The sequence below is a fragment of the Pantherophis guttatus genome, chromosome 1 (genome assembly GCF_059756535.1).
Source record: "Pantherophis guttatus breed Tessera chromosome 1, ASM5975653v1, whole genome shotgun sequence".
Classification (NCBI taxonomy): Eukaryota; Metazoa; Chordata; class Lepidosauria; order Squamata; family Colubridae; genus Pantherophis; species Pantherophis guttatus.
In genome coordinates, this window is record NC_142063.1 from 174,493,615 (window position 1) to 174,781,972 (window position 288,358).

The 288,358-nt window shown below is 39.5% G+C and overlaps 1 protein-coding gene across 1 annotated transcript; it reads left to right on the top strand.

The window, feature by feature from the left end:
* The first annotated feature begins 45,071 nt into the window (after positions 1-45,071).
* Positions 45,072-221,985, top strand: LOC117675273 (uncharacterized). Its single transcript, XM_034433755.3, has 10 exons — positions 45,072-45,165; positions 75,509-75,609; positions 86,347-86,419; positions 106,315-106,434; positions 166,685-166,727; positions 173,749-173,813; positions 193,386-193,496; positions 207,414-207,516; positions 213,455-213,539; positions 221,073-221,985. The coding sequence occupies exons 2-10, from the start codon at positions 75,509-75,511 to the stop codon at positions 221,236-221,238; spliced, it is 867 nt and encodes a 288-aa protein (XP_034289646.1). The 5' UTR covers positions 45,072-45,165; the 3' UTR covers positions 221,239-221,985.
* Positions 221,986-288,358: the final 66,373 nt, after the last annotated feature.

Consider the following 288,358-nt stretch of genomic DNA (forward strand, 5'->3'; position numbering starts at 1 on the left):
TAGAATGATAAGAGTTAGAAGGGACCTTGTAGATCACCTAGTACAACCCCCTGCTCAAGCAGGAGAACCTGCACCATTTCTGACTGATGGCTGTCCAGTTTCTTCTTGAAAGATTCCAGTGATGAAGCACTCACAACTTCTGAAGGCAAATTGTTCCATTGGTTGATTGTTCTCACTGTCAAAAAATTTATCCTTATTTCTAGGTTGAATCTCTCCTTGATCAGTTTCCATTCATTATTCCTTGTCTGGCCTTCAGGTGCTTTGGAAAATAGGTTGATCCCCTCCTCTCTGTGACAGCCCCTCAAATATTGGAACACTGCTATCATGTCACCCCTGGTCCTTCTCTTCAATAGACTAACCATGCCCTGTAACTGTTTTTCATATGTTTTAGCTTCCAGTCCCCTAATCATCTTGGTTACTCTTCTCTGCACTCTTTCTAGTCTCAACATCTTTTTTATAGTGTGGTGACCAAAACTGGATATAGTATTTTAGGTGTGGTCTTACTTACTTACTTTATAGAGTAGTATTAGTACCTCTTGTGATCTTGATTGAATCCCTCTGTTAATGCAATTTAGGATGTTGGCTTTTTTGGCTACTGCCGCATATTCCTGGCTCATTTTAATTGATTGTCCATGAAGACACCAAGATCCCTCTCACAGTTACTGATATTAAGCCAGGTTTCACCTAATCTATATGTGTAGTTTTGGTTTTTCTTACCTAAGTGCAAGACTTTACTTTTCTCTAAGTTGAATTTCATTCTGTTAGGTAGGGCCCAGTGTTCAAGTCTGTCAAGATCCATCTGATCCTATTCTGGCCAGTTTAGTATCATCTAATGATAATCATCATTATCAGGTTCGCCTGATTCGCCAGTTGCAGCCCTTTTTGGATCGGGACGCCCTGCGCACGGTCACTCATGCCCTTGTTACTTCCTGGTTGGACTATTGTAATGCTCTCTACATGGGGCTCCCCTTGAAGAGCACTCGGAGGCTCCAACTGGTCCAGAATGCGGTCGCGAGGGTGGTTATGGGCGCAACTCGTCGTGCCCATGTGACACCCCTCCTGCGCGAGCTGCACTGGCTCCCAGTGGTCTTCCGGGTGCGATTCAAGGTGTTGGTTACCACTTTTAAAGGCTCCATGGCATAGGACCCGGGTACCTCCGAGACCGTCTCCTGCCACCAATAGCCTCCCACCGACCAGTTCGCTCCCACAGAGAGGGTCTCCTCCGCGTGCCACCGGCCAAGTTATGCCGGCTGGTGACACCCAGGGGGAGGGCCTTCTCTGTGGGAGCCCCAGCCCTGTGGAATGAACTGCCCCCAGAAATACGTAAGATCTCCGACCTCCGGGTGTTTTGCTGTGCACTGAAGACCCTGTTGTTCCGCCAGGCCGGACTATCAACATAATAGTTTTAAATTGGGGTATTTAAATTTTTTGGGGTTTTAAATCTGAGCCAATTTATTTAATTATTTTAAATTTTAAATTGCTGTTTTGTCTGTGTTTTTAAATAGGCTGTACACCGCCCTGAGTCCTTCGGGAGAAGGGCGGTATAGAAATAAAATTATTATTATTATTATTATTATTATTATTATTATTATTATTATTATTATTATTATTATTATCTGCAAATTTGATGACTTCCCCTTCTATTCCCTTAACTAAGTCATTTATGAAGGTATTGAAAAGTACTGGGCCTAAGATGGAACCACTGCTTACTTCCCTTCATGAAGACATAGTACCGTTAAGGACTACTCATTGAATATGGTTTGTCAGCCAGTTACAATCCATCTGGTGGTGATGCTATCTATCCCACTTTTTTCTAGCTTACCAAGAAGTAGGTTGTGGCCTACTTTGTCAAATGCTTTTCTGAAGTCTAAGTATACTAAGTATCACTGGTCTACTAATTTAGTTACTTTGTCAAAGAATGAAATGAGTTTGGTTTGGCATGATCTGTTTTTAACAAACCCGTACTGAATTCTAATTATTACTTTATTTGTTTCTAGATGTTTACAGATCTGTTTTTTTAAATTATCTTTTACAGTAGCTTCCTGGGTATTGATGTTAGGCTGATTGGTCTGTAGTTTCCTGGGTCTGGGTTTTGTTTTTTCCTTTTTTGAAGATGGGAACCACATCAGCTCTTTTCCAGTCCTCTGGTAGTTTCCCAGTGCTCCGAGATTTTTGAAAGATATGGTACAGTGGTTCTGAGATGACATCTGCCAACTCCTTTAGAACTCTGGGATGTAATCCATCAGGTCCCAGTGATGTATATTCATCAAGATTGGGCAGGTGTTCTCTTACCATTTTAACTTTTATTTCTAGTCTGTCTTTTACAGTTATGTTTTTGGTAGGTTGGGCTTTCTTCTTGTGTGAAGACCGATGCAAAGAATGAGTTAAGCAGCTCTGTTTTCTCTTTACTGCCTGTTACTTCCTTGCCATTTTATCTCTTTAGTGGACCAACTATTTCCTGTTGATTTTTTTCCTGTTACCTATATGTTGAAAGATTTTTTTTATTATCTTTGTTGCAAGTCTTTGTTCATTCTGAGCTTTGGGATGATGGGAGAGGGGTTAAGAGATGCAAGTTAGAGCTATGACAGGTTGTCTCGGTGCCATGGGCAGAGAGCAGGAAGCAACAATGGTTAGATGGTCGTAAATGTGGGCTGGTCCAAATTTTGATCACATGACCACCGGGTGCACTGCGATAGCCAGAACTTGGAGGACTAGTCAAACATCCATTTTTTTCAGCATTGTCATAACTTTGAATAGTAAATGAACAATGGTAAATGTAACCTGAGGACTACCTGTAAAGCCCTTTCATTTGATAAAGATTACAGGCTTTTGAATAACTCTCAAATTGCTGCTTTTAGTTCAGACTCAGTCCAATGAATTCAGCCCAGGTTTTGGGTCCAGGAGTCAGTCTTTCCTGCTTTGTGATGTATGTGGCTTCTAAAGTCATAGTCTGAAGCCTTATCTCCCATATATTTATCAAGGGATATAAATATATAACTCTTTTCAGAAGCTATGATAGAATGTAATGAGGATGTGATTCTACCTCTATAGGTGTTTTATAACAAACATTGTGTGAACAGTATTTTTCTGCCTTTGCCTTGACATTGGTTGCTAAATTACTGCTAATAATATCCTGAGTGCTTTTGATTGCTCATTGTGCTTGATTGGAATATTGTTCTTGCTGATCTAGTTGATGCAGTTCAAGGGGACATATAAATTAGCCCAATTTTCTGAGAGTGATCTCATTGGATGAGCAAACAGGAACTTGGCAAGCAAGGTTGGTAGGGGAGATCAAAATGAGATTTTCCTTCCTTCCTTCCTTCCTTCCTTCCTTCCTTCCTTCCTTCCTTCCTTCCTTCCTTCCTTCCTTCCTTCCTCCCTCCCTCCCCCTCTCTCTCTTTCTCTCTCTCTCTCTCCCTCCCTCCCCCCTTTCCTCCCTCCCTCCTTCTCTCTTCCAATCTGTAGGGGTATTTCTCTTCCAATCTGTAGGGGACCCAAACTGTCACATTATGAAAGAGAAGGTAAAGGAGTTTGAAGAGAGAATTTCTACTTTGCAATCATGGTAAGAAGTTCCTGGACAGGACATTTGAAACTCTACAAAAGGGGTAGAGAAGAGGAAAAGCTCCTTTTGATATGGGCAAACGCAGGAATGTGTGACTCAAAGAAGGAAGAGGGTCAAGAGGAACTTAGAAGCAACACAGTTCAGCACTAGATATGAACTCTCTCTCCAGGTAATGTTCCACTGTCATTTGAGCAAAGCTTGCCATGGAACACTGTGTAGTGTGATTCAAAAGTTTCACAACAAATAGGGAAGTAGTACCTATAGGTACTGCCACTAAGATGGACATGTATAAATGTAAAAAATATAATAAATAAGCTGGAGGAAGTAGGGAGCCTAATTCAGGAAGACAAATATGATGTGATAGGCATCATATGGAATATTTCTTGTGATTAACACTTAGCATTGACAAACTATAACTAATCCAAAAGTAGTCAATACAATAGAAAATGTGGGGTGTTGTATTTTATGTAAAGAAAAAAAGTACTTGCCCAAATTATAAGAAATTGGGTTAGGGAAATAAAAGTAAGGACCATAATTATTGTGAGAATTTAAAGACAGAAGTTACAGATGAGGACTTGAGGCACTAAATGACCAGACTTTCAAAGAGGCATGCAATAGTGGTAATGAAATATTTCAGTTATTCTGATATTTTCTGGAGGAGAGGGCTGGAAGAAAAACACGTCATCCTGAGTTCAGAAAAAACAACAACCAAAGAACCAGGAAAATCTGGAAGTTTGAAGTCTGTATCAGGCAATACTCCCAAATAGATAAAAATGCATGCTTATTATCATTTGGTTAGGCATGCTACAATTTTTTTTTTAATTTGATTTATATGCCGCCCTTCTCCAGAGACTCAGGGCGGCTTACAATGCGTTAAGCAATAGCCTTCATACTTTTGTATATTCATACAAAGTCAGCTTATTGCCCCCACAAACTGGGTCCTCATTTAACCTACCTTAGAAAGGATGGAAGGCTGAGTCAACCTTGAGCCTGGTAAGATTCGAACCTGCAGTAATTGCAGGCAGCTGTGTTAATAACAGGGTGTTTTAGACCACTGTACTACCAAGGCTCTTTAATGGGAACCGCCTGAGTTGTGGAAAACAAATCATGCCAGTCTAACCTCATCTAACCTCCTCTACAGTTACAGACTTAGTAGCTCAGGGGAATGCTGAAGATATTGGATTCCTGGACTTCACCAAAGACTTCAAAATTTTTTTCATGAAATTCTCCTTAATGAAATGGTAAAAAAAAATGAACAAAATGATGTTACTATAGATGGCCTCTCAACTGGCTAAACAACTTCACCCAAAGTATGGGTGTTAAATTTAAGTTGGGAAGAAAACACCAAGTTGAATTCTGAACTCTGGTGCTGTTCAACAAATTTCACAGTGATTTGGATCAGGAGTTTAGTCTGCAGATGATCCAAACCTGTGATAAAGAGAGAAGGATCAGGAAGAACTAAATAGAACAGTGGGTTAAAATTAATAGGATGGGATATAACAAAGAGAAATGTAACTTACATCTGGATAAGAAGAATAAAAGATAAAAGTACAGAGTTGGGAAAACCTGACTTGGTATTAGTATGTGGGAAAAGGAACTGGATATCTTTGTCAACCACAGGTGATACTTGATCCAACAGTGTATTGAAGCTGCTAAAAAGGCAAACACTATCTTGAGGAACATTAACAGGAACATCATAAGGAATAATTGTTCCAATCTAGTTCTGTCCTAGTTCAATCCCTATGTCAATGCTAGGCACCACAGTTCAAAAAAGAAAGACAATGACAATCTAATCAAATTTAGAAGACAATTATCTAGATAATAAAAGATCTGGAAGCCCTTATCATGAACCCCTACCATGAATAGTTAAAAGAAAGTGCCTATAAAAGAGATGATTGAGGAGAGATATGATAGTAGTCTTCAAATATTGTATCTAAAGGGCTGTCTCATATAAGAAAGTGTAGACTATTTTGCTACAGAGGCAAAACCAGTACCAAAAAGTTAAAATTATAGAAATGTTGGTTCATGATAACCATCAGCAGAAACTCCTTGAATATATGAGCTGTTGGTTGATGAATCATATTAAGTGGTGAATTCTTAACATTCTTAAAATTCTCAAATCATAAGGCTGGAAGAGACTTTGGAGATCCTCTAGTCCAACCCACTGCCCAAGGCAGGAGACCGTATTCCATCATGAACAAAGAGCTGTCCAATCTTTTCTTGAAGACTTCCAGCAATGGAGCACCCACAACTCCGGGAGGCAAACTGTTCCATTGATTAATTGTTCTTCTTCACTGGAAGTCTTCAAAAGGAAGCTGGATAGACATTTGTGAGAGAAACTCTAATGGGTGCTGTCCAAGCAGGCGGTTAGACTGGATGACTTGCTTCCAACTCTATGACTCTGATTCTCTTGTTGTATTCTATTTGGTGTTTGAGTTTTGGTCTTTTATCATAGTCCAATCTTGCTTGTTGATGTCACTATTGATTTCATTCCTATTAATTTGCTTTTATGCTGGGTTATTTCATTATATTTCCATAGCTAATGAGGCCAATGACTGCCTTTGTTTTCTTGGAGATTTTGACATTTGCTTCTACATAGTTGTCAGGCTGAGTGCAATACAGAAAATATGTGACAACTTCAAATGTTCTGCAATGGCAAATTCAGCAAATTACTGACAGCAAACTAATGTCTATTTCACATAATTACTCTCTCTGGAATTGTATGATTGGTAAATGTTAAAAAAAAACCTCATTGAACTCCCATTATTATATGCCAAAAATCAGTTTCCTGTCTGCAGAATAAGAATAGAATTCAACCATATTAAGCTATTCTTGATTGCTTATTGTATAGAAAAATTGTATAGAAATCCTTGACTATGACAAACTAAGGTCAAACTAGATCTTTCATGCTTCATCTGTTATTTTTTTTGTTTCTGATTGAATGCTGTACTCTGTAGACATAACCTGTTTGAATTTATTACCCATACTTACCTAATCCAGAATAATTTAGAGGTTATACCAACAGGCATTGGAACTAATATGGCTAGTGAAAATGTAATCTGGCATCCAATTAACTTCTTCTATGACTGAATGGCTTATGTTAGGGGAAGAGGGAGGGAACCAATTTCTTCTTTCCTCATTCGTCCTTCAGAATAGAACTGTGAGGGACAAAGGGGTTGCAGGAGAGGAGTTAGGAAGGTCCATTTCACAACCAGAGTCTATTATCCAGTTGACAGAAGTCACATATTTTGCCCTGCCTGCCCTTTTCTGGGAAATCTATTAATTCTTTGCAAATAAAAGTGTGTGTGTATGGGGGAAGGGGGAGGAAGGCTCATCTGCCAGAACAACAGGTTATTACATGTAATTAGAAAAAAGCATTGGATTTCTATAATAGGGATAGTATAAATTTGTACATTTTTAGGCATAGACTTCCTTTTGTTTGTATTTCTCTGCCTCAAGACAAACCAGGTCATATTCTTTCTGGAACTATTAAAATGTGCTGTTTTGATGCTGATAGTGAAGAATGAAGTAGTGCTCTAGAATTTGCTATGCTTGAAAGCACTTTAGGGAGTAGAGAGCAAAGTAACTATTTCTTAGGTCAAGATTTTATATACAAGAAGAAGGGCGTAATACAGCTACTTTACCAGCATTTTTCTGTTCCACATTCTGGTCAAAATGGAACTGTGATATGTAACTGCAATTCATGAAAACAAAAATCAGTGGCACTTATGATGTGGGTTCTGGTAATGCCAATAGCTGGTTATAGAATATATTTGTTGAAGGTGGGGAGGGGTTAATTTTAGAGATAGTCACTGTCTAGATTAGTCTTCAGAGATAATTGTTCTGCCACACCGATTATGGAGTACAACAGAATTCCATTTTGACCCCTATAGTCTTACTGTCTACGATGCTTCTGGGAGTGAATGTCAGAGAATGTGGGGTGATGGGCCATCTATATGTGGATGATACCCAGATCTACATTTTTTTCTGCCTTCTAGTATGCTCCTGCCTGAGCCAAATTGTAAACTATATGAGGTACAGCAGGTTAAAACTGAATATGAACAAGGTGGAGAACCTGGGGTTGGAGATAATGTGGTTCCTTGGAATGGACCCCAGCTGATTTGAGATAACTGCTTTCCCCTTAGGTTGTAAACTAGAAGCTTCTGTCATCTTCAGAGAATGATGTCACTTCATCAGACAAAAAATGAGGGGGAGGACTTTCTTAGTAGTTATTGGGGTATTAGAGAAGTTATAGAAAGACTCGGGTTCAAGTCCCCTCCAGCCATAGAAAGTCATTGGATAACTTTGCACCAATCACTGTGTCTCAAGCTAATATAACTTATAGGGTGTTTGTTGTTCCAGGAAAAAGCCAGGATGAAGAAGTGCCTTTTTGAGCTCTTGACTGAAAAAATAATGATTGCTACCAATTCCTGATTCTCAGGAACAATCATAAATGTTTAAAACCTCAATTGGTAACTGCAATCAATGACATGATGTTTAAAGATACTATCTTTCAAGTCAGCCAGTCAGGGAAATGTTATCTTAATTCTCATAGTTCTATTGACATTAACTCAATATAGCTCTGGGGGTCAAAGCTGAATTTTGAAAACATGTCAGATATACTTTTACAAAAAATATAAACTAATACGATTGCCTGATCATAATCCATTTACTGGAGTAGCTACCCTTAAAAGCATTTCCCATATAAAGCTGATGCATAAAACTCTCTTTAGGGCAAAGTTATATGCTTCAATCTCTTCACACACACACATTTTTTTTTAAAAAAAAAATCTCACTAGCCTAGCAGAATGTTGAGGGGGAAAGTGTTAGAAGAAATTTCTTCCCTGTGGTTTGTTCTCTGCTTAGGTTAAATTCCAAGAGCCCTAAGTGTTCAAAACATTATTAGCAGGCAAGGAAAAAGCATTAAGTGCAGTCCAGGCCCCTGACATGGGGTACAGCACTGCACTCTTTTACAGTCATGTATAAAAACCAGTTTCTACATGTTTCATTCTAGAATTTTCATCAAAATTCTCATCAAAAGGACATCAAAACAGACCAATGAACCAATTAACCAATGAAGCTCACAAAGCAGAGGTAGAACATGTTCTAAAAACACACATAACTGTTTGCTTCATTTTGCAACAGCTGTAGTTTCCAGATACTTTTCAAGGGCAGCCCCATGTAGAGCACATTATGATAGTTCAACTGGGACATGACTAGGGCATAAGTGCCCATTAGAATAAGCTCATGATTAAGGAACATGTGCAACTGGGGCACAAGATGAATTTGTGCAAAAGTCCTCCTAGCCACAACTGTGACATGCTCTTCAAGCAGAAATCATGAGTCCGGGGGTTCCCCCTCCCCCCAATTATGCACAGGTTGTTTGGAACCCCATTCAGCACCAAAGATGTCATAGTCCTAGAACCAGCAGGCCCCAAAACCCAAAGCTATTCAGTCTTGCCATGGTTCAATTGAATCCTGTTGGTCCAGACCCTCACAGTCTTCAGGTACTGGAGTAAGATATCCACAACATTGCTTAATTCACCGGGGCAGAGGTATATAATTGATATATAATCCCATAGTCACATGTAGATTTTGAATACAAGGAGAGAGCTCACTGACCCCTACAGCTCCCCATACAATAGGGGACAAGGGTGGAATCTCTCAGCCCCAATCACCACTGTTTGGTATTGACTTTACAGAAAGGAGGCAAGCCAGCACCACACTCTGCTGCATACTCCCCATTCTCTGACTTGATCCAAAGGGATACCATGGTCGATGGTATCAAAGGCCATGCAGATATCAAGTAGCATAAGAATGGATGGCAATCTTCATCTGTCCGTGCCAGAGCATGACCTACACAGTTTCTGTTCCATAGCTGGGTCTGAACTGAATCTTGACTGAATAGACTCCATATAATCCACTTCATGATAGATCCCTGGTACTCTTTGAGCTTGGTTGTTTCTTGCAGACATTTCATTACCCAAACTACATAACATCATCAGTACAATCTATTTCATCCAAGGTCCTCTAAAGGCAATTGCACAACCACTGTCTCAACCACCTTCCCCCAAAGAGGAAGTTACATACAGGATAAAACTTGTTCATATAGCAAAGGCTTCTTGAGGAGGGGATGAACCAAGGCCTCCTTAAGAGATAAAGGAACAACCTCTCACTCAAAGAAGAATTCACTGCCACTAGAATCTACTCCAAAGGCTGTTTAATGAGCCAAAATGGGCACGGTACCTGAATTCACAGTTTGAAAGATTTCATCTACTTTTTCAGGTCCAGCAAGTTCAAGTGATTCCCTGATAACTGGGCAAGAGTTCTCCCTTAGGATCTCCCCCAAGCATGCAACAAGGCCAGCATCCAACTGTGAATAAATTTGAATCACTATGTCAGACAGATGCAGAACAAATTCTTTTCACATGCCTGCAAGGGAGTCTCTGAGCTCTCTCTACCTAAGAGGGCACATTTCACAAAACAGGAACGTGGGACACATATCCACAAATGCAATAAGGGCAGAGAATTATGAATGCTTCACCACCCTTACTGCCACACACTACCCCTTAATAGTGGCTATTAGGTCAAGTTCTAACCTGTCTTCAGTAAGAAATCCACAGGAGACTACAGTGGTAGTTTAAAAGTAGTTGTTTGGCTGCCAATGATTGCCTTGTACTTGGGCATCATATTGGGAAAGGTCTGGCATAGCTGATTTCACTCTACTGAATGAAATTGCATTATTTTCGCACTGAAGTGATACCTATTTATCTTCTTGCATTTGCATGCTTTCGAATTGCTAGGCAGGCAGAAGCTGAGGGAAGTGACAAGAGCTCACTCTATCACACAATGCTAGTGCTCGAACTGCTGGAGCACAGACCTTTTCCAGTGCCATTAAGCCACTGAGCCACTGCACCTCTAGACTTGTCCCAATTAAGGTTGTTAAGTCAGGATTACTTGTATATAGGTTTTACAAAATCAATATTTAAAACTTTTGAATTTCAGGTGGAAATTATGTTTTGAGTTAAGTTATTGTATGCTATTTTTTATTTTCTTTAAGACTGCTGTTATTTTTTAGTTAAAATTGTTTCTGAGCATTCTTAATTATTTTCTATTATAGTATTATTTTGAACAGGTTTTCATGAAATATTTTATGTTCAAGTTGCAATAAAGACATGCTGCACTTAGATTTCTCCACATTTTCCTAGGTGTATGAATATTTTTATAAGAAGATGGGCTAGCTAGCTTTAGAGCTTGTTATCAGACACAATTTAATTAGTCTAGAAGACTGGAAGCATGGAGGTTTAATCTACTTCCTAATGTACCAGATTTTAGATTAAAAGAGGTGGGAGTTACCAGCTAGACCTTTAAAAAAAATCTTGGACCTGATACTGAAAACAGATGAGTTTTCTGGATCTGCTTCAGATTAGGTCAAGGACAGACTCAGTGTTCGTTACCAGACAGTTAACAGGCTGTGAACTGTTTAAAATGCTTTGAGTGAAGTACATTATGAAGTTGGAAGTTTTGAAATTCCTGCTTGGCAATTCTGCCTCATCCCAGTAAAAAAGAGTTAAAATATTTCAGTCATCTGTTATTGGTTTTAACCCTTAGACTGCTACTTAATTGTAGGGCAACCATATATGGACTGAAAAATTCCAGTCATCTATTCTAATATAGATGATTGGAATTTTTCAGTCCATATATGGTTGCCCTACAATTAAGTAGCAGTCTAACGGTTAAAACCAATAACAGATGACTGAAATCGAGTGGCCATCTACATTATGCAGGCCAGATCTAGCAAACTATAGGAATAAAGAAAATAGTTTGGGTACTAAGGCTATTACTAAGGTAATAAAATTGTACAGGTTTGTGTACCTTGAAGAAGGGGGATGTGATGGCTCAGCGGTTAAAGACACTGAGCTTTTCAGCTAGAAAGCTGACAGCCCGGATGATGCATGATGGGGTGAGCTCCTGTTACTCCTGTTACTTGTCCCAGCATGCAAATACAAGTAGATAAATAGGCACCACTTTATTGGGAGGATAACAGTGTTCCGTGTACTTGGCATATAGTCATGCTGGTCACCACTTATTTCAGACAATGACAACTCCCTTGGCTAAGAAACAGAGATTATTTTTATTATTATTATTAATTTAATTTGTATACCGCCCTTCTCCCAGAAGGGACTCAGGGCGGTGAACAGCCAAAATTAAAAAACATACAAATACAAAAGTTAAGTTAATTAAAAAGAATTAAATCACTAGCTTCCCAATTTAAAACCCCCAAATCCATAAAATTTAAAATCTCAATTTAAAAAACCATTTAGGCTAGGCCGGCTTGATGGAATAAAAACGTCTTCAGGGCTTTACGGAAGGTCCGGAGGTCCGGGATCAATCGTATTCCAGGAGGCAGCTCATTCCACAGGGCAGGTGCCCCCACAGGGAAGGCTCTCCCCCTGGGGGCCGCCAGCCGACATTGCCTGACCGACGGCACCCTGAGGAGGCCCTCTCTGTGAGAGCGTATTGGCCAGTGGGAGGTTATCGGTAGCAGCAGGCGGTCTCGCAAATACCCTGGCCCTAAGCCATGGAGCGCTTTAAAGATGAGAACCAACACCTTAAAGCACACCCGGAAGACCACCGGGAGCCAATGCAGCTCGCGCAGGAGAAGTGTTATGTGGGAGCGCCACGTCGCTCCCATAATCACCCACGCGGCCGCATTCTGCACCAGCTGGAGCCTCCGGGTGCTCCTCAGGGGGAGCCCCATGTAGAGAGCATTGCAGTAGTCCAGGCGTGACGTGACCAAGGCATGAGTGACTGTGCACAAGGAGTCCCGATCCAGAAAGGGGCGCAACTGGCGTATCAGGTGAACCTGATAAAAAGCCCCCCTGGCCACGGCCGTCATATGCTCTTCTAAAGACAGCCGTGTGTCCAGGAGGACGCCCAAGTTGCGAGCCCCCTCTGTGGGGGTCAGTGACTCGCCCCCAATAGCCAGCGATGGCACCAGCTGGCTATACCGGGACGCCGGCATCCACAGCCACTCGGTCTTGGAAGGGTTGAGCCAAAGCCTGTTCCTCCCCATCCAGACCCGTACGGCCTCCAGACACTGGGACATCACTTCGAGGGCATCATTGGGGTGGTCTGGGGTGGAGATGTACAGCTGAGTGTCATCAGCATACAGATGGCATCGCACCCCAAAACCACGGATGATCTCACCCAGCGGCTTCACATAAATGTTGAACAGGAGCGGCGAGAGGACCGACCCTTGCGGCACCCCGCAAGCAAGGCGCCTCGAGGTCGACCTCTGCCCCCCTGCCAACACAGACTGCGACCGGTCAGAGAGATAGGAGGAGAACCACCGCAACACGGTGCCTCCCACCCCCAATCCCTCCAGCCGGCGCAGCATGATACCATGGTCGATGGTATCAAAAGCCGCTGAGAGGTCTAACAGGACCAGAACAGAGGAACAACCCCTGTCCCGAGCCCTCCAGAGATCATCCACCAATGCGACCAATGCCGTCTCCGTGCTGTACCCAGGCCTGAAGCCGGACTGGCACGGATCTAGATAGACGGTTTCATCCAGGTACTGTGGGAGCTGTCGCGCAACCACACTCTCCACAACCTTCGCAACAAAGCAAAGGTTGGAGACCGGACGGTAGTTTGCCAAAACGGCCGGGTCCAGAGAAGGCTTCTTGAGGAGGGGCCTCACCATCGCCTCTTTCAAGGCGGGAGGCAAGCAACCCTCACTCAGAGAAGCATTTATAATCCTCTGGATCCAGCCTCGTGTTACCTCCCGGGTGGCCAGTACCAGCCAGGAGGGGCACGGGTCCAATAAACATGTGGTTGCGTTTAACCTCCCCAGAATCCTGTCCATGTCCTCAGGAGTCACAGGGTCGAACTCATCCCAGGTAACATTCTCAAGACCAGCCTCAGTCACCCCACCAGGATCTACCCAGTCAGAGTCCAAGCTTTCCCGAATCTGAGTGATTTTATCGTGCAGATACTGTGCAAAATCCTCAGCCTGCCCTTGCAAGAGGTCTTCCCGCGCTCCCTGATGTAGGAGGGAGCGAGTCACCCTAAACAAGGCGGCTGGGCGGTTATCTGTCGATGCAATAAGAGCGGAAAAGTGGTTACGCTTTGCCGCTTTTATTGCCACTAGATAGGTCTTAATATGAGACTTAACTAGTGTTCGGTCAGATTCGGAGCGACTAGCCCTCCAACCGCTCTCTAGGCGTCTTTTCCGGCGCTTCATCTCCCTCAGCTCCTCGGAAAACCAAGGGGCCAGGCAGGTTCGGCGTTGGGTCAGAGGCCGCAAAGGCACGACTCGGTCCAGAGCACCGGCGGCCGTCCTATCCCAGGCAGCCACCAGATCTTCAGCCGAGTCGTGAGCCAGAGTTTCAGGAATTGGCCCAAGCTCCCTCTGGAACCTATCAGGATCCATCAGGCGCCTGGGGCGGAACCACCTGGTCGGTTCCGCCTCCCTGCAGTGGGGTGCAGCAGTCAAAAAGTCCAGCCTCAGGAGAGAATGGTCCGACCATGACAGGGGTTCAGTAACTATATCCCCTATATCCAGACCACTCCGCCACTGACCAGAGATAAAAACCAAGTCCAGAGTGTGTCCTCCTGCGTGAGTGGGGCCATGAATTAATTGTGTCAGGTCCATGGCTGTCATGGAAGCCATAAACTCCCGAGCCATCCCAGACGCCTCACCGGCAGACGGCAGGTTGAAATCCCCCATGACCAAAAGTCTGGGGGTATCAACCGCCACCCCAGCAATAATGTTGAGAAGCTCGGGCAGGGCCGCTGTCACGTGGCAGGGAGCCAGGTATGCAATCAGCAGGCCCACCTGCATCCCATGGCCCCACTTCACCAGGAGAGACTCACATCCGGCTATCTGAGGTACAGTGGCCTCCCTCGGATCAAGACCTTCCTTTATAACGACCGCCACCCCCCCACCCCTGCCCTGGGCCCTTGGCTGATGGAATGCGTGGAAACCTGGTGGGCACATCTCTACAAGGGGGACACCCCCCCTCTTGGCCCAGCCAGGTCTCTGTAATACCTGCCAGGTCCGCACACCCCCCCTCACAAATGAGGGGGACCTTATTAACCACGGACCTGGCGTTGCACAGCATCAGTCTAAGGCCTGGGCTCTGAAACTCTGGACAGCCGGGGAGACGAGAAGAGTCATGGGGGCCGAGGCATGCCACCGCTTGGAGATAGCGGGTGCATGCCCCTACCACCTGATGTGGCCCCCTACTCCCGCCATATCTGCCCCTCCCAACCACAGTCCTGCCCTCCACCCTATCAGCACTGAGCTCCTAAACACCCCGCTCCCCACCTTCCGTTCCATGCCCCTGTAACGAGCCTGACCTATGCCCCTCCCTCCCCAGCCCCCGCCCTAAACCCCTTAAAAGATTACAAAAAGACAATTTTAAAAAACCCCACAACCCCCTCTTTGCGGCATGCCACCTCTCGGGGTTCCAAAGCCCGTCATCGAGGTAGGCCCTCGATAGAGTGGAGGGCCAAGCCTGCAAGAGGGGGGAGTCTCGCAGACCAAGAAGCTCCGCTGCGGAATACATCTTGACCACAGAGGATGGGAGCAACCATATCCTAGGGGTCCATATAGAAGGTCCAGGGGAGAGATAATGGAATGGGAGTCTCAAAAGCATTTTCAACAAGACCAGGTCCACTGTCCCCTCACAACAGAGGACGAAGTCAGGTTCCAGGTCGACCACAGTCCAAGGGGGGGGGGATAGACCCAACCACCCTCTCACGGTGGTCCGATTAACCAGTCGACCCTCTCTTGTGATGAGATGGCAGCGATGAACCAATGCAGACAGCACAGCACCCGGGGCTCAGGTCCAAAAACTGCCCTCTCACGGCGGTTGGTCCAATGGTCAAGTCCCCTCTGCTGGCAAATGCAAGAAATTCGATATCATCCCAGTTCACCCCCTAGGGGCCCCGACATCAGAGCCACCCTCTCACGGTGGTTTAACTGAGCCCAGCCCTCTCAGCTGATGGGATAGAGCCATGTACCAGCCCCCATTCAGATTTAAATAGTCCTCCCCACAGTTAGGAAGAGTTCAGATGAAAATAAACTTGGTGTCAAGTGAGTCAGTGAGCTAGCCGACAATCCAAGGTGGGCATAGTCCCGGCAGAGAAGCATTGGGGAGAAGCAGGGGCAGTTATCTCTAGCCCCCCCAGCCCCCACATAAGCAATGGAGGCCTCCCAAGGTCTAAAAGCGTCTCATGCCAGGTCCTCGCCCAACCCAAAAGGTGGATGATCTCCCGGCCTCGTTGCCCCCCCCATCCCCAGCTTCCTGGGGGGGGGGTGTCTCCTCCCTGCCAGGCCCTCTGGACTGCCATCACAGCTGCCGTCGTCATGCCATCGCCGCCGTCACTGCCGTAACACCCAAAAGGTCTGGCAGCGTCCCAAAGATCTTCTGGGAAATCCGGCAACTCCCCCAGCACTCCGGGCAACCCCTCAGCCTGGGAAATCGCCGTACAGCAGTGCCCCAGGCAAAAACGCCACCACGCCGATTCCAATGCCCACGTGGGCTCCAGCTGGAGGAAAACGCTGCCGACGCCCAGCTGATGCAGTCCGCTGCTCCCGACATCGCCTGACGCTCTCTCTCTCTGCCCAGCCTCAATATCCGGAGGGGAAAAAACCCTCTCCGTGTAGGCAGAGAGTTCTCCTAACCGGGCCTGTGGTCGTAGATCTTCACAACGACCCCCAAAAGACCCCAAAGGGTAGGTCAGTCCCCATCCTCAAGCCGTGATCTCGGCAACCGTCACCATTTTGGGCATGCGCATAAAAATGTCTTAAAGATGAACATAAAGATGATCACTATCCCCTAGAGTCAGACATGACTGGGTGGTGAAACCTTTACCTTTACCTTTATATCTTGAAGAAAGAAGCAAAGGAAATGGGATTTTTGGAGATGCTAAGGTAATTAGACATAGACATTAAGGGAAGTAATAAAGTGGCTGCTGATAGACCATTTGGACAGTTAGTCAATCCAACCCAGAAGGATTAAATATCCACAAAGAGAAAGAGGAGAATGACTTTTGCCGAAGCAGATGCAGTCACAGAAAAGGAGTCAACATATTCTTCAAAACACCTGAGGGCAGGACAAAAAGCAGTGGGTGGAAGCTTGTTAAAGAGAGATCCAACATGGAACTAAGGAAAAATTTCCTGAGAGTGGGAATAATTAATCAATGGAACAAGAGTTGTGGGTGGCCAATTGCTGGAGGTTTTCAAGAAAAGATTGGACAGCCAATTGTTCAGGATGGAATAAGGTCTCCTGCCTTGGGCAGGGGGTTGGACTAGAAGACTTCCAAGGTCCCTACCAGCCCTATGATTCTAAAGACTGAATAGACTGTTGGCCTTAGAAACACCTGCAGTATACCCAAGCCCACATTTGTGTTTACAATGCGGTTTAGGTACTATTCAGATATTTATTTAGTTGCTTATGTTATGAACTGAGTCAGCACAATAGCAAATAGTGAGACTTCATAACTGAGTCTTCTGTTATCAGCCATGAGGATAGCTATCACCTGTGGAATCTGATGACATCAGGGAGGCAGTTTGAAAAGAAGGCAGGAATGTTGCTTTTAATTTGGCTCCAAGCTGAGCTTCATCTCATATCATTGGATCTTTCTTAGGGTAGGAAACCAAAGATCTTTTAAAAGGTAAGTTTTCCTTCCTTCTTTGATTTCACAGTCAGTTAAAGAAATGACTTTGGGAATTCCGAAAGCTAAATATTTTCATCTGAGCATTTTTATTAGCTCTCCAAAAACTCAAAGACACTCGGCTTCGAATCTGAAAAAGAACTGATGAGAAAGTCAGGAACTGAAAAAGTCAGTAGCTCGTGTCTCCCTGTTGTGTTATAACAGTGACAATGTTATGGATATGTTTAAATGAACAGGACAATAATATCCTAAGATGGATTGTCAGCTCATTGGCACAATGGCTCAAGCCACCATCAGACTGGGCAGCAGGTTGTTTGTGAATTTATTAGATTTATACCCTGGCTTTCATTTGGGACCTCCAAGTGATGTAAATAGCTGCAGTTTAAAAGAGGCCTCTGCAAAATGTTGCTGTAAATGGAGAGAATAGGGACAGAACAGGGAATGCTCCCTTCAGCAGTAACCTCCCACTCAGCATCAAATGTGGCTTTAAATCATGGGGATAGTTTTGGAGAGATCTGCTGCAAAATAGTGAAGATGAAGATCTGAGGGTCTTGCATTTGGACATGTACTTAATAACCACAAACTCTGCAGGAGTATTGCTGGCGACATCGTTTTCACTGAAATGTTTTCACTGAAATTTAATATGTAGTGCAGCTTGTTACTTGAACAGTTAGTTAGCTTGAACTTAAAAAAACCATTAAAATAACAGGCCTTAAAATGAACTAGAGAGCTCGTTTAAAGATCAGAAGCAAAACTGTAATTACTTTTCTCAAATTAAGCAATGTTTTTAATGACAATAGAAGGTTTTTCTGGTCAATTGTGTAGCTGTTAGGATTTTTTATGAGAAGGATGTTCTGTTCTTTTAAATTATGCCGAGCCTTCTCAGAGAATATCTCTGCTAAATGCCTGAAAACTGAGGTAAACTGCAACCCTTTTAGCCACCCTTTTTCAACCTTTTCAAGGTTAAGAGAAAACACCAAGGTAGGGGTTGGGGTTGGGGTTGGGGAGCATTCTTTCATATTCCTGACCTCACTCTGCTTTTAGGAAGAATGCTATTATAGTAAAGGAGGGGTAAGGAAACAAACTTCATTTCAGAATGAAATTAAAATGTTTTTAATTTGTGTTATTTTGTTTAGGGCAAGTAGTGTTAGCAAAAAGGCAAATACATACAAAATTATGTGAGGGAACATACCCCCATTCCACAAATGTGAAATAACAGCAGTAAAATTTTTGAGAATTTTTATGGCATCTTATAAGCTCTAAGCTCCTTTCTTCACTACTTTTCCAGATATTCTGCATAATTATTACAGTGACTGCTGAGGGTGATTATATATGTCAAATGTAAGATGACCTGCTTTCCATAAGGTGTATAATACACATTCGTGGCTCTTTTTTGTTTTCTTCCCTTCATGGACAATAATTGGATATGAATAAGCAATGAGACAGAACTGTTTAAAGAAGTGAAAAACTGTCAATATTTTCAGACTTCCAAATATAAATTTCAGGCAAATTTTCCATCTCTATTTAGACTTAAGTAAATTGATTTTACATACAAAAAAAAGCACATTAGTACTATAAAAAAATTAGCTGACTATTAATTTATATAGCAATTTTTACTGTATAATCTGTACTGTTTTTACCATATATGAAATAAAAGAAGATAATTCTAATTCTAATACAAGATGATTTATAAGTTCCCTTCTTTTATAAAATGTAGTCCTTTATAAAGACTAATTTCAGGCCGTTATACTTTGGCACCAATGAAAAAATAATTGCAAAGGGACTTCTCTGAAATGCAAGTTCAAATGAAATATACTCACCACTTTGAAAAACACACAATCCATCAAAACTTGTTTCTAAGTAGGACTGTAACATTAGAGCATTATTGTGGAGTATTTTGTAGCCTTTTGAAAATAACTATAATTGGGATGACCCTAAAGAAAGCCACCTGGGTTCAGTCAATTTCAATAGGAGATACTGTCATTATGTGCTAAAGCACCATGTATTCTTCCAACTGCCTTTGCTTCTAGAAGAACCTCTGTGCTTCCCATGTGGATATATTTGGTGTCTAGATTTATGTATTTATTCACTTTAATGCCTGTCTTTCTACTAAACTATTATTGAAATAGTACCAATACTGCATTGGTAATATTTTAAGTACTTCCTCGTTGGTAGTAATACCTGTAGTAACATCAGGTTAGTATGATAGACTGAAAGTGTCTATAATTTTGTCTGACTCACTTTTTGTGACTAATCTCCATTTTCACAGTGTATTGAATAACTGAATAATACTATGTTATTTCACTAGAGGACCATACTCTATCAGTACCTGGTGTGGTGTATGAAAAAAGATGGTTTATATTACAGTAAGCACATGTTTCTGACTACCTAAATAATTAGATAAATGAATTTTGACAGTTTTTTCTCTGGTTAACAGCTGTTTAACTTTTAAAGCAACGACATTTGTGTTTTTCCTTTGGAGATCACATTGTATAGCTTGTTGCCTGACAAGCTACAGTACATTACAGTAATCCTTGGCAACCAGCTGTACTAACTTCATTGATGATCCTATAATGGAAAAGAAGCTGAATAACAAGCCTCAGTGGAAGATTCTTTCATGCTGAGTTATAACAGGGCTGTCTTCTTTAAATTATTTGCACAGATATGCCTAATTAAGAATAGTGGTTCTGTCAGTTTCATTCCCCTGTACAAATATGCTTCAGCGTCTGAATCCAGCAGAAATTTTCATACCTGTTTTCTTGTCCCTGAATGTACCCTCTGAATATGTACTTTATATGCGTGCAACTTTGTGAAAGCAATTACATAGTTGTTTCTCAGATATGCTGTATTTTTTCAGATAGCTTTAGTTCTCAGCAATATTATAACATTTGAAAAGTGGAGGTTATTGCATGCATTCTGATTTCGTTATTATGTCTGAGGGATTCAAAATTGTAATTTAAAATATATTCATCCAAAAACCTGGGTGCATCAGATTCCTCACTGATCTCTTATTAACAGGAATAACAGAATAAGAAAGTTATTTGTTGATTTTGAGAGTGGAAACTTGTAACCAAATAAGTTGTATGTGGACTGAAAGAATGACAACTAAAGAAATAGTTGGCTCAAAAATCATACTTCAATCAATCAGGCAGGAGACCTTATACCATTTCAGACAAGTGACTGTCCAGTCTCTTCTTAAAAACCTCCAGTGAACCCACAACTTCTGATGGCAAGTTGTTCCACTGGTTAATTGTTCTCACTGTTAAGAAGTTTCTCCTTAATTCCAGATTGATTCTCTTCTTGATTCGTATCCATTAATTGTTTCTTGTCTTGCCTTCTGGTGCTTTGGAAAATAAGTTGACCCCCTCCTCTTTGTGGCAACATCTGAAGTACTGAAATACTGCTATCATGTCCTCCCTAGTCCTTCTTTTCTCTAGACTAGCCAAACCCAAATCCTGCAACTGTTCTTCATATGTTTTTGTCTCCAGGCCTTTAATCATCTTAGTTGCTCTTCTTTGCACTTTTTGTCAAAGTCTCAACATCTTTTTTGTAATGTGACCAAAACTGGATGCAGTATTCCAGGTGTGGCCTTACTAAAGTTTTATAAAGCAGTACCAATACTTCACAGGATTTTGATTCTATGCCTCTGTTTATACAGTCAAGGATTGTATAAGCTTTTTTGGCTGCTGCTGCACACTGCTGACTCATATTTAGGTGATTGTCATCTAGGTCCTCTCAGTTACTGTTTTTGAGCCAGGTTTTGCCTAATCTGTACTTGTACCCTTGGTTTTTCCTGCCTAAGTGTAAAACCTTGCTTTTCTGCTTATTAAATTTCATTTTGTTGGATAAGGCCCATTGTTCAAATCTGTCAAGATTGTTTTGGATCCTGAACTTGTCTTCTGGGGTGTTGGCTATTCCTGCTAACTTAGTGTCATCTGCAAATTTGCAAATGTAGGTGAGTGATTCCTCATCAAATTGCAATGGAGGACTGCAGGGAGTGGCACAAAATTGAATCACAGGCTTTGGACTTTTTGCTATATGCTGAGATGGAGGAAAAGCTAATTAGATATGCACATAACACAGAATTGGGTGGCATATGTAACGCCCAAGGTGACAGAAATGGAATTCCTGAACAATGACAGCAAGTTAGAGAAATAGGATGAACTAACAGAATGAAGTGAACAGAGGAAAATGTAAAAGTGATTTAATTGTAAACAAAAATCAAACAAGCAGGTATGGGATGAAAGAGATCTTGTTTTGTAATACGTAGTACTTGTTAAAAAGTTCTTTAGACAAAAGGAGTTGACTGGAAACCATATTTGAAGTAGTAATGTGATATCGCTGCAAAAAAAAACATTTTAAAATTATATCAACAGTTTTACAGCCTTTATGACTATTATTTAATGTATATGGCTACCCATTCAAGATGCAATTATTTGTAAATGACTATTGGTCATACAGCCCTATATTATGTCCAATTCTAGCTGGGCATCACATTCATAAGCATATGACAACAGCAACGTCATGGCACAAACCCTCCTTTTTTAAAATTTGTGCTCCACATTGGTACGAGGACATAAATCCTGTTGTTTGCATCCTTTCCCCATGCAGATGCTTATGAAGAAAGACTGAGAAAAATTGAAATGGGATCCTAAAAGAACAACGAAGATGATCAAGGGACAATGAATAGAGATTGAAAAAAAGAGCATGTCTAGTCCTGGGAAAAAATGCTGAACAGGGATTTGATAATATTCTTCAAATGACTGAAACAATGTCATACAGGGGGAAAAACCCTCTATTTATCACTACAGAAAGTAAGACACAATATAATTTAAGTCACAGGAAGGCAAGTTCCAGCTGAATCTTACCATTATTTTTTAACAATAAGAACACTTCAAAAGGAACTAGTTATCTAGGAAGATGATGAGCATTTCTCCCTTGGATGAGTCTGAGTTTTCTCTCTCCTAGACCATTCTTCATAGAAAAGTGGTGAATACAGCAAAAATACCATTTGAATTAATGGGACATCAGCTCAGTCAAGAACAGCATGGCCTGGAAGAGAATGCTGAGCTCAGCGCTGGGACATGCCCTCACCAGCCTAAAATGGTGAGATGAAAATCTGTCAATAAACCATCACAGGTGGGTTTAGGACATTTAGGTACCCACCCTTCACTCCCAGTGGTGGTTGGATGGGGAACAGAGTCCTTATGCATTTTAAAAATATATATATTTTAATTTTTATTAAATTAATTTTTAAAATTTTTTTAAAAATTTTAATTTTTAATTTTTTTTTTTGCTTTAATTTATATGCCGCCCTTCTCCGGAGACTCAGGGCGGCTTACAATGTGTTAAGCAATAGCCTTCATACTTTTGTATATTTATACAAAGTCAGCTTATTGCCCCCACAATCTGGGTCCTCATTTCATCTACCTTTGAAAGGATGGAAGGCTGAGTCAACCTTGAGCCTGGTGAGATTTGAACTTGCACTAATTGCAAGCAGCAGATGTTAATAACAGTGCTTTAGTCCACTGTACTATAGGCTCTTCTTTTACAGTTGACATGTCTTTTATGCATTAGTGACACATTCAGAGTAGACTCTGGAAGCTGTAAAACAGGGGAAATTAGGACTACCTGTGATCAGAATGGGACATTTAGGCATCCACCATTGGCCATGCCTCCTCTGCTGCTCCTCTCCCAGTGATTATCCATGGCCAATGACCCATGGCTCTCTGCCACTCGCCCTTCATCCCTGCCCATTTGTCCAGAATGGGCCTTTGGCTGCATGGGACAAGAAGCTGCCAGCCAATTGGGGGCAGGTGGCAGTGAGCAATCCACAGCAGACTGTGTGAGGGGCAGTGTGCCATTGCCGGGGCTATCGAGGGTGCACCAGGCAACTGGTGGTGGCGTGCAGAAGCTATCACCGGGGGGGGGGGGAGACACACTGGCAGTGATGGGATTCAGCCAATTCACATCGGTTCAGGAGAACCGGTAGCTAACTTTCTGAGCAGTTCAGCGAACCGGCTTTTGGAAGAAACCTTTTGTTTTTCCCATTTTATGGGGTTAATCCTGTCAGGAAGGCAGGAAGGAGGTGTTCTGATGTGCCTCTGTGTGTTGTTTCTAGCCTAATCCTGATTATCTTTATTGCCCTGGTTAAGTGTTTTCCAAAACTGCCTCTGCAGTTAAGCCTTTGTAACATTGTAACAGTTAATGGTTCTTGGTAGTATGCCCAGACTTTCTATAGCCTGAGCGGCTTCTCTGGATTTTTTTTTCCCTTTGCTAGTACTTTTATTCCGGGGCTTGACTTTATTAAAGGGGAAGGGTTGTTTTAAGCTTTTTACACTGCTTTAGTGGTTCCTGGCACTGTCCTTTTGGGATGTACTTCCAACATGGCTGAATCCCTTCCTAGCCACTCCTTGCCTCCTCTGTCCCCAATTAAGGGTGGGAGGGATGATCGCAGGCCTCTTTCTTCACTGGATCCATAATCTTCTCTAAATGGAGCGATCTGGCTAGTCTTTGTTTGTTTGTTTCAAAAAAAGGGCTTTGGGAGGTCTCCCCCCGCCCCACCATGATGGGAAAGCGATGAGATAATCTTTTCAGAGTGCCACTGCCTGCCTGATCAAGTTAAGCAATGGCTAAGAGGCAGGATGCAAGCTTGGCACTCTGTCTGATTTTTTTACTGCCTTTCTGGGGGATGCGATTTTTCCTTAAATCTGGGTGCTTTCCTTAGGATATCTTGTGAGGTGACTGAGATCTGTTGGTATTTTTAAGTGGTGCAAATTGATCTAAGGATTCCTTTTCCTGGATGAGAAAGGGTGCTTTGTCAGTTCACTGAGCACAGGAATCTCAGTCATCCAGGTCATGGTTGTTCCAAAGGTGCTTTTTTCAAGAAGCAATTGGACTTTCTTGGTTTCCAGAAAATCCAGTTGCCTCTTGAAAAAGCACCTTTGGGACAGGAGTCTCTTGCATTGCTTCAGAGTGGCCAAGGCACATGATTGCTCACTGATAGTAAGATTTTTTTAAAAAGGAGGTAGAGGTATGGATCCTCCTTCCAATTCATTTTAGTTTTCTCTCATGATAATAAGACTTAGTAACATGGCACTAGGCTTAAAGTTTATTTAGATATCTGTGACATGTACTACTTTTATTGTGATCCTGACAAGCTTGGGAGGGCAGAGACTTGAACCTGGGTCTCCTATATACTTTGTTAATTTGTCTCATAAACTGTGAGTTGGGAAGCCCTTTAAACCCCTTAAATCGGGGTGTCAAACTCAAGGCCTGAGGGCTGGATCCGGCCCACAGGGTACTTAGATCTGGCCCATGGGACTGTCCTGGAAACAGTGAAGGACTGGCCCATGGTGCCTCTGCTAGTGAAAACAGAGCTCTGGAGGTTTGCTGGCAGAGGGTTGCAGGATGCCATTGCAGCTGAAAATGGAGCTTGAGAGCCCATTTTCTCTGGCAGAGCGCTCGGGTCACCACAGGTGCCCCCAACACAAATGATGTCAAACTGGCCATGCCCACCCTGGCCACACTCACTCTGGGCCCCAGAGGTCAAACACAACCCTGATGCGGCCCTCAATGAAATCAAGTTTGACACCCCTGCCTTAAGTGAATGAATAAATACAATCCTAATTTCTTTTTTTACTTCTGCGGATGCTGTTGGATTGAGTAGAATCATAGGGCTGGAAGGGACTTCGGAGGTCTTCTTTTTTATTGCAAAAGTTTTACAATTACATTTTCACCCCTTTTTTCACCCCCCCACCTCCCTCCCCAAGCTTCCCATCCACCCTAACCCTCCCTAACCCTCCCCCCCCAGACTTCCCTATTACATACTCATAACTAATAACACTAATATATAAACCTGAACCCATCCCTCCCCCTATATGATTTTTCCTCTTTGTCTCTTTACATTAAAATATTTCTGATACATTATTTTCAAATAAAAGCTATTTGATACTTTCTAGTTTGGTATTTGTTCTGAACATATTCTATCCACCTTTTCCATCCCCATTCATAAGTCTCTTGTGAACAATCTTTTAGATACGCTGAAATCTTCGCCATCTCTGCAAAACTGGCCATCTTCAAAGTCCATTCCTCGATAGTAGGCAAAGCTTCATTCTTCCAGTATTTACCTATCAACAATCTTGCTGCTGTTATCATATACAATATCAATTTTGTTTCACCCAATGTAAAACCCTTAACTATGCCCAATAAAAACAGTTGTGGAGAAAATTGAATTTTTTTCTTCAAAACATTCTGCATGACCCACCAAATTTTTATCCAAAAAGCCTTAACTTTCCTACAGGTCCACCAAACATGATAATATGTGGCATCTACACAATCACATCTCCAACATTTTGGCTGAACATTAGGGTACATACATGACAACTTTTTAGGATCTAAATGCCATCTATAAAACATTTTATAAAAATTTTCTCTCAAGTTTTGCGACTGTGTAAACTTAACATTCTGAACCCAAATTTTTTCCCAAGTTTCCAGCATCACTGGTTCTTCAAAATTCTGTGCCCACTTAATCATACAATCTTTAACTAATTCCGTTTCTGAATCTCTTTCTAACAAAACATTATAAAGCCTTTTAATATGCATTGGACCTTTCTCTCTTATATGTCTAACCAATTCTTCCTCATGCAACATAATACCAGTTTTTTGGTCCTCTTTCCATCTCATTTGCAATTGATTATATTGTAACCAGGTTAAATTAATCCCTTCGTCCAACAGTGTCTGCAATGTCTTCAGCTGCCATCTGCCCGCATCTGTAAAAAGAACCTCTTTGTATAAAAACCCCCCGAGTGACATTATATTTGTATTCCACAAGGTATGACCAAGATCCAGCCATAGCGGTATTTTATAATCCCATTTGAGTCGGTGCTTCTTCCAAACTCTCATCAAAGAATCTCTGAGTATATGACTTTTAAATACTTTATCAACTTTATCATCATAAAATAAGTAAGCATGCCATCCAAATTCAAGATCAAAACTTTCTGCATTCAATATTCCAGCCTTTTTATTTCCAAACCAGTCGCTTGTTAAAGTTAAAGCTGCTGCATCATAATATAACTGTAGATTTGGGAGTTTAAGGCCTCCTCTTTCTGGAACATCTTGCATAATTTTCAATTTCACTCTCGGCTTTTTCTCGTTCCAGACAAACTTATTCACACCAGACTGCCAGACTTTCAGTTGTTTATCACTTTTAAGCACCGGAATCATTTGAAACAAAAACAGAAATCTTGGCAAAATATTCATCTTAACTGCTGCTATTCTTCCAAGTAAAGACAGTTGCAGCTTTTTCCAGGTCTCCATGTCTTTCTGAACCTCTCGCCACAATACCTCGTAATTATTTTGAAACAATTTCATATTTGATTCTGCAACCTGAATTCCAAGATATTTTACCTTAGGTACAATTTCAAAACCTGCCCTCCTTTCAAGCTCATGTTTACGATCTTGTGTCATATTCTTAACTATCATTTTAGTCTTTTTTGAGTTCAGTTTAAAACCTGAAACTCTACCATAGTCTTGTATAATGTCGTTCATCAGGATTATTGATTCCATTGGTTGTGATAGGGTAACAACCAGATCATCTGCAAATGCCTTTATTCTATAATCCTCTTGCCTTATCACTATACCTTTCAAAATTTTTGAGTCCCGTATTGTATTTAGCAAGACTTCCAATGTTAATATAAATAAAAGTGGGGACAACGGACATCCCTGTCTTGTTCCTTTTTCAATTTTAAACTCTGTCGTCAAACTTCCATTAATAATAATCTGTGCTTTTTGCTCTTGATAAATTGCTGAAATCGCCTGTATAAATTGGTCCCCAAAGCCCATCTTTTTTAAAGTCTTTAATAGAAAATTCCAATCCACTCTATCAAAGGCTTTCTCCGCATCCAAAAAAACCAGCACTGCAGAAATCTGTTTATTCTTATCAAGATATTCCAATAAGTCTATTACTTGCCTTACATTATCCTTCATATATCTGCCCTCAATAAATCCCGCTTGGTCCTCATGAATCACTTTTTGAATTACTGGCATCAACCTGTTGGCTAATACCTTCGCATAAATTTTATAGTCTGTATTCAAAAGAGATATTGGTCTGTAGTTCTCTGGTTTTTTAGGGCCAACTTGTTCCTTTGGTATCAGAGATATATAAGCAGTTGTCCAAGATGGTGGTATTTTACCCCCTTGTTGAATATTACAAAATAAGTCTCTAAGTTGTTCCACCATTTCAGCTTGTAAAGTTTTGTAATACACTGCAGTCAAACCATCCGTGCCAGGAGCTTTGGCTGTTTTTAGCTGCTTAATTGCTGCTGTTATCTCCTCCTCTGTTATAGGATAATTCATTCTTTCCTTTTGTTGATCAGTAATTTTTATAACTCTCTTATCCTTTAAATATTTTTCTATAAGTCCATTCTGCACCTCTTCTTTGGCATATAATTTAGTATAATAATCCACAAAAGCTTCTTTAATTAATTTTTGTTGAAAAATTTCTTTCCCTCCAATGTCAATACTATCAATAGTCCGTATACTTTGTTTTTTCCTCAGTGTGTAAGCCAACCATCTGCCCGGTTTATTAGCATTGCAAAATGTATTATGCTTTGCGTATTGTAAACTTGTTGCAACTTGTTCCGCCATAAGCATTTGAAATTGGTCTTTCAAAAGTTTTATAGCACTTCTTATTCTTTCATCTGTTGGGTTTTTAATAAGTAACTGTTCCTTATTCTTTATTTCCATTTCCAACTCAGATCTTTTCTTTTGTCGGAACAAGCTTGGGAGGGCAGAGACTTGAACCTGGGTCTCCTATATACTTTGTTAATTTGTCTCATAAACTGTGAGTTGGGAAGCCCTTTAAACCCCTTAAATCGGGGTGTCAAACTCAAGGCCTGAGGGCTGGATCCGGCCCACAGGGTACTTAGATCTGGCCCATGGGACTGTCCTGGAAACAGTGAAGGACTGGCCCATGGTGCCTCTGCTAGTGAAAACAGAGCTCTGGAGGTTTGCTGGCAGAGGGTTGCAGGATGCCATTGCAGCTGAAAATGGAGCTTGAGAGCCCATTTTCTCTGGCAGAGCGCTCGGGTCACCACAGGTGCCCCCAACACAAATGATGTCAAACTGGCCATGCCCACCCTGGCCACACTCACTCTGGGCCCCAGAGGTCAAACACAACCCTGATGCGGCCCTCAATGAAATCAAGTTTGACACCCCTGCCTTAAGTGAATGAATAAATACAATCCTAATTTCTTTTTTTACTTCTGCGGATGCTGTTGGATTGAGTAGAATCATAGGGCTGGAAGGGACTTCGGAGGTCTTCTACTCCAACCTCCTGCTCAAGACAGGAGCCTTATACCATCCTAAATGACTGCCCAACCTTTTCTTGAAAACCTTCAATGATAGAACACCCACAACTCCAGGAGGCAAGCTATTCCATTGATTAATTGTTCTCACTGTCAGAAAGTTTCTCCTCACTTTTGATCTCTCTTTAACAAGCTTCCACCCACCGCTTCTTGTCCTGCACCCCCCAGATGCTTTGGAGAAAAAGTCAATCCCCTCTTCTCTCTGACAGTACCTCATGTCACTCCCCATGAATCCTTCTCATCAATAGGCTAGACAACCTATCTAGTTCCTTCAACCATTTTTCATATGATTTATCCTCCAGACCCTTTATCATCTTTATTGCTCTTTTCTGAACATTTTCCAGGAATTCAAAATCTTTTTTGCATTATGATAACCAGAACTGGATGTAGCATTCCAAGTGTGGTGTTACCAGTGCAGTATAAAACAGTATAAAACAGTATTATCACTTCTAATGAACTTGATGCTATCTTTCTGTTGAAGCAGCTCAAGACAGCATAGGCTTTTTTGGCAGCTGCAGCATATTGCTGGCTCATACTTAAGTGATGGTCCACTAGGACACCTAGATCTCTCTCACAGTTACTACTGTTGAGCCAGATACCATCTATTCTGTACTTATATACTTATTTTTTCCTGTGTAAGTACAGTGTTCCCCCCAAAATAGGACATGTCCCGAAAATAAGGCCAAGCCTGATTTTTGGGGTGGGCATAAATATACGCCTTCCCCCGAAAACAAGCCCTCTAGCAAGCATGGCCATTTTTGCCATGGATTGCGGCCACTTCTGCAGCAGGAGGCCAAGTGATGAGCCCCATGTGCCTTGTGGCAGCCTTCTAAAGGGTACTGTAGCAGCAGCTATCCACAATTTTTTTTACCCTTATTTCGTCCCAACTGTACTGGGTCATGTGGGTCAGGACAAAATAAGCGTTAACAAATTGTGGATAGCTGCTGCTATGGTACCCTTTGGAAGGCCGGTGCGAGGCGCGAGTCTCTTGCTGCAGAAGTGGCTGTGCCCGAGGAGCACTTTTGGGAGAGAAGGCAAAGGGGAAGTGATCCCTTGCAAACTCCTGCCCTTCTCCTGCCTCTCCGCCGGGCGACTCCCAGCAGCCCCAGATGCCCAAAGCCCGTGCCCGCCTTGCTCCCTTTTCCACAGTGTCTGGCTCTTTATTGAGGGGGGTGGGGGAGAAGCGAGAGGCATGGAGCGAGACAGGAATCGCTCTTCTTGCCATCACTTCTCCCCATCTCGCCAGGCATGGCAGGGCTTCCTGTCTCTGTCCAAATTGGATGCAATTTGGGGATGGCAAGTGGGGAGGGGTGGGGCTGGGGAGACGTGAAATGTGTCTTACCTGCCTTGCAGCTCTGTCACATGTCTTGCCGTTGTCTGCAGGCAAATGGTAAAATAAACCTTGCAAGTTCAATCAAACTTCTCGAACTCGCGAGAAGTTTGGTTTTATCCTACGTGTTTGCTTGCAGACAACAGCAAGACATGTGACAGAACTGCAAAGCAGGTAAGACATGCGTCTCACGTCTCCCCAGCCCCTGGCAAGGGGGGGGGGGAGAAGAGACAGCAAGACACATCTTGCTTCTCCTCCGCCCCACATACCATCCCCCTCAATAAAGAGCCAGATGCTTTGGAAAAGGGAGCTGGGCAGGTGCAGGCTTTGGGTGTCTGAGGCTGCCAGGGGTTGCCCGGCAGAGAGGTGGGAGTGGGGCGGGAGTTTGCAGGCGAGGGAGATGGATGGATGGATGGGAAGCAGGCAAATGCCCAGGGAACAGCTGACGAGTGGCTGTGTTGCGCTGCCAAAGCAGCACAACACAGCAGAAGCCATGAGGTGGCCACACTCGCTGTCTCCTGCACCCCCAAAATAATAAGATGACCCCTCCCTGATAATAAGGCCAAGCCCTTATTTCGGGGTTCAAAAAAATATAAGACAGGGTCTTTTTTTCAGGGAAACACGGTACAGGACCTTACTTTTCTCACCACTTGAACTGCATCTTGTTAGATAAGTGTTCAAGGTTGTCAAGATCCTTCTGTATCTCAAGCCTGTCTTCCAAAGTGTTAGCAATTCCCCCCAGCTTGGTGTCATGTGTAAATTTGATGATTTCCCCTTCTATCCCATCATCTAGATTGTTTATGAGGACATTGAAGATTATTGGGCCCTAGATAGAACCTTGAGGTATCCACTGCGTGCTTCCATCCATATAGATGTACTGTACTTCCATTGAGGACTACATTGAGGACTAGCCCAGAATGTAGTTATTCAGCAAATTTCAAATCCATCTGGTGGTGGTATTATCTATCCCAGATTGTTCTATCTTAGCAAGGAGTGTGCTGTTGTCTACTTTGTCAAATGCCTTACTGAAGTCTAAGTATATTATGTCCACAGCTCTTCAGTGGTCCACTAATTAACTTTATTAGAAAAAGGCAAGATTTCTCTGGCATGATCTGTTTTTAACAAATCCATCCTGGCTTCTAGTAATCACCTCCTTCATTTTTTGTTCATTTCTAGGTGCTCACAAATCCTCTGCTTGATTATCTTTTATTTAAATGTTTGTCCTCATAGTTTGGGAAAATGTTCATCATAAAGCTTCTTTGTAGATGTTCTATAGCTATTTGCATTCTTTCAGGCCAAGAAAATAATTAGAGAAAGGATTTTAGATATTGAATACTAAAAATAAATTAATCTCAGAGTACATCTGAGAATGAATAGAGCACCCTAGGTGCTGATTGGCTGGTTATATTCCATCACTTCACTATTCCAACAAAGATTTTTCTTTATAGCTAGGTTTAACATCTTAGCCTCTTCACCTTCCCTTTGTTTTATCAGACTGTAATCTAGATTGTTGCATAGTTTTGCACAAGAACAATCAATGTCCGCAAACAGATGATGAAATATCTACTGAGTAATATGCTCCTATGGATCTCTTTAGGCCTTATTTTTTACATTGTTGGTATTTAAATGTCATTTTCCCCCCTTGGAATTTTTTTGGGAGGGAAGGTCGACTGGTGGTTATGTTTTGGATCATTGATTAAAAAAACTGAATTGATTTATTGAGTACAATATTAACTTATTTATATTCTTTCAGCCCAGTTTACATTCTGCTTATAATATCCTTGAAAACACTTCCTCACAATTCATTTCCTTAGCCTGCCCTACATGGAAGACTGCCTTTCCTTTCTCTGAGACCTCAGTGGATGCTTTGTTAGGTAACAGGTTGCATTCTTACTATACTTCCATTTGAAGCAGTTTATCTGCAGGTAAGCATTTTCACCTTTTTCAATGGCTGGTTCTTTATGGGACTAATAAGAGACAATGAAGAATGAGCTAGTGCAGGCAATGGACAGTCAGAGAGATTTGTTTTCAGAAGAGAGTATGGGAAGTAAAAGGGGGGCAGAAAATACCCTTATGATGAAAAGGAGCCAGATAGAGGACAGGTAAATTAGGACTGAATCTTTAAAAAAAAAATCCCCATCCCCCACCCCTTCCTAAAATCTGTTATGCCTTTATGAAGAGTAATGACCCTTGAAGGATCTATTTGATAGATTGGATAGCTCTAAATGTCAGTGCAGGTGTGCATTTTTCATAGGTTGTACAGATAGTCCAACTACTGCAAGGCCAGTATGGTTTGCATGGCTGTTTCATTACTTCCTTTGCACTTGTTAATAGACATTCTGCTGGCTGTCAAGGAGGGATAATGAAAATGAAGCCAAGCAAAGACCTACAACCTCAATCCATCAGGGACACTTATCTTCTGCTAGGATGGTTGGCAAAGCTTAGCTGCTTCCGCAAGCCCAGGCTTCCTTCTGCTCCCTCTTCTTTTTCTTTCTTTTTTTTTTCAAAAGAAAAGATGGTCAGAGACAGAATTGTTCCCAAATCTGCTGTTCATCTGGCCACAGCCACTTCCCACAAGGCTGCTTCTCTCTCATTCTTTGTAATGAAGCAATGATTTATTAACTAAGCAATAGAGAAAAATATTATACATTGCCTTGGAATTCATGAATATGTTATGCTAGTTCAGGGACAATAATGGATCACCATTTCTCCTCCTTTTCTTTTCTTACACACACAGTGATGTTCATTTCTATATATGTTTTTACTTAATGATATCCTCTTTCATTCTCTCTCTCTGTGGAATTCTTACATATCTTGAGATCAGAATGTTTTTGAATCAAAAGATTTTCTCCTTAGAACTCTTTATCATTCTATATAATATATAAATTTCATTTTCTTTTGTCTGAATAGACAGTGTATCAGCCTAGACCACAGGAATAAGTTTGCATATGATTCATAAATCCAAACAAAAACTAACAGTATGAAATTAACATTAAGTTAACGTATGTAACCCTCAGTAGGACTACTACATCTGAGCTAAATATCCACACAATCAGAAGTCCAGACTTTCTTTATTATTATTTTTTTTTTCAATTTATATACCGCCCTTCTCCCTGAGGACTCAGGGTGGTGCACAGCCAGAATTAAAAACATGAAATACAAATATTAAAAACAATTAAAATCTATATAAATTTGGCCCAAAATTTAAAAAACCACAAACCAATTAAACATTTAAAAATTTTAAAAAATTTCTTCCTAAGCCAGCCCGGCTTGCTGGAAAAAGTGGGTTTTAAGGGCACGGCGGAAGGCACTAAGGTCTTGGATTCTCCTTATCTCTAGGGGCAGCTGATTCCAGAGGGTAGGTGCCCCCACAGAGAAGGCTCTCCCCCTGGGGGTCACCAGCCTACATTGTTTGGCTGATGGCACCCTGAGGAGGCCCTCTCTGTGGGAGCGCACGGGTCGCTGGGAGGTCGTCGGTAGCAGCAGGCGGTCTCGAAGATAACTAGGCCCTATGCCATGGAGCGCTTTAAAGGTGATAACCAACACTTTGAGGCGCATCCGGAAGACCACCGGGAGCCAGTGCAGCTCGCGCAGGAGCGGTGTTACATGGGAGCGCCATGCTGCTCCCATCACTACCCGCGCTGCTGTGTTCTGGACCAGCTGGAGCCTCCGGGTGCTCCTCAAGGGGAGCCCCATGTAGAGAGCATTGCAGTAGTCAAGGCGAGAGGTGACGAAGGCGTGAGTGACTGTGCACAGGGAATCCCGATCAAGAAAGGGCCGCAACTGGCGAATCAGGCGAACCTGATAAAAGGTCCCCCTGGTTACAGCCGTCAGATGTTCCTCCAAGGACAGCTGCATATCCAGGAGGACTCCCAGATTGCGAGCCCTTTCTGTGGGGGCCAAGGACTCGCCCCCAATAGTCAGTGATGGAGTCAACTGACTATATCGGGATGCCGGGAGCCACAGCCACTCAGTCTTGGAAGGGTTGAGCTTGAGCCTGTTCCTCCCCATCCAGATCCGCACAGCCTCCAGGCACTGAGACATCACTTCAAGGGCATCGTTGGGGTGGCCTGGGGTGGAGATGTACAGCTGGGTGTCATCAGCGTACTGATGGTATCTCACCCCGAAGCCACGGATGATCTCGCCCAGCGGCTTCACATAAATGTTGAACAGAAGGGGCGAGAGGACCGATCCCTGCGGCACTCCACAGACAAGAGGCCTCGAGGTCGACCTCTGCCCCCCTGCCAACACAAACTGTGACCGGTCGGAGAGAAAGGAGGAGAACCACCGCAATACGGTGCCTCCCACCCCCAACTCTTCTAGCCGGTGCAGCATGATACCATGGTCGATGGTATCAAAAGCCGCTGAGAGGTCTAACAGGACCAGAACAGAGGAGCAACCCCTGTCCCGAGCCCTCCAGAGATCATCAACCAACGCGACCAATGCCGTTTCCGTGCTGTGCCCAGACCTGAAACCCAACTGGAACGGATCTAGATAAGATGTTTCCTCCAGGAATTGTGGAAATGGATGTCCATACTTCCATATGTTAAAAGTACAAAAAATGGCTCTCTGATATTATAACTTTACATAATTAAATTCTATATAATCATGAAATATTGTCTTTAACTTTGGAAAGTGGTAAAGCTAAGGCTGGCTCCAAGCTTGAGGTCATTTTTTCTATGGGCACTTTTTCCTGTTAATGGCCCTTGGTTGTGCTACATATTGTGCTTTGGATATTTGCATATCCAAAGCTTTCCAGAGTGAAATTACATCAAGGACACTATTAAAATTAAAATCAAATTAAATCTAGCTGCCAAATGCTGCTTAGAGCATCAGAGCAAATCCTATTCCCAGTGGAATAAACCACACCAGCCTGCAGAAGGGAAGCAGGTGACCAACAAGTACTACCTGTCCTTTCTGGATCTCACTACTACAAGTGCCCACCGCTCACCTGCCCTGCAGATGGGAAATGGTGCATGTAGGTGTACTCAAGAGTCCTATTACATTGGGAATACAAAGTTTTTTCAACAATTGCTTGATAATGAGTATGACATCACTGATGAGGAACTGCACAATTTTACATCTTCCATGATAGCTTGTGACATGCAATTTCCTTCATATGTGGCTGGTCACCAGGCTGCTTAAACTATCAGGCCCCCTTTAGTAGGCTTGAAACTGGCTGAAACTTCCCAGCATTTGATGTGGCATTGCTGGTTAGAAATGTTTATGGCTTGCTAAACTGAAACACAAAGCACATTTGATTGCCCTCTGACAAACCTGGGATACAACTATGACTTCAATCCTCTGGTATTTAAATTCAACTTCTCTTTCTCCTGCCTTTCCCCCTGCTTGTTTTTCTGCTGCTTAATGCAAGGTGGCAGCTGATTACTACCACATTCAGCATTTCTGCAGTAGGAATTCTAGTGCTCACATAGATAATAAACTCTACACGTACAAATTCAGGGTTACCAGATCTGAGCTACAGAAACCGAGACTGCTATTAAACAATGGCAAAGAATGTCTTCTGTATTTGTGGAATTATCTTCTCCCAAATATCCCAACATGGAGGGTCCAGCTCTGAGTCCCTTTGCTGACACAATCTCACCTTGATTGACCCAGGAGTCATGCCTTTTTGTAAGTGGCTCCTGTCCTTCTTAACAGATGTTTGGCCCAAAGTATGGAGGCCTTTAGAAAGGTAGTTAAGGCATGGTTTAGTCCAGGGACTTGAGTCAGAATGAAAAGAGTTCTCAGTTGGATGAATTATATAGTATATTTTAATTATGGTCATTGTTTTATTGTCTTGGTTGATTTTTAATAGAATGTGTTATTTTTCACCTGTATTTTTAATCATTATGATTATGGGTGCCACCCTGAATCATCTTATTCATGTTGACTGGCCCTATAACTATTCTAAATCCCTTTTCTGACATTTAGTAGTCAACTGGATTTTTGCAGTGCAAACTGGTAACTCCAACTTGCTTAAAATTGAATTTCAGAGAACCAGGTTAAAAAAAAACAACAATAGTCAGAAATTGGAATTTTTCAGTTAAATCTGCCCATCTCTCCCCATTACTGACCAAAAAGGAAACATAGAATGACAAGATATATATTTGTAATATCTATTTCTGTAGCAATAAAACCTACTGGTTTCTAAGGATTTCCTCCTTTATTGTAAACTGTTTTGAGATTTCTAAAATACTTATTGGAAGGGGGAGTTATGTGTGTATATACACATATACATTCACATATTTGGAAACATGAGCTTTTAGTCCCTCTTCCTGGATGGGGAACTGATTACTCTCATGGCAGATAGGAAGGAAGGAAGGGGAGATGATGCTAACTCAAGAGCTGGCAGGAAATCTTGCATTGTATACAACCCAGGAGTGAAATGCTACCAGTTTGGGCCAGTTCACCCAAACCAGTAGTAAAAAAATGCTTTAATAAGGTAAAAAAAAAAAAAAAAAAAGCTTCCCAAGATCACAGCTGTGCCACGTGATCATCAGAACCTTTTTTTTTTTTTTTACTTTTTTAAAGCATTGTTTTACTACCGGTTCGGGTGAATAGGTAGTAAAAAAGTGCTTTAAATTTTTTTTAAAAAAAGGTTCCGACAATCACGCAGCTCAGCTGTGATCATCGGAATCTTTTTTCTTTACTTTTTTAAAGCATTTTTTACTACCTATTCACCTGAACCGATAGTTAAAAATGCTTTTAAAAAGTTTTTTAAAAGGTTCCCAAGATCACACACCACAACTGATTTCCCCCCTCCCCCCACTGTTCTACTTACCTTCCCAAGCCTCCTTTTGGTGCGTACTGCACCTGAGCATGCAGCGTGCGTTTGGTGCGAACTGTGCATGTGCGTGTGCAGTGTGCACTAGGCGTGCAGCGCAAATGCTCAGCCAGTGAACCAGTAGCAAACGGGTTAAGATTTCACCACTGAATCAACCCCAATGCTTTTTGAGAATTTCTTCATCAGGGATACCATAAAATAGATCCATTTAAATATGTTACACAATATTATCACAATATTAATATTATCTAAATATCTGTGTCCCAAAGGAGTTAAATAAAATAAAATAAATAAATAAATAAGAGTTAAAGTAGTCAAGAAGATGTTTTTAAAACATGGATTTAATTACTTTAGCCTTTTCTGCCTCAAAGTGAACATACTTTACTTGAGCAGACCCTTATAATGACTCCAGATTATTTGAAATGTTCTTCCCTCAGTGCTTTCCCCTTTCCTATTCAACATCTATGTGAAGCCACTGGATGACCATATCTGTCACCATGAGACAATGCATTATAAGTATACTGATGATACCCATCTATAACTTTCTTGGCAACTTAAGCAATGCTGTTGATGTCCCATTCTGTGTCTGGAGGCTGTGGTAGCCTGGATGGGAAACAACAGGCTTCAGCTGAACCCTAGCAAGACTGAGTTGCTCTGGGTTTTGGGGCCCCTCTGGATCTGAGACTATGCCACCTTGGATACTGGATGAGATTGCACTGCCCCATATAGATCCAAGTGCACAACTTGGGGTTCCTCCTAGATTCATGACTCCTGTTTAAAGAGTAGCTAGCAGGGCTTTTGTACAGTTTGTGTTGTGTGCCAGTTGCACCCATTCCTGGACTGAGAGGCTCTGTTCATAATTGCTCATGCATAATCACCTAAAGGACTACTGTAACACACCCTATGTGAGGCTGCTCTTGAAAAGTATTCAGAAGCTTCAGCTGTTGCAAAAGGTAGCCACACAGGCAATTATGTGTGCCCTAGAATAGCATTCATTACACCACTGATCTACGAGCTGCATTGATTGTCAAGTTTGCTTATGGTTACAATTCAAAATGCTCATTTTGACCTTCAATGTCCTACGTGGCACGGGGCCCGGTTATGTGAAGGAGCACCTCCATCCAATTATGTCTGCCTTTCCCATCAAGTCCATCAGAAGAGGTCTGCAAAAAAGTTTCATTTGTGGCACCTGCCCTGTGGAACACTGTCTCCTTCAAGGTAAGATTGACCTCTTCCTTGATATCCTTCCGGAAGTCTCTTAAAACATGGCTATGTTAGCAGGCCTGGGGATTTGAGGGCAAGGGCAATTTGGTGAGATGGCTGCATTGTTTTTTACATCAACTCTCTCCACCATCTTGTTATTATTAATATTGTTGAGGTCTTTTAATTCTGGTTTTTAACATTTGGATTTTATTATTGTTTTTATTGTAAACTGCCTAGAATCACTTTATTGTGAGATGGGCAGCTATAGAAATGTGATGAATGGAATGGAATGACAGAACCTTGGAGGTCTTCTAGTCCAGTCCCCTGCTCAAGCAGGAGAACCTATACCATCTCAGACAAGTGACTGTCCAGTCTCTTCTTAAAAACCTCTTCTAAAAAAGCTTATTTCAATATTTTAGAGATATAGTACTTTTATAAAATATTAATCTGCACAGTATCACTTTTGTTTGTAGATTCAAACTATAGATTGTGCTGAATATTGGTCTTACATCATTTCAGCTATGGATTTTTACATGAATAAAACTGAATAAGCTACCTTACACCTTTGATGAAAGAACTGCCTGAAATGCACTGAGCTTCTGTTCAATAAATGATTTCTTCCTGATGCTTGACATCCCTCTCTATCTTGTCTTTTTAATTTTCCATCTTCATGTCCTCTCTTTCCTTCAGTTTGCAGTGCAGAAAGATTCATGCGAACCATGCAGGCTACTACAGCTGAAGAGTGTCTGCATTTCTGTGGACTAGGTTGGATTTTTTTTTGTAAAAAGATATATCTTAAAAACAAATCCTGCACAAAACCTATTTCAATATGGACGTAATTTAAAAAGAGAGAAACAGGTTTTGTTTTTTTTTACCTTAACATAAAGCTCACAAGGACATTCGCATGACAGTCCCTCATTAAGCTGCTCTTTCATGCTCAGCTTTGTCTTTGTCAGGCTTGTACTCGGAGGATCAAGCACGCTTGTTTGAATGACTGACAGACTGATCTGCCAGGGAATGCTACAATTATAACCCATGTCAAGCTCTGCTTGCCAATTGCCTGTGATTAAATAAAAAAAGGGGGAAGAGAAGTGGGCACTGAGGGGGAAACAGATATAATCGCAAGGTCCAGCTGCTCATTGCTCTCATTCATTATTTTGGATGAGCTACCTTTGTTTGGGCCTGCATCCTTTCTAAAGCCTATCTTTCTATTCAGAAAGACTGAAGATCAGTTAAGGCACATATTGGTATTGCACACGCTAAACTAACAGTAGAGGCTATTTACAAGACTGTCCTAAATGCTTAAATCTGTTCTGTAGACAAAAGGATTTCAAGTTAATTTATTTTGCTGAACGAATAATTTAGAGCAAGTTAGCCTATTGTTGACAGAATTATGATGAAATTCATTTTGCCTGCATAATTGATTGGGCAGATAGCAGAATCACTTCCTCTGCAGAACCAAGTTGGGGGGGGGGAGACGGGACTTATCAAACAGCTTTGCCTGGTTGATCTCAAATCAATCTCTCAACAAAATGAATATGAAATCCCTTTGTCCACAGCTCAAAGGGCAGGTGTTAATTATTTGAGAATTGGATTCAAAGATAAATTATTCTCTGCTGAGGTTTCATTTATTTTCTTCTTCTTCTATGAGTAGAGTACTTTCACCAAGGAATATTAGAATTACAAACATATCCCTGTTAAAGAGAATTGTCACATTTGTGTTGTGATGAGGAAATAGACTGGGTCTCTTACTCAACTTTATTTTCAAAAACTCAAAGCAAGTAGAAGTAGATCAATAATCAGTACTCTTCACACTCTTTGGGCATTTAGCATTTACAGAAAAGAAGATATGATTTTCCCATGCAGTACAGATATTGAGACATGTATCTTTTTTGGCATAATGGGACTCAAAGTATTAAATCAAATCCAACATTGTGGAAGCTGACAAGAAAAAGAATATCTGATTCATTGACTGAAAATGGGCCTTATCCAACAAAATTTATTTATTTATTTTTATTTTTTAAATTGAATGTGGAGAAAAGCAAAGTTTTACACTTAGGCTGGAAAAACCAAAGGTACAAGTACAGATTAGGCAAAACCTGGCTCAAAAACAGTAACTGAGAGGACCTAGAGGACAATCACCTAAATATGAGTCAGCAGTGTGCAGCAGCAGCCAAAAAAAGCTAATACAATCCTTGAGTGTATAAACAGAGGCATAGAATCAAAATCCTGTGAAGTATTAGCACTGCTTTATATAGCCTTGGTAAGGCCACACCTGGAATACTGCATCCAGTTTTGGTCACATTACAAAAAAGATGTTGAGACTTTGGCAAAAAGTGCAAAGAAGAGCAACTAAGATGATTAAAGGCCTGGAGACAAAATTATGAAGAACAGTTGCAGGATTTGGGTTTGGCTAGTCTAGAGAAAAGAAGGACTAAGGAGGAACATGATATCAGTATTCCAGTATTTGAGAGGCTGCCACAAAGAAGAGGGGGGTCAATTTATTTTCCAAAGCACTAGAAGGCAGGACAAGAAACAATAGATGGATATGAATCAAGGAGAGAAGCAATCTGGAATTAGGAGAAACTTCCTAAAAGTGAGAACAATTAACCAGTGAAACAGCTTACCACCAGAAGTTATGGGTGCTTCATCACTAGAGGTTTTTAAGAAGAGACTGGACAGTCACTTGTCTGAAATAATACAGGATCTGCTTGAGCAGCAGGCTAGTCTAGACCACCTCCAAGCTCCTTTCCAGCTCTATTCTGATTCTGAATCCTTAGGTTTCTTGGAAGTTAATCAGGGAACAGATTAAGAATGGCAAGAGTGCATCCTTGAAAGACGTCTTCTTCACACCTATGGGTACAATGGCCATATTTTCATGAAAAAAAATAAAGGACAAACCTGAAAAGGAACAAATCTAAAAGAGGTTCATAAGAATTAAAAAAATGTTTGTTTATAACTAGTACAATGCTACCTGCTTAGATTAACCATTGATAGCTAACTATCTAAACCAAAATTAGTATCCATTATAAAGTTGTAAAGTTTTATGCATCTTCAAGAAAAACCAGCTAACTAATCTATGGAGGACAATTTTTTTAGGAACTCGTTTAGACTGGGTACCAGCACACAATTCAACCAAAGCACTAAACTGATATATTGATTAGTACCAGATGTGAAATATGCTAAATATGCATAGACATATTCAAATTACATCATACATTTAATTAGTATAGCAAAAATATGATTGGGTTATGACAAACTATATGTTAGGGCAGTAGATGGTGTACTGTCCCACGATCTATCCATATTTGTAAAATATGCTCCCTTTCTTTGTCTATTTTAATTTGGTCTCTGACCGCAATAAAGCTTACTTACTTACTTACTTACTTACTATATGTTAGGATGTCCTAGTATTTCATGGCTGAATTAGCAATTTATTTTTCTTAGAGAAAGGGCATGTCAGAACTGGGTGAATATTTAGACAGAAGGGGTAATTTTGTTTGCCTATTCAAATGCCGTTTTCTCCTGTGCACAAAATAAGCACGAATGGATTAAGTTAATAATTGGATGGCAGACCACCAAGAAATCGGAGGGCTATTTGCTAGACTAGGAAGTTAAAAAATAGATGGAGATAATGACAAACTATCCTTATATGTGCGCTTCAAGGTTTTGGTCATCACCTTTAGAGCGCTCCATGGCTTAGGACCTGGTTATCTACGGGACCGCCTGCTACCACCAATAGCCTCCCACCGACCAGTACGCTCCCATAGAGAGGGGCTCCTCCGGGTGCCGTCGGCCAAACAATGTCGACTGGCGGCCCCCAGGGGGAGAGCCTTCTCTGTGGGGGCACCTACTATCTGGAACGAGCTCCCCCCCGAGATACGGAGGATTCCGGATCTGCGTACCTTCCGTCGCACGCTGAAGACGTTCCTATTCCAGCAAGCCGGCCTGACCTAAACTTCTCCTCTTTTAAATGGGAATTTTAAATTTGGTTTAAATTATTGGGGTTTTAAATATGGTTCAGCCAAATTCATCTAACTTGTTTTATTTCTATTTTAAATTTTGTATTTATATGTTTTATTTCATGGCTGTTCACCGCCCTGAGTCCTTCGGGAGTAGGGCGGTATACAAATCTAATAAACTAAACTAAACTAACTAAACTATATGGTTGCCAAAAAAATAGATGTATTGCCCATGCTGTCACCAAGAACTGAGGTCAACTGAAAGAAGACTTCACTTTTGCCTAATAAGGCCTTGTAAAACCACCAGCTTGAATTATCTGTGGTTTTTTTGTCAAGACTATGGTTGCTTCTGCTTTGTATTTTAAAAAAAAAAAATCCCTGGCAAGGGATCTAACCATTTAAAAACTGTCATCACATATGGGTTTGTTGGGAACATCTGTGTACCAGGTAGTCCCTTACTGATAGGACTTCATGATAAGTAGTCCAGAGCAGAGTTTGCTTACAGGTCCATTACAGCAACTATTGCATATAGAGGAAAGTAAGAATCAATTTGCTGCTTCCTTACTTGACCTCTCCGGCTCTTGAATCTTTCTTCAAAGGTGTGTGGATAAGTGAAGCACATCTAGGGTAATGTAGCTACCACATATTCATAGTGGGTGCATCTGTGTGTGCAGTGTTAAAAAGGGTGCAGGCAACCATGGTCATCTGCAGGTGGGGAAGGGGGACAAATGAAGAAATGAGCATCATGACACATGCTTGTTAAATGCATCAATTTATCACACATATGTAAGTTGATAAATGGTGGCACAATGTTAGAAAGCAGGCTAATTCTGCAGGCTAATTCTGCTGGCTACCAGCAGTTCAGCAGTTCAATTTTCACCAGCTCAAGGTTGACTCAGCCTTCCATTCTTCTGAGGTTGGTAAAATGAGGACCCAGATTGTTGGGGGCAATATGCTGACTCTGTAAACCGCTTAGAGAGGGCTGTAAAGCACTGTGAAGTGGTATATAAGTCTAAGTGCTATTGCTATTCATGATACCCATTTTGTCATTCTGATAAAACTGACCAAAGAAGTTATAAGAACTTTGGGACAGAGCAAGCATCACATACTTGAATTCACCATACTGCAACTACAGATAATTAAACCAAGCTAGACTAATGTTTTTCTTTAAGACTTCAACAAGCTATTAGAGAGAGTAGGAAGAATTCCACAGATGGATATCCTTAAAGGAAAAGCATTCAAGATGCTTGGAAAACTCTGAAAAATGAGATAATGAAGGCCCAAGCAAAAACAATACTACAGAGAAAGAAAAAGAAAAGAGATCAGATGAGACTAGCATAGTTGCTTAAGAGCTCTCTGAGAAATTGAGGGAAAAAAGGTCAAATATATATAAAAAAATACAGCAGAATACCAACAAACAGCCTGAATCTATTCTACAAGGAGGGAGACAGGAAAACCAAGGCCCAGAATGAGTTAAAAGTAGCAACCAATGCCACTAATAATAATAATCTTTCAATATATAAGGAACAAGAAAAAAGTCAAGGAAATGATAAGCCTACTAATGGAAATAGATGACAGGCAGCAGTGAGAAAGCAGAACTGTTTAATTCCTTCTTTGTATCTGTTTTTTGCAAAAGGGAAAAGAGTCCAACCTTTTCCAAGCAACAGTGACAGAAATAAAATAGGTGTACAAATCAAAACAGGCAAGGAATTAGTAAGAAAATACCTATCCATCAGTGTATTGCTACAGCCAAAAAAGCCAATGCAGTCTTGGATGCATCAACATAGCATCAAGACAATGAGAAATGATACTATCGCTTTACACCATGCTGGTGAGACCACACTTGGAATACTTCATCCAGTACTGGTCACCACAGTACAAAAAAGAGGTTGGGATCCTGGAAAGGGTGCAGAGATGAGCAACGAAGTCCAGAGATCCTGGAAAGTGTGCAAGGTCTGGAGGCTAAATTGTATGTTAAACGGCTGCGGAATCTAAGAATGTCTAGCCTATCAAACAAATGGATCAGGGGGACATAATAACTGTCTTTCTGTATTTGAAGGAATCTCATACAAAAAAGAAGGGATTGATTTATTCTCTAGGGCACCAGAGAGAAAAACAAGAAGTAATGGGTGGAAGCTTGTCAAAGAGAGATAAAACCTAGAAGTAACAAGAAATTTTCTTGACAGTAAGAGCAAATAATGAGTGGAATAGCTTCCCTACTACATTTGTGGATTCTCACTAGAGTACCATTTCACTGGGATGATGTAAGAATCCTACCTTGAGCAGGGGGTTGGACTAGAAGAGCTCTGAGGTACCTTCTAGACCTATGATTGTATGCTTATGCAGATGCTTTTGCGGGCAGCATCAGAACACAGCAAATCAGTGCAGTCCTGCACATTTTAGTTGGATTGCTAACCATAATGTCTGTGTCTTGCTATGTTATTTATTCTGCCTTTATCATCTACCAAGCCCTCTTTCAGTTTTTATTTGTCCATTGAGAGGTTCTTCAACTTTGCTTGAATGTTATATGGCTGTTAAGGCTTGACTTTTTATTCCATATGATAGTGTTCATTATTCTAAGATAGGGTCAGTCTTTTGTGATTGTCCAAATCTGTGTCCACAAAAAGATTAGAATCAAGTTTTAATGAGATGTGTTATATAGATGCCTAGAATCTGGCAAACCTGTCTATTATTTTCCTCCCCTCCCTCTTATACTCAGGTGAGTCAGAGAGGAATCAGTTTGAATCTTTTTCAAATACTATGTCTTCTCCTAGGGCTCAGCGAAAGCTCCTGTCCTATTTGTTGTGGTAGTGGCTTCTTAATATTTCATTCTCCATAGCTCTCTGTAGATAACATGAATATGTGTTGCAAAATTGCATCCAATTTTTAAAAATGTTTAAAATTGAGACTATTTATCATTCTCTTTCTCCCCCACCCCCCACAAATGTAATATATAACATATGTAATGAAAAAGAGATTTTACTAGAGAAGAGGGGAATATGTCTGGATATGAACTTTTCTTCATATCTCCTTGTGTTATATGGGTTTGTAACTATCCACTCTATATCTTTCAGTTCTGTCAAGAATAAGGCAAATTGATTGTGTCAGTATTTCTTGCTGCTAAACACAAGTAAAAGAGCCATTAATGTCTGGAACATAAACTGTTGCTTTCTAGGTCGCTGGGATTTTCATGCATCTGCTATTCTTGCAGATGGACCTGATGCTATGATCACAATCCTAATATCCCTCGTCTGCAGAACTACAAAAACGTAAGTGCTTGGTTAGCTGTTTCTTATTCACAGGCAAATAGGACAGTCAGTGAGCCTTCCTGGCCAGGAATACTAAGGGGAAAAGCTGGAAAACTAGAAGCCATGACTTCAATTCTAACATTAATTAATTCAAGGAACTGCAGGGCGGGGTATGCATTCTTGTAAACAGCATGCAATGGGGCATGGGAACGTGAGGAAGAGGTTAGATTTATTCAAAACTGGGCATGACTGCCTATGTCCCCTTGTAATAAGAAAAACAAAGATTAAAATGTATTTATATATATTTTGCCCTCAGTGCTGTGATTTATGTAGGACCTGTGTTAATGGAATAGATGTTTATAAGACAGAATAAAGATGCCATGTAGGATTATATTATGCTCCATGATAATCAAATTGGAACAACATTTAGCGATGGTGGATCTTTCTAACCCATATGCGGGGAAGTCCCTATAAAACTGCCCCAATCTTTTATCTCTGTTTTCCCTCTGATCCACATAACACATCAAAATGGGGGAAGAGGAGGTCCATGTTAGCTCCCATATCCACATTTGTTTTGATTAATTAAGTTCTATTAGAAGTCTATTAGAACTAACAATAATGACTGGTTGAACAATTTAAACTCATGGCTGGAATCCTATACCAGAAAATAGAAATAGTTCTAGGGAGATACCTTTGTTGTGGCCCGGCGGCAGCCAGCAGAGCTGGCAGCAGATTCGGACAGTGAGGAGGTTGGAGAGGAACTTGGGCCAGTCCTGGGGTCTGGGGAAAGCTTGGACAAGGGCTCTGCATTAGAGGCAGAGAGGGGGCCAAGGCCATCTGATAGTTATGTGCTGCCTCCAGAGTCTCCGGAGCACCAGAGTCTGACATCAGCAAGGCAGAAGAACAGCGGGAGCCTGTTCCCAGTGTGCACATACGCAGAGCTGCCAGAAGACAAGAACAATTAAGAAAACAGGGTCGACTTGGGAGTAAGGCTTGGAGATGGTGGGCCCCTCCCATATGACATAAAAGAGGAGCAAATGGGACATGAGCTTTTGCAGGAAGCAATTAGTTCATCTGGTCAGTTCAAGCTTTGAAAAGTTCTGTTTGACTCTGTGCCAAATTTGGCCTTTCCCTGCATTTGGCAATTTGTTCTCTAGCAGCATTCCAAGGGAGATAAGGTAGATGTTTATAAACATTCTCCTGAAGGAGACTTCCGGTGCAGCTGTCAGGGCGGAAAGATCGGCGCTGCGTTAGGTCTGCAGCGACGAACGATTTTCCAGACATTCCGTGCCTTTTTTTGCCATTCTCAGCCCCGGAGAGGTTGGGAGAGCAGAGGGGCTTTCTTTGGAGGTGAGGAGGGGGAGTGTGACCCCTCGCCGCAACGAAGCGTGAGCTCCGAGGATCCGGAGGACAGGAAGAGGGCTGTGAAAACAGCGCCCCCAAAGCCAATGACGCTGCGTTTCCTTTTGACCGGTACGGGGAGATGGGACGGAACGAGATAGGGAAGAAACAAGAAAGCGACTGATTTAAAAATTAAAGGGACGCTACAGCAACTGGAGATAATAGCGGCAGCTGAGATTACCAAGTGAAGGAAGCTTTTACTCACTAACTTTTTAATCATCTTGCTGCTGTGGATTTGGAAGGAAACGGAAGTACGAATCAATTGGCGTATTGAATTACAACAAATAAAAGAACAATAAATTTGGATCTACTAATTGTATGAAGTGGGTGATGATCAGGGGGTAATTCTTCTCCTGAACCCCCTTCCAGGAGCCTTAATAGTGAGCCCTTTCCAGTGTAATTTAATCACTCTAATGAACTGAATTAATCAAAGTGTGACTGGAGATTAACACCCACCTGAAGAGTTAATTAATAACTTATATATGCTCTTTCAATATTTTTAATATCTATTAATTGTATATAGTGATTATTGATTAATTGATTGACTATTCACCCTTTTGCTTGCTTTTTTCTGTTTTGATTTACTATTTAGTATCATATATATACGTTTAGATTGTACTTAATTGTGGATAGATAAGTTAAATTAGAATTGATTAATAATTATATAGAATTGTGATTGAATAACAGTAAGAGCTTAGTTAAAGGGGAGTGTTAATTTAAGTAATTTAAATAATATCTGTGCATGATAATTTGGAAAAACCTTCTTTGCTTAGCCAATATGTCTACCACAGTGAAATCCACAAAAGTGGCGAAGAAACATATAGCCTCTACTGTGGCATCTTCTCCAATAACAACGCCTCCAGGATTAAGGAAATCATCAGAAAATTTACCAATAGCAGAAAAACCAATCACGATGCAAGGAATGCAGGCGATGTTTCAAAACATCCAAGAAATAATGGAAAAAAATCAAGAATCAATTTCTAAAAACTTTGATGATTTGAAAGTGGAGATAAGCGGACTAAGAGGAGAAATTGTACAAATAAAAGAGACTTTGGGAGAAATGAGAACAACTATTTCAGAACACGAGGAGCGATTGATAGAGGTGGAAAAAACTACAGAAAGAGTTGAAACCCAGATTGATAAATGCGAAAAGAAATGTGCGCAAGCAGTGGGGAAACTTGAGGACGAAGTAGTCTTCTTAGAGATGGAGAAATCTACCTTTTTCTTATGTCTCCAAAACGTGGTCGAGGACAAAGAGGAACAGCTGGATGAAATTGTGGGAGAAGTAATTGCAGAGGTAGTGGGGAGGAAAAAAGAAGAAGTCTGTGGTGATATTGATGAAGCATATTGTGTCTATACCAATTATGCGAGACGTCATAACCTGCCCAGAGAAATACATGTGAGGCTAACTAAAAAGGCGTTAAGAGATGAAACTCTCCACAAAGCCAGGGATCAGAGTGTTACATACAAAGGACGTCAGATCACAATTTTGAAACAGATCCCCAGAAGAGTGAGAGAGCAGAGACATAATTACCAATTCATAACTACACAACTGAGGAAACACAATGTGCCGTACAGATGGTTATTACCAGAAGGACTTTTGGTGACATGGCAAGAGCGGAAAATTAAAATTGAGAACATACATGATGCACAGGAATTTTGCGAATTTTTTTTTGAATCTGATGAAAGTGAAAGAGACAAAGAAGTAGTCAAAGAGAGTCAGAGAGATCAGAAAGAGGAGTGGAAAAATGAGAGAGGAGCACAAGCGTATTACGGAAAGGGGAAACGAAATGGGAGGAAGGGGGAAGAAGGAGGAGTAGAAGAATATGGGGTAGAGACTAGATTAGCAGTTAAAACTAAAGGGATTAAATAGATAGAAATGAATCAAGGAGTGAGATTACTGATGGTGAACGTCAATGGTCTCAATGCCCTGACCAAAAGAAGACGTATTTTAGCTAAAATTACTAAAGCCAAAGCGGATATAACATGTTTACAAGAGACTCATATTAAACTGTCACAAACAAATTTATTGAAATGCCCCAAAGCAGGGAAATTATTTGTAGCGGATTCAGAGGAGAGAAAAAGAGGAGTAGCAATATTTGTAAAAGAATATCTCTCGTCGAAACAAATATTCGCAGATGAAGAGGGAAGGATGCTAATATTGGAGGTGGAATTATTGCAAAATAAGATTTTATTGATTGGAATTTACGCCCCCAATACTAAACAAACATTATTCTTCCGAAGATTAAGAAGAGAAATTTGAGAATTGGAATACGAGCAAGTATGTCTCATGGGTGATTTTAATGCAGTTAGCAATAGGACTCAGGATTATAAAACAGGAGAAAATTCCCCAAAAAGAAATAGAGGAAAAGATAAAAGAATTCTCCAGCCATTTGTGAGGAAATGAGAGACGAATTAGGACTGAAAGATACCTGGCGTGAACATAATCGGAATGTAGAGCAATTCACTTATTATTCTCCCAGACACAAATCGTGGTCCAGATTGGACATGATTTGGATGACACAAGAACTTAATTCCCAAGTAGAAGAAATTAGAATTTTACCGAATGATTGGGCGGACCATAATCCAGTACTAGCTGTATTAAAAAAAGAGGGGAAAAATAGAAGAAGGTGGATGATGAGATCAGAGATTTTAAATGAAATTGAATTCACACAAAATTTAAGACAGAAATAACCCTTTTCTTTCAAGAGAATAAGACACCGGGAATGCCACTTCAAACAATTTGGGATGCTGCTAAAGCCTTTATAAGAGGTCTTATTGTAAAACATATGGCCATTAAACATAAAAAAGAAGAACAAGAAAGGGGTGATCTAATAAATAAACTAACAAAGGCTGAGGAACAGCTACAAGATAACCCACTAGCTAGAGAGGTGAAGGAACAGATAATACTGTTAAAACATCAGCTTAATCTTTTAGAATTGGATAAACTGAAAGATAAGCTAAAAGCAGCAAAACAAAAACATTTTGAATCAGCTAATAAATTAGGAAGATGGCTTACATATAGACTCAAAAAAGAAAAACAGAACAGACGAATTGATCAGTTAGAAGATAAGGTGGGAAATTTAATAAAAGATAAAGGAGGAAAGGAAAGAATTGCAGTGGATTTTTATAAAGAATTATACAAAAAAGAAGAAATCTTAACAGAGGTGACAAAAAATTATATTGAGAAGGGGCGTTGGTCCTACCTGACACACACCTTCTCGTTGGGTGGAGACAGCAGCCAGAAGTGGGTTCAGCTCATGCAATCAGATGAAGGACTAAGCCTGTCAAAGCTAAATCCCGCCCCTGTTGCTAGGGGCTCCCAGCTTTGTGAAGGATGAAGACAGGCTTGACATGTGGAATAAAAAACAGAAGAATAAACATACTAATGTCCAGACTGACAGGGTGGGACTGGCTGCTGTCTCTACCCAACGAGAAGGTGTGTGTCAGGTAAGACCAACGCCCCTTCTCCATTGTGGGATGGAGACAGCAGCTAGAAGTGGGACATACCCAAGATCAACGTCCCAAGTCTAGGGAGGGAACAGTCTGGGCGAGCAACTCCCCGTCCCCCCGAACTCCTTGGAGAACCCTCCGCCTGAAGGCAGCCTCTGCAGAAGCAAATTTGTCTATCTTATAATGATGAATAAAGGGGGAAGGAAAGGTCCAGGTAGCCGCTCTGCAGATTTCGAGTAGCGAAGCCTGCGTGGACCAGGCCGCTGAGGTTGAAGCACTTCTCGTCGAGTGTGCCGTCACCATGGCCAGAGGCGGTAAGGAACGAAGTTCGTACGCTGTAGCAATCATGCACTGGATCCAACGGCCAATCGTCGACGACGACACCTTGGCACATAGCGAAGCAGGGAGAAAGGACACAAATAATGACTCAGACCGACAAATGTCCGCAGTCCTTGTCAAGTAGATCCGAAGAGCCCTCCGGACATCCAGCATGTGCCATCGACGTTCTAACAGATGAGACGGGTGAGGGCAGAAGTCTGGAAGAACCAGTTCCTGTGAACGGTGAAAAGGAGAGTTAATCTTAGGCACAAAGGTGGGGTCGAGCCGCAGGACAACCCGGTCCACATGAAAGACACACAAATCATCCCTCATAGAAAGCGCAGCGATCTCCGAAATACGTCGAGCAGACGTTATAGCCACCAGGAAAGCCACTTTGTATGACAAAAGACGTAGACTGACCGTCCGCAATGGTTCATATGGTGGCTCAGTAAGAGAGTTCAACACAAGCGAAAGGTCCCAAGTGGGATATCTATGAAGAACCGGGGGACACAAGTTGGTGGCCCCCCGTAGGAAACGTCGTATAAGCAGCTGGTGAGACAAAGGTTGGGGAGAGTTGTAAGTCAAAACAGACGAAATCACTGCCACATGCCTCCGTAAGGTGTTGGGCGAGAGCCCCTTGTCCAAGCCCGCCTGAAGAAACCTCAGGATTTGTATCACTGAAGCCTCCAGTGGTGAGATGTCCTGGGAGGAGCACCACGTACAGAATGCCCGCCACGTTGATGAATAAATTCAATTCGTGGAGGGACAGTGAGAGGCCTGGATAGTTCAAATTATTGAAGGAGGGACGTCTCGTTGAAGATCGCACCACTCAATCTCCAAGCGGTCAGTCTCAGCCACAGTGGGTCCGGATGCAGAATCTGCCCCTGACTGAGGCAATCGGATGGGCACGGAAGTGTCCAATGAGGAGCCACTGATAAGTGCATGAGGTCGGCGAACCATGACCTCCGTGGCAAATGAGGGGCGATGAGAATGATCTCCGCCCTTTCCAGAACAATCTTTCGGAGGACCCTCGGAAGGAGGGGAATTGGCGGGAATGCGAAAAGCAGACCCGGAGGCCACGGGGAGCGCAGAGCATCCACTGCCTCCGCCTGAGGCGTCCAGAAACGGGAGAAAAATCTGGGGAGCTGTGCATTCTGAGGTGAAGCGAACAGGTCCACTATAGGATTGCTGAAGTGACTCATCAACTTCTGGAAGATACAGGAATTCAGATGCCACTCGGAATGGTCTATCGACTGGCGACTGAGCCAATCCGCTCGTACGTTTGCCTCTCCTGAAATGTGCTCCGCCTTCAGGGAGATCAAGTAGTGTTCTGACCAAAGACAAAGTCGTCTGGCTTCCAACATCAGCAACCAGGATCTGGTGCCCCCCTGGCGATTTATGTGAGCTTTTGTTGAAACGTTGTCGGTGAGAACCAACACATGTGTTCCGGCCACCAGATGACAAAAAGCCCGGAGAGCGAGAACGCCAGCTCGTAGTTCTAGCCAGTTTATACTGCGGGAGGCTTCGGTGGCCAACCACGTGCCCTGAGCCACCTGTGCTTCACAGTGAGCGCCCCAGCCGTATTTGCTGGCGTCGGTGATGACAACAACCCAGCGACGGTCCAGGAAAAAGCAGCCCTTGGCAATGGCCTCAGAGCGCCACCATTGAAGAGACGCCAACGCCTCCCTGGGGATGGAAATTCTGGTCGACGAGGTGCCTTTCCCCGCCTTCTGCAAAGGCAAAAGAAACAACTGAAGGTCTCTCAGGTGCAGTCTGGCCCAGGGAACAATATCAATGGCCGAAACCATCTTTCCTAACAATTTAGATAGAAGCAAAGGGGAAGCACGTTTTTCCCGACTAACCTGAGCCGCTAGAGTCCTCAATCCCTCCTGGCATTCTCCGGATAAATAGACCTTGCCCTCGCCAGAATCAATGACCGCCCCCAGGTGTGTGATTCTAGTAGAGGGGACGAGATGGCTTTTTTCTATGTTAATGGAAAAACCGTGGGCAGCCAGGGTCTGAATGGTGAGGTGAAGGTCTGAATAGGCCTGAGGCGTAGAAGTAGACATGATAAGGATGTCATCCAGATAACACTGGAGACGAATTGACCTAAGCCTAAGAGAAGTGGCTAAAGCTGCCAATATCTTGGTGAAACTACGGGGAGCTGAGGAAAGACCAAAGGGCAAAGCCCTATACTGAAAATGATTCCCTGCATAGTAGAAACGTAAGAATTTTCTATGGGAAGGTCGAATGGGTACATGAAGGTATGCTTCAGTTAAATCAATTGAACAGAGGAGATCGCCCCTCTGAACACCGTCTAAGGTAGAACGTAATGATTGCATTTTGAACCTTCTATAGACTACAAAATGATTCAAATGTTTAAGGTCCAGAATAGGTCTCCACCCACCTGATGACTTAGGTACCAAGAAAACCCAAGAGTAGAACCCCTGACCCAATTGATTCTGGGGCACATGTTGGATGGCCCTGATGGAGAGGAGGTGATCTATAGCCGAATCCATAAGGGATCTACGCTCGGGGCTACCCGACCGGGGACAGCGGAGAAAAACAGAAGGAGGGGTGGAGACAAATTCGATGGCCAGTCCAGATCGAATGGAAGCCCAGACCCAGCAATCAAATGTAGTGCGATACCAAAGAGCAGCAAAGAGGCCCAATCTGCCACCCACGGGAGGAACGGGAGCACTATTAACGACGGTGACGGATGGAATGACCCCCTCCCCCTCGAAAGGGCCGTCTAGTCATAAAGGACCTACCCCTCCCAGGTCTATTCTGAAACCCCCTCTGCCTGGGAACAAAATTATTCGTACCACGAGAGGATCCCGAACCCCCGTCTGAAGGACGAAGTTGGGCACGAGAGAAATAAGGTGAGTATCTGGACGCCCCCCTACGGTAAGCCATGGGTAATACTTTTCTCTTGTCCTTGGTTTCTATTAGGAAGGCCTCCAATGGATCCCCAAACAACTTCTCCCCCAGAAAAGGAACGGAGGCCAACCGCCATTTATGCCGGGCGTCAGCTGGCCAATGACACAGCGAAACCAGGCGTCGGGCTGCCACAGTAGAAGCTAACGATTTGGATGCGAAGCGAGCTGCATTCAACGTTGCATCAGCCGAGAACTGTACTGCCGCCACAATTTTGTTGATGTCTTGTCTGAATTTGTTGTCCTCGGTGGATAGTTTGTCTTGGATCTGACGAAGCCAGAGAAGGGTCGAACGGTTAAAAAAGGAGGCCGTCTTAGCCGATCAAATGGCCCAGGCAGCTGCAAGATGAGCCCGTTGGAGAACTTGGTCGGAGCGACGCTCTTCCGGGCGAAGGTTTTCTTCAGGATCACCCGGAACTGTAGAATGAGAAAGTAATGCCGTGACAGGGGCATCCACTGTTGGAACCTGAAGCAGGGAGGCCAAGTCAGATGAAACCATGAAGGCAGTGGCGTTTTCCAATGTATACTACCTAAGACTTATATACTTTTCCGTTGGACTCTTAAATCATCATGGTTGATCCCCTGGTTATAAGCCATAACTACTCCCAGTAACAAATGTATTCGGTGTCGGAACTCCTCGCCCTGCGAGATTCTCCCCACTCGCAGGTTTGGCCCTCCACATTATCGAGGGCCTATCTCGATGACGGACTTTGGAGTCCAGAGAGATGGCATGGAGCAAGGAAGAATTTGTGGGGTTTTTTAGGGAAATTTTTTAAGATTTTAAGGGGTTCTGGGAGGGGGGTTTGTAATGATCTTTCTAGAGAAATTGGGAAGAAGACTCTGGGGGATGGGGGGGGAAATCCACCAGGGTCAGAGCCGAGCCCGGCACAGGGTAACGATTTGGGAGGTGTTGGTCGAGGGACTGGGAAAGGGATGGGGGACGATACCTATGAGGTTTGTACCATCAGCACGGTAGATGGGAGGGGCAGATATGGCGGGAGCAGGGGACCATATCATGTGTTGGGGGCTCGCACTCGCTGTTTGAGAGCAATTGCTTGCCCCGGTCCCCATGGCTCCTCTTGGAGACTAGGTGGCTTAGATACTCAGGATCTGGGCCTTCGGCTGATGTTATGCAATGCCAGGTCCGTGGTTAATAAGGCCCCCCTCATTCACGATCTTATACAAGAGGGAGGAGCGGACCTGGCGGGTATTACGGAGACCTGGTTGGGCCCGGAGGGTGGCGTCCCTCTGGTTGAAATGTGCCCACCAGGCTTCAGAGCATTCCATCAGCCGAGGGCCCAGGGGAGGGGCGGGGGGGTGGCGGTTATTATTAACGAGGATCTGGATCCGAGGGAGACCACTGTGCCTCAGATAGCCGGATGTGAGTCCCTCCTTGTGAGGTGGGGCCGTGGGGTTCAGATGGGCTTGTTGCTTACGTACCTGGCTCCCTGCCGCGTGGCAACAGCCCTTCCTGAGCTACTCGACGTGATAGCCACGGTGGCAGTAGATACACCCAGGCTTTTAGTCATGGGTGATTTCAACTTGCCATCTGTCGGTGAAACGTCTGAGGTGGCTCGGGAGTTCATGGCTTCCATGACGGCCATGGACCTGACCCAGTTAGTTCATGGCCCTACTCACAGGGGAGGTCACACTCTGGATCTGATTTTTGTCTCTGGCCAGTGGTTGAGTGGTCTTGTTATAGGGGATATAGACATGGAACCCTTGTCATGGACTGACCACTCACTCCTTCGCCTAGATCTTCGAACTGCGACCCCTCGCCGCAGGGAGGCGGACCCAATTAGATGGATCCGCCCCAGGCGCCTGATGGATCCTGATAGGTTCCAGACGGAGCTTGGGCCATTTCCTGAGGATCTAGCACATGACTCGGCTGAGGACCTGGTAGCCGCCTGGGATCGGGCGGCTGGTGGGGCCTTGGACCGAGTTGTGCCTTTGCGGCCTCTGACCCGATGCCGATCCCGGGTGGCTCCTTGGTTTACTGAGGAGCTGAGGGAAATGAAGCGCCGGAAAAGATGCCTGGAGAGCGGTTGGAGGGCCAGTCTCGCTGAATCTGATCGAACACTGGTAAGGTCGCATATTAAGGCCTACCTAGTGGCGATAAAGACGGCAAAGTCTAACTACTTTTCCGCCTCTATTGCGTCATCAGGGAATCGTCCGGCCGCCCTGTTTAGGGTGACCCGCGCCCTGCTCCATCTGGGAGTGCGGGAGGATCCCTTAGAAGGCAGGGCGGAGGATTTCGGACAATACCTGTATGACAAAATCGCTCAGATCCGGGGGGATTTGGACTCTGACTGGGTAGATCAGGGCAGGGTGATGAGGAACAGTCTTGAGAATGTTATCTGGGAGGAGTTTGATGCTGTGACTCCCGATGATGTGGACAGGATTTTGGGGAGACTTAGTGCGGCCACATGTTTACTGGACCCGTGTCCCTCCTGGTTGGTACTGGCTTCCCGGGAGGTTACACGAGGCTGGCTCCAGGGCGTTATTAATGCTTCCTTGAGTGAGGGTCACTTCCCCGCTGCCCTGAAAGAGGCGGTGGTGAGGCCTCTCCTCAAGAAGCCGTCCCTGGACCCAGCAATATTGGCTAACTATCGTCCTGTCTCCAACCTTCGCTTCATTGCGAAGGTTGTTGAGAGTGTGGTCGCGCAACAGTTTCCACAATTCCTGGAGGAAACATCCTATCTGGATCCGTTCCAGTCAGGTTTCAGGTCTGGGCACAGCACGGAAACGGCATTGGTCGCGCTGGTTGATGATCTCTGGAGGGCTCGGGACAGGGGTTATTCCTCTGTTCTGGTCCTATTAGATCTCTCAGCGGCTTTTGATACCATCGACCATGGTATCATGCTGCACCGGCTGGAAGAGTTGGGGGTGGGAGGCACCGTGTTACGGTGGTTCTCCTCCTTTCTCTCCGACCGGTCGCAGTTTGTGTTGGCAGGGGGGCAGAGGTCGACCTCGAGGCCTCTCATTTGTGGAGTGCCGCAGGGATCGGTCCTCTCGCCCCTTCTGTTCAACATTTATGTGAAGCCGCTGGGCGAGATCATCCGTGGCTTTGGGGTGAGATACCACCAGTACGCTGATGACACCCAGCTGTACATCTCCACCCCAGGCCACCCCAACGATGCCCTTGAAGTGATGTCCCAGTGCCTGGAGGCTGTGCGGATCTGGATGGGGAGGAACAGGCTCAGGCTCAACCCTTCCAAGACTGAGTGGCTGTGGCTCCCGGCATCCCGATATAGTCAGTTGACTCCATCACTGACTATTGGGGGCGAGTCTTTGGCCCCCACTGAAAGGGCTCGCAATCTGGGAGTCCTCCTGGATAGGCAGCTGTCTTTGGAGGAACATCTGATGGCTGTTACCAGGGGGACCTTTTATCAGGTTCGCCTGATTCGCCAGTTGCGGCCCTTTCTTGATCGGGATTCCCTGTGCACAGTCACTCATGCCCTCGTCACCTCTCGCCTTGACTACTGTAACGCTCTCTACATGGGGCTCCCCTTGAAGAGCACCCGGAGGCTCCAGCTGGTCCAGAATGCAGCAGCGCGGGTAGTGATGGGAGCAACATGGCGCTCCCATGTAACACCACTCCTGCGCGAGCTGCACTGGCTCCCGGTGGTCTTCCGGCTGCGCTTCAAGGTGTTGGTTATCACCTTTAAAGCGCTCCATGGCATAGGGCCTAGCTATCTCCAAGACCGCCTGCTGCTACCGATGACCTCCCATCGACCCGTGCGCTCCCACAGAGAGGGCCTCCTCAGGGTGCCATCAGCCAAACAATGTAGGCTGGTGGCCCCCAGGGGGAGGGCTTTCTCTGTGGGGGCTCCCACCCTCTGGAATCAGTTGCCCCCGGAGATAAGAAGAATCCAGGACCTCAATGCCTTCCGTCGTTCCCTGAAAACCTATCTTTTTCAGCAAGCCGGGTTGGCTTAAGAAGAAATTTTAAAATTTTTAAATCCTTTTAATTAGTCTGCGATTTTTAATTTTTTGGGCCAAATTTTATATATATTTTTAAATGTTTTAATATTTGTATTCTATGTTTCTTATCTTGGCTGTACACCGCCCTGAGTCCTCAGGGAGAAGGGCGGTATATAAATTCGAAATTAAATTAAAAATTAAATTAAATTAAATTAAATTAAATTAAACGGAGAAGTTCTTCCTATCCGTGGTGGATGGAATGGGAGCAGTAGCAGGAGAGGACCATTGCCTCCGTATAACGTCCATAAAGACAGGGGGAGTAGGCACGGCCGTCACAGGTTTAGGTGGTTCTGTAAATAAGGGATTTAGCGTGCCCTCAGTCGTAGGTGGAGTAGGTTGAGTGGAAGTCCCAAGTTGAGCTGTATTCACGGCTTTAAACAGGAGAGACTTATACAGAGCCTGCGGGAAAAGGCCTGTAAAGGGAGGTTGATCCGGAGGGAGACCCTTGTCTTCGGACAACTCTGGTTCTTGGAAATCAGCCTCACCAAAGGCTGAAGGTCGGCTCACACAGGATGGAGCAGGAGAGTGAGATTCCGCTATAGACAACAGCTCGTCCTCGTCGTCCTCGGCCGAGGAGATGAAGGAGTTTGATGCCACCGACAAGGTCGCAGAGTGTTTGGATCTGGAAGATTTATGCGCAGCCAAAGACTGTTGCACAGCTGCTGCAATCATTTTTTGAATGTCCTCAGCACTAAGAACAGTCTGTATATGGTCAGTAGCCGGTCCGACTTCCGTAGAAGTACGAACCGGAGCAGAAGATGAGACAGGAGGAGGCTGAGCAGGTGGAGCCTGGGATGAAGGAGCAGGTGCCAGAGAGGCAGCAACTGGGCCAGAGCCCCACAAGTCCGCACTATGAATGTCCAAAGGGCAATCCTGAAGTGAAATTTGATCCGGTGTAGGAGAAGACTGATGAGGCCTTGCTTCAGGGAGTAGAGAGTGAGACACTGGTGCTGGTGAGTGAAGACTGCTGGTGTTATTGCACGACTGCTTCAGAACTTTATCCCTGCGTCGCTCAGTACGTGATGGGATGGAAGAAGAGCCCTTGTCATGTGAACGGGCCTTTTTGGACTTGGAAACAGCCAGGTTGTCAGCCTCAGAAAGGGATTTGGTCCCCAAATCTCTGTGGATGTCTAGGGACTGTTGTTGCACCGCGGCCTTGCGCCCATGCTTGCTCTTAGCCACTGCCTTAGGCATGTTGGGCAGAAGAAGAAAGGGCCTCGCTTAAAGAGAGCCCTTGAGGTGTACAAAATGGCTACTCCCAGACTGCCCTCAGCTATGCCTCAATAAAATGGCCGCCAGCCACAGAAAGACGAAGGGTCTTTAAGCAGGACACCTTAGTGTCTCAGCGTTAAGGATATAGAGGGCACAGTAGTGATATAAATGCCCTGGAGGCAATAAACCTGGCCAAGCCTCTACAGGAACCAGTGGCACAGTTCAGAGCCTGGGGACCGCAGCAGAAAGCGCCTCACCAGAAACCACGACTAGCGCAGTGAATTAAAATGGTGGACGTGCCCCAGCAGCAACGGGAGCGCGAAACTCCACAGGAAACCCCAAAAGCCGACCAAGCGACAGAGGGGTGAAAACGCTGCTCTAGCCAGTAAGGGCGAGCGAAACAGCCAGGGATCTGCTAATTAAGGCAGGTCCGACAATCAGCTGAGGCTGTGAAAGCCGACAAGCAGCAATTCAAAATGCAAGAAATTTTCCCTCAGCAAAAGTGGCTCTCAAAATGGCGGCCCGACCAACGTTAGGGAGAGTAGCAACTCCACAGTGGTAATGAGGCTAGCTCAGTAGAATTAGGGCAGGTCGATGTCAAAGCAAGTAGCGAAAATCGCCACCTCCCCCACGGGAGCGCGAGGCTCCACAATCCCCACTTACTGACCAGTGGAAGGATGATCGTCAACAGTCCAGGGGGGAGGAAACAGGCAGGAGGCAAATTCACCTCACTGTTCAAATAAGCAGGCGTCCAGCAAGCAGAAGAATAGTCAGTATTCACAGTCCAATTTTTAAAGCCAAAAGAATCCGAAAGTATTAAGAAAGGTTAGAAAAACTACGGAGAGAAATTCCACACTGCAGTCCAGTCTGAAGGACTGAGCAAAGCTGGGAGCCCCTAGCAACAGGGGCGGGATTTAGCTTTGACAGGCTCAGTCCTTCATCTGATTGCATGAGCTGAACCCACTTCTGGCTGCTGTCTCCACCCCACAATGGAGAATTCGGATTTACCTAAAATACCCAATCTAATGAAAGAATTATTAGAAGAGGAAATTACCTTAACTGAGATTGAAAAAGCAGTGAAGAAACAGGGAAATCTGAAAACACCTGGTACAGATGGACTCCCCGCGGAGTTATATAAAACAATGTTTGAGATAATGGGAGAGCATATGAAAGACTTATTTAATGAAGTTCTGGGGAAAGCAGAAATTCCCCACTCATGGAGAGAGGCCAATATTAGCTTAATTCCAAAAGAAGATCCCCCCGTGACAGATATAAAAAATTATAGACCAATATCTCTCCTAAACTCCGATTATAAAATCTTCACAAAAATTTTAGCAAATAGATTAAAAGGCTTCCTGAATGAATTTATACATATTGACCAAAATGGGTTTTTACCATCATGCCAATTACGAGATAACCTGAGAATTATGTTAAATATACTGGAATATTACGAAGATCATCCTGGTAAACAGGTCGCACTAGTTTTCATAGATGCCCAGAAGGCATTTGACAGGGTCAACTGGGAGTTTATATTATTACAGCTAGAATATATGGGTTTTGGACAGAGATTTATAAACGCAATCAAAGTGATTTATTCCAAACAAACAGCCAGACTATTGATAAACGGGGATTTGACGGAAGAATTTTCTATTAGCAAAGGCACAAGACAGGGTTGTCCCCTATCCCCTTTATTATTTATTCTATCACTAGAAACCTTATTACGAAAAATAAGGAATGAGGAAAGAATAAAAGGCCTTAGAATTGGACAACAGGTATACAAAAACCAGGCCTTTGTGGATGATATGGCTTTCATTTTAGAAGACCCTACAAAATCCGGCCCATACTTATTAGAATTGATTGAGGAATTAGAGCAATCGCAGGATTATTGATTAATTAAAAAAAAATTATTAACGAAAAATATTTCAGAGGAAGATAAGAGGAGCTTACAGGAAGTGATTGGATTGAAAGTAGTTAACAAAATTAAATACCTGGGAATTTGGCTATCTGGCAGATGCTCGAGTATACAAGAAGACAACTATAATAAACTATTAATTCAAACAAGGAAAGATTTAGATAAATGGGGTAAAATTCAACTTTCACTTTTGGGACGAGTAACAACAGTTAAATCCTACATTCTACCGAAATTTAATTTCTTATTTCAAACGGCTCCAGCAAACCTATCCAAAAAATTCTTTATGGAATTAAACCAAATAATAACTAAATTTATTTGGCAGGGGAAAAAGCCACGGATTAAAAGAAAGATGATGCAGGAGATAAAAGAAAGAGGGGGCCTGGGCTTACCATGTTGGGAGAATTATTCAGCAGCTTTGTTAGTATGGGTAAAAGAATGGATTACCCTAGGTAACAATCGTCTTCTTAAATTAGAAGGTTGTGACCTACAACAGGGCTGGCATATGGCTCTCTGGTGAGACAGTAACCCACAAAGTAAATGGTTTACCAGACATTATATAAGAAACATCTTAATTCGAAACTGGGAAAAGGTTAGCAAAAAATATTATGTTAAAACACTGTGCTAGATATCACCGGTGGAAGCACTGACATATCCCAAAATCTACAATCCGACAAAGAAATTAATATATAAGGTGTTATTGAATGCACAGGGAAATTTATAATCTAAACAGGAATTGAATTCTCTAGGACTACAGGTGGACTGGTGGACCTACCTACAGATTCAATCTAAATTTAAGAAAGATAGAGATGGGAAAGATATACATGTGGATCTACAAGAATTAGATAAAATTTTGATGGGACAAGAAAAAGGCATGATTTCAAAAAGTTATAAATTGTTAATGAGATTAGAGATAGGGGGAAAATTTGTATTTGTAAAACTCTTTCAATAAAAAAAAGAGAGAGATTAGAGATAGGTGAGGAGATAATCAAAGATACAATGATCGCTTGGGGGAAAAACTTCGGTTACTCAATTCACTTAGACAAATGGCAAGGGATTTGGTGGGAGAATATGAAGTCAGTAGTATCCACGGCATACAAAGAGAATATCTATAAGATGATATACAGGTGGCACCTTTCCCCCGATAGATTGGCTAAAATGTTCACTGGACAATCGGCTGAATGTTGGAAATGTGGGCAGGAAAGAGGCAGCTATTATCATCAATGGTGGACATGCCCGTAAGCAGTTAAGTTCTGGGGAAAAATAAAAAAAATGGCTTAATGAGATTGTAAACCAAAAGATTGATTGGGCACCAGAGACATGCTTGCTCGGCTCCAAACTGGATAATATAAAAAAAGACTTATGGTACCTAGCCCTACACATTATCATAGCGGCGAGATTGATATACGCACAATTTTGGAAAAATAAAAATATCCCATCGGAGGAAGCAATTATAAAAAAGATTTTGGACTGTGCGGAAGCAGATAAATTGACTAAAAAATTAAAAGATAAAGATCAAACTCAAACATGTTTATCCTGGGAAAAATTATATACTTGGCTAGCGAAGAGAAAACCACAACCCAATTGAAAAGAGGAAAGGTATTTACTGAGAAACCTATATTATACTAACAAAGTGAGGTCGGATAGACCTAATTGATGTATAAAGAGATATAAGTCGTTCTGTCTCCCTCGGAATATAATGTACTTGCAGATATGTTTGTTATTAGTTATGTTGTCTTGTATGTTATTTATATGGTGTGTTGTTATTTTTTGTTTTTTTAAATGGAAAATGTAAATAAAGATTATTTTTTTTTTTAAAAAATAAACATTCCCCTGAAGGACTGTTTGTGAAGCCTTGCAGACTGTGAATGACAATAATTCACAGCTGTGTAACTAAAAGAGGTTTTGGCGGGACTAAGACTGCATTATACTTTCTAAGGAAGCCTAGGTCAGAACAACCTCTATATTTTAGGCCCTGTATTTCCATAGAAAATAAACATTCTTCCAAACTACATAGATTCACCTTAATGGCTTTTTTCCCTTAGCCACATTTCCCACTTCAGACTACAGGTGGATAGCTAGCTATCCCATGACTAATGGGATAGGACAAGATTGTTTTTCTTCCTTATGCTTGTATTCCTTCAGAAGAGACATCCTGCTAAATTATAGCCACTCAGATCATGTTGCTATTACTGAGAACAAATGAAATAAAGAAGGTTTAAAATGGTAAATATTTTGTTACAGTTTATAGCTGGTTCTTACTTTCAAATATAGCATATTACATTTAATCCAAAACCTGTTAATAATGATCTAACTAGAGGGACCATATCACTGAACCTCTTGCATCAGAGAGTTTAACCCTATTGTTTTTTGCTAACTATGACTTTGTGATAATTCACCTCTCAAGCACTGAGATAAATTTTGTCTAAACTGGGATTAAGAAAAATGGGGAGAACAGGTTGTTTGTCCAACTTCATCTAAGCCATGGGGGTCAAACTCACAATGTCACATTGCCGTCATGTGACGTTTTGTGATCTTTTTTCCCATCGTGGAGCTGGGATGGATGTGGCCTGTATGTGACGCATCCGGCCTGTGGGCAGCCAGTTTGACACCCCTGATCTAAGCTGTTGCTCAAAGTCAAAGGCTAAATTCAAGGACCCAGCTCTTTGAAATACTGGAAAAGTCACAGTACAGCAGAAAACCAGCAATTCTAAGACTCATAAGCCACAGTCCTGAGGTACAGTCTATATGTCTTTTTGCAACCTGTGTACCCTATCAGACTAACAGCAGATTGTCTCTCAGTGGGTGGAGTGCTTAACAACTGTGCATTTTTACTATAATGAAGATGTCTGGCTTCAGGCTCTTGTGTATGACCTTAGACTTTCTGGCCCTCATTCTGCTGACTGGTAAATGTTTTAAAAGTTCAAGGGAATCAATGTATAAAGTAAATACTTTATTCAGAGTATTTGTAAATCCTTCTTTCTTCAGAATGAGAGCTATGAAAATTGTAGGAATAGGGGTGGCATCAAAGAGACGTATAGGTGATACAGTGAGTCAAGATTCAGCTTAAAAAGGATGTGTCCAATCCATCCTATGTAGTCCATGCATTCAGTATCAGTAATGTAAGGGAGGTTTGGAGGAGAGAATCATGCCACATTATTGGCTGTCCTTGTACCATTCTTTTGCTGCTTCATCTGTAACAGTGATGTCTCAGCATCTGTTATCTTGTGACTGCCTAGAATGTTAATCATAATTGCCTCCTGGTTACTTTATGCTCCCTTTCCATCTGTTTATTTTATCACACTGTTGTTATGTTGTTTCGTCTTATAAACAGCAATTCTCTGGAGCAAACGTATGTTTGGGTTATTTGTATACAGTTGTTAGGACAAAAAAGCCCAAATCTCAGACTCATCCATCCTCACTTTCACTAGTGCTTCTATAATAAATTAATTATGAAAGGTCTGGTTGAGGCATTGCAGTTTAAGCTGATTCCAATTTCCTGGGCAATGAGATTCCTTGGCAATATTGTGTTAACACCCACATTGTGTAGCTATAATGACAAATGTACATGTTGCCACATAGAAGTTATGTGGAATGAACTGCCCCCGGAAATACGTAAGATCTCCGACCTCCGGGTGTTTCGCTGCGCACTAAAGACCCTGTTGTTCCGCCAGGCCGGGCTATTAACATAACGATTTTAAATTGGGGTATTTTAAATTTCTGGGATTTTAATTGGAGCCTAATTATTTAATGATTTTAAATTTTAATTGTTGTTTTGTTCTGTGTTTTTAATAGGCTGTACACCGCCCTGAGTCCTTCGGGAGAAGGGCGGTATAGAAATAAAATTATTATTATTATTATTATTATTATTATTATTATTATTATTATTATTATTATTATTATTATTATTATTATATCAGCGGTATAGGAACACTTCAATCACAGCTGCAGGGTAATAGTATGAGAACAGGTTTTCCTTCATTAAATTGAAATATTTATTTCAGGGGAATACAACATCATATCCACGTGCAACTCAAAACCATTGAGTATATTTCCCAGAATCTACCAAAAGGTGTCACTGAATGTAATATGACCAACGGGAAAAATATTATCTATAATAAATGTTTCTAATTAATGTAATGTGACTTACATTGAAATTGCAAGTAAATCAAATTTAGTTTTACCCTGGCTCAGTCAGTCAGTCAGTGTAATTACTTAGTATATCTTCAACAAGAAGTGTGGCTTTTAGACTGAAAAGAAATTAGTATTCTTCTGATTTAATTGATATAAACTTTTAAATGAATCAATCTAACAGCCACTGTTACTTCTTCACAATGAAACATGTCCTCATTTTCTCTGCCATTATCTTACCAAGAGATATTGTACTAAGGACAAATCTACATTTATCTTCCTGCAAGATAAGCAGGAATTCTTCAGATTAAACCTTCAAACCCAAGGAGTTTATTACTGTATTTTCTGTATATTTGCCCTTTTGCCTTTGTTCCACTGTGACGTTCAAAATTACACATGAACAGTTTCCAGAAAATAGCCTTGTTAGTCTATTATTCCAAGAAAAACAAATATAACATTAACTTTCATGGATCACACACAGTCCCCTCTATCAGATACATAAAGCACTGTCCTGGGGAAGCATATTATAGATATGCTACCATTGTTGAGAAAAGGGAAAGAGAACAATAATATGACAAATTAGAAACAGTGAGAACAACTGATATTAGCCATCAACAAAACAATTATTGGGTGTGACACAAAGATGTTCTTGCATTGATGAGTTGAATTTCATCCCAGAACATCTGTGCTAGAATTAATTAGATGATTTAACACACTTTCATATGAATTAAACAGACATCATGTTTTTCTTATTGCACTACATATGGTAATGAGATGCTCACTTTTTCTTTACATGGTGATTCACTCTGTCTAAAACTGATGGTGCTAAGAAAAATTTAGTATAAAATGTACCATTATTGTTACAAGCAAGACAAGTTCACACTCACGTTCAAGCATGAGAACTGCCAGAAATCAAAGTAATTCATGGAAAATGTTGAGTGGTTTGACTCCGAGACTGGAAAATCAATATCTGACTGGAAAATATTACACATTTAAAATGGATATCTATTAGCATATTGCTAAATTAAATGGAAATTAAAGAACCTAACACTAAAAATACAAAGCAATCTCATAGAGTCAGACCATCAATCCATCTAGCCAGCATTCTCTATTTTGAGTGGCAACTACTCCCCAAGAACCTAAAGTGAAGTTTGTTCTCAGCTTTGCTATTTGGCAAATATTACAAAAAGCTGCCAAGGCACAAATTCAGACCATCTGTATGTGAGGAATGTGTTCAACCAGTACAGTACAGCAACATAACAGAGAATTATATGATCTGGAATTAACCAATGGAACACACTGAAAATATACAGGAAGCATGCACAACTATTTGCACAACATACAATTGTTGCATGGAATCTAGTTTATTAGCTGGCTTTAATTAAAAAGTCAACAAATTCACAGAGGTTAGGGACCCTCAGGAACTATTAGCTATGGCAATTCAATAGAATCACTACGCTCAGAGGTCCTCTAAATATCTCAAGAGAAAACTTTGTGCCAGGTTTCCTAAGAGCATTTAGTTGCTATTGGGAAGTGATACAGGGAGAGACTCTTTACACACATTAATTGCTGTTAATTAACTTTTCCTCATATTAGCAACTTCCCAAGCTTCCAGGTCGCGGTTATACACAGCACAGGCATTCTTAAGAACGGCAACTTGCCGGATTCAATCTATACACTTTTTAATTTGGTTACTTCCTGAAGAGTTTGATGTCTAAACTTTACAATGCAACAGAGGTCTATTGTAGATATAATCCATAGTAACTTAAAATGGGAATTACAGTTGTAACTTTACTTGGTGACCTCATCAAAGTAAGCAATCAAAATGCAGTTGGTGCTGAGATCATCTATCATGAACCTTACATATGACATGTTACCTAATCCCATCAGGAAATGCCTGGATTGCATTGACCTCTGGAATCTATTGAAAACCTGTATTTTGAATCAAACCCTATTTTACAGAAACCTATATTTTTTTATTTTGCAATAAAGAAAACCCTAATGAACTTTTGGTTGTTGCCACTGTTTTGAAAATCAGAACCTTAAAAGTGGGGCGGGGGTGGGGGGGAGAACTTTTCCAACTATATCCTTCTCTTCTGATAGTTTAAGACAAATATTTTTGCAAAATCCAATTGGAAACACCCTTTAACCTATTAGCAAACAATTAAAAATGAACATAGTTTGGGCCCTTTCTGAATGAAATAGGGTTTTTTTTTGTTTTTGATTAAATTTGTGTGCAAAGGTTGAACAACAGGTCTGCAGCTGAGCAAAGACACCCTTCCCCCCCAAGGACTACAAATACACACATATACAAAACAATATTCTGGGCAAAGAGAAAAAAGCAGGTTGTGGCTTAAAACTTCTTCCTGCATTTAAGGTTCTCTTTCTGTGTGTATGCATGTTTCTTATTAAGCTTTGTAAAAATACGTGTCTTTAACTTTCAGAAAAGTATGCTGTGGCTTAAAAGTTCTCCCCACCTAAATTTAAAGTGATTTCAAAAACTCAATAAAAATTAAAGTTGGTTAGACCTTTATTGCAAAGGTGGTCAAAACAAGGCTTTGCTTCAAAATACTGGTTTTCAGTAGAATCAAGCCCTAGTGTTTCCAGAGATTAACACAATCAAGTAAAGAGTTGTATTAATCATTAATTTTAGGGCAGGTAAGCAGCTTTTTTTGATGGGACTAGAAAACATGTCAGATCCGCTAAGGTTTCTGACCTGATGACACCTGCAACACCTGGGGTTTAATTGTCTGCTTAGATGACATTACTGATTAAAACTACTGATAAGCTCTCATTTTAAGTTACTTTATACTACACTACTTCTCTGAATTGTACTATCCAGCTTTAGGAACTTGTAGTTTTAATCATGCCATCATAAAATGGACATGAGAGACTGCTACAGATTTCCAGTTTTGCATTGTACTTACAGTATTCCATCTGGTTAGCATAATCTCAGAAGTAAAACAGAAACAGGCCAAAATTTGTGATGTCAGGAAAACACATTGTGGTATTAATGAACTATCCCGTTACATAGCTCTATTAAGCACTGGGTGACACACAGAAACATTTTCATGGTAAGGGACTCTCTAAAAAAGCCTCTCTGATCAATCAACTGTCCTATTCAATTAGAAAAGAAAGTGATCACCTCTCTTCCTTCAGCCAAAGGTGTCCTTGGTTACAATTGAGGCTTCATCCAACACTTCTTTGACAGCCATTAAGTGTGACCTGAATCTATACAGTACTGGGACCGAACTGAAAAGGCTGTGGAAGAAACAAATATCTGCTTTTCTCTTCACTGTTCCTCTCAAAACCCCAATATTAGAAAGGTTAGTGTGCACCAGTGGTGGGTTTCTACCAGTTCACCCTGGATCGGGTGAACTGGTGGTGGTGGTGGTGGTAGGCTCCGCCCACCCACCTGGATGCTTCTGCGCATGTATCATGCACATGCGCAAGCACCCACGAGCGAACCAGCAGCGACGGGTTTTGAAACCTGCCTCTGGTGTGCACTAAACACCAATGCAAGAAACCTAAACTGCCCACTTAATGTTTGACATAAGGCATCTGCAATATACAAAAAAAATTAACAAAGGAGAATACTTTTAAACATGCGCTAATTCCCACAATACAGAGCAAACAGTAGCTTCTGCAACGGGTTCAATGCCACACCTGTGCTTGGTGAGTTTTATAGCATGTACTGGTCACCATGCCTGCTATGTGGATGCTGAACTGTTGAGCACTGTTGGCCTTTTATCTCAGCAATACGCTTTTCTTGCATGCTCACCTTTTACAGACCTCACTTCCACCCCAAGAGTTAAGCTATCTATCTAATGAACTACATTGTTTCCAACATTTGTGGCCGTTTATTATCAAATGGATGTTCATTGGTTGTGCTGACAGAAAGACAGGGTGATGGATTAAATTTTGGGAGAAGACAAAATGAGCTCCCCCAAAGAGAGCCAGTCAGCAATTGATCAGTTTACTCACCATGTGGATTGTGCTCAGAGATAAAAGGGAAAACCATTTTTCCCCTTTACAAAATAAAAGCACTCAGTTGAATTACTCAAGCTCATTTTCAGGTACATAATACTAAAAAGTATTCCCGCCCTATTAATTTACAATGTAGAGATGTTAAGGAAATTAAAAGCATAAATCATATTAAATAGGACTACGCTAAAGTTCAGTTATACTAAAGTAAGCTGTTTTTGCTTACATCAGTAACCTGAATCCAGGATCCAGTCCTTATCCTCCCCATCTTCTGTCTATCATGTACCATTATGGGTATTTTTGAAATTGGCAGGACATATAAAGTACAAAACTTTGAAAGAGAAGGGGAAAGAAGGTAGGATAACTTCCAAAGTTATGTTTCAGACTGTCTTTTGTGTTCCACTGTGCATTACTTCCAATATCTTGTGCAGTTATAGTGCAGAAATAAGGCCTGGAAAAAAGCTACGGTATATCTAAATACAAGCTGATTACAAGCAATGATCCATGCTAATGCAATGTTCATGTTGCTCTCCAGAGATAAAGTCCCTGGCAATGGTCCAATAGTGATTTAAGCCCCCCACCCATGAGGGCAGAAATCTTACTCTAATAATTCATAAATAACTTTTCTTCTTACTTTAATTGACCTTTAACTGCTTTTAAGGGGAAAAAATGCTAAAAGATGTTATATTATGGGAGGAACCTTGTTATAAAATGTTGCCCTCAGCAGAAGGGAAGAAGTCCATTTATAAATACAGCAATGGGACCTGACCTGCAAAAATCTATATGAACACTAGATGGTAGCAAAGAGTTATCGTTTTATATAAATCTTTGCTGCCATCTAGTGAGCACCTGGAGTTTTGGAGTCCAGACTTGGTAACTTTAGTTAGCACAAAATGGCAGTCAGAACTAATCTCCTTGTGCATAATCTAGTCCTGGTCTTCATGATGTACAACTATATTTATCCAATGTTGCAATGCCATTCAAATGTTGATTTTACCACTGCTGAAAGCAGACAATTAATTACTACTGTAATTTACAAAAATTGATATTCTTCTTTACAACACAATTCTAACCAGTCAATAATTACATTCCTTAAAAAACTTATTTAATCAATGTGTGTATGGCATTCCTAAATGATATCATATTCCCAGATTTCTTTCTAAACTTGTGTCCTCATGTCTGAAAATTATAAGCATCCTAGTCCAACACATGTGGGTAGTTGTTATGTTTTAAAATGTAGCAAAGAATTGTCTGTAAGACATCGGCTGCCTGAACGTGGAAGTATAATGAGAAGACAAAGTAGATTATTTTACATTTAAAACAATAGTTTAGGTTTTTATTCAGTTTGGGGCTTAATTGATGCTTTTTTTTTCATGGAATCCATCAGCAATTTTTCTGGAAGTGCAAACGCATGGCTTTTAGTCATCCATTTAATAAAATTAATGTGGACTCTCAGCTAGCATGCTAGAGAAATGTGCTGCTAAAATAAAAATAATATAGATGGTTAATGTTGTCTGAGTATGCATCTATTCTTCCAGGATTCGGTGAATATTATTGATAAAAGCACTTGCAAATCAACCATTTTAGATGTAAAATAGCTTACAGTAGCAGGTTAACTATTTCAAACATGCAGTTTTCCATACCTGCCAAGATTTGTCAGCAAGAGATTCCTAGTTCTTACAAGGGTGGTGAACCAATGTCTTGACTGTACTATTTTAAAATTAGTTTACTTAATATTCTGTCTTTCCAAACAGTATTTTTGGACTTAGAAATCAAGAAGAAATCTGTTTGCATGTATTTCATTTTTTTTTCTTGAGAAACGTATATTCTACTTGAAAAAAATAGTCTGTACTGTATGAATATTAAACAATTTAAAGGACCCACTGAATTTTGAAATAGTCTAGCCCAAGATCCTATAGCAAAAACTAGAAGGGACAAGTTGGTCTTTGACAGGAGCAACCCCAAATTTAACAGTATTTGGCAAGATATGCTGACTGTTGCCTGTAAGGCTCTACATGGCATAAGGCGAGGATCATCTGTCTCACTTTCCAAAAAGCAGCAGGGTTGGCATGTTCCAGATTCCTTTCATTTGGAAATGTTATCTTGTGAAACCCAGGAGCTGTGCCCTCTCTGTTGCAGTGTCTGCATTATGGAATAATGTCCCCCAATAAATCAAAATGATGCTCATCCTTCTGGCCTTTAGTTAGACATTTAACACTTGAATATTCCCCCAGACACGGGGACTGGAAGGTTAAATCAGCTCTGTTGGTGGATTTGTTGTTTGCATATGTATTGTTGTTGTTGTTGATGATGATGACGATCTCACAGTCAGCTAGGTGTTTAGACTACATTTGGCATTTTTACCCACCATTCCCAAGAATCTGATTGCCTCAGTAACCACAAAGACCACAATGCTGGTTTACGACATAATTTTTCAACTTTGATTTTCAGATCTTGATACTTCATAATCTTCTCAAATTCTTTTTCTTCTATTCTGCTATTCATTTTCGACTACTATTTCAACTATATATTCCTAGCAATTTTTCATTACTTAGTATATGGTATTTTTTGTCAGGCACTTGAGTGAATCATTTTGGTGACTTTGTTATGTTGTTGTTTATAATCAGTTTGTGTGATCTTCTTGCATGAGCTGAATATGATCAAGTATTTCTTCTGATTCTTTGCACAATCTGCACTTTGAATTTTTGTAGATGATTTTTCAATTATGGCCTTGATTACATCAGCTCCAATAGTTTGCTTTTAAGCCACCAAAGTCAATCTTTCAGTTTCATTTTTTAATGTGCCAGTTGGAAGTTTTCACCAGGTTTTATCCTTATAAATATTTACTTTCGCCTTGATCTTTTGTAGAAATTGACCATATAATGCTTTTCCTTGCCAATGTTTTGTGTTTCCATCGCATAATTTATGTTTTGTTTCCTGTACATTCAGTATATTTCAATTTTTAACTTTAATAATTAGCCAATGCATGCTTCTCTTCAATAGTTTGCTTGTCCTGAAGCAATCCTCTGCCTCTATTTCAGATATAATCTATAATATATCAGTATCATATGGGGATATATAATGATGGTGTTTTCACTGTTCAATTTTGTCTATTGCAGTTTTCTCACTTTTATTAATATTATTATCATTGGTTTCTGTTGCATTATGGTTTTTTCATTTTATTTCTCTATATGCCACACAAAGTCACTGCTGTGAGGTGAGCAACCCTATAAATTAGTAAAATAAATACAAAAAATAAAATATTCCAGATTATACATGATATCAGGTAATATTTGATAATAGCTGACCACAGTAGCACTTAGTAGTAATAGCAGGAATATTTTCCAGCTGAAGCCTATTAGACGGATCTTTGAAAGATGTGATATTCAGCAATTAACACTTGATAGTACCTGTCAGCTGGCATGCAATAGAAATTAGTAAATTCTACAAGTATTTTATTAATTCATTGAGTCAATCAAAACATTTCCAAGGTTCAAATTGAACAGCATAAACATACTATTTGGCATGAATAATTCTACTGCAACTGCTAAAGAAGAATGTGTTAAATTAATTTAATTTACTTATTAGTTAAGATGCCTGAAGAGTCTGTGTTGTTTTGATTTTATCACAGCATATGTTTATGTAAAACCTCTGTATACATAGAGGTTTTTTATAGTGATGAAAAGATGAACATCCAATAATCTCAGCACTGCAAGAATACACTTACACATATTCCCAACAGCTGTCCTGGAAGGGAAATATAAGAAAACTCCATATGAAACCCAATTCTGCCTCTGTGATATGAGTGCCATTGAAACCACAGCTCATGTTCTTCTGTATTGCCAGTTCTACAGGGACATTCATCAATGTTGATTACCTGTTTTTTATTTAAATTCTAGGACTACGGTGCTTTTATCTGCACTGTTAAATAATAAAGATAAATTTATTTCTCTAAAAGTAGTTTGGTGTTTTTTTTTTACATTGTGTGTGAGCTTCACCCACAAACACAACTGGTCAGGGGAAACCTTTACTTTTATCAAAAATTTATTCTTCATTCTCAATTCAATTTGCATACCAGCAAGATGAAATATTCTTTCATTTGGATGTTACAGTTTATATCCCTTTCTACCTTGATGCAGAATGGAGATTGATTGGGAAAAATTAGATACTGTATCTGTAGCTTCTATGTATATTAAAATATGTGATCTGAAGATGGGGGGAACATACATACATACATACATATTGGAGGGAAAGAGAAAGAGGGGGAGAGGGAAGGAGGGGGGGGAGAGAGAGAAAGATTGAGATTAAATTGATATTGTAAATGTACAATAAATGTTTCCTTCTGCTGCCGCCTGAATAAATGCATGCCTAAATATGGGGACATCACATCTGTCATTTAGTGAGAAAGCTTTGAAGCCATTTCTTGGCAAATCATGATTGTTGAAACTACTCATTTATGCCAAGCCTGGCACATGTTGTTTGCGAATGTGACTGGGTATTCAGGCAGCTTCTACAGCTGCTACTTGTGTGTCTCAGTGGGATAAATTTAGCTGTGTAATTTTTTAACGACTCTGTTAATGGGGGGTATTCTTCTGAAGTCTTATTTTGGCTCTTTGCCCACTCTGCATTATGTATCCACCTTAGGCTTTCCAGGTTCCATGGTCCTTCCTAGACTTTGGCCTAGCAGATAGATGTTCCCTTATGCCAGTGCTCAGTTTCACCTGCGTTACAACAGACAGCAGACGGGAGTTGCTCCAACTGAACATTCCTTCATATAGACACATCTCCAAACTTAAAAATAAAGCATTGAAGGAGTATAAAAGAGGTACCTTATCAACATTCAGTTGCCTGAGACAGAGTCATAAATCTGCCAAGCCTAGTGACTTAGTACCATGCCATTTTAGCACATGACACAAGAAATTTCACAAATACACTTTTCCCTCTTTGGCATGAGATAGATAGATAGATAGATAGATAGATAGATAGATAGATAGATAGATAGATAGAACCAATTAAATAATTTGTAGTATATTGCAATGTGTTTCATCATACACATGTTCAGCTATTTGCAGCAGATGGCACATACTCTCTTATAATCATATGTATCACTAGTTCTGTCACTGTTTTGCCAAAATTGTCTCCCCGAGAGAGAAACTCCTTCTCCAGCTGTTCTGAAGAGGGGGAGAGAGATATCTTCACAGATAGGCTACATTCTTTGCAACAAAGTGGAGAAACAGATTGGAGGTGTGTTTTATCTGATCTGTTGATCTTGCTTCTTTCTTCCACAGTCTTCTCAGCTCAAGGAGAAGAAATTCCTGCCAACACAGCACCACAGGAGGTCCTTCCCTCTTTAAAGACCTTCCTGTAATATCTTTTCCAAATGCTTTAACCCTCTTTTCCTTAGCCAAATCATTTTGTATTCCAATAGGAACATTTCTATTTTATCCATCCAACCCAAGATTTCCAGAACGATGCAGAAATAATGTGAATAATGGTGATAGTTATAATTTTAGTGATGTGATACTGATGAGATTTAATTGGAATTGTCATAACCAGCCTCCCTCCCTGAGAAACTAAAAAAGAAATTATCCTGCATTCATTTAGACCAAATCTTATATGCAAAGGTTTAATTAGAAGTATTTGCACACACAATTCTCTCTCGCTCTCTCTTTCCCTCTCCCTCTCTCCCCCACCCCCTCTCTTTTCCTACATCTTCACAAATGCACTATGAATAAGTACTCCCAAACTTCCCAGGTTGAGTTTCTTCGGTTGCTTTCTTTGTATGGCCAACTTGTGTCTCAAATACTCTAGGGAAATGTTGGGTAGAGGCAGTGATTTTGTAGGATCAATCCTATTCCAACTTTCCAGAGATTTGGATTTAATGCTATAGCAGTAAAGGATCTCTGACTTAATGTTCTTCCGTCATCTGTTCTCAATTGAGAAGGCAAAGGCAAAGCTGATATGAAAAGTGTTCTCTCAAACTGCATGTTTTGTCCCTCATAATGAAGTATCCTTATCAACTCATTCTTGATCATACTGTAGAGAAGGGTTGTGGACAAGATGAAGCATCGTGTCTCTATTCCCCCCCCCAATTTTTAGCTCACTAACACCAGTTTAAGGTGTCCTATTCCAGTTGTCCCATTCTATATGTAGTCTTGGATATTTCCTTAAAATAATACAAAATAAAAATAATGTAATGTCAATTGCTGAAATCAAACTTTTTTGTGTCAGCAAATATCTTCTTATTTGACTTACATTCTAAATTTCTGTATTCTTAAAATTACAAATAGAAAAGATTTTTTTCCAAGAAAAGCAACACATTGGATTGTGCCCAAAATATAAAACACAACATATACAAAACAATATAAGTATTGCTGCTATTATCACTCATTAAGTCTAATTATAGATCATATAGTCAAATAGTCTGGATAAAACGTTTGCTTTTTTCACAAAGAATATTATTGTTAATTATAAACTGGATGTAATATTACCCATAATTAAGGTAACAACCAATACATTGTTTGTCTTCCTGCCCTTCTTACTCATATTTAAGCATTTTAGTCATCATATCAGATCATACTTAACCCTGGTTAAAATGATCCCCTGAAAATCTCAGAAACTTCTCCATTAGGTTACAAAATGGATATTCAAGGATATTATTGAATTCATTCTGATCTAGAAATAAGAGTCACTAATAATAACAAGCATGGCTGAAAGTTCACAAACCAACTGATGTCACAATTTATGTGTGATTATTATTATTTATTGCTACACCTATATGTTACCTGACTCCCAAAAATCCTGGTCAACTCACAATTAAACAAAACGAAGAAGTCACAGTAAAACCAATTAAAAGGAAGGGGGGAGATAAAAGATGATAAGAACGATGGACCAGATGGAATGAAACAAGATATCTTGCTGTCCTTCAACACCTCTGCTTCTTTAATATTGCTTTAAAAATATGAATCAGTGTGAATCTACAAAAAAATCAGTTGTTGACTCAGAATTGACATACAGATGTGCATTTTTGTAACAGATGTGGCGCAATTCAACAAAGCTAGCATGGTGTGCAGAATCAAGCCTCAGAGATCAATTGCAGAAGTCATTGGACTATAGGTTCCTAGATCTGCTAACTATGTAAGTTTTTCCACTTTCTTCACATTCCATAATAATGAAAATATTTTAATGATTATCCTCAATAAATATATAGTAATAGTTTTGAAGAAAGTCTACTTGAGCAGAAGTTCTCTACCTAGTGATAAAGCAAATTATTTTAGGAACTGAAAGTCTATCACAGTACTGTATTGTTTTCATTGAAAAGAACAGGAAATATTTGCACACCCAAGGCTTAGGACCAAACATGACATTAGCACAGTACTAATTACAGAAAGTCTATTCTGTTTTTCTCATGAGTGCCTCTAAAGTACTAACTGCAATGGAAATGGAGATGAGACTTTCTTCTTTGCAAGAGACTATGCAATCTTTATATTTTTGCAGGTCACATCTGAGGGAGGGAAGGAAAATCTCTCTGCCACAAGGCATAGAAAGAGCTTTAGAAGGACTTGTCCAATTTATGCTCCAGCAAAGTTATTTCAAAGAGTAGGAAAAAAGCTCTGTAGACAATAAAGGCTTAGATATCTAGCAATGTACATATGTGGAGAGTGAGTTCAGATAAGAATGCTATTAACAAACGTCACCATTGGAGCTGGAGTTTAGATGGGACTCATCACTTCAATTTAGTACTCTTTGATAGCTAAACATCTAAATAATGTAAAAAGACATGGCAGAACAGTTTTTTTAAAAAAAGAATAGCAATTCATTTTCTTCAGGGGCAGCATCCCCTCCTTCTTTCTAAATTTAAGCTGCAAAATGTAAGAAGAAAATGCAAAGCTTGTTAAATCAAGGAGGAAGAAATATCACAGAATAAAGATCAAGAGGATTACACATATAAAGAATGGAATGAATAGAAGTTAGTATAACCCAACGACATCCTCATTTCTTCTCTCCTTGTCTCATATATTCAATAATTATTCTAACCACACTGTTTAAAAAAACTCTGTATCATCTGTGTAACTGTACCTCATAAACCTGGAGAAAGAGCTAGTCTTCCTGCACTAGTTTAATTCCTCAATAAATCTTTCACACAATGGCTTCTTAAAAGGCAAAACTATGCTCAGAATAGTATACTGTAATCCTTGTATTGTTAAGACTAAAAAGAGGATGCAAGGGTCACTCTGATAGGCAGAACTAATGAACACATTATGGGTAGAAGGAAATCTACTAGGCTGAAGAACAATGAAGGGAAAAGTTGCACTTGAATACTTAGGAGAAGGAGAGAGGGTGAAGGAGGAAACCCTAGAAAGGGCAGTCTGCTGACAATAGCTGACAGTTTGCTAAAGTAGTTCTCAGACTGTTCAGACAATCCAATTATCATATGATTAGAACACACTTATCTACTGATGGGATTGTGACTATATGGAGACAATTCTTGAGTATGTAAGAAGCACCAGGCTTTTTAATGTATGCAGCCTCTAGGACTACTTAATTAATATAAAAGGACATATCCCACTGAAATATAGTTTTGCTGCAAAGCTGTTTTCTTTATTATTATTATTACTTCTCTGTCCTTCAACTTCCTAGTGCATTATTCTACTTCTCATGATTGCAGAAATGTGCCTGATGGTAGAGCAAAATGGTCCTAAAGGAGCCTCTTTCTACCAGCCAGCCATGAGCAAGGAAGTTCATACCAAGATGGGATGCAGGAGATGCCTTGTCTGCCTTTAACAGATTTGCCTCTTGTATTCCTTTGAAACGGAGGGGTGAGGAAGCAGTGGTGCTACCCCCCCAACCACAATGATAATAACCATTTTAAAGCTTGTGTATGAGGCTATTTAGCTAAGATACTTCAACTGGACGGATAAAGAAGGAGGAAGAAGAGGGAGAGGGAGAGGAGATGATGTTCTCTGGGAGGAGCTGGGTGGTGTAAAAAAGAGGATCTTGATCCTCTTTAACTAATGAAAGACTGAGGCAAATCTTCTGAACTTCTAAGATGCTTGTTCATTTGCTTTTTTAAAAAAAACAAAGGAAATAAGTCTTTGTAATTCCTTTTTCCCAGATACTCTCCTTGGGATCAGAATGTTCAACTGGGATGAAATGCTCCTCCCCCTACCATTTTACAAGTCAGATTTATTCCTTTTCTGTATAGTGGACAAATCAGCCAGTGTAAGGGGAAGGAGCAGAGCTTTGCTGGTTGCTGTTCTTTCTCTAAAGAGTGGAATGCAGCCATTTGGGAAATGTGAGGAACCCTTTGCTGTGCACTGACATAACTGGGGAACAACATGAATAGGCTAAAACAGCTTAGAATGGCAAGTCCATCAACCCTATTACCTCCTGAATAGAGCATTGGAGGAACTAGAATTCAGCACAGGAAGGAACCCACAGGGAAGAAAGAAAGCCTGGAATCCTGCCCCAGGGTCCTGACTGAGAGGTGGTTTTCTTGCCATGTAGAGTCTAGCTGAAGAGGGAGGGCAGCAAAGCAAGAGGAATCATTTTATCTTTTGTGAATTGCACATGTATGATTAGGACTGTGCTATTTACAGCGAATCAGAATGGAGAGGCAGACCATAGGATGGGATTGGAAGAAGGACAGAAAACCTCATACGATGTATGTTCCTGTCAATCAAGGACAGGTAGCTAGCATCACAACCCTGGAATGGGGACAGGCCTTCAAGAGTAGTCATGTTGGATATAAAGCTATGCCCAACCATAAACTCAGGAGGAAAATATTCAGGGAGATTTGTAAAATGAATAATTTGCATATCTTCAGTCTAACTATAGTTTTCTGAATTATAAAAAGCAGAAATAGTTAATTTGCCAGGTGTCCACTATTTGAGCGGACAGTCCGCTTTTTTCACATTATGTTCACTATTTTTTTTCACAAAATAGTGGACATTTTTTTTATTCAAAAGCTTTATGATAAAATTAAAATGTAATTTAATATTTTACATATTATTATAATATATTTGATGTTTTGAATTTTAAGTAAAGTTTTGAAGTGATTATTTTAATACATGTTAAAATGTTTGTAAGAAAATATATAATTTAATTGTAAATTTTTTTTTATTTTTTTACTACTTAATAACCCCCCCCCCCCGCTTGTCCGCTATTTTTTGGAAGCAGACCTGGTAACCCTAAATATGGATGTTGAAATCTATGTCGTATCCTCATTCATTACACAATATTAAAACAATATTGTAGAGCATCATAAACAATACATCTGATTAAGTTTATTAAAAAATTATCTAAACAACAGCATGTGTTGTTTTCTATGTTCAAATAAGTATTTGTATTTCTTTCCATGATGGAGCCATTAAATACCCTATTTTCTTATTGTCTTTTTGACATGACATATAATGGATACTGTTCTTGTTTCTGATCTGTTTTACAACATATTTCTTGGACAGCCAAAAATATGTTATAAATAAATATACAAATATTCCACAAATTTGGCCTTTCTTATTAGTATGCCTTAAACAGGATACCATGCAGAATCTGACTCATAACTTTAAACTCCTCAAAAAGTTATATAGTTGGCTTAAATTTTGTAATTGCCCACTGAAAAGACTTAAAAACATTTAACATTGTGTGGCAATAACTGAATTATGGTGGAAGTGTATCTAGGCAACCTTAGCTAATATTGAGTAAGAACATTTAAACTTAGTTAATAAGTGGATAGTAAACCAGTAGGAGATCCAGAAGTATAGGCTAGACTGGGAAGGCAATGACAAACCTGTACTGTGTAATTTTTAAGAAAACAATGCGGATGTGCTAGTGTAGTTATCAGGAATGTAGTTACTACATTTGATTAGTTCAATGACATTTCCAACAAAAACTTTACATAGCATAGCAAAGCACAGAGTCCTAGTTTTGTCCCAAATAATTCTTAATGCATCCTTTTGGCCATTATTCATTATCATACTTAGCCTACTTCAGTCCTAGTTAACTGGATGGAGTCATCTATATAGGCCTAAATGCTCAGACTTCCCCTGCAAATGGCTTAAGGCACCCCAGCTGAAGGTGAATGTGTGTGCATACATACAGTATGTGTTTATGGTATGTGTGTATGGTTTGTATGTATTTATATATCTATATGCCAAGCTATGCACACACATACATTCAATTCAACACACTATAATTCAAATTGGCATATATATTTTTTTCAAATAATAATTTGGTGAAGAGTTTACTAAATATAAACAGCCACTCACTGACATCAAACTTTTCATTTAAGAAAAATATGTCTTCTCATAAATGATCAGCCGGTTTATTTTTGAGAGCAACCTAGAGTGCATATTAGTAAGAAAGAAAGTTATATGTAGTGATAGTTGGAAACCTTTATTTTCTATAAATGGAGGTGAATAGAATATATGAATATTCTAAGACTAGGAAAATGGCCAGTATCATTAACATCCTCGCTGGCTCTTTGGCTAAGATCAAATGTAGTTCTTGATCCCTCAGGCAAACATAACTGGCTTAATTAAAATCAATTATAGTAGATCTCCATAGTCCATTCCAACTCTGTTATTTTGTTATTCTGTTAATTACTGGATCATGAAGATTAAAGGTTTTTTATAAATATTTTTCCCATTCCCATTTTGTTATTACATTTCCAGGAGAGACACTCATAAAATCTGGCTCTTGTCAAAAGGACAAAACAAAAGTAATGATGTTTTAACATAAGGTACAACACTTAAATACTTGTGTGCAACATTACAAAACATGTACAAAAGGATCAGAACATGGATTGTGACAGCATAATACCCCTCTTGTCCCCTCTTGCCCCCCTCAGAAGTTTCTGATTTCCAGTGGTATCCTGGCTTTCAATTTTGTTGTAAATTGACTCTCAAAACAGTACCATTGTGTCAGCCTGAGGGTTTTATTTCTTAAGCTCTGTATTTGTGTGTGGTGAAGCTGAGCTTAAATTTCTACCTTTTCACCCAGTAGTATCCCTACATTGTTTAAATGAGATACCTTTTCTTCTGCTGCTGTTGACAGTTCCTATCATAACAATCATCTCTGGGATATCTCAGAATTTTACAGAGTGAGATAATCATATATTAAGACAGATTCTGGACAGTTGGTCAATTGGCCTGTTGTACTGTGGAAAAGTGTGATCATAATTTCATCGGGTCTGATAGCATCATAAGTCCTGCCACTTTATTCTGTGCCTGTTCCCTCTATCTCTTTGACTTGTGTGTTAAAAGGGTGAAACTAGTCCATCTATCTGTACTGAAAAACATAAGAATGGTACATTATTTCCCATATTGGCAAAATTAGAAACTGTAGAGACAAGACCAAACTTCCATAAATTCAAACAGTAATTTATTACAGTTTTACATCTACATGTAGCAAATTTACTGACTATGTTGAAAGCCAGTTTGGTAACAGTGGTTAAAACACCAGGCTAAAAACAGAGAGGCCATGCCTAAGGCAGAGCCTCTTCCCTCTTCCCAACTCCAAGAAGAAAGCGGCAATGGCAAAAATTACTTCAGAAAATTTTACCAAGAAAACTACAGGATATCAAGGAGTAACTAGCTGACTGACCATACTCAACGCACAGTCCTCAATGAAACAGCATCTACATGGAGGAAAGCATGCAGTGGAGTATATCAAAGTTCTGTCTTAGACCAGTACTCTTCCACATAAATGATTTAGATCAGGGATGTCAAACTCAATTTCATTGAGGGCCAGAGTTGTATTTGACCTCAGGGAGCCAGGGTGGGTGTGGCCAGGATGGGTGTGGCCAGCTCAACATCACTCATGTCAGGGGCACCACATGCAGCCTTCCTGAGCTCCATTTTCACTGGCAGAGGCACCGTGGGCCAGTCCTTTCCTGTTTCCAGGGCGGCTCTGTGGGCCAGATCTAAGCACCCCATGGGCCAGATCTGGCCCCCAGACCTTGAGTTTGACATCCCTGATTTAGATGAAGGGATAGAAGGGGGGACTCATCAAATTTGCAGGTGACACTAAGCCGGGAGGAATAGCGAACACTTTAGAAAATAGGCTCAAGATCCAGAAGGATCTTGACAGACTTGAACACTGTGTTCTATCCAACAAAATGAAATTCATAGTGAGAAAAATAAGGCTTTACACTTAGGCAAGAAAAACCAAATGCACAGGTATAGAATAGGTGATACCTGGCTCAACAGGTAAGAGGTATTTAGGAGTCTTATTAGATAATCACCTAAGTATAAACCAGCAGTATACTGCAGGTGCTACAAAAGCCATTGCAGTATTAGACTGCATCAACAGAGGCATAGTATCAAGATCACATTAGTACTGCTTTATACTGCACTAATAAGACCACACTTGGAATACTGTGTCCAGAAGAACAAAAATGATTAGGGGACTAGAGGCTAAAACATATGATGAACAGTTGTGAGGCTATCACAGAGAGGAACGAGTCCAAAGCACCTGAGGGCAGGACAAGAAGTAATGGATGAAAGATTATAATTTGGAGAACTAATCTAGAATTAAGGAGAAATTTTGTGTCACTGAGAACAATTAATCAGTGGAATGACTTGTCGCAGAAGTTGTGGGTTCTCCATCACTGGAGATTTTCAAGAAGACAGTTATTGTCTGAACTCATATAGGATCTCATGCTTGAACGAAGTGTTTGACTAGAAGATCTCCAAGGTCTCTTCCAACTTTGTTATTTTGTAATTCTGAGACAATGCTTACTTGAAAGCATACACCAATACAAAAATTTCCAACTATATTGAAAGATGGCTTCAGTTACAATACATAGATCAAATTTCATAATCAGCTTTAATAATCATTTTCCACTTCATTAACACCAGTATATTTTGAATATTGAGAAGGATAACTTGACACATAGCCATGCATATTCCATGATGATCCACATCTATCCAACTCAATGATACCAATCCTTCTATGTGATATTTTAACCAAAGCAGATTTGCTATTCAAAGCAGCAAAGTCTGTTATTCCAGAATTGGGAAAAAAGTCTGCATAGGATCTTTTAGTGCTCCTGTTTTTCCACCTTTATGTCAGCCCTTGATTTCTTTTTTTCTGACTGAGACACATATATAGGACATATATTTCCTATACTTCCATAACCTACAGTTATGATGTAGAGAAAAGGCAGATAAGGCAGATATTGATTTGAAGTAGGAAATAAATAATGGGTGGAATAAAATTGCTTATAAATGTATGGGTGATATAGAAAGAGAAACAGCTTTGTCAGTCCCTTCATTAATAATTGCCAAGATATCCAGGTATGCATTTTACACTATTTTTACTTAGCCACAAACCTCAAGATGAAGTACTAAAATGAGCACTCAAAAAGTCATTTCTAAGGTTTGTGAAATTAATTCCATGTTCCCAGAATAGTAAATGTCTAGTTTAATCTAGTCTAGTCTAAAGGATATAAAGTTATTTTATTTTATTTTATTTTATTTTATTATTTTATTTTATTTTATTTTATTTTATTTTATTTTTTTCTTTTCTTTTCTTTTCTTTTCTTTTCTTTTCTTTTCTTTTATTATTTTATTTTATTTTATTTTATTTTATTTTATTATTTTATTTTATTTTATTTTATTTTATTTTATTTTATTTTATTTTATTTTATTTTATTTTATTTTATTTTATTTTAATCTTGCCTTTATTATTTTTTTATAAATAACTCAAGGTGGCAAACATATCCAACACACCTTCCTTTTCCTATTTTCCCCACAACAACCCTGTGAGGTGGGTTGGGCTGAGAGAGACTAACTGGCCCAAAGTTACCCAGCTGGCTTTTATGGCTAAGGTGGGATTTGAACTCACGGTATCCTAGTTTCTAGCCTGGTACCTTAACTACTGCATCAAATTGGTTCTATTAGATTAGGTCTATCTATTAGATTTTCCTCGGGCAAATGGAAGTCATTATGCTTCTACAAAGAGTTCTTGGTTCCAAGTCGGGAACATTTTAATTCTTTTTTTAAAAAATTCAAATTTAGTTACCCAAACTACAGTTGTGATACTAAGAATGCACCTGTTCTTCCCACAGAGTCAGAATGAATATTATCAGTGGTACTTAAGAAGTTGAAATTCTTTACTATTCTCCTCTGCACCTACTATGTCTGCATTATTTCTGATTATAACACAAGATAGGAATGAATTTTATACAAAGAAAGCCAACAATTCCAAAGCGAGACATTAATAAGATTCCTAATAGCCATCTGCTTTTCAGCAATATGAAAACTGTTTCATTCCTCTTTATGCTTATAAGAAGTTATTGTATATGCATTGATTTGTACTATTTACTCCAGGGATTTACCTTGGAGAAACCTTGTGAAATAACTAGGAAGTTGATAATAGTTGCATCTCTATAAATACAGTTAATACTGAATATGATCTAGTCATGCTATTGATTCTTGTATTCTAGTTAATGACAATAATAATGATATGTATGTTTGCAGTTGATGTTAAATGGGACACCCATGAAACACATCTTACTCTAAACATATAAATGTTGACAAAAGCATTCTCTGTCAGAATTTTTTTTTTCTTTATAATGCATCACCTGGGGTCATAATAATGATATTCTGTACTATCCAGTTGTATATCTTTGATGCTGGATGAAAAAGGACAATTATTTTATAATCCAGGATGAATAATTTTTACTTTCATAAAGAGTATAAGAAAGGTGTTGTTTGCTTTGTGTTCTCTATGCACTCCACACACAGAATTTTGGTCCTACTGAAGTATATCTAGAAAGCTTTAGAAATGAAATATTTAATGTTTATCACATCAATACCTTAGTTCAGTGAGTTTTGTGATTCTAAGGTAATTGTTTCTATTGTTTGTTTCTCTTTTATTGTTATTACTTTCCTCTTAAACTTTCCAATTTCCATGTTGCATTTACCACTGCACTTCATGCCATCTTACTTATGATATGTGCTTTCATCTCCAGCATAAATTTCCCCACCAGCTGGAGCTAACTTTTATTTTCAGCAATGTGTCCTATGAAAGGCAAGCAGACTCAGATCCCAAAACATCTGCTCTGTCAGTATCTTCTTAAGATGGAATGGTGGCTGATTAAATCTCAGTATAGGGGGGAATGTCACTGTGTGCTAAATATCTTCTGTATGTAGTCCAAGCAACAGCAAGCCAGTAACTAGAGTTCCAGTATTTAAACTGATAGAATCTCATTCTCCCATCTATAGGCAATATAGCTACAACGTCTTGCATCATTAAGCAGAGTGGAATATACTCCTCAGGTTTACTCTATAATATGAGTATCCCTTGAGACAAGATACCTGTTTCCAGATCTTCCCAATGCCCTTTACAAGAAATCAATATTCTAGCTTGTTCTTTCAACCCATAAATAGAGACTTGATCCTAATCATAACTGCTTCAGAGGTTTGGAGGGTTAGATCAAACTCATTGCAAAGATCAAACTCATTTCAATGTAATCCAGTGTATTGATGAACACTGGTAGAGAAGACTGTTGCTCTCAATATTTTCACTTCCCACACTAGTTGCAAGATCATCCCAACCTTTTCAGTTCCCAACCCAGAGCCTTGAAGAATGGGCAGGAATGTAACTTTTTTAAAAATCCTAAAATTTATTATGAGATAATAAACATTTTTAATGTTATAAGCAATTTAAAAAATGGTCTGAATAAAAAATGTTTTGAGCAACTCTCTAAACTATAATAAAGGAATTTGGTTGACCCCCACTGGTAGTTAGTTCCACAAATGGACCCTGCTAACAAAAGGCAGAATTAATGTGACTGTCAAATGTATCCATTGTTGGGTCCTATAAAAGGTATCGATGATTCAAAAATATTAGATGGACTATATGGGAATAGGTTGTTCTGCAAGTAATTTGATCCTGACCTAGCCTAAGTAAGTCCATTGCGGATGCCAGGAACTGGGCTTGGAACTCAATGGAGCAGATGTTTCAATCTGAGGAACCTTCAGGAAGCTCCACTTACTGCCCATGCTTCTGGGCTGACTGCAATTTCCATATTATGCTCAAATGCTATCCCATAAAGAAAACAATACAATAATTCAGACTTGAATTTACAAAGTCTTTATATTGAAAAAGGTTTTTATGGAAGCTTGAACTTCCATTTCTATTTTCGATGTGAAATAATTTTGTTTTTTTTCCCTACTAATTTTTCCACTTGATTGTTTCTTCATTCCATATACAATATTTCTTTGACAAACAGCTTTTGTCTGATTACCGAAGCCATGTAATGAATATTTAGTTACTTCCTAGTATGCCAAATAATGGATCTGGATCTGTGATGATCTCTCTCTTTTTCTCTCTCTTGGGAAGAAGAGATGTGTTTTGGATCTCATGAAAGCACCCTGTTTTGTGTGAACTTGAATTAAGATGTGACTGCTTTAAGAAGTCAGCTCTTTAAAGGTATTGCAGCTCTTTAAAGCCATATATCTTTCTATCAGGATCACATAAAGCCTTTAGAAACATGGGTTGCTTTAATTAATAACAGAGAGATGCTATGTTTAAATGATGTCCAAAATATTTTAAATCATTTTTCCAGTAAGCATATCATAGCAGGCAACCTCACATTTTCCTGAGAGTATTGTGGAAAGTTGTTATTTGAATGAAGACTCATAGAAAAAATATGTTAGAAGATTAAGACTCAAACAAAGCACTGGTGTTTAATAAGTGGAAACCTTACATCATGTTTCATTTCATCTTATGTTTTGACATTTACAGTAGATCAATTCAACATTAGTTTTAAAAAGATTATTGAATGTATGTGGTGATATAACTAAGATTTTTTTAAAAAAACTTACATGCTTGGAGTTTTGTTATTATTATATTGGTCTCTTGTAGTTTTGAATCAAGAAGTAGCATCTCAGATACAATAAAGAAGGCTGGAATAACAAGTTATGATCTGGACTTGGTAGTAAGTAAAATTAATAATTTGTTTTAGCAGATCATCTTAACAATTTTTCTCCTTAAGGCATTGATAGGCATATATCTAAAGTGGTATGGATTGATGGTAATACAGTAAACAATTGTAAATACTTGTAAACCGTCGCATTTCTCAGTCAAATACTTTTAAACACCTTAAATCTGCAGTTGCTCTTGTACAGATTTTATATGTGTTTCTCCACAAATCATATTTTTCTTTACAACTTACATAACCACACCTATCATTTGAAAAAACACAAACAATAAAATTTTATAACTGGAATTCAGATCAATGATTATCATTTACTGAAACAAAATCTATTAATCAACCTTTTAATTATTTTTATACTCAGTTACATCAGAGACTTCTGCAACTGAATAGCAAGTTACTAATTTGATAGAATTTATTGAACAAAAGAAATTTTCCGGGAACATAAACTATATATTGTTTCAACCATCCATTATTTCTAAACACAGCCACCTTACAGGATTGTTGTTTGGGGGAAAATAGGAAGAAGTAGCTTTAGAGAATAAAAAAGATGACCTTGATAGAGATAGGCCAGGTCCATTACCAAAGTGACAAGGGGAAAAATGTGGGTTAGGTACAAAATAAGATGACAGCATAGGCAAAAGACTCAGGCAGACACCTTCCTGATCTACATGAATACACATGTAGTGGCTGGGAGTGGGAAATATAGCATAGTCAGACTTTATAGCCAGTATTAATACCTGCAGTTTTTGCCTTTGTATGGAGTTGATTTCTTGGTTTGATTTACATTGTAGACTTGACATTGAAAAGCATTACGTATGTATGCTGCCTTAAATTGTACAAAATAAAGTTGGGTAATAAATGTATTACTAAATATTTTTTTAACAAACTTACTGACACCTATGTTGTTGAAAAGCTATAATCAATAATTTAATCTTCCTATATTTCTTTATTGTAAGGCCAAATTCATAGTAAGATTAAAACCTGAGAACAATCCTATAACCCTTGCAATCTTAGCTGGTATTAAGGGCTAGATATATTAACTGCTAGGCATATTTATTTAATGATAGGTACATAGTTGTGATTTAATCCCAAATTACAACAGGAATTCACATTGTGGTATAACTGAAATTTGAAAATAGTGGGGAAGATGTTTATTGGAATAGTTGGACTAAACAAGAGATCAATACCTTAAATCAGTTTATTTTTATTTTATGGAAGTCTTCTAGTCCAAACCCCTTCTTGAGCAGGAGACCCTATACCATTCTGGACAAATGACCAATTGTTTCTTGAAAACCTTGGTGCTGATAGTGTATCCACAGCATCTGGAGGAAAGCCATTTCACCGATTTTGTTTCCAAAGTCAGGAAATTTATCCTTAGTTCTAGGTTGGATCTCTCTTTGCTAATCTTCCATCCATTATTTGTTGTCCTTCCCTCAGGTGCTTTGGAGAATAAGTTGATCCCCCCCCAAACCCTTCTCTGTGACAGCCCCTCAAATATTGGAAGACTGCTATCACGTCACCTCTAATCTCTCTCTTTGTTAGACTAGACATAGGTAGTTCCTGCAACTGTTCATCACACAGTTTAGCCTCCAGTCCCCTAATCATCTTTGTTGCTCTTCTCTGCATTCTGAAGTTTAAGTCCAAAGCATTTCCTTTCTCCATTAATTAGGTCACTTTGTTGAATAAGGTTTATTTGGCATCATCTGTTTTTGACAACCCATGCTGGCTTCTAATAATCATCTTGCTGATTTCTAGGTGCTCACAAATCTGTTACTTGTTTCTCTTTTATCTTTTATCTCGCCCTGAGTCCTCAGGGAGAAGGGCGGTATATAAATTGGAAATTAAATTAAATTAAATTTAAATTTTCCAGAATTTTCTCAGATATTGATGTCAGGCTCATTGGTCTGTGGTTTCCTGGATCCATTTTTTTTCTTTTTTTGTAGATTGGAACCAGTGGTGGGATTCAAATAATTTAACAACCAGTTCTCTGCCCTAATGATTTCTTCCAACAACCATTTCACCAAACTGCTCAGAAAGTTAACAACCGGTTCTTCCGAAGTGGTGTGAATTGGCTGAATCCCACCACTGATTGGAACCACATCATCTCTTTTCCAGTTCTCTGGTAGTTCCCCGGTACACCAGGAGCTTTGAAAGATTTTGTTCAATGGTTCCAAGATCACATCTTCCAGCTCCTTCAGAACCCTGGAATGTAATCTGTCTGGTCCTAGTATTTGAAGCCGTCTAGGGTAGAGAGGTGTTGTCTTTCCATTTTCTTTCCTAATTTAATTTATGTTCCTATTCTGTCTTCTATCATACTGTTTTGGTAAATTGGATTTTTTTTTCTTTTTGCATAAAGACAGATGCAAAGAATGAATTAAAGCAGTTCAATCAGTCTCTAATTCCTGACACCGGCTATTTGTTGGTAGTCTGTTTTAGTTATGTGTCCCTCTTTCCATTTTTTATACTTGGCCTTTTTGTTTCTCAGTTTATCAGAAAGTTCTATATCAATCATGCTGGTTTTCTCTGGGATCTCTTATTTTTCTTTTTCACTGGTATTGTGCTAGATTGGGCTATTATATTCTCATTTTACAGAGTTTCCCAAGCTTCTTGAGTTGTTTTCCTCTTTAAGATTTTCATCTATGGAATCCTCCTAAATTCTCCCTCGGTTTATAGAAATCAGCTCCCTTAAAGTCTAAGACACTATTACTTGTGCCTGCATTATGTCGAATTCCAAAATATCATGATCGTTCTCGCAACTTCAACCCCCCTTTATCATTTCATCCTATTAATAAGATTTATGTCCAGTATAGCTGACTCTCTAGTTCTCTTCTCTACACTTAGGATGAAAATATTTTCCAAAAAAGTTCTTCCCAATCTTTTGAGTTATAGTCCAACCCCTGCCAGAAGCCCTTCTGGTAGGTATTGTAGACCATGGCCTAGAAACCCAAAGTTCTCTTGATGGCATCACTCTTTAAACCAGTGGTTAAATTTGTATAAGTAATTTTCTGTGATTTTGTTTTGTTTTTTAAAAAGTTTAAATCTTGAATTTTCTCCTAGGAGGTTCCCTTGCAAATCAAGCCACTTTAAAAAGATTAGCCAAAGTTTTGTAGTCAAAACAACTGTGATAGAAAATGTAAGCTGCTCTTGGAGAAAGACACTAATAAGCACTCACTAATTCTAATTTCAAAATGGATAATTCAAGTGATCCAGTCTCATCAGCTCTTTGGATTTTAAACATTTCTCAAATGCAACTTAAAATTCAATACAATATGCAAAATGAAATTCAAGATGACAGTTTAGAAATCCATTCATCTCATTTCTCCTCTTTATATCTTCCTGCTACCAAAATGAAATCAACACAGCCAAGATGTCAGAATGGTTTAATTCTAACACGATAGCAGGAATACATAACAAAAAGTGTTATAACAAAAAGTGATGAGTTAAAAGTGACATAACACTTATACGAAGATAGTCTTGGATTCTTGATTTTCAATGCAGTCTTTATAAATCAAGTCTGACAGTCTATTCTGAGGTAAACTAGAAACATTTCCATTTCATTGTCTATATCTATTTTCTGTATCTGAGTTAATGTCAGAAAACACTAATTCTTTGTGCCAAATAAAGCATACATGTTCCATGAATCTGTATATTGTTTCCAGGTTTATGAGTTAAATAACTGAATTGATAGCATATTAGTTGACATAATGGAAGAAAAAAGGAAAGATAACATAAAAATGAAGAAAAAAGGCTCATGTGTTACCCTATGACACTGAGGAACCAAACCCACAGATTAAAGAAGTTTAGAAAGCTTGATTAGAAGGAGATATTCTTCTTCTACTGTTATTTCCTAATTTAATTTAATTGAATAGTTTATTGTCATTGTACATATATACAAAGTATACCCATACAATGAAATTCACATAACACCCAGAGACCAAGCCACATGACAATCCCCAGACGCACCCCCACCCACCAAAAATTCCCCACCCCTCAACATCCATACAATAGACCAAGTAATGCTGTCCAGCAGCTCACTGATAGTGGCTCTTTAGTTCATTGTTGAGTCCAATTATAGCTCTGGGATAAAAACTATTCAGAAGATGTGTGGTCTGAGTTTTAATTGTTCTGTATCTTCTGCCAGAAGGCAACAGTCCAAAAAGATTGTAAGCAGGATGGGAAGAGTCTCTGAGAATGTTGTTCATAGCAGTTGTATTTGAGCTTTCTAATTCAGGACTTAGTATCTAATGTGCAAATAATCCAGAACATATATATATATTCCAAGTTTAAATATATGTTCCAAGAATTTTGTGTCAATGCAATTCAGTGATAAAAGTAAGGCCTTACATTTAGGCAAGAAAAATCAAATGCATAGTACAGAATATGAGGTACCTGGCTCAACAGCAATAATTGAAAAATGGATCTTGGTGTCCTACTGGACAACCATTTAAGTATGAGCCAGCAGTACCAAAAAAGCCAATGCAGTCCTAGGTTTGCATCAACAGAGGGTAGTATCAAGATCACATGAAGTGTTAGCACCACTTTATCCTGCACTAGTAAGATCACACTTAGAATACTGCATCCAGTTCTGGTCACCACAATGCGAAAAAGATACTATACCCTAGAAAGAGTGTACATTGAAAAGCAACAGAGATGACAAGGAGTCTGGAGCCTAAACTATATGATGAACAAATGAAGGAACTAGGTATGTCTAGTCTAAGGAAAAGAAAGATTAGCGGTGGTATGATGGCAGTCTTCCAGTACTTGAGGGGCTGCACAGAGAAGAGTGGGGTCAACTTATTTTCCAAAGCATCAGAGGGCAGGACACAAAGTAATGGATGGAAGATCTTTAAAGAAAGACCCAACATAGAATTAAAGAGAAGTTTCCTCTCAGTGATTAAATTAATGGAACAGCTTGCCTCCAGAGATTGTGGATGCTTCATCAGTAGAGGTTTTCAAAAAGAGACTGACAGCCATTTTTCTGGAATGATATGAGGTTTCTGGTTTGAGCAGGTCGTTAGACTAGAAGATTTCCAAGGTCCCTTTCAACCCTATTATTCTGTGTTCTATGAGCAAAACCGAGCCATCCACCATATCTCTTATGTTTTACAAGTGCTAGAAATTTTTAAATATCTTTTATTTTTTTAAAATAACTTTTGTGAGTCTTGGGAATAGAATTCTTAATCTCCTTGCCACTACCAAGAGGCACCCATAGTTTTGTTTCCTATGTCTCAGATTCCTTATTAGCTTATCTTTGAAGATAGAAGGAACATGGGGAATTAGAAAAATTTAGAAGCTTTTGAGTTACTTATTAGAGATATTTTTACCTCAACCTTCAAATGATTTCCCAGGATAGTTTGCAAACGTAATAAAAACACAATACGAATACAATAAAATAGTTTTAAAGAAATATACAATGAGCAGCAGAAAAGTCACAGGAGAGATAAAACTAAATTAAATTAAAAACAATACAAAATAGAGAAATGAGAAAGGTTTTAGTGATGGAACGACAACAAAGCAGGTCTACCAATTGAGTCTCACTGTTAAGCGGGAAGAAAATATGCTTTCATGTAATATAAGCACAGCATTGTATATGAGGGTCATAAAACTGAAACATAAAAGTTAAAAGGTTTGTTACCCTTACAAAAGCAATATGTGGTGCTCAATCATTGTAGCAGTAATGAAACCAAAGTCATCTTTTTTCTAAGACTAGAATAAAAAAAAAATTGGAATGCCACGGAGCTTGAAAGGTAAGATGCGTGTCCTGCTTCTCGCCTGCCCCACTTGCCATCCCCAAATTGCATCCCTAAAGGGGGCGGGTGGCTAAGCAAGGGGCAGAAGCCCTGCCATGCCTGGCAAGGGGGGGGGGAGAAGAGATGGCAAGGTGAGCCACATCTTGCTCCACGTGTATCGCTTCTCCCCTGCCCCACCTGTCAGAAACGAGTCTTTGTGAGACTCATTGCGCCGCCGGCACCTCTGCCTTGTGGAGCAGCACTCTGCAAGGCTTGTGCCATTTCATGCATGAACAGCAGCACTTCCACGAGGTTCAACATACCAGCGCAGCCATGAGCGGCAGGACGCCAGCTGTGCTGGTATGATGAAGCTCGGGCGGTGCTGCAGTTTGTGTGTGCAATAGCACAACAAGCCTTGCAGAGTCCTGCTCCATGAGGCAGCGGTGGCGGTGGGACACATCAGAGCAGCGGCAGCTAGCCGCTTGTCCAGCATGAAGAACTGGGAGGGGAGGCAGCAGCGATGATGGGACATCCAGTCCCATGCTCACCGCCTCCTCCACCTCCAAAATAATAAGACCTCCCCTCCCCGATTATAAGGCCAAGCCCTTATTTCGGGGTTCAAAAGAAAATAAGACCCTGTCTTATTTTTGGGAAAACACGGTAAGTCGTTTATGAAGATATTGAAGAGTACTGGCCCTAAGTGTGGTACCCCACTGATTACTTCCCTCCATTTAGATGTAGACCTGTTAAGGATTACTTGTTGAGTACAGTTTGTCAGCCAGTTACGAATCCATCTGGTGGTGATGCTATCTATCCCATTTTTTTCTAGTTTACCAAGAAGTAAGTTGTGGTCTACTTTGTTGAACGCCTTGCTGAAGTCTAAGTATATTATGTCCACAGTATTTCGCTGGTCTACTAATTTAGTCACTATGTTTTACTGGTCTCAAATTTCCTTATGCTTTATCTTCTCAAGTTAATTTTTTAGCCACTACCAGAATATGGCAAACTTATTCTTAAGGCTAGAAAATTAAAAAAAAATTGATGCAACTAGATATGTATGGAATCTATTTCTTTGTACAAATTTCACAGTATGCCTATATGCCTCTATCGCCATAGAAAATTCTAGTAGCTGTCTAAACAATTTTGGAATACAGGAAAGAGTAAAGGCCTGTATTAGTGCATCACATTTGGACAATTAAACAAAAAATGCTGTTATTCTTTAAGCATCACATTTTTTTTAAAAATTAGATTTATATGCCGCCCTTCTCCGGAGACTCAAGGCGGCTTACAATGCGTTAAGCAATAAACATTCAGCTGGCAGTGCATCTATTGTTGTAGAATTTTAAGACATTGTATTTTCATAAAACTTCATTATCGGCATATAACCAGAATGATCATTTTCAGAATGTGTACATCAATTGCTCTTGACATTTCATTTCTGTTTTATAAAATGATTGGAAAACAATTGAGCAAATTGAAAAAGCAAATATAATTGGACCAATATATGTCACACATATGCCTATTGTTCTTTCATTGTATGTTATAATAAAATAATTCATAGTTTATATGCCTATGAATGCATATATATGCATGCACACAGAGAAACAGGATATATGAAGAATGAAACCTCTTCAGTACAAAATGCCTAAAGACAAATAAATGCTCATTCTCTCTTGAAGAGGAGGAAGGAAAGTAAATTGCAGGTGGTTCTTAGTATACAGCTTACATGAAAAGGAAACGAAAGCCTTCTTCCTCTATGGGGCTTTTCAGCTGATGTCAAACTGAGCCAAGCCTTTATCCTATTACATCAAACATTACTCATGTGGCTGTTTGGAAATTACAGTAGTATGATACTTTATCCTTGTTCTAGCAATATTTGTGGTACTCAATAGGTTTGTTCCATTCTTTTTTTCTTGACCTTCTTCTCATTGCCCAATGACACTCATACATTTTACAGAAAAAGAGAAGTATCCAGAAACTCAGGATAAAGGAGAAAAATTAGTTCTCCTCCATGGTATAGTAGGAATTTTTTTTTTCTGTCACTGGATATCACCATCTCTACTGCACACATTTTCTTGCAAATTGTCACCTACAACAACATGAAGTAAATGGGAAGGTTTCTCTGGAGATATCATATTCGGTGACTTACTAAAGGAGGAAAATACTTCTGATAATCCATGTTTATCAAAGAAAATTATGTGAAACCATATATTAACTTTCCTCAGATCTCTAAAAGTTTGTCTAAGGAAGAACATCCACATTTGCTCAAATTCAATTTCAGTTGAAACTGTGTGACAAGGGAATTTAAATTAGGATATTAATTTTTGCATTGAACTCTGAGTGACACCTACATTTGCCATAAGATCCTTTTGATATCAAAGCAACAAGCTCTGAAAAATCATTGTGACCAAAACATCCAGAAGGTTGTTTAAGAAAATGTTGCTAAAGATGATTGAGAGACCAGGACAAATCTTAGTACTTATAAAATAAATAAATAAAATTCTAGCAACAGAATTATATTTAAGCCAAAAATTACGTAGAACCTGATCTGGGAGTTCAGCTAGAAGAGAATTATAATAATCAATTGCAGCCACAACAAAAATATGAAGTCTCAGGAAGGTAATAATCTGAGATGGAAAAAATCCTGCAACCTTAGAAGTGTGGCTGTAATATATTCCTCCTAGTTGTTCAAATTGACTGTTACACTGGGGTACTTGACAGAGTTGGTAAATAATAATTGGATATTAGTCATAACATTCCTCAGAATCAATAAGTAATTGTGACAGATAAATCAATGAAATATCATTTCTGCTTGAGTTCACTTTCAAAGAGACGGTGTCATCAAATGCTGATCATGCACTATCTCAATATGGAGGAGAAAGATCCTGTTTCCATACTTTGCCATAATGGGTAGAGATATATTCAGCATCCAATCATTCAGACAGAAGTCAAGACAGACTTTTTCACTCCAGGTTCAAATATTTAAGCGGATCTCTATTTCTCAGATTTAAATAGACATCTGCCTGTCATTTATATTAACTCACAAGCAAATCCTGTGATAATATAGCAGCCACTTCAGAGATGAACAACAACAAATCAGTCCTAACAGTTGCTAGTTAAAATATTTTAGTTTGAAATCACATTATGCACATGAAATGTAATAAAATTGTTTTATATAAGATACTTTTTTCTATCATTCCTTTTAATTTTCAGGTTTTGAAGGAATGTAGCTCAAACCTTCCTCATCAATCTAGCTTGCAAATTTCATTTCACTCCAAGGTAGGTCGGGGAGTAAAGGTTCAGTCCCAAACTGTTGGAGAACAGAGCATTATTTTTTCAGTTCTTAATCCCCATCTAGACCTCAACTTGGATTTATTGTTTTCTAAGTTCCAAAACAGATCTCTGTTAAGCAGATGGGGTGATCTCTATTCATCTCCTGGGTACTTCAGGAAATTTGGTATCATTCAAATGAGCAATTGAGTTAACATACCTACCCCATATATGTGACACATCTAATGAGATAGGATCATTTTATAAATGGTTGAGTTTAACCAAGTAAAAATAAAACTTCACTCGGGTGATTTTACTTAGCAGAAGAAGTTAACAGGACCCAAGGTAAGCAGGGAGGCCTCAGAAATAGTATTATACAATGGCAACTAGTGGCAGGCAAGAACAATATACACTGAACAGTACAAGCAAGTAGCTGGCGCTGTATAGAGGAGCATCTTGTCCCACCCCTTGGTGCTTTGGAGAATAATTTGACTCCCTCTTCTTTGTGGCAGCCCCTCAAATACTGGAATACTGCTATCATGTCACCCTAATTCTTCTTTTCTTTAGACTAGCCAGACCCAAAACATGCAGCTGTTCTTCATATGGTTTAGTTTCCAGGCCTTTGATCATCTTAGTTGCTCTTCTCTGAACATTTCCAAAGTCTCAACATCTTTTTGAAGTATTCCAGGAGTGGTTTTACCAGGGTTTTGTAAAGTGGCACCAATACTTCACATGATCTTGATTCTATGTCTCTGTTTATACAACCCAAGCAGTGGTAGGATTCAACTGGTTCATACCTATTCGGGAGAACTGTTTGTTAAGTTTCTGAGCAGTTTGGAGAACCGGTTGTTGGAAGAAATCTCCTTCCAACAGCCTTTTGTTTTTTTCCATTTTACAGGGCTAATCCTGTCAGGAATGCAGGAAGGAAACATTCTGATGTTGTTTCCAGCCCAGGTGTCAGCAACATGCGGCTCCCGAGCCACATGCAGCTCTTTTATCCCCCTGCTGTGGCTCCCTGCCAGCTGGCTGGCCCCGCCCCTCACCCTCTCCTCCCAGTCACTCCTCATGTGGCCTGAGAAGGTAAGGGTGACGGCAGGGATGGAGACTCACTCCATATTCCAAAGTGGGAGGGAAGCGCCCCTGTACTTGCCTCTCATCTCGTGGGCGCTAATTCCAGCGCTTCTTGATGCTGAGCGCACCTTGGTCGCTTGGGGAGATATGCGACTTTCTCTCTGCCCCAAGACACTGGCCCGTCCTGTCCCAGCTGCAGCTGATGCTCCGCATCATAATGGGCTCCAGAAGGAAGAGGGGACTCTGTCTCCCCCATTGTGAAGCACACAAAATTTAGGTGTGCTGCACAAGGCGCTGCAAGAGCAGCGAGCAGGTCATGGAGGCGGTGAGAGCAAGTTGCAAGTCTAGAGCACTGGCCCAGCCCAGCTGTGGCTTATGCTGCGAAGAGAAAGTCGTGCATCTCCCTGAGCGACTGAGGTGCGTACAGTACCAATAAGCATTGGAAGAAGCTCCCGCAAGATGAGAGGCAAGTACAGGGGCACTTCCCTCCCACTCTGGAATATAGAGCGGGTCTCCATCCTCACCATCACCCTTACCTTCTCAGGCCATGCGAAGAGTGACTGGGAGAGGAGGGTGAGGGGCGGGGCCAGCCAGCCAGCAGGGAGCCACCACAGGGAAACAAAAGAGCTTCATTTATCTGGGAACCTGAAATGATTCTTGATTTAAATTATATGGTAAAAAGTACCCAAAGAAGAAGAAAGAACATCAGCACCAAAAAAAAAAAAACAAAACCCTTGCCTGTTTTTGGAAATGGTTCAAGAGGGAACACATAAACACACCAGGGAGGGAGAGAGCAGGAGGGGAAGAGAGCAGGGGGAAGAGAGAGAGGGAGGGAAAGAGAGAGAGATGAGAGAAAGAAATGAGAAAATGATGAGGGAGAGACCGAGAGAGGAGAAAGAGGGAAACAAATGAAAAAGAAGGGGAGAGGGGGGAGAAGGAAACAGAAATGAGAGAGCTGGAGGGAGAGAATGAGAGGGAAAGGGGGGAAATGAGAGAGAGAAGGGGAGAGAAAGAAAGAAAAGAAAAGAGAGGGAGAGAGAGAGAGAGAGAGAGAAAGAGAGGTCCATTTCCCACAGAAAACACCCTGAGCTACAAAATGCAGGTAGGCGTGGCTGGGGAGTGTCATGTATCTGGGTGGGAGTGAGGTTGAGTTGGTCATGCCCACCCAGGTTTTGTGGCTCCCAGTGTTTTCTTTTCTGTGGGAAATGGGTCCAAATGGCTCTTTTAGTGTTTGAGGTTGCAGACCCCTGTTCTAGCCTAATCCTTATCTTTATTGCCCTATTTATAGAAACTGCCTCTCAGTGAAGCCTTATTACATTGTAACATCTAATGCTTCTTGGCAGTTCACCCAGACTTTCTGTCACCTGAGCTACTTCTCTGGAGGGGCTTGACTTTCTTAAAGGGGAAGGGTTGTTTTAAGCTTTTTACACTGCTTTAGTGGTTCCTGGCACTGTCCTTTTGGGATGTACTTCCTAGAGGCAGGATGCAAGCTTGGCACTGATTTTTTTACTGCCTTTCTAGGGGCATATGATCTTTCCTTAAATCTGGATGATTTCCCTAGGATATCTTGTGAGGTGAGTGAAACCAGCTGGTATCTTTAAGTGGATCTAAGGTTTGCTTTTCCTGGGTGTGAAAGGTTGCTTTGTCAGTTCATTGAGCACAGGAGTCTCTTCTCTATGTGGATTCTTCAGTCATCCACATCACGGCTGTCCCAAATATGCTTTTTTCAAGAGGCAACTGGACTTTCTTGGGTTCCAGAAAGTCCAGTTGCTTCTTGAAAAAGCACCTTTGGGACAGGAGTCTCTTGCATTGCTTCAGAGTGGCCAGGGCATATGATTGTTCACTGACAGTAAGATATAAAAAAAAAAGGAGGTAGGGGTATGGATCCTCCCTCCAATTTATTTTAGTTTTCTCTCATGATAATAAGGCTTAGTAACATGGCACCAGACTTGAAAGTTATTTAGATATCTGTGGCATGTACTAATTTTATTGTGATCCTACAAGCTTGGAAGGCTTGAACCTGGGTCTCCTATATAATTTGTTAAATTGTCTCTTTAGCTCTGCATTTTGTAGCCCAAATATGCCCACCCACTTTCCGAAGAGCTTAAATGACCTCTCTGCTAAAGAGTTTCACTTTTTGAGCAAGAGTTGGCTGCTGATAGTTATCATTGCATTTTAACTATTTTAATTCCTCAAGATGCTCTGGCACCCTGCCTGATTTGTAATTCCGGCTTGCAGGTATTTCCAATCTAATGACTGGTATTTAGGGCATCGTTTTACAAGTAAACAAGCTTTTTGTATTTTTCTACAGGTAATCCTTGACTTACAACAATTCATTTAATGACCATTCAAAGTTATAATGGCACTGAAAAAAGTGACTTATGACCATTTTTCACACTTACAACCATTGCAGAATCACACTTACAACCGGGGGAGAACCGGTTGTTAAATTATTTGAATCCCACTACTGAACCCAGGATTGTATTAAATTTTGTCGCTGCTGCTGCACATTGGTGGCTCATATTCAAATGATCATCCACTAGGACTCCAAGGTCCCTCTCACAGTTACTGTTTTTGAGCCAGGTCTCACCTAATCTGTACTTATACCTTTGATTTTTTCCTGCCTAAATGTAAAGCTTTGCTTTTCTCCACATTAAAATTCATTTTGTTGGATATGGCCCATTGTTTAAGTTTGTCAAGAACTTTTTGGATCCTGAGTTGTCTTTTGGGGTGTTGGCTATTCCTGTCAATTTAGTATCATCTGCAAATTTGATGAATTCCCCTCTATCCCCTCACCTAAGTCATCTATAATATATTGAAGAGTACTGGGCCTAAAACAGAGCCGCGTGGTACCCCACTGCTTACTTCTCTCCATGTGGATGTAGTACCATTAAGGACTACTCATTGAGTACAGTTTGTCAGCCAGCTACAAATCCATCTGGTGGTGATGCTGTTTATTCCACATTTTTCTAGCTTATCAAGAAGTAGATTGTAGTTTACTTTGTCAAATGCCTTGCTGAGATCTAAGTATACTATGTCCACAGCAATTCGCTTGTCTACTAATTTAGTGACTTTATCAAAGAATGAAAGATTGGTTTGGCATGATCTGTTTTTAACAAATCCATGCTGGCTACTAGTTAGTTATATATTGAACAGGCTTAAAGTTTGAAGTCCATTAATTTGTTGCCATGTAGAAATGGGGTCTATGATTCATACAGGTACCGTGTTTCCCTGAAAATAAGACAGGGTCTTATTTTCTTTTCAACCCCGAAATAAGGGCTTGGCCTTATTATCGGGGGGGTCTTATTATTTCGGAGGTGCTCATGGCTGCTGTTGTGTTGCGCTGCTGCGGCAGCACGACACAGCCACTCATCAGCTTTTCACCTGAGGCCATGCCCGCATCCTCACATCCCTGTGCCTGGCTCTTTGGGAGCCCACTCGCAAGAGAGCAGCCGCCCAGCACCTCTTGCTACGTGATACCTATTGGGCAGCCTGCGCACTCACAGCTGGGAGACCGGCAGAGAGAAGCTCCCATTGTACACTGCCATCAAACCCCTCCCCTCCTACAGGGGGGTGGAATGCGAGTGGGCCAAAGGCGTCAAGCCACGTGAGTGCCTGTCTCCCCTTCCGGCTCGCATGCCTCCCAGGCCTCACCATGTCGATGTGGGTGAAGCCAGTGAGTACCCAGTTCAAAGCAGAGAAGAGGCCAGTCAGGCCAGCTGCCTGCTGCCAAGTCTTCTGGGAGCTGGGGCAGCTGCATGGAGCTTTGACTATAGAGCAGGAAGCGCACTCTCAGAGCGGTCATTGTCGATGCAGAGAGTCTTCCGGCAGCGGCCACTATGGGAGTGCACTTTCTGCTCTATGGTTCCAGCTCCATGTGGCTGCCCCAGCTCCCGGAAGACTCAGCAGCAGGTGGCTGGCCCAACCGACCTCTTCCCCGCTTCCAGCGGCTTCCAGCCAGGGTTTGGAAGCTGCAGAGGAAGCCATCCTCAGTGCTGGGATGGTGGTGGCACGTAGTCGTCAAAGACCTGGTGCTCACTGGCTTCACCCACATTGTGATCCTGGCTGGATGTGGGGAGGTGTCTGCTGAGTGGGCACCACATGGCAAGAGGTGCTGGGCAGCTGCTCTCTTGCAAGAGGGGCAGGAGTTTTCAGGCAAGGGGGTTGGATGGATGGGAGGCAGGTGAGCACCAAGAATGCTGGGGAGAGATAGAATGAGAGGCAGCTCCCAATCTGCTCAGCTTATCCATGAGTTGCGATTAAGGGGCCCAGCTGCCATTAGCTGACCGAGGAAGGGAAGGGCTGCCTTCTGTGCTGGCCATGTCCAACCCTTTACTAGGGCTTATGTTAGGGAGAGGGTGTATATTTACACCCACCCCAAAAATCAGGCTTGGCCTTATTTTCAGGACATGGTAGTTGCCCCTTAACGACCATTTGTTTAGTGACTGTTCAAAGTTATAATGATACTGAAAAAAGGTGATTTGTGACCAGTCCTTGCATGTATGATCATCACAGCATCCTTGGGATCACAGGATTGTGATTTGGGCACTTGGCAACCAGCTCACATTTATGACAGTTGCAGCATTCCACAGCCTGTGGAGTTTCCTAGTCAGCTTCCAAAGAATTAAGTCAATGGGGAAGTCAGCTGGAGGTTGCAAGTTGCAGTGATATCTCATTTAATGAACACAGATTTGTTTAATGATCATGGCAAAAAATGTAAAATGCTTCACTTAATGACTGCACTGTTAACAATTTTCCAACTCCTATTGTGATCATGTCAATGACTATCTGTTGATTCAAGATGCTCAAGTCCTAGACAAAGAGTTCCAATTTGGTCCTTCATTTGTCTGAAATTCTCAAAATGCAAAAATCACTGCTTTAATCTTATTTGTTCAACTTGCAAGAATTGTGACAAAAATAACATATGCAAGAAATAAGAACAGCCATGCTCAGTTGGGAATGTGATTCTTAATATGCCTCAGTCTTGCAAAAATGTGGCAAAGTAGAAATGTTTTGAGCTATCTCCATCATTTTCTTCTAATGAGCAAAAGAGATGTGGGAAATAAGCCAATGTAGCTAATGTCGGCTGTGATACTGCCATCTAATTTACTTGGTCAATAAGAAATTTGGAAAGAGAAATTTTGGAAGGTATAGGAATTTTCCTGCCTTGGCACAAATAAAAGTAGGCATGTGATCATCAATGGCTTGCTGAAAACAGTCATCTCCAGCTAATCCATGTATTGGACAAGGCCATCTTCGGAGGGAAAGCCCATGTTTCAGTGCATGCTTTCTATATAAATTACCAGTTTATTGAAATCAGCTGATTTCAAGCTGTGTTGGAATCAGTGGAGAAGTGGAAGTATAATGTGTAAAAAACTGTATGATACAAAAATCTCTTTTGTATATTTATGTGTTGCCAAACCACATATAAAAGAGTGGAATCATGATATTTCACCAGCTTTTCAGATTTTGTCCCAAACTTGTAGATATCTGTGTATCTACCTACACAGAGATTATTGTGAAAAAATAATGTGTAAGTTATCTTCATTTGAAACTTGATAAATAAGATAAATTTGATAAATAAAAGCATGTGAAGTCGGGTACACATAGCACTACTTCTCTTTAATCAAAATGAGCTGCAATTAAAATAAGATGGGAATTCGTGAGGAATACCTGCAGTAGAAGAAGAGGGACTGGTAGTGAGAGGTGATTTATAACCACTCTTGCCTTGTGGATTGCCATAGGTTTTAAGGCATTTTCTTTTCTTTCATAGTCCAAAGCAAGTAGGTAATAAAACAAGCAGTATAATGACTTATTAATTCCTGGTTGTGTTGGGATTTGTAGAGTTGAATGAATCTCCCTCAAGTTATAAGAGAACAAAAAATAGTAAAAATGAGCAACGAGCAATTAAACCCTCAGAGAGCAATCTCCATTTGGATAGGGAAATAAGCATTCTTTCCCTCCATGGTTGTGAAATGCACTATATCTACTGTGGGTAAATAAAATCTTCCCATTGATTTCATTGGAAGGTACTTAAGCATGCTGCAGTAATTCCCTGCCATTTTCCATAATCTGAAAGATGTTTCATGATAGACAGCAATGAATATGTCACAAGAGTAACACACTCCCTTTGTGTCTTTTACATATTTGCATATTATCTGCAATGTCTTGCACTTATGCAGGACAGGAGCACTACACAAGCCAGATGTATTGGTAACTTCTGAACTGAAATATTGTATTCTTACCATCCAAGAACCAAATATTTGTCATTTACAGTTTGTTATTAAGAGAATTTTTGGGAAACATGTACTTGTGTTTATACATGTCTGTGTGAACAAGTGTTGTCGTCCACCAGTGGCCAGCAGAGCTGGCAGCAGATTCAGACAGCGAGGAGGTTGGGCCAGTCCTGGAGTCTGGGGAAGGCTTGAACGAGGGCTCTGCATTGGAGGCAGAGAGGGGGCCAGGGCCATCTGGTAGTTGTGTGCTGCCTCCAGAGCCTCCGGAATCTGACATCAGCGAGGCAGAAGAACAGGGAGAGCCTGTTCTCACTGCACGCATGTGCAGAGCTGCCAGGAGCCAAGAACAGTTAAGACAAAAGGGAGGACTCAGGAGTAAGGCTTGGAGATGATTGGCCCCTCCCATAAGACATAAGAGAGGAGCAAATAGACGGAAGCAATTTGTTCATTCTGGTCAGTTCAAACTCTGAGAAGCTCTGTTTGACTCTTTGCTCCATTTCGCCTTGCAAAATTAATTGGCAATTAGGTCTCTGGCAGCATTTCAAGGGAGATAAAGATGGGTGCTTATCAGCATTACCTTGAAAGCCTGTGGCAGACATCTGTCAGACTCTTCACAGACTGTTAGTGAATGACCATAATTCACAACAGTTTAAATAAAAGAGTTTTTTTGGGAACTAAGTGTGTGATTTAAGCTTTCTCAGGGAGCCTAGGTCAGAACAACAAGAGAGAGAAAATATATACAAGGATTACAGCTCCCAAAGAAACTAAAACTTTATATAAACTAGAGGATCAGTGTGGTGGTATGGTTAAAGGTACTGGAGTGGGACCCAGGTTCAGATTGGTACTAAAGCACAGAACTGACTGGTTGGTTTGAGATCAGACATTGTCTCTCAGTTCAGCCTCCCATACAGAATTCATACAACAAAATAGATTCCTCTATTTTGTCTGGGGCTTCTAAAAAGTTTATAAACAAATACATTAGGCCAAGATACCACATTAGCTTATCCTTTGAAATTTCAAAATATATATTTTTTTGAATTATGAGGACTACCTAGCTAAGACCAGATTCTTAGCCAGGCTATCATTTTATGCTGCTTATAAATTTCAGTCATAATGGAACTTCCAGCAAATTATCAGAAGGGGAGTGTTTGGGTTCCAGTCAACCAGCCACACCTTGTGCAGGATTTTCTATGCTACACACTCACTGTCTCCATTTCTTCTTCTCCCACCAGCATAGTCCACCTAAATCACATTGGCTTGTTGATGTGGTTTCCCACATTTCTGTCTCTACATATCCTTCAGCTGTTGTTCTGATATATATGTGTGTTTGTGCATATTGGATTTTATAGTGATGAATAGAACAATGAATGGAATCTGCTACCATCCACATCCTTATTTGAAAAAATTGTAGAATTATAAATATATTTTGGAATTATATTTCAGTGCAGGCTAGAATTAAATTGTTTTATTTAAGGTTTATTTAAAAGATGTGTGCACGGTTTCTTATGCCAAAGAGTCTCAATACATAAATAATGTGAGACTTAAGATATGAGTAAAATCATCTGTTAGGCATTAGTTTGTTGGAAAATATGTATCACAGGTAATCATGTAAGTTGCATAGAAAAGTACATTCTCTAAACATATATATAAAATCTGTATAGCAGCTGCTGGGGATTTTCCAGAAATTTTTAAAAGTTTATTGAATAACTAGATACAATAAATAATATATCTAACATGGAGCTTAATATAGATTGGATTCCCACTGATCTTCACATCCCCAATGGATGCTGCTACTTAACTAGGAAATGATACCACTCCATTTTTCTGAATTTCAGAGATAAAGGGAATTAATACAGTTCAAGGCTTTCTCATGCTAGGAGAACAAAAGGGGTGATGGAAAGGTAAAAGCAACTTTCAGAGGCGTTAAAGATCTGAATGCCAAGACAAATCAACTACCAACAGACATAGAAAAATAAGCCCCATTTGACCACCATTCAAAAAAAAAAAAAAAGACAATCAAAAACTTAGGAAGGAAACCAGAGGCCTAGAACAGGGGTCAGCAACTCACAGCTCTGAAGCCGCATGTGGCTCTTTCATCCCTCTGCTGTGGCTCCTTGTTGCTGGTCGGCTCCACAATTGATAGGGCTTTTGGTTAGGACAGGTAGAGGAAAAAGGATGCTGCACTAGGAGGCGACTCTATGGTGGGGGAACCGACTTCTGGTCAACAGAGGAAAAAAGACGCTGTGCTAGGAGGAGACTATGATGTGGGAACTGGACTTCCAGTCAGCTCCAGAATTGAACGGGGGCTTCCAGTTAGGACCTTTGTAGCTCTTTGGGTGTTTAGGTTGCTGACCCCTGGCCTAGAACATATCCCCTTCTGTTGTTCACACCCAGGTCAACATGAAACAGCACCAGATAAATAGGGAAGAAGCCCTTCCCTGATCAAGGAATCATCCAGGTGGTAACGGTATCCCCACATTAGGCAATCTATTATAAATAAAGAGCCCACTCTAGCTTGCATTGATGATATTACCTAGCTAGATAATGAAAGGTCTGCAAGAAAGCATCCAATCTCAGAGAACACGAAGAACAAAGATGATAAGGGTTCTAGTGGCTAACTCGTACAATGTACAGTTAAGGGAAGTCCCTTTCTTTGGGCAGGGGGTTGAACTAGCAGGCCTCCAAAGTCCCTTCCAGCCCTATGATTCTAACCCAACAATTCAACCCTGAACTTAGTTGGATGGGGAGGGGTCGATGGAACCCAAAAGTGAGAAAGGAAGGATCAGAATTCCTCAATCATTATATACACTTTTGAGAAAGGAAGCAAACAATTATATGTTAAGTTACATGAGAATTTTTTTTTACCAAGTTTATACCCTCCTGCAATCCTGAAGGACCCTCCAAACTTCCTACACAGTAAGTGGGAAACAACATGATAGCAAATCTGGCAGTGTAACAAAAATGTTAGATGGATATAAAGGCCACCATTGCAAATAGAGGCTCTGTTATGAAGGGCAGATTGGAAATCTAAATAGAGAGTTTGGGTAGCGTTCCCATATGCCAGGCTTGTTCTTGAATCACAACAGTTGGTGGAGTTCTTTGGTATGGCTTCTAACTTTCTTCAAATGCTGCTTAAGTATTTGAAGTTCTTGGATTTCTTGTGAGCTTAGTAAGTAGCTTATTCCTTTCTGCGTGGTAAAGTTTGACACTACATATAAAGTACAACCACACTGATTGTCTCTGGAAAAACAAATCTCTCTTCTAAAGACATTGAGCCTTAAGTGTCTTTTAGGTATCCTTTTCTTTCTTTAGTGTCTACATTTCCTGAGAATGACAGCATATTCCCACAGCAGCAGCAGCTGTAGGATATTTCTCTGTATATTTCCAAAGACATTTTGCTTTTTGTTTTCAAAGACACACACATATGAGCTCTATTAAAATGAGCACTTTAACCTTGTTAAAGGTTACTGTCAGAAGGATGAAAACTTTCAAGATAATAATTCCAATGTCATCTGCTTTGTGTCTTGATATGAACATTGCCCAACATAGACAGTACATTTATAATGTTCCAAACTTTAAAATTCTGCAGGATAAATTGGAACCTTTGCTGAAAACTCCTCATAAGGACCTAGCAAAACATCTCAGGTTCAGTTTGTATCCAGAGTTAAGGGAAGAAGAGAAAGGATCTGCAACTTCTAAGGATGACTTGGTAAGTAAAAATATCTTTCTTTGTTGCTTTCTTTATTGTTTTTATTTGAATCTACTAGCCAAACTTGATTTGACAGGAAAGCGCTGCAGTTTCTCCATTGAATAGGCTTTTAGTTTATTGAGGATTTACTCATAACAGAGCCATGTGCACATCAGTCAGTGCACATTGGGTGGGATTGGGGGAATGTTGTTTCTTATGAGAAAGAAAGAGATTCTGGAGGCAGAATAAATCCATGTCTTACTATTGCCCCATCAGATAAAAATTGTGAACTTTATTAAAGATATGAAAGGAGACATCCCTGAAATCGCTGCTCAATTTATAGAACAATCTGTTCTACAAGGTGCCAAGTTTAGGTGCCAAACCTGTTTGAAAAGGCTGACATGCCCAGGCCTAATCATAATCTAGATAATAAATGCCATTCTGAATAAAACTATTGTAGGATTAAAAGTCAATATAGTATGATTTCCCCTCTATAATCATTGCCAATTGAGCCATCAGGCTTTCTTCACTTCTTGGGGCATCAGTGCTGCAAGTCTAGAAATCAAAATATTATATATTACAGGGCCTTATTTGCAACTGAACTAAACAAGCCACAAAGGTAAGAAAATGGATGCCCATCATTACTTCTCAAATGAGGCCCCTATGTGCAATATTCCCCATTTCCCTGTGAAATTGCTTTGTTCAAAGGTTGATAATCAGCAGGCCCTTCTGGGAGCAGCAGGCAGATGGAGGGTAAGCTAGAATGCTTAAGGTACTGCTGTTGCGCTTTCCTTTTCACTCTTGAGAGAAAGAGAGAGAATTAGGGAGAAGAGCAAACTCTCTTTGACCTTGATATAAGATACTGTAAAATCCAGGGTCTCTGAGAACAGACTGTGATACAATTTTAGATTATTCATATTGAGCAAGGCACTGAGCAGTAAAATAATATGAGGAGAGTCGAAGATACCAATTTCCTCAAAGCACTTGTGCATCAAGACAGAGGCTATGTTCACACTTGCACCTAATCATGGTACAAACATTTTTCGGCAACATCTTTTGTCTGCCATTGTCTTCATTTCATTTTAGTTTGAATGACACAAGTTTATGTCATCCTTAGCTCCACCCATGTTTTATGAATATTTTCTCTTTATTCCAACTATACAAGGATAGCCTCAAGGCTGTTAGATTATGTTACTTATTACCTTGAGCAGAAGACAGGCAATTGCAGTCACTTGAAACAAACAGTAGAGGCAAGATAGGATTGGCAAGGAGGACAACAAATTTCCTCTTGGTATAGTTTTATAGTTTTCTGCCAACTCAAGGATGGATGGAGAGCAGTACTGAATGATCCAGTAGCCAGGAAAGGCTTCTCAAGGAAATACTGATATAACCCTTTGAGGATTACTAAAGTGTTAAAATTTGGGTCGCAGGTTTTCATAGAATTGTCATCCTGACAGTTAGTTTGACAGTAAAACTAGCTAGAGTTTTAGAATCCTAGAATCCATATGGGTCAATATAAAAGGGAGAAAAAATGACATTGCTATAGGCGTATACTACAGGCCACCCAACCAAGCAAAAGAAATAGACGAACTCTTTGCTAATCAATTAACAAATGTATGTAGGAAACATACCACAGTAGTGATGGGAGACTTTAACAACCCTGATATCAACTGGGAGACAAATTCTGCAGCAAGTGGAAGACAGAACAGATTCCTAACCAACTTATCTGATAACTTTGTCATCCAAAAGGTAGAGGAGGGAACTAGAAAAAGAACTATACTGAACCTAATTCTTACTAATAGAGAAGAAATGAAGTTGCTGGAACTTTGGGTGAGAGTGACCACATCATACTAGAATTCAATATAATGCAAACATAAGCAATAGAATATAATCCAACCAGTGTCTTAAACTTTAAAAGAGCTGATTTTAACAAGCTCAGAGAGAGCCTAAGCAAAATTTCATGGATAAAAATCTTAAAGGGGAAAACAACTCAAGAAGCATTGAAACTTCTGAAACACTGAAAAATATTATCATAAAAGCCCAGTCCAGCACAATACCACTAAAAAAAAAAAAACAAGAAATCTAAGATAAGACCAACATGGTTGCACAAAGATCTCTCTGATAAATTGAAAGACAAAAAGGATAAGTACAAAAAAATGGAAAGAGGGACACATAACTAAGCCATAATATCAATAGATAGCCTGAATCTGCAAAGGTGAAGGTGAAGTCAGAAAAGCAAAGGATGAATCAACAAAGACTTGCAACAAAAGTTAAAGATAATTTTTAAAATGTTTCTTTCAACATGTAAATAACAAGAAAAATGTCAAGGAAACAGTCAGTCTACTAAAGAGAGAAGATGGCAAGGAAGTAACAGGCAGTAGAGAGAAAGCAGAGCTGCTTAACTCATTCTTTGCATCAGTCTTCACACAAAAAGAAACTATAGCCCAGCCTACCAAAAACATAACTGTAAAAGACAGATTAGAAATAAAAATTAAAATAAGCAAGAAAATGGTAAGAGAACACCTGTCTGTCCTTGATAAATATAAATCACTGGGATCTGATGGATTACACTCAGAGTTCTGAAGGAGCTGACAGATAATATCTCAGAACCATTGTACCACATCTTTCAAAAAATCCTGGAACACTGGAGAACTACCAGAGGATTGGAAAAGATTTGATGTGGTTCCCATCTTCAAAAAAGTGGAAAACAACAGACCCAGGAAACTACAGACCAAGCAACCTAACATCAATACCCAGGAAGATACTGGAAAAAATAATTTTAAAAAACAGATCTGTGAACATCTAGAAACAAAGTTAACTAGAAGCCAGCATGGGTTTGTTAAAAACAGATCATGCCAAACCAATCTGATTACATTCTTTGACAAAGTCACTAAATTAGTAGACCAGCGAATTGCTGTAGACATAGTATACTTAGATCTCAGCAAGGCATCTGACAAAGTAAACTACAATCTACTTCTTGGTAAGCTAGAAAAATGTGGAATAAACAGCATCACCACCAGATGGATTTGTAACTGGCTGACAAACCATACTCAACAAGTAGTGCTTAATACTGTAGTACTACATTTACATGGAGGGAAGTAAGCAGTGGGGTTCCACAAGGTTCTTTCTTAGGCCCAGTACTCTTCAATATCTTCATAAATGATTTAAATGAGGGAATAGAAGGGGAACTCATCACATTTGCAGAGGATATTAAACTGGCAGCAATAGCCAACACCCCAGAAGGCAAACTCAGGGTCCAAACAGATCTTGATAGCCTGGAACAATGGGCCCTATCCAACAAAATGAAATTTAATGTGGAAAAAAACCAAGGTTTTACATTTGGGCAGGAAAAACCAAAGGTACAAGTACAGATTAAGCGAAACCTGGCTCTAAAACAGTGATAGCAGTATTCCAGTATTTGAGAGGCTGCCACAAAGAGGAGGTGGTCAATTTATTTTCCAAAGCACCAGGGAGCAGGACAAGAAACAATGGATGGAAACTAATCAAGGAGAGAAGCAACTTGGAATTAAAGAGAAACCTCCTAACATTGAGGACAATTAACCAGTCAAACAGCTTGCCTTCAGATGTTGTGGGTCCTTCATCACTGGAGGTTTTAAGAAGAGACTGGACAGACTTCCATGGTCCCTTTCAGCTCTGTTCTGATTCTAATCTCATTGTTTATAGTCAATTTGTGTGATTTTCTTGTATGAGCTGAGTATATAATCTACTGTTTCTTCTGTCTCTTTACAAAATCTGCACTTTGCATCTGTCTTCACACACAAGGAAAAAGTAGTCCAATCTATCAAAAGCAGCACTGTGGGATCAGAACAGGAATGCAAGTCAAAATAGGCAAGGAATTGGTAAGAGAACACCTCTCCACCCGGGGCAAGTACAAATCACCTGAGCCAGATGATCTTGGAGTACTGAATGTAATGTTTCAAAGGTCCTATAGTACAGGAGGATTGGAAAAGATTCCAATCTTCAAAGGCGGGGAGAATGTATTCAGGAAACTCCAATCCAATCCAATCCAGATCAAGTGAGGTACTAATACCACTCTATAAAGCCTTAGTAAGACCACACCTAGAATACTGCATCCAGTTTTGGTCACCATACTATAAAAAGATGTTGAGACTCTAGAAAAAGTGCAGAGGAGAGCAACCAGGTTGATTAGGGGACTTCCAACTCTGTTAATCTGTTAATGCCTGGGAAAATCATGGAAAAGATAATCAAGCAGCAGATGTGTGAGTATCTAGAAATGAGCAAATTGACCACAAAGCCAGCATGGGTTTGTAAAAACAGATCATGCCAGACAAACTTTATTGTCTTCTTTGATAAAGTAATGAAATTAGTGAACGAGTGAAATGCTGTGGACATAGTATGCTTGGGCTTCCATAAGACTTCTACTTGACAAAGTAGACCACAGCCTACTTCTTGATAAGATAGAAAACTGTGGGATACACAGCATCATCACCAGATGGAATCACAACTGGCTGACCAATCACACTGAGCATGCAGCCCTCAATGGAATTATGGAGGGAAGCATGCAGTGCTCTCAAGGTTCTGTCTTGGATCCTGTAGTCTGTAGTCCTCCAGTCCTTCCATTACTGGAAGCTTTTAAGTAGAGATTGGAGAGCCATTTGTCTGGAATTGTATAGGGTCATCTATTTAAGCAGTGGATTGGACTAGAAGACTTCCAAGGTCCTTTCCAACTTGGTTATTCTGTAATTCTGTTTTGGATCTTCCATTTTCACATTTTTTTTTCCTGAATCTCTTCCAGTTCTACATCCCTGAATATTTTATTTCTGAAAATGAATCTCCTTTGATCTGCTAATCATTGTTCAGTAATATTTTGAGTCAGTAGCCTACTTCGTTGGTTCTAATTTATAGCAAGTATATTAAGTAGCAGGCCTTAATGGCATGATTTTCAAACACAGTATACTTGTGTCTTGTCTGTAGTTGTTCTTCTTCCAGTAATTGTACAAGGCTAAGCCTTGGTTGTCCAGTCATAGCTCCCCAGTTCTGTTGCCTAGTTGTTGACATGCTCAGGTATTCTAACATCTGTTGCAGTCCTTGATGACCCAGGCAATAACCAGTTCAGTATAAGAGATATTTTCTTGTTTCTCAAGGTAGTGAACATACCTGCCACCTATGTTTTCCATCACTACAACAACTCTTATGAGATGGGTTGGGCTCAGAGAGAAGGTCACCCATCTGGCTCTCCTGCCTAAAGTAGACTTAGAACTCAGTCTCCTTGTTTCTAGGCCCCTTTCAAAGCATGAAATGAATAGGCTCCATCAGAGTAATATGGTTAATAATGAAAATGTAGCATAGCTTTATGATATTGACATCATATCAGTTCAATCTGTAATTCTGAGCAGTCAGCATATATTATTCATTGTATGATCATCTTTTAAGGTGTTGTTCACATATGTTTGCTTTATAATTTGGTAACTACATTTGCACGTGAACATCATACACAATATTCCTATTGCCTTAAATCTTCTCTAATGATTTCATTTCATTAGAAATGACAGGTTATGTAAAATACATAGATTCCCCACTCCCTCATATACATGGATGTTTACAGAAATACTATGGTATCTTTATTTATATATAAGAACTGCATTTATGAATTGCATATTCATTTGAATACACCTCAGCATGTCCTTTGCCTTTACTTTCATATGCATCTGAAAATTGTTGCTGCTGCACTTTTTTCAATGAAATGCACATTTGTATGCACTTTAAAAAAACCCTCCCCTGTTCTTAAATGTTCTGTTTGCACTTCTAGTCCCACATGGTAAATTACGTTTGTGAGAATTGTACACATCAGCAGATCTATAATAGCTGTACTGTAAATCGAAGTTGTCACTTCTAAGACTTGGCACGTCTAAGACTTGGCCAGTTTACACATTTTAGTTGTGTTGAAAATTAAACATGAAAAATCAAAAGCTGTGCATCCATTTGTTAACTACATGTTGGTCAGGTTTATTGCCTGCTCTTCAAATAATGAAGGCAGGGGTTGTGGGTCGGGGGGAGAGAAAACAGGAAAAAAGTAAAAACATGAAATATGAATAGCACATATTCCATTCATGTGAAATGAGCAATTAAAAATCAAGACAAGAAAAATATGGTAAAATAACTACAGGTATTATTAGAAGCCTCAAAGCTGCTTAACTATATGATTTAAATATAAACTTTAAAACTTCTACAGGTTAAAAATCAAAGCAGAGTCTAACACATATTATCAATTTCCACCTCCCCCCACCCCTCCCCCTCCCCCCTCTCTTACCTGTAATATTACTCATTACTTGTCCATCTACTTGGGTAGCTAATGATTGTCATTTACAACTCTATCAGAGCTAGCTAACAGAAACCCACTTCACTACCTCTCTCTTTTACAGCAAGTAAATGCAGGTCTTTACATTATACATTTCTTTCTTTCTCTTCAACTCAGGTAATTGTTATGCTCATCTTTACACTTCTTTCTGGAGCCTGGAAGTATACTAGTTACTTTGTACCTTCTCTGAGCCTGTAATGCTAATTTTCTCTGCTACATATCTTGGTGCTGTGAGCTATTCTAGCCTCACTTGTATTGCCTTCATGATGGCAGTTATTAAAATAGTGAGCATATAATTTACCCTATCAAAGATAAGACTTAAACCTCACACATATGTATTTTTTAGATGTCTTTTTAAAAAATGTTGTGATTCCAGACTCAGGAATGGGCCAAGATATATAAGGAGTTAAAATACAAAAGTCTGAAAGACTATTAATCCTTTTTTGTCCCAGTTTGGGTTTATTTTGTAATCTGGATGATACACTCACATGCACACAAACATTTTTCTCCTCACCTAAGGCTGATTCACACATAACGTGTTTTGTTAAATCAGTTATTCAACTGTCAATGATTCGTAGGTAGCTGCATGAGCTGCCTTCTATTGAAATGCATTCCGTGTGAAGTGATATGACAACCATGTCATTGGGCTTGGTATCCATGCAGACAGTAATATTGTAGTGAATCAGGTTGGAGGCATGACTGGAAAGCATTTTCTAAGGACTACTGCATCTGACTGTGGTTAACATGAAGTGAAAGGCTATAACTGAATTACAAAGTATATTTGGCATTCAGAAGGTCCCCAGTTCAATCCAGGGCATCTCCAGAGACAAAGGTGGTAAAAAGATACTCTCTGGAAATTTGGAGAGGTTCTGTCAGTTAATGTAGCAATCATGAGCTAATGAAGCAATCAATAACAATGGCTTTTAATGACCCAAATGGAGAGAGAGAAAATAACATAGAGCAATCCAGTTGGGCCATGAGGGGCAGCAGGATCAAAAAAGGTCAACATGTTCAATTTTTTCCTTCTATCTTCTCAGCCATGGCCAAGTACAGTTCCTTATAGAAAATGTATAGTAGTCCCAAATGCCTCTCTGCTTTTGACACCTTTTCCACCTATCTATTATCATAACCTAGCAGACAGCACCAGGAAATGCAGAAACAATAAAGAACCATTAACAGTGGTTAATGAATATATAGGAAAGTGATGGCAAAATACATATGAAGCCCCAGGAGCCCTGGTGGTGCAGTAGTTAGAATGCAGCATCACAGGCTAATTCTGGAAAGTTATGGAAATGGAAACGTGAAAACTAAATTGTTATCATTTTAACCATTCAGTCAAGTCCAACTCTTGGTGACTTTACAGGCAAGTGTTCTCCATGCTGCCCTATCAAAGACAGTTCCTTTCAGTTGTTGGGATGTTCATCTTTGTATCAGGTTTTATGTTGTTAAGTCAGCATGTTCTTTGCTTGCCCATTCTTCTTGTTCCACTAACCATTCCTAGCATCACTAACTTCTCCAATGAATTTGCATACGAGATGGCCAAAATAAATTACTGGTAGATGTAGTCTTGTGATTGTGATTTCTAATGATGTGTCTGGTTTTATATGATTCAGCATCTCTCTGTTGGTTGCTCTGATTGTCCATGGTATGCACAATAATTTACGCCAGCACCACAGTTCAAAGGTGTCAATTCTTCTTTGGTCAGCCATTCTTAGTGTCCAACTCTCACATCCATATATCATTATAGGGAAGACTATTGCTCTAACTATCATGCTTTTTGTATTTATATCAATATCTCTGCTTTCACAGGTCTTATTCATGTTAATCATTGCAGTGTGGCCTAAGGTTATTCTGCATTAGATTTCAGAAACAGAATTGCCATCGTGAACAATTCTGGATCCAAGGAAGATAAATTCTTGAACTAATTCAATTTCCTCGTTGATTTTAAACATCTCATGTCCATCTGCAGTTGTCATTATTTTTGTTTTCCTGATATTAAGACTCAATTCTATTTTTTCATTTTCATCCTTGATTTTTCAAATCATTTTTCCAGGTCTTCCTTATTTTCAACAAATAATATTGTATCATCTGCGTACCTTAAATTATTTATGGTTCTTCCCCCAATCTTCACTCCATCAGGCAGTTCAAGATCTCATTTCCACATTGTCACTTCAGCATATAGATTGAACAAAAATGGTCATAAAATACATCCCTGTCTAACTCTCTTACTGATCCTGAACCAATCTGCATCTCCATAGAGTGTTCTCACTGTTGCCTTCTGATCAGTGTAAGTGATCTGATAAGTCTGATCAGGTGGGCTAGATCACGAAGATCATACTCATAGTCAAAAGCTTTTCTGTAATTGATAAAACATACATATAAGGTAAAGCTAAAGTTTTCCTCTGTCCAGTTGTTTCTGATTCTGGGGGCGGTGCTCATCTCCATTTCATAGCTAAGGGAGCCATTTTCCATGGTCACGTGGTCCGCATGACTATAAACCAAGGAACATGGAATGCTGTTACTTCCCACCAAAACGGTACCTATTTATCTACTTGCATTTGCATGCTTTCTAACTGCTAGGTAGGCAAGGAGCTGGGACAGGAATAGGAGTTCACCCCATCATATGGCATTTGGGTCTCGAACCCAGGCTGTCAACTTTCCAGCTGACAAGCCCAGTGTCTGTAACCACTGAGCTGTTGTGCCACAAAACACATATATAAATTTATTTATTTATTTATTATTCAAACTTCTATACCGCCCTTCTCATTTCGGACTCAGAGCAGTGAACAGCCAAAATAAAAACATATACATAAAATTACAGTTAAAAATAGATTTAAAATAATTAAATAGATTTGGCCCGTAATTTAAAACTTATCAATTTAAAATCCGTATCAAATTTTAAAACCAACCATAAAATCAAGACAGACCAGCTAACTGAAAAAAATAAGTTTTTAGGGCCCGACGAAAAGTCCGGAGGTCGGAGATCACTCGTATCTCTGGGGGTAGATTGTTCCAAAGGGTAGGTGCCACCACAGAGAAGGCTCTCCACCTGGGGGTCACTAGCCGGCATTGTCTGGCCGACGGCACCCTGAGGAGGCCCTCTCTGTGGGAGCGAACTGGCCGGTGGGAGGCTATTGGTGGCAGAAGGCAGTCCCGTAAGTACCCTGGCCCTAAGCCATGGAGCGCTTAAAAGGTGATCACCAACACCTTGAAGCGCACCCGGAAGTCTACCGGAAGCCAATGCAGCTCGCGCAGGAGAGGAGTCACATGGGAGCACCCCGTCGCTCCCATAATCCCCCGCGCGGCCGCATTCTGCACCAGTTGGAGCTTCCGGGTGTACCCCAAGGGGAGCCCCATGTAGAGAGCATTACAATAGTCCAGACGAGAGGTGACGAGTGCTTGAGTGACCGTGCGTAGGGAGTTCCGATCCAGAAAGGGGCGCAACTGGCGTATCAGGCGAACCTGATAAAAAGCCCCCCTGGCCACAGCCATCATATGCCCTTCTAAAGACAGCCGTGCATCCAGGAGGACACCCAAGTTGCGAGCCCCTTCCGTGGGGGCCAATGATTCGCCCCCAATAACCAGCGATGGCGTCAGCTGCCTATACCGGGATGCTGGCAGCCACAGCCACTCGGTCTTGGAAGGGTTGAGTCAAAGCTTGTTTCTCCCCATCCAGACCCGCATGGCCTCCAGGCACTGGGACATCACTTCCAAGGCATCGTTGGGATGGTCTGGGGTGGAGATGTACAGCTGAGCATCATCAGTGTACTGATGGAACTCCACCCCAAAACCACGGATGATCTCACCCAGTGGCTTCACATAAATGTTGAACAGGAGGGGCGAGAGGACTGACCCTTGTGGCACTCCACAAACAAGGCATCTTGGGGTCGACCGCTGCCCCCCTGTCAACATGGATTGCGACCGGTCGGAGAGATAGGAGGAGAACACCGCAAAACGGTGCCCCCCACTCCCAATCCCTCCAGCCGGTGCAACATGATACCATGGTCGATGGTATCAAAAGCCACTGAGAGGTCTAACAGGACCAGGATAGAGGAATAACCCCTATCCCGAGCCCTCCAGAGATCATCCACCAACGCGACCAATGCCGTTTCCGTGCTGTACCCAGGTCCCGAGCCCTCCAGAGATCATCCACCAACGCGACCAATGCCGTTTCCGTGCTGTACCCAGGTCTGAAGCGGATCCAAATAGACAGCTTCATCCAGATACTGGGGAAGCTGTCGCGCCACCACACTCTCAACAACCTTCGCAATAAAGCGAAGGTTGGAGACTGGACGATAGTTAGCCAAAACAGCCGGATCCAGGGATGGCTTCTTGAGGAGAGGCCTCACCACCGCCTCTTTCAAGGCGGCCGGCAGGACACCCTCACTCAAAGAAGCGTTGATAATCCCCTGGAGCCAGCCTCGTGTAACCTCCCGGGAAGCCAGCACCAACCAGGAGGGACACGGGTCCAATAAACATGTGGTCGCGTTTAGCCGTCCCAAGATCCTGTCCACGTCCTTGGGAGCCACAGAATCGAACTCCTCCCAGATAACACTCTCAAGGCCTGCCTCAGTCATCTCATCTGAACTAACCCAGTCAGCGGCCAAGTCTTCCCGAATCTGAGTTATTTTATCATCCAGATACTGTACAAAATCCTCAGCTCGGCCCTGCAAGGGGTCCTCCCGCGCTCCCAGATGGAGAAGGGAGCGGGTCACCCTGAACAGGGCTGGGCGGTTAACTGATGACGCAATAAGAGCGGCAAAATAGCTAGATTTCGCCGCTTTTATTGCCACTAGGTAGGTCTTAATATGAGACCTTACCAGTGTCAAGTCAGATTTGGAACGACTGGCCCTCCAACCGCTCTCTAGGCGTCTTTTCCGGCGCTTCATCTCTCTCAGCTCCTCGGAGAACCAAGGAGCTAAGTGAGTTCGGTGTCGGGTCAGAGGCCACAAAGGCATGACCCGGTCCAAAGCCCCAGCAGCCGCACTATCCCAGGCGGCCACCAGGTCATCAGCCGAGTCATGAGCTAGAGTCTCAGGAAATGGCCCAAGCTCCATCTGGAACCTATCAGGATCCATCAGGCGCCTGGGGCGGAACCACCTGGTCGGCTCCGCCTCCCTGCGATGGGGTGCGGCGGTCAGAAAGTCAAGTCGGAGGAGCGAGTGGTCAGACCATGACAAGGGTTCAATATCTATATCCCCTATATCAAGGCCACTCAACCACTGACCAGAGATAAAAACTAAGTCCAGAGTGTGTCCCCCCCATGTGAGTAGGGCCGTGAATTACTTGGGTCAGGTCCATGGCCGTCATGGAAGCCATGAACTCCCGAGCTACCTCAGATGTTTCACCGATGGATGGCAGGTTGAAATCCCCCATGACCACAAGTCTGGGGGTATCAGCCGCCACCTCAGCTATAACGTTGAGGAGTTCGGGCAGGGTCGTTGCCACGTGGCAGGGAGCCAGGTACGTGATCAACAAACCCATCTGCACCCCACGACCCCACTTCACAAAAAGGGACTCACATCCGGCTATCTGAGGTACAGTGGTCTCCCTCGGATCAAGACCTTCTCTTAGAATGGCCGCCACCCCCCCGCCCCTGCCCTGAGCTCTCGGCTGATGAAATGCACGGAAGCCTGATGGGCACATCTCCACGAGGGGAACCCCCCCCTCATGGCCCAACCAGGTCTCCGTAATACCTGCCAGGTCCGCTCCCCTCTCCTGAATAAGATCACAAATGAGGGGGGCTTTATTTACTACGGACCTGGCATTACACAACATCAGCCGGGGACTCGGGCCCTGAGACTCTAAGCAACCTGGGGAACGGGAAGAGCTAAGGGGACCGGGGCACGCAATCGCTCGGAGATAGCGAGCGCGTGCCCCCACCACATGATACGGCCCCCTGCTCCCACCATACCTGCCCCTCCCACTCAGCGTATTAATGGAGAAGCCCTCAATAGAGGGCATTCTAACAGTCCCCTTTCCCCCAGAGTCCGTACCCCCTATGGCACCATTAACAGCCGGACTAGTCTCCATCCCCCGTGGGTTTTCCCCCAAACCCACATAACCTCCCCACCCCTCAGAACCCCTTAAAAGTCTATTTAAAAATGTCCTTTAAAAACCCCTCAATCCCCTTTTTGCGACATGCCACCTCTCGGGGTCCCAAGACCCGTCATTAAGGTGGGCCCTCGATAACATAGAGGGCCAAATCCTTTTGATATTCATTTGCCTTTTCCACAATTCATCCAATACTGGCAATGTGATCTCAAATGCTGCACTCCTTTCTAAAGCCAGCTTGTAGACCCGATAAATCTTGATCAATGACATTCTGTAGCCTCTGTTCAATGATTTTTAACAGAATCTTGCTTGCATGAGAAATCAATGCAATCATGCGATAACTGGAACAGTCTCTGGCATTGGTTTTCTTTACTACCATAGCAGGATAAAAACAGGTCTTTTCCAGCCCTAAGGCCATTGACATGCAGTCCATATCTCTTGACACAGGGCACTCATGATGTTAACTGGCACTGGTTTTAGTAATTCTGCAGGTATTCCATCAATACCTTGGGCATTCCAGTCCGTCAATTTCTCTATGGCCCATTCTACTTCTTCTTTCAAGATGTTTGGTTCTTTATTAATTGAGCAGTCATTGTCATCTTGAAAGTAAACTGTATATCCACCTGTTCTTGATCTTCTGCTGGTCCCTTAGTCCCCAACCCTCAATCCATGCAGCAGAGGCTGTGGCATGCCAGAAACCAGGCCACGCAAACAAGCAAAGCCCCATCCATGGGATGCAGGCAGCATATGGAACCATGCCCCTCCAGTCCACGGAAAAACCTCTCTCCATGGAACCTGTCCCTGGTGCCCAAAAGGTTGGGGGCTGCTGCCTTAGTACATTCCCATTAACAGTTCCTTTCTGTGCTGATCACATCATTTTACTGCAGCAAACATGGCCTTAGTATGTCCCTTCCGGTTAGCTTCTTCCAGATGTTGACACTGCTCCTCCCATTGCCTGTTTTTGGTCTTTCCTGCATTCAGCTGTTTCACTTCATCCTTGTTACCTTTGGCTTTGGCCACCATTTGCTAATCAGATATTTTAATCGTGTCATTGGATAGCCACTTGTTTTTTCTCTTTGATTTTTGACATGACACATATTTCCCAGAAATTTCCATAATGTTACCTAGGATCTCTCATCACTGTTCATTTGGATCTTTTCCTTCTAATTTCTGATAGGTTTCATTGGTTGAAACATATCCTTAATGTCTGTGATATACATAGGTGAGATGTTGTTCACATTGAGTTTGGAGGAACAGTGCCTTTTTTCACTTTGCACAGTGTGAGCTTCAGTTTAGCTACTTATAGCTGATGGTCTGAGCTGTGATTAGTGCCAGGAAGCGCCTTAACAGATGTAACTGAACCTTTCCAGCATTGTTGAAATCTATCCGATTTCAGTGTTCTCCATTTGGTACTATCGTTGTATATAAATGTCGCTTATGTTGAATAAACCATTTATTCATTATACAGTAGAACCTTTGGTCACGACCATAATTTGTTCCATAACTTTGGTTGCAACCCGATTTGGTTGTCACCCAAACCTAATTTTGGAAATTTGGTGCTTTTAAAAAAAATGGCACAGAAGGGGAAATCAGCCGCAAAAAAAAATTTTTTTTTGTGTGTGAATTTTTTGGTCAGAACCTGATTTGGTCATGTTCAGAAGCATTTGTGACCAGAGGTTCTACTGTACTGAGATGATTTTCTTGGCAAAATTACACTAGGGGTTCGCCAGCTTCATTCTGTTCACCTAGCCCAAACTTGCCAACTATTTTTGCAACTTTTCTTTGGCCTACCTTTGCATCAAAGTCACTCATAATATACAAAAGATAAGTTTTTGGTGTTTGCTTGAGAGCACATTGAATCTCACTGTAAAAAAGTTCAACTTCATCTTCATTTGAGTCTACAGTTGAAGAGTTGATTTGTAGTATGGTGATATTGAGTGGCTTGCCTTGAATTTGGATAGATACTATGCAATCTCTGTATGTGCTGTGATCCTCAACACATGTTGCTTACACAGAATGCAGCTCCTTTTCATCTGATGATATCGTTTCCAGAAAAATAAACCATAAACTCATCTGATTTCAATTGACCACTGCCTGTCCAGTGTAACTCACTGATGCCAAGGATGCCTATGTTAGTTCTAATCATTTCTCTTTTTACAATTTAGAGTTTACTAATTCCTCTAACATTCCATGTTCCAATTTGATGTTACTTTGTACAGCATAGATGACCTCTTTCATCATGGGTGCCATCAATTGTTGGGCTTTTCAAAGGTTTTCCTCCAATAACATCATAAAATCCCTGACTACTAAAAGCTAGCCCTTGTTCTTCTCCAGTAGCTTGCAAGATACCACCCAGCCTGGAGGATCCACTGTTGGTATCCATATCTGAGTCATGTTAAGTTATTGCCATGAAGTGTTTTGGTGAGATATTTTTCAGTTCACCATTGCTTTCCCAAGCCCTTCCTTTTTATCCAGGTTTGGGACTGGCATATGGTTGATGAATCAACCATATGGCTGAGTTGAAACTAAATTGATGTCATCTATTAAAGCAGTAGTCCCCAACCTTTCAAGGTCTGTGGAGCAGTGGTGGCAGCAGCCTGGAGGGGAGAGGGGATGGTTTTGCGGCGATGCATGCTGCTTGTGCAAATGCAGCTTCCCAACGGGCAGTGGCCCGGCACTGGACCATGGCCCAGGTGTTGGGGAACCCTTTATTAAAGGATGGATGGTTAATTCTAAATTTTAAAGTTATCCCAGCCTAAGTCTGAAAAGCTTTGAATATCAAAAACTTCAGGTACTGGTGCCAAAAGTAGATAGGCAGAGAAGGAAAATATTAATATTTGAATACAAAGCAATTGACAATAAGAAAATCTTGAAAATTGGTCTCTAATGCCCCCCCTAAACATTTCTATTTGTGTTTCTTTATCTTTACTATGTCATTCAAAACAACCAAATTTTGATCCAAGGCTGAATATATTGGTTTGAACTCAAAATATAGAAAATGGTTATTTAGAGTTAAACATGTTTTGCAGTCTGTAGAGGTAATCTCTCTCTCCCTCCCTCCCTCCCTCCCTCCCTCCCTCCCTCCCTCCCTCCCTCCCTCTCTTTCTTGTATTTGCTATTGTGGAATGATTCCAGCATATTAATTAATCATATGATGGTTATTTGAGTCAAGATCTGTGCATAATATATACTTTTCTGGAAAATTGTTTCAGTGTGGGTTGAAATATAATGAATTAAGACGACAGCTAAGAATTTTCAGCTGGGCTATTCAGCAGGAAAACATTCCATTGTGTTCTGCATGAAAGACACAACAAATGGTTAGGTGTGGGCAAATCCATTGGTTTCATTTCCTTCCCAGATTAAAATGTCCCTAACATTAAAATGCATTTGTTAATAAATTTTATTTTAAAAATGAATCATTACTACACATTGAAAGATTAAGAATGCTAGTCTTGTTGAGATTCATTATTAATTTGCTGGTAGAAAGTCATTTCTCTAAAACCAAAAAACACTTAAAATATTTCTCAAATGGTAAAGAAAATATGTTATAAAACAGGACTTCTTAGATTTTTTTTTATCATGGGTATTGTATTTTAGGATATTGTGCACAGCTCTTCAGATGCTTCTAAGCTTTGGTTCAGAGACATATAGCCTGTTTTCCTTGTTCTTTTATGTATAACTTGAGCTTTTGAGCCAATGTGGAATAAATAGATATACTAGGGGATTCATGGGATCCATGAAGTTAGAAAAACTAAAAATCTCTTTCATTTCATTTCATACTTCTCACAATGAGTAGAATACTGACAAAGTGAAACCATCTCCTATACTATATGAATTGTTTACATGGAAAGACAAATTTTAAAAGGCTAACATTTCATATCCCAACTCTGCAATCTCATTGCAATGAAAAAAAGGGAATTCAGATATATATTTATGATACAGTAATCCTTGATTATATTTATAATAGATTGATATAAACTATCTCTATTATAATAATTAAATGTTTGAAATCCATTAACTTAGGGTTTCCAGACTTTTATATATTTATTTTATAATTTCAGAATCTCATTCATGGAATTTTGTTCAGGAGCAGATTATGTTTTCTTTTTTTCTACTGAATCTGTTCTTCTTTCTCTTTTTAACCAAAATGATATTTATAAAAAGAAAAGTGTTGCAAAATATCAATCCTTGGAATGTTAGCATCCATGATTTAATAGGATTAAAAATTCCAATTAGTTTTCATAGGATACTGTTCAAAATTTATGGCAGAAAGTATATGTGAGAATAAATAATAATTAGCCAGAAGATCTATAATTTATCTCAAAAACTTATCTCATAAATACAAGAGATAAAGCAATAGCAATAGCACTTAGACTTCTATACCACTTTACAGTGTTTTACGGCCCTCTCTAAGCAGTTTACAGAGTCACCATATTGCCCCCAACAATTTGGGTCCTCATTTTATCCACCTGGGAAGGATGGAAGGCTGAGCCTGGTGAGATTTGAACTGCCAAATTGCAGGTAGCTGGCAGGCAGCAGAAGTAGCCTTCAGTACTGCACTTTAACCACTGCACCACCATGGCTCACTATCTATCACAGTAGAGAATGTTATCAAATTGTTTCTGTCATTCTCTAATTTTGAATACAAACACTCAATATTTACTAATGGTGCTTTTAGAAATAGATGAGTATATGAAAAAACCTAAGCGGCAAAGGTTTATGCAAAGATTCCTGTGGAACTGATATAGCAACTAATGTGGCTGATAGTTATGAGCATTACTAGTCATCCTTGGCATAAACAACATGGCAATGGAAAAATTGTGGTAAATTTGGTCCATAAACTGTGATGGTCATTTCTAGCATAGGGAGACTGATAGTTCTTCAAGGAGAGCGTTACTTTATTAGTTTCCAAATGAGTCACAATAATTTCAAATAAATGGTGAATGTTAAGGATAGTGAAGATCGAGCAGATATTTCAATGCCTACACATTAAGAAGAGTTGACAAAATTATCTATTTTGGTTTCTAGAATATTTGTACTTTTGAAATACAACTTTGTGCAACCCTACTTTTAATCATACTACTTTCTAGGGGAACAGAATTAAATAGATTTTTATGGCACTGTTGGTGCTCTATGAGCTTGGTTGCTTGGTTGCAGACATGTCATTACCTCGCTAAGTAACAGCTTCTGTGTAAGTGAGTGTGGAGTTTCCTCCCTTTTTATATATACAATACTAGCTTACCTATAGTGCAGCAAAGGGTTTCTTCCTTGGCGGTTGCTTGATTAGTATTTTGTGCCTTGTTATTTCTCTATAATCATGTTGGCCACTGTTCTAGTCTTTTCATTTCCTTCATGGATATTTTTAATCATCTCTTTTGAAGGATGTTTAAATATGGTAGATAGATAGATAGATAGATAGATAGATAGATAGATAGATAGATAGATAGAGTAGTGGGATTCAGCCAGTTCGCACCAGTTCGGGAGAACCGGTTGTTAACTTTCTGAGCAGTTTGGTGAACTGGTTGTTGGAAGAAATCATTAGGGCAGAGAACCGGTTGTTAAATTATTTGAATCCCACAACTGGATGGATAGATAGATAGATAGATATCGATAATATAGATATGGATCTATATTAAATGCAGGATTTTTGTGCACATCTCTCGTGCTTGTTAAAGTATCCTTGTACTGTTGCATACATATTTAATATATACATATTAAATTGAATACAAACCTCTTTCCATAGATGGGCTATTTCTTTTTAAGCCACAAAGAGCCCTTAAAATCCAAAATTAAAAATAACAATTCAACATCCTTAAATGGGAGGTAATTACCCCCATGTTGTATGACCAATTCCAAAGCTCTGAAAGGAGATGACCTGGCCAGAATATGCATCAGTCAGTGGATTTACACGGGAGAGTTCTTAGTTCCTTTATAACTGCTGCAGCTTCTTCTAAACTGAATTTTAATTGTTTTCTGTTTATTTAATCACCAGGCTTAATTCTTAAGATGTTTACTCAGCTCTTTTCTCTCCTTTGTGCCCTGTGAGAAGTGGTAAATGGTAAAGAAGGATAATGAACTAGATGTCAGAATGGAGGATAATTTTTATTGGCTATGTGAAAAAAAGTCCTGAAGGATATTCCTTCAGGTAATGTGGTTGCTATGGGCTTTGTGTTTGCTGAAAACAGAGAGGGGAAAGGGAATATTTGTAAATTATTTAGTTTTGCCTTTTTGAATGAGGAATCAGAAAATCAGTGAACTCAAAGCAATCTTCTCTTGATTCCTATCCCCTCTGTTCCAAACAGCACATAAATATTTTTAAAGCCCTCCTTGTATGACAGTAATTATATGCAGCATAACTGATATCAAGAGTTGCATTCACATTTAATATATGATGTGGACTAGCCTCAAGGATTTTGTACTGCCGTTTGAAATACTTGACACAAATTTCATTGCAAGAGAATTCACCAATTATGGGCTGCAAAAATCCAGGCATTCACTAGATGGCAGCAAGGAGGTCCAAAGACCACTAATTCTTGCTACTATCTAATGGTCATTTGACGTTTTGCATCCCAGTTCCAGTGCTGCTAGTTTTACCACATAAAGGACTTTGTTTGGTGCTCTTGATTTTAGATAAGGGTTGTAGAATTTTGATGAAAAAGCAAGTGTGATTGGAAGAACCATAACACAACTATTTTAGGAAATAGGTAACAGAGAATCTAAACGCAGAGAACCAGATCCAAGGCAGCATTTTGATAGGAAAAATAACCATATGCCTCTCTGAATTCCAAAAAGCATCTCTGCACAGAAAAGAAATTTATCCCATGGTTAGTTTGTGAGAGGATTACAAATAATTTATTTAGGACCAGCCTTTCACATATACTGCATTTTCCTGGTTGGTGTAACACACAAAAAAGATTGGTTATCCAATTTAATATATGATTGTTATTAAAATTAACCCTCTGTTTTTAAAAACCTTCATTTTCTTTCAGCAACATATGAAAAATCGTTCTATATTTTCAAATGAAACATCTTTATATTTTATTGGCAATTTTTAGCTAGTTTTTTCTTTTTGCAAATAATGATATAGGCTCACTTTGAAATAACAGACAATGTTTCTTCCTTTAAAAGACCATCTTTTTTCCAATTACTGAAAATTAAAATAATATTTTGGATGAAATAGCTACCATATGCAAAGTACCTTATATTTCTACTTTATATGGGCATTTATATTAAGACTTTGAGGCTGAGATGTAGACAGATAAATGCATTGACATAACTAATTTTTCCTGCATTTAAGAATATTTCTTTGTTATAAAAATAATTATTTCTTTGAAATCTATCCTATTTAATATGTATGTGACAAAATTATGTTCCTTTTGATATTCTAGAATTTGATAAACTGTACTTTCCATACACAAATTTGGTTTTCTGCAACTCCCTTATGTTCTAATTAATGTCTATTGCATAACTCAGTTGAAGCCACAATTCATGAATTACAATTGTTCAGATTCAATTAAGGTCAATGAGACTAAAATGTGACACAAAATTGGGTTTTGTAGAAGACAGAAAAAAGTTCAGAACAATCCTGATAGCCTGATAACCCACATAAATGGGTTGAAAATAACAAAATAAAAGACTAATATACAAAGTTCCACAACTGAAAAATAGAAAGTAAAATATCATGAAGAGATTTTGCTTGGCAAAAGTATCTGTGACAACATTCATGAATTGTAATTGATAAAATGAATCAACAGTGGCTGCCAAAAAAGGCAAGTACTAGCTTAGTTTACTTCTCATCAAAATATTTTTATTTATTTATATCCTATGTTTATTTTTTATAAATAACTTAAGGGGGTGAATATAACTAATACTCTTTCCTCATCCTGTTTTCCCCCCACAAAAAGCCTGCTAAGTGGGTTAGGCTGAGAGAGAGTGACCCAAAATCACCCAGCTCCCTTTCATGTCTAAAGCAGAACTCAAACCCAAAGTTTTCCAGATTCTATCTTGGTGCTTTAACCACTATACCAAACTAGCTTCAAATTTCTTTATTAAATTTCTATGCCTCCATCTCATTATCTAAATTAAATCACAGGAAATAATTTATTTGGCTTTGGACAGACCTCCCACTTTGATATGTGCAATTCTGGCCATGATATTTGGCGTGTCAATCAGAAAAACTAGAAGAGGTTCAGGAAAGGGCAATGCAGATGATTAGTAGACTAATATCAGGCACAAACAACAACTGGAGCCACTAAAATAAGCAACATTATTGTCTAAACCTAAATTACAAGATCCCCGGACTGCTCATCTTCCCTTGGGAATGACCAGATAACACTTTATGGATCTTGGGGCAGTCAAGCTTATGCCTTTTGCTATGCAAGTGTGATGATCTGGGGCTGGGCACGAAAGCAACACAGTCGGAGTGAAGGCTTAATTACCTTTTATTGCTCCAACTCCCCCTCCCCCAAAGTTCCTACAGTTCACTGTAAGACCAAGAGCAAAGCTCCAAACACACACATGCACGCACCCCCCCACACTAGTTCCTGGCTACCGTGAGTCCAAAGAAGCAGCCAGTTCTGAGGGCAAACATAGTTCAGGAAACTTGGTTCCAGGGAGTCCCTGTCACACGGAGGGATCGCTGGGGCTGCAGCACAACCTGAAGCAGAGCTGTGTCACTGAGTACTTGCTCACAGCTAAGCCAGGCAAAGCAAGGCAAGTTGAACCCAGGCAAAGTAAGGCTAAGCACAGTAAGACAAGGTGGCAAGATGTTGACAACTACAAGCGTGGTCAAGCCTCCTTTCTATATTCGTTAATGGCATTGTCTCTTGGATTCAAGCTTTTGCACATCAGAAATGCAAAGATGTTATATGAAGGAGGCATGGGAGTTTAAAAAATTCACACAATCCTGGTGTGAAATGAAAATTAGGTGAAATGGAATGTATTTTCCACTAATAATATATGTCTTCACTGGATCAACATTGTATTGTTTTGTAAATGTTATTCTTATAGAGTACAATCTTAGTACCAGTTGAGTGATGCCAATAAATCTGTGTTATGATCTGTTCAAACCAAGAAAAAATAAACTTTGGAATGGGAACAAGAACAATAATATTGCAAAGATAAAATTTCTGAAAAATCTTAATTGATGTTGAAGAAAAGGAGGACTGCTAGTTCTCTAAAGGTCTCCAGGTCCTCATTCCAATGGGAAAACCCTAGCATTAAAACATGCTAATTATTAAATATACTTTTCATAGTTGCTAGCAAATTTGAATGCCATGAATTACTTATAGCAAAACATAAATTCCCTTGTTTTGATTTCTTCAAAGGCCTTTAAACTAGCATGTAGAATGGAATTCTTGTTAATTCCTTATTCAATATGCAAATGAAATTGAGTGAATCCTCCTTTGAAAGCACTTCTACATCTAATCTTCTACTTTTAAATTTTTAAAAAAGACATACAATGTCAGAGCTAAATGGCTTCATGCACAGTCCATTCATTAGAGGGTTTACTTCCCTTTATTTCTTCCTATTATTCTCTGAAAAGTCATCCCAGACCCTGCCAAGGGGCATCTGATGTTGTATGAAATAGTGCAACTGAGGGAGGAGACTGATGATATTCAGTCCATCTCAGTTACACATGGCCCTCTCTTCATGCAAACAGAGGTTTTTTTTTGGACCTGCATATAGAGATTAAGTTGGAACTGAACTTTTTCATTTGCATTTGATAATATCCAGACTTCCAGACAAAGAATGGAGGACTGAAGATAAAGTCAATAATTGCCTGCAAAAGACGAAGTGTCAGTAAATAGACCAGCTCTTCAAACCTCTCTAGACAAAGGAGAGGAAGGCAGATCACCCATAAATGCTCCAAACAATTGCTCCTCACAAGAAGACTGCAAGATTGCCTCTGGTGTTTTTCAGCATTGGGAGATGAGGGAATAACCATTTTGCTTAAACCATGGTCAGCACCTTTAAAAAGATGCTAAGTTTGCAAACTTCCTTTTCTAATTGGAAATTGCTTATTAACTACTTTTCATCTACCAGACACCTTTGACATGACAAATCTGAAAACACTGGATGAATTTGCCTTTGTTCCTTAATCAAAGAAAATTTTAATTATAAGCTTAAAAACTTTTAAAAACCCAGCAAGTTTGATTATACATTGATATTAGAAAGCTCCAAATAAAGTAAGGTATAAGGTGAATTTAGATAAATTTGAAATAAGAGTCTTGGAATTAATTGTAAAGAACCCTTCCCATGAGCAAATGTTTTTGTTTTTTGTTTTTTTAAAAAAAATACTAAGATAGATTTTAAGAATTGAACATTAGAGGAGACTAAAGATTTTAATTACAAACAACCCTAAATTTGACTAACAGATAAAGAATGAAACAAAATATTCTAACACTGGAAATATTGAAGGATATTTTTTGAAAAATAGATTAAGAAATAAATAGTAATCATGTCTGCCTCTATGATAGACTGTGTCTAAAAAATATGGAGCAGAAATAAGTATTACTTGACAAGACAGAGATTGAGTTGAAAGTGGATTTGCGAATGCCAGGTTATAAGAATGACATGGTAAAAATGTTATAATGGATGGGCATACAAGAAAAACCAGCTGATGTCTTATAATTAATAATTAATAATTATTAATTATTAAATAATAATTTAATTTAATAATTAAAAGGGATATATAAACAACAAATCAAGAGAGAGGCTTGGATAATTTTTCTATATTTGGATTTACAAAGAGGCTTGTTAAAATTTTGAAGAATTTTATGAAAAGGGACAAAGAATAAATGAAAATAAATCAAATTATATGACATTATTTGAATGAGCTAAAAGATAATTAGAATTAAAAGGAAGGAATATAAGTTGGTTTTGTTTGATCAGGGATAAAATAGATATGTTGTTATTTCTGATAACTTAATGGAATTTTGCAGATACCAGGACTGAAATTACAATGCTTTATGGACTTCTTTATAGTTAAGAGATGGAACATAGTTGAAGAGAACTTTTGTTGTAATTTAAGAGGTGAAAAGTTATTTGTACTTATTCTTTACTATATTTTCTTTTCTTTTTTCTTTTTCTTTTTTATGTTTTTTCTATTTTTTCTCCCTTTGCAGCTTTTACTATACCTTCACATTTTTAATCTTTTAGTTTGTATTAGTTTTTTTTTATTGCAAAAGTTTTACAATTACATTTTCACCCCTTTCCCCCCCCCACCACCCACCCCAAACTTCCCAACCTCCCTAACCCTCCCTAACCCTCCCCTCCCCCCAGACTTCCCTATATTATACTCATATCTGGTAAAGAAAGATAAAAAAAAACAAAAAAAAACCCTTAATATAAAACTTGTATAAAAACTTGAACCCCTCCCTCCCCTTTATAATTTTTCTATTTACCCTCATTACATTAAAATATTTCTAATACATTATTTTCAAATAAAAGCTATTTGATATTTTTTAGTTTGATATTTGTTCTGAACATATTCTATCCACTTTTTCCATTCCCATTCATAACTCTCTTGTGAACAATCTTTTAAGTATGCTGAAATCTTCACCATCTCTGCAAAACTGGCCATCTTCAAAGTCCATTCCTCAATAGTGGGCAAAGCTTCATTTTTCCAATATTTACCTATCAACAATCTTGCTGCTGTTATCATATACAATATCAATTTTGTTTCACCCAATGTAAAACCCTTAACTATACCCAGTAAAAACAATTGTGGAGAGAATTGAATTTTTTTCTTCAAAACATTCTGCATGACCCACCAAATTTTTATCCAAAAAGCCTTAACTTTCCTACAGGTCCACCAAACATGATAATACGTAGCATCCAAACATTCACATCTCCAACATTTTGGCTGAACATTAGGGTACATACATGACAACTTTTTGGGATCTAGTTTGTATTAGTTTTTACAATTGCAATTATACTCTTTAATAAAATTACTTGAAAAAAGAATAATATTCTACCAGTGTTTTTTACATTTTCAGTTATGTGCTCATTAGAGATTTCTTAAGAATCCTAACCTGACTATAATGAGAGGAAAAGAAAAGAAATTAGCAAATGCATACTACATGGAAGGATCTATTTATTTTAGAAATAAAAAGTAGTTGAATTAGTCTTGGGACAATTTCTATGATAGATAATGTGTTGTTTATGACTTCAGTAATGTTCCCGGTGGTTGCTTTGGAGAACACTATTTGCAGAAGATGATATATATTTATAATAATACTCATGGTAATAGAATTATAGGCTCATTTTTATTATGTCCATTTTTAAGACTATGAGAGCTCAGAACACAATGCATGGCTCATCAGGGTTTAGATACTGCTGAAATTTGAGCAGCAGCATCGAGTAAAAAAAAAAAAAAACTTGTGTTAATGAAGGAAATGTGTGCATGAAATTAGCTCTGCAGATTATAGTGATTGCTTTTCATGCTGACCAGAAAAGCAGCAACTATAGGGGAGAAGGTATTTCAGATCAATTATGATGGGAAAAACTGATAATATTAGAATCAAATATTATACAAACTGTGTCTGCATTATTTGTCCAATCTCTCTAAGTAAAGTCAATTATGGAGGAAAAAATGTTGCTCTATCTAGCAAGGTACAAGGTAAAATTCACAAGAAAATACCTACTCAGGAAATCTAAGTAACAAGTAGTAACTTCAAGCAAGCTTTCCTGTTTTGATAGCATCTGGATGTATTGATTATCGCTCCTATCAGCTACTCCTCAAGGATGATGGGAATTGTAAACCAAAACCAAACAGTGCATTATTTTTCTATTTTGTTGATAAGACACTGCCCTTAAAACCAGCGGTGAAATGCACTTACCTTCGCTACCGGTTCGGGAATGTGAGCGCATGTGCCTTTTCTGCCCATGTGCAGAGGGTCAAAAATGGGATGTAATGACGTCCTGGTGAGTGGGCGGAGACTAACAGTTCATGCGAGCTGGATAGATCCGGCTGGACTTCACCGCTGCTTAAAACAAAGTTTGCCACTGATTAGGTAATCTGGTATGAATTCAGGTGTTGTGCAACCTGTTCAAAAATAAACTGAATTGAGTTAAATATGGTTCAACCAAGTTCAGAGAGATGGAGATATTGATTTTTAAAAAATAAAACTTAGTGTAGTCCAATTCATTATTTGATTTTAAAAAATGTTAATTATTTAATAAATAAATAGGAAATAGGAATAGAATGGGAATGGGAAATAGAACCAAACATAAAGAGGCATTTTTTAAAAATGTTTTTTCTCCTTTCAAAGTTTTATACAGGAGTTATTTCAGAAAGCTGCTAGAATTGGTATTTGATTGTTGTGAGGAAGAGGAAAGTCCTCCACAATAAACTGTTTCAATTTATATAGCAACTGTCAAATACCCCAAGGAGAAAAATCTGAAAAATAGTATGATTGGACAAGGAGACCAGGTGTGGTTTCCCAGAACAGCACACCTACAGAAGGTCCTTACCATATTAAAGTAAAGAACTCCTTCCTTCCTTCCTTCCTTCCTTCCTTCCTTCCTTCCTTCCTTCCTTTGATTTATATGGCTACCTATCACATATAGTGATTCTGGTGGTTCACAACAATCCATTAAACATAGTTTAAAACTTACAAACAATCCTTGCTTAATGATCATTTATCCAGCAACCACTTGAAATTACGATGGCATTGATTGAAGGAACTTACAACCTGTGCCTTAACTTACAGTTGTTGCAGCACCCGGGCAGTCACATGATTGTGATCTGGTTTTTTGGTAATTGGTTCACACTTACAGCAGTTGGCCAAGTGTTCTGCAATCGTGCAATCACCATGCACAATCTTTTCAGCTGGCTCCCCCATAAAGTCAACAAGGAAGCTGATAGGGAAGGTCACAAGCCAGTGTTCTTGCTAGAGGATTACCTGGGGGCTGCCTGAAAAAGGTTCATCACGAAATCCAAGCAGGGCTTTTTCACCCTGCCTCTTTGAGAACAAAAGTGCTGCCTGATGAATTGATTTTGCAGAAAAGAGCCCAGTCTCACAGCCCTCCAGACAGCTAAAAGGGTAGGGGTCCCCTGCTCTCCAGTGGGAGGATGTTCCAAAGGCCTTGAGCAACTACCAAAAAGGCATACAATCCGATGGGACCTTGTAGATATTATGTGATTCTCAGGAACCAGGCTGAAACTTGCAATATATTATGTAAGCATTCTCCAAATAGTCATGCTGTTTAACATCACAGGAATCTGATAGATGATATCCATTTAGGAATTCACCATGGGCCAGAATACAAGAAATCCCATGGTCTTTTACCTTCACTCCTTAGTGAAAGGCAGTTATGTCATAAATATGCTAAGCTGTTTATAGCAGAACATATGGGGGAGGGTAAGTTGGTGTGTTATTTAGCAGCCCCATAAAGTCACAGAAATTTCCTTTTTTAACTTTTAGTTCAGAATCTTTTCATTCTTTCCCTCCAATTTTTTTTATTAAATTTGAAAGAAGTATAAAATACAACAAAGAAAGAAAAGAAAAAAGAATTAAAAAGAAAGAGAAAGGGGTGAGGAAAAAGCAAAAATTGGAAAGTGCAAACAAAAAGGAAAAAAGTTATAGAAAAAGATCCTTTGAACTAGAATAAACCATAATAAATAGAACTTTTATCATCATAAATAAATCTAAACCCAAGGTTAAATTTTCATTTCTTTCCATTTCAAACAAACAAACAAAAAAATCCTACAGTGTTACAGGTTTCCAAGTAGAAGTAGAATGAAACTAGATAAAATCTTTTCTTTAATCAAAGCAGACAATTTCACCATGTCAGGCAACTCCATTGATTTCACCATCCATTCTTCCATTGTGAGTATGTGTGAATCCTTCCATTCTGTGCACAGAGATGCCTTGCTGCTGTTGTCATATATAAGAACAAAGTTCCTTTTTTCCTGTTTGTCCACCAAATCTAAAAAAAAAAAAAGCCTCTGGCTTCAGTTGTCACGTTCTATTTAATAATTCTCTGAGTTAAAACATATCATTCCAATAAGTCTTAACTTTCTTACATCTCCATCAGAGGTGATAAAAAGTGCCAACATACCCAACATACCATTGACAAAACCCTTAATAGCTTTGACAATTTATCAGGTGTAAAATGCCAATGGTGCATAATACTATAAATATTCTTTTTCAAGTTACACTTCAACAGCCTTTACTCCACATATTCTTCCATTGTTCAAGCATTATGTTGTAACCAAATGTTATTGCCCATTTGATCATATAATCTTTAATATAGTCATCCTCCATATTCATTTTCAATAATAATTTATATATTTTATATATTCACTCCATATTCATTTTCAATAGTAATTTATATGTCTTAGCAATCACATTAGTACATAAATCCAACTAAAATCAGTTTTCCCATTGGTAAAAACAAAATTCTTCTTATCCAGTTTAAATCTTCTGTTAACTGAGCATAGACAAACCATTGACAAATATGGTCTTTTCTTTCCAATTCTTCTCTGTTTTTTAATTTAGGTCTCCTTCAGAGAAAGTCAATAAATCAGCATTGGTCAACCAAGTTTGTGCAGGTATCATTTCTCTTCTAAAAATACCTCTTGGAATGACAACCATAAAGGAATTTGGGAGTCAATTTTATTTTATATCCATTTCAAACTATCAGCATGGCATAACTAATAAAATGATTTTGAAAACTTATATTATGTTATAGCTAACCCTAACTCTGTCTAACTTTAATCCTAACCCTAATTCTGTCATAACATAAATAGGCATGCCACATTCTTTTCTTTCTTATTGCTGACTTGGACAAAGAAGAGAAGTAAATGTCTTTTAAAAGATTTTGGAACAGTAACACAAAATGAATATGAATCAGCAATTTGATAATGCTGCTAAAAATGCATTTCTTCACCACATCAATATAAATGCTTTCCAAATCAGGAAATTAATAATTCTACTCTGTTTTGCAGTGTATTTGGTTCTGGACACCCTATTGTTTGAAGTGTTCAGATAACTAAGAACTCAGAAAAGCAGGAAGGATGATGTGGGGATCATAAACTAAATCTTAAGAGAACCAGTTGAAAGATGGCATTAAACATTACAGCTTGTTTTTGATAGCTGAAGTGGGGGCAGAGAGGAAGATTATTTTCTATTGTCGTAAATTCCAGGATACGGATTCCTGATGAATTTTAGGAAAACATTCCAAATGGTAAAAGTAGTTAGAAAATGGAACCATTTTCTAAGGGAGGGGGTAAAAGCTCTCCTTTGTTAAATGTGTTGGAACACATACTGGATAGCCTGGATGGAGACCCTTTAAATTAGATTTATGCCTTGAACAGTGGGTTGTCTTTTTTTAAAATTGATTTTCTATTAAATACATTTCTTAATGCTTAATAAACATCGTGTTGTCTAGGTATTTAATTTGCTTAACAATACAAATTTACATTCTTAATCTCCACCCCTTTTTTCCAACCATTGGTAAAATAGATTCCATGTTTGATAATAGTCTACATCTTCTTTCTGTTTAATTTTCAATGTCAATCTATCCATTTCTGCACAATCTAGTATCTTCCTGACTATCTCTTCATCTCGCTGTATATCTTCATTTTTCCAGTATTGTGCAAATATAATCCTCGCTGCTGTTAGGACATGTAATATTAAGTACATACTTATCCATTTTTTCTGATATTATACCTAATACAAACAATTCAGGTTTAAAATCTGCATGTTTCCCTATCATCTTTTCTTTAAAAAAAATGCTTTTGTGTAAGTCCACCAAATATGATAAAATGTGCCCATTTTTTGGGTTACATTTCCAACATTTGCTAAACATGTTTTTAAACATTTTAGCTAACCTAGCAGGTGGTAAATGCCATCTATAAAACATTTTATACAAATTTTCCTTATAAGAGGGTGCCATTGTTAATTTATAGTTTCTTTCCCATAGGTTTTGCCATTTCTCTAGTTCTATGTTATATCCAAAAAAAATTCCCATTGTACCATTGTGTCTTTTATTTGTTCATTTTCCATTTTCAAATTCAGTAAGAAGTTATATACCTTCTTAATTAGTTTTTCATCAGAGATGCGCAATGATAAAAGAAGACAATTATATAACTACTTAAGCAAATAAAATTAGATTTGGAAAAATGAAAAAACCTACACTTATCAATGTTGGGAAGGATTGACACAGTAAAAATGAATATCCTACCAAAATTGCTCTTCCTGTTCCAAACCGTACCTATAAAAATTGAAAAGAAATTCTTTGATGACTTGAATAAATCAAGTTTGAAATTTTTATGGCTAGGAAAAAAAGCAAGAATAAAATTGAAAATGTTACAAGAATCTAAAGAAAATGGAGGGTTTGGACTACCAGATTGGTTTGTGTAATAACATGGTTAAAAGAATGGATAACTCTTAGATACATGAGATTGTTATATTTAGAAGGACATTATTTACAACTAGGATGGCATGCCTTCCTATGGTATGAGAATTCAGCCATAAATACTTCCAAAATCACTATATAAGAAATTCACTAATATCTGTATGGGAAAAAATAAAACCTAAAATATATCTTAAAATCCCAATGGCTCTCAATGATGGAAGTTTTTACATATCCAAACTTGGTGAAATTTGAAAAAATTGTCACTTATAAAGACATTTTGGACAATGAAGGGAAATTAAAATCGAAGCAAGAGCTGGAAAAACAGGGCATTCCATTATCATGGTGGCCACAATTACAAATACAATCTAGATATGAGTTAGACTTGAAAAAATATGGCTTTTGTAAAGGACAAACACCTTTTAACCAAACACTATTGAACGGGGGACTGTCTTCATGGCCTAGATGGCCCTCTCCAACCCCAGGATTCTACTATCATTAAGCCAAGATTTATAAAGATATATTTTAGACGTAGGTGTGCAGAGATGAGGCAGACAATTAAATACTCGAAACAATATTTCTCTTTTCTTTCCCCATTTTCTTTGAAGGTTTTCAGTCATCCAGGTCATGGTTGTCCCAAATGTGCATTTTCAAAAGGCAACTGAACTTTTCTTTGTTCTTGAATGACCTTGACGACATTTCACTTCTCATCCAAGAAGCTTCTTCAGTTCATTGATATCTCTTTTAGACAATTTAAGGAAAGCAATCTGAAAATTATTACATTGTAGGCCTTTTTAAATATACACAATCGCTTGACAAGTCATTATTGGGGGGGATCTCTGAATTTTTAAGCAAATTTACATTGTATTTGCTATGGAAACTCCATATGCAAACCCAAGAAAATTGTTGGGAAGAAATTTGCTTTATTAAGCATAAGCTAATTAATTTAACAAATGTGCTGGCCACCTAAGAATATAGACTAAAATGATTTGGAATAGAACATAGATTGCTTAACATAGCAAATGCATCTAGGTTAGAAAGAGGAAATTGTTTAGTCCTCTAATTACATATTGCTGACTGAAGGGGTGTCCCCATATTTTTGTTTGTACTCAGTAACTATTGGAATGATGCTGAATTTTCATTTATAATTATTTGAACAATATGTAAATTCTAATGATTCACATATTCATAGGCACAGTGAGGTCCATTTTTTTTAATCTAATGGGATGTTAACATATTGGAACTAAGGGCAAGATTTATTACACTTTTTTTCTTATACCTATATTGACTCAGAAATTGATATTTAAATATATGGCATAGACTTTATTACAGTCAAAGATGAGATCTAAAAATAACAATAAAACCCAAAACTGGATGAAAGTGTTACAATTGGTAGTGGAGTCAAGGTGTGTTTAATTTTCAGCAATATAACAGAATTTGGCTATATTGAAAGAAAACTGCTTAAAACAGATAAAATGTACATATAGATTTGTTTTTGAACTGGGAATTGCATCTGAACTTTCAGGAAAAGCAAAAATATATGGACTGGTGAATCTGAATCTGAAGATTACTACATCTAAATTAGCAATCATGCAATATAGATTAACAATTTACTAATTAAAATAAAATAGTTGCTAATTTAACAAATAAGTGATTTGTTATCACTATTTAATTTAGTATTCATTAACATAAATATTTTATACATGAACTATTTAAACATAACTATTATGTTTAGCCTATTGTCTTAAACAAATATTTTTAAAAAATCAATTTGGAACTAAAACATTGCTAGAGAGGCCCAAAGCATATCAGTTAAGCAGATTGATTAATAGTTGTTTTCTGTGTTCCGGATGATTATTCATGGATTTGTCCTCCTTCCTCCCATCTGCCCTTCTTACTAATGGTTTGGTGAATGCTACAGGGGAAGAGTTAATTAATGTATCATTTTATTAGGTGAAATATTCAGTCATATATCTAGGAGTTCAAAAACCTCACCTCTAGTACAGGGGCTGTTATTTTAATTAACTGTGTCCTTCAAAATTTGACCTTCAGTATGTGATTTATTTTAAAAAATACATGTTAGAATTTTGGGATAATCTACAAGGATTTGCTTTTGTAACTAGTATAAGATAAGAATCATTTTTATTCTTACTGTATTCTCAGGAATAGCAGTTAGACTCCTACTCACGTTAAAAGTATATTTTGTATAAGTGTTTATCTTTGCCCCAGTCACTGTAATGCATATCACATGATAAGATCTATTAATCAGAATAAACAGTTGTGATATTGAATAAAAATTGTAAGAATTAGCCAGTTCTCCTGCAGGGCGCCCACGGCAGTCATGCCTGGGTAATGACACGGCTGTCATCCAATGACGGAGTCTCCTGGAACTTTCAGCACCGCCCCTTCCTGCTGTATTCCAGTTTTTCGACTCGGTCTGTTCATGACAGTCGTGTCTGTAGCCCTTTCTCAAGGATATTTGTTATTTTTGAGATAATTGCTTTCTACTGCAGCTTCGGGACTGCTGGGATTGCCTGTCGGCTTCTTATCCTCATTTCAATGCGCACGAGCTCGCCTAGCTTGCTCTGCCGCATTTATCGCCCTAGCAGCGGCTATTTGAAGCCCCTCACAGCTGACGAGCGCTACTAGCATTCAGCGCCATTTTTTGCCACCTATCAGATCCGGGCAGCATTTGGGTAGCGGAGAGAGTGAGGGCGTCTTCTGTGCAGTTTCTGGCAGCAGCGATTGAAGCGCTTCACAGCTGACGAGCGCCCCGAGCATTTGCCGCCTTTCAGATCCGGGCGGCATTGGACAGCGGAGGGAGCGACCTCCTGTCTTTCAGCGCGAGGGCAAATTCCGCGCTGTTCTTCCTGTTCCCTCTCCGTGTGTGAGGATCGCCGACCAGTGAGGCAAGCCGCGCTTCAGGTATCGGCAGCTTTCTTATCGGCTATATCTCCGCTCCCCAGCTGATAAGCGTGAGGAAAATTCCGTGCCTAATTGCTTGTCTCGCGTTCAAGCCGTAAGGCTAGCGAGAAGCCGCTTATTCAGGTTTTTTCATTTGGAAGGGCCTGGGCGCCATTTTAAGAACCTCATTTAATCAAAATGGCGGACGTTCCCTCCCGATCAAGATCTAAGGGTAAACGTCGTCATAATGAGGATCCTGATGAGGGCTCTTCTACCGGCCACAGGGGCAAGGTCAGGGCTACTTCTCCCCTCCGTTCTGCCCCCTCAAAGTCCTCGGCCCTTACCAGGGACGAAGGCAGGTGCCACAAGGCCATGGAGAAGGCCTTTGAGAGGGCGCACTCCAGGACTGTTCAGACTCAGCCTGCCCCTCCTGCCCTCCCTATTCAATCTGGGATTTCTCGTGACTTGTCCACTGACAGGTCTATTCAGGGGGACAACATCATTACAGAAGAGGTGGTGTCTGTCTTCCCCTCTGATCCTCTGGATGATCAAGTGCAAGGTCAGCAGTCTGCGAATCCAGTTCAAGATCCACAAGGATCCGGCCTTTCAAATACTGTCCCTCAACCTTCCTTGCAAGCAGCTAATTTGCCTCAGGACATGCAAGCTTCCCTGGCTGATCTTATTTCAGAGGCTATTCGTCAGGGTATCGCTCAGGGCCTTCAACAACATCAACCCGTGGGGCATTCCTCCGTCAGCAAGAGATCTGATACAAGGGGCCTTCATTCCCGGCCCCGACGTTCTCTCGAACAATCCTCTGCTAATGCCTCTGATCAAGATTCTGCTAGTCAGGATTCTCTGTCTGAGGAAGGGGAGTTGCCTGAGCAGGACCTTTCAGAGGACGAAGGTCTAGAACCTGATCAGCCAGCTTTTGTGGGGCTCTTTAAGCCCCATATGTTTCGTTCTTTACTCTATAAGGCTAAAACAACCACTCGCCTAGGGATCGAGGGATCATCCTCTTCCTCTCCCCCTGTACTGGCTGATCCTACATCGGCCCTTTTTCAGGAACCCAAGGTGCTGAAAAAAGCTGTTTTCGGAGGTCTTGAAACGCCAGTGGTCCTCTCCCAGCTCCGGTCCAATACCAAACAACTTAGATAAGAAATTCTACAACATGGCATCGGATTTTTCCACTCTCATACAGGTACCGACGGTAGACCCTGCCATCATCTCCTTAGCTACCTCCTCGCCTCCCACAGGCCCTTCAGAGGAGTATTTGCGACCTGAGGAAAAGAAGGCGGAAAGGACCCTCATCAAGGGTCACCAAGCATCTGCTTGGTCTATCCAAGCTTCCTTGGCTGCATCTTTCTTTAACCGTGCATCCATTTTATGGTTACATCAGCTTCAAGATCGCATTCCTGCTTCGGACCACCGTTCCCACCAGGACATTAATAAAATCATCGCGGCGACCGAGTTCTCTGCCGATGCGACGCTTAATGCCTCCCGATTTTCAGCCAAGGCCAATGGCACTTCTATCACTTCCAGACGCCTCCTGTGGCTTCGGAATTGGCAGGCGGATGCCAGAAATAAGTGGCGCCTGGCCTCTTCTCCTTATGCAGCTGACAGATTATTTGGAGCACCTCTGGATCCTCTGTTAATTGAGACAAAGGACCACCGTAAAATCCTTCCCTCCATGTCTCGTCGTTCTGACCATCGTCCTCAAGGCTCCTTTCGTCCTTCTTCCTTTCGAGGTCCGATTCCAGCTACTTCCAGCACCGCCCTCACCACTCTTTTTCCTCCAGGGCTCCCCAGAAATTCGGAAACCAGGTCAGACAGGGGCCCTGTTTTGCTTCAAAGTCCTCTTTTCATGGAGGGAGGGGTCGCCCCTTTAGACGGGTCCGCTAGGGATCATCTTGATTCCTCGCTGGGTGGCCGTTTATCTCATTTTTCCGACCAGTGGGATTTATCTGTCTCTGATGCTTGGGTCAGAGACACAATTCGATTTGGCCTTAAGCTTGAATTCCATTCTCCCCCCCCCCACTCATTTTATCCGTTGTCCCGTTTCTCTGGACCCTGTTAAAAGGGCTAGAGTTTCTCAGGCTATTCAACATCTCCGGGCCATTAAAGCCATTCAACCTGTGCCATCTCATGAGCGTGGCCAAGGGTTTTATTCCCGCCTTTTTCTCGTTCCCAAATCCTCGGGAGGTTGGAGGCCTATCCTTGATTTGAAGTCCCTAAATCGGCATGTCAAATACTGCCGTTTTAAAATGCAGTCTCTGCAAACTATTCTGCTCTGCATTAGGAAAGGGGACTTTATGTCTTCCATTGACTTAACGGAGGCCTACCTCCATATCCCCATCTTCCCGCCCCACCGGAAATTCCTCAGGTTTTCGTATAATTGTCAGCATTTTCAGTATGCTGTCTTACCCTTTGGTCTTTCCTCAGCCCCCAGGGTATTTACTAAGGTGATGGCGGCCCTTATGGCCCACATTAGTTCTATCCCTATTCGTACACTTTTTTATTTGGATGATATCCTCATCCTCTCCAAATCTCTAAGTTCGGCCCGTGAGGACTTAGATTCGGTGGTGTCCATTTTACAAAAACATGGCTTCTCCATTAACTGGTCCAAAAGCCCTCTGTCACCTTCGACGTCCCTGCAACACCTCGGGGCCGTCATTGATTCAACCAACCTCCAAGTTACCCTGTCACAGGACCGCCAGACGAGTCTCTCTGACATGGCTTCCAAGTTTCGGAGGCGGGGCTCCGCCTCTCTACTGGGTCTCTCTAGCCTCCTGGGCAAAATGGTTTCTACTTACGACATCGTGCCGTGGTCTCACCTCCACAGCAGGGAGCTGCAGTGGCTGTTACTTCCTTACCAACGGCGATTCACCAGCACGTCGGCCGCCAAGATTGCCCTTCCTCCATCGGTTCTAGACTCTCTCAGTTGGTGGACATCGTCAGCCATATCCCGGGGCTCTTCGTTCGGAGTCCAGCACAGGATTGTTGTCACCACGGATGCCAGCCTTTCGGGCTGGGGGGCTCATCTGGAGTCGCACATGGCACAGGGCCTCTGGTCCCTGGACGAACGAGCCATGAATATCAACATCCTGGAATTGAGGGCAATCCATCTAGCTCTCTTCAAATTTGAACCTCAGATCCTTGGTCAAGATGTCCTCGTCCTCACGGACAATGTCTTGGCCAAGGCTCATGTCAACTGCCAGGGGGGTACTCACTCCCGTTCACTGATGCAAGAGTCTCTCCAACTGGGTCTCTGGGCGGAGACCCATTTGTCGTCTCTTCGGGCCGAGCACATTTCGGGGTCTGCAAACACCCAAGTGGATTCTCTCAGCCGTTCTCTCATTGATCCGGCCGAATGGAGCCTGCATCCACTCCTGTTCAACGATCTGTGCAACCGGTACGGTCTTCCATCGGTGGACCTGTTTGCTGCCCCCAGCAACCATCAGCTTCCCCGCTTTTTCTCTCGGTTCCCCGGCCCAGGAGCGGAGGCGGTGGATGCACTCCGGAGTCCTTGGCCGCAGAATCAACTGCTTTACGCCTTCCCTCCTCTTCCCCTTGTTTCCAAGGTCGTCCGGAAGATAATAGCGGAGCGGGCGGAGGTTCTGCTGGCACCACACTGGCCTCGCCAGCCGTGGTTTGCCGACCTCTTGGACCTGTCTGTCACCCCACACTGGAGAATTCCCGAAGATCGAATCTCTCTCCACCAGGGACCTCTCCTCCATCCGGATCCTCGGTCCTTCCAACTGACCGCATGGCGACTGAGCAGCTCCTTTTAGTGAGGGCTCACGTTCCTCCGGGGGCAATTCCCATCATTCAAGCTGCACGCCGGCCATCGACGCTCTGGATCTACGGCTCCACCTGGTGTGTGTTTTCCTCTTGGTGTCGTAAGAAGGGGATCTCTCCTACGAAGGCATCTATTCCTCATCTGCTGGATTTCCTTCATCAGGGTTTCGATGCGGGCCTTGCTCATAACACCCTACGACGACAGGTGGCTGCTTTATCATCAATTCTTTCCTGCTCATCCTCCACTCCTATTACCACTGATCCCCTCATTCGATCCTTTTTGAGAGGTGCCACCAATCTCCGTCCGCCCACGATCCACCGGTTCCCTTCTTGGGACCTGAACAAGGTTCTGTCGGCCTTGACGGGTCCTCCATTTGAGCCCTTACGAGAAGTTGGTCTCAAGTTTTTATCGTTCAAAGTTTCATTCCTGGTTGCTGTTACCTCCACTAGGCGGATTTCTGAGCTCGCTGCCCTGTCGGTGCATTCCGACCTATGCATCTTTCACACTGACAGGGTGGTTCTCCGCCTCGACCCGGCGTTCATGCCAAAGATCAACACCATCTTTCACAGGTCTCAAGAGCTCATGCTTCCGAACTTCTGCCCTTCGCCTCGTTGTCACCAGGAGCTCGTATGGCATAAGCTGGACGTCCGCAGGGCGCTCAAGATTTATGTGGCTCGTACTGCTACCTTCCGTAGGTCGGAAGCTCTCTTCCTGTCTTTCCAACCTTCATCTATGGGGTCCCATGTTTCATCGGTTACCATTGGTCGATGGCTGAGAGCTACCATTGCACTGGCCTATGAGGCTCAGTCCCTGCCGGTTCCTGCAAATATTACAGCACATTCTACAAGGAGCGCCTCCACCTCGGCTGCCTGGTCCACGCAGGCTCCTTTGGATGAGATTTGCCGTGCCGCCACGTGGTCGTCTGTCTCCCCTTTCATACGGCACTACCGTTTGGATGTCTACGCGTCGGCGGACGCGGCATTTGGCAGGAGAGTTCCACAGCAGGTCCGGCCTCTCCCTCCCTAGGAGACATCATGCTTTGGTATGTCCCAGGCATGACTGCCCTGGGCGCTCTGCAGGAGAAAGGGCGTTGTACTTACCTGATACGCCTCTTCTCTGCGCTGGCGCCCACGGCAGTCAGCCCCACCCGTTCCGGCCGTCCCTGGGGTTTTTCCGGGGGTGGGGTACTTTTTACTATATGTTTTATCTCTACAGACACTCCAGTCTTCTGGACAGCCTCGCCTCAAACTGGAATACAGCAGGAAGGGGCAGTGCTGAAAGTTCCAGGAGACTCGGTCATTGGATGACAGCCGTGTCATTACCCAGGCATGACTGCCGTGGGCGCCAGCGCAGAGAAGAGGCGTGTCAGGTAAGAACAACGCCCTTTCCCAAACTTGACAAAACAGTATTTGCCCTTCAGTTCAAGCCTTATATTCTAACCTTGGCTGCATCAGCTGCAACCAGAATTCAACAAGGAAGTTTTCCTTACCTTTCCTGCAAAGGTCCACATAGGCATGGTTTTGAGGAAGTGATGATACCAAGAGACTTAGGCCAAATGGTCCAATTTTCAAAATGCTATTATGTATAGGTATGGTTGCAAAAGAGCTTTAATGCACAGATTTAGAAGAGCAAGAAATAGTTGAAAATGTTTGCCACCAACAACTGCTGATGACATTAGATTTGAAAATGGGGCTATGGAAATGCAGAATAGCCACTGGACTTTGCTCTGCCCATCTCTGAAATAACTGAAAATTATATATACATTACACAAATTAATAATTTAAGGAAAAACACATACATTCCATCAATATGTTTACTGTATATATGACTAATTAAATTAGTTATGCAAGGTACTTTTTAGTCTAAGGTTCTTCAAAAGGAAGCACTTTCCAATTTTTGCTTACTTTCCCATCATATCATGATACAAAGGCATTTTAAAATGGAATATTTTCAATATAACTAACACTAGAAACATACAATATCTGATAAAGTTTTTTCAGCACCTTTAAACATAATGATCCAAATCTTTATGGGGCTTTCCAACATATACACAAGTCATCTTTGAGTATTATTTGGAAAATAATCTAGACATCCTCCAAAATTATGGATACTTTAATCCAAGATAATACATGAATTATCTATGCCAGGGTTGTCAAATTCATGGCTCACGGGCTGGAGGTGTCACATAGTGGCCATGTCCACACTGGTTTAGCAAAGGGGAAAACGATGACATGAGTTTGACACCCCTGATCTATACCATTCAAGTTTAAAATTTATAGTATTGAGCTTATAACTGGCATAAAATTGCTCTGGTATTCCTGCTGAACATTATCAGCAGCATCATATTTTAGAGAGGAGCAAAACTACAGTATACATTATTATTAGTACAACATCTCAATATGGAACTGGATTTTTAAAAATGGAATAAGTTATTAAGCATCTACGGTAATAGCTTCTTTAGGTTGATTAAAATGCTTTAATGTGAAGGGAAATAAATTATCTGTTTCCGTGTAACTGTGCAAAACTTTCAATTTAGCCAATGTAAGATGAATTACCCCTTATTCATTCTCAAAACAAGCTGTTCAGAACTCATTGGAAATGTTTTTCTGACCTGACTGGTCAGAAAAATGCTCTCATTCTGACTTGAAATGTTGTTTTGATGTCCCAAAAATACATTGTGCGATCAAAGTAGTGTTTGAAATTTGCACTATTTTGTAGAAATACCTTTCTATTGCTGTCACAGACATACCTTTTCAGTGCACTCTTTGGACTTCTACAATGAAATAACACACATTATGTTTCTGCACTGTCACAACTCATACCTGGTCCTGATGCTGCTTTTTAAGGAATCCTTAAATTCCTCATGAGTTCCCACTTTAAAAAAAATCCATTATCAATGTCCCCTTAGATTTATTATTTACGAAAGGTTTTACTCTGTTTTTGTCAGAGTAAATACTATAAAATAAGCTCACAGGAATGGTAAAGGGAAGAAGAGAACACAAAAAAGGTGGGTGTTTTAAAATACTTTGGTTCTTGATTGTATTTCTTCTTGAGGATTAAGGCAACCTTCAGTTTGGGTTTAAGTTCTTTGGCACCAGCAAATCTTCATTAAGTTTTCATGTTTCATTAAGAAATCAAACAATGCTAATTAACCTATATTTTGATTCCTTAAAATGAAAGTGAAGTCTTTTAGGTTTCCCATTATATTACTACACATCCTATTATTGAAAGGTTTTTCAGCAAGCTGTCTAATAAGATTTATCTATAAAAGATTTATCTTCACTACCAGGATTATTCATAACTCATCTTTAAACTGTGATCTGTGATCTTTAGAGGCAAGAAATCATCAGCATCAATCATCATACTCATACTCATTATCATCAATTAATACTAATCAACAAAAAGTAATACTAATCAACAAACATTAATAAATAATAATCAAATCAGAATTGTTCCTACCAATCCACCAATGGAGAGGCTGCAATGAACCAGTCAACACTTGACAAAGAACAAGCATGCAGTTTTGGGCCTAGCTATTGGACAATTTCAAGAAATACCACAAGAAGGCAGCCTGGATAAAGGAGGTGGCAAAGGAGAAAAATGAAGCAGAAATGAAAGGACATGTAATAACAACTGAAATGGTGGAGAAAGGGAGATCCATAAATTAACACCAGGTGAAGATGAACTACATGATTTTTGGTTGAAATACCTGACTGGTCTACGTTTATCTGTTGCCAACTAGTTTAATAACATACTGCAAGGAGGTGAAATTGAAGATTGGTTAACATCTGGTAAAACCTACCTGATAAAGAAAGACCTAACAAAAGGGCCAGTACCAGGAAATACCACTTTTCTGCAGGTAAGAACTGGTGTGAGCAGAAAATAGACAATATAATTGAAAATGGAGAAGCTAAAGTGCTCTAGGACTTTAGAATTCGAACAGAGCAAGCACCTGCAACATAACAGCCCTGGCTTAACAATTGCTGATAAGAAAGACAAAAATGTCTGGATAGTGGACATGGCAATACCTAGAAACAACAGAAGAGAAATAACACAAAATAATAATAAAAAAGCAAGATGGTGTCAATAATAATAGGCACCTTTCTGGCTCCATGGACTGGCAGCAGTGGCAATGGCGGTGGGGAGGGGTGGGAAAGGATGGTTTCGCACGCAGGCATGCTGCTTATGCAAATGGAGCTTCCTGCCCTCACCCGCCACTTGGGTAGCTCATTTGGGTAGCACAGACCAGGGTTTGAGGACCCCTGTTCTATAAGGACTCACTGACTCATTTTATAATGCCTTACCTATTAAAATATATGGGAGAAATTGATCTCTTTTATGTACAACTGCTGTTATCACATCAGTATGGTTTCTTTGAATGTGGCCAAATTTTGTTATACTGTATGCAAAATTAGGCAGACTCCAACTACCCACTGACAATCCACCACTAATCATAATATATTAGTTGCTGCATTATTATTTTTATTATTGCTGTTTTTAATGTTTTTATTTGTAATGCTGGCCTGTGACCATAATAAAAATTGAATTGAATTGAAATAAAGGGTTGTCCTTTATAATAAAGGATGTATGGTCATTATCCCTTTCATGGATTACTGCCTTGTCATGGCGAAGGGGCTTGCACAGCGAAATGAAGTTATGAGCTATGCCATGCAGGGACACCCAAGAAGGACAGGTCATAGCAGGGACAAAACGTGATCCACTGGAGAAGGAAATGGCAATCCACTCCAGTATCTTTGCCATGAAAATCCCATGGATGGTACCAAAAGGAAAAAAGATATGACGCTGGAAGATGAGCCCTTCAGGTCGGAAGGTGTCCAGTAGCAGTAGGTGCTACTGGGGAAGAGCAGAGGGCTATTATTAGTAGTGTCAAAAAGAGTGAAGTGACTGGGCCAGAACTGAAAGGACACTCAGCTGTGGATGCATCTAGTGGTGAAAGGAACGTCCGATGCTGTAAAGATCTACACTCCATAGGAACCTGGAATGTAAGATCTATGAATCAAGGCAAGCTGGACGTGGTCAAACAAGAGATGACAAGACTGAACATCGACATCTTAGGAATCAGCGAACTAAAATGGACAGGAATGGGTGAATTTAATTCAAATGTCCATTAGGTATACTACTGCAGGCAAGAATCCCTCAGAAGAAATGGGGTAGCTGTCATAGTCAATAAAAGAATAGGAAAAGCAGTACTGGGATACAATCCCCAAAATGACAGAATGATCTCAGTTTGAATCCAAGGCAAACCATTCAACATCACAGTAGTCCAAGTCTATGCCCCAACCACTGGTGCTGAAGAGGATGAAGTTGACTGGTTCTATGAAGCCCTACAGCACGTTATAGAATTAACACCAAAAAATGATGTCCTTATCATCATGGGGGATTGGAATGCTAAAGTAGGGTCAAAAGATAACCAGAATAACAGGCAAGTTTGGTCTTGAAGTACAAAATGAGGCAGGTTACAGGCCGGTAGAATTTTGTCAAGAGGATATGATGGTCATAGCAAACACTCTTTTCCAACAACCCAAGAGATGACTCTACACATGGACATCACCAGATGGTCAACACAGAAATCAGATTGACTATGTGCTCTGCAGCCAAAGATGGAGAAGCTCTATACAGTCAGTAAAAGCAAGACCAGGAGCTGACTGTGGCTCAGATCATGAGCTTCTTGTTGCAAAATTTAGTTTAAATTGAAGAAAGTAGGGAAAAGCACTAGTCCACTCAGGTATGAACTAAATCATATCCCTGATGAATATACAGTAGAGGTGACAAATAGATTTAAGGAATTAGATCTGATAGACAGAATGCCTGAAGAACTATGGACGGATAGTGGACATGAGGTAGCAACTAAAACCATCCCAAAGAAAAAGAAATGCAAGAAAGCAAAATGGCTGTCTGAGGAAGCTTTGCAAATAGCTGAGGAAAGAAGGGAAGTGAAAGGCAAGGGACAAAAGAAAGATACACCCAATTAAATGCAGAATTCCAGAGAATAGCTAGAAGAGATAAGAATGCCTTCTTAAATGAACAGTGCAAAGAAATAGAAGAAAACAATAGAATAGGGAGGACCAGGGATCTCTTCAAGAAAATTGGAGATATGAAGGGAATGTTTCATGCAAAGATGAGCATGATAAAGGACCAAAATGGCAGGGACCTAACAGAGGCAGAAGAGATTAAGAAGAGGTGGCAAAATTACATAGAAGAACTATACAAGAAGGAGCTTAATGTCCCTGATAACCACCATGGGGTGGTCACTGACCTCGAGCCAGACATCCTGGAATGCAAAGTCAAATGGGCCTTAGGAAGTCTGAGCAACAGACTGAGCAACAAAGCTAGTGGAGGTGATAGAATTCCAGCTGAGCTATTCAAAATCTTAAAAGACAATGCAGTAAAAGTGCTACACTCAATATGCCAGCAAATTTGGAAAACTCAACAGTGTCCACAGGATTGGAAAAGGTCAGTTTACATTCCAATTCCAAAGAAAGGCAATGCCAAAGAATGTTCAAACTACCTCAACATTGCACTCATTTCACATGCTAGCAAAGTTATGCTCAAAGTCCTACAAACTAGGCTCCAGCAGTATGTGGACCGAGAACTACCAGAAATGCAGGTAGGATTTCAAAGAGGCAGAGGAACTAGAGATCAAATTACCAATATATGCTGGATCATGGAGAAAGCTAGGGAGTTCCAGAAAAACATCTACTTCTGCTTCATTGACTATGCTAAAGCCTTTGATTGTGTGGATCACAACAAATTGTGGCAAATTCTCAAAGAGATGGGAGTACCAGACCATCTTATTTGTCTCTTGAGAAACCTATATGCGGGTCATGAAGCAACAGTGAGAACTAGACACGGAACCATTGATTGGTTCAAAATTGAGAAAGGAGTTAGGCAAGGCTGTATACTGTCACCCTGCCTATTTAACTTATATGCAGAGCACATCAAGAGAAAAGTGGGGCTAGATGAATCACAAGTTGGAATTAAGATTGCCGGGAGAAATATCAACAACCTCAGATATGCAGATGATACCACTCTAATGGCAGAAAGTGAAGAGGAACTAGAGAGCCGGTGATGCAGGTAAAGGAGGAGAGTTTGAAAAGAAAACATTAAGAAAACTAAGTCATGGCTCCCGACCCTCTCAATTCCTGGCAAATAGATGGGGAAGAAATGGAGGTAGTGACAGATTTTATTTTCCTGGGCTCCAAGATCACGGCACATGGGGACTACAGCCAAGAAATTAAAAGACGCTTGCTCCTGGGGAGGAAAGCTATGGCAAAGTTAGACAGCATACTAAAAAACAGAGACATCACCCTGCCAACAAAAGTGCGTATAATCAAGGCTATGGTTTTCCCAGTTGCAATGTATGGTTGTGAAAGTTGGACCATAAGGAAGGCTGAGTGTCAAAGAATTGAGGCCTTTGAACTATGGTGCTGGAGAAGACTCCTGCAAGTCCCTTGGACTGCAAGGTGATCAAACCAGTCAGTCCTAGAGGAGATCACCCCTGACTGCTCTTTAGAAGGCCAGATCCTGAAGATGAAACTGAAATACTTTGGCCACTTAATGAGAAGGAAGGACTCACTGGAGAAGAGCCTAATGCTGGGAACAATTGAGGCCAAAAAAAGAAGGGGACTGCAGAGAATGAGGAGGCTGGATGGAGTCACTGAAGCAGTAGGCATGAGCGTAAATGGATTTTGGGGCATGGTAGAGGACAGGAAGGCCTGGAGGAATGTTGTCCAGGGGGTCATGATGGGTCAGACACGACTTTGTAACTTAACAACAACAACAATGGTCATTATAATAATGAGGGAGGGTAATATTAATACTCAACATGTTTAGTTGGAAAGAAAAGCAGTAGTGCTAAATAGGAAGATATACTGATAAAAAGAGTAAAAAAAATGTGCTTCAAAATTATTCTATTTTCATTATGAATTTTGACCCTGAATATTTTTAAATGTTTTCATGCAAATAAAGTTAATTGATTAACACATTTATTTTTGCTATTGTGTCATTAATAATTGCAGTTACTTGCAGCAACTGGATTTTATTTTTTATAACTGATGTTTCATAGTATTAAGAGAATTTGATGGATGACATACTTTTCAGTATTTTAATGATATCTATCAATGAATGTCATGTAGCAGTTTGACAACATGTAGGTTATGTAACAATATTTTATTAGTCTACAGCAGTGATGACTAACCTTTTTGCCATCGCGTGCCAAAAGCGGGGTGAGCATGAGGGGGTCGTGTGCGCATGTGCCCACACCCATAATTGTATGCACCCCACTCCCGCGCATGCATGCACTCCCCCGCACTCCCCCCACTTTTGGCATGCGATAGCACAGTGGGCCCGGTAGGCTCGTTTTTTATTCTCCCCAGGCTCCAGAGCCTTTCTAGGAGCAGTGTTTCCCCTCCCCCCAGAGGCCCTTTGGAGGCCAGAAATGGCCCAGTTTCTCATGGGGTCGGGAAGGCCGTTTTCACCCTCCCCAAGCTCCTAGAAAGGCTCTGGAGCCTGGGGAGAGCAAAAAACGGCCTTCCTCTCCCCCCCAGGCCCTCCAGAGGCAGGAACCAGTCTGTTTCCCTACTTCCGGTGGGCCCAGAAGGCCTGAACGGAGCTGAGCTCACGTGCCCACCGATATGGCTCCATGTGCCACCTGTGGCACGCGTGCCATAGGTTCGCCATCATGGGTCTACAGCATTTTTAATGGACATTTCAATACATTTAAAATTTTCACCATTGCTTATGTCTACATACAGTATATGCATACATACTATCATACAATGTGGGAGCAAGTCTTATGGCTTCTTTAGTAAGTTTTTGATTTACCCCATCTCACAAAATGAAGTACATGCTACTGATAATGTGGAATTGTGAGATATTCAGATATTCCAGCTGGGAAGAAACACGGATACATTACGAAATCATAATCAGAAATAACACTGCAAAGCCTCTGACTTCTACTGTAATTGGTGATAAGTAACTCACTTCATAATTGGCTTGGATTTGCATAGCTTTCTTGAGGAACTGGGAAAGAAAACTCAAGGTTTATTCAAGAGAAGAAAAACCTGGCTTATTTCTTCACATTGAGAGAACAGAAACCCTCTATGAGCATTGCCAGGAATAATGGAGAATTCTTTAGCTAGGAGGTATGGAAAGTTAACATTCATAGTACCAGAGACATTAAGAGAGAGAACAAATAATAGAGTTAGAAGGGGTCATGGAGTTCAAGCCACTTGGTCCATTCAGAAATACAAATTAAAACATCCCAGACAAGGAAAGGGAGTCTTTATGGTATTGCACCGCTTTATTGCCTGGAAGATTTTTTCCTTAATATCAGTACAGTATCATCACTTAAATCTACTATTGCAAGTCATTCACTCTGTAACTAGAGAAAGCAGATCTTTTCCTTCTGTGTAACATCCTTCTAGTTATTTGAAGATGTATCAAACTCCACATAATCATTTTTTTCTTTAGGCTAAGCAAGCACAGTATCTCTTCCCTAATCATGTTTGTTGCCCTTCTCAGAATTTCTCTGAATCCTCCTTAGAGTGCAATACCCACAACTGGACACATTGCTAAGTCCAATCAATGCAAAATGGAATGATTTGATTGCTTCCTGTGACTTGGCAATTATACTCTGTTTCATGCAGCTTAAAACTTTTTTTCCCAGCCACATCACACTGCTGGATCATACTTAATTTAGAGTCCACTGCTATTCTTCCCCCCTCCCCAGTATTATTACAAAGCCAGGTGTAGCCCATTTTATACCCGTGACTATATTTTCCCTAAATGAAGAACATTGCATTTATTTCTGTTAATTATCATTCTATTAGTTTCACGCCATTTCTCTAATTTTTAAGATAGTTTAGAATAATTTTCTAGGGAATCAATTATCCACCCAATATATTTTTTATTTGCAAATTGGATAAGCATTCACTCTGTCTCTTCATCTGAATAACAAAATTTTGAAGAGTAAGAGCAGCCTTTGACTGATCTTTCTGGCATTTTATCTGATATCTCTCTCAGTTCTGAAAATAAATTATAGATGACTACATTTTCAGTACAATTTTTACTCAACTATATACAGTATGTAAACTTATCAATTATCCTGCCAACCATTAACTATCTTGTTAATTACCATGTCATGAGGGTCTTTGCCAAATGTTTGCTGAATTTAAGATATATTATGTCTGTAGCACTCCCACAATCTGCTATAGATCAAAGAATGAGATAAGATTAATCTGGCTTTTATCCAGGATGACTTTTAGTCCATTAGTCCATTACACATCCATGTTGACTTTCAGTAATTACCACAGTGATCTGTAAATACTTTAAAAACACTTTTGAGGGAGGGAGGGAGGGAGGGAGAGAGAGAGAGAGAGAGATGGGGAGAGAGAGAGATGGAGGGGGGGCAGAGTAGCTTCATTTTTCCACTTTCTGACAGTAGAGGCAATATTTGTTCTCCAGTTATTTGGTACTACTTCACATATTCTTGTTCCACCAGGACATTACCTAATTACTTTGGTATCATAGGATGCAATTCATCTGTCTGGATATTTTGAGACCCAATCAATATAAGGGAGTGTTCCCTGATCATGTTTATAAAAGTCTCAAAAATTGATCCTGTTCCTTCACCCTACCCTTCAAAATTTACCTATGAAGAATCTTTTTTTAATAGAAAAAGTTCAAGTAGCAGTTAAATAGCTCTGTCATTTTGTTACATGTTTTAATTTGCTTTATTCAGGTATACTTATTTTTTTTCTTATTCATTTTGAACATATCTAAAGAAAACTTTACATACTAATATACTTCAATAAGCATAGCTTATTTTGGGTTTTGTTTTCCTGAAACTAGCTGTATACTTCAGGACTACTAGTTCTTGTTGAGCTGGTCCTCTTTCCATTTCTTTTATGGGTCCTTTTTTGTTTTCAGATCTTTAATAACTCTTTTCTATAATGATATTGGCTTCATCTGTTGCCCTCTATTTTTCTTTTCCTTGAAACTGTTTGCAATTCTGCTTTTAGGATCTCCTTCAGGAACTACCACCATTCTGGAGCACTTTTTCCAGCCACAAGTGCCAAATTGCCCTTGTTCTAAATTTATAAATATTTGGGTTTTGCATTCAGTCTTGATTTTGCTTCAACCACTCCATTGTCTGATATAGTTGTCCTGTTACCCCTGGAGGTGAAATTCTGGAACCTGCATTCAGTAGCTCACTGGGCTTCTGAGACAATGACTGAATTTTCCACTCCATATTTCTGAATGTTAAGAGTTCCCAAATTATGACTATTACACTATGTGAAATTCCTAGCAACCCTCATTAGAAACCATTAATATGCTAAGCTATTGGCATCAAATTTCAGCCCTCAAGACTTATAAAAATCTATAACAGCTGAGCATAGTTATTGTTCTGAACATCTTTCCACAGATCTTATTACCAATATTACTCTTTTTATAAGCTATCTAGTTAAGCGATACACTATTTTATGCTATACCTAAAATAGTAGCTCAAATCATAAGATATTTAATTATATTTTCCATAAGAACCCTACAATTTATTTACCGTATTGATTTAAGCTTATACTGTTGATTTTTTTGTTTGCTTATTAAATGTGCACTTCATTATTTCCTGCAAGCATACGCATTAGAGTAAGGAACAAGCTGAATAATGATTATCAAGGTAATTGAATAAAAATAACCAACCAGTGTAAGCATATATTGTGTAGGGCAGAAAAACTTAATATATAAGCATAAGAACACATGCAAACTTTGCATAGAAGTATGGCATAATGTTGAGGATTATAGCAAATATTTTGTCAATTTGATGTTGTGAACAGAGGCAATTCAATGTATTAACAGATTAACAGAATTGGAAGGGACCTTTTAGGTCATCTAGTCCAACCCCCTCCTCCCAAGCAGGAGATACTACACTATTTCTGACAGTTGGCAGTCCAGTCTCTTCTTGAAAATTTCCAGTGATGAAGCTCCCACAACTCCATATGCACAAGACACCTTGGCACAATCTACTTTGTGACCTCTCTTCTTCTTCTTCTTCTTTTTTTTTTTTTTACTTTAAAACCATTTTTGGCTCACAGTGTAAACTCTTTTTTCATCTCTCCCTTACTAATAATTTCTCTTTTATTCTTTACTAAGCTTCTCTCTCTTTGCTTTCCCTATTATTCCTTCTCTCCATAATAACCAGAAATGATTGGGCATTCACTAAAATTTCTACAATTTGCACTGAAATGGAAACCCATAAGTGTTCATCTGGTGTATATTTGTATTAGTCACACCCTTTCATTTTCCCTTCTCCTTCCCTTCGCTCTGTCTTTTCACTTCTGTGATTGCCATGGCACAAATGTATACAATGTTAGGCCAGGACATAACACATACATAATTATATGGAGTCCATTGGAATCTTTGGGAGTAGGATACCATACTAGAGGGTGTTACCGTAAATGACTTTGACAGCTTGAATACTGGGCCAGTTGAAGCAAGATGTGTTCAGCTGTGACAAGCATAAGGTACTGTATCAGGATATGAAAAATAAAATAAAGAAATTAAGTAAAGGAGAAATTTAGAATTGGGGAAAGCTAGTTTGTTGATACTGCATGTGAGAAGATCTAGGAGCATTAGTGGATCACCAGTTGAACATGAGCAAGCTGTATGATATGGCCCTTAAAAAGGCCAGGGCAGTCTTAGACTGTGTATTGAAGCATTGAATCCATGTCCCTGGGAGACAATAATTCTATTGTACCCTCTGTTGTTTAGATTGCATTTAGAATAACTGTGTTCGGACTTCCAGTTAACTTCGTGGCGAGACAGTCGGGAAAATAGCGGGCTCTGATGAGTCCCGCAAAAACCCTGGCTGCCGAACCGCCGCCGATGGGTCTGTGGACTGAACCTGTCCTGCAGGGACGGGGGAAGAAGAGGGGCACCTCGGAAGACCGAGAGGAACAGGCAAATTCCTTGGTCAGAGGGAACCCTCTGTGAGTCAGCGGCGGGGGGCAGCAGCCATAGCAGTTGCCACGAAACTGGGACAACTGGGCAAGAAAAGTGCTGGAGGAAAGCGAAGTAAAATGGAGCCTTTTGAAGCCAGATGAGTGACAACAGCCCAGGCTTGTAACAACGTTTGGAGCTATATTAGTAACTAGAAGACCCGTAGCCTAAAACAGTGGCTAAGCAACAAAGGTGTCAGGTTTCGGTGCTATCTTAAATAAGTTTCATTTTCAAGCGCAATCTCTCTAATGAATCATTTTTATTTAAGAACATAAAAAGCCGACATTCCTGATTTCATTTTTGCAGCCAAACTGGCCCCTCCTTCCAACCCCCTCCTCTTCCGCTCTCCAACCCCAATGTCCCATTGGCCATCATGCAGATCCATCTCTACCTCCCGGCACGTTCTTTTCACAGGAATGTAGCCCCCACCCTCGTCTCCCAGGAAACACTATCTGTACATACAAAACTAGGTAAAAGTTCATCTTGTTATGTCAGAGCTGGAAGAGAGCCTAATTTGGAACGCTGACATCCGGCCCCTCTCCCTTCACTTCTGCGACATCACCTATCCCATAGGGAAAACACAACAAGATTAGTCTCATCAGCCCCTCCCCGGCTGTGCACCCCCCCTCCCGGCTTTCCTGGGTGGTCTGCATGGAATTTTGCTATAAGGCGATCAGCTTGGATGTTTGCGCTCTTCACCCAAGAAGCCTCTGACAATGGGTAACCCTTCCATTTAATTAAGTACTGGAGGCGCCCCCTGTGCCATCTTGAATCAAGAATCCGCTGCACCTCGTAGTGCGTTTGGCCCCCAACAACCAGGGGCCCAGGGGGTTCACGTGGAGTTGGCCTTAAAGTAGACCCCACTACAGGTTTTAGAAGGCTACTGTGAAAAATGGGGTGAATTTTCCCCAAAAGCCGTGGCAACTGCAATTGCACTGTAACGGGGTTGATTATTTTTATTATAGGAAATGGTCCTATAAATTTTGGGCCCAATTTCCTGCTCGGGAGTCTAAGTCTCAAGTACTTGGTGGAGAGGTAAACTTTCTCTCCCAGCTGAAATGGTCTTTGGGGAGTTCGGTGCTTGTCTGCTTGGTCCTTATAAGATTGAGCCGCCTTTGCCAGCGCCCTCTTAACATTTTCCCAAGTTTGTCTCAACATTGCCATCCAGTCGGTCAAACTGACTGAGGAAGGGGGCTCCCTCGGGTATTCTGGCATGGGAACAAAATCCATGCCACTCACTATTTTGAACGGGGTTAGCCCCGTGCTGCTGTGGACAGCATTATTATATGCAACCTCCGCAAAAGATAGGAGGTCTGCCCAATTGGACTGCTGGTAGTCGACGTAGCATCTTAAATACTGTTCTATCATAGCGTTCAGTCTTTCTGCCCCCCCATTGGTGCTCGGGTGAAATGCTGAGCTGAGCCCTTGGGATGAACCTATGGATCGTAGAAACTCCCTCCAGAACTTTGCTGTGAACTGGACCCCTCTGTCGGAAATGATTCTCCTGGGGACTCCATGTAGGCAGTAAATGTGTTTCAGGAACAGTTTGGATAACTGACGGGCTGAAGGCAGTCCACTACAAGGTATGAAGTGTGCCTGTTTGGAGAATAAGTCTATTACAGTCCAGATCACTGTATTTCCACTGCTCCTCGGTAGGTCTACTATAAAGTCCATTGCAATCTCCTCCCATGGTCTTGTTGGCTCAGCTACTGGTTGCAACAATCCAGGCAGGCACCCTGGCCTTGTCTTCATCGTGGCACAAATGGTGCAGCTTTTTACATAACTGTCTACGTCCTTTCTCATGTGTGGCCACCAGAACTGCCTTCGTACTAGGTGCAGAGTCTTTAGGAACCCGAAGTGTCCTGCTGGTTTAACGTCATGGCTCCTCTTGAGAATCAGGATGCGTAAACTCTGTGGGACATAGAGTTTTGTCCCCCTCCATGCTAGTTCGTCTCATTTTGTCAAGAGATGTTGATTGTCCCGATACCAGGGGTCGGTCAGCGTTTCATTTTTTAATTTTGCAGTTAAGTCACTTGCAAGTTGGCCTTGCTGGTCACGTCGTTGCCGTCTGGTGATCACTTGGGCCGCAGCTTGGGTGGAGGGGATGATGGCATTCACTACCTGCTCCCACTCACTGTTGTATTGGGGCATCCGGGAGAGGGCATCAGCCAGGAAATTTCTCCCTCCTGGGATGTGCTTAAGCTCGAAATTGAAACGATTGAAGTATTGTGCCCACCGCACTTGCCTGGGCGACAGTTTTCATGGGGTTTTTAGAGCCTCTAGGTTTTTATGATCAGTCCAGACTTCAAATGGTTTCTGGCCTCCCTCTAGAAGGTGCCGCCAGGTCAACAAGGCCCACCTTACTGCAAACGCTTCCTTCTCCCATGCCGCCCATCGCCTCTCCGTATCGGTGAGTTTGCGGGAGGTGTAGGCGCAGGGTTGTAGATCACCTTGGTTGTTCTTTTGGAGTAACACGGCTCCTACTGCCACATCACTTACGTCTGCTTGGATGACAAAAGGCTGTTCCGGATCCGGGTGTTTTAAGACAGGTTCTTTCGCGAACAGTCCTTTTAGCATCTCAAATGCCTGTTGGCAGGTCAGGTCCCACTGTAGGGGTTGTCCCGGGCGAGGTTTCATCGCTGGGCTTCCTGTCTTTAGGAGGTCCGTCAAAGGTTTGGCAATCTTCACGAACGAGGGGATGAATTGTCTGTAGAAGTTCGCAAAGCCTAGAAAACTTTGCAGTTGTCTGCGGGTGCGAGGGGGCTGCCATTGTAGAACTGATTGGACCTTGGCTGGGTCCATCTCTATCCCCTCATTTGATACTCGGTAGCCCAGGTAGTCTAGCCGTGATTGGTGGAAATCGCATTTTGGCAGTTTGACATATAGGTTTGCCCGTAGCAGTTTTTTCAGTACTTGGCGGACGAGGGGTATGTGTTCGTCTATGGTCTCCGTGTAGATAAGAATATCATCCAGGTAGACGAGGACCCCTTTGTAAAGGTGTTCATGTAAGACTTCGTTTATTAACTGCATGAATACTGCCGGGGCTCCTTGCAATCCAAAAGGCATTACTTTAAACTGGAAACTACCCAGGGCGCAGTTGAATGCTGTTTTCCATTCATCTCCTGCCTTTATGCGTACTCGGTAATAAGCTTCTCGAAGGTCTAGTTTGGTGAAAACCTTCCCTTTAGCTAGGTGGGCTAACATGTCTTTCATGAGGGGGAGGGGGTACAAGTTGTGTACGCAAACAGCGTTGATACTTCGAAAGTTGACTACCAGTCTCATGGAGCCGTCCTTTTTCTCTTTAAACATGACCGGCGCCGCTACCCTTGGTTTCACTGGCTCAATAAATCCACTTTGTAAGTTTTTGTCTATGTAGTCCCGCATTTCCTGCATTTCTCGGGGCGTCATGGCATACATTTTAGGTTTGGGTAGTTTCGCTCCTGGGATAATCTCGATGGCACAATCGGTCTCGCGGTGGGGTGGCAGAATGTCACACTCGGCCTCGCTGAATACCCCCGCAAGGTCTTGGTACTCCCTTGGGATCTGGTTTGCGTTACAAGCGGTGGTGGGTGCGGCTGCCAATTGCTTTGCTGCACCTTCTGGGAGGGACCCTTGTGTTGGTGGTGTTTTCTTCTGTAGTGGAGGGCTGCTTTGGAGTTTCAGCGTGGGAGGGAATTCTTCTGGTCGGGGCGGCAGGGGTTGGGGCCCCTTTGCTATTCTCAGCCTGCGGGTTCCCTCTTGCCACCAAATGATTGGGCCCCATTTGTCGAGCCATGAGAGTCCCAATATGACTGGTTCTGTCATCTTGGGGGCTATTATGAAGCGGATCGTCTCCCAGTGATCTGCGAGTTCTAGTCTCACGGGTTCAGTCAAGTGTGTGGCATACGTTCCTCCCACTAGGGACCCATCAACTTGCTCGAAGCGAATTGGTTGTTTGAGCTGTTTAGCTCGGATTCCCAATTTTAGAACGGTGGGTAGGTTGATTAGGCACCGTGTGCTACCCGAGTCTATTAGGGCTTGGAAAGTCTCTTGGGCCCCTGTTTTGGGGGCTGTTAGGCGTATGGGGAAAAGAAAAGGATGGACGGGTCCACTCACCATCGGGTCATCCTCGCCTTCGTCTTCCGTGTCATAGGGTTCGGGGGACTGATCTCCCTCCACTGGGATTCCTCTGGTTTCGGTCAGATGAGCGAAAAACTCAGGGATTTGGGGAGCTTCCCGTGGTACGTGGGTGACGCGCTTGGGCCCTCGTTCCAGTCATGCTTTGGGCGGTGGAGCTGGTCCCGGTCTAGGCGTTCCACATCTTGCTGCTATGTGGCCGCTTCCTCCACATCTGTAGCATTTCAGTGGGCTCCGTGGGGCAGTTGGTCTGTAGGAGGGCTGTGATGTTGGGGTTTCTTGTCTGTTGAGTGGCCCCTGGTCTGGTCGGCCTCTCTTCTTTTCCTCTGGTGGTTTTGACGTGTCACTCGCCCGCAGCCCTCTGTCGACTTTTATCGCTACCCGGAACCATTCAGCGAGTCGGTTTGGGATGTCACAATAGGCAGTCACTTGGGAAATTCTTTTATCTAGGCTTGTTCTAAAAAAATACACCAGCAATCGCTCTGGTAGGGGAGGCAGTGTCCCAATGACTCTCCTGAATTCACGGATATGCTCTCTGATAGGCTTCCCCCTCTGCATTAGGTTTCTGAGCTCGTCTTCCACATAGGGGTCCTCCTCCTCCTCCTCATAACGGGCTCTCAATAGTTGCAAGAACCCATCCGCATTTTGTAGCTGGGGGGCCCTGTATTTGTAGAGTGATGCTGACCACCTCTTTGCTTCTCCCTCCAGCCCTTCCGAGATAGCATTCACTAGGGCTCTGGGGAAAGGGTAGAGGTGTCCGAACCGCTCTATGTATATCTCAGCTGAATCGAGGAATTGGGCGAGGTTGTCTGGGTCACCATCGAACTTCCCTCTGAACTGGGGTGGTTCCTCCCTCTCTGCCCTCTCCTCTCTGTGCTGAGCTCTGGAGGGCCAGCCTTGGTGTTGGTAGTCCTCTGCCTCGTCTCTCATCCTGGGGTGGGGAGGTGCTGCGTTGTCTGGGCTTCGCTGCCATTCCCATCCCCAGCTCGCCCTTCCCAATTCACTTAGGGGTTTTTCTTTATCTTTTACCTTTGTATTTTCCAAGTTGGCTGGAATCACGACCGCTTCTGCTCCTCCCGTTTCTTGAAGCAGACTTTCCTCCGAGAGCTTGGCTTCAGCCATAGTCCGTCCGACCAGATGTCTGGGAGGGAACGGGATGATTTAAACTCAGCCAGCCTGGATTTGGAGGAGAGTTTGGCTGTCTGTCAGGTTTCGGTGCTATCTTAAATAAGTTTCATTTTCAAGCGCAATCTCTCTAATGAATCATTTTTATTTAAGAACATAAAAAGCCGACATTCCTGATTTCATTTTTGCAGCCAAACTGGCCCCTCCTTCCAACCCCCTCCTCTTCCGCTCTCCAACCCCAATGTCCCATTGGCCATCATGCAGATCCATCTCTACCTCCCGGCACGTTCTTTTCACAGGAATGTAGCCCCCACCCTCGTCTCCCAGGAAACACTATCTGTACATACAAAACTAGGTAAAAGTTCATCTTGTTATGTCAGCGCTGGAAGAGAGCCTAATTTGGAACGCTGACAAAAGGGGCTTTGGAAATTTTTTAAACTGTAACTTTAAAGAACAAAGACCCGAGAAACAACTAATTTTGGAACAGAACTAAGATACTTAATTTAGAGATATGGTAAAGTCTGTGCACAGTCACTCATGCCCTCGTCACCTCTTGCCTTGACTACTGCAACGCTCTCTACATGGGGCTCCCCTTGAAGAGCACCCGGAGGCTCCAACTGGTCCAGAATGCAGCAACGCGGGTAGTGATGGGAGCAGCATGGCGCTCCCATGTAACACCGCTCCTGCGCGAGCTGCATGGCTTCCAGTGGTCTTCCGGGTGCGCTTCAAGGTGTTGGTTATCACCTTTAAAGCGCTCCATGGCATCGGGCCTAGCTATCTTTGAGACCGCCTGCTGCTACCGACAACCTCCCATCATCCCGTGCGCTCCCACAGAGAGGGCCTCCTCAGGGTGCCATCAGCCAATCAATGTAGGCTGGTGACTCCCAGGGGGAGGGCCTTCTCTGTGGGGGCACCTACCCTCTGGAATCAGTTGCCCCCAGAGATAAGGAGAATCCAAGACCTCCGCCTTCCGCCGTGCCCTTAAAACCCACTTTTTCCAGCAAGCCGGGCTGGCTTAAGAAGAAATTTTAAATGTTTTAACTGGTTTGTATTTTTAATTTTGGGCCAAATTTATATATATTTTAATTGTTTTTAATATTTGTATTTCATCTTTTTTAATTCTGGCTGTACACCGCCCTGAGTCCTCAGGGAGAAGGGCGGTATATAAATTTAAAAATAAATAAATAAATAAATAAATAAATAAATAAATAAATAAATAAATAAATAAATAGACTAAACACTTTAAAAATTTGAATTGGACTAAGGAGGGGGAAAAAAGAAGATTTGATACTTTTTTAACTAAAAGAAGAAAATAAAGTGAATGATTATATAATAAGAAATAAAATGGGGTCTTGCATGACTAATGGGAAATGTGGATTATAGAGTGTACAGAGGAATTTTGTAATCCCCCTTTGTTATGAGAACTTTGAGCTCTACAGAAAAAAATTTTTGCTGAACTGTGGAGGAGGATTTTTCTTTCCTGACTGCAAGCAGCTGGACTTTGGTGAAAAGAAAAGGAATCTACAATGGAACTCCTACAGTTGAACAAATAATAATTTGAATGTTGGCACAGGAATAGAAGAGGGATTAAGCGCAGCCTTAAAAGAAAGAGATTTGATACATTATATCCGGAATAAAAATATGAAAAGAGATTTAATTGGATTTATGGAGAATAAAATTAAAAACTTGGAAAATGGAAGGAAATTTATGTTTGCAGATAAGGAAATGAAGATAATGTGATTAAAAATAAAATAAAGTAAGGATGATTGTAATAAATTAAAGGGAGGCTTTTATAGAAATTAAGAATGTTAAATGAAACTAATTAATACATGTAAAGATATGTTTAATGCAAGAACTATGTTTTAATGGTAAAATGTTAAGGTAAAGAATAAGGGTGAATATGATTAATTGAAAATGCTAAATGGAATTTAAAAATATACTTAAAAATATGTTTTAAGCAAGAACTATGTCTCAAGGTTAAAATGTTATGAATGCTATGAAAAAGGATAAAGAAAAATATGATTAAATGAAAAGCAATGCATAGATGTAGGGAAACAACAAAGAAAGGTTTAAGTAGAGATTGTTAAACCAACTATGAACATGCTGTATTTAACAGTCAAAAAGCTATAATATGCTGTATTGAACAGCCAAACAAATGGTCATGCTGGGTATCAGCCAAAACAAAACTTAATATGCCGTGTAACGGCCAAAAAACAAAAATAGAGATGCTGTGTTCAACAGCCAAACAAACCTGAAGATGCTTGTAACGGCCAAAAAACAAACTTAATATGCTGTGTTTAACAGCCAAACAAAGGGCATGCTGGGTAATGGCTAAAAAATAAAAATACGCTATATTCAACAGCCAAAACAAAGGGTTATGCTGTAATTAACAGTCAAGATATAGAAATGATTGGTTTAACATCAAAGATAATAAAAAGAGGTGGGATAATTAAAATGAGGAGGTGTATGTTGAGAGTGATAGTTAAGATAAAATGCATAAGTTAGGTTTAATAATAATTAAATAATTAATGAATGTTTAATCTGTTTAATATAATTGTATGATTTATATTGTTAAAATATCCATCTAAACAAATGAAAGAGAAAAATGAATTGATAACTGGTTAGGATTTAAGATTTAAGTAACGAGTTTTGGGGGATAATGGCATAGTTATATAGATAGATTTGCGGGAAATATTTGTTTAAAATATTGAGTTGTGTTAATTGAAAATAAGATTTGTTAATGATTTGTTTTAATTTGTGATCGGAGCAAAAGCTTCATTTTGAAAAGATGTGTTTTATGATTTTTTTTTGTTTTAAAAATAATATATATATATATTTAATCTAGAATAACTGTGTTCAGTTCTGAGTGCTACACTTTAAAAGAATATGGAGAAACTGGAAGAAGATTCAGAGGAGAGTTAGCAAGATTGTGAAGGATCAGGGAGAGGGAGAGGGAGAGAGAACAGGACCAAGCTAACTGGTTATTATGCTGCTGTCCTCAGCCTTCAGCTAGAAAAAACACACAGTAACAAAAAGGGTGGGGGGGGAGGGGTGATAGTAGAAAGAAGTCTGGCAGAATGGGAAGAAATCAATACTCATCACAAGTCAATTTGTAAGATTACCATTAAACCCATCCCTAGACAGAGCACTGATCAAATTGTTTTGGCATGACTTTAAATTTAACATCCGGATGACTGAACTGATCTTGTGATAACTTTCCAGCCTTTCGTTTATATCAAGAACTGTCTAAATACATTGTTCCAAACTTGTAATCCATATTCCAGCCAACACCACATGAATAATGAATCATTTAGTATTCAGAATTGGGAGTCATTTATAAGCATGCCTAATATTAAGAAGAGGAAATGGGAAGAGGGAGTGGGCAGGTGAAGGATGGACTGTATGCCATTGGTAATCTGTTTAGCTACAAACCAGAACTGACATGAATTCTCCTATCCAAACCTGCATTCAGTTATCCCAAATGTAAGATTAGTGGAATATGCTCTAGCTAACCATATCACACATGCAAATACTAGAAGTGCTAATTTCAATGTGGAGTTTCAGAAGACATTAATGGAACAGATGAAAATTCTTTTTCTGTTCAGCTACCTTGTTAACTACCACAATTAGTCCATAATTGCATATGCATAAATAAAATGAGACAGAGCTTCAAATGAATATCCATTGTCCCTTGTGAGACTTTGATAACAGTGGGTTTAAGGGCAGGAAGAGAAGCTATTTCTATACGGGAAACTAAAGTGAGAAGAAAAGAATACAAAAGGTATCTTAGAGTATTTAAGAGAAAATCAGCAATTACACTACAATTCCTCTCTACCCCGTGGCTGTCATGCTTTAACTTAGACACATGTTCCTTTCAATGAATATGAAAGCATTGTTGCATTGGAAGATTAATTCATAATACAAATCCTTTTGTCTCACAAATATTGTGTAATATTGCACAAGCATTTATTATTGTTCTTCAGCAACTGGCAGTTGTATTATCAAGCAACTGCAATGGGCATTCAGTGTCAGGGACTTCCTACACATTTCTGCAATTATTAAAATCTACCTGTGGTTCATTTTTCATCTGTCTAGATTATCAACAAACAGCTTCATAAATAAAGAAGCTAAATGAGTAAAGGAAATAGAAAATAAAAAGATAACACATGATTTTTCCACCACAGTTCCTTACTTGGTGCTACAAGGGGGAAAATGGGGAATTGTGAGAATTCATAGTAACAGTGTCACATCATCTGCTGTGTTTGAAAGTCATGATTCAGTAATGCCAAAGCAGACCAGAAATAGGTCTCAGTTCTATTCCAAGGTCACATCAGACAAGGAAAGGAAGTTAAGAGTTGCCCAATGCCATTCTTTCCTTTCAGGTCCACAGGTTGCACATAGGAAACTCATCATATGGAAATCTCCCAAGAAAACTATCTTGAGCTGAAGTTGTTTGCTTTTGTTTTGTTTTGTGAAGCATATCTTTAATTGTTCCCACAGTAGTTTTCAACATCAAATTGATGGCAACTTTGAGGAAATGGAACATTGTTGACAAAGCCTAAAGAATAATAGTAGCTTGCTTTTCAATTAGGATTAGTTGGCATAAGATTATTAGTCACTTCAACAGGTGGAAGTTATATGTGATATATAAAGAAAATTAAAGGTCTACTTCTCAACACCTCACTGCCCATGATGAACTCCTTCTATTGGTTGATGCTGCTTCTAGAAGCATAGCAGCTCTCAGAGGACAGCTGAATTAAGAACATCAACATCATTTTTGTATAATGAAAGGTTTGGTGGTGCCTGTAACCAACCAACCAACTCTGCATCTAAAAACCTGCAGATCTGCCAAATGAGGCACTCTGGATCCTTAGTAGTCTTTCCTGCTTTGAACATATGTCCATCTAAGGGTAGCAATGTTCTGTAGGACAAAGATGCAAGCAGTATTGCAGGAAGGCAACATTGTTGGCTATAAAAACTGTGCTACTGCTCATCTGTTAGATTTTGAGAAATGGAAAGGAATAAATACAGGGAAGGAGAAGAAATGACCACCAATTAGTTAGACTCCCATGACAGCCTGAAAGTGGGTTTCCATATTATTTCCATTTCCTCACAACTCATATTGACTGCCTGGGAAAAAGCCACAACAAATTGATAATGAAAGTCTGCTGGGAATGTAAAAATGGTTGGGAGGTGAGCACAATGAGAAACAGTATAATGCAATACAGGAAAGATAGTACAGTGAAACCAGAAATTGTCTCGAAGTGTTCTTAATGATGACTCCATAGGAAAAATACTCAGAGTTTATATCTCTGCCTGTTAACTTCAGGATTACTGAAGTCTTTCTGAAATATTTCATTCATTACAACTTTAATAATTAAATACTCCTTTTGTTAGTATTCACAAAAGTTAATATCAATTGTATCCAGTTGTATCCTAGAAATTGTTATAAACAAGATAATTTCATTTTTAAGCAGTACGCCAAAGAAAAGGTTTTTTATTTTTTTAAAAAAGATATAATGGACTATTACATAAGTGTTTGCTTTCATTTTCAGGCAATACCTTTCAGAAAACCAAAACCAGTTCGTCGAAGACCTAGTATGTAAAAAAATCATAATGATGGGTAATATATTGCTGAATATTGCTGCTGTGATGAGGAACATTTCCTTTGCTCATCTAAATGTCATAATTGTGCTTGAAACTTTCTTATTTTGTGCCCTGTTTGTCCCTTCAAGGATATAGGTTATCTGAAATTATAATAGGCAAAATAAAACTAGTTTTCATTGTTATACAGTAAGTCTGTGTCTGGTCTGCACTTAACACTATTACAGTATTACATTGCATACTGTAATTTAAAAATCATTCAGAACCCAGGTTTTGGATCTCACAGAAGGACAGCAGCTCTCTTCTCTTAATAAAACATGAATGTCTAAACTGAAAAAAATAAAAAAATATACTGTTATTTTAATGACTTTAATCAGACAGTACATTTTAAAAGTGATCTTTAAAGTAGTTGCATCCTTTCCCAGCTTCTTGTGAAGCCTAAAAAGGGGCTGATGTGCTTTTACAAGATCAAAGCACTTCTTCCAATAATTTTCAAATTGTGAATAGTCCTACTTCATACAACTGAACCTCACATATTGAATGCTCCTCCGTAGAAAACTTGCATATTTGTAGATAAAATAGAATGGGGAATTATTCTAGCTTAGCCATGTATAGCCCTTTAGATATATTCCCTCTCAAAGAGGATTACACTTCTGTAAGAATGAAGTTTGATGAGACCCCCGTTTAAGGAGCCAAAGCTAGCTTTGAAGTCTTGGCAGGCATGGATCCTTCAATTTAGATCCCACACTGCCATCTCTCTGTCTCCAAGCTGAGAATCAGAAAACAGAGCTAAGCAGGTGTCTTTGCAGAGTAGACTGTTGTTCCTAAGTGAACCAACAACTATAGCTATACTTGATTGGAGGCTGTGAGTTTTAGAATAGTGTATTAGCTTAATCTCATTCAAATGCTAAAACAACCTTAGTGTTTGCAAACAAAACTCTAATGGCAAAAAAGGTTGAGATGGCAACTGTAATCCCTCACACTCAAAATACCCAACCTACAAAAACTCAATCATCTTAAATTGGAGGCAAAACTGCTCCCCCCCCCTATTCCAACTGAATCCCCTCAGGCCGATTACTTTCATATAACTCCATCTTCTAAATATAAATTGGTCATGATAGTATCTAAGCAAAAAAGGTGGTTGGTCCAAAAGTCAAAGCTGAATCTTCCTAAGTATACATAGTCCTCAAATTGTTGCAGCAATTGGGACCAGAATTTCCATCACTAAGCAATGTGGCTCTAAAGGGTGACATCATGTGATTGAATTGCTTAGTAATGGCAATCCTGGCACTCTCCATCACCATCAATAACCAAATTCCATTGGTCATTAGCCAAGGACCCATTCTGATCCAAGCCATCCCCCAGCTTGGTCACTCCCAGCCTTCAATCTTAGTTCTTCCAAAATAATGGACTGCCTCCTCTTCAACTCCCTTCAATTGCCTGTTCTTCCCCTTTCTCCACCCTTTTGGTTGCCCTGCACCCTGCTTTTCAGAGCAGCAAGCAGCCCCAGAACCACCCAAAATAAGACCTACCCTGAGAATAAGTCCTAATCTGATTTTTAAAGTTTGCATCTAATATAAACCCTACCCCAAAAATAAGTCCTAGTGAGGTTGGGTGTGGCCAGCACAGGATGCAGTAAGTGCATGCAGGCCAACAGTGTCCCACAGCAGCCACAGCCCACACAGTTGTGTTGATTACCTGTCCAAGCAGCAGATGGAGTCAGAGATGCAGGAGGGAGGCAAGCAATCCAGACACACCATGTGCGCCATGGGAAAGCTGAGAATTGGTGGGTCGGAGTGGGCTGGTGGCCATGGGAGGCTCATCTTCATGTCTCTCAGCTTGCCTGAAGCCCATGCTGCATCTTGGGATCACCTGCCTTCCACTCCACTCCACCCCACACCTCTTCCTCTGTCTACTGCCAGTGCCACCCCATGAAGACGAGCCTCCGACTGCAGCCCACTCATTCTGGCCCACCGACTCTCAGCTTTCCCGTGTCCCATGTGGTGCATATGGATCGCCTGCCCTCCCCCATGCCTCTGCCTTCATCTGCTGCTTGGGCAAGGAATCAATTTATTTGCACTGCGCAGGCTACACACCCCCAGAGTGCGCCAACCAAGGGACCGGCAGGCTGTAGCTACTGCTGAATACCGTTGGTCCCTTTGCTCTTGCTGCCTCTTGTGCACACACCAGGGGGGTGGGGGGTCCAGCTGGGCTGATCACTTTGAAATCGTGTTTCCCTGAAAATAAACCCTAGTGCTTATTTTGGACCCCAAAAAATATAAGATTGGGTCTTATTTTCAGGGAAAGATGGTATATGATGCTCAGGCTGTTGGTGTGCTATAGGTCAGGGGCTTCTTGGCATGCCACAGTTCTGGGGCTGCAGAAGCACCTGAGCCACAATACATAGCAGCTTCAGCCCATCGCTGTGGCAAAAGCCCCCACTGCCTCCAGGAGCCCCAGATGCAGTGGTGGGATTCACCAGTTCTAGGAGGTTTGGCTGAACTGTTTGTTAAATTGCTGGCTCGCCCTGCCCTTGCCAATAAATAGTGGGGGTGGGGCAGGGCGGGGCGAGGCAAGGGGTGGGCGAGCCAGTAATTTAACAAACGGTTCTCTGTTTTTTTTGTAATTTATTGGCCTCGCAGCACACCGAACCATTTGTTAAATTGCTGGCTCACCCGCCCCTCGCCCCTCGCCTCACCCCGCCTCCCACCCATGCCGCGCCAGCCCAGGGGTGGGCAATTGTGGCTCTTTTACAACCTGTGGACTTCAATTCCCAGAATTCCTGAGACAGCTTGGCTTTCTCAGGAATTCTGGGAGTTGAAGTCCACAGGTTGTAAAAGAGTCACAATTGCCCACCTCTGCCCTAGCCCATCCAGTCACTGGGGGAGACACGTGACCTTTCTCCGCCCTGGAACACTGGCTGCCCAGGCTGCAGCCAAAGCTCCACATTGTAATGGGCTCCAGGAGGAGGAGGGGTGCCGTCTGCCCCATTGCGAAGCTCAGTAAGAGCAACAAGAGCCAGCTGCAGGCGCAGCCAGGTGGACGCATGCGCAGTGGGGCACAGGCTTAAGGTGCCACTTCCAAGCCGAGGGGCAACCTGATGGTGCGGTAGGTGCGCTGCCGCCACTCCCCAGACAGGAGAGGAGAAAGAGATGGAGAGATAGAGAGATGAAGGAGAGAAAGGAGGGGGGGGAGAAAAAAAGAGATGAGAGAGATAAAAGAGACACACGGAGATACCTGTTTAAAAGAAAATACTGGGAGCCACAAAACCTGGATTGGGAGTAAATGATATGGAGTTGGCAATGCCCACCCAGGTTTAAGGTTGTGTTTAAGTGGTTACACGTGTTTAAGGTTGAGTGTTTAAAGTTGCAGACCCCTGACCTAGCCCATCCGATCGCTTTACCCTGTAGGCCTGCGCCCACCTCCCACCTGGGCAGCAGCGGCCTACCTACCCCGGTTGTATCACCTTGCCCTGCAGCCGGCCCGAATGCCCTCCTCGGACTGCCTCCGCCCACTCCAGCAGGTCATTTTTATTTAATTAATTTAATTGGTTGACTCAGCCTTCCATCCTTTCTAAGGTAGGTAAAATGAGGACCCAGATTATGGGGGCAATAAGATGACTTTGTATAAATATACAAAAGTATGAAGGCTATTGCTTAACGCATTGTAAGCTGCCCTGAGTCTCCGGAGAAGGGCGGCATATAAATCAAATTAAAAAAAAAAAAAAATTAAGAATGCTGCAATGGGCATAAATGATGACCTGTCAAAAGTGCGAGTACCTGTCAGGAATCACTTTTTTCAGCCCCCTAGGTAGTCCCTATGTGCACATGGACTACTCAGAGGGTTGAAAAAGTTATTTTTGACCGGTCCTCACACTTTTGACCAGTCCTTGAACTTACGACTGTCCTCACATTTTACGTTTTGTGCCCTATCTTGTCACCGTCGTGAAGAGAAGTAGTGGTGAAATGACTGACACGGTTGTTAAGAATGCCGCAACGGGCATAAATGTGAGGATGGTCATAAGTGCGAGGACCGGTCAAAAGTGCGAGGACCAGTCAGAAATGACTTTTTTCAGCCCTCTAAGTAGTCCCTATGCACATAGCCACGCCCACCCAGTCACATGACCACCAAGCCACACCCCCAACTAAGCCACGCCCACAGAACCGGTTGTTAAAAAAATTGAATCCCACCACTGCCCAGATGCCTCAGCTCAGAAACTGCCACTTGAAGAGCCAGGCCAAGCATGGCTGGTCAGCAGCAGGAGCAAGCAAATGGTGAAGGTCAAGCTGGGACAAGGCTGCCAACTACTTGAATTTTGATCAGGTGGACACAGGGGGACGCTGCAACAGCTATAACTTTGAGGATCAAACATCAGTACCAGTCATTTAGCACTGTCATAATTTCAAACAGCCACTGGTTGTAACTCAAGTACTAACAGTATCCTTTCATCCCTAGACCAGTCCTGGACCACATTTTTACCACTGCTTTAGTGAATCCTAAAGAGCAATCCCTTTGTTCTCATGGGGTTAAATCTATTAGAGTAGTAAAAGCAGAATACTCATTCTCTGCAAATCTTCCCTGTCCTTTCATTGATTGTTCCAATGGAGTTCCCCGCATTAGAAATCCAACTATACTTCTTCTTCGTGTGTGCAGTAACTGCTGAATGTCCATACCACAATATATCTTGGGAAATCAGTTTCTTCATTACAAAATTTGTTAATGTGATCTGTGCCAAATTACTTTGACTTATACAACAAACATATAAGTCTCACTACAACGATTTATTTTTGATCTGCACCGAGCCTAACTCTTGATCTTTGCAGAATGTTTTTACTCCTGGATTAAAATATGAATGGCATCCTGCTGAGAGAGGAGGAAAAGACACAATCCTTGTAAAAGAACACACATCAGATTATAATTCTAGATGCATTATTTGAGACAAAGGGCTAGTTCTTGTATTGACTCAGGCAGTCCATTCCCATGCCAGGAGTAATTTAATTAGCCATAAATCATTCCTGCTAGGCAATGTCAATCTGATTCTGAATACACTGGGAGCTAGCAAATTACCTGTAGTTATTTAGCATTGCCTCTTTGCAGTTTCTAAATTGTTCTAAATTGCCTGGAATCTTATTGGAAACAATTCTTATATTTCTAAATTCTGTCTAGTTATTTGTTCTGTGGGTTAACATATTAGAACTATTGAAAAGTTACAACAGATCATCTTTCATTCCTCCCTTTTCCTCACCTGCTCAGAGGAACTGAGTACTGCAGCAGGTTTGGCAGCTATAGAAATCTGGTGTGGCATTTGCCATAAACTGCATTTGATATTAGCCCTGGCATATAATATGAAAGCATCATATAGCATCTCTAATACAATGATTACTTGGAACAGAAATAAAATTCTAACTCTAGACTGATTAGCTGAAGAATTTTCTTCTTTCTAATGTTCCTGCAAGAACATGGCATGTAGTGTGCCGTAGTGTGACATGACATGTCATGTCATAACATGACATGACATGACATGACATAACACATATCCTTAGGGCAGAGGTCATAAAGCAGTTTTTCTCAAGGTATGATCCAAGAGCCTTTGAGGGCCCCCCAACATCTTCTCAAGGGTCTGCAAATCAAAATTATTTGCCACCTATTTTAAAAATATTAAAAACCTATCAAACAATCATGAGAAGCAATAATGGCCATGCATGCATCATTTTTAATTTTTAATACAGTAAACATTGATAACTATAAGCCATAAAAACAAAGGTTTTTATGGTTCCTCTTGCCATCTTACCTGATTTCCAGCTCTGCGTTTGAATATTTTCCGGGAGGGCTTATTAATGCACTCAAAAGCCCGATGTCTTATTTTCAGGGAAACAGGGTATTCTCCAAAGCACCTGAGGGCAGGACCAGAAGCAATGGATGGAAACTAATCAAGGAGAGAAGCAACTTAGAACTAAGACATTTCCTGACTGGAAGTTTTTAAAGAGAGATTGGCAGTCATTTCTCTGACATGGTATAGGGTTTCCTGCCTAAGCAGAGGGTTGGACTAGAAGACCTCCAAGGTCCCTTCCAACTCTGTTATTCTGTTCTGTTCTATTCTATTCTATTCTATTCTATTCTATTCTATTCTATTCTATTCTATTCTATTCTATTCTATTCTATTCTATTCTATTCTATAATTCTCTTCTCAGAGATACTATAAAGAGAGCAGCTGATATCTGCAGTAGTCAATAACCATTTGTCCTCAATTTCAGTATTCCTTTCATTTTCATGTTTGTAATTCTTCATCCTCCTTCACAACCTTCTAGAAGTTTCCAATATATTTTCAGCAATTTTACTCTATAGAGCAGCAACTCTTCTTCCCCCACCACTGTGCTTCTTAAAATAAAGGCAATAGGACTCTCTGGAATCCAAGTTCCATTGAATTCAGTGTTCTTCTCCCAGGTAAATATGTCTAGAATTGTAACCAAAGTGACAGAAGCAGCTTCTTTGTAATGAGAACCGTTTAAGAATTACTCATATGGAGAATCAAGATAATTGTTTTATACTTTTAACCATTGTATCTATTACTGTTTATAGCCTGGGTTGATTTTACTTTTTCCCTTTTATATAGAGAGAAATTACTAAGTTAATGTAGTGTTGTGGTTAAGAGAATGAAATAAATCAAAAATCTTTGCTTTGCATGTCATTACTGTTTAAATACTGCATGTAGTTTTAAATAAATCATTTTGCCTCAACCCTCCTCCAATCAGAATATTCTGATCCATCTTTTAATGTTGTTATAAGGACAGTCTCTAGAAATGCTATCCTTCTGCTGCTCCTATCTCCTCTTTTTCAGAGAGAAAAGCACTTGCTCATGTGAGCCTTCCGATCCACTATTCATTTGTTGTCATTTTCATTGCCCATTCTCTTAAAGCAGGGCATGCGAATAATTTCTTTCAGATAGTTTTGCATGATAGATTTGCTAAAATGAAGCTGTGACAGTTAATGATACTCTCTTTTTCTAACTTTCCAGAAACTGCTTGTGGGATAAGTCCCGTAAAATCTGAAAATTGGACCATGGTAACACCTGTACCACATGTAAGTGAGCAGTGAGCATAGAAGTGAAAGAGTGCAGAGAAGAACAACAAAGATTATTAGGGGATTGGAGGCTAAAACATATAAAGACCAGTTGCTGGAATTGGGTATGTCTAGTTTATTGAAAATAAGGACCGGGGTGACATGATAGCAATGTTCCAATATCTCAGGGGTTGAGAAGAAAGAAGGGTCAAGTCAAGTCAAGCTATTCCCCAAGGCACCTGAAGGCAGGACAAGAAGCAATGAGTGGAAACTAATCAAGGAGAGAAGCAACCTAGAACTAAGAAGAAATTTCCTGACAGTTAGAACAATTAATCAGTGAAACAACTTGCCTCCAGAAGTTGTGAATACTTCAACACTGGAAGTTTTGAAGAAGATATTGGACAACCATTTGTTTGAAATGGTATAGGGTTTCCTGCCTGAGAGGGGGGGAGGGGGTTGGACTAGAAGATCTCCAAGGTCCTTTTCAACTCTGTTATTCTACTCTATTCTAAGTGCCTATTAGGCATAAATGCTCACCACCCAAGGATAGATGATTACAAAGCACTTCTTATTTCTGACTACCTTTACTGATAGACTGGGCATGTTTCTAGCATTCTAGGTTAGCCAGTGGCTGTTCAGTAAATAGATTCTTATGCCCACAACCTCTGATCCACCAGAGCACTCATGAGCTTTGCCCCTTATCTCTAGACAAGTGACAGGTGAATTCAAATTTCATCAACATTATTTTCTCATTACTTTCTAATATATATGACATTTGAAGTCTTATTAAAAGGAGACATGTGATGAGAAAGTATATATTAATAGGCACCCAGACTACATGTGATTTTAAAATAGAAATGCATGAATAGTTTAGTCTGTGATACCTTTGTCACAGTAATGTCTGTTCTATCTGGGGTTTGTAAGAAAAACTGTATAAAATATATATTTCCAAAATGTTCTGTGTCAAAGGATAGACTTCAAATGTATTTTTATATCTTTATGAATGAAAAGTAGATATTAATCTAGGGTGTATAGACAGGATGTGTAATTTCATAGTTGAATTCACAAACAATTTCTTAAAGTTCCCTAAATTCAGGAGTGCAATGAAACCATTGTCTAACTAGAAATGTGAGAATTGTCCTGTAATAAGCCTAAATATTTGAACTTCAGTTTCAAACACTCTGTTAGTTACTGGTTTTCTTTACCTCTATGGTCTTTCCAGACCTCTCTACCTCTTAAGGTCCGTCTTTCACAAGCAACATTGTGCTTGAATAAGTAATTTTTATTGGATCTACGCATACAGCACTGAAATTAAGAAAATGAAAGTGATCATAGGTTTAATTCAGTGGTGGGATTCAATTTTTTTAACAACAGGTTCTGTGGGCGTGGCTTAGTTGGGGATGTGGCTTGGCAAGCATGTGACTGGGTGGGCGTGGCTAGCTGGTCACGTGACTGTGTAGGCGTGGCTAGCTGGTCACGTGACTGTGTAGGCGTGGCTAGCTGTTCATGTGACCGGGTGGGCATGGCTATGTGCATAGGGACTACTCAGAGGGCTGAAAAAAGTCATTTCTGACTGGGCCTCGCACTTTTGACCGGTCCTCGCACTTATGACCATCCTCACATTTATGCCCGTGCAGTTTTCTTAACAACCATGTCACTCATTTCACAACTGCTTCTCTTCACCATGGTGACAAGATAGGGCAAAAACGTAAAATGTGAGGACAGTCGTAAGTTCGAGGACTGGTCAAAAGTGCAAGGACCAGTCAGAAATAACTTTTTCAGCCCTCTGAGTAGTCCATATGCATAAAAGGATACAGCAATAGAGAGGGATGAAGGAAGGGAAGGAAAATTAGAGTAGGAGGGAGGGTAAGAGAGGGAGGAAGAGAGGAGAAGAAGGAGAAAGGAAGAGGAAGTAGGGAGGAGAAGAAGAGGGGGAGGAAGAGAAAGTAAGAAGGAAAGAAAAGAGAGAGGTGGTAGGTTTGAGGAGAAAGATTGCTGTACAATAAAAAAGATGAAAGGGAAGAAAGCCAACCCCAAACAAATATAAAGATATTAAGATAAAGAATGAATTGTTAAACTTTAAAGAATAAAAGAGAACAAATATGAATAAATAACAATAATTAGAAACACACATACAAACATACAATGTATTTTCTTTGAACAGAGTATTTGGCCGGTTCACAAATTTAAACAGTGTTTAGTCATTTCTTTTTTTTTTTTTTTTTTTTCCAGCTCCCTTTTTTTTTTATTGCAAAAGTTTTACAATTACATTTTCACCCTTTTTTTTCACCTCCCTCCCCAAACTTCCCGTCCTCCCTAACCCTCCCTACCCCTCCCCCCCCAGACTTCCCTATTATGTACTCATAACTAATAACACTGATATATATACCTGAACCCATCCCTCCCCCTATATAACTTTCCCTCTTTGTCTCTTTACATTAAGATACTTCTAATACATTGTTTTCAAATAAAAGCTATTTGATACTTTCTAGTTTGATATTTGTTCTGAACATATTCTATCCACCTTTTCCATTCCCATTCATAAGTCTCTTGTGAACAATCTTTTAAATATGCTGAAATCTTCGCCATCTCTGCAAAACTGGCCATCTTCGAAGTCCATTCCTCGATAGTAGGCAAAACTTCATTCTTCCAATATTTACCTATCAACAATCTTGCTGCTGTTATCATATACAATATCAATTTTGTTTCACCCAATGTAAAACCCTTAACTATGCCCAATAAAAACAGTTGTGGAGAAAATTGAATTTTTTTCTTCAATACATTCTGCATGACCCACCAAATTTTTATCCAAAAAGCCTTAACTTTCCTACAGGTCCACCAAACATGATAATACGTAGCATCCAAACATTCACATCTCCAACATTTTGGCTGAACATTAGGGTACATACATGACAACTTTTTAGGATCTAAATGCCATCTATAAAACATTTTATAAAAATTTTCCCTCAGATTCTGCGACTGTGTAAATTTAACATTCTGAACCCAAATTTTTTCCCATGTTTCCAACATCACTGGTTCTTCAAAATTTTGTGCCCACTTAATCATGCAATCTTTAACTAATTCCGTTTCTGAATCCCTTTCTAGCAAAACATTATAAAGCCTTTTAATATGCATTGGACCTTTCTCTCTTATATGTCTAACCAATTCTTCCTCATGCAACATAATACCAGTTTTTTGGTCCTCTTTCCATCTCAATTGTAATTGATTATATTGTAACCAGGTTAAATTAATCCCTTCGTCCAACAGTGTCTGCAATGTCTTCAACTGCCATCTGCCCGCATCTGTAAAAAGAACCTCTTTGTATAAAAACCCCCCGAGTGACATTATATTTGTATTCCACAAGGTATGACCAAGATCCAGCCATAGCGGTATTTTATAATCCCATTTGAGTCGGTGCTTCTTCCAAACTCTCATCAAAGAGTCTCTAAGTATATGACTTTTAAATACTTTATCAACTTTGTCGTCATAAAATAGGTAAGCATGCCATCCAAAGTCAAGATCAAAACTTTCTGCATTCAATATTCCAGCCTTTTTACTTCCAAACCAATCACTTGTTAAAGTTAAAGCTGCTGCATCATAATATAACTGTAGGTTTGGAAGTTTAAGGCCTCCTCTTTCTGGAACATCTTGCATAATTTTCAATTTCACTCTCGGCTTTTTCTCGTTCCAGACAAACTTATTAAGTCCAGTTTGCCAAACTTTCAGTTGTTTATCACTTTTAAGCACCGGAATCATTTGAAACAAAAACAGAAATCTTGGCAAAATGTTCATCTTAACTGCTGCTATTCTTCCAAGTAAAGACAGTTGCAGCTTTTTCCAAGTCTCCATGTCTTTCTGAACCTCTCGCCACAACACCTCATAGTTATTTTGAAACAATTTCATATTTGATTCTGCAACCTGAACTCCAAGATATTTTACCTTAGGTACAATTTCAAAACCTGCCCTCCTTTCAAGCTCATGTTTACGATCTTGTGTCATATTTTTGACTATCATTTTAGTCTTTTTTGAATTCAGTCTAAAACCTGAAACTCTACCATAGTCTTGTATAATGTCGTTCATCAGGATTGTTGATTCCATTGGTTGTGATAGGGTAACCACCAGATCATCTGCAAATGCCTTTATTCTATAATCCTCTTGCCTTATCATTATACCTTTCAAAATTTTTGAGTCCCGTATTGTATTTAGCAAGACTTCCAATGTTAAAATAAATAAGAGTGGGGACAACGGACATCCCTGTCTTGTTCCTTTTTCAATTTTAAACTCTGTCGTCAAACTTCCATTAATAATAATCTGTGCTTTTTGCTCTTGATAAATTGCTGAGATCGCCTGTATAAATTGGTCCCCAAAACCCATCTTTTTTAAAGTCTTTAGTAGAAAATTCCAATCCACTCTATCAAAGGCCTTCTCCGCATCCAAAAAAACCAGCACTGCAGAAATCTGTTTATTCTTATCAAGATATTCCAATAAGTCTATTACTTGCCTTACATTGTCCTTCATGTATCTGCCCTCAATAAATCCCGCTTGGTCCTCATGAATCACCTTTTGGATTACTGGCATCAACCTGTTGGCTAATACCTTCGCATAAATTTTATAGTCTGTGTTCAAAAGAGATATTGGTCTGTAGTTCTCTGGTTTTTTAGGACCAACTTGTTCCTTTGGTATCAAAGATATATAAGCAGTTGTCCAAGATGGGGGTATTTTACCCCCTTGTTGAATATTGCAAAATAAATCTCTAAGTTGTCCCACCATTTCAGCTTGTAAAGTTTTGTAATACACTGCAGTCAAACCATCCGTGCCAGGAGCTTTGGCTGTTTTTAGCTGTTTAATTGCTGCTGTTATCTCCTCCTCTGTTATAAGATAATTCATTCTTTCCTTTTGTTGATCAGTAATTTTTGTAACTCTCTTATCCTTTAAATATTTTTCTATAAGTCCATTCTGCACCTCTTCTTTAGCATATAGTTTAGTATAATAATCCACAAAAGCTTCTTTAATTAATTTTTGTTGAAAGATTTCTTTCCCTCCAATGTCAATACTGTCAATAGTCCGTATACTTTGTTTTTTCCTCAATGTGTAGGCCAACCATCTGCCCGGTTTATTAGCATTGCAAAATGTGTTATGCTTCGCGTATTGTAAACTTGTTGCAACTTGTTCCGCCATAAGCATTTGGAATTGGTCTTTCAAAAGTTTTATAGCACTTGCTGGATTCTTCTCCAATTTCGGATTTGATTCAGTTGACTGAAGTTAAAGATCAACGTATAACTAGAGCTCAATCCAAGCTACTTAAACAAAAGCAACAACAACAACAGGAAAGACAAGACAAGAAGGCAGTTAAGAGTACCGCACAAGAGATTGGAGCTATGGGAGGAGCGAGATCGAAGCTCTCAGATGAACTTCAAGCATATTGCTCTGCGCTCCAGAAAGAGGCTAATGACCTTTAAGTGTTTATCTTGGAATGTCAATGGGTTGAATTCAGCACAGAAAAGGAAGAAATTATTTACATATTTGAAACAATTTAATAATGATATAATATGTTTACAAGAAACGCATATTACAACTCAAGATCAAAAATATTTGATAAACTCAAAACTAGGAGCACATTATATATCTTCAACTTCGCAGAAAAAGAATGGTGTGGTTATTTATGTAAATAAAAAATTAACAGCAAAAGTTATAGAAGCAGATCAAGAGGGTAGGTTTGTAGCAATTGAATTGCTCACAGTAAATGGTCAAATTCTTTTGATTGGAATTTATGCTCCCAACCAACAACAGGATTATTTTTACAAGATGTTACATACTAAAATATTGCAATGGGACTACAGATCTATTTTAATCATGGGAGATTGGAATGGAGTAATTGATTCTAAATTAGATAAAAAGAGTTTGGCAAAATCTAGAATTAGATTACTACAGACCTTTTTTGATATGAAAGAAGATATGGAACTAAAAGATGTTTGGAGAATACATAATCCAAATGAATTGGATTACACTTTTTTTTCTGATAGACATAGATCCTTTTCTAGGATTGATTTTATCTTGTTGTCAAATGATCTACTTGTTAAGATAAAAAGAACAAAGATTTTTCCAAGAACTTTGACTGACCATAGTCCTGTATGGATAGAAATCGAGATGGATAAGGTTGAGAGACGTTCTTGGAGATTAAATGAGAACTTGTTTAGATATGAAAAAAATATAATAGAACTTAAAAAGCATTTGAAAGAATTTTTTGAAATAAATTTGAATAAAGGTACCCCAGTTGAAATTGTTTGGGACGCAAGTAAAGCTTATATGAGAGGGGTACTTATCTACATGAATTCTAAACATAGACTGTTCCGACAAAAGAAAAGATCTGAGTTGGAAATGGAAATAAAGAATAAAGAACAGTTACTTATTAAAAACCCAGTGTTTAGTCATTTCAATTAAATTTACAATTTCTATATTTCCTTTTTGCCATATTTATTCCTTATCTATTTTTGTAAAAAACCAATATTACCCTTCATCCTCATCTCTAATCTTAATCAAATTCAATTTTTCCCTTCTATTCTATATTATACCCCTTCCCATTGTCATCTATTTTTATATCCATCCTCACATTGGTTAATTATGTAATATTAGTTGTTTAATATAAATTCAACTTTTTAATATAAATCAATTAGTTATATAACTACCTTTTTTGTATATTAATCAATATGAACATGAATATTCCAATTATTTCCATGCAATCCAATTTCTTACAAATCAATTAATTATATTTACCAATAATAATAAACCAAATAATTTCCCCCATATATTCCTCCAAACCACAACTTAACCATTTCTGCTTTCAGAAATATACAATTAATAGTATCTCAATTATTACAATTCCCTAGTTAAATAGAGCTTTTTTTCTTTTGTGTTTTAAAATCTTGAACTCTTCTCTTTTTCCCTAAATTTCCCATTGTTTGCACCTACCTTTTTTGGTGAGGAAAAAGAAAAGAAATCTGCCTGCCTAATTTTCCAACCTTGCAGCAACAGCAAAGCAGTTTCAGTTTCGTTTTTCAGCATAGCTAGGGGAAAAAATCTGCTCCAGGACTCTTTGCAAGGAAGCAGCAGAGCCCTGAGCAAAACAGCTGAGACAAATCAGCTGAGAGTCGGGAGCCGATCTAATCAAGGGCTAATTAGCCTATGCTGAAGCTCCGCGGGCCAATAAAATTACAAAAAAACACTGAACCATTTGTTAAATTGCTGGCTCGCCCGCCCCTCGCCCACCACTATTTATTGGCAATAAATAGTGGTGCGGAGGGGCGGGGCAAGCCAGCAATTTAACAAACGGTTCGGCTCCTAGAACTGGCAGAATCCCACCACTGGCTATAGGGCGGCCCTTTGAAGCCCCGCGGCAAGAATTTAAACAGTTTTTTTTCCTCTAGCCGTCAGCTGGGACTCGGGAGGCAGCAATAGATTGGGAGTGGGCGGGGTAAGCGAACGGTGGGCAATCCAACAGAGCAGAGTGAGGGTGAGTGAAGGTGTGTGGGGGGGGAGAGAGAGGGCTTTGATGACCCCTGTGAAATGGCCGTTCGACCCCCAGGTTGAGAACTGCTGGTTTAATGCTCTGGAAGTTTTTCTCTCCCAGGCAAGCAGCAGCAGGGGACAGAAGCAGCAGCCACTGACTTGCAGACCACATGGAGCCGTTCACGTGTTCTCTGGCAAGCTGCTTTCTCCATCCTGATCTCTTGCGTCCGGAGCCGGTGGGGAACCACGTGGCAGCCCACGTGGATCCCAGGCAGCGGATGTCAGGCTAGGGAAGGGGTGGGCAATTGTGGCTCTTTTACAACCTGTGGCCTTCAACTCCCAGAATTCCTGAGACAGCCCTGTCTCAGGAATTCTGGAAGTTGAAGTCCACAGATTGTAAAAGAGCCACAATTGCCTACCCCTGGCTAGGGTAGGCTGGCGCCGCACAGGTGGGAGGCGGGGCGGGGCAAGGGGCGGGCGAGCCAGCAATTTAACAAACGGTTTGGTGTGCTGCGGGGCCAATAAATTACAAAAAAACACTGAACCGTTTGTTAAATTGCTGGCTCGCTTGCCCCATTTTATTGGCAATAAATAGTAGTGCGGAGGGGCGGGGCAAGGGGCGGGGCGAGCCAGCAATTTAACAAAGGGTTCGGCCGAACCCCCTAGAACCGGCAGAATGCCACCACTGGTTTAATTTCCTTATTGTATGGTTCAGTATAGCAGATTTGGGTCATAAAAAAACTGCATGCTCAGTAGATGAGAGCAAGGTAAACATTTCGGGTTTGGGTTTTTTTTTCTGTGTCTCTTTGCTGTCACCCAGTGGATATCTACATTTTTGCAGTACAGCTCTAATGGACTCATGCATTATTTCTCCTATACATCTCCCTATACATTTTTCAGCTCATAGAAAAACTGTTCTGTATTGCTGACTTTTACCACTATCTACTATGCTGAAACAGAATGTTTTGAGAAATCTCAGAGTCTAACATAGTCTCACTAATGGGTTCAGTTGAAGAAAATGACTACTGTTGTATGCCAATCTCCCACTAGTACAATTTGCACTATAGGTTTTGTTGGGATCTAAATTGTATTTTAATCACTCTTTTCACTTCTGAAATTGACAGAAAAGATAGGGATGGGAAGCCAATTATTATTTAATACCCTAAGATAAGTATTCTAAAGGAATACTGACATGTGGAGTTCTGAGTAATCTATCACGGATTTGAATTTCCAGGAATTTGTAAGCCAAATGTAAGTGAAATAACTTTTTAAAAAATGCTTGGAAATCTCAGAAATTCTATCAACTCCCCACTTCAATGCCTCCAGAAATTCAAAGACCAAAAATAGAAGATGAAATTATAGTTTCGTTTAATGTTATAGCATTCTTAACATCCATCAATCCAGAAGTGGCAAACAAACCCATGGCTGCAGTACTATACAACATGCATAACCTAGCCAAATGCGTTAAGATTAAAATACTCAGAATTATGGACTTCATCGACATCTGTCTCACCACCTGCTTTTAGTTTGATGGACCAGATGGACCCGATGAATCTCTTCCCCCACCTTACTCTTTGCTTCCCCTTTCCACCACTCCTATTCCAGAAGGAAATTGAGGATTCCGTATGTTTTTGTGAAGTCTGGATATTGTGGTAGGGCATATGTGCTTTAGAATGCATTTTGTATAAAATCTTTATACAATTTTATGCTTCATTGGTCATCTGCTCAGCTCCTCCCCTGGTCTGTAAACTGTCACGGAAAGCCATAGACTGGATTGGGTTATTTGGTAGGAGAACCTGTAGTCTGTCAGTGTTCCTACCTGCTCTCGAGTTGCCATAGTCCTTCTGTGGAAGTTTATTTGCCTCTGAGGAGACATAATGTCATTCTTGTCTGTTCATCTGTAAGAAAGCCATCCAATTACTCAGTGTTCTGCATTTTGTTTTTAAACAGCTTTTCAGGACAAGGGAAAAATAAGAAAGGAAGAACATGGCCTTGGTGTAGCAAAAAGAAATATATATTTTGTATTATGGAATTCTCACACTTGACTTAATGTCAAAAGCTTTTGTTTATGCCAAGAAAAGTTGGCAAAATTCTGAACTCCAATGTTTCAGTTAAAGGAAAGAGAAAGAGCAGAAGATAAGAACAGACTATCTAAACAGTTACAGCCCCTTGGGATGTTCTGCATCAAAACAAGTAGCATAATATCTCTAAAATGTCCCATCTCAATAATATAGCTATTATGTTTATTAATGAAACTTAGTTCCATGAGGCATAAGGTTGTGAGTATGTTTTATATCCAACAGGATGGTTTATTTGCTGTAGATGTCCTCTTTGTATTTGTTTGGGATGAGCTGTCACATACTAGCAATGGTAATCAGCTTTTGTCCATTATTGTTTAAAACTTTTCTGTTGTACTGATTCAGTTCTCTCTCTCGTGTGACATATCCAGCCCATGGGCTGCCAATTTGATAGGCCTGCTGTAGATGTAAAATAAGAGTGAAGAGAGAATAGAACTCTAAGGTACACCATAAAGCAGAGGTTAAGGTCTAGGCCTCTCCCCCTCCTACTCTTCAATTCGTAGCCCTCTGTCAGTATAGAAAGATATGGTCACTGGAATTGAAAACTGGGAGATCAAGAAGGACTGAATGAATATGCCAAAGTGCAACAATTGCCATATCAGTGCTATGATCAGGTCTGAACACAGAGAGAGAGGGGGGATGGGGCAGATAGCACAATTAGACTTGCAAAACTGATGTCATCCTCACTAGGTAGATCAGACCAGAAAGTCAACTCCATAGGAAGATTAGAATTGTACTTTACTGATATAGGTTAAAATAACAAAAATGTGCAAGTCTTCCTCCTTCTTATACCGAATAAATTGAGGAAGCATTTGTTTGAGTGTTAGCACTTCAAGATAGACCAAACTAGGAAACCAAATTCATGTAGACCAATACTACTTAAATTGTAAAGATATAATGACAGAGTCTTGCATGTATGAATGTGCTCCTCCCTTCCCACTTTATAAGAACTAGGGAGAGTCTTATCTGATGTTTTCTCGGTTTGCATTTCTGCCCTGCACTCAGCCCTCTGTTATCTGACCATAATCTTGCTAGCAGCTTTTTCTCCTGCTCCTCAAGGCCATTTCCTCTTCCCTCTATACTGAGTCATTACTGAATAGAACCTACTTTCTAAGATTTAAAGGAAGTTTTAGCTCTCCTTGCATAGATAATCATATTGCATAGATAATCATATTGTCATCTCCTTTACTTTCTACAGAATCCTGTCTGAAAGAGGTTCAGCCTTTCAGGTTATGTTCTATATGGGAGGCTTTCATGAACAGAAACAACTAAGTCACAAAAGCTATGGATACTAATTCTTCAAAGATTGACAAGTAGACAATAAGAATGATGTAAAGTCTTTCGATCAGTTCATGAACTGTAATGAACTAAAACAGAGACATATATTTTCTAGGAGCCCTTCATCACCCTACCTGACTAAGGATAAATTCCTAACTTCTCCTACTCCAGGCAGGTAGAGAGCTTACCTCAAGTTGATCAGTCGAGTTGAAGAATTTCCTGCAATGTGGCTCCAAAGCAGAGGAATGACCTGGTAACGGGTGGCCTGGATTGGACCTGAGCTCTAACTACAGCTTTCATACAAGTTTAGACTGAAATTCAGACATTTCAAGGGAGTTCCCAGTGTATAAAGAAAAAATAATTTTTATGATAAATATTTATATTAAATCAGTTTTCATCTCAATTTTTAAAAAAACATGGAAAAAGACAACTGGACTGGGCTTTTTTTTTAGGAAGAAGAAGGTATTTCACTTCTCATCCAAGAAGCTTCATCACTTGTGCATGGATGGCCTCCATCATCCAGGCACAACTGATGAAACTTCTTGGATGAGAAGCAAAACTTCTATAGAATTGGAGAAACGGCAACAACTTTGGGAAAGAAACTATAAATTAACAATGGCAACATCCTATAAAGAAAACTTGTATAAGATGTTTTATAGATGGTAATATGCCACCAGAAAGATTAGCTAAGATGTTTAAAGATAAATCAGCTAAGTGTTGGAAATGTAACCAGTTGCCGGGATCATACTATCATATGTGGTGGTTGTGTAAAGAAGCAAAACAATATTGGGTGAAAATACAAACATGGTTAGAGGGAATGTTGCAGCAACATATAGAGTTAAAACCAGAGTTATTGGGAATTTTACCAGAGAATTATAGTAAAGAAGATACATATTTGATTATTCATATAATAACAGCAGCTAGAATTGCATTTTCACAAATCTGGAAAGCAGATAAAATCCCATTGGAAGGAAAAATTATAAAGAAATTTTAGAATGTGTAGAAATGAATAGATTAATATTGAGAATAAAAGATAAAGAGGAGTCAATGTATTTCAAGACATGGGATAAATTTTATGATTGGTTAGAAAGGAAATATGAATAAGGATATAGAAATAAAATAGATAGAGAATAGTTGGGAGAAAACAATTAGAAAAATAGATACCCAGATGATGTCAAGTAAAAGGAGAAAGGGGAGGGGAGGTAAAAGGGAAAAAAGTGAGATATTATAAAAATGTATGCAAATGATGAAATAAAAATAAATAATAATTGAATAAGAAATTGAAATGAGAATAAAGATAATTAGAAAATTGGGGCTGCTCGAATACCACTTTAGATTGAACGAAAAGGGAAACAACAGGAGAGAGGGGAAGGAGTAGAGAGAAAGGAAGGGAGAAGAGAGGAGAGGAGAAAAAAGAAAGGGAAAAGGAGAGGAAGAAAAGGGAGGGGAAAGAGAAGCAGAGGAGAAGATTAGAAGGGGGGAAGAAGAGAGGAGTGGGGGAAGAGAAAGGGATGTAGGAAAGAGAAGGAGAGGAAGAACGAAGGAAATAGGAGGAGAAAGAGGAAGGAAGGGAAGGGGAGGAGAAGAAGAAAGGTTGGAGTAAAGGTAAAGGGTAAAAGAGCAGCCCCGAAAAAGTAAAAATGAAAAATGAAAGTTAAAAGAAAAGATGAATGAAAAATGATGGAAATGACTGTACATGTAAATGTGTTTATGAGAAATAAAAATAAAAAACTTTTTTGAAAAAAAAGAAGAAGCAAAACTTCTTCTTGTTCCTAAAAAACATTCCAGTTTACTTTTGAAAAAGGACCTTTGACATAACTATGACCTGGATGACTAAGAACCCCCATAAACATGTGGTAAAAGAGGTTTTTTTAAAAAATCCATATTTTCCAGGTGCTTGGTCTGGACAGTAGTTTTAAACACTAGATATTATTAACTCTTCAGGCAGAGTTTTGCCTAATACTAATAAGGTATTTTTAAAGTGCCTGGAAACAGAATGAAAATTAAATCTTCATCATTTATTTAAATAGATCATCGTTGAGTTTTAAATTCAGTCTTGGATTAGATCCAAGATGGCTTGTTTTTATGATGCTTGTTGTACAGCTGAAGGAATTCTAAAATACATGAGGGTGAATGCTTAGTTCACACTCCATCAACGTTTTGCTCTATGATGTCACTAGATTGCTGGCTTTGCAACATAACAAAGCCAAGGCCATAATTCAGCACATTTTTAAATGTATTGGAAGTTTCACCTTCTGTTTTCCTTCTTGTTTTGTCTCCTTCTCCCTTCTGATGGATGATATTGGCCTGGAGTACATTCATTAGAGAGAGGGTAAAATACCTACCCATTTCTTGGCATTTTTCACTACAATTCTGTGATTTGTTAAGTGTCTCTGCAAAGTTTGAAAATGAAGGGTATTTCTTTAAAAAGCTAAATGTAGCGTTCAGATCCTTGGTTGCATTGTTTAGTTAAAAGCTTAAATTGTTATTCTGCATCCTTCTCTTTGAAGCTTATTGCTGATGTTTGAAAGACTTAGATCAATCTGGTAGATTCTTATTATTTGTATGTTGTTGACTCTGGTGGAGCCCAGTGTTGTTGAGCTCTGTGCAAAGTTGTATTTTGTTTTACTGTTATAGGAAAGTTAATTCATTTTTTTAGCTAATGAAAAAGCATTGACTCGTATCCCACTAGCCCTGAAACACTTTTCTGTATCAAAGATAGAAAAATACTAGTTCTTCCCCTTCCAGAAAGAAAGAACACTATGAAACTGTTCATTCATCGGCGCCTTTGTTTTGCATTTATTTTGCAACAGCAGCCAATCACATACTAAAGCATCATAAATAACTTGAATTGGCAAATCTAGACAAGGTTATGGCTCCTAGCTGATGGATGGAAAAGGACAAAAGTACATTCTTTGTCTCATTAAGAAAAAGCAGCCTAAGTTTAGTTCCATTGAAGTAAACAGAACATGTTAATTATGATTTTAAAGACAGTTACTTTAATGGAAAGAACATATAATTTTGTAATCTGGATGCAGTCTTATAACTCTGCTGTGAAAAAGAAGCTGCCAGATGGGAGTTTTTCAGGTATCACAACTACTCAGAAATAAATATACTGTATTAAGGCTTAAATGAATTCAAGTTTCAAATTTGTTGATACAGCTAGAGAATTGATGTTAAGAACTTCATTTATTATACATTTGCCTACAATACATCCAATCAAAATTTTCAGAATCCTATTGAGAATGGCCAGCTTGAGGCAATGCAGAAAATTGCACTATTCACCAACACTATAGACCTCCTTCCCATTGGATTCCAGATGAATCCACTCAGATCCTCTTGCATTGCCAGCATACATCCATTAGATATATGCAACTGGGCTTAAAATAAACTAAATAATTGATAGTTAGTTGATACGAGCTTAGGTCTCTCTGGTCCTAATCAAACATAATAATCAGCATGACACAGGAATATGAGATAAAAATAAACCAAATGAACTTTTGAAATCACAAATATATCTACAGTTAGCCATATTACACAGAAAAGAAATGTTCTGATGGCTATGAATTGGGCTATAACAGTGAAGATAGAAAGGATTCAAACAGAAGAGAATGGAGAAGCTTGTAGGCTCAATTTCTCCATTCAGAGAATCAGTTATGTTCCAGCATGTAGAAGACAAGCATGTTCAGGGAGAAAAAATGTGATGTGTCCTCTCAAGTGAGACTTATCATGTAAGTGAGAAAGAGATCTCATTCTTGAGATAAGCCCATGAGTTATCAGAACATTCAGTCTGCCAGTTGCCATTGAATCATCACCAAAGTTAAATATATATATATATATATATATATATATATATATATATATATATATATATATATATATATATATATATATATATGTTTTCTCAGGTTTTCGCGGGTGTTTGTATGTAGGTCTTTGGTTATTCGGGTCTTCTCCCACGTAAAATTGGAAGTGTCTTGGCGACGTTTCGACGAAGTCTCATTCGTCATCTTCAGGCTGGTGTTCTCGGCTTCGTGCTTCCAGGAGCAATGTGAGATCGCAGCTGTCTCTTCCTTTTAACTGCTAGTGGAGGTGTGAGCTGATTGGGTGGGAACTTGGCTGTGTTCTGATTGGGTGGAGGTGTGTTCTGATTGGTTAGGGGCTTGGCTGTGCTCTGATTGGCTGGGGTTGTGTTCTGTTTGGGTGGGGGCTTGGTTGTGCTCAGCTTAGTCTGAGTTGCAGGGGGATTTGAGCTGGTGAGCTGCGTTGTTGTTGTTTGGCTTCGTGTTTGTGGCCGTGCGAGCTCTTCATGGTGGGTGTCAGTCTGCTTCATGTATGGATTGGAGGGGTTTAAAGTGGCTGATGATGCAGCTGCGGTCTGGCTTCTGGTCCTTGGTCGTGGCTCATTATCAGAAGCCAGACCGCAAAGCCAGACTGACATATATATATCGTGCCCTACCTTAGCACATGAGCCAGTCCCTCCATCCTAGTTATCATGAGAACAGCCCACAAGCCATAGACCAAAGGTGTAGGAAACAAAAACTCATTTTCCTGGTTTAAAGCGAACAGCCAGAAGGCAGCCTGCCATTTTTACAGTCAGCTGGTGCTACCCTGCTCTAACATGACAAATTGGCATCCCCAGTGTGGCAGCAAAGTAATCAGACTGTGACAAATGGTTTACTTAAAGCAATTTGTTTTCATCTTATTGGAAATTTCCGTAGTCTTAACAAAGGGATTTTCTTTTCCTTTCTTTAAATGGTGTTTGAACACTGCTAAAAATGTAAAAGAAAATGAATATCTAGAGTTATTTTATTTTTGGTAGCCTTGCAAATAAACTGCTATCTATGAAGAAATATGTATAGTCAAAAGGGTAAAGGGCTAAGTCATATTTTAACAATTTGCAAGTACTGTACCTACAAATACTTAAGGCTCAGTTTGCTTTGAGGGATGCTGATCAATATTTAAAGTTCTTAAAATAAGTTTTCAGAAATACAAAACTTGTCTGATGCTCATAGGTGATTACCTCCTAATCACAAAGGGGTATGGATAGAGAATTGGGAATTTCCTTTGTGCCTCTAGTTTGTTCTCACTTCCCTGCCTCCTTTTGTTCTCTTTGACTCTTTGTCTGATCCTATATATTGTAGCCAGATAAGACCTAGTTTAGTGGATAAGACCATTGTAGGCAGCTACTTATACTTGATAACTTACCAAAGTTTCTTTTTCTGAATGATGAATATTCAAATGGATAATATGAAGTATAATTGGGTTAACTGGCTGCCCCCTCTTTCAACTCTTCCCTCACTGATCATCATCTAAATCATATTACAGTTTCAAGAATAATTAAAATCTCCCAACTACAACGATAGATATTTATTTTGAATATTGCTTTCAAATTTACAATGGTGGTAGCACTTTATTGACCTTGGTGATCCCTGAAAAGCTAAGCTAATGGGATGTGTTTAGCATTCAGCAGTGAAATCACAATTATTTAGGCTAGGCAGAGAAATTCAACAACATCTTAAGAGAAAATCAATTTTTGCAGTGGTGTCAAAAAATCTACATGAATATTTCCATGCAATCAGGTCTCACTTGAAGGAATCTATCTTCTTGCACTTGTATCTCTTGAATGAACATATTCAGAAACTTGAGGTAAAATGTTTATCTGATTTTTACTGCTTTTATCAAAACCCAAAGATTATACTTTGTGAATAGAAGGCAAGCCACAGATATATTCCACCTTCTACTCCGAAGTCCACCTCTTGGGTCAGTTTTCAAAGCCTGCAGAAACTAGGAGACAATAAGTAGCATGGATGAATTCAAGAACTTCAGAGTTATCAGTTTTAACGAGTGGCAAAGAATATAGACACACTTCTTTTCAAAGTAGGATTCTCAAGAGGATTTTTGAAAATCATGAAAATTCTCCATTAGTAGAATGACAGAAGATAGAAACCATGTAGGAAGGCTTATACATCACTGTCAATCATCTTAGTCTTTCCCCTTAGCAACCCAAACTTATAATGTCATTCTTTTGCACTGTATGCCCCCCTTTTATTTTGTGTGTGTGTGCCTTTAGATCCATGTCAGTTCCTGATGGCTGCCTGGACTAGGTCCTGAAGTTGTCTTGGCAAGATTTTCAGAAGTGGTTTGCCATTGCCTCTTTCCTAGGGCTGACAGAAAGTAACTAACCTAAGGTTACCCAGCCAGTTTTGTGCCTAAAGTGAGATTAAAACTCACACTCTTCCAGTTTCTAGTCTTAACCACTATACCAAACTCTTTCTCCACTTTTTCCTTATATATTTCTAATTAGATTTTAGTAATTTTTTTCCTATGCATATTGAAAAATGTCATCATTTAATGTTCAAATGAGTGAAAGGTCACTGAATGGATTGGCTTGTTGGCCTTGTGTAGGATAATACTTGTGTTATTGGCTAATACAACAAAATGAGTTAACAGAGGTTATTATTGAAAGAAGAATTTCTAATGTATTAGCAGTGCAATAATGCAAGAGAAAATTACTGGTACTAATTTGACCTCCAGGAAAATATCTAAGAGTATGTGTGCCTCTTGCTTACACTGAATAATTTATCAGCAGATTAAATCTGAGGTTTTTTTCCCCCATAATGTACTGTTGGTTTGTAGCTGAGATGTTTTATTGACTATGCGTCTCTATTAATCTGATTGATGTAGATTGTTACAATTGTTGGCATTCAACTAAGTGTCTCAAATAGGTAAATAAAGTTAGATTTACAACTTCATAGAAAGATATTCACAGTTATATAAAACTATACAGGAAGCTTAAATCCTTAGGGAAAAGAAGGAAAGGAAAGGAAAGGAAAGGAAAGGAAAGGAAAGGAAAGGAAAGGAAAGGAAAGGAAAGGAAAGGAAAGGAAAGGAAAGGAAAGGAAAGGAAAGGAAAGGAAAGGAAAGGAAAGGAATTTTTATTTTGTAATCAAGAGCCATAGGGGAAGGAAAATGTCGCCAACTACTTTGAGCTGTCAACAACTACTTGTAAGCTGCCCAGAGTCATCTTATAGGGGAGATGACAACAAAAATTGAATAATTAAAAATAAACAAACAAACAATCAGGCCTTCTATTCATTACATTCCCTACCATAACTCTCATGAACAACAATCTTTTTACTTAAAAACAATACAATATTTCCCAGTAAATTCTATTAGTTGTCTATAATTACTCATTCTTTTAATTGCATTGAGAGATTGAAATTTAAACTTTAAAAATCATATCCTAGAGTCTTTTTTCCTTTTTAAATTTAAGAAAGAGGATTATGAATGTTTAACAAATAACATAAGATGGCAAAACAATTGCTTTCTATTTATCATACCAAGTATATCCCTGGGAAGAATGATGAGAAACTGCAGCTTCAATTGGTTCAGCTTTATCAAAAGGCCATATTTGTTTGTATGACATTATGTTAAGGAAAACTTTCGTTTTGGTGCTTCTTGACTATAGTTTTGCCAACTGCCATATCCCTTAACCCCTCCCCCCCCAGGCCTTGGGACTGCATGACCCCATCAAATATCTAATTGTACCTGGAGATTGCTGCAATCTCCTAAACTCACTACAGATCTGAGTTTTTCCCATTTTTTCCAATGAAGTTTGCTTTTAATCAGTGTACAAGAGCTACAAAATGTAAAGAGTCAATTCTTCTTGCCAAAAAAAGGGAGGTGGCTCCGGGAACTAATATGAGAACTTTGGGTGAGGGGGTGGAAAAAGTGATTTAAGGTTGATTAAGCTGGTGAGTTTGAAATTTTGTTCTCTTTTGATCTGGATTGTTGCAAGCAACTAACATTTATCTCTGAATCTGTGCTTTGAGAAACATTTTCAATTTGACAGGTTAAAGGAATAGAGCCTTATAATAGAAGTAGGCAACTCCTAAAATTCTGGAACCTAACATTTGCCATAAATTAATCCAGTGCAAAGCTATGATGGCTTGTTGAGAAGAAAAGTAACATCCTGTTGATGAAGACAAAGAAAGAGGGCTTCTGCACTTTTTCTTCTTTCTAACTCTATCATCTGGCCTTTTGCTGTTGTACATGAAATCAATCTATCAGAATAGAGCTGGAAGGAACATTGGAGGTCTTTTAGTCCAACCCCCTGCTCAAGCCGGAGACTCTATACCATTTGAGACAAGTGACTGTCCAGTCTCTTCTTAAAAGCCTCCACTGATGAAACACCCACAAGTTCTGATGGGAAGCTGTTCCACTGGTTAATTGTTCTCATTAGGAAGCTTTTACTTAATTCCAGGTTGCTTCTCTCCTTTAGTAGTTTCCATCCATTGTTTCTTGTCTTGCCTTCTGCTGCTTTGAAAAATAAGTTGACCCCCTCTTCTTTGTGGCAGCCCCTTAAATATTGGAATACTGCTATCAGGTCAACCCTAGTCCTTTTTTTCTCTGGACTGGCCATACCTAATTCTTGCAACCATTCTTCATATGTTTTTGTCTCCAGGCCCTTAATCATCTTAATTGCTCTTTTTTGCACTTTTTCCAAAGTCTCAACATCTTTTTTTGTAATGTGGTGACCATGTGATGACCATGATAACAAGTTGAAAGTGAAAGACATCCTAAAATTTAACTAGGCATCAGTTCGGTTGAATCTTTTAGGTTCTAAAACCTAGTGAAGGTCCACACGTATGAAGTTCAGCACAGATTTCAGAGCTGCCTTCAGGCAATTAAGAGCAATAATTATTTCCATTTTGTTCCCAATTTTCAGTTTACATGTCGCTGTAATACCCAAAGGACATACATTCCAATTGTCACTGAGGAAGATCTGAAAGCTGTGGAGATGCACAAAACAGAAATTCATTTCCAAACACAAATTTCGGTGAGTTGGCTCTGATAGGAATTATGTGTAACTACACGAGAATTACACGAGAGTTATCTATGTAACATAAAACATGGCAATGCTCTTGACTAAAAATTAATGTCAAGAATAGTCGCCATACAGGATCTTTGGTCATTCTGTGGAATGAAAAATTATTTATAGACAAATATCAATCCATTTTAATAGACTTTTCAATTGTTTCAACTAAATTTTAACAAAGTAATCATTACTTTGATAATCAATTTGTTAAAATTTAGTACATAGTATAATATTTTTACCATAGTAATAGTGCATATTACTATGCATATCTATTCAGAAGTAAGCCACGCATAGTCTAATGAGACATGTTTGGACTAAAAGAGTATATAATTACCATTCGGTTTTCTATTCATTATACTTATTTATTCATTAAATCTGTATCCCACCTTTATAACTTTATAAGTAACTCAAGTTGGCAAACTTACTTAATACTTTTTCCTCCTCCTATTTTCCACAACAACCATTTGAGTAGGTTGGGCTGAAAGAGAGTAATTGATCTATAGGAATGAAGGTTTTTGTGCTTAATTTTAGCTCAACATTTTGAGCTCAAATGCCGTAAGAATAATTCAGGTTGAAATGGATTGTGTTTAGAGAAAGTTCAACAGAAGGCCATTCCTAATATGCCACTGATGTAATTTTTTATTTGCTGCAAAGTAATATACTCATTTGATTTTCCTGAATATGCCATACAGCAAAATCTGACACAGAGGCTGCAATTTAAAGTGGTCCCACCAAAACCCTTTTCATTCAATTGTATTAACTATTACTATAGTCATAGTAACCCAGCTAAATCTCTAAAGAAATATAGGAGCTGTCCCTGGTCCTGAGTCTGACTCCCTCAGCTCTTCTTTAAAATGGGATCCCTTTTACTTCTTGTAGAATTTATTCTCATCAGATTTGCTGCCATACCTTCCACCAACAGGGGAGCAATAAGGGGCTATTTCCCTATTTCCTGTAATTATGAATATTTTACAGCTTTTAATTACTCATATCATTAAGAAACAGCAGATGATTAGTATAACAAAACAGGTGCAATTAAACATTGAGCTACTGAGGTGCTATACATTTTGAAAGGACAGCATATACTAAACCAAACCAGCCCCCCATCTCACCCACTTGCAAGTGCACTCACACAACTTTGTCTAGGCAGAGTTCTCAGGTAGCAAGTGTTTGCTCCCACCTGAATAGGTGAGTCTTCAGTCTCCCCTTTTCCGGCTGTCCAGACTCCAAATCCTCTCTTTGACTTCCTGCTGTCAGACTCCACATAGTCCATATTGGCTGATCTGCGAATTGGCTCTGGCATTTGTTGCATAAAGATTTGGCTCTCCCCTCTTCCACTGCTTGCTCATAACTTGTGTATTTGCCAATGGACGAGGGTTGATTGCCCTGCTGTGACTTCAACAGGCATTCCTTTCTTCTTTTTCTCTCTCCATCTCTACCCCAAAAGTTGATTTTCAAATGGCTCCCAGCCCCTTCCTCAGAATTGGTTTCTTTTCCTTTCCTTCTACTCCCACCGCCACTACTTGATATATGAGTATGTGTTGAAATAAGACTTCTTCAGACTTGAGAGATAGTACCATTCAGGCAATGTGCTTGGTGAGAGATAGAGTGACCCAAGAAGCAGAGAGCATCTCTAAATTAGCAGGAATGCAAATGGTGCTGGAATGAAATCTGAAAAGTAGACAAAGAACTAATTACTCTGCAAAAAACAAACCAACTCAGTAGTGATATAGAGATCTGAAAGGAGGCAAGAATCTGTAGAAGGACTTGTTCTATGCATCTTCATTTTGTGCTTAATCTATTTAGTTTAATTTGTTTTGACTTAACCTGCTTAATTTTTTTATCTGATAACTTCAATTCATATCATAATGAAATTAGAATATAATGTGTGGCTGAAATACACCAACACCTATTGTGCATTTATTAAAATGCCCAAATGTTTTTACTTTGGTGCCTTCAACTGATGACTGACTGTTTGGATAAATCCTTGCAATCTATTGTGAATCTCATAGGAGTCAGCTATGTTTAAAATCTTTTAAAAAAATAGCTGCTGTATTTTATACCGCAATGTGATGTCATTTGCAGTGTGAAATTTCAATAGCAAATTTCAGACAGATCTAGTTTGGAGCAAATGGGAGAATAGGAACAAGATGTAATAATGCCCCTTCTTAAATATGGTACAGTTGATGTTGTGGGACTGAGGTCAAGAGGAGATCTAAAAGATTAATTCACTGTCCTTTTCCATACCAGAAAAGATGTGTTAAGTCATTCACCTGGTGAAAGTAGCTTGCAAAAATTGTACTGCAACTGCTAAATTTGAAAGACTAGGACACAGTATAGTAAAGTGAATGGTTTTTCCAGTCTAGAATCATTAAAACCTCAATGCTCGTCATTTGAGAGACAATCATATTTAGTGAAATTATTCTTAAGAACTCATTCTTAAATTGAATTAATGTCAGGAAAGGTTAATTAGAGAAAATTATATGTAATGTACTAATTATTACAAAATAATTAGTAAATTCTTTAATTCTTCTATTTAAATTTTGGCTTTATTCAACTTTTTTTTATTATATGGAAGGTTTATTTTAGAAACTTAAGGAATACCTTCACAGGTCTTGGTTTGATTTCTGAATAGTCCTGTACAAATAATCATCACTGAGCTACTTTTACAACATGCTTAAATAATGAATATAAGGTATTACTGCTCTATAAAAAGTATTATTTTCTCAGACCTTGTACCAGTTATATCAGCTTTGTGCTAAGAACCATAAAATGTATCTCTTAATAAAAAGAGGAAAAAAGATTATATCTGTTCAATTAGTTGAAAGATGAATCAGCATTTACATTGTGGTGTTCTTGATGAGGGGCACAATTAAAAATAAAGGACTGGGATTAATAAACTCCAACTTTTTCTTTGCATCACTAAATATCAATCTTTGCAGCCTTTAAAGGTACCTAGTGATCTGTAAAATAGTGACATTTGAGGCTAGGGAAGGATGAAAATTATATGGCATTTGGCAGACTTGTTAAACATGCTTTAGTTAATATTGGTTTATGTACAATCTGCTGAAAGTAGCAGCTTCAGTAATTCAGAAACTAGAATTTCACATAGTATTGGCAGATTTGAGGATTTAAATGTGTTTCCCCTCTACAACTACAAAAAACCCCAAACGTATAAGTACGATACAATAAAAAGAAAAGTAATTGTCAAAAAAACTTGCATTAAAAACTATTTTAGAAATATATTTATTAAATGATCACTTATTATGTATTTATTTTGGTATACTTACTGTGTCACTGACTTCTGAGGTCTCCCAGTACAAAATACATGTAATAGAAATGTAAAACCCAGAAACAAACCAGCACTGAAAAGCCTATTTTGAAAGTTGGGCTTTTATAGCCTTTTAAAAAGTCATTGAAGATGGGCTCCTCACCTCAAAAATATGTATTCCAAAGTGGTTCCAGAAAAGGTCTAGCTGCCAATTCGCAAGTTTCCCCTGTTCCACTAGGACAGGCCCCACAACTTTATACTGTCAGACAGATGCCCAACGAAACAATGTGTGAAGTACGATCTTTGTTTAGCATCATTTCCAAATGGGTTGTTATCTATATAGTAGAGCAGCTGCATTCTATTCTAGATAGCCTTGATTTCATGCCACCAAATTGAAATAACAAAAACAAAGCCATAATTTCAGGATAAAAATGTGGAAATATTGCTTTGGAATTTCAGTACTGAGGGATGAACAAATGACAATCTAATCTTTAAGTATCTCATTGAAAGCATGTTTTGGTAAATTTAATGGGTCTCATTTCCTAGTTTTTGATCACATTGATAAATATTACAAGATTATTATTTGTAAAGATCTGCTTGTCAAATAAATTTCCTTGTATGAAAAAGCATCTTTAATTAAGGTCATTGAAATGTAATTTCCTAGCAGGCATTAATTTGCTTGAAGAAGGTTGAATGAAGAAATATTTCTACGTATCTGCTGCAGCCATAGGAATCTTAGTGTGCTCTTGTTCTATTTAATATCTGAAGATCAATAAGGCACAGCACAAAGCCTCATTTCCAAAAGCTGATTTTGCAATCTCAATTGGCTTATATAGTGTACATCCAGAAGCTTTCTTTGGTTCCTGAAAGCCCTGCTCAAGATTGCAAAGGGACACAAAATGCCTCCACAAGCAGTCTCTTTGTTTCAATGGGGAAAATCAAAGTCTCCTCTCCTCGGTCTGTCATTTTCTTAAGATAAACATTTGCAAGCATAAAAATATTATCTCACCTTTTCAGAACTGAAAGTTTTGGTACTTTGCTATATTACATTTCCTTTCTGAACACAAGGAAATGACTTTCATAGCTGACTTGAAGTTCCAGATTTTAAGACTTATGGTTCATTTCCTTGTTAGCAGTGATAAACTGCTTTACATTCTATTTCAGATTGAGGTAGACTATTTACATAATGCCAAATATATTTTTTAAAATTAAAAAGATCAGCAGGAGATTCTCTTTGTTTTACTTAAAAGGACCTATAATAGTTCAAATCATCTAAAAGATTTAAAAATCTTCAGGATAAGTAACATGTTTTTAAAGACTATTTATATTGAACTTGTCACTTAGGATATTACAGGTAATCCTCAAGCTACGAACGTAATGGAAACTGCCAATTACATTCGTAACCGAGGATTCGTTGGAGTGAATTAAGTCAAAGGAACGTGATCACTCCCTGCTTTCGCCCATGCATTCGCTAATCGAATGTGCGGGTTGTTAAGCACACACGAGACATCTCAGGATATGGAAGGCCATGGGGAACTAGCAAAGGAACAGGCTATTCTATTTTATTCCAATAAAAGTAATATAACAACTTTGTTTCTTCATTCTTGTTATGGAAAATAGCTATCATTAATTTAATTTTGGTAATGGTGCCTATAACATTAATTGTTAATATGGCTGCCAAAAACACAAGATTGAACTACCATCAGTATCTCTTGTCCATCCAGAAGAAAAGATAATGAATCAAGGATAACAGGCTGTCACTTATATGGAGTGACTAACAATATTTAGGCAATAGATTAGCTATACCTGAGAACTGAAATTGGCTCTTATGGGAATCAGTGTGCCTGTGAGGCCCTCCTTTTAATCTACTGACACTCCCAAAACCTTTGTTTCTTAAATTATTCATTGCCATACTGCACTTGGATTTTACCTATGCCCCACAGATGTTAGAAAATAAAATTTGATGGTCCTTGGTTTGTAAGAAATGTTCAACTGAACTCTGCTGCCAGGCTCCAGTTATTCAAATAGATTAAAGTATTTTTGTATGTATCAAAATCTACTTTGTTAAAAAAGGCGATCAATCTCACATGTTATCTTAGCCACAGTAACAAGTAACATAACATCATACACAATTTTATTTCATGCTATGATTTCTTTTCATAAGCTTTAACAATGTGTAAAGAGTGCCCAGGAGCACTTGAATGCATCTTTCTGTGTATGATGTTACATATGTTCTCAAAGATGTACCAGACAATACTGAAAAGTCAGGAGTATATAGCAGAAGTCAGAAAGATATTGAAGTATCATAAAACATAGAACATAGAATAATAGGGTTGGAAAGGACTTTGGAGATCTTCTAGTCCAAATCTCTGCTCAAACAGGAGACCCTATACCATTCTGGACAAATGGTTGTCAAACCTCTTCTTGAAAACCTCCAGTGGTGGAGAACCCACAATTTCTGGAGGCAAGCCATTCCACTAATTAATTGTTTCTAACTATCAGGAAATTTCTCCTTAATTCTAGGTTGAATCTAATTTTCCACCTGCTACTTCTTGTCCTGCCCTCAAGTGCTTTGGAGAATAAGTGAAGCTGCTCTTCTCTGTGATAGCATCTCAAGTATTGGAAGACTGTCACCTCTAGTCCTTCTTTTTATTAAACTAGACATAATAGTTCTCAAAAACATTCATCATACAATTTAGCTTCCATATCCCTTATCATATTTGTTGCTCTTCTCTGCAGTATTTTTAGAATCTCAGCATCTTTTTGGTATCATAGTGACCATAACTGGATGCAGTATTCCAAGTGTGGTCTAACCAGAGTATTATAAAGTGGTACCAGCACTGCATGTGATCTTAATACTATCCTTCTGTTGATGCAGTCCAGGACTGCATTAGCTTTTTTGGCAGCTGCAAAACTGCTGGCTCATATTTAAATTGTTGTCCACAACAATTGTGGACCACAATTGGTCCACAACAATTGTTGTGGACTATTGTTGTCCACAACAATTGTTGACATCCAGATCATTCACGTAGCCACTAGTGTTGAGCCAGGTACCACCTACTCTATACCTGTGTGTTTGATTTTTCCTAAGTATAAGTCTTTACTTTTCTCACCACTGAATTACATTTTGTTGGATAGGGCCCAATATTCAAGTTTGTCAAGATCCTTCTATATTTGAGTCTACCTCCTAAAGCAGGGGTGTCAAACTCACGGCCCGCACGCCAGATTCGTCACATGCTGGCCATGCCCATCCCCATTTTAGTGAAGGGGAAAAAGTCATGATACATCACTTGATAACAACATGACAACACAAGTTTGACACCCCTGTCCTAAAGCATTAGTTTTAGGATGCTTTGTTCCTTACTTCTCTCCCCCACACACATTGACTTCTCCCATTGAGAAAAAGCAGTGTGAGAAAATGAAGAAGCATTAAAGATTTTCTTTCTATCCATTGTTTCTCTTCTTTCTCTAAATTATGTGTTTTCTCTCCAGCCCCCCCTTCTTACCCAATACATATTACAGCTGTTGATGAGTTATGATCTGAGTTGCACTGTTGAAACTCTGTGCAAGTCCAAGCTTTAGTTAAAAGTACAAAACAATCTACTTTTTATGAACAACTTTGTGTACAATAACACACTCTCACTCCAAATTTCTAAGAAAACCAGTGATATCAAGAGGTATCTTTTCTGAAAATTACAGTACAAACACCTTCTGCAACTTAGTTTATATATACATTATTTTAGTTGAAGGGAAAATTAATCTTCATTTCAATGCTGAATCTGTGCCTTAAAAAAAAAAATCTCTGAAAGCCTTTTACCTTCTCTCTGCACTATTGGCCTACGCAACATGCCTTAATTAGCACAGATTTTTCACGTTCATGGATAGATTGGAAATTTGGCGATACTTAATGAGAAAGGTCTACTACCTTGACCAGGCTAAAATTACAGTTAGAGGGCATTTGCTTGCTCCAAAGGCTGACTGCATGCAAAAAAAATATTTTATTATTAACATACAAATGCACAGAGACATGCAGGCACACACTTGCATGAACTTTACCTAGTCCTTCTAACTGGAGATGCCAGGGTTTAAACTGGGCATCCTCTGTTATATTGCTTCACTTTCCTTCCTCAGAAATTGGCCCTTGTAAAGCCTAGCAAAAACATCCTCAAGGAGATGGAATCCTGCCTAATCTCCACAAGGACATTTAATTCTAACTCAGTTGAATCTGTATTAAATGCAGACCTTAAATTATTGAAAATTCTGAATTTCAGAATATAGTGAGCTATGAGTGTATTACTTCTGCAAATAATGTCCTTTTAAAACTATTGTTAGGAACCTAGATTTCCATGATCTAGGGCTACAATTACAGCTATCTTGTTTCAATAAAAACTATAGAACCATGCTTTCCAGAACATCTCCAACCTTGTTTAATTAAAAAAAAGCCAACTATATTGGGATATATTGGCATATTCAAGATATATGGTGGCAGGAGGAGGGAGGAGGAGGAGGAAAAAAGAACAGTTACACAACAGCTAACTATTTTCAACTTACTATCAAGAAAATATAATAAATGTGTCATGAAGACATAAGGAGTCAAGCTAAAAGATTTTACCACATTTTTTTAAACCTCTTTGGAAAATTCTATCTTCCAAAGAGTCCAGCTTTCAAGGAAGATAGTGTTTCCTGGCCTCCTCACAACCTATACACAAATATGGGAATTCAAGACTGGCTTAAAACAAAACTGTATAAATCATTAGTTATATATACTCAACTAGTTTTTAAGACACCCATAAGAACGGCAAAAATATAATAATCATATAACTTTTATTACTATCACCCAAGACAATGGAAATAGCAAATTACATTCTTTTAAAATGCATGTCCTACTTTCCATCTTCTCTAAATTGCTCTCCTGAAAGCTTTGTATTGTGCAAATTCAATTTCTTTGTTGTTTAGCATTGAAAATTACAACAAAAAATTGAAAGGGAATGGGTGAGGAACAGATTTTTGGATAACAGCATTATCATTTGAGCCATTTTCCCTTTCTACAAAATGCAGATAAATACAGAAAACAACAAGGGTACGCTTCCGTTATTGGCAAATTTTAAAAACCATACAATTTGACTGCTTGAACAAAGATGGAAGGAAGAGCAGGATTTGATTTTGCAGTGGTAGCAACAGAATTGCGGCCCCAATGAAAACCTGTCTCAGGATATGCTTCTGTTCTTGAAACTGCAGGAAGGATATTTCTGCAGTGCATCTCTTCCCATTCAGGGTTTCCGTACAAAATCTTGGTGCAAATTAATTAAAAGAAAAGGATGAGAATGTCTGGAAAAGGCTGATTTCATGTAGCTTGAAGAGCTATTGAGGGAGAAGCAATGAGGAGCAAATTGTCCTGTTAAGGAGAGCAGATACAGTTCTTCTTTGCTTCTAATTGAATTGAGGTTGATTTTTTATTGTTAAAAAAATAAAAAAGAGGGCTAGGATGTGAAAGGGTGTAGGTGGCATAATGTGGCATGCCACCAATACTAAACCTGCATGCCCCATATTTTAGTGTCAAGCTTATGAAGAAGCCAGAGTGATTCCATGATGAGAAAATAGTTTACAGTCTTCAGACACTTTGTATTTGATTCACTAATATTTGCACTAGTGATTTGATGTTATAATTTAATGTTCTTTTCCTAAAATTATAATTTTTAAATTCCAGAAGTGAAAGATAACATACTTATTTATATTGCATTATTTGATTTGCCATGTAAATAAGAAGTTTGTTTCAGTAGTTTTCTAAGGCCATTACATGAAATTTCAATTGTGATACTTTTACTGTTGTCAAATGTTTATTTTTTCATTATGAAATGTTGTGTGATAAGGTATTTGTACAATATAACCATAATTCTTCATTCTACTTTTATTGTCATATTATTTCATATTCATTATCAAGGCTTCCCTTTAAAGAATTCAAGAAGCTAGTCATACTAAAATGGCCAATTATTTAACAATAACTATTAAACTCACTTCAACTATAGCTAAAGAGAGAGAAGATTCCAGAAAGATAATTCAGGGGCATTCTTCTGAGTCAAATTTTAGCTAAAATGAACTGCAGAACATGAAAGTAAGTAAAGGAAGCTACATACCCATTGCATTCTATATTGAATACTTCCCGACCTGTGAAAGGGGTAGCGTTGAACAAAGATGGCTCTTCTAACCTCTTGCCTTGTTGCAAAGGGAATTGAAGTTCCCTTTGAAAGCACATGCATCTGAACATGCCCAGAGTTCATCATGCAGGATGATAGCAGTTACAGTCCTTTTTATTTTTAGATGTTTTCCTAGAATGGTGTAAGGTTCAATTCGATGTAGCAATTTTTGTGGCTGTCATTGTGTTAGTAGTAATGCTGTTTTCTCAATCTCGCGCACGCGCATGCGGACTTTCTCTTTTTCTCTTTCTCTTTCTTTCCCTGTTCCTTGATAGGTTTAATCTTTTTTTTCTTCACCTATGGAAATACCCTTTTGCTTTTTAAAAGTACTATTTTTCTTCTACTGTTGTCTTTAGTTATTCCCTTGAATGTAAAAGGCCTAAATGTCTTTCCAAGAAGAGAGAGAATTTTATTGAATTAGATAATTTAAAATGTGAAGTTTTTTTTTTTTTAAATCCTCATATTCTTCCATATGAGAAAAATATTTTGTCTGGAAGCTAGACTAATAGTCTATTAGTGATTTAAAATCTATCAAGGGTGTAGTAAGTTTGATTAATAGGTCTTGAACATGTGTAGTAGAATAAAAAATAAGTGATCCTATAGGATATTTTTTAATATTGGTGATTAAATGTTCTGATAACCATACTGCATTTATTAATTATTATTGTTCTACTAAGTACAATCTAGATATTTTATATATGTTTAGAGATTTTTTAATGCTATATAATAATATCATATAATTATTTTTGGAAATTTTAATAACATTTTAGATATTTTATTAAATCATAAAACTAGTCCAACTAAATTTAATTTCTGTATGTATAAAGTGTTACAAAGTTACATATTTGGAATTCAATTTGGTGAAAAATATATGGCAATTTTAAAATCTATTGGAATACACTTCATTTCACTCCAGCTGCTTAGTCATATAGCTTACCAGATATTATTTTGCCATTATATTACTATTACCTCACCTAGAACACAAAGCTGATAGAATTATACAATGAAATGGAAATATATCACTCTGAGCCAATTGCAGGATAGGAAAAATACAAAAGACTTGTTTGAGAATTGCAGACTTGATGGCGAAAGCTGAAAGGGGCACCAATACAGAAAATCCAGAGAGGGTGGAATGGAATGAGCAATGAACTGGATTTTTTTGAGAAGATGGAGACTTTGTAGAATGGATTTATTATATTTAACCAGAAAACAACTGACAAGAGGCGCTATGTTTTTGTTTACAACTAGAGTTTCTGAATAGTGGGTGCTATGGAGATATCTACAATAGAGTTTTATGACTTTGGAAATGAGAAGCAACTGCTGAGAAAGATCCCAATTAAAACTTTAAAGAAATGTTTTATTATTAAGAATCAAACAAGGATATTGATCCTGGGTGGATCAGAGATAATGATTGTGGTGAATTGTAGATAAAAGCCATTATAGACTTTCTATGAGTTAAATACAATAATGAATTGTTAACAGAGGGCTCAGAAGTTTAACTTAACTATTGGCTTACCTGTTAACTACCCTTTTTTATTGATAGTAGATAGTTGGCAGGTCAATTGGTAGCAAATAGATTTGTAGAACTTTATAAATCGTTGGCCTGCTTTCCAAGGAAGGGAACTATTTTTGCTGTAATATATTTAACAATATTCAATTTGGGGGACAATATATGTATAAATGTGTTTTTTGTCTTTTTTTTCAGTGCTTTTTAAATATTTTGTCTAACATTTTTTGGTTTTTGTAAAAGTTCTTTTTTATTCTGAAGTTTGCATTTTAACTTTTTGAATAAAATAAAAAAAATATTGTTAAAAATACAAAATCAATCAATAAATTCCAATTTGAAATTGAAATACCAAATATGTGCAAATCTTCACAGAATCAGGGAAATCACTTTAGGCCATATTTCTAAACTGCCTAGTTTGGATAATAATAACAATAACAACAATAATAACAAGAACTTACCGTATTTTTCAGAGTATAAGACACATTTTTTTCTCCCCTAAAAGGGGGTGAAAATTTAGGTGCATCTTATATACTGAATATAGCCCCGCCCACCCACTGGCTCCCACCCTTTGGCCTCTGCCTCCCAGCAGTTTACCTCCTTGCAACAAGCAGCAAGAAGAAACAGCTTGTTTCAGCTTCAGTACAGCCTAATTAGCACAAGTTGATTAGCACAAGTGCCTCCCCACTCTCAGCTGCTTTGCTTTCAGTTATTTTGCATGGGTCTCTGCTGCTTGCTGCAAGGAGGTAAATTGCTGGGAGTAGATATTTTTTTTCTTGTGCTAATCAAGCTATGCTGAAAACGAAAATGAAAGTAAAGCAGCTGCAATGAGGCAAAATTGCTGGGAGGCAGAGGCAGAGGTAGATTTCTTTTTCTTGTTTTCCTCACCAAAAAAGGTAGGTGCGTCTTATAGTCTGGAGCATTTTATACTCCGAAAAATACAATACTAAACCTGCATGCCACCTGCTATCAATGATTTTTGATGGTTCACAACAATCAAGGGAATTATAATAAAATAAATAAATAGATAAAGATACAAGATGGAAAACATGATGAAGCCAGGGTTTCACTCTCCCCCCCACCCAAAGGCCTGAGTGAAGAGCCAAGTCTTCACAGCTCTTCTGAACCATGGCAGAGTTGAAACCATTGGATTTCTCAGGGAAATCTTGTTCCAGAAAACAGGTAGTTTTCTGAGGTACCAATAGATGGCATTGTTTAATCAAATAATCCAATAATATGCCGACCCTGGAAGATCAAATTGGCCAGGCAGATGTTAAGAGGATAGGTAAGCCTATGCTGTGTGGGGCTTTATAGATAACAACCAGGACCTTGAATCACACCTGGAAGCAAACTGGCAACCAGTGTAGTTTGCAGAATTGTTGCATGGGATATACTGAGGCATGCCCACCACTGCTTTTGCTTCTGCATTATGGACTACTTGAAGCTTCTGGATGGTATCAAGGGCAGCACTATGTAGAGTACATTGCAGTAGTCAAGCCGTGAGGTAACCAAGACATGAGAGTGCAACTGACTCACTGGATTTTTTTTTCTTCCTATCATTTTGCTAATAAGTGCAGAGTCTGCTTTATTGTTTACAGTATTTACTTACTTTGGATCAATAAGGAATTGACCAACCGGCTTGTTGCCCAAGTCCCTGATGTCATGGGCTTAAAGAGAGTCAGTGGTCCAAAGTCATCCAGCCATTTTTCATCCCTAAGGCGGAACCAGAAATAATCTCCTGGTTTCTATTCTGGTGTCTTAATCACTAGACCAAACTGGCTCTGTGACCAACATGGCCTACCAGATGGAGCTGTACAAAGGTCTTCCTGACTATAGCTGAATCTGCTCTTCAAGTAGGAGTCGCAAGTCCAGAATATGTACCAATCTTGAAGGGGAAAATGCTACCCCATCCAAGGTCATCATATTAATGATACCAAACCCCAAACTGGCAATAACCTCACCCAGCAGTTTCATGTTAATCTTGAAAAGAGGTGAAAAGAGAGTAGAATTATGTGGCACCACACAAAAGAGGGGCCTAGTGGTTGATTTCTCATTGTCACAATGGTGCCCACAATTCCCAACCCACAACCAATTCAGAAGATAGTGTTGGGGAATGGTATAAAATGTTACCAGGAGGTCAAAGAGCATAAGGACAGATGCACCACCCCTCTGCCAAGCTCTGCCAAGCACAATCAAAGCTCAATACTAAATCCCAAACAGAAGCCCCAGTGAAATGGGATTAGTATCTCTGGGCATGAAAATTCCTTTTTAAAGTCTTCATGATTTGATCTAATTCTTTCAGCAATAGCAATTAGACTTATACACTGCATCACAGTGCTTTACAGCCCTCTCTAGGTGGTTTTACAGATTCAGCATATTGCCTCCAACAATCTGGGTCCTCGGAAGGATGGAAGGTTGAGTCAACCTTGAGCCAATGAGAATCGAACTGCCAAACTGCTGGCAGCCAGTAGTCAGCAGAAGTAGCCTGCAGTAGTACTGCATTCTAACCACTATGCCACCATGACTCTTCTTTCAAATGCCATATACTAGGATATTAATCCTAATCTTTTCTTAAACTAAACTAAAATCTGCTGACTCAATTACCAATCCTGTTCTGACTCTCTTGCTTCTGTTTCAAGTCTCTCTAGTGGCCCAACTTCCTTTCAAGATCATGGATGACTAAAAGATTGTATACCAAGACATTGCTGTTCTTGGATAGTGTTAGATTAAAGGGGAAAACATTGTTTTACTATTGCTTCAATTAAGGACAACTTAAACCAGTAATGTTCATGGGATGGGGACAAGACATTCTCATGAATTGATGAACAAAATAAGTGTTGTCAGGTATGTCAGTGCTCTGGTTTGATTTAAGTGTGGAAAAAAACTAAATTAGTGTTCTTTATGTACAGGAAGAAAAAAGATTGCGAGAGCTGGAGTGGAAGCTGAACAACTATTTATCTTTAAGGGAAGAAGTGATTCTGAAAGAACAACAACCTTGTAAAACCAGTTCAGGTAAAGCATCATATTGTATTGAAACCACTTATTTCCAGCAGACAATGAAAATAACACACTTTAGGATGGGTTTGGGTTACCCATCAAGAACTAATTGTATATAAACCAAATTAAATCTGGTACACTTCCTGCTCCTTATTTCACTCTGAATTGTCTATGGGTATCCACTGGAAAGGCCAAGAGGGCCATGTCCTCCCTGGGTGATCCATAATCCCCAGAATCAGATTCAAATATAGCCTTTCATTTGAAAAAGAGCCTGAGGTCCTTTTAGAAACTGAGCAAGCCAAGCCACTATTCTGCTTATCTTCTTTAAAAGGCTCTACTGTTATTTTGCTCAGTGAATGAGCAAACATATTTGCATTTCCTGCCTTTTGTGAAAGGAAGTTCCCCATTCTTTGTCTTTAAATCTTCCCTAGAGGTTAGCTATTACAACTTCCTGAGAAACTATTTTGAAATCTAAGGAGTTGATATAACTGAGACAGGGAATTTAGTGCATCTACCCAAATGAGAAGGCAGAAGGAAAGGCTGGAGTTCACAACATTTTAAACATTTTAAATGTTCACAACACTTTAAAGAATTGGACTATAAAATACTGGTGATTTTTTCTGAATGTATAAGCATTTAAAATGTTTTAAAAGTTATCTTGCCAAAGGGTCTTTGTGGGTCCCCATGGGGGTGTTTCTCCATTTCAATAACCTGATTATTTCCATTTTGGGGGTTTAAAAAAGGTACAACAGTTACAGTATGTAGATTTAGTCACTATTAATGGTCATATGAGGGAGGGGTGTCTTTGACTCAATGTGGTGGTTGGTCCCTATAATTTTCCCTACAAGTCCCTACAATTTTCTTGGCAAGATTTTGGAAGGGGTTTGCCATTGTCTGCTTCTAGGGCTGAGAGAAAGATCCTGACACATAGTTTCCCACCTGGCTTTGTGCCTAAGGTGGGATTAGAATTTAGGGTCTCCTAGTTTCTAGCCTGATGCCTTAACTATTACACCAAACTGAATGTCTTTAAGAACTCAAAGTTCTTCCTGAAAAAAGTAGGAGAAAACTATGGTGTGGAGGGACTTTTTCTATTTTCAGCTGGTATGTCAGCTGTGACACTTTTATAATTGGAGGTCTTATTACTTCAGAACTGGAACACTGGAGTTCACTCTATGTGGGGTTGCCTTTGAAGACTATTAGGAGAATGTGATTGGTGCAAAATGTAGGGATCTATATGCTGGTGAGTAAAAGTCCTTAAAATGTAATGCCAATATTGCAGGAACTCCATCACTTAGTAGCTTGTTTCTGGATATATTTCAAATTGCTTGTTTATTGCCTATAATGTCCATACTTGCTATGGGACCATGCTGTTCATTCAATTTACAAGGAGATGTTCTTGATTTCCCCCCTCTTCAGCAGATTGAGAGCAGACTGAAAACACATTTTTTCAGTGGCTGCCTCATCCCTATGGAAGCTACAGCCCCTGAAATCTCCATGGTCCCCACATTCTTTAAGACAGAGACTTTTTAGAAGAGCACTTAAAAGCTGTGGCCTGATTGGTTTTAATACTTTTAATGTGTTTAATTAGCTTTTCTTTTCTTGTTAGGTTTATATTATTGGTTGTTGGACTGCTTTGTTATTTAGATATAGGCCACTTGCAGTTTCTATAACTGGGTGGGGTATAATTTTAAAGAAATGATTTTACAATGCAGCAACAAGTATGAATCTGAAAAATCAAAGGCAGAATAGTTTTGTTTGATAAGGAAATCTGGATGTCATCCCAGCCTATCCCCAATTTACAGATCTCACATAATCAAGCTTTTTCTCACCAGCATGGGATGAAGCCGTGCAATAGTGATAGCTCTTTTAATTTCATCACCATAATTCAGTCTAGCTGGTATTTAGAAAAGTCACAAAAGTGGCAGCCGAGTTTTCAGTAGGTCTTTATGTCCATTTTAAAGGGCTTGGAACATGTGAAGGGAAAAAAAACTCAAGCCAGATACAGTGTGTCTATATACTGCATATTCTCCCACAAGGTATTTTTCATGAAAAGGAAAAATCTGTTGTCTTGGACCCGTCACTTCTTTAGGAACTAGGTGTGAGGGACAGAATCCCACACAAAGAGACCATTTGTCTCTTTTCCAATGTTTCCACTGTCTTCCCTCCTTAGATATGTCCCCCAAAGAAGAAATTAATTAAATGATGTCATGCTTGATTTTATCTGATTTGGAAGCAATTCATCACTCTTCTGCTAGTTCTATTAGTCCAGGCGATCAGCATATTAATTCATTTGTGAGACTAAGCTCAAGGGTAATTACTGCGGAGAAACTTAATGCCTCAATGTGTTAATGTCTGTAATCAGAACTATTTTCCCAGTGTGGAACAATTGTTAGACAATTACAGTTGGATATGAATGCCCTCACAGACAACCAAGGCTGTGTCAAGTGGGAGATATCCAGGACGTGTTTTCCAAGAACAGCATTACAAGCAAGCTTGTTTCTTGCAGACTTTTTTGTCTAGCTTCTGCCAATTCAGCTACCTTCCTGAGATAATGTATTGTTAATTCCACTTAAAATATTTTTTTCATTCTTTGTGTAAGGAAAGAGAAGGAGCAAAATAGATACAAGACACAAAACCCCCACTTGCTTCTGAAAATGCCAGTGGGCTTTGCTGTTACTCTCCTGAGGCAGAAAATGCTTCTTTTTTTAATATGCTGCTTCTTGTGCAGATTTTACTCAGGAACCAGAAATGCAAGAAAATGAACATAGCATTGTCTTATGCTAAAAACAAAAGAATTTCATGCCCTCCAACTAAATTGAAATAAATTGATGTATTGCATGAAACTTATAAAACCAAACCAAATGTAAGTCATAGTTTAGACTGGAGAGAATGGTAAAAAGAACTAAGCCTCCTATGGAATGGCAAACTTTCTTGGAAAATTTGACTCTACAATGAACAGCTATACCTGTCCTTCTTTACCCAAATCAGTGCCTCACTGTAGAGTCAAAATTCTCCTTTGTCTAGTTGATACTGTGACAATCTACAGGTGAGAGATTGAATGACAAAACATACCTTCTACCTGATGGAAGAAATCAAACCACTATCATCCCTTCACGCCAGGCCTCTGACTGCAGCCAAATGTAAAACTGCCTAACACAGTTTTAGTACTGAGTGAGAACCAAGCCAAAGTCACTTTTGTCTTTCCTTGCCTACCTGATTTATGCCAAGAAATACAGATTTCATGCTTGAAAAACTCCCTTTCTTCTGACTTCCTTAAATAATTGATTACTGTATGATCTTTGGTCTTCTCCAGCTTTGTCCTTTAATGTACACTGCGAGGTGTGCATTTTAATAAGAACCAGCTTAATGTAGCCTAACTCTTTCCAAACCAATACATGAATTGAAATGCAATTATCCTTCATTATTGATCATTTCCCAATTTTGTGATGGGGTTCCCTTGCCCCAAAGAAATATGAAATGTGAAAAGAAATTGTTTATCACAAAAATGTGCATATTACTGAACATGGTACTCTAAAACATGTATATTAAGAAAATATACATAACACTGGAAAGTTGAATATACATTTTTACACCTCCGAAAGAGTTTTTTAAAAAGGCATATGACTGTATATATAAATTTTTAAGTCAGTGGAATAGAATAAATTTGTACTTAGAAAAAAAGGCTTATAGAAAGCAAAGCCTTTTGACTGCTGAAATTTCCAATTTGGTATTTGATATTTACATTGTGATTGGCATTTCCAGAGCCAGCCTATGGAATGTTATCAGCCCACATGATTAAAGCAAAAAGAATCTCTTAAACTGGGAGAATGATCCTGATCAATACACATTTAGACTGTTCAGTTTTGTCATTCTCTGAATGAAAGTTCTTGTACAGTTGCATAACTCATAACCATCAAGGTGTGCAAATAATTATGGTCCATGTAAACTCAGTATTTAATATTATTAAGTACATTTTCCCAGGTTTCAGTTTTTATTATAGCTTCCTATGACATGGCAAAAATGCCTTCTAACCAGATTAAATGCTAGTCCTACTCCATTTAGACTGTTTAAAAACAGAGAAAATATATATCAACTCAGACTTCCTTCACTTAGCATAAGTAGTCCTACAATGTTTACAGACCATGGACCAAATTTAAGCTTGTCTCAATAGGCTGTTTTGTATTTTTTTTCCTATGGACCACTTTGCCCTTTGTATTGGGAGAGGGGCTTCATATAGGATTCTTGAATTTTTTTCTTAAAATAATTCTGAACAAAAGCACTTCAGTTACTGGGCATTGAAGGACTGTTACTTTTAGTTCATTTTAGTTCATTGAATAGGGGGTTAAACTAGAATACCTACAAGATCCCTTCCAGCTCTATTCTGAATTGAACTGAAATTATCACTCAGAAATACATACATAAAGGGAGATCATCAGGGAAATCATCTGGAGTTCCTGGAAAAAAGAGAATATCAAAGATAAGGAGAGATGATGATGATAATGATGATGATGATATTCTTATTAATTTCCATCTTTGGTTCTAGAAGGGGTTGCACTTCCCCAAACAGACCTGTTCCACAAACTGGGAGCCCTCCTAGACTCAAGGAGCAAGTGGCAGCTGTGGCTAGGAGGGCTTTTGCACACCTCCACATGGTGTGCCAGTTTTGCTCATACCTGGACCTGGAGGTCCTTCTCATAGTAATTCACACCCTTGTAACCTCCAGGTTAGCTTTCTGTACATGGGGCTACCCTTGAAGAACATTCAGAAACCTTTGAAGAACATTCAGAAACTCTAAGTGGTACACAATGCAGCTGCACAGGTAGCAAATAGTGCCAGATATATGGTACGTGTAACACCACTCCTGAGTGAGCTGTGCTGGCTACTGGTATATTTGCAGGTGCAATTCAAGATGCTGGTGGTTACCTATAAAGCCCTACATGCCTTGGAATCTGAGGGATGGCCTTTTTTCAAGAGTCTCTACTAGTCCAACTAGTAGAGTATCGGAGCAGTATCGGAGATTAGAATGGCCCAACCCTGTTAACCTTTTGTAAGGCTTTAATCACCTGGCCATGTCCCTGAGCCTAGGGTGCTGAATGTGGTTAGGGCTCCGTTTCCTAACTATATTGCTAATGGGCCAAATATCTTTCTCTCCTGTATCTTGAATTGGATATTTCTAATGGTTTTTTAAATGGTTTTACTGATTTTGTTTTAAAATGTTTTTTAAATTATTTAATTGTAATATATTTTATGAACTGTCACACATACACACAAATACACACACAGAGAGAGAGGGAGAGAGAGAGGGAGAGAGAGAGGGAGAGAGCTTATGGCTTGTTCATTTTGTTTGTTCATGGTCCCAATTTATTCAGAAATCCAACTTCGTGAAAGAGTGGCAACTAGCTTTTAAGTTTCCCCACAAGGTCTGCTTGTCTCTCCTAATACAAACAACAATGAAACCCCGATCACTCTTGATTCATATCTTACTCAGCTTTTTTACCTTTCCCTGTTGACAGTTTGGTAATCAGCAAGAGAGTTTGCCCTGCATTTACAAGCTGACCATATGGTGAGAAGGACAAGAGGGGATGAGCAGGCAGAGATCCAAAAACTGGCAATTGCTTTTAGCTTCTCGCACTGCTCAGCCCTTCCTTTCCTGCAGTGAGGCTGAGGAGCTGCCTTTTTTTCTGGGTGAGGAGTTGAGTTACTTTATTCCAATGCAGCCCAGAGGCTCTTGTACTTGAGAAGGTCTTTTGAACTGAGCTGATCCAGGAGTTGGTTAATACAAATATTTCACAACTCATTGACCTTTTAAGAAATATATATTTTGGCATTTGAAGAGAAGCCCACAGCAGAATTGAAACAGCAGTGGACTCAGAGATCCGTATCCTTGGAACAATCCTGTCTTGTGTTGAGAAGTGAAATGAAAAGATGATTTTTATTATTATGTTTCCAATAGTTCCCTTGATGCAGAGAGAAGGTGTCGTAAGCGAAGTCTCCCAAGGCTCTGGTACATTTCAAAAACTGTCAACACCCGGTATAAGGTGAGAATAAAGCATAAGATACCAATCAAGATTATAGTTCATTCAGCATTCCCCATCTCATATAGGCTGAACTGTGGCCTACAGCCTTTTTATTTTGTTAACATGTTCTTTTCTATCTTAAGTTAGGAAACATGTTTGATATTCACTGTGATATTAGCAAATTCAACACAGTTGTACAAATTACCAGAAAAATTGCTTTCCAACTATTTGTCTTGGTTCAGTATTGTGATCCTGGCTGCTTTTTAAAAGTGACATTTTCTTTCTTTGCCTTCAAAATCTTCAGCATCATTTGTCCATACTGCTGGATGATCCTAATGATGGGAGCATCTCTTCCAAATTCACTAAGTTCCTACAAGAGGAGACTGTTGAGCAAATCTAGGGGTCTACATGGCCCATCTTTCTTTATAATGTTAATGGTACCCTTTATAGGGACAATATGTAGGAGGGGCAAAGGTGGATGTTTAATGTTTCCTGGACTAGCTCCTTTGAATAGTTGATTAGTTTGCTGTTCTCTCTCAGCTGTGCTCTAAGATCAGAAATTGCCAAACTATAACTATAAAATAACTGGAGGAGTATTTGCATGGGAATGATTCCATGGAAAATCTTCCCAGGGCATTTGTGGACACAAGACAAACATCTTGGCTCAGAGTGTGAAAGCATCGTAGGTATATCATTATTATTGGTGACCTTTGCTAAAGCACAACATCTCCCTGCTTTCTTCATGCCATCTGGGAACAGAGCAGAAAGGAAAAATAATTGTGAAATCTATGCTGGAGTGGCAGTACAAATGGAAGAGATGAAAGGATTTTATCAAGTCATTGTAGGAGTAAGCTCTGTAGTGTGAAAAGGTCCCATGGGTTAATCAAGAAAATATTTTTTAAGAACTTTATGTGCAAGTTAATTTAAAGTTCTCATGCAGCACTAGGCCATACCCCTGGAAATCTGCTACAGCTTGATACATTTCAAAATGTAATCAATTAAATCAGTTAGGAGATTAAATTTCACCATATTATGTATACCAGTGGCAAAATTTACAAATCACAAAATCAATGCAATCCATTAACACAGACAAAGGGAGGAGGTGATGGACTGGAAAATCTTTATCAAGGGCATTCAAAAGTTGTAATTAAAAATACATTACACCCTGAATGCAATGCTTCCTGTGCATTATTGCTGCCTGAAAGAATGTTGCATGTGCTTCCAGCTTTACGCTTACATGGAAGTTCCATATTGATGGAAATCATGTTTTATTTTAATGCTAGGTTAGCTGAGGTAAAAAAGCTCTAATGTAAACTGAAGCCCCATGGATTATGTTCTTGCACTCTTACTGAATGCTAAATAGGAAGGTGAACTATTAAGTTCTCACCTGTCAATCATATCATCTACTGAACCATCTAAACTTTTCCCAAAATTTATCCTTGAAATTAGATGCTGAGCCATGGTATTTTTCTATATCACAGGTATTTAGAAGCTTCAGGAATAAGAGTCTTGTAGAATATGTTTACTGTGTAAGGGAATATAGCCATTGCTAGTCTGGAGAGTGGAAATGGAGAAAAAGGAAGGGTTTTTTTTACTTAAATCAATCACACTTCCTGTTGAAGGAATAGTGGTAATGTTCATAACATTCTCCGTGCATTCAATTTATCTCACTACAGTAGGCAGACTACAGATATTGTAATTAATCTACAATCTCATCGTTCAATTTTATGATACTCAGGTCCACCTCAATTTCTTTGAATAGATTTTCTTCCTTCTAGCCAAACCCAGGAGCATTGGGCGAGTAATAATCTTTCAAGCAAAGATAACATAACCAAATTAAAATGAGTCTAATAAAATAGTATGATTAATGTCTGTCTGTATGTATGGTGCATGTATGAAACACTTAACACAACCCACCAAATACAAAACATTTGACTGCCTACAAGGCCAGTCTTTGTAATTAGGAAAATATTTCATTCTTGCAATAGGCGGGAAATTTTTTTAATTAACAGGACTTATAGGGTATAGTTATTCCTACCCGAGCTTGAGATACTGGTTATTGAGGAAGGCTACAAAAGGAGTTTGCATATTGGACTCAGTTTAAAAGCCAGTTTATGACCTAGGAAGCTGGTGGAAAGTTGTTGGACCTTGTGTACTGAATTATGGCTTAGAAAGGAAAGAATGAAGAAAGATCTCTATTGGCTTGCATCCAATATGTCCTTATGCTAGTGAAAGCACCTCTTGACTTGAATTTCATATAGACTACTTCAGCAAAACAGGTGTTTAAGTGGTGAGTGGGATAGGCAGAAACAATTGCTTCTCTTCCTCTGCATGTGAATGGAAAGAAATCCTGTAGTCAACCTCAAATTAGAATTACTATAATATATTGCATCTCCTAATATGTGTATCTTATCACAATTTCAGATTTAGATGATAGATATAACTATCTATCAAAAAGGGATCAAAAAGCAGATAAATTGGGGGGGAGGTTTGTCTTCATGGAACAGACAGGTTTATATTGTCTAAATGTCCATAAGTTGAGACTTGATGTGAAAGCCCTGTTCATATACGGCTAGGAATTCTCACTCATTGGATGAACTAGCAACAGCAAATACAGCCAGAGGGTGGATCAATTTACATTATGAATGCTATCTTCATAACCAAGAGAGCAGAAAAATCATCTTTGAAAGTGTCAAGTCTGCAGAAACAAGAAAATCTATTTTACTTTAACTCATGGATTTCTGTTTTACTATCCCTGGTTATGGATTACATACTGTAAATGGAGAGAAGAAAGATAACCTGGCTAAAGCATCCTGTATTGCTGTAATATTTTCCTCCATCTCCTGCCTTCACTCCAGTGGTGGGATTCAAATTGTTTTACTACCGGTTCTGTGGGCGTGGCTTGGTGGGCATGGCTTGGGCATGCGGGAAAGGTTACTGCAAAATCCCCATTTCCTCCTGATCAGCTGGGACTCGGGAGAGAGAGAATAGATGGGGCGGGGCCAGTCAGAGGTGGTATTTACCGGTTCTCCAAACTACTCAAAATTTGTACTACCGGTTCTCCAGAATTGGTCAGAACCTGCTGATTACCACCTCTGCTCCACTTGTGTTTCCTTACATTCTAGGCTGTTCTTCTGTTGCCATAAGTAACACATTAGGGAGCATGACTCCTGCAATTCCTCCATCTCCTTTACCAATAGTAGCCATAAGAGGTATCTGTACTTTCTTCTCTGTAAAGAATAACGAACTGTGTACATGTGTGTGTTTCTGCACCTCTCTTGTTGCATCTCTGTGTTTGCATGTATATATAGATGCACAGGGAGGCTTGCATCCCTTCCACTCTGAATCACATGACCGAAAGAGAAAATGGAGGTGACCTTAGAGTGGAGTTGTCATCAACTTTCTGACTCACTGTCCAACTGCATTTGCTGTGAATTATAATAATAATTTAATAATCCTATAGCTTTTGTATATCTTCTTTCCAATATTCTATCTGGTTGTAAAGTATGAGAAACACGGAATATCAGAGCTGAATGAGACAAGAGGAAAATCATTAGAAATGCAGGTTCAGAAATCAAAATGAAAATATAGTGTCAAATGATACTTTTTCTCCTTTCTTGTGAATGTAGGGGTACAAGTTCATTTTTTAAAAGTAACATTATTATTATATGCACAAAAATGTAAAAACCTGCATATACATCTTAAGGCCTGATGGAAATTTTTTCAATGCATAGATTTTGTAAGTGTCATCCAAGATTTTTTTGTATGGCACCTATTGTGTCAATAACTACTGGGATCACCACTGTTGGTTATACCATAATCTTTTAGCTTTGATTCTTGAGCCTTGATAGTTTGCAATCTTCTCTGAGTTTAGTCTTCCATTCTGCTGTCCTATTATCCACACTTTCTTCTTTCCAAGAATAGTTAAATCAGGTGTATTATACTCCAAGACTTTATCTGTTTCTATTCACAAATACCACAATATTTTAACCTGTTCATTTTTGACTACTTTTTCAACTTCTGTTCTCACCAATGTTTCATTACTGGCACATGATATTTTTTACAGATGTTCCAGTGAACATCTGGACTGGTGACTGTGTTATGTTGTGGTTTATAATCTGTTGTGTGATCTTCTTACATGAATATATCATCTACTGTTTCTTCTGCCTCTTTACACAATCTGCACTTTCAATCATTTGACAGTTTTTCAATTCTGACTTTGATTGCTTTTGATGAAGTATCTTGCTCTTGAGCCACCAACTTAAGCCTTCAGTTTCTTTAGTTTTTCAGTTGTAAGCCATTGCCCATGTATTATCTTTATTTATTTCCCCCTCATTTTTTAATAGAAATTCACCATGTAATGCTTTCCACGGCTAACATTCTGTTCATGCTTTTATTTCATTATTTTAATATTCATGGTTTGTTTCCTGCACATTCAGTAAGTTCCAATTTTCCAATAGTCATTAGCTTTGTTTTTCAGTCAAAACCATCCAGTTCAGTTTGTGTCCAGTTAACAATTCTAGTGAGTATCATATCACAGATATGTCCCAGAGATTGATCGCTCTGATTGTGTGCTTCCACCGTTCAATTATGTTTTTAGCATTTTTTTAAAATCTTTGGATGTATTCTTTACTAATCACATTTTTGACTTATTGATGTTTAATGTTATCCAACTATAAAATGCTCAGATACTTGTAGGCTTCATCCTGATAGCTCCTGTGGGTTTGGCCATACAGCATTTCAATTCCATTACTATTTGTGATATTGCCCTAATTTATTGCTACTATAGTACATTTTTCTATTATTATTATAGTAATAGTAATCTACAGTTAGATTCACAGTCTAAGATTGGTGGAAATTTAATAATTCAAGTCTTAACCAAGAACCTAAGAGTTATTAAGGTATCATTTAGGAATATAGGCAGTCCTAAGTAGGATGGTTTTTATTATTGTTGTTGTCAAAAAGTGCAACAATGTAAAATATAATGATCATCACTGTTGTTTATTTGTCCAAATAAAGAAATGCTAATTAAAGGGTCTGATTGATCCTGAAGCTTTTTGTCCCCCTTTAAAAATACTAAATGGTTGGTCTCTGTGTATTGTCAGTAAAATCATTACTCTTATATTATATAAAGAGATAGGGGTTTTTTGCTCCATCTCAGACCTATGGAAGTTTATAGAAACCTTTCCAAGTCCAGTTTCATTTAAATTAGGGAGAACACCAGATATTTAGGATACAACACAGAATCATGCAAGCAGAGAGTAAAGAAAACTTAAGTAATTTAATCCAATCACCTACTGATTGGATGATTATCTAACTATGCAATCCTAGTTTGGTACAATCAAGGGGTGGATTGTGCCTGATCTCCAGCAGAGAGGACTTTGAAAAGCTTCCAGCTGCTGATAATGAATAGCTCAGCTCACATCATCTCAAATCCTCTAGTCCATATTGTCTGATGAAGGATGTCATTGCTAAATTATGGTGTTCAGGTCTGAAGTTCAAAAAGCTGTTCCCCTGTGCGCAATTAAAGCAGAGCTCCGTTGCCCTAAAAACAATATTCTCTCCTTCCCTTTTTTAAGATTAAAGAAGGGAACTGGTTTTTGAACCAAAGGAAATATGGAGGAAGATGGATTCTATTTCTATATATAGTATAAGAGATATGCAGAATTAACATTATCCTACTGTATTCTTATTTCTCTCCCTCAGAAAAGATCTGTTTCTGGAGAGAAGACAATGAGTGCAACATATCTAATATTTTCTTTACCTGATCCTCTGCTTAGTTACTTCTCCCTATTAGTTTGATGGGTCACTGCAAATTTAACAATTTGTATAATAATACTATATTCAGACTTGATATATCTTATAAGAATATAAGAAGTTAAAATTCAGAAAGGGAAAAACATTCCTCAAGTTACAAAATTTAGTTTACAGATCAATACATAGGAGCAGTATATTAGTGTAATTGCATGTGCCCTTAAACATTCCAACTCGTCATACTTTATATATGTTCATAAATAACACATCAACTCTCTGGATTACTATTAGCTAAAGCAGAGCACAAGTACCTCCACCAAAACTCTGTATGATGGATAATCAGCAATGTAAAAAATAATGATAGGAATGGAAATAGGACTATGAGAAGGAAACCAGCTCCATTGTCATAACAACTCCTCCAGATTTACACTGATATCATTTAGCTATTTTGGGTTATGGATGGCTCCTCCTCTTTGTCCTACTTCTCAGGAGTTTTCATTGTGAGAATAGAAGCTGCCTCTCTCCCAGAGGCCAAACAAGGGGCCTTTGCACAAAATTAACCAGGGAACTTCCTATGATGCCATCATGGCTCAGCAGACTAAAGCCTGTTATTAACATTCAGCTGTCTGCAATTACTGTAAGTTCGAATCTCACCAGGCTCAAGGTTGACTCAGCCTTCCATCCTTTCTAAGGTAGGTAAATTGAGGACACAGTTTGTGGGGGCAATAAGATGACTTTGGATAAAAAATATACAAAAGTATGAAGGCTATTGCTTAATGCATTGTAAGCCGCCCTGAGTCTCCGGGGAAGGGTGACATATAAATCTAATTTAAAAAAAAAAAATGGTTTCCTGCAGCCATTCAGAAGGTCCAGAAATGGGATTGCCTAAGACAGGAGAACATGATTAAAGAAAGGAGGACAATGGTGAGTTGTGATTACTTTTACAGCTGGATAAAAAGAGACTTTATTTTATCTGTAGCTGTAATAGAAATATTAGCTCATATAAGCTTCATGGGAGCTAAAAAAAAAAACCCCACTGTATGCATTAATGTTGCATAGAGCATACAAACCATGACCCAATGGATCATCATTTCAGAGATGTTTTCTTACCAGATTTTTCAATGCCTTCAACTGTGTAGAACTTCTGGAGTACTGCCTGCAGTGGAGAAATTAGGATACATTCAGAGATGGGTCTGCCTTGAAAATAGCCCATGTTGAACTGGAGAGCAAAGTCATATGTCCTCACAGGAAGTGTTGTATAATGTTTTGTATTATATCATATACTATTTTATGACCATATTTATATCATAAATGTTTTTTTTTTAATTTGCCAAGTTTCAATTGCAGAGAAGTCATGGGGCCTGGAGTTTGGATACATTCTTTAATGAGCTAACATTGGAGATAACTCTGTTCAAAAATTGTTAACTATAACGCACCATTTTATCCAGTTAATGATTATGGAACAAGAGTTTTAGTTCTATGTTTCTGTTGTCATACACATACAGACACAGACACACAAACACATAAACAATTGAATACAATGCAGGCATATTTTTAAATTTGGTTGGTGATGGGGGAGTCAGAGAGAGAGAGAGAAGCAATGATTCGGTTTATTGTATTTCAGGTATAGGCTTTGCATTAATCACAGCAGATGGTAGCCATGCAAATGGTTCAGTGCTTATGTCAACTGGCACATGCAATGGTTCAGTGCTGATCTAAATGACATTTGAAAAGCATGGTTACAACAATAGCTACAAGAAATTCTTTCTGTTCTCAGTTGTGTCCATGTTTGCTTTTCAGGTTATCATTCCGATCGTCTCACTGTGATGCTCGCAAAAAGAGCACAGCTACAAAAGAAGGTTGGAGAAAGTCCAGAATCTTCAGCTCCAAGTCAGCTAAAAGGCTAGAGAAGAAGGAAAAAATGAAAGACGGAGAGCCATTGACAAATTTTATTCAACTCTGTTGAACATTGTGATCAATTTGTCTTTCTGGACAGCAAAACATACTCAGTCTATGAGAAAAAGACCTGTTGATACAATCAGATTAATCCAAATCATTTTTATTCTGGAGGAAATTTTTAAAAAACAGCTTTCTTTTAAACTGGTGTTCCATTGGGTATATATACCTTCTGTAACCAGGACAAAGTAGATGGCTACACGGGGAGGGCTGAAACGAAATCCTTTCTGATTTCTGCTGTAATAACATATCTTGCTTATTTGCCAGGCCCCCCCAGGATCAAATCACACAGATTTTCTCTTGCATTATGTAAAAGTCTTTAAAAAAAAAAAAAAAAAGACAATACTATATTGTATGGATCTATGAAGGTTTATCTGCTCCCAGCAATCACAATGAAAAAAGTCTTGGGAAACTATTCAGCAAATGGTATTACATTTTTAAGCTGTTTTTTTAGAAAGAAAAATATATGTGGCATACGTGTTTCTAACTGTTCTACAGTAATGTTTCAAGTTTGTTACCAATCTATTTCACTTTCTAAAACATTTTGCTTTACCCCAAATATTATAGGTTAAGCTAATTATCATAAATTAAAATGAATGTCTTTAAATAAACATTTTAGTAATGTTTTACATAATTCCTCCACTTTAGGAACTATCTTATAATGTGGGAGAGGATTCACTATGGATTACAGTATGAGCATTACTGTAAAATGTTGGATGTTTTCCCTGCAATTAAAGAATAATGTATCATTCAAAAATGCATCCAGTCCAATTTCCACTGCTTAGAAGAAACAATGTGAAATGTTGTAATCATGACTCCCAAGGCCAAATCCCAAAAATGTATGACTGGAATTTGTGTGCATAAATTTCTTCATCAGCAACCCCCTCGGCTCTCATTATCATCAATATCTAGCACAAGGACCCTTCTGTAATTCCTTCAGGTGGGATCAGCAACATCCTATCAGGTGTAGCCATAGTTGTGGACCCCACTTCCTTGTTAGAGTTATTTTTTTCAATAAAAAAGATGAGTAGAAACAAATTTCCTGGGGAAAGTTACCAGCACTACTCCTTGAAAAGTGTCCCATTCTTTTAACAGCCACATATTAGATAGAAACACAATGATCTATCTAGAGCAGTAGATAGTTGAAATCTACACATCTTAAAAGCTGCCAAAGTTGAGAAACAGCGCTCTAGCAAATTTGCCTTTTATAGAGCACATTAAAGCTGCTTGTTTTCATTGATTTAGTTTTATTTTTTTATTTATTTATCAAACTGATATGGCTACCCATCTCACAAAAAAAGTGTTTCTGGATGGTATGCAATAAAACTATAAAACAGTTAATATATAAACAAAATTCTTATTATAAAAATAAAAATCACAAATGCTAAGAGAAGACAATAATGGTGCCACCTCAGTACCTCAGCAGTCCCCTAGGACTTCTGAAAAATCAACAGGGATGGAGCCAGTCTCACTTCAGAGTAGGGATGGGGAGATAAGGGAGGCACCATGGAAGAGAATTCCCACCTCCTGGGACTTCTTATAGGCAGGACCTATAACATGCTTCTTCTGCCAGACCTGATGGAACAGGCAGATATAATCAGGGAGAGGTGGCCCTTCAAATAACTTGGCTCCTAAGATTCCTGTTCATTTCCTCAGACCCAACAGGTTCAAACTGATCCTAGATAACCAGGCAAGACTGCTCCCCAACCATCTTCTCTGGATCTGCAACAAGACCAGAGTCCAACTGAGATCAAAGCTGAGTGAATTTATCTCCAACAGATGTTATGCAAATTCTTCCACACACCCCTAGAAGAGATTCTTTAAGCCCCACTTACCCAAGAGGGCTTTTGTCACCTGAAACAAGGCTGTGGGGCAGGAATCTGCATACAGAATAAAAGAAAGGTGCACCAGAGAAGTACTGCTGTTTTGCCTCCATTACCACCAAAAGTAGGCTTTAATGTGACTCTAACCCATGTTCAGTTGAGTTCATCCTTAGGTGAGTTTCAACAGGACTCTAGATATCTCTTCTTCCATTTCATCTCACTCAGCTTCTCAGTAAATCTTGGGGAGTGATGGAGGAGAAAAGTCACATAGGAATGAATCCAAGGCCTCAGTTGAAACAGAGGAACAGCTCCCAGCTCCCTCTGAAACCCCTTCAGGTCCCTCAGTCTCTGACCAGACCAATGATCTGACCATAATTGGGGGGGGACACTTAAAAGTTTTCCTAATCAAAGATCATGTAGCCATTGCTCCGAGAGAAACAATGGTGTGTGCCCATTGTCCCATTTCAGGCCCTGAGTGACCTAGTATAGGCCCATGGCAGCCATGAATTGCTGAGCCACCTCAAACCCCATGCCCAGAGAAGCCATATTAAAGACTCCTAAGTCTGGGGAACTCCACTGCCAACCTGGAGATGAAGTTCAGGAACTCAGGGAAGTTGCTATGCAGCAGAGAGGCTGGTACAACAGCAACAATCCTAACTGATCCTTAGAACTCAACTTAATGAACAAGGTTTCACATCTGGTAATGTGTGGTACAGTGTCCCTGAAAACCCGAAATTCCTGAATGTCAATCACACCTCCACCCTCCTCCTCCTCCTCTGAGTCTTGTCTGATACCACACCCAAAACCCTACTTTTGAAAGGGCCAGTCCGAACTTCTGGACTTAGTCAGGTTTCATTTATTAAATTTTTATGCTGCCCAGCTCTCTGATAAGGTGACTGTTGTGGCCCGCCAGCAGCCAGCAGAGCTGGCAGCAGATTTGAACAGTGAGGAGGTTGGGGAGGAACGTGGGTCAGTCCTGGAGTCTGGGGAAGGCTCAGACGATGGCTCTGAGTCGGAGGCAGAGAGGGGGCCAAGGCCATCTGGTAGTTCTTTGCTGCCTCCGGAGTCTCCGGAGTCTGACATCAGCGAGGCAGAAGAACAGTGTGAGCCTGTTCCCAGTGTGCACATGCGCAGAGCTGCCAGGAGACAGGAACGATTAAGAAAACAGGGTCGACTTGGGAGTAAGGCTTGGAGATGATTGGCCCCTCCCATAAGACATAAAAGAGAAGCAAACGGGACATGAGCTTTTGCAGGAAGCAATTAGTTCATCTGGTCGGTAAAAGCTGTAGAAAAGTTCAGTTTGACTCTGTGCTAAGTTTGGCCTTGCCCTGTGTGTGGTAATTAGTTCTCTGGCAGCATTTCAAGGGAGATAAGGTGAGTGTTTGTAAACACTCCCCTGCAAGACTGTTTGATAAACCTTTTGGACTGGGAATGACAATAATTCACAGCCATCTGAATTAAAGAGGTTTGCCCAGGACTAAGTTTGTATTGTATAAGCCTAGGTCAGAACAGTGACTAATACATGCCTTACATGTTTTTTGTAAGACTGTTTGTCTTGCTACATTTGTAAAGTTGATTATGACTTTATTATTCACATATAGTTATCTTTTAAAGTATTTCCTGTATACATGGTACTTTCTATTTGTTTAAATACTATTGGACATGACTAACTTGGTCTCCTATCGGGAGTTGGAAGGGAAGGACAATGAGTCGCCTCTCCTTGAATTACTATAGTGATGATGCAATCTTGCCACAGCCATATCTGACAAATGCTTGCCATGACCATCTGCCAGCCCTAAGAGACTAATCAAGCCAGTGTTGGACTGCCACAAGTAACTGGGCAACATTTAGCTTTATGAATCCAAAATTGCTCATTGTACTACAATCTGCTCATTGTATTCTAAACAAAGCAATGCATAAAAACATCTACATTATATCTCCTTATCCTAGAATTCTTTTGCACATTTTCTCTGTAGAGGGTTCTCCAACTTTTTCCACACATGCTTTGTGACAACTCTTTTGTACAGTTTGTTTCATGGCAGCTGTATGTTATTTTAAGTTAGGCAATGTATTTTGAGAGAGTCAACTTTAAGAATCTTTTTGCCCTCTTTTTGGTTTTCCTTTCTGTCATTTTGGGAATCAAAGAAGCTGGCATGCTGCTGCACTATTAAAGATAATCCATTTTGAACTACTTATAAGAAATATTCCCTGGCATCTTGGTACACTGGAAACTTTTCCTTGAATTGTGTAGCATGTGGACACATTTCCAAAACCATTAACATAAATGGGAAAAACTCTGTTGATGCAAAGCGTAAGGTAGTGATGGTGAATTTATGACATGTGTCTAAGGTGACTGATGCATCAGCATTCACCAACATTCAACCACTATTCTCAAAAGCAGACCCCATTCTTGTGTGAGTTTTGGAGGCTGTGTGAGAATGGGGTGTGCTCTTGCATAGCCTCTGGACCTTCCAAAAATCAGTTTGTTTTAGTCGTAATTCATTTTAGTAACAATTTGGTGTTTCTTTACATAATGACACACTGAGCCCAAAAGGTTCACCATAAGCCCACCTGCTTCTAAAGACTGAAAATGCAGTACTACAATTTACTGTGTTTTCTTCCTTCTGGGTATTCTTGTGACACTGAGCAAAGTGTTAACGAAGGCAATATGTTGGAAAACACTACTGGGGCCAAGGCCTGGAAGTAGGAACCAGCTGTTCCCTATTCTTTAGGCTCTGCAGATGTGCCTGATGAAATGCTGAGGGACAATTTTTCTCATTGATATGAGCAATAAGGCATGCAGATCCTTCCATCTCATTTCTATAAAATGCCTTCTGCCTTAACTCAGTCTTGCGAAACTATTGCTGCCCTTAAGGGAAAGAGTGGAAGAACATTCATTTTGTTTCCCAGCTGTGGCGCATGCTGCTGAAGATTCTTCCTCAGCCAGTGAATCCAAAGGGGGCCTTGGAAGCAAAGAGCACTTCAAGAAAGAACATCTGAAATGCCACACCAGGAGAAGCCTGCGTTTTCCACATACTATCTTGAGTGACTCATACCCTGGCTGGCTATTTGGTCTCCCCCATGTCCTGGTGCAGTGCCAAAGCTTTTCAAACAGGATTTGTCTTTTATTAGATTGCACTCAAGTGAGGCAAAGGGCACCATTTCAGTGTAAATCAAGAGAATGGGCTTTACTTAAGCCCAGATAATTCTGAGCAGATCCTTATAGGTAACAAAAAATGTGATTCCTCTTAGCTTCCATGTCATTGCACTGAGAGGCTTGCCTTTGAAAAGCTGCTTACTCATAATAAGAGCTGACATTTACACAGAGCTTTGCATTTTGAGAGATCTCTACAAACATTAACTAATTAATCCTGAAAGCTGTGCTGTGACATAGGTAAGAGCTGTTCTGCTTGAAAGAGAGAAGAGAAAGCAGGCTGTCCTAGGGCTCTGTTTTTTTTTTTTTTTCATAGTGCAGGCTGAGGTTGGAGTTGCTTGTAGTTCAGCCTATGGCCTTGGGAAAATTCCCAAAAGACTAGCTGCAGGTCAGCTAGTTACCCCAATGCAAGTGTCAGTTCCATCTTCATTCTAATAATGGCAAAGGAAGGAGAAGTGGAAACAGGCACAAGGGTTACACAACCACGGCAGGTAGCAGCTTCTAGCTTCCCTTCCTGGGCTCAAAAGCTAAGTAAGGATGATGCTGGTTGCTACTTAGATAAAAGCAGTGAGATAGAAAACGTTTTATGCACATAATAAGTGCTTTGGCTGATCTGTGGATGGAGCGAAAGCTGTATTTTCCATTTGCTTTCCCTCATCCAGAATCAGAAATGTGGATGGTCTTCTTGAGATAAAATCTGGAAAACAAGATTCTGGATGGAAAAAAAGAAAATACAGTTCCTTGGAAAATACAGTTGTCTTTCCCCTTGTGACTTGAATGTGAAATTGGGCATACATTTGTCTGGTTCAGTAGATAGGAAGGACCACCCATAGCCCTCCTAATATTGACTTAGGTTGGAGGTGAGGTTGTGTAGACTGCTGGTGGGTCTACAGCAGGCAATGAAGAAGTGCCAAGGCATAGCCAGTCTTAGCAGTGGTTGCCTGGCAATACCAAAAGAGTTCTCTAGCGTAGGCAACTTGGTGTCACCCATTGCTCATGTCTCAAGACTGACTTGATTGAGAAACTCATCTTGCTTAAGATGAATCTCTTTTTGATGCTGAGGGGGGAATGAGAGCTAGTCTGTTGCCTGACTCTCCAGAGTGCCAGCAGTATTTTACCCATCTCCTAGGCATGGCCAAAGATTGAGGGCTCAGTACTTTCTCTAATATACCAACTAATCTGGGTCACACTCACTCACTGGAACAAGATATACTAGAATAGGTCCCTGGCTCATATAACCAGAGACATGTAGATTAGGCAATATACTCATGTCTTAACTGGGTGCCTCTTCCAATCCTTGTGCATTACCACTGAGTGTGATGCCCACTGGAAATGGTTCCACATGGCTTTAAATAGTGCATGATCCACCTGAGTTATAATAGGAGTCAGCTGTGCTCTATTGACTGCATTGCTGGGGCCCCTTCCCTGATCTAGTGTGTTTTGGTTATGAGGCATCTTGCAGTCATAGCACATCAACACATATTATGGAAGTGAAGCTCTGGTCATCAATAAATCACACATAATCCAGATAGAAGAAAAAGAGAACTTTTTGCAACTCATCATGCTATTGTCTGATTGCCTACAAGAATAGATTAGTGCTGTTTTAATTAAGATCCTTGTAGACAAGTTGGACTTAGAACATAGAATCATGGGGTTGGAAGGGACTTTGAAGGTCTTCTAGTCCAACCCACTACTCAAGGCAGGAACCTTATACCATTCTGGTCAACTGGTTATTCAATCTATTTTTGAAAACCTCCAGCAATGGAGCACCTACAACTCCAAGAAGCAAGCTATTCCATTGATTTTATCACTGTCAGAAAATTTCTTCTTACTTCTAGGTTGGATCTCTCTTTAACTAGTTTCCACCAATTACCTCTTGACCTGCCTTCTCATGCTTTGGAGAATAAATTGATGCCCTCTTCTCTGTGAATGCCCCTCAAATACTGGAAGACAGCTGTTAAGTCACCCCTAACTCTCCTCTTCAATAGGCTAGACATACCTGGTTCCCTCAATGGTTCATCATACAATTTAGACTCCAGATCCCTTATCATCTATGTTGCTCTTCTCTGCACTCTTTCTAGGTTCTCAGCATCTTTTTTGTATCATGGTGACCAGATCTGTATCCAATATTCCAAGTGTGGCCTCATGAAGTATAAAGTGGTATTATCACTTCTTGTGATCTTGATGCAGTCCAGGACTGCATTGGGTTTTTTGGTTTTTTTGGCAACTGTATCATACTGCTGGCTTATACTTAAATAATGGTCCATTAGGACAGGGGTTCCTAACCCCCAGTCCATGGACTGGCACTGGTCCGCAGCATGCCAAAAACTGGGTCATGCAAACCAGCAAAGCGCCATCCGCAGGATGCAAGCAGCACACAAAACCACGTCCCCTCCAATCTGCAGAAAAACCTCTCTCTATAGAACTTGTCTCTGATGCCCAAAAGTTTGGGGGCCACTGCACTAGGACACTAAGATTACACTCACAGTTACTATTACATTTTCCTGCATAAGTACAGAACCTTACTTTTCTCACCACTGAACTTCATCTTGTTGGATAGGGTTCAATCTAGCATTAATGTACATGACCTTCAGAAGGAAAATGGATGGAAAGCTGGCAGTAACATTAAAGTTGTGTGCTTTTGTGTATATTCATGCACTTTTGTCAGGGCCGGATTTAGATGAAAAGAGGTATTCCACTTATGAGGCCCTTTCACCTATAGTGAAAGTGTAATTTTAATTTTGCTAACAATTTGAATGTAGGCCCCTCTTGATCTTGAGGCCCTAGGCTGAAGCCTAGTTAGCCTATAGGAAAATCCGGCCCTGACTTTTGTACTTAGGCACAAGCTTCATTTGCAAAGAAGCAATTTCCAAATTCTTCTGTTTATTATACCTAGAGATTCCAGACCTGCTTCCAATTCTAGAGTGAGAGGACCTGGACCAAGCAAATACTTGCCCTTTTGCCCAAACCGAGGCAATCCAGATGGAAGTGACAGTGTTTGAATTACATGCCCAGAGCTAAGCACTTTTGTCATTCTTGTTATTCTAAGCACATCTGCAGATGAAAGGCTATCATAAAATCCTGGAGCTGGAGGCTAGACTGGAAGTAGCAAAAAGTGTTAGAATGAAATGGGAAACCAATTCTATACTGTTACTAAGAAAACTGCATGGACATGTCTATATTATCACGGGGAGCTCTGCTTGACTCAAGGGTGACATTAGACAGGGATCAGCATCTTTTCTTGATGTGTTGCCTGTTTTCTCATGTAACTTTGCCTTCAGATATCACTGAATCCTTGAAATGGACTGGAAATATGCCAGACATTTGCTACTTATTTATCCTAAAATACTGCTGTTTGTGTGTGTGTGTGTGTGTGTGTGTGTGTGTGTGTTTTCTTTTTTTGAGTGGAGCTTTTATTGAATTTTTTTATTCTTAACCTGGGAATCTCCAAAGGTGGATTTTATATTAGAGGAAGATAGATTTTTTTAAAATGTAGTTTTTCTAAAACATTTACCAGTCACTGGGGTTCCTTCTAATAATTTTTCTTGGCACCCTGGCTGCAGTTTAGCTACTTCACCATTGCTAGTTACATATCTCTACAGACTATAGTCCATTAAAAAAGACCGGCCTAAATTCTTGATAACTATTTATTGATCTCATATTTTCAAATGTACTATTCTACTTGGATCAGGATCAAGACTATCTGAGGTGCAAGCATAGCAATTTGCTGGGCTCCCCCCACATAATCTGATTAAAAATAAAGCTATTTCAGATTTTCAATGTGCATAAAGAGGACCATGGAGAGAATTTTACTCATTTGGGTAATAGCAATAGCACTTAGACTTATATACTGCTTCACAGTGCTTTATAGCCCAGCCCCCTCTAAGTGGTTTTACGGAGTCAGCATATTGCCCCCAACAATCTGGGTCCTCATTTTAACCGACCTCAGAAGGATGAAAGGCTGAGTCAACCTTGAGCCAGTGAGAATCGAACTGCTGAACTGCTGGCAGCCAACTACCAAGTTATCTTTCCACCCCCCCAACTGCAGCCTTCTTCAACCTGGTGTCTTTTGGAGGTGTTTGGCTGCAGCTTCCATCATTTTTGCAGAGGGCCAATTGATCTGCCATTCAACACAGCAGGGAGGCAACAAGTTCAAGAAGGTGCTGTAATTTTTCTGAAATTCAATCTATTTTGTGTTTTCTATCTCTTATATTTTAGTTTAGTAAGGAATATTTATAAAAAGGAACTGCATCGATTAATTTTCCTTTCTTCCTGTGCTTATTGTGTTTTGATTTTATATACTGCCTAGAGATGGTTTACAAATCAAATAAATAAACAAAACAATGTACTTTGAAGACTCACTAAGTCATAGTAGCATCAGAGAGTTAATACTCTGCAAGCTTCTGCTGATACAAGATGTATTTGCTTGTATTTACAAGATGTATTTGCATTTTAAATACATTAAATATTTAATTACTAATTACTTAAATTAAAATATTAAATTAGCATATTTAATAAATTAAAATATTTAAATTAACATCTAGTTATTTATTAAATATATTAAATACATTTTTATAATATGCAAATACATCTATCAGCAAATACATCTATATGTTGACACTCTGGAAAAAATGCAGAGTAGAGCAACAAGGATTATGGGTCTGGAAACATATGAAAAGTGGTTGCAGGAATTGGGCATGTCTACTAGTTTAGTGAAAAAAAGGACCAGGGGTGACATGATAGCAGTGTTCCAATATTTGAGGGGCTGCCATAGTGAAGAGGGGGTCATTCTACTCTCCAAAGCAGTTGAAGGCAGGGCAAGAAACAATGGATGGAAATTAATCAAGGAGAGAAGCAATCTAGAACTAAGGAGAAATTTCTTGACAGTGAGAACAATTAACTAGTGTAAAAGCTTGCCTTCAGAAGTAGTGGGTGCTCCAACATTGGAGGTTTTCAAAAAGAGACTGGACAGCCACTTGTCTGGAATGGTGCAGGATGTCCTGCTTGAGCAGGGGTTAGACTAGAACAGGGTGTCAAACTCAAGGCTTGGGGGCCAGATTTGTCCTGCGGGATGCTTAGATCCGGCCCACAGGGCCACCCTGGAAAGAGAGAAGAATCGGGCGGTGTTGCCTCTGCCAGAGGAAACGGGCTCCCGAGCTCCATTTTCAGCTGGGACGGCCTCCTGCAACCCTCTGCCAGTGAAAATGGAGCTCGGGAGGGCCGCATCTGTTTTCACTGGCAGAGGGTTGTAGGAGGGCGTCCAAGCTGAAAACGGAGCTCGGGAGCCCGTTTTCTCTGGCAGAGGCACCACGGGCCACCACAGGCACCCCTGACACAAGTGACATCAAGCTGGCCACGCCCACCCTGGCCACACTCACCCCGGCCCCCCGAGGTCAAACATAACCCTGATGTAGCCCTCAATTGAGTTTGACACCCCTTGACCAAGGTCCCTTCCAACTCTGTTATTTTCTTCTGCTGCTGCATCAGGGCCACATAACAATAGAAAGAATCAGAGCCAGGGAACCATTTTAGACAAAAAAAATTCAGTGCAGCCTCATGTTGATTGTCATGGCAGCTGTTCTATACTGCATTTTGATTTCTCCTTAAGCAAATGGTATAACATCTTGAGGCAGTCAAAATATGTGTCTTTGAAGTAGTGTTGTAGAAAGAAATATCCATCTCATTCAGTTCCAAGGTGTGAGAAAGACACTGGAAATGTGGGGAGTTTATACCTTCTCTTGGGCTTTGTACTTGAGTTACCTGTTCCTGTGCAAGAATGTGCCCTTAAATATTCTGTTCGCTGTTGACAGATTCTTATGGGGTCATGTAGAGGTTATATAGGGGTCATAGCTGGCTCTATAGGCAAAAGAGGAAATGCAAATCCTAGGTGTTTGGCTGAGCTCCCAGGTTTGGTTGAAGTTTGGACTGCTCTGAGATGATGCAATGACTGAAATACCCTTAGGAGATTGTGCAATGTAGTGAGCTCTTTGTCTTCTGCTAAATGGAAGTGGGTTAATCCTATTATGTCCTGAAGGATCAGATCCTGTTCTTAATCCCATCACCCTGGAGCTGAAGGTCTTTTGTTTTGTAGATAGGCTGGTTCAGTCTTTCTTAATGGGTTACCAAATCTGCATTTCTAAAAGCTGGCCTCAGTTTCTGCTTGGGGCAGGCAAACTGGGGCTGGTTTCTGAATAAACTGGTTCAATCATTCTTAATGGGCACAAAATATTTGCTGGGGTTATTAAGAAAGACTTGGGGGCTCCGTTTTGTCTCCAAGAACATGTTTCTCCATTTCTCCTTTATGGAAATATAATATTCTGCCTTTTTAATATTTCCCAAAATATTTCATTCTTCTGGGGGTGGGTGCTGACTTTCTACAGTATCAAAGCATTCCAAGGACTGTCAACTAAATTCTATACTTCTATTCTATTCTATTCTATATCTTCTAGTCCAACCCCTTATTCAAGCAACAGCCCCTTTATATTCCAGACAAATGGTTGTCCAGGCCTTCTCTGGAGGTTGTGGATTTTCCTCTTTCTTAGGAAGTCAGCCTATTCATTTTCTTTAAGCACAGGAAAGGTACTCTCAGGGCTATGTGGGTACAGGATAAAATGAGCAAGTTTTTCACAACTTCAATATTTATCAGCTACCTGGGATACACTGATGGCTTCCAGCATGTTCAGAGTGATTTCCTCCATATTTATTTTCTGCTTGCCTGAGGGTAGGCTGTCACAATCTTGCTGTGTCATATGTCAAAGCTTTACTATGCTCAAACACCAAAATTTAAATTGAATCACATGCAGTTACTTCCATTAAAGCTGATCTTTTACACAGATATGGGACTGTGATGAATCATTTTCAGTTGCCTATTGCCTGTGCAGGTTAGGATGGACTGAATACCTGAAAACATTGACAGCATCAGCATCAAGAAAAGAGTACTCTAACTTCAGAACAAATCTATGTATGTATCCCAGACATTCAAAAATTCCAGCTTATACAAAATATATATGAAGTCCCAGAAACAACCATCATATGCAGGAATCAGAACCTACCAAGGAAATTCTTTTTCAGGTTAAGAGGGCAATCCCTCTCTCACCATCTATGCAAATCAGAAAATTTTGCCCATTCTCCTTTTAGGAAGAAAAGGACAGTGAACACTAATTGGTGAATTTATAGTGAAATAATATCCTTCATTCAAAGTGAACCAACTATTAAATCAAAAGAAGATTTGGAGCTAAAAGGTCATATGTGTCATTGGTCTACCTATTTACAGTTAAAAGAAAGGTTCACTTTAGATTTAAAAATTGTAATTTTGAAGCTGCTAAAAATGAATTTGAAATGGTACTCTGTACCACTGAACATCTTATAGCTAAGGTTTATAAAATATTATTACACTTAAACCTAGAAAATGAATATGTTAAAAATTGCATGATTCAGTGGGCAAGAAATGCTTATAATGTTAGAGCAATGGGAAAATATGTAGACTAAAAGACTGAAATTCTCATCTTAAAAAGATTATAAAATGATGGTGGCCTTTGTTGCCAGATAAACTATCAAAGCAGGGGTGGGTTCCATTTACCTTTACTACCGGTTCACAGCAGGATCGCAGCAGGAAGCTTCTGTGCATGTTCAGATCACCAATGATGAAGTTGTGCCGGGTGGGTGGAGCCTCCCGCTGGTTTTACTACCAGTTCTATAGAACCAGACAGAACTGGGAGCAACCTACCACTGTATCAAAGGTGTATAAGGGTGCTTCAAATATTTGTTGGAAATGCAAGTGTAAGGAAGGTACTTTTTAATGTATGTGGTGGACCTAGGACAAGGAAAAGAGATATTGGGTATATATCCATAGTTTAATTCAGAAAATTAAAAAAAAATTAAAAATTAACTTAATAGCTGTAATGACAAGTGACCATAATGGGTGGGTTCAGTAGTGGATTCCACTTACCTTCGCTACCGGTTCGAAACTGTGAGTGTGCTTGAGTGCGGCATTTCTGCGCATGTGCAGAGCATCCATGATGACATCCAGGTGGGTGGGTGGAGCCTCCCACTGCACCACTACCGGTTCACCCGAACTGGGGCGAACCGGTAGAAATCCACCACTGGGCAGGTTCTGTTACAGTTGCATTTTCAGGACTACCTATGTGAAGGTGAAATGCTCCTGGTTCAGACCGGATCGCCCGATCCGGTAGCGATGGCGGCGGGTGGTTCGGAGGACCAGTAGCAAAAATCCCTGGCCCCCCCCATGCCCAGCTGAGCCACGTGATCATCAGAGGCTTTTTAAAAAATTTTAAAAGCATTTTTTTCTACAACCTCTTCGGCTGAAAAAAATGTTTTTAAAAGTAAAAGAAAAGCCTCTGATGATAATGCGTCTCAGCTGGGATTGTCAGAGGCTTTTACAAGCATTTTTTCTACAACCTCTTTGGCTGAAGAGGTTGTAGAAAAAATGTTTTTAAAAGAAAAAAAAGCCTGATCCTCAGAGGCTTTTAAAAGCATTTTTTTACAACCTCTTCAACTGAAGAGGTTGTAGAAAAAATGTTTTTAAAAGAAAAAAAAGCCTCTGACGATCAGGCAACTCAGCTGGGATTGTCAGAGGCTTTTAAAAGCATTTTTTTAACAACCTCTTCAGCCAAAGAGGTTGTAGAAAAAATGCTTGTAAAAGCCTCTGACGATCCTAGCTGAGTTGCCTAATCATCAGAGGCTTTTAAAAGCATTTTTTACAACCTCTTTGGCCGAAGAGGTTGTAGAAAAAAATTGTTTTAAAAGTTTTTAAAAAGTTGGCCACGCCCACTCAGTCATATTTCCCCACCACCAAGCCACGCCCACAGAACCGGTAGTAACAAATTTTACATTTCACCACTGACTCTACCCCTTCATATGTGCAATTTTTTCCCATTGAGTTCTGCAGTTCTGTCTTTAATTAAGAATTACCTAAATGCACTGTCTTGCAGGAAAAACTCCTAAACTCTTGAATTTGGCTTGTATTTTGATGGATAAATATTTGCTGTCTACTCAGAGGCATAAGGCCTGAGAAATGGTCAGGGTCAAATTTTCTTATAAGCCCAGGATAGCCAACCCTGAATCCTTGGGTTCAGCAGCAGCAGCACTGGGTGGAAATGTTACCAACTGTTCTACATGATGGCATTTCATCTTGTTGGTGGTGCTGCATCGATGAATTTATGGATTTCTGGTATTGGGCAAAGTTAAAATGCATGTTTCATCCTGCCTTTGCAGCAAAAATGGACCTATTTTTCCCCTTTGGGTGAAAAGAGAACTTCATTGACATTCCACAGCTTTGGCAAACTGATTGCAGGAAGATTTTTATGAGGTATAGCATTATCAAAACAAATGAAGGCTAAACAGTTGGAGTTTATGTGTTATTAAGGAGATGGAATTGATTACAGACCACAATTTCTAGGCTGTGGATAGAATCATTTATTTATATACAATGGTAAATGCTGCAGATGGTATTTATTTATTATCTGTCTCTAATATTGCACAACAGCCTCACATTTAAAGAGGTCATTTTATATATGCATATTGGCAGAAATTACTTGGCATCACAAATTACTTGTAAATCTGTGAATACAACCACCTTGTCCTGACCTGCTATATTGCTTGGCTCTTTAATTATTGGAAGTTTTTATTTAATCTCTAATAAAATTATGAGCTACACTTTGGGGAAACAGGAAAATGTAAGAACATAGTGAAGCGTTTATTTTGACCCTGAGAATTGACTCAGTGAACTGGTATTGTCAATTCTGTTTGGCCGTGAGGTTTTGCTTAAGATTCTTTCCTAACTCTTCCCAGAGATACCAGGAATAGGATGCAAAAAGGACCAAAGGCCCTGGATCCACATATTTGACAACAATGCATCATAGCATTTCTAATTGGCTATACTATCTTAGTCTCCTTTCTCCCATCCTCTCCTTTCACTTTGGAGTTTTCTTTTTGAATGGATGTTCCACATTCCATGACATTGTAGGAAGAGAGCTATGTTAGCCTATGAAAGGAAGGAAGGAAGGAAGGAAGGAAGGAAGGAAGGAAGGAAGGAAGGAAGGAAGGAAGGGAGGGAGGGAGGGAGGGAGATCAGAAGTCCAGTAGTATCTTTTACAACTAACGCATTTCATTAAAAGGCATAATGTTTCATGGGCTGCAGCTTATTTCATCGGATCATGAAATAGCTAGACTGATGTAGGACATAAATTGGAGAGAGGGGAAAGGAGACAAAGATAGCTTGTTTATGCAAGATACAGGTTACATGTGAGACAGATTAAAGTAACGTATCAATTAACAATTGTAATGTGTTAAAAACCCACTGGGTTTGTTCAGGCTGTTTGGTACTGCTTGAATATTTTTATATACTTATGTGATTTTGACAGTCTCTCATTCAATGGTGCTTTAAAGTCTCATTTTTTTTTGTTTTGAGAGCTGCAACTGATTGTTCTGAGTAATTGAAATGTTGCTGTATTATTTTGTCCTTGTTTTGTGTCCTGATGTCAAACTTGCATCCATTAATTATTTTGTGCAAAGTCTGTCCCATTTGTCCTCTGTAGAATGCAGAGGGGCATCGCTTGCAGATTTTGGCATAAATCATATTAGAGGAAGGAGCATATGAAGGTGTCTGAATTTATTGGGACCAATGATGATGTAAATATGGGGGAAAGTAGTCTGGTTGTCATACTGGTATCTTTGTTGTGTTGTTTCTTGTAGCTTGTGAGAATCTGCTTCAGGTTGAGTAATTGTATGCAAGTACTAGCCAGCCACCCAGTGCCTGAGAAAGTGCAGTATCATTCTTTGGTGTGGGTTGTAGTTTATTAATAATATTATTGAGTATTTGAGCTATGACGTGTATAAGGCAACCAATGATGTTCTGGTTTTGTGTGATGTACTTTTTAATAGATGTGATCAGGTTGTATGGATTTGTTTATTGTTCTTGCTGGGTAGGTAATTCAAACTCCTGAATGCTTGTCCCTTCTGACAGAGATGCCCAGATTATGGGATGCAACCAGGCAATCAGGAATCTGAACTACCCATCCAACTGTTGAAGTAAGCTCATTAAAGCTTATGCTTTTTAATAATAATTAGTTGGGGAAAATGCTATAAGATTCCCCTAATTTTCAACTTTCCATAGTTCCTGAAAATAGTTATTGACTCTATTTTACTCAAAATACATATGTAATATCATAAAATACAATTGATCAGCAACATTCATGAAAGTCAACTATATGAAAAAATATCACCAATCATACATAACATAATAATGAAATAATCTTTTTGATTTTTCTGTATTCATTTGACAAGTCTAGAGGGAGAGCAAGCCATAATCTAAGAGTCACATAGCCCTGCTGGACCCATCTTCTGATGAGGAGGAAGTAGAGTCAGAAGCTTCCACAATATTTCTGCTGTACCCTGGCTGAGCAACCAGCAAGCCCTCAGGTCTCCCTGCCTGCACCCTCTAGCAGTCTCTCAGACTCTAAAGTTCACCAACCAACTTCAAACAGACATGTCTCTTAAAGATCCAAATGCAGATAGATTGGCCAAGAAGCTGGCTGCAGGAGAATGTCCAATAAGTAAGGTCCCTCAGTTGTGTGGTGGAGCAGTGTGGCTTATTTATTGACCTCCCTCTCTGAAAGAAAATCTTGAGAACAACTTTTCCATCTTCAGCTCTGTCCTGTTTTCCTTGCTGTGCTGTACTTTAAACTCTGGATTCTACCTCTCATTTTTCTCTTGATTTTTCCCTTGGATTTGTCTTTTGTTTATCAGATTTTCTGGTCACAATCTGAACCAAGGAGTTTTTGCTTGTAAAAGTCCTGCCTGAGTTTGCATATCTCTGGACTGTGGCAGGCACCTAGTTTTCATCTTGACTCCTTGATTTAGATGTCTGCAGGTCTTTCTCAATTGAGCAATCTTTGCAATCAGGCAACCATCAACCATCAACCATCCCAATCACAACGTTTTGGTGACTGGTTCATGGGGACAGAGTTTCTAGGATGTTGAAAGGAATTAATGTTTATATATACATTCATTAGGAAGAGATTACAAGAGAATAAACAGGCACACAATGGGGAATACCAGAGGCTGTTTGTGTAGTGTGCTCATGGCTGCCAGCACCAGTGCATTGCTTTGATGTGCATTCCCCATTGCGTGCCTGCTTATTCTCTTGTAAACCCTTTCTCTCCTATCTCTGTCCTCTGCAAAGGGAAAGAAAGAAAAAAACAAGTCAGGCGCAGGAAAACATGTAGTGATCATATGACTATGATCCCTGTGAAGATTGTAAATGAGGGCATTGGTCATAAATTATTTTTCAGCACTGTTGTAATTTCAAACAGTCACTGAATAAGGCAGTTGGTAAGCAAGCCTGTCATTTTACACTCAGATATTTGTATAGATGGAAATATGTTAACCAAATGAAAACCAAATCTAGGTATTGAAGACTGTACTTGAATAATTTTAATGGTTTATTGTGGTGTTTTCATGTTTCAGTAAATGCAGTTTTGCACTTTTAGATACCATTGATCCAAAGAACAATGAATTTCAGTTTTTTAATATATTGTAATAGTAAATATTGCAGTTGAAACAACAAAATTCATTGTATATGTTTTGATGATTTATAGATAATGGCAAACAACTTTCCAAGAAAACTGCAGGGAGTCAAAAACTGACTTGAAGGTACATGTGTGTGCACACACACACAAACACACACATACACACTTATAGACCAGAAAGTCGCATACATCATTTGTTTCTGGTTGACCTTTATTGTCTTCTTTCCAGATCTTCAATATCTCTTTTGCAGTTAAGCAACCAGAACACTATTCCAAATAAGGTCGCATTATATCTTTGTGGAAAGGTGTTGGCATTGGCCATTTTGTTATTGATTCATTTCCTAATTATGCTCAACATGAATGTTGCTTTTTCACAGCAGCCACACTAAGCGTTGACATTTTCACTGAGCTGCTTATCACCAATGCCACCTTATGGTCTTTCCTTGCAAACATCATGGCTCTATATTTCAAGTAAGAATTTTTATACCCCTGAATTGCACCACTTTTTACTTGTTTTCTGTGATTCACCTTTGCCATTTTTATGACCTTTCCCTGAAATGGAGAGAAGGGGTGTGGTGGAGAAGAATCATTTGCTTTGCAGTTGTGGTTGCAGTTGCTGGTCATAGGAAATTATTTGAGCACATCAGGCTTAGCAAGGGTTCTCAGCTGGAGCCCTTCTCTTTTAAGCATGGCATTGGCTTCTCCGATGGCTAGTGCAGTCGATCAAAAAGAAAGCCAGTCACCAGGAGTGCTGGTCCATTCATTCTGTTTAAAGTGTAGAGCTTTAGAGAGCAAGTTATCTACCAAGTTGGCACACACACAACCTTGTCAATTGTGCTCCATCAGTTCATTGGGCAGAAGCTGCTTTCGGCAGCTTGTGTAATGTCTTTCTAAATTAGCAGCCTTGGGCTTCAAATTAATGTTATTTTCTCTAGTAAAATGCTACTTGATTAATCTTGTTTTGCTAGCTAAATAACATTAGGTAATGATAAAGACATTTAGCAATAATCTAGTTGCTTGCATATTTTCTGCAGGTGCCTGGAATAAATGCAGTTTTGATGGGTTGCCAAACTCTTGCCGCAATCATATCAATAGTTTCTAAACCAATCCCAGTCCTCTTGTCAGAGCAGATCTTTACTCCACTCCAAACTGAAGTATTAATTAAGCCTATACAACTCACAGCATTTAACTTCACAGCTGTTCATAAACACAACATAAAAGACAAAATAGATGGGAATGAATCTGCTAAATATAGTTCTGTACTAGGTCTAGTCATAAGAATGATCTCAGAACTCAGAGGAAATGTGAGGATTTATATTCTGTGACCAGATTAAGGGTTAGATGTCCATGTATCAAGTTCTGTTAAACAAAATGTTTTCATGGAATTCTGTTTGCATCAGACCAATACATTTATTCATTGGAAACTGCTGGAACAAGCAATAGTTGTATTTGGCATACTTACTTGACAATATCAATTGAACACCGGCAATCTAAATTCTAAACCAATATGCTTACTTTCACAATAGGACTATAATAAATGAGACCTTCAAATACAAATTGACACTACCAGTTCTTAGTATCTGTGGCAGAAACTTCCAATACTACTGAAGGCCCAGTGTAAAATTTAGGGGAGGTCACAGATTACATGGATTTCACTTGTCTCTGAAATGCCTTAGGAGTTCCCATCATTAGCTGCAGAGGGTTGATAGACTTTCCAGAGTAAAGATAGAGAACAGGAGGAACTGGGACATCTATTTCCCTGATGTGTTGGACACGGCTCAGTAAGGTCTAGACTGGGAGTTACCATTTTTGTCTGCCTGGGTTACTGATTTACTTATTAGGGAGGATCTAATTGTTGGATATAGTAAATTATATATTTCTATTTACTAGAGAGACTTCTAATTTCTTTCAAAGTGGTAATCTAGAGACATGAGGGAAGGCAGTGCTGGTGGCTGAATATTGTAAACTAGTGTTTAATAATCTCAAAATTCTTGGATACAAACAATCAAAAATCCAGCTTTTTAATAAACAGGTATTTAGTTTAGGATTAGGATGATTGATATATTTCCTTGGTGCTTCTGTGGGGTTACCTTTGCTAGAAGAAAGAAAGGGGAGTAAAGTTTATTCTCATGGGTAACTACCATTTATTTATTTAGTTGAAGTCAGAGACCAAATTAAAATATTGCATATAGACATGGAATATTTTGCATGTTAAAATAGAACCCATGAAATCAAATAAACTATATGCATAAATCCCAAACAGGAAAATAATAAAATAATAAGCTATAAGATAGAAGTGACTTTGAAAAACATCACTTTAGCTTCAAAATGGCAGCCAGTTGATTCAGGTTTGGGTGTGTTCAAGTCCATGGATTTTTGATGGTGATTATTATGGAATAGAAACTTTCAACTTTCTTTGAAGCTGTTCTGGAAAAGTCTGCTAGTCCTGCTCCATTCTCTAGGAAAGAGTGGGTTCAGTAATGTAGATTGCCAGTCCTGACACAATGGACAGTGCCATAGGATATGAGCTACAGTATTGTTAGATGACTGCAACTGAGCACCTTAGTCATCACCTAGACTGGGAATGTTATTCATGCATCCCTCTGCCAGGTTTGAAAATAGGGCACTGAGCCTACACTAATGTAAATGCTCTTTTGGTTGAGTGAGAAAGTATCTTTAAAAGATAGTTTGTAATACCAAAGGGATGTGATGAAAGTTTCCTGAAGCACAATTTGGCACTTGAGATCCATCAGTTTACCAGTCAAGATCAAGATTAGGTTGTTTAGTCTCAAAAATAGCGTTCTTCAAAAAACAATTGTTAGCTATTGAACTAGAAGGCCAAAGAGTTAGACACTTCCATAATTCAGTATCAACCACTATTTAATGGGCATATTCTTATACAGTTGGCTAACAAAGGAGATCCTGATTCTAAGGTAGTGTAGGAAGTTAGCACTCACCCCTCTCCTGGAAAAATGAAATATTTTAGGATATTTATTTATTTTATTTATTTGTTCAACTTGTATGCCGCCTTTCTCCAAAGACTCAAGGCGGTTTACAATGCATTTAAAAACCATATATAAAAACATTAAAAATTAAAACATTAAAAACAATTAAAACCCATTCACACCATTCATGGCTGGATCTCGCCAGATCACAACAGCGAGATCAACGGCCCCAAGGCTGCCAGAAAAGCCAGGTCTTCACCACTTTTCGGAAGGCCAATAGGGTGGGAATGGTCCGGATCTCAGGAGGTAACTGGTTCCAGAGAGCTGGGACAGCCACAGAGAAGGCCCTCCCCCGCGGGCCCACCAGCCGGCACTGTTTAGCTGACGGGACCTGGAGGAGACCAACTCTGTGGGATCTTACTGGTCGCTGGGAGCTATGCGGTAGAAGGTGGTCTCGAAGATAACCTGGCCCTGAGCCATGTAGGGCTTTAAAGGTAATAACCAACACCTTGAATTGTGACCGGAGAACAATAGGGAGCCAGTGCAGCTTGCGGAGAATTGGTGTAATGTGGGTGTACCTAGGTGTACCCACGACAGCTGGCGCGGCTGTGTTCTGGACCAACTGTAGTCTCTGAACACTTTTCAAAGGTGTAGAGCGCGTTGCAATAATCTAACCATGAGGTGACAAGGGCATGAGTGACTGTGAGGAGAGCCTCCTGATCCAAGTAGGGTAGCAATTGGTGCACCAGGCGAACCTAGGCAAAGGTCCCCCTAGCCACAGCTGACAGATGTTGCTCTAATCTTAGCTGTGAGTCTAGGAGGACACCCAAATTGCGAGCTCGTTCTGAGGGGGACAATTTCTCCCCCCCCCCAGAACCAAGGATGGACAATCAACAACATTCCGTCGTTCCCTGAAAACCTATTTTTTTCAACAAGCCGGGTTGGCTTAAGAAGAAATTTTCAAAATTTTTAAATTCTTTTAATTAGTCTGTGATTCTTAACTTTCGGGCCAAAATTTATATATATTTTTAAATGTTTTAATATTTGTATTCTATGTTTTTTATCTTGGCTGTACACCGCCCTGAGTCCTCAGAGAGAAGGGCGGTATATAAATTGGAAATTAAATTAAATTAAATTAAATTAAACATAGTCTTTAGGAGGCAATACCTACAGCCACTTGGTCTTGTCTGGGTTAAGTCTGAGCCTATTGACTCCCATCCTCACGGCCTCCAGGCACCGGCACATCCCATCCACCACCTCACTGAATTGACGCGGGGTAGAGATATACAGCTGGGTATCATCAGCGTATTGCTGATACCTCACCCCCTATCATTGGATGATCTCACCCAGTGGCTTCATGTAGATGTTAAATAGGAGGGCAGAGAGGACTGAGTCCTGAGGCACCCCACAAACGAGGGGCCTAAGGGTCGACCTCTGTCCTCCTACCAACCCAACTGTGACCGACCAGAGAGATAGGAAGAGAACCATCGTAACACGGTGCCTCTCACTCCCAACTCCCTTAGTCGTCCCAGAAGGATACCATGGTCAATGGTATCGAAAGCCGCTGAGAGGTCAAGTAGCACCAAGATGGAGGAATGACCCCCATCTCTGGCTTGCCAGAGATCATCCATCAGCGTGACCAAGGCAGTTACCGTGCTGTAGCCAGGCCTGAAGCCAGACTGAAAAGGGTCTAGATAATCCGTTTCCTCCAATGACCGCAGGAGCTGAAGTGCCACCACTTTCTCTACAACCTTTCCCACAAAGGGTAGGTTGGAGACTGGACGAAAGTTCTTTAATTCTGCTGGATCCAGGGAAGGCTTCTTGAGGTGGGCCTTACAACTGCTTTCCTTTAATGGTTGCGGGAAGGCCCCTTCCCTCAAGGACGCATTAACTAAAGCCTGGAGCCAGCCTCGTGTCACCTCCCTGCTGGCCGAGACCAGCCAGGAGGGGCACGGGTCCAACAAACAAGTGGAGGAACTCATCACTCCTACAGCCTTGTCCACTTCCTCAGGAGTCACAGGCTCAAACTCATCCCACACAATAGAACTAAGACCTGCCCCCGTCATCTCGGTCGTAATTGCCCAATCAGAGTCTAGGTCCATCCGAATCTGAGCGACTTTATCCGACAGAAACTGCACAAACTCCTCAGCTCTACCCTGCAAGGATATACTAAAAAGGCAGAATATTTTTCCTAAAAGAGAAATAGAAACTCAGAGAAGCAGAATCTCAGTCCCCCACCTTTGTTAATGGGCCATTAAGGCCTGAGCCAGTCTATTCTACATAACAAAGATCTACCTCCTTCATTCCGAGCCATTTAATTGCCCTTTATTGCACCACCCACCAAATTTCAGCCAAACTTGGTACACAGACAACCTAAAAGACTAGTTATGACCTCTGGCAGCAACCAATCAGGATACAATTCCTGAGCCCCAGGAAGTTGAAAGCCAGAGAGGGCATAAAACCAAGGCATGCTCAGCATCTCTGCCCTTTTCTGTTCAGGAATTCAAACCATGCAATCCTGTCCACCATTAAACCATTTTTCCAAGCAGTCTCCATGTTTCCAGTGTCTTTTTCCCCACTTGGAGCTGAATCCAGAACGATATTTCTTCCTACAGTAGGAAATCCTAATTAGGATCCTAATGCTAACACTTGCACAGGAAGGGTTAATTGTAGCAGCCAGCACCTTGTTAATATGCATAAGTTAAAAGAGCCCCTTGGTGGTTATCAAGTTCTGGAAGATTTCTTCAACCTTATCATTTTCCATTGTTATTGCATCAGTTACTGTTCCTTCCATTTCTTTCATGGTATGATTGCACAGAATGTCTTTTTCTCCAGTTTCTTTGGGGAAATTGGTATTTTCTGAATTGTACATAAAGTACATTTTATTTATATGGAGATGGTGTGATTAGGAGGGGCAATTGGCTCAAGAGGGAGAAAGAAGAGAGAGATAAAGTCAAAAAGTAGAGCTGATAATCAGTTAGAAATAGGAATCATAAGACTGTCCAATAACTTTTATTCTTCACTATGCCTGCATAGCAGAACTCACAACAAATTCAACTCTCAGTAGGGTATTGGGGATAAACTGTGGGGCAGGGGGGAATGATTGTCATAAATTTAAACTACCTGGCTTCTAAAGACATTGTGTTTTTCTAAAGGCAGAGTGGAGCTCTGTAGAGCAAAACAGGAATCACCTTGGCTCTGAATAGTTTTACTGCTGCAGGAACAAAATTCCCTATCTAATTATCTCAGTTGTGGCCTTTTGTGCATCAGATGAAACTTCACAGATTTCTTGATTCCACATGGAGAACCAGTGAAAGGTGACACCTTAGTATTTAAAGCACTCAGACTGCTGTATTTGAATGCTGTAATTTGCCATTTATGTTGCCTTTTGGTAAATGGGGCCACTTGGGTGGCTAGAGTTGTTACTCCAACGATCAGGTTATCCTTCCACACTGTCCCCAAACATTTGTGCTTCAGAGTCCCCAAGGGCACCATCTTATCCATTATAGAAATGGCTGAGTAAAGTATTTCAGAAATAAAGATAGAGATATAGTATAAGGCATCTCCTTGACTCTAGGAAACTCATCTTGAGGCTACTTCAATGTACTACACAAAGAAGTGCTACTATATATCCTATCCTCTCATTCTATCTTGTATAGCTTATAGAATCATGTTAGGGTAGGTTGTACAATACATACCATAGTTGGATATAAAAATGTTTCTATATAGGTAACTTAGGTATTTTTTTCTGAAATGTGTCTCAGGTTTATAATTTTCAGTTACATAAGTGCAAGTTTTCTTCATGTCTATGATCATATTACAATCATTCCTTTGACTTGCAACTGCTTTTCTTAGATTGAATTAGATATTAATGTGAAGCCAACACAATGGAATTATAAGACATTAAGCTAGAAGGCCATGGAGTTGTGCCCTGGTCTGTTTAATGTAGACATTCTCTTTAAAGCATTCTTGATAGATGATTGTTCATCTTTTGCTTGAATAATTTCAGAAAATATGATTTTTTTTTCCTTTTGGAAGTTTCTATTGTCAACTTTTACAATTAGAAAGATTTTCCTAAAATTCAATAGGGATCTGACTTCTGCAACTTAAGAGTGTTATACCACCTCCTGCAATTATTTCAGATGAAATTGTTAACTTCCATTTGCAGCATCAGTTGGATTTAGTGTTTTTTGTGCCCATTCAGGCTGATGGAACAAAAGACAGCTACTAGCTTGTGCTAAGTGACTGTACTTTGCTTTGATGAGGCTTTTCCCCCCTGGCGATGATGCAATTCTCCTTAATGTGGCTCTTCATATCATTCTGAACTTTCAGAGTTGGAGGATATTTCTGCACACAAACCACATATGCACAGATGCCTTTTGGATGTGCTGGATGTGAAATTCAAACAGAAGGGAAATGAAGCAAAAGGGCAGTTTTGCTTTCAGAATTGGAGGCATTGCATTGAGAAGAATATGCTTCTTATGAATAGCAGTGTGTGCAGTTTGGATCTGAAGCAGATGAGGATGCTTCAATTCTGAAAACTTCACATCACAGTCATGAATCTTCATCAAAGAGAAATATCTATCAAAGTTTTGCACAGTCCTAGTAGCTGCATCCAGAAGAGAGAAGGAATCACAGGGAGAGTCAACTTTATATAATTTTATGCCCATCTTGAGAAATCACAAGAATGCCAAAATGCTGTCCTCTAGCATGTCAATAAACTTATATTGTTTATTAAAATTGTGAAATAAAACTTGCAAATAAAACAAGTCATTATTCATCACTGCCATTCTTTCTCCCAATCCCTATTGGGACCGGAACAATCTGGAACTGAACACACTCAAAATCATAGAAATGGTGGTAGACTTTAGGAGAAACCCTTCCATACTTCCACCTCTCACAATACTAGACAACACAGTATCAACAGAAGAGACCTTCAAATTTCTAGGTTCTACCATATCGCAAGATCTAAAATGGACAGCTAACATCAAAAACGTCATCAAAAAAGCACAATGAAGAATGTTATTTCTGCACCAACTCAGAAAGCTCAAACTGCCCAAGGAGCTGCTGATACAGTTCTACAGTGGAATTATTGAGTCTGTCATCTGCACTTCTATAACTGTCTGGTTTGGTTCTGCAACCCAACAAGACGGACACAGGCTTCAGAGGATAATTAGAACTGCAGAAAAAACAATTACTACTAACCTGCCTTCCATTGAGGACCTGTATACTGCATGAATCAAAAAGACGGCTGTGAAAATATTTACAGACCCCTCGCATCCTGGACATAAACTGTTTCAACTCCTACTCTCAAAATGATGCTACAGAGCACTGCACACCAGAACAACTAGACACAAGAACAGTTTTTTCCCAAATGCCATTACTCTGCTAAACAAATAATTTCCTCAACACTGTCAAACTAGTTACTAAGTCTGCACTATTATTAATCCTCTCATCATTCCCACCATCCATCTCCTTCCACTTATGACTATATGACTGTAACTTTGTTGTTTGGATCCTTACGATTTATATTGATATTGTTTCCTGATTGCTTATTTGTACCCTATGACTATCATTAAGTGTTGTACCTTATGATTCTTGATGAACGTATCTTTTCTTTTATGTACACTGAAAGCATATGCACCAAGACAAATTCCTTGTGTGTCCAATCACACTTGGCCAATAAAAAATTCTATTCTATTCTATTCTATTCTATTCTATTCTATTCTATTCTATTCTATTCTATTCTATTCTATTCTATTCTATTCTATTCTATTCTATTCTATTCCTGCACCTGCTGTAACCTGTTGCTGCTAATCCTGATCTTTACACTGCTATGAGAGACCCTTTTGATTTTGAATGATCCATGGATGGGGAATGGGGACAAGTAGAAGAGTCCATTCAGCAGCACACACACAAGCCTTCTGACTCAACAGCAGCTGCACCCTTTGTATGTAAGGGCGCTACGTAAGGCAGGACTAGGAGTATTCACAGAAGCAATAAATTAGATGCCATTTTTATGATTAATCAACTGAGAGTACAAGTTCCATTTGTACTAACCAGAGGCAAGCCACTTTGGGATCCTGAATTCAAGGATTATTGCACACGTGTGTGTGTGTGTGTGTGTGTGTGTGTGTGAGTGTGAGTGTGTGTGTGCATGTGTGTCCATCTTAGGTTTGGGCTAAAATAATAGAGAAAATTGAGAAAAATAATAGAGAATTTACTTAAATAATACACCTAAGAAAAGTTGCATTACCTACTTCATAATATATCTAGCTTCTACTACCACAGGTATAGATCTAAACATATAGACAATTTGAAGAAAAGAGAGCCAGTTTGTAGTGAAGGCACAAGGCTAAAAATCAGGAGACTGTGAGTTCCAGTTCTGCCTTAGGCATGAAAGCCAACTGGGGGCCAGTCACTCTCAGCCCAATATACCTCACAGGGTGGCAGTTGTGGGGAAAATAGGAAGAGGAACAAATATTAGGTATATTTGCCACCTTGAGTTACTTATAAAGTAATAAATGCAGGATAAATATCAAATAAGCATAATTTTTCATTTTCATAAATTTTCATTTTCATTTGGACATTGCAGAAGATAGTTTTTTCAGTAGCCTATTTCACAGACCTGTGGGGATTACATCATTTTTAAATACCCTTCATAATAAAGTGGATAAAGTTCAACAATTGAAGTAAGCAGAGAGGAGATTTTCTGCAAAGATTATTTTGTGTTTCCCGTCACTCAGCTGACATGTAATATTGAGAGTAACAAATAGTTTCCAAACAAATGAAGTCTATGAACATTACAGTGGTATCTATGAAGTGACCTTTCCAAGCTACTAGGTATAAAATGCTGAGGTCATTCATGAAAACAGTGGCAATCCAAGAAAGATTGGAGCATTTGAAAATGTGCCTTGAAGAGCAAAATGACCTTTATGGTTTCACACTACATTTAAATGACTCTCACGAGCCTTGATACTTTCTCCTCCTAAGGCGAACCATGATAAAGGCAGGGCTGGCACTTTGAGACCCAGACCAGCTGCCAAATGTTATATTGGTCAGTATGAGTTTCTCAGGTATTGACACTGTTAGTGATCTGTAAGATCCAATTAATTACATACTAAAATTAACTTCAGTATTGGTGAACAACTATTTACTGTATATGTGTCATGCCAAAGGAAATATTGCCCTTGAACTGTGCTTTCCAATTAAATTTTACATACAACAATCAGTTTTGTGGAAAGAAGTCATCTATGGTCCAGAATCCTTTCTTGCTGTCTGTTCCTTGAACATAAATGGGAGGGCTGTGGCCAGTGGTGGGATTCTACCGGTTCGCACCGGTTTGGTAGAACCGGTTGTTAAGTAGTTAAGCAGTTCCGAGAACTGGTTGTTAAAAGAAATCTCCTTTTGTTTTTTTCCACTTTACAGGGTTAATCCTGTAAGGAATTTCAACATTCGGTGTTGTTTCCTAGCCTAATCTTTATTGTCCTGCTTACAGAAACTGCCACTCCGGCAGTATGCCTAGACTTACTGTCACTTCCGGTTCCGGAGGTTCTCGGAGGTTTTTTTTTTTTTGCTTGACCTTCTTAAAGGGGAAGGGTTGTTTTAAGCTTTTTACACCACTGTTGGGAGGAAATACTCCCCTGTTGGAGTTCTTCCAGCCGGGATGCAATGATCAGCACTTTGAAGAAATAATTGAATAACGGAGCAGAAGCTTTTAATGACAAGGAACCAAGATAAGTGACATTCAGCAAGGCTTCTTGGCTACCTAGAAAGATTGACATTCAAACGTGAGTTTACATACCCTTTCTGACTTTTGGTCTAAAACTGGTTTTTGGTGAAGTTTAATTCTGTGCTTGGTGATGTTTAATCCTGTGTTTAGTGATGAGATAATTTTCCCTATTCAGCTTTGTTTGGAAGGAAAAATGTTAATCTCTGTTCCTGAAAAGAAGCAGCTTCGGAAATCTGACTAGTTCTGTGTCTATTTGTTCTGGTAATTGGTTTAACAAGCAACAGATACTCTGCTCCTTTGCTTCATTCTGGAGAGCTTAAATGACCTCTCTGCTAAAGGGTTTCACTTTATGAGCAAGAATTGGCTGCTGATAGTTATCATTGCATTTTAACTATTTTAATTCCTCAAGGTGCTCTGGACCCTCCCTGATTTGTAACTCCAGTTTGCAGGTATTTCTAATCTAATGATTGGTATTTAGGGATTGGTATTCTTTGCTTTATAAGCAAAGAAGCTTTTTGTATTTTTGTACAGGTAATCCTTGACTTACAACAGTTACAATGGCACTGGAAAAAGTGATTTATGACTGTTTTTCACACTTATGACCATTGCAGCAAACTGTCATTAGGGCAAAGAAGCGATGCCACCTGGCCACGGCCACCCGGTCACATGAAGCACCACAGTTGTGAAATGAGTGACACGGTTGTTAAGAATGCTGCAATGGGCATAAATAATGACCAGTCATAAGTGTGAGGACCAGTCAGAAGTGCGAGGACCTGTCAGAAATCACTTTTTCAGCCCTCTGGGTAGTCCTTTTGTGCATATGGACTACTCAGAGGGCTGAAAAAGTTATTTTTGACTGGTCCTCGCACTTTTGACCGGTCCTCGCACTTACAACTGTCCTCACATTTTATGTTTTTCACCCTATCTTTTTTTTTTATTGCAAAAGTTTTACAATTACATTTTCACCCCTTTTTCCCCCCCCACCTCCCCCCCCAAACTTCCCAACCTCCCTAACCCTCCCTAACCCTCCCCTCCCCCCAGACTTCCCTATAATATACTCATAATCATGAAGAACCCTAATATAACACTTATATATAAACTTGAGCCCCTCCCTCCCCTGTATAATTTTTCTCTTTATCTCATTACTTTAAAAAATTTCTAGTACATTATTTTCAAGTAAAAGCTATTTGATACTTTCTAGTTTGATATTTGTTCTGAACATATTCTATCCACCTTTTCCATTCCCACTCATAAGTCTCTTGTGAACAGTCTTTTAAATATGCTGAAATCTTCGCCATCTCTGCAAAACTGGCCATCTTCAAAGTCCATTCCTCAATAGTGGGCAAAGCTTCATTCTTCCAGTATTTACCTATCAACAATCTTGCTGCTGTTATCATATACAAGTTTTTCACCCTATCTTGTCACCATGGTGAAGAGAAGCAGTTGTGAAATGAGTGACACGGTTGTTAAGAATGCTGCAACGGGCATAAATGTGAGGATGGTCATAAGTGTGAGGACCAGTCAAAAGTGCGAGGACCGGTCAGAAATGACTTTTTTCAGCCTTCTGAGTAGTCCCTATACACATAGCCACGGCCACCCGGTCACATGATCAGCTAGCCATGCCCACCCGGTCACATGACCACCAAGCCACGGCCACCCAATTAAGCCATGCCCACAGAACCTGTTGTTAAAAGAATTGAATCCCACCACTGGCTGTGGCCTTTCCTAATTTGCCAAGATGGACTTCCCCTTATTCCTCAGCATCATTCATGTTAGTCAGGGTTGCTGGGAGTAATGAAAGCCGTGCCCCCTTCTTTCCCTCCCTCCTTTTCTTTGCCTTTGTTAAATTCGTCTCTTTACCATTTACTTCTCTTACATCACAAGTTTCAAACTTCCACACACCTTGATGGTCATCAGATAGACTCACATATTTATTGCTGCCTCTCTTTCATGGCTTGAGTAAACCCAAATTTTCACTGATGTTTCCAATCAGCAGCATCCACCAAAGAGCACCAAGCAAGAGAGAAAAAGAATAAAGAGAATTATTATAGTTTATGCATTGCTCTGCCAAGGAAACAGATCCAACTGGTTCAGGATTTATTGGATACCTGCCTTAATGGCCTGGAACAGCTGACAGCTTGGGTGATGCTGGCTTGGAGATAAATGGAGTCACTTCTCTAAAACATTCAGAAACAAGATGGTTCACTGCTTAGCTAGTACACATTCATGTAAGCATGTAAGTGACATTTTTAATGTGTTTTATGGAAGAGGCTTTGTGTCTGTGGCTTAAGTCCCACAACACTCTTCACCCCATCAACCACTAACCAACCAGTCAGTGGGATACAAAGCCCATGAGTTGTGCAATACAGAGCCACACTCTCTTTTGGTAGGCTATTATGGGCAAGGCTTTATAACCTCTCTAATCTCTTTCCCATTGGCCAGTCAAACAGCATACCTTGCCCATTGCCGTTAATCCCTCTTTGGGAGGTGTGCTCTATACTGCCAGCCTTTTTTTTTCTGTCGGTCTTTCCAGCTCTTTTTCGTGGTGGTCTAGCTAAACAAAATAATTTTAAAAAATCATGTTTCAATGCTTAGCACACAATTATTCACAGTTATTGAAATGTTGTGCATTTAGGCCTGTCTCCTTGGTGTTTAATCAAGAGGTCAGCTGGCTCATTTTCTGTGTTCCACTGACCCTTATTGACCCATTTAAGTGTGTTAAATATAATTCTTCTAAGAAAATCCTTAAATGTTAAGGATTAAAGAAGATGATTATTTACTGCAATAGACTTTCAGATACTTTTGGACTCCAATTCTCATCAATCTCCATTTATATGGTCAATGGACATAAGCATTCAGAAGGCCACTGTGCCTTGATGCATATACTTTCTGCCCACAAATCTTGATTAATATATGTGTCAGTCTACAGAGATTGTAGGCATCTGCAAAAGGGACCAGGTGCTCAGATGACATATGCTCAGATGACATGATGCAAATGTTACCCCTTAGTATGCAACATTACAATGCCAGTATGAAAGAGTGAGGTTGCATCATGGCATTTCAGCATGTTTCATTCTTTTGGTATTCCTGAACCTTATAAATGAATGCCTATGATAGGGAATGTATTAACTCCAGTTTAGTATGTTGTTCTCCTTTAAACAAAGGAGTAAGTAGTAAAAATGACCTACAAAATTGAGTTAAATGAGGTCAGTAAAATTTCTGAAGCTAGCTAGGGAAACAATTATAAAGTTTACTTGGCACTTGTTTACAAATAATAAACTATCATTTCCTGGCTAATGATCATTACTAATTAGTTTTGCAATTACATCCTACTTGTGCCTTCAAACAGAGTGATGTGTATTAATTTATCTGTCCCTTTTCCTATAGTGACAAACTCTACACCAGACCTGCACATCTTGTGGAAGGGAAAGAGTCACGCTGATAAATAAGAAACCCTTGCAGACCACAAAGAAATCAGTTGTTCAATGGCTGGTAGAATAGCAATAGTAAATTTATTGACTTTTTAAAAACACTAGTGGACTGCATAAGGCTACTGCAGGACTAGTCTACAGCATACTTTCATCACTTCCTTCTACTTGAAATAAGGTATGGTTTTTATTATTTTAAAATTTTAAAATCTTTCCAACTTCCAAATATAAAAACTATTTTATATTTATATATGCCACAAATTGATGATTTTCTACCCCCAGTACTCTCCAAGACTCATATTGATTGATAGGTCTCATTGCTTGACAGGGCTGTTCAGCCATATAAACAATATAGGTTGTATTCCAGTCAGATGGGAAGTGGCCATTATAGTCACCCTACATAAAAAGGAAGACAAAGGTGAACCAAAAAATTGTACACTGATAAGACTCTCACCTGATGTGACCCACATCTGACTCCCTCACCAGACCCTCACCTGATGTGACCCTCCCATCACAAGTCCTACTGACCACATGAAGTCCTTATAAGCAGAAGAACACCAACAATGACATTCTCTAAATTTCTCTGAAGATGTTACCTACCTGGTAATGAAATTAAGAAATCAACCCACAAGCTCAGAAAATGAACTTCCATCCTCATCATGCACTCAAGCTACAGATATTTGCCACTATTGTAGACTGATATTGCAGACTTATTGGAATTATGGCTAAAGTGTATGCAAAACATCTTCTGAGCAAAATGGAAGACTGAGTGGGTAATGGAAAGAAATATCTTAGTGGAGAAACAAGCCGGATTTAGACCAGAGTGCCCCACAGCAGACAATTGTTTTACCTTATGACATCTAATAACAAACAATTAACAATGGCAAGAAACTATTTATTGCATTTATAAATCTCGGTGTGGCTTTTGATTTTATAAATAAAAATATTCTGTAGATGAGTCAGCTTAAATATGGAACCCAGACACTTATTCTTGGCTAAGGCCTTCTACTCAAAAATCCATTTGAAATCTGTATGGGTGTAAATCATGGGTGTCAAACTCGCACTATCACGTTGTCATGTGATGTCTCGCAATGTTTTTCCCTTTGCAGAGCCAGTTTGACACCCCTGGTGTAAATGTTCTCTAACTAAGAACTGTGGGGACTTAACATATTTTCCATACTTGAACAAATTCAGACTCATTTTTTAATGCATATTGGGAACATCTGTTCCTGCAGTCAGAGCAAAAACAGTTATCCATTCCTTACATAGTCATTTAATAATTAAAGTTTTCACATACTAGCAGAAGACCCATTTTATGAACCTTGAAAAACTTCCCAAAAGATGGTTAGCAGAATAGATACATCTGGATCAGCCCAGTTCACAGAGTCATAGAAGGTATTTTGATTCAACCCTTTGCCCATATCAGGAAACCTTATATCATCTCAGACAAATTGTTGTCCAATCCTTTTTTGAAAATCTTCAGCAATGGTGCACCCACAACTCTAGGAGACAAGCTGTTCCATTGGTTAATTGTTCTCATTTCAAGGAAATTTCTCCTTTGTTCCAGGTTGAAACTCTCTTTACCAAGCTGCCACCCATTACTTCTTGTCCTAACCTCAGGTGCTTTGAAGAATAGGTCAACCATTCTTCTCTCTGAAGCCCCTCAAGTATTGGAATACTGCTATCATGTCACCCTAGTCCTTCTGTTTGCTAGACCAGATATACCTAGTTCCCACAACTGTTCATCATATGGTTTAGCCCCTAGACCCCTTATCATTTTTGTTGCTCTTCTCTGCACTCTTTCTAGGGTCTCAGCATCTTTTTTATATCATGATGACTAGAACTGGATGCAATATTCCAAGTGTGGCCTCACTGGTGCAGTATAGAGTGGTATTATCACTTCTCATGATCATGATGCTATCCCTCTGTTGATTCATTCTAGGACTGCATTGGCTTTTTGGCAGCCTCAGAACACTGCTGGCTCATACTTAAGTGATGTCCATTAGGACATCAAAATCTTTTTGACGTTACTACCGTTAAACCACATACCACCTATTCTTTTAGGAAGTCCTCAAAAATTGACTGAGTAGGTGTCATAGGATCTAACAAAACATTTGTTCTATTTTGCAATTCTTTCTGTTCAATTTATTTGACCGTCTCTCATTTTTCTTCAAATTTTAATAGTCAATTTCCTACAATTCACTTTGGAAATGTGTCTTGCATACTTTGCAGTTGTTACATCTGTTTTTCATGTGGTGCACAATGAGGAACATACTACCTATTGAGGTTGTTGCATAATTGTTTTAGAGATGCCACAGATAGCTACATGGTTTTGATGTTTTGAACATAAATTTATAAATATGTGTCTTTTCAGGTGAATAAATCTGACCTTATGTCATTGGGAAAAAATATAAAAACAGTTTTTCTTCTCCCAGTTGTCTCATTTTTAGCAAAAGTACAAAAATGTAAAATAAAATATGTAAACAAAAACCCTAAATAGTAAGGATAATTAATAAATAACAATAAAACCCTAATTAGAACCAAGAAATAGAAGAGATAAAAACCAAAATTAAAAGGAAAACTAAACTAAAACGCATAAATATTAACATTCTCTCTATAGATATAGATATGAAACAATCTATCATTCATCTATTACTGGTTTACAAAAAATATAATAGTATATTGTTATCAAAAAGAATAAAATAAAAATACTATTGTTGTAAAATATCATAAAATCTATGCCAAATTGTCAGTGTATAAGATGTATTCATGAACTGGAATAGACATGGTAACAGGTCAGCCGTCTGAGTCACGGTCAATAGTGACCCAGACGGCTCGGAGCCTGAACGTGCCTTAGGTTCACTGATCTGTATATATATGAGTGCTTTTGTGATTCTATAGCTTCTGTGATTATTGATTCTGTACTTCTGGATTCTAAGTTATGGCTTCTACAATATGGTATTGTATATAAAAAAGTTTTTTTTTATATACAATACCATATTTTCAAAATTTTGGGCTTAAGACAACTTAGAACTACGCCGACTTCAGTCTGACCTAAGCATAGTACATAAAATTATCTGCCACAATATCCTTCCTGTCAATGACTACTTCAGCTTCAACGACAACAATACATAAGCAAATAATAGATACAAACTCAAGGTAAACCATTCGAAACTCGATTGCAGAAAATATGACTTCAGTAACAGAGTGGTCAATGCCTGGAATGCACTACCTGACTCTGTAGTTTCTTCCCCAAACCCCCAAAACTTTAACCTTAAACTGTCTACTATTGACGCACCCCATTCCTAAGAGGTCTGTAAGGGGCGTGCATAAGTGCACCAGCATGCCTACCATCCCTGTCCTAATATTCCTTTTTACTTACTCTTTTCATGTATTCAATTATGTTTATACTTTTACCTGTTATCTTATATATGCTTGACAAATAAATAAATAAATAAAATAATAAATATAAATGAATCCTGCTGAATTGTTTACTTGTGGGCTGGTTGAATAGCTGCAAACTCTAACAGGCTATGGGCCCAGATCACACCAGACACAGTAAGATTGAACTGTAATTAAGCTGAAGGACTGCCTGTGTTAAAAAAAAAAGTAAAAGGAACAAGGCAGAGAAGACTTGCAGGATGGCTGTTGAATTCAAGGAGAGGTCTCTGCCTCGATTGGGACAGAAGAATTGTATTATTTGGTTTGCAAAAGTGGAATGCTTCCTGAAGGCTAAGGAGCTCTGGGATATTGTTATTAATCCAACCCAGGCACCATTACCAGCAGCAGATCAAAGGCAGCATGATAAGGCACTGGCCTACATCATCTTAAGTTTAGAAGGTGAACAATTCCTGAATATTTTTTTTTAATTTGATTTATATGCCGCCCTTCTCCGGAGACTCAGGGCGGCTTACAGTGCGTTAAGCAATAGCCTTCATCCTTTGGATATTTATACAAAATCAGCTTATTGCCCCCACAATCTGGGTCCTCAATTTACCTACCTTAGAAAGGATGGAAGGCTGAGTCAACCTTGAGCCTGGCGAGATTCGATCTTACTTTAATTGCAGACAGCTGGTGTTAAATTACAGAGCTCTGTCTGTAATTTACAGGAGCTGTATCCAAGCTCCTGTAGCTAATTTAAAAACTGCAAAAGAGGTTTGGCTGAAATTAAGAAGTGTCCATGTGAGTGCATCAGCATATAATATTGTGCAATTATCGAGACAATTATACAGAGCCTGGTTGCAACCCAAGGGTGAAATGCTGCTGGTTTGGGCCGGTCCACCCAAACCAGTAGTAAAAATGCTACTGGTTCACCCGAACCGGTAGTAACAAAATGTTTTAAAAAGTAAAAACAAAGTTCCAATGATTGTGTGGCACAGCTGATCAGGGCGAATAGATAGTAAAAAAATGCTTTAAAAAAGTAAAAGAAAAAGGTTCCGATGATCACCTGTGACAATCAGCTGTACCGTGCGATCGTTGGAATTTTTTTTTTTTTTTACATTTTAAAGCATTTTTTTTACTACCTATTGCCCAAACTGGTATTTTTGTGTAAAATGTGATAGTTTGTTTTTGAGCTCTCTATGACTCTGTGAGGTTCCTGCTTGTTGCAGGGGCCATTTTGTGTGAAGTCCAGCTGCTTTTGCATTGTGTGTGAGTCAGTTGTGTAGCTTTTGTGTTATTTTTGTGTAAAGTGTGATAGTTGGTTTTCCCGGTCACATTACCACCAAGCCACACCCACCCAGTCACATGCCCACCAAGCCTTGCCCACCCATTAACATGCCCACCAAGCCATGCCCACAGAACCAGTAGGGAAAAGTTTTGAATTTCACCACTATTGCAACCATAAGAGAATGTGGAAAGGCACTGGCCCCCACGGAGAGGGCTCGCAACTTAGGCGTCCTCCTGGATGCACGGCTGTCTTTAGAAGAGCATATGACGGCCGTGGCCAGGGGGGCTTTTTATCAGGTTCGCCTGATATGTCAGTTGCGTCCCTTTCTGGATCGGGACTCCCTACGCACGGTCACTCAAGCACTCGTCACTTCCCGCCTGGACTACTGCAATGCTCTCTACATGGGGCTCCCCTTGGGATGCACCTGGAGGCTACAGTTGGTCCAGAATGAGGCCGCGTGGTGGATTATGGGAGCGACGGGGTGCTCACATATAACACCTCTCCTGCGCGAGCTGCACTGGCTTCCTGTGGTCTTCCGGGTGTGCTTCAAGGTGTTGGTGACCACCTTTAAAGCACTCCATGGCTTAGGGCCGGGGTATTTGTGAGACCGCCTTCTGCCGCCAATAGCCTCCCACCGACCAGTTCGCTCGCACAGAGAGGGCCTCCTTAGGGTGCCGTCAGCCAGACAGTGCCAGCTGGCGACCCCCAGGGGGAGAGCCTTCTCTGTGGCAGCACCTGCCCTCTGGAATGACCTGCCCCCTGAGATACGCATGATATCAGACCTCCGGACTTTTTGTCGGGCCCTGAAAACACACTTATTCCATCTAGCTGGGCTGGCTTGATCCCATCCTCTCAGTTTTTAATTTGAATTTGGTTTTAATTGGGTTGTTTTAAACTTGGGCCAAAATTATTTAATTGTTTTTATAATGTTTTTAAAATTTTATATGCTATGTTTTATCTTGGCTGTACACCACCCTGAGTCCCGCAGGAGAAGGGTGGTATAGAAATAAAATTAAATAAATAAATAAATAAATAAATAAATAAATAAATAAATAAATAAATAAATAAATAAATAAATAAATAAATTTGCTGCATATGCAAACTTTATTTATTGAATTGGAACAGCGTGGAATGCAGATTCCTGAGTCTCAGAAGGTAGTGTTGGTGTTAAATAGTCTTGATGAAATGTGGGACATTGTTTCAGCTGTTTTTGAGTGCAAACCAGAACAGGACTTGAGAATGGAAGCTCTTAAAGCCTGTTTGATTTCAGAAGAAAACAAACACCATTTTAGAAAAAGTCATGAGGAGAAATTCCTGAGGTCAGGGCCCAAGGAACCGAGAGAAAACAGCAACAGACAGCATGTCTGCAGAGATGATATCTGCAGACACCAGAGTAACAAAAGACATCAGATTACAGCCGAGCAAAGATTTTCTACAAAGAAAGCAACAGAAAGGCAGTGTTTTATCTGTGGTGATAAGGCTCATTTGAAGAAAGACTGCAAAGAAAAGAAACAACAGATGGACAAGCTGCTGTTGCAAAAGTTAGCTTTTGTAATAGCAGAGACAAATGGTTAATAGTCAATGGGGCTAGTCAAACAATTGTTAATAATTCTAAATTGTTTTTCATACTGGATCCAGCTGGAGGAGATGCAGTAGCCTTGGCAAATGGCCAGAAGGCTAAAGTCATTGGAAAAGGCAGTGTGATGATTCCATATCTGGAGGAAAAGTTTAGTAACATATTGTGTGTGCCTGAAATGGAGCATAATTTACTGAGTGTCTCTAATCTAGACCGAAAAGGGTTTGAGACCACATTTGTAAATGGGAAGTGTCTCATAAAGAGAAATGGAAGTGTATGTGTACAAGGCATAAAGCAGGATAATTTTTATGTGTTGCAGTGACAAAAGGTTCAATGTGCCCAATTGGAAATGTGGTACAACATGATTCATGTGTTCATCTCTTTCTCTCATAGAAAGCTTGGCCATGCCAGCTTCAGAGTTTTTCAAAAGATGCAACAGTTTGGAGAAGAGTTAAACTTAAAAGGGTGTAAGGCATACTTGGACTGTGCAGTATGTAAGTCATCAAAGTCCAAGGCATTTCCAGTAAGCAAGAGTAGCACAAGGCAGACAACAAGAGCTCTAGAGCTGGTACATGCAAATTTGGTGGGGCCAATGCAAGCCAGTTTGGGAGGAGCAAAGTATGCGCTGGTCATTGTAGATGACTACAGCAGATTTGGGTTCTGCTATTTACTAAAGAGTAAAATAGAGGTGCTACAGAAATTTAAGTAGTGGGTAAGCTTCATAGAAAGGAGATATAAACAATAGGTATGTCAGCTGCAAACTGACAGAGGTTCAGAATTCATGTCAACAAGTTTTCAATAATGGTTGGGACAGTTAGGAATAAAATACAGACACACAAATCCGTACACAGCAGCCGAGAATGGTGTGGTTGAGAGATGGAATGGTATCATACAAACAATGAAGGACTCACTGCTGGTCTGGTCGCATTCTGGTCTGAGCAGGTCCTACTGGGGTGAAGCCATGTTGACTGCTAATTATTTAATCAATAGGCTGTGGAGTTCCTCTATTAATAATACTCCATATGCAGTGCTATATGGGAGAAAGCCTTCTCTGGCACATTTAAGGGTTTTTGGAAGCAATGAATGGGTGCATATTCCAAAAGCAATCAGGAGAAAAGGTCAACAAAAGGCCAGAAAGCTCAGGTTTACAGGCTATGAGCCTGGCTCAAAGAGCTATCGCTTTAGCAATGGGAGCAAAAGAATAGTCATTTTCATGTCTGCTAGCTTTGCAGAGCAAAATTGGAACAGAATTGAGGCAAATCTTTCGAATGATCCACTTAGTGATGGTGACCCACTTAGTGACAGTAATTCACTTAGTGATGGTGTCAGTATTCAGGGAGAAGAAACTGAAAAAGAGCAAGAAAAGGAGTCAGGAGAAAATGATAACTTGGATATGAAGCAAGAGAGGGTTGAAACACAAGAGCAGTCAGTGCCACGCAGGTCAGAGCGATAGAACAAGGGAATTCCACCTGACAGGTATTCTGCTAATGAAATTTGGGTGAGGACAAAAGTGAAGCCTGTGATCAAGAGATATATCAGTCTGCAATAGGGAGCTTGTTATATCTGTCACAGTGGTCCAGACCAGACATAGCTTGTGCAGTAAACATCTTGAGTCGCTTTACTGCTGCACCAGTTCAATTGTGTTGGATGTGTATAAAAAGGATTCTCAGGTATTTGAAGGGAACTGTGAACTTGGGTCTTCAAACATAGGTCTCTGAAGAATTGAAATTACAATGTTATATTGACAGTGATTATGCCAATGATGTAAAAACCAGAAAGTCAAATTCTGGGATTGTGGTATTGTTTGGAGGGACTTTAATTCATCGGAAGTCCAGAAAACAAACAACTGTTGCCATTTCTATGGCAGAGGCAGAATTTATTGCTCTGTCTGAGCTTTGCTCAGAGGTAACTTGGTACATACAACTGTTAAAGGATTTAAACGTAAAAGTAACTGAAGCTGTAACGGTGTTTGAGAATAATGCTGCTTGCATTAAAATGGCAACAGGTGACAGAGTAAAGAATAGAAGCATGTGGATATTAAATACTGTAATGTAAGAGAAGCCATCAAATGTAAATTAATTAGCTTGCTTCACTGTTCTTCAGAGGACAATCTGGCAGATATAATGACCAAGCCATTGGATGGAGTGCACCATAGGAAGAATATTAAGTTATTCAGTTTTATGTCTATTTCGGTCATAAAAGGAGGAGGGTCAGTGTATAAGATGTATTCATGAACTGGAATAGACATGGTAAAAGGTCAGCCAATGGGGACTGTTTGGTGACCCAGACAGCTCAGAGGCTGGGCGCGGCTTAGGTTCATTGATCTGTATATATGAGTCCTCCTCTGTATTACATAGCTTCTGTGATTATTGATTCTGTACTTCTGGATTCTGAGTTCTGGTTCTGGCTTCTGCTGTATGGTTTTGTATATAAAGAAGTTTCTTATATAAATGAATCCTGCTGAATTGTTTACTTGTGTACTGGTTGGATTACAAACTATAACACAAATAACATATTTCATTATTTAATTAGTTAAAAAGATTGCCTTTCAAAACCAAATAAATTATACATTTCCAAAAGCCAGCCCAGAACACTTGAAATAATATAACTTTTCCCAGAATTATTCTTTTAGCAACTTTACAACCATAGTTCCTTAAATATTCCAAAGTTTTGGGGTAAAATTCAACTTCACATTAACTTCTTTAACATTTAGGGATTTCTCTATAATTATATAGAGTGTATATATAGAGTGCTATAAATATAGCAAGTGCTATTGCTATATACAATGAAATACTATTCTAAGAAGATACCAAGAGTTGAAAAGACCAGATCATATGGATTAAGAATCCTTCATAATTTTATCTTTCCAACAAAGTGAAACTGATGTCCTTCTTTCAGATACAGTATTAAGCAGTGGTGGGATTCAAGTAATTTAACAACCAGTTCTCTGCCCTAATGATTTCTTCCAACAACCAGTTTGCCAAACTGCTCAGAAAGTTAACAACCGGTTCTCCCAAAGTGGTGTGAACTGGCTGAATCCCACCACTGTGTATTAAGGTGTCCAGCAGACTCAAAATACAACTTTTTGTTGTTTTTTTTAAAACAAACTTTATTAAATTATCAAACAATTATAAAAACAATTAAAACAATAAAAAGATATTCATATACCTAGATCATATCATATTTTTGACATTTCATTTCTATTCTTTTACATATCTATATATATTCTTCTTCTCTACACATTATATATTTCTTAACCTAGTCCCATATTCATTTTCCTGATAGTGAAGTCGTTGTTGGTATTTATATGAAGTAAGCATGGAAATACCCTCTCAATTATCAGTTCTCAATTTAAAATTCACTATTAAAGAAAAGTAAAATTTAGTACTCATTAAGATTATCTATATGGTTTACTATGTATATCCTTATCCACTTTCTTTTCGCTTAATCCAATCGTACCACTTGTCCCATACCTTAAAATACTTTGAGCTTTCCTTATCCTTTAATTTCAGTGTTAGTTGATCTGATTCCGCACATGCATATATTTTTTGTATTATCTGCTGATCAGTTGGCAAATGATCGGTCTTCCAAACTTGTGCAATTGCTATTCTGGCCGCCATAATTATATGATGTTTCAAATATGTCATTTCTTTTCTGATATTTTGTTTATATATTCCTAATAAAAAAATCTCTGGGTCTAATTCTATTTCTTCTCCTGTAATTTGTGATATCCAAATTTTGATTTTCCCCCAGAATACCTTAATTTTGGGACATAGCCACCATACATGATAATAAGTTCCTCGGGTCTGTTTACATTTCCAACAATTCGGATCCAAATTAGGGTGCATTTGTGCTAGCCTCAGGGGGGCAAGGTGCCACCTATACCACATTTTGTATTGGTTTTCCTTGTAGGTTACTGATTTTGTTATTTTGATGTTGTTTTCCCAAATCCTTTCCCATTCTTCTAGTTGAATATTTTTACCTATATTTCTAGTCCAGGCAACCATTTGTCCTTTAATTATATTCTCATTTAAGTCAATTTCTAATAAGTATTTATATATTTTGGATATTAATTTCCCTTCTTTCACTTCCAGAAATTTGTCTAGCCTATTAGGATTCACATCAATTCCTCTTTCGTCCCTGTCTTTCCTATATCTATTTTGTATTTGAAGATAGGGCCACCAATCCAATTCCATTCCCGCATCTCTGAGGTCCTGGCGTATTCTTAATAGTCCATTTGAATCTAATAGATCCCTATACTGTATAATTCTATGATAATTTATAGTATTGGGGTGCATAGCCGCCTCCACTATGGAAAACCACCCAGGGACCTTCGTGTAACATTTTTTCTTTGTCTACAACCAGATGTCAATTAATGCTCTCCTAATTATATGATTATTAAAATGTTGGTACATCTTGTTCCCGGAATTCCACAGGAAGGCGTGCCACCCCATCATTAAATCATGGCCTTCAAGTTTTAATAATCGTTGATTATCTAGGTTAACCTACTCTTTTATCCATATCAGGCCTGCTGCCTTATAGTATTTCTCCCACGCCGGGAAACCAAAACCTCCTCTAAGTTTATCATCCTGTAGTATGCTCAAGCTTATCCTGGGTTTTTTGCCCTCCCATAAAAATTTAGACATAATTTTATTTAAGTTAATAAAGAATTTTTTTCTCCAATTTCACTGGGATAGTCTGGAATAGGTAGAGGAGTCTAGGCAAGATGTTCATCTTCAAAACCGCTATCCTTCCTAAAAATGAAATATTTAACTTTCCCCATCTTTCTAAATCGTTTTCAATTTGATGTATCATTCCATCGTAATTGTTTCCCTTTATATCCATATTCTTTTTTTTTTATTGAAAAAGTTTTCAAATACAAATTTTTTCCCCTTTTCCCCCCCCTCCCCCTCCCCCTCCCTAACCCCCCTCCCCACCCGTCCCCCCCTGTGACTTCTTCATAACAAAAAACCTAATTCATAACAGATTACTTACACCCTTCTCTAAATACTGACCTTTACTTACTAAAAATATTATTAATATTATAACATCCCCCTTTATCCATACATTTCAGGAAAGGAAAAAAAGAAAAAAAAAAGAAAAAAAAAACATTATACTATAACATTGTATAATAACTTCTAATTTAGCAAAATAGTATTATAACTCCCAATTTGGCATTAATCTACCCTTTTTCTCCTCTCCCAAACTTATATATATATATATTATTACAACAATTCCAAACCATCTTCCACTTTAAAACTATACAAAAAAATCCTACTTTAACATTTAATCTATATATATTACTATAGTATTTCAAAGCGGCCCTCCCCGTAAAACCTAATTTAACATTTATTCCACTCTATCCATTTCCTCCACTCCCCTAAACATATCACTTAAAAATCCCTTTTCTTAAACTAATCAGTCTGCAAACTAGCTTATTCACCCACTATCCTGCAAAATTATCATACACAACAATTCTTAATATCTTTAATTCATTGCCCTCTCTACTTAAAAGTATATGTATATATATTCCATTATATCTAAGTAAGAAAGAAAAGACAATAACTTTAAATTTATAATCCATATAATATCTTCTTTAAAGTCTTTCCACTGGATTATTAAAACCATCATCCATAATAGGGTAACATAGCTTGCTGATGCAACAGTATATTCAAAATCTTCAATCATATCTACCCCCATCAGTAGTAAATATCCTCTTTTTTTTTATTGAAAAAGTTTTCAAATACAGATTTTTCCCCCTTTTCCCCCCCCCCTCCCTCCCCCTCCCTAACCCCCCCTCCCCACCCCACCCATCCCCCCCGTGACTTCTTCATAACAAAAAAAAACCTAATTCATAACAGATTACTTACTCCCTCCTCTAGATATTGACCTTTACTTACTAAAAATATTATTAATATTATAACATCCCCCTTTATCCATACATTTCAGAAAAGAGAAAAGAGAAAAGAAAGGGAAAAAAAGGAAAAAGAAAAAAAAAAGACATTATACTATAACATTATAACTTCTCCACTTTAAAACTATACAATAAGTCCTACTTTAACATTTAATCTTCTATGTATATTACTATGACATTTCAAAGCAGCCTTCCCCATCAAATCTAGTTTAACATTTATTCCACTGTATCCATTTCCTCCACTCCCCTAAATATATCACTTAAAAATCCCTTTTCTTAAACTAATCAATCTACTAACTAGCTTATTCACCCACTATCAAGCAAAATTACCATACACAACATTTCTTAATATCATTGATTCACTGCCCACACTACTTAAAAATCTATGTCTATATTTTCCATTATATCTAAATAAAAAAAAAGAAAGAAAAGACAATAACTTTAAATTTATAATCCATATAGTATCTTCTTTAAGATCTTTCCACTGGATTGGTAGAACCAACATCCATAATCGGGTAACATAACTTGCTGGTGCAACAGTTTATTCAAGATCTTCAATCATATCTGCCCCCATCAGTAGTAAATATCTTCTTATATATATAAAAGTAAAAACAACCACCCGAGTGACATTATAATTATATTCCATATAGTAATAATTATGGGTTTCATCAGGATTATTAATTCCCGTCATCGTAGTGGGTAACAACCCGATCTTCTGCATGCCCCAGCATAATTCTCTTGCCTTGTAATTCGAGATAATATAATATATTTATCAACACAAAAAAAAAAATTCCAAAATGGATAATTCAAATCCATCAGTTTAAGGCTCATTTCACGTCCCCAAATTACGGCCATGCAGAGATCTGCCACAATCTTCAAGATGATATTAACCAATACGTCGCCTCTTCTGTGTTTACACATAATAATTCATATTTTAAAGTCACTGGCTTCACTGTTGCCTGATTTAGAAATTTCTATTTTTATGCCACCTATTTCTTTTTTTTCTTTTCTTTTTGTGGGTTTGTTTTCCATCCTGGTTTCTTTTCTACAAATTGTGTATCATCCGGTCGGATTTTGTTCTGCTTTGTAGATTGGTCTTGTTGGTTTTGTTTTTGTATCTCATATTTCTTTTTTATCCCTTGTATTTCACCTAATTGGTTTCCATGCTTATCCTTGCCTTGATAAGTCATCACCTTAAGGTTAGATGCCACTTCTCTCAGATTTGTAGATAGTCCAGCTGGGGTATCCAATAAATCCAGAGGCAATTCTTCTGGTACAGTCTCTATATTTCGATATTTTACCTTTATTTCCGGCTCCTTCTGCTTATCCTGTATTATACCTGAAGATGTTAAGTTCATTTTCAAACTATTTTGATAAAATTCTTCCGCTCTTTCAACAGTGTTTAGCTGATATCTTTCTCCTTGATATCTAAATATAATACCAACTGGGGCGTCCCACCTGTATAAGATATTTCTCTTTTTTAACTCATTCACCAGAAAACCAAATTTCTTCCTTTCCATCAATATCTTAGGTGGGAGTTCCTTGTAAATCCAAATCTTTCTTCCATGCAATTGCAACTTAGAATTGAAGGAATTTTGCACGATGTTATTCCTAATTTCTCTGTCTGTAAAATAAATCACCACATCTCTAGGCAATTGCCTATGCTTGGCAATCCAGGAGTTAATTCGATAAACTCTGTCAATCCTACAAAACACTTCATCAGGTTGAACCTTTAGAATCCCAGCTAGAAATTCAGAAGATATTTTCCTTAAATCATCTCTATTATTTTCCTGCAAACCTCTTAATCTTATCGCATATTCTGTGAGATTATATTGTGCCATTAAAATCTCTTTTTCAATCTTCTGTTGCAGATTTTCTGCATTACCATACTTTTGATCAGCATTCATTTTAGATTTTTCTTCTAAGCTATTATCCTGAATATTTATCAAGTCATTTTCAATTTTTTGGATTCTATTGTCCAATTTATCTTGAATTCCTTCCATTTTAGACTCTAGTACATTAGTATTTGTGTCCAACTGCATCATAAATTCTGTAAAACCATTAGCCATAGATTTCACCAATTCTTTAATTTCCTGCTTAAATTTTTCAAATTGCTGATTCACAATCTCCTCCCTTCTTTCAATCTCTTCTATAAAAAATTCTATTATATTAAAATCAGGTTTCTCAGACTGAAGAATTAAGACTTGTTCCTTTAAGTTGTTGGTGGGGGAATCCCCCCCCCTTCTTGTTTATCTGACTTTATGAGTCTCGGTGCCATGTTTCTGCCCAGGCAGACTTTGTTAAAAAAAAAAGCAAGAAAGACTTCTTTCCAATCAACAACAATATCTGGTCTCCAAGGGAGAGAAAAAGAGAAAAAAACACAGGAGCGAAGTTTTGTCTACAAATGTAGCCAGTGGTATTTATTCCGCTACATTGTAGTAATAAAAAACGGAAGGACTTTCCCTTTCTGCCTCTCCTCCAGCCGACGCCATTTTTTAAAAGGCTTTTTTTTCCTCTTTCTTTTCCTCCTCTCTCTTAAATAATTTCTTTTAAAAAATCAGTAAAATACTTGCAGTTCAGTATTACAGGTCCAGCTCACATTTTCTTTGGGTAGTCTGTTAAATTTGCAGGCTTGCTTTTGACGCCTGGCTCTGCATCAGCAGAGGTCTCCCAAAGCCCGGAGCAGCGGCTGGGGATACGGGGCATCTCATCCGCTCCATCCCAAAAGTAAAGGAAAAACTTTTGGGACTCCGCAGAGAGTTCTACCCACCCCTGCCGGCTCTATCTCCGTTTCCTCATGGAAACGGAGTTTTTTCGAGCCACCATTCCGTTGTGAAGGCGGCTCTGACAGGCGATGGAAGCTGACGATCCCGAAGGAACGTCTGGCAGCGACAAACAGCAAACAGGAAGTCCGAGTAGTAAATATCCTCTTGTATGTATGAAAGTAAAAACAACCACCCGAGTGACATTATAGTTATATTCCGTGTAGTAATAATTGTGGTTTTCATCAGGATTATTAATTCCCATCATCGTAGTGGGTAACAACCAGATCTTCTGCATGCCCCAGTATGACTCTTTTGCCTTATAATTCAAGATAATTATAATATAGTTATCAGCACAAAAGGGAGTTCCAAAGTAGATAATTAAAGTCCATCAGTTTAAGGCTCTTTTCACATCCCAAAATTACGACAATGCAGAGGCCTGTCACCATCCTCAGGATAATATTGACCAATACGTCGCCTCCTCTATATTTTCACATACTCATTCATTTTTAAAGTCACTGGCTTCACTGTTGCTTGATTTAGAAATTTCTATTTTTATGCAACCTATTTCTTTTTTTCTTTTCTTTTTGCGGGTTTGGTTTCCATCCTGGTTTCCTTTCTACGGATTGTATATCAACTAGTCGGTTTTGATTCTGCTCTGTAGATTGATCTTGATGGTTTTGTTTTAGTGTCTCATCTTTCTTTTTTGCCCCTTGTATATCCCCTAATTGGTTTCCATGCTTGTCCTTGACTTGATAGGTCATCACATTAAAGTCAGATGCCACTTCTCTCAGATTTGTAAATAATCCAGCTGGGGTATCCAAAAAATCCAAAGGCGGTTTATCTGGTACAATCTCTGTAACTCGATATTTTCCCTTTATTTCCAACTCCTTCTGCTTATCCTGTATTATACCTGAAGACGTTAAGTTCATTTTCAATCTGTTTTGATAAAATTCTTCCGCTCTTTCAACAGTATTTAACTGGTATCTTTCTCCTTGATATCTCAATATGATACCAACTGGAACATCCCACCTGAATGGGATATTTCTCTTTTTTAACTCAGTCACCAGAAAAGCAAAATTCTTCCTTTCCATTAATATCTTAGGTGGGAGTTCTTTGTAAATCCAAATCTTTCTTCCATGCAGTTGCAAATTAGAATTGAAGGAATTTTGCACAATATTATTCCTAATTTCTTTATCTGTAAAATAAATCACTACATCTCTAGGCAATTGCCTTTGCTTGGCAATCCAGGAATTTATTCTGTAAACTCTGTCAATCCTACAAAACACTTCCTCGGGTTGAACCTTTAAAATCCCAGCTAGAAATTCAGAAGATATTTTCCTTAAATCATCTCTGTTATTTTCCTGCAAACCTCTGAGTCTTATCGCATATTCTGTGAAATTATATTGTACCATTAAAACCTCTCTTTCAATCCTCTGTTGCAGATTTTCTACATTACCAGACTTTTGATCAGCCTCCATTTTAGGTTTTTCTTCTGAGCTATTGTCCTGAGTGTTTATCAAATCATTTTCAATTTTTTGAGTTCTATTGTCCAATTTATCTTGAATTTCTTCCATTTTAGACTCTAGTAAATTAGTATTTGTAGCCAACTGTATCATAAATTCTGAGAAACCATTAGCCACTTTTAAAATTTTTTGCTCCAAAAAATCAAACTTAGATTTCACCAATTCTTTAATTTCCTGCTTGAATTTTTCAAGATGCTGATTCACAATCTCATCCCTTCTTACAATCTCCTCTAAAAGAAATTCTATTATATTGAAATCAGGTTTCTGAGATTGAAGAGTTAAAACTTGTTCTTTTAAATTGTTAGTGGTGGGGGAATCCCCCCCCCACTACTTGTTTGTTTGACTTTATAAGTTTCAGTGCCATGTTTCCGCCCAGGCAAGCTTTGTTAAAAGAAAAAAAAAAGCAAGAAAAAAAACTTCTTTCCAATCAATAACAATGTCAAGTCTCCAGGGAAAAAAAAGAGAGAAAAAGACACAGGAGCGAAGTTTTGTCTACAAATGTAGCCAGTGGTGTTTATTCCGCTACATTGTATTAATTGAAAACGGAAGGACTTTTCCTTTCAGCCTCTTCTCCAGCCGCGGCAGACGCCATTTTAAAAAGCTTTTTTTTTTCTCCCCCTTTCCCTTCCTCTTTTCTCTTAACTAATTTTTTAAAAAAAAAATAAGTAAAATACTTGCGATTCAGTATTACAGGTCCAGCTCAGATTTTCTTTGAATAATCTGTTAAATTCGCAGGCTTGCTCTTGACGCCTGGCTCTGCATTAGCAGAGGTCTCCCAAAGCCCGGAGCTACGGCTGGGGATATGGGGCATCTCATCTGCTCTGTCCCAAAAGTAAAAAAAAAACTTTTGGGACTCTGCAGAGAGTTCTACCCACCCCTGCCGGCTCTATCTCCGTTTCCTCATGGAAACGGAGTTTTTTCGAGCCGCCATTCCGCTGTGAAGGCGGCTCTGACAGGCAAAGGAAGCTGACGATCCCAAAGGAACGTCTGGCGGCGGCCAGCAGCAAACCGGAAGCCCTATATCCATATTCTTAAAATACAACTTTTTGATGAATCAATTTTACTTTCAAATCTGCCAATACCACTTTAATGCTTTTAAGAGCTTCCTGCCATTGATGTGGTGTTACTAGAGATTCTAGTTCTTTAGTCTCCACTTTAAAAATGTTCTTTAACTTTTATAAAGAACTCGGAGCATCTCATATACTGCAAGAAATAGGAAAATTATGTTTTAAATATGTCAGAAGAATAGGAACAGAGGTGAGCTGTTGCCTGTTTGGACCGGTTTGCCCAAACCAGTTGTTCTGATTCTGTGTGGTTCAGAGAACGAGCAAATTGGACCACCAGCTGGCCCCACCCCTGCCCATTTTTCGGGCTGTTTTCAGGCCATTTTTGGGCCATTTTCAGGCTGTGTTTCCAGCCAAAATCAGCCCGAATAAAGGCCTGAAAACGGCCCCCAAAAAGGCCTGAAAACGGCCCAAAAAAGCTGGCTGTGAGAGGAAGAGAAGCCAGGTGAGCTGGACCCAGATGTGTCCCAGGTCCCCTTGTCCCAGAAGCATCAACCTCGCACTCTTCCATCTCTGCTAGTAGCCATTTCTGTGTGCTCCCGTTTCTGTGTGGCACTCTCTCATCAATGCTAGCGGCCGCCGCTGCCTCCTTCTCCCTCTCTATCTCCGCTGCTGGGCGATCCCATGCAAAGAAGGGGCTAGCAGAGAGGGGAGAGTGCGAGGTGGCTGCTTCACACACATACACATGGATACACACACACACAAACAGGTTGGATCTTTATTTCCTCCTGCTCCCCCCGCACCGGAGACCCCTGGATTCCCTCCCCAACCCTGCCTGTCCCATAACAGGTACCAACCACACCATTGGTGTAGAGTTGGCTACGTCCACTCAGTCACATGATCCTCCCCCCCGCCATGCCCCCCCCCAGCCAGTCATTAGAGCAGAGAACAGGTATGCCTAAAAATTCTATACTTTTCTTCCTATGATGTCTATTCCCTGTGTTCATTCTCGCTACCATAGAAGGGGGTCCTATAAAAAGCATGGCAAAGATGCTCTAAGAACATGCTAACCTTATTTTTTCAGATTCTCAGGTGCACTGCAAAATTTATATATTTGGTTGTATGATATTATTTATAATCAGGGCTGCTAGGGAATATGGAATATCAAGATGCTCACTTTTGATCTTTCAAATTTAATATTTAAATTCTTACAGAAAAGAGTTTGAAAGATGAAAAGAGATTTAGGTGTTAGTATCATCTGAATATGTTCTAATTATCTATTTTACTCTCTTCTTAGTGTACCGTTTAGAACAGCATAGACAATTGCCCTACAATGTCCTACTGAAGCACAAAGTGGACAATTTATGTTTCCCTAGGCACAGTCATAACCACTGGAGCTGGAAATTAATATGCTAAGAGATGTGGATGGCCAAAGTGTTTAGATTAGCATTTGTGCATTTAAAATTAGAATTTCCTCTTTGAACTTCATCGGTAAGGCTTATGAGAATATTGCAATCAAAGCAAAATAAAAAAAATATTTATAAATGTCAGTGATTCTTAAGAATGCTCTTTGCAGATTATTTTGACATAATTCAGAGGAAGAAAGGAAAGGAAGCATTTATTCAGGCCAAATACCTCAACATCAAAAAACCACAAAAAACCCTAAAATGATTGCTGCAGGATTGCTGCAAATCCTCTTTCAGGATGCAGCAACAAAGTCTCCTAAATGTCTGTTCCACAGGAATTGAACTCCAAGGAGACAACCCTGGAGTTTTCATACAGAGGTTAACATCTTATGCCTCATTGATATGAATAACAAAATAATAGAGTTGGAAGGGACCGTGGAGGTCTTCTTGTCCAGCCCCCTGCTCAGGCAGGAGACCCTATACCATCTCAGCCAAATGGCTGTCCAGTCTCTTTTTAAAAGCCTCCAGTGATAGACCACTGAAGGCAAGCTGTTCCACTGGTTTATTTAGAAGTCCTAATTTTTAGGTTGTATTTCTCCTTGGTTAGTTTCTAACCATTGCTTCTTGTCTTTCCTTCTGGTGCTTGGGAAAATAGGTTGACCCTCTCTTCTTTGTGGAAGCCCCTCAAATATTGAAACACTTCTGTCATGTCGCTTCTAGTCCTTATTTTCACTATACTATACATATCCAATTCACGTTTTAGTCTCCAGCCCCTTAATAATCTTTGTTGCTCTTTACTGCATTATTTCTAGAGCCTCAACATCTTCTTATATTATAGTGACCAAAAATGGATGCAGTATTCCAAGTGTGGTCTTGCCAAGGCCTTACAAGGTGGCCTTCACATGACACTTCACATGATCTTGATTCTATCCCTCTGTTAGAGCAACCTAAGATTACATTAGCTGTTTTGGCTGCCGCCGCACACTGCTAGCTCATATTTAAGTGATGGCCTACTAGGACTCTAAAATTCCTCTCACAGTTACTGCTATTAAACCAGGTTTCATCTAATCTGTACCTGTTTATTTGGTTTTTCTTGCCTATGTGTAAAACCTTACTTTGCTTTACATTGCATTTCATTTTGCTGGATAGGGCCCAGTGTTCAAGTCTGTCGAAATCCATCTAGATCTGGAGCCTATCATCTGGGGAGTTGGCTAGTCCTGCCAATTTAATGTAATCTGAAATTTGATGAGTTCCCCTTCTATTCCCTCATTTAAATCATTTATGAAGATATTGAAGAATACTGGGCCTAAAACATATAAAACTAGGCAGCCAGTGTACAGTTGTGTATTCATTTGAGCTGGTCCAACATCTAAATATTACATGCTATTGTGGAATTACAACAACCAGAGTTAATGCCTTGTATGCATAAACCAGAGAGTGTTAGCCTTTCTGATGTCCTCAGAATCTTACAGCATGTAGAGCAAACCACCCTGTTCCCATTAGAAAGGGCTGCAGATTTCCTAGTCTTAAATGCTACTTTATTATTTTTTTAAGGGTTAAAATTAAATGAAATTGCTGCTTGCTTGACAAAAACTGAGAAGTCAACGAGCATCCAGATATTACCTAACAGAATATCTAGTTTTTTCCCCTAAATCCTGCAACCATAAAATAGAATGTCTTTCAGTGAACTCTATTTATGTACCACTTGTAGTTTTTATATAGTCTCCTGAGGTTCATAAAGCTGCTTTATATTATGATTGTGGGCTGTGGCCTTTTCCAGCCTCCTTGAGTATGCTAAACATCTTCTGCAAACAAAGACATGAAGCACTGGCTTTCTAGATGAATTATGTCCCTTCTGATACTCTGATTTGAATTAAGCTTTGTATGGGTTTTCTTTTTTTAATGTACAATTTATAAAACCATATTTTGTCTATAATTCACATCATATTTTCCAATTAATGTCACAAAACTCTTTTTCTTCCACAATTTAAGAGATGAATTGATGTTAAACGTCAGTCTCCAAATGTTGAAGTATAGAATATGAGTAGTTTAACTTTCAATTATGTTGATAATTAAAACATGGAGCTAAAATTCAAACAAAATACTGTGAATTGAAACAAGCAACCCTTTCAGCTTTTATGCTGATATTCCTTAACTTCTTTATAATCCATTTACTTAGTTATAATGAATGATACTAAAAAGGCACTCTTGTTGCTAACATCAGCAACCATATGTTTTAATATATACTGTAGTATACTTTTTCCTTTTTTGCTTCACTGCACCCAAAATATAATGTTCAAAATTTTTATTGTAAAACCCCTCAACTTCTATTCTTAGAAGTGGGTGCTGGTATGAACACTACTTGTCCCTTCATCAAAATGGAGCTTCTATGCAAACAGATGCAATGTTTGCTCCCTCCTCTTTGTGGGGAGCATCTCCACTTATAGGGGAACACATGTCTAAAATAACAAATCAGGACCAGGATTTTGAGAAGAGTTCTGAATCAGGGATGGGATAAAACCATCCACTTACACTGACTTAAGCAAATTTGATCCCCAAATTACTGCACCTCATTAAGGCTTTGCTTCAGATTGGACCACTTTACTTCAAGTGGGACTATGCTGACCACAAAAGTCAATCCAAGAGATTGGAAATTTGCAAAATAAGACCCTTTGCTTCCTTCTACATGTTTTATTGCCAGGTAGAGAAAACAGAGACAAACAAAATGACCAATCCTAGTAATTTGAATTAATTGATTTGTCTTTCCAGACTATAAACAAAGCAATTTAAAAAAATAATTTGTGACAAGTCATAAGACATATCTGGACATAATTGTATGTTCAGTGGTAGTGGTGGTCAATATTTGACCTTCAGATTTCAATGTCCTAAATCAATGCACATATTTCATAGTTTCAAAGAATCATAGATGAATAGAATTACAGAATTGGAAGAAGCCAACTCCAATCTGCTTGGAGCAGAAATCCAAATTAAAGCATCCCAGATGTGTGACTCTCTGTTTCTGCTTAAATATATTCAATGAAGAAAAGCGCATCACAGCCTCGACAATCACCTTCCTTGCCTTCACTTCAAAAGTGGGGCCCTGCTGACTTCCGGTGGCTCCGCGGACGACGAGGATGGTCTCCATAGACCCCCAGCCACCCGATCTGTAAAAACCGCCCTGACAGCGCTAAACAGCTGTCCGGCGGTTTGAAAAAACTCTCCTTCGGGCAAAGAAGGAGAGGAGAGTCGGAGGGGGTGGGTAGAGCTCCCCGAAAGTCACTGGATTAATTCCAGGGACTCGGAGGGTGAGAGCTCCCAGTTCACCCCTCCCATTGCTCCGGATCGCTGGTGCTTCTGTTAATCAGAGCAAGACGTCTGCGTCCAACTCTGCTGGCAAACAGTGAGTTTTAATGATTTCTAACAAGGCAGACAGAGCGGAAGCAAGAGTGCAAGCTTTCTAAAAGAAACTGAACTTAACTCCGTGAATACATTGTTGCAAACGGAGCTCTCTTGAGCTGGAGGCTGGAGAGGAAGCCTTTGTTATGGGCGGAAGGGAAAGTGAAAGTTAAAGGGAAACTGCTTGTTAAGAGCCCTCTGCCTGAAGAGTAAACTGCTGAGGATTGAGTATAGCTTGAAGAGAGGACTGTTTATTTTGGAAAAACTTTGAAATATACTTTGTAAGACTGTTTATAAGATTCTGTGGCTGCAAAAGGAAAAAACCCTTTTTAAAAATAAAATGGCTGCTAAACAACTAAAGCCACCAACTTCTAAAGGGGGAGGAGGTTCCCCTGTAGTGACTCAAAAATAACAACTTCTGGCTGACACACAGTCACAAGACCTTAAAGAATTTATAATGGGTGCCCTGAACAATCAGACAGAAATGATGAAAGAATTTTCAGAGGAGTTAAAGAAAAGTAAAAGTGTGGTGGAGGAAAAACATGATGAAATAAGAGATGACATTGTTTTTGCAGTTTCAGGACTGGCTACTCATATGTTAAAGATTGAGGAGAGAGTACGGGAAATTGATGATGCTAACTTGGAGCTTGCAACTAAAGTAGGAGAGGTTATGATACAAACAGAGAAAGTGGATGACGAAATGGTTATGTTACAATACAGATCAATGGAATTTGCCCTGAGGCTGAGAGGTTTGAAAGAAAAGAGTGGTGAAAATTTAAAAGATGTTTGTTCCAACGTTTTAGCAGAGCTGATCTCAGAAAGGCCAGATGTGGCAATTCAAATGGACAAAATTTACAGGGTCAATTCCTGGCTGGCAAAACAAAAGCAGCTACCAAGAGATGTGGTGATTTATTTCACAACAAGGAGAGTTAGAAATGACATTCTGCAAGCTTCTTACAGAAACAAGATTAAAGTGGATGGACAAGAGCTGGTGGTCCTGAAAGAGCTTCCTCCTAAAATGTTAAGAGACAGAAAGCAGTTTGGTTTTTTGGTGAATGAACTAAGAAACCAGCAGCTCCAATACAGATGGGATGTCCCATTTGGGATAATAGTGACATACGCTGGGCAAAGACATCGCTTAAATACAGTTGGAAAGGCAAAAGATTTTTATGCCAATGTTTTAAAGGCTGGAAGGCCACCCTCACCAGGGGGTGCTAGAAAGCAATTGGAAATTACACAACAAGAGAAAGATGGAGGGCAACCACAAACTTATGCTCAAGCACTAGCTGGAGGAGCCAATTTGGAAGAAGATCTACTACTGAGTGGGGGTCCACCACCAACCCTTGAGCCATTAACGATGATACAGCTGCCAAAAGATCAACGATTGACAAGAGCTACATACAAACAACATCTGGCACAACAGCCTCAAGATTCAACCCAACAAGTCCAAAAAACACAAGCAGTGGGAGGAGCTAGGCCGAAGTCTAAAATGGTGGAGGAGGTTCAGCTGATGCTTTCAAAGCTTGGAGTGCCCAGAGATGGCAAATAAATTTTTATCTTGGAATGTCAACGGTTTAAATTCTCCACAAAAAAGAAAGAAAATATTTCACTATTTGAAGCAATTTCAGAACGATGTCATTTGTTTGCAAGAAACGCATATTAAATCCTCAGATCAAAAGTATTTGATAAATTCGAAATTAGGTACACATTTTGTGGCATCAGCACCAGAAAAGAAAAATGGCCTAGTTATATATGTTAAAAGAGGCTTAGTGGCCAATTTAATTGAGGCTGACACTCAAGGTAGATATATTGCAATTGAATTAACAACACAGAATGGGAAGCTGCTTGTAATTGGAGTATACGCACCTAATCAACAACAAGATAAATTTTATAAACTTTTACATACCAAAATATTACAATGGGATTATAGATCTTTACTTCTAATGGGTGATTGGAATGGGGTAATAAATACCCAGAAAGATAAAAAAAGTCTTTCCAAGATTTCCATACGTGCTAAGTTGCCTAAATCTTTTTTTGATATTTTGGAGGATATGGAGCTCAGAGACATTTGGAGAGAAAGGAACGTATCGGAGAGTGATTTTACTTTTTTTTCAGATAGGCATCAATCTTTTACTAGGATTGATTTTATATTAACTACAAATGATCTTTTTTCTAGGGTGAAGAGTACGAAGATATGTCCAAGAACTTTAACTGATCACAGCCCGGTTTGGGTGGAACTAGAGCAGGAAAGAGGGGAAAGGAGGTCTTGGAGGTTAAATGAGAATTTATTTAGATATGAAGATAACTTGTGTGAGCTTAAAAAACAAATGAAAGAATTTTTTGTTAACAATATGAATAAAGGAACTTCGATGGAGATAGTATGGGATGCGTGTAAGGCATATATGAGAGGAACATTAATTTTTTTGAATAATAAATATAGATTAAAACAACAAAACAGACGGAAAGAGATAGAGAAGGAAATTAAAAAGAAAGAACAATTGCTTATAATTAACCCGGGAGATAAAAAGGCAAAAGATATGATTAATATTTTAAGAGAGCAATTTAATATGTTAATGGCTGGGCAAGTAGCAACTAGCATACAATATGCCAGACATAATACATTTTGTAATGCTAATAAACCTGGGAGATGGTTGGCTTACACGATGAGGAAAAAACAAAAATCACGTGTTATAGACAAGATAGAATTTAGAGGTAAAGAGATTTATCAACAGAATTTAATAAAAAAGGCTTTTTTGGAGTTCTATACAAAGTTATATGCTAAAGATGCAATTCAAGATGTTGATATTGATAGATATTTAAAGATGGAGATTCCTGAATTAACGCTGGAACAGAGAGAGAGATTGAATCAGCCAATAACTTCCGAGGAAATTGTTGGGGCAATTAAACAATTAAAAATAGGTAAGGCTCCGGAAACAGATGGACTAACAGCTATCTATTATAAACATTTACAATCTGAAATGTTAGAACCACTCAAAATTTTATTTAATAAAATACAAGTAGGAGGAGGAGTACCACCTTCCTGGAAAACAGCCTTTGTCTCACTAATTCCAAAGGAGGACCAAAATTCCATTAAACCTGAGAATTTCAGGCCAATTTCACTTCTGAATACTGATTATAAGATTTTTGCTAAAATATTAGCTAATAGATTAATGCCAGTTATGCAACAAATAATTCACAATGATCAATCAGGGTTTATAAAAGGGAGACAAATGAGATATAATGTTAGACAAATTGTAAACTTACTGGAATATTTGGAAAAAAATAATCAAGTCCCTGCAGCGTTTATATTTTTGGATGCAGAGAAGGCATTTGATCGTTTGAACTGGCAATTTTTGTTTAAAATAATAGAGAAAATGCACTTTGGGGAATATTTCACACAATCAATTAGAGCGATATATCAGCAGCAAACAGCACAAATTATAGTTAATGGAGGTTTAACAGAGGCTTTTAAAATTGAGAAAGGAACAAGGCAGGGGTGTCCTCTGTCCCCACTACTATTTATTTTGACTTTGGAGGTACTATTGAACAAGATACGTGATTCAGAAAAATTGAAGGGTATTGTAATTAGACAACAAGATTACAGATTAAGAGCATTTGCAGATGACTTGGTTATTACCTTATCCCAACCTATAGAGTCGGCTCCATATATACTGGATATAATTGATCAATACGGGAAAGTATCAGGATTTAAAGTTAACTCACATAAGACAAAGATGATAGTTAAAAATATGACTATATTTGAAAGAGATAAACTAGCAAGATTAACAGATTTTGAAATAGTTAAAAAGGTTAAATATCTAGGGGTATACATAGCAGCTTCAAATACAAAATTATACAAAAACAATTATGAGGTTCTTTGGCAGAAGGTACAGAAGGATATGGAAAATTGGAAAAAATTACAGTTGTCTTTATTGGGAAGAATTGCAGCAATTAAAATGAATGTCTTACCTAGATTTTTATTTTTGTTCCAAATGATACCTGTGCTTAAGAAAGATGAAAATCTGAGAGAATGGCAGAAAGGTGTTAATACTTTTATTTGGGCTGGGAAAAAACCCAGAATAAAAATGAAAATTATACAAGATACACGTGAAAGAGGGGGTCTTAAAATGCCTAATTTAAGATTATATTATGAAGCAGTGGTTTTATCACAAATTAGTGATTGGTTTAATTTAACTGAGGGGAGAATTTTGAATTTAGAAGGTTATGATTTGTTATATGGATGGCACGCCTATTTGTTATATGACAAAAAAGTGGATAAAGTATTTAAGGTTCATATATTAAGAAATGCTTTGTTAAGGGTTTGGAAAAAATATCAATATAAGTTAAATTATAAGATACCTTTATGGGCAAATCCTAGACATGCAATAGAAAATATAAGTATAGAACAAAAACAGGAGGTGATTACCTATAAAGAGCTTCTTATTATGGAAAGGGGGGTAATGTATTTGAAATCTTTAGATATACTGAGAGAAGAAGGTATAATTTATACATGGTTTCAGTATGGTCAACTTCAAGCTAGATGGAAGGAAGGTCAAAAAACTGGCTTTGTGCAAAATGAGGAGAATTTGATAAAACAAATTAGAGATCAAAAACAAATGCATATTAAAAGGTTGTATAATGTTTTATTGGAAATAGATTCTGAGACGGAATTGGTTAAAGACTGTATGATTAAATGGGCACAAAATTTTCAAGAGTCAGTAATGATGGAGACTTGGGAAAAGATTTGGATTAGAAATGTGAAATTTACACAAGCACAAAATTTAAGAGAAAATTTTTATAAAATGTTTTATAGATGGCATTTAGATCCTAAAAAATTATCATGTATGTATTCTAATGTGCAAGCTAAATGTTGGAGATGTGACTGTGATGACGCAACTTACTATCATATATGGTGGACTTGTAGAAAAATCAAAGCATTTTGGATAAAGATTTGGTGGGTGATGCAGAATATTCTTAAAAAGAGACTGAAATTTACTCCACAGTTGTTTTTACTGGGTATAACTACGGACTGTACAGTTGTAGAGACTAAATTGATTTTGAACTTGATAACAGCAGCAAGATTGTTGGTAGCACAACACTGGAAGAAGGACTTTTTGCCTACTATTGATGATTGGATATTGAAAGTAACTAATTTAGCTGAAATGGCTAAAATTTCAGCATATCTGAAGGATCACACACAAGAAAGGTATATACAGGACTGGAGAAGATAGATTGATTATATACAAAATAAGTATCAGACCAAAAAATATCAAATAGCTTATGAATGATTTCTTTTATTTGTATAAGCGTTATATAAGTGATATTAGAAGTATTATGTTTAAGAAATAGGATTTTATATATGGGGGGTTAAGAATTTTTTCTTAGGGGGTGTTAGTTTAATGATTGGTTATGCAATTTAGTTTATTGTTAAAGGTCAATAGAAATACCTTGTGTTCTGCTCTGGGAAGTCGGGGAGGGGGAGGGGGGGTTGGGAGGGGGGGTTGTGGGGAAATTGTGTTTGTTTTAAAACTTTTTCAATAATAAAAAAAAAAGTGGGGCCCTGCTGAGTGGTTAGTCTGTGACGAATGGTTTCAAAGCAATTTTTGGACAGGGACCTGCCTGGTGGCTTTTGGTGGCTTGAGGCCAAGGATTTTAAGGCAATTTTCTTTGAGCAGCATGAAAAAGCCAGATTTCTTAATTTTTCTAACCAATCTCTGTGTCTGAGAGTCCCACCAGGTAGACCAAACCAAGAACCAACACCACTGGTAGGCTAAACTACTTCTCTCATGGTTGCCTAGAATCTTGATAAATGTTGCAAGTCTGATTGCTCTGTGATTCCTTCTATTATTACACCCAGGTGAATTAGATGAGACAACTGTCTGAGGCTCTTTTGCATATTCTACATGTGATTGACGTGAAGGTTTTTCCCTCTTTCATGTAAGGGGGGAAAGGTAAGGTCATGTTTCTTCCTCTCTACAGCAGCGGCATCTTCCTAATGCCGCGACCCTTTAATACGGTTCCTCATGTTGTGGTGACCCCCAACCAGGAGTGGGTTCTAATTTTTTTTACTACCGGTTCTGTGGGCATGGCTTATTTTGTGGGCATGGCTTGGAGGTCATGTGACTGGGTGGGCGTGGCTAGCTGGTCATGTGACTGGGTGGTCATGGCTATGTGTATAGGGACTACTCAGAGGGCTGAAAAAAGTGATTTCTGACAGGTCCTCGCACTTTTGACCGGTCTTCGCACTTATGACTGGCCATCATTTATGCCCATTGTAGCATTCTTAACAACCGTGTCACTCATTTCACAACTGCTTCTCTTCACCATGGTGACAAGATAGGGCAAAAACGTAAAATGTGAGGACAGTCATAAGTTTGAGGACTGGTCAAAAGTGCGAGGACCAGTCAGAAATAACTTTTTCAGCCCTCTGAGTAGTCCATATGCACAAACCCAGAGGGCTGAAAAAAGTGATTTCTGACAGGTCTCCATCACTGATTATTGGGGGCGAGTCTTTGGCCCCCACTGAAAGGGCTCGCAATCTGGGAGTCCTCCTGGATAGGCAGCTGTCATTGGAGGAACATCTGACGGCTGTTACCAGGGGAACCTTCTGTCAGGTTCGCCTGATTCGCCAGTTGCGGCCCTTTCTCGATCGGGATTCCTTGTGCACAGTCACTCACGCCCTTGTCACCACTCGCCTTGACTACTGCAATGCTCTCTACATGGGGTTCCCCTTGAAGAGCACCCGGAGGTTCCAACTGGTCCAGAATGCAGCAGTATGGATAGTGATGGGAGCAACATGGCGCTCCCATGTAACACCGCTCCTGCACGAGCTGCACTGGCTCCCGGTGGTCTTCCGGGTGCACTTCAAGATGTTGGTTATCACCTTTAAAGCGCTCCATGGCATAGGGCCTAGCTATCTGCGAGACCGCCTGCTGCTCCCGCGACCTCCCATCGACCCGTGTGCTCCCACAGAGAGGGCCTCCTCAGGGTGCCATCAGCCAAACAATGTAGGCTGGTGACCCCCAGGGGGAGGGCCTTCTCTGTGGGGGCTCCTACCCTCTGGAATCAGTTGCCCCCTGAGATAAGGAGAATCCATGACCTCAATGCCTTCCGTCGTTCCCTTAAAACCCATCTTTTCCAGCAAGCCGGGTTGGCTTAAGAAGAAAATTTTAAATTCTTTTAATCAGTCTGTGATTTCTTAACTTTCGGGCCAAAATTTATATATATTTTTAACTGTTTTTTAATATTTGTATTCTATGTTTTTATCTTGGCTGTACACCACCCTGAGTCCTCAGGGAGAAGGGCGGTATATAAATTGGAAATTAAATTAAATTAAATTAAATTAAATTAAATTAAATCGTCTACAGCATGGCAGCCTGTTTTCTCAGCATCATTGTTTTCAGTGCCAATTCTCCTAGTATGCAAAAGGTCCACTTCTGCCCATAGAACCATTTTCACCTGCTTCCATTCCCCCAGAGGAACCCGACCTAGAGACATTTTGGTCAATCCCCCCTCCATTCTGCACCAAGTCAGATCAATTTAATGCTGGGCTTCTGGGTGACAATAACCTTAAATCTTCCCTATCAATGGTATTAAGCCAAGGATAATTGCTTTTTCTCCCTCCAAATGAATTGAAAATTGAAGAGGAAATGATTGGTTGCAGGCTTTGGGGATATAATGTAATACATTTGGTGAAAATTATTTGGGATCTAGGTTTCTTTAAGTACTAATTTATTTTAAAAAATACGTTAATAAAAAGGAATGAGTATCCCCCAATGATGATGATTTTATAAGTTCAGAATACACATGTATGCACAAGCACACATTTGAGCAGTGGATTTAACTTCTTTGTTGCATCCTTCCTGGCCTCTCCAGGATGGACAACAGAAAACAAGTCATCTCACAGCAATTTCTCTAGAGAAAAGTTAGCTAAATTCCCATTTACTTCATAGGCTTCATATTTCCTGTGGTTAATTGTGGTGTAGAGGAAAGCCAGATGGCAAAGAGAAATTACAAATGGACTGAATGCTCAGAAGCAGCGTAATCAGGACTCCTGCCATGGAAGGCTTTGCAGGGAGGCAACAGTCTGGAACCAGCAGCTCAGCAGCAGGCAGGAAAAAGTAAACAGGCTGCTTGAAGTGGTAAAATGAGTGAAAAGATACATCAAGCAAATGCACCTTTTATGGAAATATTTGAGATAAATCCAAGTGTTAAAACCCTTGAAAACACATTTTTCCCCAGGAACAAAGCGGTGCAACCTGAGTCCACTTCATTGAAGTCAGTCAATTGGTTTTCCTATCTGAATCATTCCACATTTGCCATCAAAATACTGTGAGCAGAAATCCAAGAAAAAAGTATTGGAAAGAGAGTCAGCTGTAAAAATTGCATGTCAGAAAGGGATGGCCCCCTTGTTGTTGCAATCATGAAAATTCAGTGAGAACCTGAAAATGGCCTTAGACAGCTGAAGAAGCTTCTTGGATGAGAAGCAAAATGTCTTCAAAGAAAAACCAGAAAGTCCAGTTGCTTCTTGAAAAGCACCTCTGAGACATTAAAGAAAGATCCAACTTAAAATTAAGGAAAAGTTTCCTGACAGTGAAAACAATCAATCATTGGAACATTTTGCCTCCCGAAGTTGTGGGTTTTTTTTATCACTGGAGGTTTTCAAAAAGAGATTGAACAACCATTTGTCTGGAATGGTATAGGGTTTCCAAATGGTACAGGGTTGGCCTAGAAGACCTCCAAGATCCCTTCCAACCCTTTAATTCTCTGTTCTCTGTTTAACTTTTTTGTAAAAACTTCAACGTTAACTTCTAAGTTCTAAACAATTTAAAAGGATAGTATTTTGTATTTTATTAAAATACAGGTTCTTTCCCTGTTTAGAAATAGATAGGTAGATGATATTTATTTTTTTATCTGGAGTATGGCAAGAGAGAGGATACATGATAGGTGTATGTTTGTGAGTGGGGGGGGAGAGGAATAGAAGTGATGGATATAGGTAGATGATAGCTTTGTCATGGCCTCATGACAAAAAAGTGAGAGAAGTTTAAGCATTAATCTAGTCTCCTCTCTCTTAAACTAGCAGCTTTGAATGAGAGCTGCAAGGCATGTGACATCTGTTTCACTTTCCCATCTAGAAGATGAAATCACATTTTGAGATTGGCCTTTTTTAAGGCCTTAAAACTTAGTTTACCCTTGGGCCTTTCTCCTTCATTAGTTTCCAACCATTGCTTCTTATTCTGTCTTCAGGTTGGAGAATAGGTTGACCCCCTCTTCTTTACAGCAGCCCTTTAGATACTGAAGGCTGCTATAAAAATAATTCTAAAACTATTTTTAAAAGTGTTTAAATTCTGGGGGGAAAATAAAGGCATTTGTGTTGCTAAGGGCATTTGTGTGATAAATATAGCTCTAAGGAGACTCTGATCAGCCCAGCTTTATCATTTCTGCTGGTCATATATAATCCAGTCCATGTTTCCTAGCTAAAGAGTCACTCTAGCTAAAGCCAAGCGCTCTTGAAGAAGAATCTGTTTCTACTTCTCCTATAATTATATCCTTTCCAAGATGACTCTTGGGTTTCTTGGGCTAAATAGTAATAGCAATAGCACTTATATAACACCCCATAGTGCTTTGCAGCACTCTCTGGGTGGTTTACAATGACAGCAAATTATTGCCAACAATCTGGGTCCTCATTTTATTGACCTCGACTTTTACTTAGTAAAGCCAATCCAGATTTCTTTTTTCTTTATTGCTAGTTTCCAAAAACTAGCAATTTGGATCCCCCACACACACTTATTTAGGATAATTCTACCTTCCTAGGAGAGAGAGAGAAAGAGAAGAGGGAACCAAGGAATCTTGGTAGTCCCACTAAAATAAGACCACCCTAGATTTGAGTTAAGGATTTCTGGTTTTTCTTAATTATATCCATTGTTATTTCCAGCTCCTGCTTCTTGGCTGAAGAAATCAATAAGACCATTAGAATTGATTTAAAGGGGAGTTCCTCAAGGTCTCCAGTAAAAAGGCAGCTATACCTGCATGATCCCATCTATGGAAAGACAAAGGGAACAGATGAATCATCTAACTTGAATCCATTGTATTGCCCTCTTGCATAAATCTACCAGTCTACCTCCCTGTCTAGGTCCTCTCTTCTAGCTTCAGGTGGTTTTCCAGGAGCTTCCCCACATTTTTATTTCAGTCAATCTGAGTGTGTGTGTGTGTGCATGTGTGTATTTATTTATTTTAATTTATTTTATTTAACATATAGCTATACTGTTTTCTATTTTTCATTTTGTATCTAGTCTTTGTTATTTTAAATGGACCAATTTTTCCCAGCTAAAATTATTCAAATTAGCTATATTTTCTAGCCCAAATAAATTACTTGAATACTTTGATTTAAGGTGCCTTATGCGTGTCAATAAAAACAGGTTTAATTGACAGTTTTAATTAATAAAAACAGGTTTAATTGACAGAACTGTTACACAGTTTTATGTGTAGCAATTTAGTTCAATTAGCTAAACCCACTTTGGGCCATTGTTTAAAACTCTCAGTGAATTTGTATTCAGAGATAGTTTAAAATTTGAAGAGATGAGGAGGCCAGCAGATAGAGAGTTCATTATTATATTTGATTGTAATATACTCCCAGTGGCATTGTTTGGGTTCCAAACATAAGATGATGCAAAGAAATATGAATGGAAACCTGTCTGTAGCTGCTGAGTTATAGTAATCCTTTTAAAAATGTCAGAGCTCATTGTCTTGTTAATTTAGCAACTGTAGTAGATGACTTGTCAAACTAGACATGATTCAGTCTATTATAATTTCTTCTTTCTTAGAGCAGCAGATGCTATTTTATCTGTTGAAACAATGCGGATGAACCATCCTCTAGGTCAGGAGTGCCAAACTCAAGGCCTGCGGGCCATATCTGGCCTGTGAGATGCTTAGATCTGGCCTACAGGGCTGCCCTGGAAATAGCAAAGGTCCAGCCCGCGGCGCCTCTGCCAGTGAAAATTGAGCTTTGTTTTCACTGGCAGAGGGCTGAAGGAGGCCGTTGCGGTTGAAAACGGAGCCTGGGAGGGCCGAACGCAGCCCTCCTGGGCTCCATTTTGGCTGGCAAAGGGCTGTAGGAGAATTTCCCCAGCCCCATATGTACTCAGTACTTGGTTTGAGCCCCTTTTGCATCAATTACTGCCTCAATGCAGTGTGGCATGGATGCTATCAGCCTGTGGCACTGCTGAGGTGTTATGCAAGACCAGGATGCTTCAATAGAGGCCTTCAGCTCTTCTGTATTGTTTGGTCTCATGTCTCTCATCTTTCTCTTGGCAATGCCCCATAGATTCTCTATGGGGTTCAGGTCAGGCGAGTTTGCTGGCCAATCAACCACAGTAATCCCATGGTCATTGAACCAGGTTTTGGAATTTTTGGCAGTGTGGGCAGTGTGGGCAGGTGCCAAGTCCTGCTGGAAAATGAAGTCAGCATCCCCATAAAGCTCGTCTGCTGAAGGAAGCATGAAGTGCTCCAAAATCTCCTGGTAGACAGCTGCATTGACCTTGGATTTAATGAAGCACAGTGGACCAACACCAGCAAATGACATGGCTCCCCAAATCAACACAGACTGTGGAAACTTCACACTGGACTTCAAGCATCTTGCAGTGTGTGCCTCTCCATTCTTCCTCCAGACTCTGGGTCCTTGGTTTCCAAATGAGATGCAAAAGTTGCTCTCATCAGAAAAGAGGACTTTGGACCACTGAGCAACAGACCAGTTCGTTTTTTCTTTAGCCCAAGTAAGACGCTTCTGACATTGTTTGTTGTTCAGGAGCGGCTTGACAAGAAGAATATGACATTTGAAGCCCATCTGTGTGTGGTGACTCTTGATGCACTGACTCTGTGCATCTGTGTCTGTGTATGGTGACTCATGATGCACTGACTCTAGCCTCAAGTCCACTCCTTGTGAAAGTCCCCAACACTTTTGAATGGCCTTTTCCTGACAATCCTCTCCAGGCTGCGGTCATCCCTGCTGCTTGTGCACCTTTTTCTTCCACACTTTTCCCTTCCACATAACTTTCTATTAATGTGCTTTGTTACAGCACTTTGGGAACATCCAACTTCTTTTGCAATTACCTTTTGAGGCTTTCCCTCCTTATGGAGGGTGTCAATGATGGTTTTCTGCACAATTGTCAGGTCAGCAGTCTTTCCCATGACTGTGATTCCCACTGAACCAGACTGAGAGACCATTTAAAGGCTCAGGAACCCTTTGCAGGTGTTATGGCTTAATTAGCTGATTAGAGTGGGACATTTTGAGCCTAGAATATTGAACCTTTTCACAATAATCTAATTTTCTGAGATTGTGAATTTGGGGTTTTCATGAGCTGTAAGCCATAATCATCAAAATTATGACAAATCAAGGCTTGAACTATCTCGCTTTGCATGTAATAAGTCTATCTCATATATTAGTTTCACCTTTTAAGTTACATTACTGAAATAAATGAACTTTTGCACTATATTCTAATTTTTCGAGTTTCACCTGTATGTAATAGAGATATGTAAAGAGAAAAAAATGCAATAAAATATTTTTTAAAAAAATAGGATTACTTTATGCATTATATAGCAGATTAAACCGACATAAAAGAAAAAAGAAAACACATAGACATAGACATAGACACACACACACACAATATATATATATATATATGTAGGTCTTTGGTTATTCGGGTCTTCTCCCACGTAAAATTGGAAGTGTCTTGGCGACGTTTCGACGAAGTCTCATTCGTCATCTTCAGGCTGGTGTTCTCGGCTTTGTGCTTCCAGGAGCAATGTGAGATCGCAGCTGTCTCTTCCTTTTAACTGTTAGTGGGGGTGTGAGCTGATTGGGTGGGAACTTGGCTGTGTTCTGATTGGGTGGAGGTGTGTTCTGATTGGTTAGGGGCTTGGCTGTGCTCTGATTGGATGGGGGGTTGGTTGTGCTCTGATTGGCTGGGGGTGTGTTCTGTTTGTGTGGGGGCTTGGTTGTGCTCAGCTTAGTCTGAGTTGCAGGGGGATTTGAGCTGGTGAGCTGCATTGTTGTTGTTTGGCTTCATGTTTGTGGCCATGCGAGCTCTTCATGGTGGGTGTCAGTCTGCTTCATGTATGGATTGGAGGGGTTTAAAGTGGCTAATGATGCAGCTGCGGTCTGGCTTCTGGTCCTTGGTCGTGGCTCATTATCAGTGTGGGTTTGATTCTGCTTTCTGCGTGGATGTGTGGTGGTGACATCCTGTGTGGCT

Excerpts from the sequence above, each read along its gene's own strand:
- LOC117675273 (XM_034433755.3), top strand. The coding sequence starts at position 75,509 with ATGTGGCGCAATTCAACAAAGCTAGCATGGTGTGCAGAATCAAGCCTC. Across the intron at positions 86,420-106,314 it reads GTTATGATCTGGACTTGGTA|GATAAATTGGAACCTTTGCT; the intron begins GTAAGTAAAATT and ends AAAATTCTGCAG. Across the intron at positions 213,540-221,072 it reads CTGTCAACACCCGGTATAAG|GTTATCATTCCGATCGTCTC; the intron begins GTGAGAATAAAG and ends TTTGCTTTTCAG.